The sequence below is a fragment of the Lissotriton helveticus genome, chromosome 4_2 (genome assembly GCF_964261635.1).
Source record: "Lissotriton helveticus chromosome 4_2, aLisHel1.1, whole genome shotgun sequence".
Taxonomy (NCBI): Eukaryota; Metazoa; Chordata; class Amphibia; order Caudata; family Salamandridae; genus Lissotriton; species Lissotriton helveticus.
In genome coordinates this window covers 1,368,501-1,614,581 of record NC_136064.1, presented here as the reverse complement: position 1 = coordinate 1,614,581, position 246,081 = coordinate 1,368,501, and the positions used below count along the sequence as shown (strand labels likewise).

General features: G+C 45.1%; 1 protein-coding gene and 1 long non-coding RNA gene across 4 annotated transcripts; one reads left to right on the top strand and one right to left on the bottom strand.

Moving 5' to 3' along the window:
• The first annotated feature begins 7,182 nt into the window (after positions 1–7,182).
• On the top strand, positions 7,183–92,957 carry LOC144752167 (uncharacterized). Its single transcript, XR_013594036.1, has 3 exons — positions 7,183–7,269; positions 36,744–36,998; positions 92,640–92,957. It is a non-coding gene; the product is annotated as an uncharacterized LOC144752167 (long non-coding RNA).
• LOC144752166 (ligand of Numb protein X 2-like) lies at positions 28,339–197,780 on the bottom strand. Of its 3 annotated transcripts, none has more exons than XM_078640094.1 (10): positions 197,653–197,780; positions 140,253–140,726; positions 102,783–103,012; positions 93,270–93,466; positions 83,709–84,080; positions 76,652–76,837; positions 56,574–56,748; positions 41,823–42,048; positions 35,888–36,046; positions 28,339–33,870 (listed from the first exon to the last, which is right to left on the bottom strand). In XM_078640094.1, the coding sequence occupies exons 2-10, from the start codon at positions 140,639–140,641 to the stop codon at positions 33,735–33,737; spliced, it is 2,070 nt and encodes a 689-aa protein (XP_078496220.1). In that variant the 5' UTR covers positions 140,642–140,726; positions 197,653–197,780; the 3' UTR covers positions 28,339–33,734. The 3 variants fall into 3 exon arrangements, with proteins under 3 accessions (XP_078496220.1, XP_078496219.1, XP_078496221.1); XM_078640093.1 differs by having other exon boundaries at positions 197,521–197,726; XM_078640095.1 differs by lacking the exon at positions 197,653–197,780 and adding an exon at positions 142,031–142,098.
• Positions 197,781–246,081: the final 48,301 nt, after the last annotated feature.

Genomic DNA, 246,081 nt, shown 5'->3' with positions numbered 1-246,081 from the left:
AAGACATCAGTCCATTCTCTCGTGCATTGAATAATAATCTTTCATTTATGTTCTACCTAGCAGCATGGGGCAAGGCAAGTGAAATCCTTCAGGTGCTTCCAGAAGTCTAATTCACAATCAAACCACCTGGAAAACAAACACATTGAAGAAGCATCACTTTCAGAGCTGTTTAGTTGGTTCTTTGTGAGTTCAGAAACCTCACCCTTTACTGCAATACGATCTGTCAATTTCATTGCATCTTTTCCCAGCAGTAACCAACTGGGGTCCTGGAAAGGTGATGTCACTCCTGCTTGGAAAATCAACAAGCTTAGGACATTTGCCTCTTCTGAAATCCACTGTCCTTTAGAGGGTCTAAGTTGTCTTTTGGTTAGCATTCAATATTCATTTCTAAGGCTCGGTCATGTTTCCATGCCAATCCTTTTTTCCCCCCTTAACTTCTCTTGTGAAACTGAAGACTCTTCACTCTGTATGTTAGGCGCTTCCTTAATTCTTACTTGTATCAGACTTCACCAGTTGCACTAGATTATATGGCAAGGCAGAGGCTCTCATTATGTATGCAAACATTTTACTGTTGGCCCATGCAGCATTCCAAAGCTTAATCATGACACCACAACTGAATTAGATCACAAGCCATAACATAGATGAACTCCCCAACATGCTAGCAGCTCTCCCTCTTTTGGTTGCTGCTCCCGTGCAGAGAAGTACTGTTCTCATTTGATCATTGTTTGAAAAGATCTTGTGTTTGTAGGACCGCACCAACAAACACTGAAGTGGACCCGCCCTCATCCAAAAGGAAACCATCTACTGCATCACTGCAGCAGACCATACCATTCTGTTCATGGAAGGACTCAACCTCCAACTCAAAACAGATGGCAAAACCACCATCAGAGGCACCATAGCCTATAGACCTCCAGGACTATGCCCCGGCTTCTGTGATGCCACACCTGATTTCATTGCACCACAAGCCATCCACACTGAAGACTACATCCTCCTCAGATACCTCAACAACTCTAACACAGCCAACCTCTTCAAAAGCCTGAAGAACATCAGCCTCACCCAACTAGTCACCTATCCCACACAAAACACAGGACACTCGCTCAGTCAAGCACAGCCCTGTCACGGGCCACTCAATTGTACACAATCACAGTGGCAGCCAGCACCTCTCACCTCAGCTGAGGTAAGGTACCTGAAAGCAATGGACCAATGTCCCCAACACCTTGCACCCCGAAACTGCAAGGAACCTTTAACAGGAAGTCAAGAACTTCACCACCTAGAACACAGAGTGCGCCAACAGAGTTACCCTCATAAGGCCCACCAATCAATAGTTCCACCAAACATGCAAGTTGGTACAAATCGGAACTGAGAACTACAAAACGCAACTAGAAAGGAAATGGCGCACTAGCAAGGAATCCAGAAATCGGACCACCTTTAAGACTTCGCTCAACCACTACCACCAACTCCTGAAAGAGAAGAAAAAGAATGTCCTAGCTGACCACATCGTAGTGAGCTCCAACAGCAAAGAGCTCTTTAGCATTGTTAAGAGGTACTCCAACCCTTTAGCAACCGGAAACATCATCCCCCCTTCCCAAAAACTCTGAAACACTCTGGCGGACTTCTTCCATGACAAGATCTCAACCATCTGCAAAAACTTCGAACCCCAACCCACCACCGCTGACAATCTCCACATCCTTGCTCCCACAGAAACAAGCTCTGTCCACCAAATCACCACTTGAGACCAGTTCATCACACAGAAACCACAGCCATCATGCACTCTGTCCAGTCAGGAGCTCCCATGGACCCATGTTCCCACAACCTCAGAAACAGGACTATCAGCAACGAGTTCACCACTATCTTCAACACATCCATCATATTTGCCACCTTCCCATAAGAATGGAGACATGCGGATGTCAAACCCCTTCCAGAAACCATCTGCCGACACCAATAAGCTCAAGAACAAATGGCCCATCACCCTCCTCCCCTTTCCTGCCAAACTCATCGAAAAGGCGATCAACTGCCAACTCACGGAATAGCTGGAGAATGAGTTTCTGGACCCATCCCAATCCAGATTCCGCACAAAGCACAACACTGAAACCGCTTTGATCACAGAGAGCAACAGAACCCTCCTCAGCCATGACGAAATGGCCAACCTGACCTCTCTGAAGCCTTTGACAACATGTCTCACCACATCCTGATCAAGTGGCTTCATCAGATCGGAATTCCCATCTTTCCTCACCGGAAGAACCCAGACAAACTGTCTACCACCTTCTACCTCGGAAACCTAAAACATCATCTGCGGCGTCCCTCAAGGTTCATTGCTCATCCCACTCTGTTCAACGTTCACATGACCACCCCCTGCCAACGTTGTCAGAGCACATGGACTGAACATCATCGACTGTGCAGACAACACCCAGCTTATCCGCTCCCTATCTGACGACCCTTCCACAATAAGGGCCAAGTTCCGCTCATGCATGACCAGCGCCACTGATTGAGGTAGCTGTTTTGCATCCAAACTCAGCACAGGCAAAACAGAAGTACTTATCTTCTGGAACAACACCTTCCCGTAGCACTGCTCCTGGTGGACCACGGAATTGGGTCCTTACCATCCCCCACTGACCATGTCTGGAATCTCGGCATCATCCTGGACAAAAAAAACTCATCATGAAAAACCAGATCAATGCAGGCTCCTCTGCCTGCTTCCTCACTCTTCGCATGCTCAGAAAGATCTTAAGTTGGCTTCCAGTCATCACCAGATGCTTTGTCACTCAAGCCCTCATCACCAGTCTCTTGGACTATGGCAATGGACTCTACATAGGAATTACCACACACCTCTTGAAGAGACTACAGGCCGTACAGCACTCAGCTGCCAACTCATCCTCCACCTCCCCAAATGGACACACATCACCCCTCCACCAAAGACTCTACTGGCTACCCATCCATAAGAGATGCCAATTCAAGATGCTAACACACCTACAAAGCCCTGCACAATCAAGGATCAGCATTCATTAACCACCGCCTGAGCTTCAACCAACCAACCCGCAAGACACCTGCGCTCTGCCTTACTCTCTCACAGCCGTCGCAGCTGCCAAAGCAACAGCGGAGGAAGCTCCTTCTCCTGCCTCCTGCCTACCTTACCTACCATCCAAGATTTCAAAGGGAAACTCATGACCTGGTTGTTTAACTGATAACACCCAAGAAGCTTGACTCTCAGCGCCTGAATACCCTCACGGGTGATTAGCAGCGCTTTATAAATCCTGATTGATTGAGTTATTTTGGTGCCCTTTAATGGAGACTGGTCTGTTTACTGTAATAGTAAGGTACATTTATGTAAAAAACAAAAGTTACATAATGCTAATTTAGAACAGGTTGTGTATTTAGTCAAAGAGCTAGTGATAGTTTTAGAAAAGTTTTAAATATCAGGAGGGTAATTGATACTTTTCGACGAGAATATTCTTTTGTCTGTTTTTGAGTATAGCTTGGTGTATTTTACTGTGTCCTGAGGCTGTGATGTTCGGTTGTTTCTTTTTATTTATTTATTTATTAGTATTTTGCAGAGCGCCTGGTTACACTAGCAAGTGTGTCCCCGCGCTGTAAATGCTAATAGAAGTTGTTCGTTGCTGACGCTTCTTTCGATTTTAGTTTTTGGGGAAGAGAATTGTTTTCAGGTCTTTCCTGAATTTAGTTTCTGAAGGTTCGGTGCGCAGTTCCACTGGCAGTTGATTCCATTTCTTGGCCGTTTGGACTCTGAAGGATTTTCCGCCCATTTTGGCTGTCTGGACCCTCGGGACATTTACCTGTCCCGTCCCACATGATCTCAGTTGTCGGGTGGGTTCATTCCATTTCAGAAGACCGCGGAGGTATCTTGGACCTTTGTCATGCAGAATGCGATGACCTGTACATAAGGCCTTAAAAGTCACACGTTCCCTGATCGGGAGCCAGTGGAGGGTTCTCAGAGCTATTTTAGATGAAGCTCTCCTGGGTAGTTGTAGGATCAGACGGGCCGCTGCGTTCTGTACTCGTTGGAGTCTAGAAAGACTTTTTTCGTTGGCTCCAAGATACAGAACATTCCCATAGTCTAGTCTAGATGTTATTAGGCTGTGGACTATGGTCTGGCGCACCGATATAGGCATAAGGTCGAGCGTTTTTCTAAGGACTCGTAGTATCCCGAAGCAGGTTCCTGCTACCTGTTTGGTTTGGTGGTCGAGTGTGAGGTTTTTGTCTAGCCAGACCCCTAGGTTCTTTACTAAATGGCTAGGTGTGGGCAGATCACCCAGCTCTTCCGGCCACCACGCTGAAGTCCATACTGATGGAGCTTTGCCTATGATCAGTACCTCCTTTTTGTTGCCATTCAAGCGTAGGCAAATGTCTGCCATCCAGAGTGCCACCTTCTGCATACAAGCTGCAAAGTTGGAGGCGCTTTGCTTCTCAGGTTGTGTTAGGGTTACAGTCAATTGCGTATCGTCCGCATACGATACTATCTCAACCCCAAACGTCTCTGTAATTCCTCCTACGGGGGCTACTTATAGATTGAAAAGAGTGGGGCTGAGACTGGAGCCCTGTGGCACTCCCTGATTGAGTTCTATTTCCTTAGACTTGAACTGGCCCTGGGCGACCTGGAAGGTTCGGTCGGTTAGGAAGGATTTCATCCATTCCCAGGCTTTTCCTCTCACTCCTCCCTTTTTCAGGCACTGTAGCAGTGTGTGGTGGGCTACAGTGTTGAAGGCGGCACGAAGGTGAAGGAGAATTAATGCCGCCGTTTGGCCCTTGTCAGCATATCCTCGTAGGGCTTCTGTTGAGGACAACAGGGCTGACTCGGTCGAGTGATGGGCTCGAAAACCCGACTGAGAGGGATGGAGGAGTCCACTAGCTTCAGCAAATGCTGAAAGCTGTGTATTCACAGCTTTCTCAGCGATTGTAGCGAAGTAGGGAAGAAGGGAGATGGGTCTGAGGTTGTCCAATTTGTCAATGCTGATATTGGGTTTTTTCCTCAGAGGCAGGACAGTCGCTTTTTTCCATGTGGTGGGGACTTGTCCTGTACTGAAAGAGAGAGCCAGGAGGTGACTAATATGGGGTTCCAGGATGGTGATGCTGCCATAGAGTCTTTTAGGGGTTGCTGGATCACTCGGTGATCCAGATTTGATGCTGTTAGCTATACTGCATAGGGTTTCTTTGGGCGGAACTATAAATGCTGAGCGACATTTATCCTCCTGTATATGTAATGAGTTGTCTACCTGTTCCCTGCCTGCTCTGGCCTTGTCTGGGAAGCTAGCGTAAATTTTGTCCACTTTGTTAGCAAAGAACTCTGCTATTAGGTCGCACGTTTTGACTGATCCCGTCATGTGGGTGGCTAGTGAAGTGAGATCAGAGAGTTCCCTGTAAACTAAAAACATTTCCTTCATGGAGTTGTCAGCATCTTTGATTCTGGTACAGAGGTAGGATTTCTTAGTTTTTCGGATGAGCGCGTGGTATATTTTGAGCCTATTCTTGTACTCAATTCTGTCTGCCTCATGGTAGTGTAACCGCCATTTCCTCTCGTGAATTTTGCATTTTGCTTTTTGGTCTCGAAGTTCACCATTGAACCAAGGGGCGGATTTGGTCCGTCTAACCAGAGCCTTATAAGTCCATGGTGCTGTCTGGTCCAGCGCCTTTACAATCAGATTATTAAGATTTAAGCAGGCGGATTCTATATCTTTGTCTCCCGGGAGGGCTTCTAGTGTTATGATTTTATTGAAGGCCTCTGTGGAGAATTTATCCCATTTCCTGCGTTTATTAGCGTGGGCGGGTTCCTTGTGTAGTCCATCATCTGGTACCGACACCCTAAAAGTTACAAGGAGGTGGTCGGACCATATGACTGGAGTGGGAGGGTCTATGGTTAAGGCATCTCAGTTGGCAAAGATGGGGTCTAGGAGATGTCCCTGACAGTGAGTAGGTTGTTCTGATTTAAGTAGCATCTGGATGCCGGCTAACTCCTGTTTAATTTCCTGGGCCTCGTTGTTCTTGAGGTCATCAAAATGATAATTTAAATCCCCTAACAGGAGAAGTCTTTCATGTTCTAGAGCAGAGAGCGTAAGGGTTTCCAACAGTTGGGTGGGGAAAGTGGCTGCGGGGCCAGGGGGGCGATATATAAGACATCCCCTGATGCAGTATCCCTGGTGAACGGAGATGTAGAAGAGGCCAGTTTCGCTTTTGTCAAGATCCCTTCCCTCTAGCGTGCAGGTCAAGTCCTGTTTATGGATTATAGCGATTCTTACCCCTTTTCCCTTTGGTCTGTCTATTCTTTTGATATCGTATCCTGGTGGGAGGGCCATCAGTATGTCAGGTGCCGAAGTGGCGTTCAGCCACGTTTCCGTGAGAAAGAGGGCATCTGTTCGACCATCTGTTAGGTAGTCGTGCACCTCCATCTTGTGTTTTCCTAGGGAGCGGCAATTTAGTAAGGCCAGGTTCAATATCTTCCCTTTGTGTCTTGATCCCAGATGTCTTTTGACTGAGAAAGCACAATGTGCACATTTTTTCTCTTGATTATTTACATTTAGACTATGTCGGCAGGGATATTCTAGAGGGGGACATAGCTTCCGCAGTTCTAAGGCGCTATAGTTTTTCCGGAGGTTGGAACCAGCAGGGGGTCCTGCCCCTGCTCCCGGGCGCTCACAGACGGGCACAGACGGGCTTGCCTTTGGCGCGCCCGCTGCGCCTCCTGTGAGAGCCAGGCATTTATTGGAGGAGTGTCTCGGGGTGGGCGTGGCAAGGCAGCAGCAGCGCTCCCCTCACACCTCCCCCACGATGGCGGCTGTTTGCTTGTTTTTCCTGCCCCCTAGCAGCGCTCAGATCAGCTGCGGGGGGGTCCAGCCGGGGTCTAAGGTAAGCGGAAATCAAGCGCTTTAACAGTGAGCGCTTTAAAATAATGTGAGCTAAAGTCTAAAATCGACCGTCTTTCACATTGCAGAAGTCCCCAATTAGTAGGTAAAAAGTCGGCTATTTAGCCACAATATACATAAAAATACAAGCTAAAAATCTTAAAATCGAAGCTTAGCTTTCAGCACAATTCGCAACGTGTCTCTCACCTCCCGGCTTTCCGCCTCAGGAGTAGAGAGTAAGCATTTTACCCCGCGTCGCAGAAAGAGATGTTTTTATGGGAGTGTCTTGGGGTGGGCGTGGCCAGGCAGCAGCAGCGCTCCCCTCACACCTCCCCCACGATGGCAGCTGTTTGCTTGTTTTTCCTGCCCCCTAGCAGCGCTCAGATCGGCTGCGGGGGGGGTCCAGCCGGGGTCTAAGGTAAGCGGAAATCAAGCGCTTTAACAGTGAGTGCTTTAAAATAATGCGAGCTAAAGTCTAAAATCGACAGTCTTTCACATTGCAGAAGTCCCCAATTAGTAGGTAAAAAGTCGGCTATTTAGCCACAATATACATAAAAATACAAGCTAAAAATCTTAAAATCGAAGCTTAGCTTTCAGCACAATTCGCAACGTGTCTCTCACCTCCCGGCTTTCCACCTCAGGAGTAGAGAGTAAGCAGGGTGAGGTGCAGCTGGGCGCTCGTGGGAGCTCCTGCATGTCTTTTATACTCATGGAAGTAGAAAAAGTCTTCTTGTGTAGGTCCCATGAGAGTAGGCAGCCATTTTGAATTAGGATCTTGCCCACTAGCTTCCATTAGTTTACGTTATTGCAAGTCTGCGGTGACTCTGTTGGATGCAACTATCACTTTTTCAGTGGCCGTTGTGCCCGTGAGTCTTTGGCAGGGTTTTTGTTCATGCTGAGTTTATCTTTAGTGGATAAAAGACAATGGATTACTGTTTTCCCCCAATATAATTGGCTGAAAGCCACGCAGAAGCAAGTACAGTGTCTAGTAAGACTCAAAAAGAAGAAATTCTGAAGAGGCTCATTCAGATGCAATTACAGGAATTGATTAAGGAATTGATTAAAGAAGTAATGAAATCAGTCTTGGGTGGAAAAAAACAAGGATGAGGGATCAAAAAGGGAGTTCCGATATTTAGATAAGAGTGAGAAGAGTGTTGAGAAAAGAGGTGGAAAAAACAGAGGAAAACAAAGGTTGATCTTAGTTTGAATGATGGCTCAGGTGGGTGATGCCCTGCTTGCCAATGTTAAGAATGGGGCAGCGCATAAAGAGGTGTCCTATGCGGTACTCAAAATTCTCATCTGTTATCAAAAGTCCCTTGGTCTGAAGTTTCTTCTGGCTTAGAGTATTTTGTTGAAACCCATTTAGGGGGATGGATGTGAGCCGGATGTAGGGAAGGAATTTTCTGACAAGTTATGGGAAAAGGATGTTGTTAAAAACCTGGAAGGATGGGAGACGTTCTCAGTCTGAATCCTAGGAGTGCAGAGTGATTGCCAAAGGACCACATGAGTAAATATTAAATATATCAAGCAATGGCAGGGCAGACAGACTCGTGAAAAAGGAGGGCAAATCGGTGATAAGAGCGGGGCACAATAGGCCCCTGATCTCTAGAAAAGCCTGTTCTACTCTGCAACCAGATTTAATTAACTTTCTATTCCACCTTGGATGTGACCAGAGAAAGATTTTAGTTAAGGCATTAAACCTTAGCACAAAATATCCAACCGCTTTTCTTGGCAAATTGGTATGTATCTTGGATATGCCCGAAGAGGCGCATTGTTGAAGTGGACATTTTGCTGCTTAATGCCTGGTGCCTTATCACGTCGGGCCGACTCATGAGAAAGGACACACCCTGGACCTAACTTTCTCTACGACCCCTATAGAGATGCTTGCTCCTATTCAGGTGCTTTGGTCTGATCACAGGCTGGTTAAATTCTTTCTTTTGGAAGTCAGGAAGCCCTCCGCTGCCCCCCGGCTAGCCTCCCAGGGATTTAGGGGATTTCACCGGGTCACTCCGGAACTACTGGCACAGTCGTGCGCGGACCATCCTTTTGCCCCGATGGGGGATTTAGATGAGGATGTGGGGCGATTTCAGACCTGGCTCTCAGAAAGGTTAAATGATCTTGCCCCTCTGAGGCCTTCGCGCCAACCTGATAAAGGTGCATCCGCCCCATGGTTTACGGAAGCGTTGGCGGCTTCACGTCGACAATGTAAGGTAGGGGAAAGAGCATGGCGCGCGAAATACGACCCGTCAGCGAAGCTTGCTTACAGGTCCTTGGCGAAAGCTTATCATCGAGACATCCTTTCTGCGAAGAAGGCTTACTTCGCGAGAAAAATCGAAGCTGCCTCCAATTCCTGTAAGGAGCTTTTTGCTATTGTGCGGGAGTTTACGACTTCACGGAGTGCACCGACGCAGACCCCCCCTCCTGCCCCTTGGGTCAGAGCGATCGCGGATTTTTTCACCTCTAAGATCCAATCGATCCAAGACTCTTTCCCTGTGCAGGGACCCGAGGCGCCTTGTTGGGTGGAGAATGTTGCTGCCACCTCGCCTAGTGCAGGTGTGGCCCTGTCAACTTTTCCTCCTCTCTCTATGACCGCCTCATTCGATCTGATGGCTTGTCTCAAATCAGGTTCTCCCCGGGACGCCTGCCCTGCCAAGTTTCTGGCAAAAATGGCAGCTATCATTAATCTATATGTGAACCCTCTGTTGAATTGTTCTCTTGTACAGGGTGTGGTTCCTCAGTCCTGGAAGCAGGCAATGATTATCCCCCTGCTTAAAAAACCCGGTTTGGATGCGGAGGTGTTGGCAAACTACAGGCCTATCTCACTCTTGCCTGCTTTCGCGAAGATCATTGAAAAGCATGTGCACAAGGTGCTGGCCGATTATCTGGAGTCCCATGGTCTACTGCACCCCACTCAATCGGGTTTCCGCACCAATCTTAGCACCGAGACTGCTCTCCTGGAAGTTTCGGAGGCGATTAAGGAGGTGCTGGACTCGGGTGGTAGGGCGATGCTGGTGTTGTTAGATCTGTCGGCGGCCTTTGACACCGTCCCCCATGAGGGCCTCCTTGTAAGACTCTCAGAGATTGGTCTCAGGGGGACGGTGCTCCAGTGGTTTCGATCATTCCTGGCAGGCCGTCGACAAACGGTCTGGGCCTCCGCCTGCTCCGCCGAGATGTCGCCACTGGGTGTCGGAGTTCCTCAGGGCTCAGTATTGAGCCCAACTCTATTTAACATCTTCATGACCCCTCTGGCGGCTCTGGCGGAGTCTTTCGGGGCCCAGATCGTTTCCTACGCGGATGACACCCAGCTCCTCTTCACCTGTGAGAGGGGTGCGGATTTCGATGGAGGTAGGATCCAGGGTTGCCTTGAGGCTGTATTTCAGTGGTTTCAACATCACAGCCTCAAGTGCAACTCGGATAAATCTGAGGTCCTCTTTTTCGGGTGCAGTTCGGATCCGGACTGGAAAGTGTGGTGGCCTGAGAACATGTTTCCACCAGCAAGTTCGTCCCAGGTGGCGAAAAACCTTGGGATTAAGATTGACAACGGCCTCACACTGCGCTCACAGATAATTGGTCTCACGGGCACCTGTTTCGGCTTGCTCCGGATGTTGCGTAAGTTTCTCCCTTTGTTATCGCAGGAACACAGGAAGATCACCGTGCAGGCGATAATTGGCTCGAGAATTGACTATGCTAACGCTCTCTATCTCGGCCTGCCGGAATATCTGCTTCAACGGTTACAGGTGGTCCAGAACTCAGCAGCTCGGGCCATCTTTGGACTATCTCGCCGTGCTAGAGCCTCGGGTCTCCTGGAGGCACTGCACTGGCTTCCTGTCCGGAAGCGGATAATTTTTAAGATCCTGACTCTGGCGCACAAAGCCCTGCACGCCTCCGGTGCGAAATATCTCCAAAAAAGACTGACCTTCTACCATCCAGTCAGGTCACTGAGGTCAGAATCCTTGTTTCTTGCTGCAGTGCCTCGTGTGAAGAGGGCACGCATCGGTGGCCGCTCTTTTAGACTACTGGCGCCCCAGTTGTGGAATAAGCTGCCAATGGCCCTGCGCAGTATTCCAAACTTGTTGGCCTTTAGGAAGGGGCTCAAAACTTGGCTTTTCACTTCTTAGTTTTTTTCTGAGCTCCGTTGGTTTCCTTTCTGTTTTTATCTATTTTTCTCTTGTTGTGTTGTAGATAGCTTGCAAAACAAAGCGCCGGGACACTCTTTGAGTAGCCGTGCGCTATATAAAACCCCAGTATAACATAACATAACATAACAATGCTCGGAGGCCAGTGACCTATTTGTTTTATGGGTGCAGCTAACTCAGCACTAACTGCAGAGTTGCAAAGCAATACTGAGGATTAGTCCTAAGTTAGCAGACTTTGTGAAAAGAGAGAGTATTGTTTGGAGTTGGGCTGGGGGTATTGGTCAAACGTATTGGCAAGTATGTTATCACTTTTACGGCCCTCGATAAGACCCATATTTCACTAGAACGCATATTTGGAGTTAATGGTGTTTTTGCAAGGGCTGGGGGAAGGGGACCTTTCTCTGCCAAGGAACTGCAAAGTCTCAAACCCAGTAGCAAGGCAAAGGACATTTTAGAGTGTTCCAATCTGCTACAGATTTCTTTTCCAAAAGATGGAGGATAAGACGAAGGCTGATCAGTGGGAAAGGCCAGAAGTCAGACGGACAGCAAGGTGAGTAGGAGTCCTTTTTATGATTCTTCCCAAGAAAGGTTGGAGATAAATTAAGCATCTGTTTAGAATAGCAACTGTTGGGTGTTGCAGCCAGTTCAGGGTATGTAGTAGTGGTCATAGGGTTACCAGTACAAAAGAGAGATAGCCCAGACAGTTAGATTATACGGAAAAAGATCTGGTGGCGACATAAGTAGCGTTGATGCTCAAGAAAGGGGCAATTCTGCTGGTGCAAGAATGCATGAAGGGATATGTGATTATTTTTGGTGGAGAAGAACAGCAAGGGCTGGAGCACCATGATAAATTTGAAGGATGTAAATCTAAATCGTTAAGTGGATCCCAAACAATTCAAGATGGAGTGTATTCACCTCCTGAGGGACATCTTGTAAAAAGAAGATTGGTTAGAAAATCTGAATTTAAAGGATGCTTAACACTTACTTAAGCTGCTTGCCGCTTTTGTTATCTGCATTTGTAAAGCACACTATCGCCCTCAAGCGTAGCCTTGTTGTGAAGGTAAACTGTTTCAGTGTCTTCCCTTTGGTCGAAGCTCAGTTCCTTTGCATGTTACCAAGGTGATTCAGCCTGTAGTACGTTTTCTAAGAGACAGAGGTGTTAGAATGATGATGAATTTCAATGATTTTCTATCCAGGACTCAAGTTTCTGTTCATTTGAATTGGACAGTTTGCCATTTAGGGTTTGTGGTTAACAAGGTAAAATCTACTGCAATTCTGTTGTTTTCAGGTAGACATGTTTGGGACAGAACTGAGGTTGTTACCACAGATGGTGAATAGAATAAAGTCAGAGATCAAGTTCATTTTGAGGGAGTCAGTATTCAGGCAATGATAGCATTTGCACGGGTGATAAGCCTCCTCTCCACTTAAATGCAAGCTTATATTCAGGTAGTGTTTCCAGGAGCACGTTATTACAGAGCACTGGATTGTTTGAAGGCTTCTGCCTTTTAAATGGATCTTTGGTCTGGAGAGGATGCAAAGCAAACAGTGGAGGCCTTAGAGGAGTTCCAGTGGTGGTTAAATAATTTGGACTCTTGAAAGTCCAAGCCGAAGGCGCGCCAAAGGAAAGTCCGTCTGCGCCCGTCCGCGACAGGCGCTGGAGGGGCTGTTCAATCGCAGTCCGCCCGTCGCTATCCGGTAAATGAGCTCATGAACCTCACTATGCCCAGGGGTTGTCCTTGTAGGATCGATATGGCCAAAATCAGAGGACCATTTTCGTGTAGATCCTGTCTGTGGTCTTCTCCCTGGGCTCCAATTAAGACTCCAATTAAGATACAGTCCCCTCTATACAACCGTATTGTACCTATGTCACATTTTAAAGGGGGTCTAATAAACTCCCGCTCTATGGGCTGCCACAGTCAAGATCTATACGATCTTATTGTTGACTCAAACTTAGATTGTCTCTTTATAACGGAGACTTGGCTGACAGAGTCCAGCAACCCTGATGTAGCTGCTGCCCTTCCACCTGGCTACACTATCTTCCGACAGGATAGAATGAAAGGAAAAGGAGGAGTGGCGGTAGTGCTCAAAAGCCATATGAAATGTCATACCTTTCCTTTAGCTCCCCTAAAATGGGTTGAAGGTCTGAGCTTTTCTATCAAGCTAAATGATTATCGTCTTTTTCAGGCGGCTTGATTTACCGCCCTCCAGGCAGTGCCCTGTCATTTCTAGACTCACTAAGTGACTTTTTGGGCCAATTCTTAGTACATTATCCACATTTCACATTCTTGGGTGATTTTAATTTACACTTGGAATCCACATCAGACACACAGTCACTGAATTTTCTCCAAACCTTGGAGATTTTTGATCTTCAACAAACTGTCACACAGCCCACTCATCAAGCCGGCCATACCTTGGACGGAATATGCACTAATCTTCCCCTTCTAGAGACTCAGCCCCCAGTCCCGCAGATTTGGTCAGATCATTTCTTGGTCCCCTTTCACATCAAGCTCTCAAAGCCCCAACCTCCAGTCAAACTCACTCACAATTTAGGGAACCAAGTTAACTGGACACGAGTAGAGGCTAATTTGAAGCTGAACCCTATCGCTGCGCCACTTATTTCCATCACGCCTGGCGATGCTGCCCAGGGCTCTAAATGCTTTCATAAGTGGATGCGACAGGAGATTAAGGACAGATTCCCACAGATTCGCCTGTAAGGTAAAGGGAAAAAAGGGAAGATTAATCCCCCTTGGTTTTCACCTGAACTAGCAAAACTGCATCTATTATGCAGAAAAAAAGAACGTAACTGGCGAAAAACTTACGACCTGACAGATAGAAGCCTGTATACCCGGCAGAGAAAAATTTACCTCACGGCGATCAAAACAGCTAAGAAGGATTTTTATATTAATGCTATTAACACAGCCAAACAAAAGCAAAAAAAGCTTTTCTCCATCGTCAAGTCCTTCACTCATCCTAGGGCCCTACAACCAGAAATCCCTCCGTCTCTAGAATTCTGCAATCAGATAGCGGACTTCTCTGAAGAAAAGATTTCACAAATACAAAAGGACTTCCAAGCTCCTTGTCAAGTTTTGTGAGCTACTCCACCGGATTGTGGAAAGAATCTGAAGGGCTGTTTCAGCACCTTCACTCCGCTTACGCTTCTCCAGACACGTGAGGCAAGCGTGTCATGCAAATCTGGTGCCCCCTCAGATTCATGTCCTCCAAGAATCCTCCACCAAGTAATTGAGGTGGTTAACCCCATCATAAATGAGATTGTTAATGCCTCCCTGAGCACAGGCATTGTGCCTAGCGAGTGGAAGCACGCAATCGTGAGATCTCTTATGAAAAAAGCAAATAAATCCCCTACAGACCTTGCTAATTTGCGCCCGATTTCACTCCTCCCGGTTCTGGGGAAAATCACTGAACAAATGGTCCACAAAGAATTAAAAAATTATGTAGATACCCATCAAATCCTTCATCCTCAGCAATCGGGCTTCCGTTCACACCATTCTAAGGAATCTGCCCTGATTGAACTCACAGCTTCAATAAAGCTACTACAAGATCAGGGGAAGAACGCCGTCTTGATCCTATTCGACCTTACGGCGGCGTTCGATACCATCTCCCATTCCCTATTGATCAATAGACTTAGGGATATAGGAATCATGGACGTTGCATTGGAGTGGATAATCTCTTTCTTGTCTGACAGGTCCCAGACCATCTCTTTGGGTACTTTTCTCTCTAAGGAGAAGAAGGTACATTCTGGAGTCCCTCAGGGCTCAATATTGAGCCCTTTATTGTTCAATATATACATGGTTCCGCTCATCACTTTAATCGAGTCATACGGCATATTAGTAACATCATATGCCGATGACACTCAGTTGATTGTCCCCTTGGAGAACAATTCTACAGATGCTGAGTTGAATTTTAAGAAGTGTTTAAGAGCTGTCTTCTGTTGGATGAATCAAAACCATCTTAAATGCAACACCAGCAAGACGGAAATGTTGCCTATTGGCAAAAATTTCCAATTCTGTCCCACCAAATGGCCTGAGGACATCCCTGCGCCACCGCAAGTAGTCGCATCAGCGAGAAATCTTGGAGTTTTATTTGACGCCGCTTTATCCTTCGACCAACATGTCAGGAATGTTGCAGGAAGCCGTTTTAACATCATTAAGTCATTAAAACAGTTTTTTGACCTTCTTCCCATTGACTCAAGAAAGGCAGTGGCCTTAATTCTTGCACGTCTTGATTATTGCAACGGCCTGATGGCAGGCGTCAAAAAGAAAAACACACAAAAAAACTCCAAGGCGTGCAGCATGCAGCGGCTAGACTTGTGCTCAAGTTACCTAGGAGATCATCTGCCTATGCTGCACTCAAAACCCTTCATTGGTTACCTCTACCTAAAAGAATACTGTTTAAAATCTTAATTATAGCATTCCGTGCATTCAATGGCATTGGCCCGATTTACCTCATCAAACGGTTTCCACATTACAGTCCCGTAAGGACCTTAAGATCCTCAAGTCAGAATCTAATCAAGCCGTTAAAATTCAAACTTAAGACTAAAGGAGGCAAGTCTTTGTCTTTCTTATCTGGTAAAGCGTGGAATTCTATCCCTAACCATCTTAGAACTCTAACTCAGGACAACCAATTTAGAAAACTACTCAAAACGTGGATTTTTTTGCTTTCTGACGATTATGCAATCTCCCTCATATAGCTTTTTCCGGTTTGATTTTATTGCACACTGTTTAGTCAGCGCCAGGATGCTCCTTTCGGAGCGATTGTTTGCGCTTTAGAAATATACAAAAATATACAAATAAATAAATATACAAATAGCAAAGCAATGGCTTGAACCTTTAATTTGTTTTGGAACCAGCTGAGTCTTTCAAGTTAGGGATCTCGATTGGAAGAGATAGAAATAGGGTGAAACAGATCAAAATGTCTTTCAGGTTTGGCAATAAGAGTTTCAGAAATTCCGTCTGAATCATCTGCCAGGGTTACAATATCAGGTGATGTTCTGGAATTCCAGATGTCTAAGAGACTATACCCTTCAGAAGCTCTCCCTAGCGAGGGGAACTGGGGCTGCGAGCGACTGCTGTGTACAAAAACGAGCAAATCTGGATTTATAATTTTAATAGTATCGTGATTACCGCATTTTGAGCGCTTTTAACTCGTTTTTAAAATTGTTTGTAATTCATCTCTGGGGGCTTTAAAATTAAGGGGAATTGTACCTTAGGCACTCTGACACCCTAAACACCTCTCTTCTTCTTTTAAATCCGCCCTACCGCTCCTTAGCTGACACTCGGCGGCGGTGGGCGCCATCTTGAGTGAGGCAGTCGGGGAGAGCGCTCTAGTCGCGCCCTACTCCCGCCCTCCTGGTGTATTTTAATCGAACTGTTGCAGAGCTCTGCGCCCTTCAGAAGCTCTCCCTAGCGAGGGGAACTGGGGCTGCGAGCGACTGCTGTGTACAAAAACGAGCAAATCTGGATTTATAATTTTAATAGTATCGTGATTACCGCATTTTGAGCGCTTTTAACTCGTTTTTAAAATTGTTTGTAATTCATCTCTGGGGGCTTTAAAATTAAGGGGAATTGTACCTTAGGCACTCTGACACCCTAAACACCTCTCTTCTTCTTTTAAATCCGCCCTACCGCTCCTTAGCTGACACTCGGCGGCGGTGGGCGCCATCTTGAGTGAGGCAGTCGGGGAGAGCGCTCTAGTCGCGCCCTACTCCCACCCTCCTTCCTCCCTACATAATGTGTAAAGCAACCAGACGGCGCAGCGGGCTGGCGCAGCGGGCGCGCCGGATACGCGCCGAAGCCGAGCCCGTCTGCGCCCGTCCGCGCCAAGACCGCGCTAGGCGCAGGACACGCTGTTTCCACTTCCCCTGTACTCAGGTACGACTCTTCCGAGCTGCTGTCTATGCGCCACACCCTTCCTAGTCCTTCCTGTTGTGTGCATTCCTTTTCCGACCACCTTTGGGGCCCTTACTTCTGCCGCCAGTGTGGTTGGTCATCTTCCAACCCCTTCAGCCCCATTCCTCCCCCTCTCCCTTTTCCTCGGCATAAGACAGCCTCCTTTAATGGTGGCCTTATCAATGCCAGATCCTTAGCGCGACACGGACAAGACATCCATGACCTTATCATAGCAGCCAATCTAGATGCCTTGTTCATCACTGAATCTTGGTTGCATGATGCTTCAAATCCCGATCTTGCCACCGCTCTCCCCCCTGATTACACCATCCTCAGGCGAGACAGACCCATTGGTCGGGGAGGCGGATTGGCCATTATTGTAAAAAAAGCACTTAAGTGCCACACTTTTGATCTGGCCTCTTTCAAGGACTGTGAATCCCTGGGATTTGTTATTCAAACCAGTTTCTCCTCCGCTTTTTCAGGAGCACTTGTCTATCGCCCCCCCGGAAATGCCACTACATTCTTGGACTCCCTTGATGAAACTCTGGCAGCTTTTCTTATCCATTACCCCACCTTCACTCTTTTTGGAGACTTCAATCTTCATCTGGAATCTGATACTGACCCCCACACTCTCAATTTCCGCCATTCACTGGAGATTTTTGGTCTTTCCCAATTAGTCTCCCTTCCTACCCATTGTGCCGGGCACACCTTGGACGGCATTTGTACAAACCTGATTTCCTTAGATGCCGCCACCCCCGTGCCACAAATATGGACAGATCACTGTCTCATTCCCTTCTCCATCAATAACAAAACCTTGCCCCCTCCTCCCATTAAACTCTCTCACACCCCCTTCCCTGTTAATTGGAAAAAGGTAGCTGAGTACATCAAACTCAATCCACAACCGGCAGTACCCCCCCCTTCCATCATGGGTGACGCCTCATTAGATTCCACAAACTTCCACCTGTGGATTGAGAGAGTAATCTCTGTCAATGCAAAATCCGTCAGCCAAAAACCCGTCCGAGGAAAAAAGAAACCCAATGCCCCCTGGTATACTCCGGCCCTCGCTGACTGCCACCTCAAGTGTAGGCTTTTGGAGAGAGAATGGAGGAAAACCTACAATTCAACGTCCAGATCCACTTACATTCTCCAGAGAAAGCAATATCTTTCCGATATAAAAAAAGCAAAAAAGGCATTCTTCACTTTAGCAATAGATTCAGCTAAACAGAAACAACAAACGATTTTCAATATCGTAAAATCTTTTACTCATCCCAAAGCACTGGCACTTGAAATCCCCCCCTCACAAGCCCTCTGTGATCAAATTGCTGATTTCTTTGAGGAGAAAATTAATAATATCCATAAGGACTTCCCCCCTGCTCCTATTCCAATCCAAGAGTCTGACACATCTATTCCCTCACTAAACCAATTCACAGCAGTCTCCCTATTGCAAACGCACAAAGCCATACTAGCCTGCAAATCAGGTGCACCCACAGATTCCTGCCCCCCAGTCATCTTGCACCACCTTATTGAGTCTGTCAACCCTCTAATCAATGCGATTGTGAACGAATCCCTTGACTCCGGTATTGTTCCTATTGAGTGGAAGAAGGCCACAGTCAAGCCCCTCATGAAAAAGCAAAATAAATCCCCTACTGATTTGTCCAATATGCGCCCAATCTCACTTCTCCCTGCGCTAGGCAAAATCACCGAGCAACTAGTCCATGAGGAATTAAAGAATTTTGTGGAAAATCAATGTATCTTGCACCCACAGCAATCCGGTTTCCGCTCCGGCCACTCCACAGAGACCGCTTTGATTGAGTTGTCAGACACCATCAAGTTCTTGCAGGATGAGGGCAGGCAGGCCGTCCTCATCCTGCTCGACCTAACCGCGGCCTTCGACACCATCTCGCACACTATTCTAATCAATAGGATGCGTGAGATTGGTGTCTCGGGCTCCGCACTTGCTTGGATTACATCATTTCTGTCCAATCGCTCTCAAACGATCTCCTTAGGCCCCTTTATTTCCGGTGAACGATCCATCATCTCAGGGGTACCCCAGGGTTCTATCCTGAGCCCCCTCTTTTTTAATGTGTATATGGCCCCCCTTCTCACGTTGATTGAATCATATGGGATTCTCGTGACATCCTACGCTGATGACACCCAGCTTGTCGTCACTATCGATAAAAGACTTCCGGATGCCGCCATCAAATTCCAAAACTGTCTGTCAGAAGTCTTTTCTTGGCTCAACCTGCACCATTTAAAATGCAACAGCGCCAAAACAGAAATAATTCCCCTCGGTAAAGGCACATTCTTTTCCCCCAAAGACTGGTGGCCTCATAACTCCGAAGCACCACCTAGCGCGGTTGTCTCAGCCCGCAACTTGGGTGTTCAATTTGATGCTTCCCTCAGCTTCGATGAACATGTGCGCATTACCGCAGGGCGCTGTTTCAGTTTGATCAGGCAATTATAGAAATTTTTTAATTTTTTGCCTATCATTGCCAGGAAATCAGTCGCGGTGGCGCTTATCCTCTCCCGGCTGGATTATTGTAACGGCCTCTTAGCAGGTATCAAGAAGTCCTCTCTGAAAAAACTACAAACTGTCCAACATGCAGCAGCCAGGCTTGTTTTGAAACTCCCCCGCAGGTCCTCGGCCTCTGCAGCCCTCAACGCCCTCCACTGGCTGCCCCTCCATAAGAGAATCCTATTCAAGCTCTTAGTTACTGTATTTAAAGCTAACAGGTGCATGGGTCCATCCTACCTGATTAAGCGCTTCCAGCGTTACAATCCAACTCGCTGTTTGAGGTCATCTGGCGCCAACTTCATCTCTGAACCCCGTATAAAATTAAAATCCAAGGGTGGAAAGACCTTTTCTTTTCTGGCGGCCAAGGCATGGAACCGCCTCCCCCCCAGCCTTAGGCACGCCCCATCTGAAAGCCTTTTTAGGAAATCCTTGAAAACATGGATTTATTCTCAGTCCGACTCTTCAGTTCTCGCAGCTATTTGATCCATGCCCCCCATAGACGACCTTCTGTGTGCTTAGCGCCAAGATGCTCCCTCCGGAGCGAAAGTTAGCGCTTTATAAATGATAATAAATAAATATACCAATTAGAGTTTGGACTGATAGGACTTTCTACAGATTTAGCCGATGTGGGGTACTTTGGATGTGGATCTTTTTGTGCAAAGGATTACATCTCACTTATTCCAGCTGGAGAACAAACCCAGGTGCGCAAACAGTGGATGTCTTCTTGCTGAATTGGAGCAATTTGAAAGCATAAGAGTTTCTCCTGTTCACAATAACGCAGAAGGTTCTCTTGGAAGTGAGGAAGCAGAGGTGTCCTTGTGTTTACAGTCCCCTTTTAGAATTCTCATTCATGGTTTCCAATGGTTTTTGGAGGCAGCAATAGAGGAACTGTAGTTGATTTCTGTATACACAGCAACACTGGTAGGTTGAGAAGGAGAGGATAGAATACCCAACAGATGGGGAAAAAACTACTTATTCTGATGGTTACATCTAACCGCAGATTCTTCATCTTGTGATGAGATACCAAAGTAGTACCACCCCATGTGGTGGGTCTGATGAATGACTCAGACCAGGAAATCCTGCAGGGCAGAACAGGAAAAATGCCCCTTCTGCTGCACATAGCTATCCACACAGTAGTGCTTTGTGAACGTGTGGCATAACATCCACTTAACTGTCTGGCAGATGTCCATAACTGACACACTGCATACCAGTGTGGTATTAGCAGCCTTTGCTGTGGTAGAATGAGTGCATAGTAGGCCTTCTGGAGGTGGTTCTTCAGCCAACCCACACCAAATTTTGATACACAAGACAGTCCAGATGGAAATGGTTATTTTTTTGTACAGTGTTCGTTTTTTGCCCCAGAGAATCTTACAAAAAGTGGACTGTCCTCCCAATGTTCTTTTGTGCGATTGATGTAAAAGCTAAGGGCTCTCTTTGGGTCCAGGCGATGATATTTATCTTCCTCTATACATAACTGGGTCAGGACGAATAATGCTGGCAGGTTAATAGACTGCCCTATCTGGAAAGTTCTGACAACCTTAGGGAGAAATGCCGTTTTGAACTCAGTACTCACTTGCCATGAACAAAGTCAAAAAAGTGGTGTATGGTTGCTGGACACAGTGACTAATTCACTCATCTGACAATTTCATGTGATCACTATGAGGATTGTCATCTTCAACAAAAGGAGGCATACCAAACAGATGGGCATTGGTTCAAATGGGACGCACAAGGAAAGCGAGAACCAAACTAAGGTCCCACTGAGGCATCACAAATGATGTTGGTGGGAACATATGGGTTCGCTCTTTAAAAAAATATTTTAATAGAGATGGCTGACCAGGTACGAATAGGAAGGCCAAATGATAAACTTTCACTGCTGCCCCAGCCAGGCCTTGCTGGGCTAGAAAAAGGCAAAACAATGCATTAGAAAACAGGTGCCTTTACAGGCTCAAACACCATCAGCTATCACTGCTCAATGTTAAACGTATGGAGGTAAAAGTTGTGCAGGCCTGGGCGAAGGACCTTGCCCTGCTGCAGTGACAGGAGGTCCTCCTGAAGGGGCAGCTAGATCAAAGGCTCATGACCAGGGCTCCTAATAACCACACTTTACTCACCTAGTCCGGAGTCGCTAAGATGGCTTGGGACTGGTCTTTCTTGATCTTCAGAACTTTGGGTAGGAGAATTAGATCCAGAAAGGCATACAGGAGTCCCGCGTTACAATGAAAGCGAAAGGAGTCTCCAAGCGAGAGCTGCCTTGGGAACTCCAATGTGCAAAAGCTTGGACACTTCATGTTCTCTGCAGTGGTGAAAAGCTCAAGCCAGAGTCTACCCATTGTTGGAAGGACCCCCAAGCCCCCGTCTAACCTCGGAGTGCAGCTGCCATTTTTGATATGCTAGGCAACGTCGGCTGAGTTAGTCTGGCCTTGATAATTCAGCCGCTTCCAAAGGCACAAAGCCTCCTGCTATATGAACCACGACCCCACTCCACTCGGTTTGTTGCAGTACCACATCACTGTAGTGTTATTTGTGAGAACATGTACCTGTTCCTTCTTGATGAATGGGAGTAGTAGTTTCAGTGGCAAGCGAATTGCTCACAGGTCCAACAAGCAGATGTGGAGATAGGCTTTTGTTGCAGACTTTAGTACTTTGATCTCTACACCTCACCAACCAAGCTACAATGCATCCATTACAACAATTCACTCTGGGTGGGGAAGGGAGAGTCTCCCATCGGACCAATTACGGTCTAGCAGTGACACTGCAAGTCTTTTGCTGTTTCCTCGGTCGCCTGGAATAATCAGGCAGGTTTCCATGGTGCTAAGCCCCCTGGGAATTCAGATCCCAGTGCAGAGCCTGCATGTGCCACCTGGCATGATCCACAAGGAAGATACAGTAGGTCAAAAGGCCAAAAACCCTCTGAGCTGCTCTCATTGAGACCCAGGCCAAAGGTTGAAACACCAAATATCCTGAACTCACTGAGGCAGAGAGATGGCTCTGAAAAGCACTGCATCCAGAATGGTGCCAATGAAAGGGAGCTTCTCCGAAGGAGACAGGTGTGACTTTGGAGCATTGATGGAAAATCCCATAGGTGTCAACACGTTGGCTGTCATCCAGAGGTGGTTTGTGGTAAGGCCACCTTCAGCAACCAGTGAACAAGGTATAGAAAGATTGGTATTCCTAATGGTCGAAGATGTGCAGCGACCACTAACATCACTTTCATGAAAACCCGAGGGGCACTGGTAAGGCCAAGGGGGGCATTTGGAACTAAAAGTGCTTGTGGCTCACAAGAAACCACAAGTAACGCCTGTAGGATGTGGAAATAGGTTTCCTGCATGTCTAACCCTACCATCCAGTCTCCTGCATCCATGGCAGACAGAATTGGGCCAGTGTGAGCATTGTGAACTTGTCCTTTCTGAAATACAAGGGGATAAGGTTGATGATAGGGCAAAGGCTTCCGTCTTTCTTTGGCATCAAGAGGTAACAGGAGTAACAACCTGACCCAACTTCTAATATTGTGCACCCTCTCTTTGGCTGCCTTTTATAAGAGCTAGAAGTTCCCCTTGCAGAATGGAAAAGTGGTCCTCCAGGAGGCAATGTATTATAGGAGAGGTGGAAACAGAGTAGCGTATCCTTTCTGGATAATCTGAAGCACCCACTGGTCAGACGTGATGCTCTACTACCCATGGAGACAAAAGGGCGTCTGTGCACCAGCAAGGGTAAATCAATGGGGTATTGCTGTAGCGGCTGATGTGGGGGCTAGGGGTTTGGGTACATTGTTGCCCCTACCGGCATGGACGCTGGCTGATAGACCGATCATCTGCCTCTGCATGCTTGGGAAGCCGGTTACTGCGGAGGCAAGGCCTGTTGCTGCCTCTGCTGAAACCCCACCCAAACCCTCAAAAGGGGCACAATTGTTTTTCTACCCACCCATGTGTTATTGCCTTTGTATCCCACTACCACGGTCTATATCTACATGAGTCAATGTACCAGTGAGACCTTGCTGCAGCAGTGTGTCACTGCATGAACATGTCTGAATCAGGTTAGTACCAGTGTACATTAACCCACCTAACTGACCCTGCCACCATTTGTCATTTTAACAAGACACGTGAGAAATGTATCCTGCAAGATACCAGGATAAGCAAAAACCTAGAGCTCAGATTGTAATTTCTAGCATTAAATGCACTTTTCATTACACGTCTGGTACAAAGCCACCAACTAATCCCATAAAACATGAATCACAAGCACTGCACTAATGGAACTAATGTCAGACTCAGTTTAACAAACCAACCTCTGGCTCAACTGTAGTCCAGGAGCTATGTGATGCCAAAGTGTGACACATTCCACCAACATTAGCAATGGCTTTGCCTCAATGTTTGGATATTACCGTATAGCCTACAGGTGAGTGAGGTCAGAACTGGAGGCCTGACCATGGCTGAACTATATTGAAATGCTTAAATAAATAAACTGCACCTACACTACCACCTGTGAGCATGTAGACCAAGGAACGGACTCCAACCACTTTCAGAGATGGCACTAGGTAGGATACAATATGTTTTCATGTCAGATGTCCACCGGGATTAAAGTTACATTAAAAGTTGCCAGCTAGTAGTCCAAGCGGTCGTGTAAGGGTTAAGAATATTTAAGAAGGGCGATGTGCAAGATCCTACCATTCACCAATGTGTCGCTTTCTTGAGCTCTATTTACTTTATTGACATCCTACAAAACGGTTTCACACTGATGCTTACTGGGCATTCTTTTGCATTTATCCGCCATCCAATAAAAAACATACCTGCAAATATTAAACTATTTATTTCTGGCATTCAGGGATTGGGAGGGAGTAGATGTAATTAGGTAATGCAAAATGCATCTGGGCATCACAAGGCCAGTGCCCCTCCATGGGTGCATTGGTCAGTAAATCTGAAGTAGCTTCTATTACTAAGAGAACTGTAAGTTAAAGAGTTTACACTTGCAAAAAGTGAACATTGCACACTTATCTGTGGAAACTTTGCTGGACGATTTGTCATAGCACTCTGAGCAATTAACAATCAGCTAATTTTCTTTTTAATGGGAAAACTACTTTACACAGTCATTGGAGGCGCAGTTAAAACAAATTATATTTTCACAGAAGGCATTTTAAATAAGCCTAGCAGATTGAGCCAAGCCCCCAGGCAACATGCGGTTTTGCCTACTCTAGTACACTAATAGCAAAACAAATCTAAAGATTCTTCCCATCTGGTACCTGACATAGACCACACGCCGACACTGGAAGTAAATGTCTATAAATTGGGCTACACTTCCTGTTTCTTCTGTCTACAGAGGCAGCCGAGTTTTATTCAAGCACAGTGTTATGGTTCTTCATCTTTTGACTTTTGCGGCACCCCACTTATCCATTACTGGAATCCAAGGACCTCCCACTAAATCATTATTGGAAGCCGGGGACCCTGGTCCGAGAAATATCAATGATTTGAACTGAAAAACAATACACAAAAGTACAGAAACAAACATTCATCGAACAAATGATGGAATAGTTTACTTAATTCACAAAACAATATACATTTTAATGGGAAGGTTGTTGATTCTCTAAATTCAAGAGGCCACCCATTGTCCCTACTATAGTCTGTTTGATGCAGGGGCACTGCTCCCACAAATCCATTGGAGGACACCAACTTAGTTTTTAACCTCCAATTCGTAATTCCTTAAGATTTACAGGACGTTTTAAAATGTCCAAGTTTACATTTTACTTCTAAATTGATATGCACTTCATTAATTAGTGAATATTATGTAATTTTCGAAGCAGTCGTGGATCACCCTGAGTAGGCACTGCCGATCCCTAAGGGTCCCTGACTAACAGGGTAAGAACCGCTGTTGTAAGTAATAATTTTCTTTTTATATACTGGGTATCCCTGGACCTACTTCAGGAGTCTCTTTCCAAAAAGTCCAATGGATTTTCTCTGGAGCGCTTGATCCTTAGCCAGCATTCAACGAGAGTTGCGCACCTATACTTGGTGCCCTACGTTGGCAGCTCGAACCATCACTTTACAAGCATGTGACCCGTGACAATACATTTCTCCGCCTTGCTGAACAGGTCGTGCAGGGAGTCACCAGTTGCCTGATCTAAAGAGAGACCATAAACTCTTGTTGGGATAGAAACAGCCTCAAGCAGGAAGCACTTGTTCATCTCAGAGGAAACTAGTTTAAGTAGTTTCACACAATAGAGGTGAAAAAAAGCTGCAGCAAGAGGATTTGTAAAGTTAATATTTGAGTGATAAATCACAAGGCATTGGGGAAGCCTTCTTACGGTGGTGCCAGGGGCATTAAGGAGTGGCTGGCATGTATTCCCCAAGCAGAGGCATCACAGATTGATAAAGCTTTTTTTTTGTTTACATTACTGCTGGTAACCCTGCCGGATGCATTGAGGTGATTCTTGGAGATGGTCTTGACTGGTGTCACCACTAATGTAATCTTGCCTGGTGTGGTCACTATTACAACACTAATAATATCAGTAGCTCGGGAAGATTTTCATTAAAAATAACTAGCTCTTACTACAGAAAGGCTAGAGACCCCTGCTGTGCACCAGTAATGTCAACCGTGGAATAATGGGCGATGTTCCTTTTGGATATTTAATTCCACTCCCTGCACGACATATGGTTAGTCAGTAGCAGCACGCAGACAGATACAGATGCGCTCTAGCAGACTTGGCAGCTTATAGCAATTCCTACTGGTGCACTCCCCTCTTACGGTGGCAAACCTTTGTGGTCCCCAGCTTGAGGAGATGAACATGAATCCTGACCCAGGATTGGAGAATATGGAATATACAGGATAAGTCAACAAAAATCTATTACATTGAAGTGTTTCCCAAATCTACCTCATATCAATCTTACAGCTGTATGGGGAATAGCCTCGTTCGATACTTTACTAATCCTGGACCTAGAATTGAAGAAGATAGTACGCACAGGGAGAGACTTAAAAAAACTTTTGCAATCAGGATGTCCAAATTCTCACCATATAGAATGTTATTTCCCTAATCTACCGCATGTCACTGTATATTCTGTGTTAACCGTGTATTTTGATGTTACCTTTATAGATGTATACGTACCTACGTCATTTCATTGTTTATAGTTATGCTATACAAGACGTATTTCTAATCTACCTTATGTAATGTGAAGCACCCCGATACCCAAAGGTCTGGTTCGCGCTATATAAAACTCTTTAAATAAAATAAATATATATATAAAGAAGGGTGGTGCTGGAGAGAAGGATAGTAGAGGACACATGTTCAACCATTTATCCGGGGTCATTGCAGACTCCAAGAAGGTATTTGGTTGAAGTCGTGTTTCCACAGTTCATGGCCGGTCCTTTTACAGGTGGTGTCGGAGCTGGGGCCAGAAAGGGGGGAGGGGAGGGGCTTTTCCTGGTGTCAGTCCACCTCCACCACCACCTCCCCCAGCAAAACAGGGACTATCCCTTTGTGGAACATTTTGAAGACAGCCCAGTGGGAGGCCACCTGAATACATTTTTAAGCAAAGGGGGCAATTCAGTGGCAGATGCTTGGGTTATTCAGACAATTCATTAAGGATGCGAGATTCAGTTCAGGTCCAGAATTCTTCCATTCCTCTCCTGCCCCTTCTCTTCAGCGCAGAGCTCCTCTGCAGGGGATTCTGAGCTGTTGGCCAAAGAAGCTGTTTCTCATGTTCCAGAGGCATAGCAAAGGCTAGGCTGTTCCTCAATCCTATTGTAAGTGCACACGCAGACAATTTCACACAGTTCTAGACTCAAAGTAAGTTAATGCTTACATTGTCACATTCAAGATGGTAACACTTGAATCCATACTGCCTTCGGTTTCTCTTGTGGACTATTTGGTTTCTTTGTACCTTAAGGACACATATTTACATGCCCAATACGCCCAGAGTCTCAGACATTCCCATTGTTTTCATCTTCTGGCAACATTATCAGTTCATAGACTTGCTGTTCTGTCTGGCATCGGAGTCTATGGGTATTTGCAAAAGTTTAAGCTCCCTTGGTAGTCATTTTGCATTCTAGTGGTATAAGAAACTTTCGATACCTTGATGACTGGCTAATCCTTGCTTCTTTTTGTAATGGAACAAGGGATCTGCAGGAAGTCTGTCAGTTGACCCAGTCGTTTTGGCAGATAATTGAAAACACCCATCTTCAACAGTTCTTTCTTTACCAATCAAGGAGGGAGAATCTTATATCAAGTGTGAGATCCTTGTTGGAGAAGGATCAAGCATCAGTCATAGAATGGTTGATGAGTGATGGGGAGATGGCTGATACCTTAGTTGGTTCTTAGTTTCGTAGTCATCTTCTGCCCTTGCAATAGCATCTTCTTTCACATGGGAGATTGTCTTCCATGAATATGAAGTGTTAATTTCTGGGACTCCACTGATTCGTCAGTCCATACATTGGTATCTTCAATCAGGGACTTGGACAAATGAGAGTCCCTACTCTGCCCCAAAGAGGTGTTCCATGGGTGGAGCGTGGGTGTTCCAACGCATCCACCCATGGGTTCTGAAGCATGCTTAGATTTACAAATACTGGTAGACCTGGGAATGCGTCAGAATGCTATGCCTTCCCAGGGGAGGTGTCACAAGAAATATCTTTATTTCTCCTCGTTTTTTCCTCTTTCTGCAAAACACGTAGGAGGAAAAAGCCTTGGAGGATAATTTTTGTGCATGAGGATGTCCCTTCCTCCACAAACAAAATCCTGCTTGTAACTCGGGCACCCTTGCAGCATGTTGCAACGGTGCCTGCGTTGGCACTAGAGCAGGAATGGACCATATTTTGATAGTTACAGGGCATTGCACCCATCTCCCTTTCAAGCAGAGCAGCAAGGGGTCTTGCTGAGTTGCGTAAAATAATCATAGATATGGCTCGTAATCTTTCAGAGTGATATAAGCACTACACCAAAATTCAAAAGTCCATGCTGTGCACATACATTATTTTTATTTCATTTCTCAAAATGACACTCACATTTAACTGAAACAAGTAAGAACATTAACAGATTAGAAAGGCATCTTTAACAAGAAGCTGGTATGCACACTTGTGAATCAGGACCATGGTGAATTCTATTGGATTTGAGCTGTGTTTTACTCTTTTAGGAGGGTTTAAAAGATCCCTGAAGCCAACATCTGGCACAAAAACAAAAATAAGACAAAAGAACTGAAAAGTACAAAGAATACTACATTTAATGCTTTCTGGGCTCTTACAGCTTTCTTCGCGTATCCTACATAGAGATCAAAAAGCCAAAATAAATTCACATAAGAAAACATCGGGCGGTACAACTTCACTAATTACTCACAATAACTTACACTCTTTGGTGCTTGAATCTTTACATCATGGATAACTAACTGACTTTCTTGTTCATTTATGTTCAAATAAAATATATACATTCGTAGTAGTAACTCTACACTTTCATTTTGTTCATTATATTAAATTTAGGGGTTTCCTCTTTTATAGAAGTTCATATTTCATCAATGATCGGCTAGAAAGTTACGTATTTGGGACACAGCAGAGGGCAGCCATAATCTACTCTCTACTCCCCACTTCCCTACCAAAGGGAACCACCCAAGCAAACCAGCTTATATTTTCTACCTGAGCTACTCGCAGCAAAGGGCTTGTATACTTTGCACAGAAATAAAAGAAAAACTTGACAGAAATGTGTTGACCTGTAGAAGGCAAGGAAGTACATGCAAGAGCAAACATGATTTCGTTCAAAGCAGTAAGGCACTTCGGAGGAGTCTCGACAGAGGGTGGTGTAAACTTTTTACAGAATGTTAGTCAGGGGCCTACCTGAAGCTTTGTTTTTTACACCTCCTAAACTTTCTAGGCGAGCCTCATTCTTAAAGTGTTACTTTCATAGAAAATATAGTTATAGTTCTGAATGCTAATCTAGAAAGGTATAGATTGGCAATAGTCAAGCTCAGAGACCATTGGTCATTTGGCACGGCACTGCGGACTGGTGACAAGTTGTCGACCCAGGGATCAGGGTCGTCCATGCAAATGACATTACTTCGTGAAGAACTCGCCCTCACTACTGAACATGTTGCCTATTTACTGGGATTTTGAGATGGTCATCGATTTGGTAGGTTATGAAGGGACAGTTTGAAAATAAGCACAAAAGCGACTGGAGGTTTAAAACTGCACATAAAATATTTAAGATCAGTATAAACATCCAATAGATTGTCCTCAATGGAGAATAAGCAGCAGCGGACAACAAGCAACAGACCTGCAGGCAAATCTACCTTTGCATGATATATGTTTTAGCCCCAACTTCGTCTGTCATGTGTGGTATTATCCACACATACTTCAATTGTCGCCCAGCGTTTCAGCAAAAATACCCCTTGGGAATGGATGATAAATTAGTTTGCAGTCAAGCAGTCTTCCTGCAGTGTTTAATGGACTAAAGAAGAAGCGCTTTCACATCCGGTAGGTGACATCAGGTCCCATGCATGCAGCAACTGTATTACTTTAGTGATGTTCTGACTCTTCCTGGTGTGATGGGGTGAAATGCCTGTATGGTTATGACTGCCGGGGTAATACAGCTCAGAAGGCACCAGATCTAGAGAAGGTGGCCCAGGATCTCACCAGATGATTGCCTCCACGCCCTCAATCACAGGCAATGTATTGTAAAACTTGGTAAAAATGACCTCCCAAAGCTACACCCTCACTTCAGGCAAAGATAAACAACACAGATTGCTCTGGTGCATGAAGTACAGTCCATTGGGCCTCAGACTCCATCCACAGGGGACCTCACGGCCTAGCCAAATGTAAAATAGCAGGAGGAACCCATTCAGGCAGAAAGCACCCATGTCCAAAATGACTTCTGCAAATAAACTCCAGTTCCTATGGAGAAAAGGGGGCAGGAGGGATCAGCACAGAATCTCCACTGAGACAAATCACAGCAAAGGGAAGAAACAGCGCTTCTTATAAAGGCATGTAAAGAACTACGCTGCTAGCACTGCGTCTGCTCACCCATGGGTATTGCTCCAAAGAAGACATCATTGCAATAGGTCAAGTATCTGGGGTGCTATAGCCCAGTTCTTTTTCCCATAGGATTACACGTAAAACTATCATTGAGAGAAATGGGATAAACCCTCCTTGCCTCCGACTCGGTCTGACAAATAGCTAGGAGGAAGCAAGCTTTACTCTCCATTTCCATAGGATCCATGCGAATGAACCAGTAGAACGTATTCTGACTCTCCTCCCGATTAAAACAGTGCCAAATGTACATATATGTTAGGCAACTGAGGCTCTAATAGAAATACAACAGAAAAATGATATTCAGCGAACGCTTAGCAACCAATTTAAAAATCAAGATGCATTTAGTTTCGTAAGCCTGGCACTTGAAGTCAAACTGGAACACCAAACAATTCTGGAAAGATCACGTCTCAAGTAATCCAAAGCAGAGTCACCTGTGTAGATGGTACAAGGTTGACCGCCCTACCTACCTTCTCGCCATCTCAGTCTCAACTCAGACATCCTGGACAAGGAAGCAATATCAATTTGTTACGAAATTTAGCTAACATACGACTACTCAAAATGTAAAACCGATAACCTATGGAGAACGCTTCAACTCAATATTAATAAAACACATTATGCAATTTGATGCCCTTTACGGACAAGCAATTTTTATAGGCACTTGGGAGCAAGGCAATAAAAATTAATCCTGTTCCATTCATCTATGCTACCAAGAGGATTGACGAGGCAGGAGAATGAATTAGTTAAAACCAATAATTTACTTAAAAACAAAAAGATAAAAGATTCTCTAGTAGGAGATAGTCCCGGGTTCTAGCTTGGGGAGACCATGATATAACAGGGTTACCAATACATTGATTTCATCAGTCCAGAAAGGGTTTCACAGTCTCAATATCTTAATCCATTTCATGGAATTCTGGGTTACATATTAGCTTTTCCAGGAATTAGAGGAAAGGGCCCTGCTTCAGAGACAAAGTAAATATATATATATATGTGTCTGCGGAAGAAATTAGGTAATTACATGGATTTCAAAAGGTTTTACAGTAAAGACCAGCAGCAGCCAGCGTAATCCATCAGAGACACAAATTCAAAAAAAGTTGGGCTGTCTTAAAAGACAGGGCTCCATGTTACCATTGCAGGAGCCTTCTTAAAGCCTCCAATTTGATACAGTCAACAGGAGGGCCCCGGCCTCACTAATGATGCATGATCATTATCAAACAAGTACTCTTCATATGTGGTTGGTTAGAGACTTGCTCAGGGTTCAGTGCCTTGTCTGTGGACTCACTACTGCCCTAGTGTGACAACAGGAGCACAATGAGCCACGCAACCCTATTCCAACACGCTTAGTGAAACAGTTTACAAAACAATTGTCGGGTCTCCGGCATACCTCAAAGCTCCCAATTTTAAAGAAATTGCCCTCATGATTGACATGCAATTCGCGTACTTCTTTAACTAATAATACAAGGCACATTTTACAGACTTGTACAACGCTAAGAGTTCAATCTTCAACTTGCAGCAGACGTTAAAAAAACTTTGATTCAGGGAAGATCATCCAAAAATAATATCTATAGGGTAAGTTAAGGTGAACATTTCTACTTTTTTCCCCAATCATAGGAGATCTTCCAGGTACCTCTGCAGCTCTAACGGGACTGGGCACACCAAACAAAATAATCATATAGCAGTAGCTATTCAACGAAAACACATTGGCTTTTTTAACAACTAAATTGTACAAACACTAAATTTGTTCCTATCTAGATTTCTAATGAATCCTTAAATAAAATTATGCATGAATTTAAGAGACCTCAAATGAGGGAAACCGCTGCTATATGTTCCAATTTGTGAATCGAAATAAATTATTAAAGGCACATCTTAAATATACAGACATCCTTAGAATGGTAAGCTATTTCTTCTCCTCTGTATAATGAGGCACTGAATGTAATGCCAAAATCATAATACCTGAGCCACTTGAAGACAAAAAAGGGAAAAGGTATGAAATTATTCGATTTGTTAAAATGTTATAAAATTGGGGGTTTTACTCAATTTTTCTGAACCTTAACATAGAAATTTCTCCGCATAAAGCAACATGCTTAGCTTTTGACAGAAAACAGTCGTTATGTTTATCTGGGACAAGATTTTACACTGAAAACCTAACTCTGGAAAACGTCTTTTATAATAGGTTTACAATGTGTACAGATTTCCAAAGTCAGGGCTGCAATAAATGGTGTACAGATTATTAAAGGGCACGCAGCTACCCACTTTAATTTCTTCAATTCATTACTTATCAAAGTAAAAATTCAGGCCACAATAGACACTATTATGCAAATATCTCACTGGCATTCCAATTAATGTAAAAACACCTAATCGGACAAGTAGCTGTACATTATAAATATTTCGATATCATAAAAGGCGTTCCCAATTCTAGTTATTTCTACGTGTTTCTGAATGCCATTCCAGGTATAGGGATCATGGTTCTGGGAATAGCTAGTTTTGTCACTTGTGTACAATCCTTTGACTGTGACGTAGTCATAGCGTGAACAGGCCACTCAAACAAACTTGTGCCCGAAAGGCAATCCAGTTCTACTGGCATCCATGAAAAACCTGTTCTACTCGACTGTGTTGTGCAACTCCTGTTTACACGGCGATGAGGCACATGGGGTATTATTGTTCTATCTGCATTCTGTTTCCCAGGTAGAGTTCACCTGTGTACAACACATTCATAAAATCTCCAAGTGTAGACTTCAAAAGTTCCTGAACTGGATACAGTTCAGCACACACACTGACTGAAAAAAAGAACTGCAGCCAGTCAGGCAATTCACAGTTCTCATTCTGCGAAAACTAATTTATAGAAAGAAAGATTAGTTTAGGTTTACTTCTCTCTCAATCCAGTATGCAACGGGTAATCCACTCAACCCCCTTGGATATTCCGGTAATAGGTCTGTATGTGCATAAGGCCACTTAAAAAAAGTACAAAGCCAAGAAGAGACACCCACTAAGCTCGATCAGCTGACCAGTGTCAATCTCAAATCTTGCAGCTCTGTAGAACTACTAAACACAGGCAAAGCAGAGCACGAACCTCTCCGCTTTACAGCTCTGGGTGGTATTTCTTCAGCATTTGCTAGAGTTCATATGTTCACTTAAAAGAATCTTAGATGTTTGCAAAGGCAAGCTGCTACTGGAAAGAAGTCTAGACTGAAAAGGATGGTGAGAAAAAGCTTCAGAATTCAAGAATTCACAAAAATCCAAGTTTTGAAGGAGGGTGAGCTTCTTTGGTAGTTCGTCCTCACTACTGGTTTCCACACGATGCTAGTCTAAATGTCTATACAGTTTCCTGGAGCCTCGCCCATCAGACAAGGCTCCCCGGCCAGGAGACCACCATCAGTGAGACCTTGTTCCTCTGTTCCTTCAGCATGGGGATTAGCTGCGAGTTGCTCATTCCTGTTGCAGATTTTCCATTGACAGCAACTATCTCATCACCACACCTGTTCAGAAGGAACACAACAAAAATGTTAGCAAAGACGAGCCATGAACAATATATGCTTTTTAAAATCTACTGCAGGTTTTAAGAGTCTTTCGAGGAGGAAGCAGTACAAGACCTCCAGACTTGAATGCAATTTTCTAACAGAAAAACATTGCTCATGATCATGTGTGCTAAAAGCCGGCAACTTTGAAACCAAGGAAAGATTACCCTTATCCCGCACAAGACATCCGTGCCATATGTATCTGCTGTAATTATCATTAGGCGGGCGTGAGATCCAGATCTTCCAGACCTTGTGCAGTGTTCCACCTTCAACGCCGAAACCTCTATCCTTCCAGATGCACATACACAAGAAAGTAGCCCAATACTGCTCGCCTTCCCTCCTCATCCTCTGCATCCAGCTGCCTACCCACAGATAAGTGTTTCAGTCAGTGAGAATGTGCATGGGAGGTCTGACAAACTGTGGATGGTGGCAGGGTACCCCTTTACCTCCCTGGGGACCTTTGTGTCCTACCCTAGCATGTGCCACATAGTGGACTATGATTCCTGCTTCCTGTCATTCTCTGATTCTTGCCAATCACCCCTCATCCTTCTGACTTCCATGTCCGGTCTCTACCCCCCACCTTCTCATCTATTCCAATATCTAGATTACCTTTCCAGCACCCTACCTGATGGCCAGACACAAGGGTGGCTACCCTACAAAGATCCATCACTGAGAGTGCTAAGATGCTGGCATTTCAGAGCTGACCATTCAATTTACTAAGCTCCTTCTTCAATCTGGTCCCCAAAGTTCTTTTCTCTTTTATACATCTCCCCGGTCTCACCTCGACACTTAGAAGAGACCATAGTGTGGCATAAGTAGGTGTACAATAATCGACGTACAAGATATTAGAGCGCACACTCCATGGATTTTCTGTGGCTATAATTATACATAATATTTAGTTGGTTCCACAGCAACTGGCACTGGATAGCATCAGCATTTCAGTGCTCTCCACTTCTGGGCAGCTGAAGGTAGATTGGAATATCATGCAGGTTGTTGGGATGAAGATGTTGTGGTGAGCCCAGCTTGCTGCACAGAACACCACAAAACTACTACTTTGGGTGCCAGGTAAAGAAAAATCTCCTCATTCCGAGTTGTACATTGGAGCTTGCTTTCACTAAACAAAGACAACACCCTTGCAGCCACACACCCTACGTGGTCTAACATGCTAACCTTGTAGGGAAGCACTTCAAAGCCCCAAATAGGTATGGTAAGCACTATATAAATGTTACAATATAATACAATAGCACAGACCATCTATGTTGCACAGTACACACTGAAAATGTAGGGGAGGTTCTGTCTCTCGAAACAAAAAGTATATCTTCCTACAACTGTCAAATTCTAAAGGAAAGAGGTGGCTGACATTTCTCCAAAAAGCACTCTGTTAGGCATGCCTGTGCAGGGCTAGCACTGAAACCAAAATTCTCCTATAGCCCTCTAGGACACTGTGGTCGCACTTCCCAACCATCTCTGACCCCCACAAACACGCAAATACACACGCACACACACACGCAAATACACACGCAAATACACACACAAACGCAAATACACACACACACACACACACGCAAATACACACACACACACGCAAATACACACGCAAATACACACACACGCAAATACACACGCAAATACACACACACACACAAACACACACGCAAATACACACACACACACAAACACACGCAAATACACGCACACACACAAACACACGCAAATACACGCACACACACACACGCAAATACACGCACACACACACACACGCAAATACACACACACGCAAATACACACGCAAATACACACACACACGCAAATACACGCACACACACACACACACGCAAATACACACACACACACACACACACACACACACACACACACACACACACACACACACACACACACACTACCCACTCAGAGAATAGAGCAACATGTGGGAGGCTTAGAATCTTGCAGTTACAACGCAGATGGAAACACATACTTGAGCCTCCCATCATAATAGGCGGGAGTTGCAGGCACAATGGTTTTTATGAAGAAGGGCTGGTATCCTTTGTGCTCCTCGAAGCCCCCGACGATGCTGAACCCCCAGCTCTCTGCATTGCTTTTCTGGAGCGAGATTTCTCTGCAGCAGTGGAGTGAGCTAAAAGCAGAAACAAAAACTCAAAGTTAATAGAAGAAAAAAAAACTTAAGAGAAAATAAGAAAAAAACAAGGCTGTATCCATTTTTGGGGTAGTTGATTTTTCTGGATTGGGGAGTAAGAACATTAATGACGTGTGTTCGTAAAGTCTGAAATGGCTGGCATCACCTGGGACAGCTTTAAAGGATTGAAGATGCGTGGGTTCTCCACTGGTGCAAGTGATTCCGCCTGGCGAGGTTATGCATGGACATCACTGCACGGATAGCGGGGGTGACCGGTCCTCAGACACACGAGAGGGAACAGGACACCGTGATTGAAATTGATAACCTTAGTGGATTGACTAATATGTGTTGAACTCCCAGAAGAAACACGTGCGGTTATAAAAGCTGATATAGAGTGCCGAACATATACTCGGTTTTTGAAGATAGAACTTTCTGTAATATAAAGCGTCCCCCTAAAGAAGTCCCCTGAGAATAGGGACGAAACGTGTATGACACGTCATCTTGTTTTATCAAAACAGTTGAAGACTATATAAATAAAATTGATGGAAAAACAATTTGAATGTGCAAAAATCTAGTTATTGCACAATAGTAGCTTTTGCTGCCTTATGTTCCATTAGGATTTCGTATAAATTTGAGAGTATAAAGAGATCTCCTTAGATCTTCTAAATTTTGTGCTTCTCAAATTTTGTATTTGAAGGTCCTCAGACACGCCTCTCAGTGAGTCCATAATGCCAGGAGGACACATGGAGAAGAGTCCACCACAAGAGTCTTCTGAGGGAAGATGTGGAGAGGTGAGGTGGAGAGGTGTGGTGCAGCAGCCAGGGCAGCTGACTCCGGAGCACAGGGTTCACGGTTCGATCCCAAACTCCGGTGGCAGCTCAGCACCATGTGACTCTGGGCAATAGCTCACTTAATTTCCACGACAGCCCCCAGCGCCTTGAGACCCGTAAGGGTGAGTAGTTCGCGCTTTACAAATACGGATTTACATTTATTTATTTAATTACATGGGGAAGGCAGTCCAAAAGCAAATCTGGGTACCAATTTCCCCGAGAGCTCTTTCTGAGTATATACAGGAAAAACAAAGATGGCACAGGGGCCTGCATGTATTCTTTGTGCCCCTTTCAATACATATACGCAACCCACAATCCCTCGCCAATTCGTGTGGCAATCACATGGCTCATTTAGACGGACTTTAACACCCTGAAACACAATTCCTGTGTGCATCATATGTATCCATTCATGGTTAGTACATCGTCTCTCATGAAAAATTGCTCCATTTCATTTCCAAGTTCCCTCTGGCAATAAAACTGGTTCTACAATTGGACGCAGCCTTGGCCATGGGGCACGTGATATAGCGAAGGTTCGCAATGAATGCCTTTGTTTGTATTTTACTGAACTGAAACACAGTTGTTGCTTCTTCCTGTAATGCATAAATATGAATTTTGCAAGAGCCAATGAAGAACACACTGAACAATACAAAGGGCAGTAATGCAGCCAGCCAACCTAGTATCTAAATATTCCCTGGTTCCAAAAGGGATGCAAGAGCAAAATAACGTTTAATTAAAAAGAACACTAGATTTTAAAACTAACTTACGTGAGTTTGTCTTAAAACTGGCTGCTATCAAAAACACATTTAGTTCAAAGTAGTTAGGAGAGCATGCTATTATCAACCCCTCTCCCCCATCTACCCAAAGAGATTACATGTTTTGTCCCCATCACACCCAACCTCTTAGAGGGTCTTCAAACATGGTTTGATTTAATAGATTCACTATACAGATCTAAAAAATGATCACTGGAACTACTAAACAAATACTCACTTGAATCACTTTTAAAACTCAGTGTCCTCATTCCTCACAAAATTAGTACTACTGATGTATGGGCCACAAAGTATACATACATACAATGCATACAAACGCAACCAAGTTAAGTGCTCTATTCATACATTACAGAAGGCTCTAGCCACAATTCTAGCACTACTGAATTCTTCCTTGCACAAATACCCACCAAATACTGTGATGTCTGTTCATAGGTTCCTGTGTCACAGAATACCCAAGTTACTTTGCCATCAATGTAATAATTTGGAGACCAGAGCTGTAGTGTTGATTTTACAATATTTAAGCCTGGAAGGCATTTCGCCTCTGCAAAGAAGAATACTGCTCTGCGACTCTAGGCCCACAGAAGAGCTTCAGATTATATGCAACTTGTATTTTCTATACTTTTATTTTTATTTATTTATATTCTTGTATAGCGCAGGACTCGACCCCCGGAGGGGTATCTCCGCGCTTGCGCTTATACCAAGAAAGCCTAATCATGATCTTAGACTGTGAGGGAATCAGTGTTGTAATATCTTAAAAGGCCGAAAATAAGTATGTTTTTAAAGTCTTCCTGAAAGACTGAAGGTTGGTGATTTGTTTCAAAGTGGGGGGGGGGAATGAATTCCATAGAATGGGGCCTTTGTAAGAGAGAGCTCGACCTCCCTGCCTAGCTTTTCTAATCCTTGGAACCTCGAGCAGTTGCTGACTACTGGAGCGCAGAGTGCGTCCAGGACTGTAGGGGTTGAATTTTTCTTTCAAGTACTTAGGTCCAGTGCCAAACAGACATTTGTGTATTGTGCAGCAGATTTTGAATTTTACACGTTGCCTAACCGGCAACCAATGGAGTTTGTCCAGGAGGGGACGTGAAGCAGTCCTTGGCTGAGCATTGAGAACAAGTCTCGCTGCAGTATTCTGGACCACTTGTAGTCTTTGTAGTTGTTCCTCATTGGCAGAGATGAACAGGCCGTTACAGTAGTCCAGTCTACTGATCACCAACATCTGGACAAGTGTTTTCCTATAGTTATCAGGTAGGAATGGAAAGACACGTTGTAGCAGTCCGATGACACGGAAGCAAGATCCTGCTACTTGATTTGTATGTTCTTTGAACAAAAGTGCCTTATCGAGCCGCACACCGAGATTTTTTACGGTCTGTTTGGGACTTGGTGCTGGTCCCAAATCCGGGGGCCACCATTCTGGAGACCACAGAAGCGTGGCCTCCCCGAACAGCATGACCTCCGTCTTGCCTACATTGCACTGGAGGCAATTTAAGGCCATCCAGTCCGATATTGCCCTCATTCCGTCCGCAAAGGATTTTTGTATTGCGGGCGTGAGGGTCTGAAAGGGGAATAAAAGCGGAGTGCCGTCAGCATACGACACTGGGGTGAACCCATGTGCTCTTACAATGTCTGCCAAGGGGGCCACATACACATTAAAAAGTGTGGGGCTTAGGCATGAGCCCTGTGGCACTCCCTTGGTGAGCTCCCTTGAGATGGAATGATGGGAGCCCAATCTGACTCCTTGCAAGCGGACCGAAAGAAAGCTCTCCAACAAGGACAGAGCCACACCTCCTATGCCCACCTCCCTCAAATGACCGAGAAGTATCTCATGTGACACCGTGTCGAAGGCAGCGGATAAATCTAACAGCACCAGAATCATGGAACCCCCTCCATCCAGTGACATCCTGATGTTATCGGTCACTGAGAGGAGGGCAGATTCGGTGCTGTGATTGGGCCTAAACCCAGATTGAGAAAAGTCTAGACCCTCCGCTGCCTCGATGTACTTGGACAGATGGGTGTTCACATGTCTTTCGGTCATTTTGCTGAGGTAAGGCAGGAGGGAGATGGGTCGGAGGTTTGAAAGGTCTGTCCATGGAAGTGCCGCGTTCTTTCGGATAGGGTTCCCCACCGCTTTTTTCCACTCCGTGGGCACATGTCCTTCCCTGAGATAGTGGTTTATTACTGCTTGGATGTGAGGTCCAAGCAAGGTACTCAGGGAGGCAACTATTTTAGCGGGCAAGAAATCATCAGGAGACCCCGATTTTATGTGACTAATGAGGGAGGGTAGATCTAAGTCACTGACTGCTGGAAATGTCATAAGTGAAATATCTCTCTGTGTAGGCAGAGTAGAGGGAATAGAGGTGTTGCTCTTTTGGCTGGATGCCCTCATAATTTTCTCATAAATGAAATTTATTTTATTTTCAAAAAACAAAGAAATTTCATCACATAGGGATTGGGAAAAATCATCTGGGCTTTCACATGCTACTGGTTTTACAAACGCCTGTAGTATTTTATATAATTCCTTGGAGGAATTACCCGCCTCTGCGAGTTGCTGAGTAAGGCTGTTCTTCCGTGCAAGTTTAATATTTTTATAATAGTTAGACTGGGCTTCGTGATGGGCTTTCTTGCTTTCCTCTGTTCGCGTTTTCCTCCATTTCTTTTCTATCTTCCTACATCCCTGCTTCTCTATTCCGAGTGCTTCAGTATACCATGCTTCCTGCTTGGAAGTAGGGTATTGTTTATGTAGCTTCAGAGGGGCTAGTTTATCAATTGCCTCTGTGAGAGAGTTGTTAAATTTGGATAATGCGGATTCCACATTATCCTTTTCTATAGGGATAGGCTGCTTCCATACCCTCTGCAATTCCTCTACCGTTACTTTGTGCCACTGTCGACGCCAAATAGGTAGGAGAGTGTTCTTTTGAGAGGGTTTGTCCACTCCTAATAGAGAAAATTCCACTATAAAGTGGTCAGACCAATTTATTTGAACAGTGGGTTGACACCGTACTTTAGAGCAATTGGAGAAGAGCAAGTCTAGGAAGTGACCTCCTTTGTGTGTGGGTCCGCTGTTCTGCAGATCTAAACCAAGGGTGGATAGGTCAGCGAGCAGAGATATAGTTTCTGGGTGCGCAGAAATGTCAGCATGAATATTAAAATCACCAAGAAGAATAAAATCTTCCTTTGCTTTAAAATGTGGAGCTAAAAGCTCCAAAAGAGAAAGAGAGAAGCCCACGCTAGATCCCGGTGGGCGATAGACTAAAGCTCCTTTCCAAAAATTTTTTGTGGCTGAATTAATTTTAAAAATCATTATTTCTAATTGTGGGCAGTACTTTTGTTCTAATATAGTAACCTTCAGGTGTTCTTTATACATGATGGCTAAACCACCACCTATTTTCTCTGGGCGATCTAAATTTACAAACTTATATCCCAAGGGAACCCCTAATGCTATAGCAGGGACGGTATGGGGTTTTAGCCAGGTTTCCGTTACAAAACATAAGTACTTACCTTACTACTGAAGAGGCCAGGCAGAAAAATCCATCCCCTCACATATAAACCACTGTGCATGCTAAATGCAGGTTTCGTGATGACGCGGCATTGTGAAAATGACCGCTATGGGTGGTACAAAAGTTTAAGCGTAATGTAACTTCTGTTTGTCCCATTCATTACATTTATGTAATTCTCTAAATCCTTAATCAGATTTATGTTTTCATTCTCTCTGGTGTATGCCAGAAAGAATGAAATATTTAAATCGGATTAAGGATTTAAAAAAAAAAAAAAAACAATCTTCCATTACTTTGCCTATTCCGAAGCACATTAGCCACCTTTGGACCCACAAGTAGATAAAGTAGCTTGCATTTGAACCTAATTTGTGAAACACTTATAAGCTTTGATAAAACAGAAGCAAAGCACATGCAACAATCTGGCTTGAACTTAATCCCAAGCAGTATAGTGCAAAAACTACTTGAAACCACCCAGTGGTGCGGTCTGCTGGCATGGTCTGTGGTCCAGTTTCTTCAATTGTCAACTTTTCTTTTCATAAGTGTGCCCATTAGTGTCAACACCATTGAGTTTGAGACCACTGCTGGTGACATTGGCTTCTATCTAGTTCTGTATGTCCTCACTTAAGTCAAGAGACTGGATAATGTAGCCAGTGGTAAGGCCACTGCCTCAGTAGGCTCCTCGACGTACCTTGGAAGTGCGAGCCACGTGATCCAATAAGGCGACCAAACATTGCCCTTCTCTCGGGATGGAGTAGACGGCTCATCTGAGGATTCAAAGTCCTTCTCTGGCACAGGCAACTCCAGGGCTTTCAGGACTACTGTATGCAAAGCCGCATTGGACTTCAAAGTGGAAACGGCTTCTAAATAACTCAGTTGAGTCAAATCAGCACCATTAATGCTCAGCAGCACATCTCCTGCAAGATAGGAACACAAACAGATCATTGGCTAAAGGACGAGTGCCGTAAACATTAAATGGGCTTCACACTCCCTTATTTAAGCATTCACAACCCAGATTTAAAACCTCAAGAAAGTCAGTATTTGTTCACATTCACATAAAGAGAATTGACAAATAAAACTGGAGGAAAATAATGCCAACAGTGTTAGGCCAAAAAAAGCTGGCTTAGTGGCTGGGGGGAAAGAAATGTATGGCCATCTCTTCAACTGTCATAAAGGCAGGATAGTTTATTCCTTCAGATAGTAATGATACCACATTGTCACTCTGCAGTGACTAAGCAATGCATACATATTTATGTAGTGGTGCAGTGAATGGTTGGTATCTAGCTTGAAGTCACCAGCAACAGCATAGCTTTTAAATATCCTAAAGAAGGTTTAGTTGTCACTTGAATTATAATTACTCGAGGCTTTGTTTAATTTGCAACAATAAATTTATAATGGACTAAATCGATTACCACCAGAGACGTGCGTCAGGGATGGGTGGAGGTAGGTACAGGGGAGTGAACACAAGCTCAACTCAAAATACATTCAATAGCTGCAATAAATGATTGTTCAGTCACATACTTGCTTTTATGAAAAGAGCATATTATTATACAAAACAAGGGAGCCCAAAGTAGCAATAGGTCTGGGACCTTGGGATTAATTACTGTTACAAGAAACACTGGTCCCAAATTTCAACATAGATAGCCAAGCAATAAATATAGACCAAAAATGGAATCTATATTGAATGTACAGCCGGACATATTTAATAATTTATTATATTCAAAATGAAAAAGAGGTTACTAGATAATGCTCAACAGATAACGCGGGCCTTTGAAGAATGAGACACAAGGCCGATCCTGTGTGTCTCATTCTTCAAAGGCCCGCGTTATCTGTTGAGCAATTGCTCGCGGCACGCCAGACTCCCGATTTTTGGAGTTGCGCAGCAGTGTTGACGGACCCGATGTAAATATTATTTAACATCGTGGCTGGTGAAATTTGACCATCTCTAACCCTACTCTTTCAATCATTATCCGGTGGCGTATAGTACAGATTATATTCTGATACCTTAAACCAGGAACTTAAGAGATGCAGCTGCGTCACGCTGAGTTAAGGCATTAATGTATATGTCCTGATGATGATCCCACATTTGTAGGGGATCGAAACGTCGTCGACAATTTGCACTTGATGATTTGCATTTTTCATTTGATGAAATCACACAAAGTGTAATTAACTGTCTGTTTTATTGTTTGTTTTTTTTTTTTTTGGAAAACCTTTATTATATCGTTCAACACAAAATACAGAAGTAGCCCTGCATCGACAGGGGCCGGTCACCACATGTATGCAAAACGTATCAGGAAATCCAATAACACAGCTCTTCAGCCGACAACCCATGGGTCCGGCAGCGGTAGAGGATAGACGATGTATTGAAAACATTTCGAGATCAAGGATATGCCTAAGGTTTCATTTTATATTTAACCCCCCCCCCCCCAAAAAACAAGATAAAGAGGAAGATACAGGATATCCGGATCTACACACTGGAGGTATAAAAATGCAGGTAGGCGTTATAAGGCAGTCATGGACCAAGATAGACCAACAGTAAAAATGCAAGCACCAGTATGTTCACTAAGGGAGAAGAACAAAGCTACCAATCTATCATCATAACCACCCACCCCAAACCCCGCCCACTCATATGCTGCAGGATGAGATCGAAAGTATCGCTACCGGACCCTGCGAGAAAAAAGAAAAGGGACCATAGAACACAACAAAGGCAAAATAACAAACCACCCCCGCACCCCCCACCCTGCACCCCTGCAATGACTACGGCCTACCCCACTAGCAGCGTGCCTGTCGCCCAGAGGAATACCCTAAAGAGAGAGTAAGAGAAGAAAGAAGGGGCCATAGAACAAAACAAAGGCAAAATAACAAACCCCCCCACCACCCTGCACCCCTGCAATGGCTACGGCCTAACCCACTAGCAGCGTGCCTGTCGCCCAGAAACGTCCCTAAAAGACAGAAAGAAACGGAGGAGGAGAGACAAAAAAACACACTCCCGGACTCCCTTACCCTCCACCAGACGCGACCACCCGGAAACAAGTGCCGCGAGATGCACAAACAATCCGGGTAAGTACGAAACATACCACCAGACTCCCGCATTTCACAGGTCACAATCCCAGCAGCAGATTAAATTATTTTCCCGTATCCTAAAAAGTCCCACAAGTTAACCCTGGCCAGTACGAATGTCCACTGGAGCACTTATAACCCAGGCCACTGCAACAATGAGAGAGGTAAAGTTTTCATGAAAGTTCAAGTCAGTATGAGCAAGCCAAAAAAAGGATAAAAGTTCACGATCTCCACAGAGCAAGCGAGGAAAAGCGTGGAAGGATGATAAAACTTTCCAATAGTCACAGGTGATCTTGTTAAGGCAGTCAAGCTCGTCCATAGTGATATTCGGCGAGATAGGGTTCAAGCAAGGGACGCTGACAATGTCCACGGGCGCGCGATCTGTCTTATTAGAAACCAGCAACGCCAAAGGGATCCGGCGTCTGCACAGGGACCTCGAAGTTGGATACACGATGTTTCGTTGGTGGCACCGCTGGCTGCGATGATGGCAAAAAGCCGCTGTCCGGTCTCCGGCAAAGATCATCCATTGTTACCGACAGTGCCTGGTAGTTGACGATGATCTGTGAGTGGAGCGCTCTAATGGCCACCATTACGGCGCGCAGCGGTGGTGTGTCTTTCGTCCCCTTCATCTCCTCTCGTAAGCAACAGATCAGGATGCAGACCCCGGAGGCCGGCTACTCCGGGGAAGCAGGCAACACTGGAGCGGACACCAACCACGGGCGCTCTCACCTCACAATTTTGCACCTTCGCCGCTGGTCGGGGCTCCCATCCGCACCCCCCCGACAAGCTTACTATGTCTCCGGGCGTCGGATACAGGGCCGCAGCAAACGGTGTGTCACGCCGTGGCGTGTGCGTTGCAGGCAGGATACGAAATCGCCGTTTAAAACAGGTAGATTATGTCCCCGTTCGGGAGACCGGACAAAGCCCAAGGTTCACAGCCGTTGTTGTTCAATTCCAGCCCGGATGGGTTAGAAATCGAGGCCCCGGCTTCCACTCCCAGGTAGGCCGAAAATTAAACACGGCGTATCTCCGTCATCCGGTGTGATTAAAAGTTCGGGATTGCGCCTTCAGAGTCAGTCACTCCTCATATATACGGGAGTCCGGTTGGAAAACAGGATAACTTGCAGGATATACGAGCTGCTGGCGGAGGTCGGTGGAGCCGGGAGCTTATGCTGCCATCTTGCTTGCTAGCGTAGCTCCTCCCCCAACTGTCTGTTTTAATTGTGAATATTGCCCAGACCTTTTTGCTTTTGCCTTGCATTTAACTGTTTCCTTGTTTGTACTCATGTGGTAGTCGGACACAGGTTGGGTCTCACTTGGAAATTGTCTAGTAACCTCTTTTTCATTTTGAATATAATAAATTATTAAATATGTCCGGCTGGACATTCAATATAGATTTCATTTTTGGTCTATATTTATTGCTTGGCTATCTATGTTGAAATTTGGGACCAGTGTTTCTTGTAACATTTATGAAAAGAGCAGTCTTAATATATGAACACAAAGTAAAATACAGCATACAAACGTAATACGCACAGTCCCCTCAGGTTGGGGCTCTAGTGTTCAATAGGCAGATCCTGGGGTCCCACTTCCCTCTCACTAATGGTAGCGGTTATTCCCCATTTACTATAGGCAACATTCAGGTTAAACCCCACTAGTAGCCTGAGTCTTGGGAACCCCACCCTGACTCCATCAAAGTCAAAAGTGTTCCAGTGCCCGAAGCGCTATGCAGCAGAACATATTCCCCTGGAGTCCCCCAGCCCTATGATCAGTCTTACCCGCTCTTGCAGAAGTTGTGCAACCAGAGCCTCTGGAAGAGTTTTACTTGCAGACGTCACAGAGAGCTGTAGTGGCTGCTATTGGTGAATAGCACTCGTGGCTCTGCAGGGGCCTCAGCACCTACAATGCTTCCTCTGGTGAGACGGTGAGTTCCTCCGATCCTATTCACAGGTGGATTGCCGCAGTTCCAATCCTCAGCTAGGGGCTCGGGCGCATACGGGTTACCATGTTGCCTCATCTCAACAACGGCTTAAACCAGGCAATGATCCTCGTCCTTTCTAGTGGGGTCACCAAACTATTTTCACATATGGGCTACAGCCCAATCAGCATGGCAGTAATCTTTAAGGAAGCCCCGTCTGGCATAGGGAGTCACAGACCTCACTCAGCACTGGACCTAACTCCCTACAGTGCTCTCCTCTGCTTCACAAGCACATTGGTCTCAACAAGCAGGCAGGCACTTGTGCTCCAGGTTCAGAAGCAGGTGGTCTTTGGTTTACGTGGGTGATGTCCCTCACATAAATGGGAGATTGGCAGACCTCAGCCCCCAGTCCTGGTCACAGGCAGAAATCTTGCAGAGCTTCTCGGGTCACAGCTCGACTGGCTGCTTGACAGTTGACCATTTTGTTGGCCAGAGCTCCTCTTCTTCTAGTCCATTTTTAGAAAACAAATGTGATTTCGGGTCGGAGCCTTTGAAGTTTGTGTTCGGGGGTTGCTTCCTTTTTAAGTGCCCTCTCCTCTGCTCTGCCCTTGCACCAGAAAGCATTCTGTCACAGCAGGAGCGACTCCAAATCTGATAGCCCCACAGCACAGGAGTGACTAGAGGTTCACACTTGGATGTAATCCACAGTGGTTTGTGTATCAAAAGTTTACCTCACGGCACCAGCCCTCCTCTTTATGATTCTCTTATGAGCCCCACTGCCTTCCTGAGATGTGCACAGGCCTCTTCAGAGAGGCCTCTGCCTGAATCAAAGAGCACCCTTTGAAGTGTACTGAAGAGCCTGGATCTATTTCCTCCAGTGTGTCCCACCCAGTTCACTGAAATGCAGTAATCCAAAAATCTGTCTGGAGGATTCCTCTACCTCATTTCCCTCCACTCAGCCCATGTTCGCTCAAGATTGAGCCCAGAATCTTCCATGTATTGTATACATGGAACACATACAGCCAGCATATGCATACAACCACACACAGGCTGGAGAGCCCTACATATTATCTTGGAGGCAGAGTTAAGCATACACCAGCAAAACATCACAAGTGAATGTGTAGGCCTCATTCCAGTGATACAGGTAAAAAGTCCTGTTTATTTCTATTGATCACTACACGGAAGGCTGCGACCAATGCGCTTGTGCTACAGGACTCCTGGTAAAGGCAGAAGCCTGACACTACTATGAGGGTAGCTATTTGGGCATCCCTCATGTTCCAACAAGACGGTAATTCATGACACAGGCCTATGTCATGGCGCACACGCATGGTCTTGTGTTCACCCATGGCACCAAAAATCAGCACCAGGGATCCAGACATCGTTGCAGCTGGGCAACGCATGGCAGGGGTGCACATTGGTCACCATGTGAGGGACTTTTCCATTGCAATAGCCATGAATCGTGCTGTGAGTTTATTTGTTTGTTGGGTATGACTGATTGACAGGATGTGGATGGGAAATGATTGTGATTTTTGAGTGAGAGGCAGTCTCATACTGGTATGTCTCACGGTAGGAGTTGGGTCTCGGGTTTCGTGAGGTGAGTCAGGGTGCTTACCATAAAGCATGACATCCAATTTCCAAAAGATGGAAAAGGCCTGATGTGTTGCTTTTTCTTTTTTAAACTTTCTCTGCAGTCTAATGGTGTCCCGGCTAAGGGTGTGCTGAGATTCCGCAGACATGGTGAGCTTGTCTGCAAGATAATCAGGGTGCTGGCTGTGATAGCTCTGTAAATAATGCGGCTGGTTTTGAAGATGGTGTGGGCTGGCAAAGGGATAATCAAGTAGAAGTGGCTAGAATCAAGTAGTACAAATGACTAGATAACCAAGTTGAGGTGGCTAGATAACCAAGCAGCAGTGGTTAGATAACCAATTAAAGGTGGCTAGATAACCAAGTAGAAGTGGTTAGATAATCAATGTGAGGTAGTTAGATAATTGGTGATGGCCAACTGAAACAGTTAATTTCTAAACCAGACTTTGGGGGAAAACTATTTTTTAACTTTATGTAGTTTAGAAATAAGCAGCAAGGCTGAGTCTCAATCCTCAAACAGGACCATGCAACACCTGCCTTGAAAGCTCTGATCAGGCTTCTGTAGAAACAAGGGTCACATTCAAGGTCCTATGTACCATGCACAAAGTAGCTAAAATAAATGTCTGGATACCTCCAGAATGTAGCAACAATATATGGTCATCATTCTAAGTGGAAGTAAATCTCAATTTGGTTAGCAAGAGGAGATACCATATCAGAATTACAAGCGGAGACACAAATCAGGATTACAACTTTGCAGGAAACCCAGGACTCAATGCTGTTTTTCACCTGCACGGTTTACCAGGAATAACCTGGCATACTATATAGGTGATAACCCAAAAGGAGGAATTACAGAGGAAATGTGGTGCATGAACTGATTCTGAATGTAATTACCCATTTCTCAGGCTACAACTCTGAGTTACTGATACCTGTGGTATCTGTAATTTTAAATGTTAAAACACTTTATTAGTAGTGCAGAGGGCTTTTGAATAAGGTGCTATGCGCTAACCAAAATCCAGAGATTTACATAGGCCTGCATTATCACACAACCTAAAGTCACATTATATAAACAGAGCCCAAGGGCTTACGCTAGCGCTCCCAAGAGAGCTAAACCAAATCTCCTTCAGTTGAGGAAATGCCTTCAATAAATAGGGAGTGCAACGCAATCAGGAATTGCTACCTCTTTCTGCTGGCACCCACCAACATTCCACACCGAACAGGATCACCTAATATTTTGAAACAACTATCTACTGCAGTCACTGATTGAACTCAGAAGGGTACACCCGAATGAGAGCAACCTGTTAACCTCCATTCCAGTCACAAGTCAATTTGTTCTCGGGAAAATTGAAACTGGGATCCCATCTGAGCTATAACAAATAGTGGTGGTCATTATTAACTGGCAGTTCATTGTCTAACTGAATGTTGGGATAAGAGAATAGACATTACGAGCCATGTATGAGCCAGAGGCAAATCTTGATCTCATGCCCGTTTTTTATGGAATTTGCGGTCCCAGTCTATAAAAATCAGAGTTTTATTTTGCACTCAAGAAACAGATAAGGGACTTTTTCAGAACTCATACAGCCCAAGGTTCATAGTACTATCTGATATGATGATTCCATTTTTTTGAGACATAAAACTCTATTTGCGTTTCCTACTTTTTAAAATATAACTGACTACAGTCAAATCTCTTCGTATCATTGAAAAGGCAGAATGTGAAAAGGTGTGCGTGAGAGAGTGTGGTTATGTCTGCCATGCACTGCTTCGGTCTGCTTCCATAGCGAAGCCGGACACGCCCCCAGCAACTGATGCTGCAACTGAAGCTGCCAAACATCTGGCAGAGGGTACACTCATCCGTGGGCCAAAGTTTACGTAGCTCGACGTGTGAAGAAAGCTGATGAAGCCATATAGTCCCTAAAGCTCCCCTCACAAATAGAAATGTGCTACAGAGCGATCAGGGAACAACCCTATGACAGCAGGGTGTGCACTATCAGCCTTTGAGAACGTTACCTTACACTTTGAATTCTAACTTGGATGTATTCTTAAACATGGCAACATCTGGAGAAGGTACTGACTTGTCACCACCCTTTGTGCCAGAAAGAACAAAACCGCACTGTGAGGCTGCCGCCAACATGGCTCGGAGGAGGCATCACAAAAAACCAGGCGTTTGACAACCTACAAATATAATGGCAAGCCCCAGAGTTCTGCTCTACTTCTACTAAAATACTTTTCTCAGTTTCAGGTATTTAAACTCAAAATGTTCTACAATTCAATTCGTTTCTACACACCTAGTCAATAGGTCCTCTTCTATAATAAGCTCTGGGAAAACAGCACTTCAAGATAATAATCAATAAGATATTGGAACCAATGCAACCACTGCGTCTCCTGGTCTGTCATTTAATGCCCCTGATTGGAATGAGCTTTGTGCAGCAATCTCCGCAATTACCTTAAGCTTCACATATACTAGCAGAGAAATAAATCCATTGTCAGAATATGGCCCTGCTTTTAAAGGAGGCCAACAAAGATTTCCAGTCCGCACAAATAGTCTTGAATGAAATACTGCAGTCAACATTGAAAGAGATTAGAGAAAGGAAGACAATACAAGTGCAAGCCATGCTGCAGAAGCGAGAACTTCTTAACCTTGATCAGAAAATAGCCCAACTCATTGACAGAGTAGAGGAACTGGAGCAAAGCATTTCACATCTTAAAGATCAGAAGATCTAGCTTCGAGAACGTTGCAATAAGTATGAGAAAGAGAATTCATCTCTGGAACAAATAGAGGGAACTTGAAACTCATTCCTGCTTACCTATTCTTCGGTTGCTCGGCATCCCCAAAACTAAGGAGAGTGACCTGGGCACTATTCCATTCATCAAGAATTTAAACAACATGCATGTTCAACATCATTTTTCCTCTGATCTATCAATCATTCAGCCCAGCAGTGCCCGTGCAATCATGCAGTTCCATGCTAGATTTCCAAGAACAGTGTTGGTAAACTTTGCAGACTATTAGGATCAAAGAAGCAATATTGACTAAAACTTAAAACAGTCACCACAGCTCAGAGGCAGAAAGAGTTCAGATGTATGATTGAATAATTCAGATCTATTGGTGCTTGAGCCTCCTTAATACACACGTCTAAATTTAAGTTCCAAGTGTGTGCGACAGTGTAAGATGACAAATATTATTTGAAAGATTTTGAGAGGAATCCAGCTGGAATATGGTTGCTGACATAAATTTGAGCTTAGAATTTATCTGTACGCTCGGTGCTCACTGTACAAAAATATCACACTCCTTAATGATTCTAAGACGGAATTAAAATATTAGAGGATATTGTGATGTTGGGCTATCCAGTTAGTAAGCCTTACTTGGCAGCAATTAATTTACTAGCTACCCAGATTCTATTCAGTTTACAGAGAAAAAAAAGACTGTTTAGCCTGTAAAATTATTTAACAGAGTCATAGCTGGTGGTAGGACAGTACGGGCAGCATTATGGCATCGCTAAAAGCAGAGTCAATTTGCTGTAAAAAAAAAAAAGAAACAACATTATTTGGGAAAAGGAAACCTAGTAACCTACTGATGTTTGCTGATATTATTAATCTGTAAATGCCCTTCCTCTGCTTTGCAAAACATAACCTGTTCTTCAATGACTTTTCAACTATACCAAAATAATACAGACAGCGGGGTAGATAAGATGACTTGCCATGACATTTTCTGCTAAAAAAAATCATTTTGCAGATTAGAATATTTTCTAGGCTGAAATAATTAAATGGTGGGTGGTAGCTAAGAAATCAGGCAATAGGGGCAAAAACATGGCACTGCTAAAAGAGGGGTCAATTCGATGAATGTGGGTGAGTGTGGACAGTGCCCTCAACAGAAGCCACACAGGGTAGAGATGATGGAAGAGGACAGTCCTCTGGGGGAGGAGAAGGGTCACTGCGGGTGACTGGGAACAAAACAAGCATTTGCAATGCAATAGGTCTCGCAATTGCGATATTTTGCGCCATTGGCATTGTAAATAACAATGCCTTTTATTTATGTGTTTAAAAAACCTGCAATAATAAAAGGCATTGTCATTTGCAATAGGTCCAAGTTTCTAAAATGTCAGACCTATTGTATTGCAAATGCTTGTTAGAAGTGGTTGAAATGACGAGTTAGATGGTTATGTGAAATTCCTGAAATCTTACAAATATACCAGGTAGCGGAATAATCCTGCAAACGTTTAGCACAGGAACAAAACTAGGGACTAGCACACAAGTGATGGTTGTTAGCTGCACCCGTGTGATTGGCACCCTTTTTTGGGGGTGGGCGGGGATTGAGAACTGCGTCCGTGCAATTACACGCTAAATACCGATTTTGCATTTAACATAATGTTGTTAATTTTTGTGGAATTTTGTATAATTACGCAGAAGGAAATTATGCAAATTTTGCACACCGCATCGTATGACCCTGCATCCTCACACGTTAGGGAACAGGGCACCCACAATCTGCCCAAACTCACTGTGAAACTTCCCATGCACCCAGGAAGGACAGAGACAACTCGCAAGACTCCCTTGCCCCCATCAGCAAACCATTCGTTGGAACTACCCCCATTACATAAACACCGCCAACAGCGCCTAGAGGCCACGTAAATGCCAAATATTTCTCTGTACAAAACTAAGTAACATAACCATAATAAAGACGGAAGTATTGAAGAGAGTTAATTGCTGTTTATCTTGTAAAAGGGCAATCACAGGCTACTGTAAACGTGATCACGGGTCAGTGGCGCTTGTTACGGGCGTTACATGAGTGCAGCGCTGTGACGGGGGCATCAAATTGATGAATCTGAGCGCTCCTCCGGCCCCATAACTAACCCATACACACATAGCAGACAGGCCCTTGGGTGTAATAAGCCAGACACAGTGTCTTTTTCCAAGGGGCGAGGGGGGAGGGGGGGTGGGGGAGGCGGGGTGGGGGAGGCGGGAAATACATCGAAAACAAAGCCCCGGCTCCCTGACATGTCGGCAGTGCGAAGGTCTCTGTGTAAACACCGCAGCGCTGGGGCACCATGTTAGACACGGTGGTGCACTGCAGGGTATACACCCGTTACAACGCAACTTTTACAACGCATGACTTTTACAACGAAACTTTTACAACGCATGATCCATTACAACGAATACCTTTACAACACATTTTTTTTACAACGCATATACATTTACAACGCATACCATTACAACGTAAGTATAGGTAAGTATGGTTTTTGGGTAAAGGGGGCTAGGTTTGGGTTTTTGGGTAAAGGGGTATTTTTAGGGTTCAGGGCTAGGTTTGGGTTTTTGGGTAAAGGGGTATTTTTAGGGTTCAGGGCTAGGTTTGGGTTTTTGGGTAAAGGGGTATTTTTAGGGTTCAGGGCTAGGTTTGGGTTTTTGAGTAAAGGGGTATTTTTAGGGTTCAGGTTTTTGGGTAAAGGGGTATTTTTAGGGTTCAGGGCTAGGTATGGGTTTTTGAGTAAAGGGGTATTTTTAGGGTTCAGGGCTAGGTTTGGGTTTTAAAAATTAAATTTAAATTAAAAAAATAAGTAAATTAAAATTATATAAAATTAAATTTAATAACTTACATTTTTCAAAAAAATTATATACTTACCTATACTTACGTTGTAATGGTATGCGTTGTAAAGGTATATGAGTTGTAAAAAAATGCGTTGTAATAGTATTTGTTGTAATGGATCCTGCGTTGTAAAAATTGCGTTGTAAAAGCATGCGTTGTAATAGTATGCGTTATAACGTCATATATCCGCACGGCAGACCGGCCCGCTGCCTGGGCTTGCAGCCTCTGCCAGGGAGGGGCTGCTGTCTTGACAAATACTACTCTGATGAGATACTTATCATTGTGGACGAATTAATCCTGCAACAACTGTGGGCAAAGAAGGAAACGCATTTAAAAATAAAAATAACGTGCAAAGAAATAACTATCTCGGTTTTGCAATGCGCTGCCTACCTCGGGATTGCACTTCTTATTGGCGTAAGTTAAGCATGCAGCCTTACTGGTACGTTTTTATGTCATTGCAGGGGTGAAGGCATAGACGCTGCTCTTAATGAGAGCTTACATTATAAACAAATGTAACCCCGACTTCCTCCCCTTCTGACCCCTTTGAAAAACTAGAAAGAAATGAAACATGAACTGCCAAAGAAACCAGCACCGCCTCTCCCCTACCTCCTCCACCGCCGAGGGACGCGCAGAAATGACTGCGAAAAGGCAACAATTTTTTTTTTAAAAACATCGCCGGAAACGCGAGAATGAATCCTGCCCCTCATGCGCTGCAACGCAGGGTTCGACCTAAAAAAGGGCGAAAAAAGGCTGAAAAAAATCTAGGAGGAAATAGGATTCAATGCAGCTTAGAAAACCTCCGATGTACTTTTTTTTTTGCTTTAATGGGAGTAGATAAATAGTAACCTGTAATGTAAATGGTATAACTAACAAAAGAAAATACGGAGCTATAATATAATGGATAAACCTACAAAATATAGATATAATATTTTTGCATAAAACTCATCTGAAGAGTAATTAACACAACAAATGGATATCAGGCTAGACTTTTTGTATCTTTTTAGCATCTTCCAATGCCGCACATAGATAATCTGAGTTTAGTTCAAGCAGACTTTAAAATGTGAGATACAGAATACAAAGTCTGACCCCACTGGCAGATTTTGGACAAAAACGAGCATTTTGTGAGCTACCCATCGAACAACAATGTGATTTTTTAGAATAACTTTACAATTTAGCAATGGATTCAGTAGGGCCTGTATTAATCGGTGGCGATATTAACATTATTCAAAAATCTGTAAAGGTAAAAGGAAAAAGAAAAATCAAGCCAAAAAACCCCTCAATTAATCAGGTGCTTTAAAACGGATACCGTTTTTCTGACTAGATTCAACTTCAAGGTTGGACGTTTTTTAATTTCCCAAAGTAGACTGTTGCAATGCATTTATATAGTGTGGAACACTTTTAAAGCAGCTTTTAGAGGACAAGCTATAGCTAAAATTAGAAAAGAAAGAATGACTAAAATTTCTGATATGAAAGCAGCTATCGAAAAGGCAGCTGTCTTGAGTCACAACAAAGGAACAGACTTAAGCCAAAGAATTATATTAGCAGAAATTAAATTGAATTAATAGCTAATGCAAAATCTAGAGGTAAAAATGGGATTCCAACCAAATTCTATAGAGTTTTCCCCCTCCATTGCATGGCTACCTATTAAGATAATTTAATCAGTCATGCCAGGGGATCAGATAGCATAATCATTCTTTAAAGCAACAGTAGTAAGTTTCTTGGAATAAGATGAACAATAAAGTGATCAAAGCTCCTACAAAACAATTTGTTTATTACATTCTGATTACACATTATTCCTGAACATTTTATCTAATTATATTGCATAAGTAGCGCATGCATTGAAACATCAGGATCAAAATGGCAGATTAGCTGAAAAAGTTATAGCTGCAAACACAAACTCTCATAGAAGCCATTAACTGTTTTTCTCAGCATACCCGTAAAACCTATATAATTATGGGTGATGCTGAAATAGCGTTCAACATAGTACACTGGAATGCATTAGGTTATATACTTCAAGGATTTGCTTTTCAGCCCCAATTTATACAAGTATTACAAATGTATATTCCATGTTCCAACTACAATGATACATTCAGAACAAACAGGTAAATTTAAGACCCCTCTGGGACATGGCAGGGATGTCTTATTTTCCTTGTCCCCCATAATATCCACCCTGTGAATTGAACAGATTGCTATTTCAATGCACACTGAATATATTTCCCCATACTAAGAATGGATAAGCTTTATTCAGATGACATGATCCTTTATTTAAAGGCCGATTAGAATAAATATCATCTAGATAAAATAAAGAGAATTCACAGAGATTAGGGGTTACAAAATCATCAAATTGGACATTTTGTTGTCAGCATTTATAGACTATCTTCAATCTATTCTGCAATGCCAACACACTCTAAAATGCCCTATAAGATATCTGGGATATGTTTCTACCAGCTATTCGGATCTCTTCGATCTATACTGAACTGCTACTATTACTAAAGTCAAATGGCTGTTTGAAAGATGGAAGCTACTACCAATTTCATTCATTGGCAGGGGTCGTTTTTATTACCAATGGCCCTTCCCCAAATCTTTCGAATGTTAATTCTAAACATCCCTATATGTATGATGACACTAAAGCAGCCCGGCATGCACTGTCATGAAGCATGCACACGTATGCAACATGATACTGTGGAAGCCATTTTTTTATTAACCATTTTAAGTGTTCAGACACTCCTCTTGGAGTGCTAAACTATAAAAAGATTAGAAAAGCATGAAAGTGGATAACATTAGGAAAGAAAGGCCTGGCAGCAGATTAGAGTTGCTGGACATTTCAAATAAGAAACAATGCAAACATTAGAAGAAAAAAAACGTGATAGCGAGGGGGAAGACGAGCTAGGGGTGAACTTGTAGGGGTTGGGAGCTACACAGAGAAAGCAGGGAGTACATTTGATAGAAAAGAAGCACCACATAGGAGGCAGCAGGAAAATACTTGCAGTCTCATGGAGTGCTGAAAGAAAAAATGATGTGTTACCTGATTTAAAACCAAGTTGTCCAATTGCAAGTATGGTAAAGAAGTTATGCTACCAGGGAGGGACAAACAAAAGAAGAGGAAGGAAAGTCAGACTAAGAAGCAAGCAAATGCGATTGACAAGAAAGTCAACCAATGGTAAGCAATGGGCTGGCCAGAACCCCAACTTAAGTTTTGCTCTCGTACACAACAGGACAGGAAACAGCTAAACACGGTCTATAGGCAAGACCTAAAAATGAGAAAGCTACGTATCTATGGGACATTGTAATTGTTCACTTATAATGATTACCTCGTTTGATCCTGCCATCTCGGAAAAGGCATCCGATGGGTTGTACACTAGATACGTAGATGGGAAGTTTGTTACGCCCATCTCTACCTCCTCCAAGAGTTATTCCCAATGACTCCCGGGGCTCCTTCTTCATGATCACGGTCTTTTCAAGGCATAACGTTGTTGGTGCTACATCCTATGGAATGAGTTGTGCAAAACCAAAAGCTCAAATTACAAAGCATTAATTGTTTATCATCATTATTCCACATTCTACGTAACACTGGGCTGTATGCAGTTGATACAGACACCCCTTTAATCCTTTCTTTTTATTACAATTTATGCATGAATTTGTTCCTACATCTTGTAATTGAAAAGTAGCTAATGGCAATGCAATTTTAAACAGCAATCAACAGCTTAACGATTATATATCAAAATCTGGATAAAATGCTACACAAAAAAAGAGCACATGGAAGTGTGGGAAGGGAACAATCTGTAATAACATCAACTTGCAGTACTAATTAATTCCTTTTTTTTTTAAACAAAGTTCCAAGATAGATTCCCTCAAGTCATGAAACGTATCTATTCTCTGATCACATTTATAGTTTATATGCAAGTCAGCCTTGATAGATTCTGTAACCTTTAAGGACCATTATTTTTTTTTTAGTTCTTTATGTTCACAATATCTATATATTTGCTAATTTAGATATTTATTTACTAGTAATGTAATAAAATAATTGTTCTCTTCCCTAGTGTACATTTATCTTTACAATATTGATCTAAAAACAAATCTTTCCCAAAAGTGTCAAATGAAAGCGCTCATAAATGTGATCAATGAGATATCTTTTTTTAATATCTTCAACAATAGCCATGCTCTATTGAATGTAATTTTGTTATTTTTTGGGGGGGCTCTTATCCAGTCTTATTTTGAAATATGCTCTCATAATTCTGTGATCATTCAATCTGCAGTTCTCGCTATTTCCATCTTTTTCCTCATAATAGGTTTGTTAAATCTGAAGATCTATACAAGATACACTTCATCTAGGAACAAAGATTCATTTTACCTTACCTCATAAGTATGTCTGTTGAGATCATAGAGGTTATCAAAGATTTTTTAAGCTGTTGGTATCTACCTACCTGCAAGAGATGAAGATTCAAATCTGATGTGATATCTTTCAACAACCTCCTTCTACCACTTTACCTTTTTTATGGCAAAAGTTCTAGATTGTTAACCGCTTTTCTACTTAATTTTACTATTTATGCTGGTTAATGCACAGCTGAAAATCTGCTTGCAAATCTAGCACACAATTTTCTATTCCTAAATACTTTTCGTATAAGCCAACGTGCAGGCTTTTAAATGAAACAATTGCAAACTTTTTTGTTATAATTTTGTAACCAATATTATACATTTGGCTTTTCATGATTTTGAAATAGCCCCAGTTCAGTTCCACCTTTTCTGGTAAAGTTTCAGAACTTATAACTTTCTTCAGCAGGAAACCATAGTGACAGTTCTCAGTAACTGGGAAGCCACAACCTGAAAGTCTAGTGATAGTTTGTATGCCTTGTGTTGGTGCATTAATTTTTTTCTTCTCCTGAAATATAGAGAAACATTGTGTCTGCTAAAACTGTGCAACAAGACAATACATGGATATATTTTGAAAGGCATGGGAAAACAGGGAGAACTGACATTGTAAAGAATGCACTCTAACTCAGATACCTTGGCACTCTTGAGCATTACTATACAACTTTGTAACCTCCAAATGAGCTCCTATGACTTTGTTGAGCAAGCAGCACACTGCTGTAGAGCCGGTTCACAGAATGTAGCAGAACATTAATGTATACCTCCATCAATATACCATCTGTAATTTTGTCCTTTACACCTTGGCTTAACTTCCGTTTTCTAACACATTCAGTCCATACGCCAGTAGCTCACCAGGTTTTTCTCCCTTCATCTGAAATGCTTCAACATAATCTTTTCTGTGGTCTTAGTATGATACACACTAATCTTGCATCAACCTTTTAGGAACTTTTTTTGATCCTCATGGCTTTTGTTTGCTGTTCTCTTCTCATTTTTGTAACTCGTCGTGTTCATGCCGTTCCTATTTTCTCAACTGTGTTTCAAAGCAGTTGCGCTGATCAGCTTTTCGCTCTCCTCTGCCTTCAGCTCTTCTCAATCATGTTTACATCTTTCACAGATTCAGCAGATCTGTCCAGAAGTGGTAAATTTCTTTTTTAATCACTTTATCATCTTTGATAATGAAAGGATACATTCCCCAAAGCTTAGTCACTGCTGGTTTTTCATGACTAAACAACAGCTCAACATACACATGATCAGAGAAATATAAACATCAGATAATAAAGGTTAAGGTGCTCCCTACAGATTATAAAATGATCAATCCTTAAAATTAATCAGACGCAATGAATCGGGCTTGCCTAAGCTTTCAAGCATCCTTCGCGTGTAAATATGTTTTGTGCATCAATGAAATAGCAGCAATTTTAGGTTTTAAGAAATTTAGCATCTTCATCCATTTTCTTAGATGCTTAGACCATTTCCCATTCCAGGACACTATCTCCATTGCAGAAGTCCCAGCTAGTGTAGTTAATCGAAAGTAATGATAGCATTAATGCTACTTATATTTTTGATTATAACTAAATAGAAAATAAACTCCAAGGGAATGGCAAGAGGGTGAGAAAACCAAGAAAAGATTAACAAAGAAAGGAAAACTGGATACAAAATGGTGTTAAAATCTGGTTTGCGATGTCAACATTATCGGCGCCATCTTGTCCCCTTTCAGACTCACGCACACTTGCAGCAGCAGCCATTTTTTTTAAAACCATGGTCTCTCTGCCCACTGCCTATAGCCAGAACGTCTCTCCCCCTCACTCCCCGGCCTCGCAAGCATCCCCCGCGCCCCGACAGCCCCCGGTCTCTCCTGCCTGGGCCATAAACGCACCTCCAGCGCGACCCTGCCTCCGAGCCACATCCCGTGCTGAACCCCCTCACTCTTTCATCTCATTCATAGAACAGGCCCTTTTGATAACCTCTTCCTCCCTGCCCGATTGTCCGGCCTGATCCCAGGCCATCACCTAGCCCAACAGATGCAGTTTATTGCCCCCTACAGTAGGACCTCGCCTCACATCAAAGGAGCGGGGATTAATCAATGCCTTCACACCCCTAGATCCGACCGATCGCCCGCATTCCTGTTCCCAGCGGAATGTCCAGCTGCGCGATAGCCATCATGCTGAGATTTGGGTTGGGACCCCTACTGTAGATATGTGTGAGAACGGGCCTGAACCGGGGATTCCAAAGATGTCTTCTTCGTACTTCAAAGCAATACCACGGATGTCATAAATGTAATAAAGCCATAAACTTGTGTATAAGAGGCCAGGCCTCAGAGATGCGGTTAGAGCACCTCGAGAAGATACCCTGTTGTCTGATTTGACGTGTTCTGCTCCGTCGGAATAAACTCCTGTTTCTTGCCTTCCAGTCTCCAGCGCCTGCCTCTTCATTTGGTAACCTTGAGTTGGGTGAGAGGCGGCTATCGCCGGGCAAACCTTGAAATGGGGTAATCGATCTGACCTGCATGCCCTTTTCCACAATTGGCGACCCAAACGTGGGGCCCATCAGCGACACGTGGATCCAGTGGGAGAGGTCCCAACGACAGTGTGAACGACTGCAACGATCGGGAAAGAGCTCCTGCCCTTATAGACCCTCGTCTGGGAGCCGATCATCCGAACTTCACCGGTTCCGAGCAGACCTCTCTCGAGTGATCTACGGTCCTGACTGGGAACCATCAGGAGTGCCACAGCAATTACGGAGAATAGAGGACGATCAGGCGCTGGAAGCGGAAGACGAGAAACTGTCCATGCGGTCCGGGTAAGGTCGTATAACACGACGAATTGCGAATTGATTGTTTGATTGTCTTGGAAAATACTAGTATTACGCATTTGATTGTTTGATTCTGAGAGATTCTCTGTCTACAAACGGGGAAGGATAGGAGTATTCTCCCTTTGCAGATAGTGAAGGGTAGGTAGCGCAGGCTTTTGCCCCGGTTGTAACCCGTCGCGCCTACTTCCCTCTCCATTGATTGATTGTTTGTTCGAGCATTAACTGTTCGAAATTGGTTCTCTGAAAGGATCTTCTCTGCCTACAAACGGGGAGGAACAGGAATTTCCCTCTCTCTTTGCAGATCGCGAAGGGTAGGTAGCGCAGGCTTTTGCCCCCGTTGTAACCCGTCGCGCCTATTTTATTCCTCATTTGATTGATTGATTGTTTGTCCGAACATTGACTGTTTGGAATTAGTTCTCTCTTTGGGTATTCCCTACTTGCGAATACTGTAGAATAGAAATATTCTGCCTAGTCTTCGCCAAGTAGTGAAGGATAGGTAGTGCAGACTTTTGTCCCCATTGTAACCCGTCATGCCCATCTTCTACCTATTGTTCAGTAGTTGGTTCAGCCCGGACCGCTTATTAGAGGTGGATCATCCGGCTCCTCTGGAAGGCACCCCTAATAAGGATATGTTTTTAAAGTATGGACTAGTTGCCGTAGCTTATAGTAAGTTATGGCATAAATATACTAAAAAGGATCAGAAAAGTCAGTGGCCACTGATAGGATCCTTCGATGATACTAAAATAAGCGTGCTGGAAACAGCCCTTCGTAACCATAAAACAACGCCCACTATGCTTGATAGTTTTGGCATGTGGCGCAAAGAAACAGAACAGCGAAAGAAAAGAAATGAAGTCAGACTAGAAAAAGAATTACGAAAAGCAGCTCATTTAGCCGCGAACAAGTTAAAAGAAGAAATAAAAGAAAGAGAGGAAGCTAAACTAAAACAAGAATCTGAAACATCAAGCCAATGTCCCGTTAGAACGCCCGCCACGCTTTACCCTGAGCTACCTTCGAAGCAGCGAGCGAACAATGATCTACTGCTAGGTCCCCCGATCATCTACATGCCCCCTCCATACGCCCCTTCCCAACCCCTAGTGCAACGCACGCAAACCCCAAGCACAGATGAGAGCGGTACCAGAGCCTCGGTCCTCACGGCCTCCGCGCCGGCTGAGCCCCTTGTACTCCGCGCAGCGCAAGCAGCAACAGTAGATGACCCCGACACTGAGAAGAAAGACTCCGCTAGATTAAATCGATTGAGTAAAAATGAACGAGCAGGGATTGATAAGATCGTAAAGACGCTAGTGGAACGGAAAGAAAGCAAAGATTACGTAACAGATATATGCAATTCGTATGCCAATACCCACAAACGACACTTTGTTACACGTTTCTGTTACCACACCCTTAATGCTTATGAAGATCGGTACCAAGCCAAAGGTCCTGAAAGCCTAACGACTATGTATAGAAAAGTCGACATTGGAGACGAAGGTGAGTGTGATGTGACGGACCTCTTCATGCGCACGCTTGAAGTCTCCCGCCACCTCACTGAACAAAGATTAGAAGCTAGCACCACGACCCCTGTAGCGACTGTACCTCAAACCGAGGGAACTAACACCATGATGCCGATAAGAGAAGCAGCTCCTTATTGGGTCCCCTCACGAGGACAGGGAACACACGACGATATTAACCACCAAGATGCGAGGGGGAGGGTAATGTACAACTGGGTCTACCAACCCTGGGATCGGCAAGACATCCTGACTTTTCGAAAGTCCTTGCCTGATCTACGAAAGAACCCCACTGCCTTCTACACAGAATTAGGTACCGCCTTGGGGTCGACGATTATGACCCTAGCGGACATCGACTTGTTTTTCGGGCTATGTCTACCAGCTGATGTGTGGAAGCTAATCCGGAAAGTCGACCACCTTGAGCTGTTCGGACATACCTGGTTACAACTCGATGGCATAGACAAGCAACGAGAGCCCGGACAGAAACCTTTGAAATCAATTCTAGACCTGCCAGACAAAATCGTACAAAAACTCAAAACCATAGTCCCAGAAAAGAAGGTGGACTGGTCGATAGTAACGGCCTGCTGCCAGAAACCCCAGGAAGACGTATCAGAATACTTTTCCAGGTTCGAAACGGTGTTCTCCGATTACAGGGGCCAGGACATGACCTCTGCAACCGGACATCACTTATTCGTCCAGAATTACGTAAAGGGCCTGACTCCAGAAGTCTCGCAGAAACTGCAGACTAGTGAAAGTAGTCGGGCTGCCTCCAAACCCGCGGCTATCCTTCAGATGGCTCAATACTACGAACGACAAAAGAATGAGAACGACAAAGCGACTGAGAGAAAGAAAAAGGACTTGAAAGAACGAGTAATGATCGCTCAATTGCAAGGAGCGACGATAGGTAGGGAACCGTACAAAGGACACCACCAGTCGACTGCCCCTAGAAATCCACCCCCTATAGACCGTACCCCCGCGCCCTATGCTGGACGGACAGACATTGACGACAACCAGTGTGCGTTCTGCAAGGGATTTGGGCATTGGAAGTCCCAGTGTCCGGTCCTCTTAGAAATGTACAAAAATAGAGACACAAAGGACGTAGCGGATGGGCCGAAAAATAGAGGACAGGGACGAGGGCACACAAACGACGCTAGCAATGACAGACCAGGCAGACCGAACACTTTTGACCGCCCCCGACAGAACCAATGCCAGCAGGCTGACTGACGATGCCCGCGACTTCGCATAGGACTGCCAAGGGCAAGGGAAGGATCCAGTGGAGCTCTATGTTGACCAGCAAGGTCCTTATGTCACAGCTAAGGTCCTAGGTACGAAGTCTCCATTTCTGGTAGACACTGGCGCGACACGTAGTGTGTTATCTAAACGACTGATTCCAAGGGCACCCTTGTCTGGCTCACACATAACATCCATCAAAACCTATTGAACGCCCTCCACTAATCCCTTGTCCGCGCCGATCTCCTTCGACTTGGACAGTAACCCCACTGACACAACGTTTCTGCTTTCCTCCAACACCCCCGATGCCATTATGGGACTTGACTTACTGAAGCATTTCCGAGCTACTATTAGGTGTTCACAGGACGGAGTTCGAGTCATTCTGTACGATAACCCGACTCTGCTCAGACCTTATCCCTTACGACACATGTTCTCCATCTCTGACGCTGACTCATCCTTACTCGACTCTCTACCTCTGTATCTGTGGGCCAAAACTGACGCTGACGTAGGACGCATGATGATTGACCCTGTACACATAACTGTTCGCCAAGATGCGATACTCCCAAAACTCCCACAGTATCGGATATCGCCCGAAGGTGAGAAGGCATTGGAAAGATAATTCAGTCCTTGGTAGAGGCAGGAGTGGTAGAGGAAGTAGTCAGCAATATTTGCAACAGCCCTATCCTACCCATTGTAAAGAAGCAGGGTGAGGGAGATGAGAAAGCGTACCGCTTCATCATCGACCTTCGAGAGGTCAACAAAGTGGTTGTACCTCAGTACCCCGTAGTCTCGGATATCACCACCATTCTGACCCTGATTCCTTCCACAGCCACCACCTTCACTGTAATCGATCTCAAGAATGCATTCTTCTCCATCCCCATCCACCCAGACAGCCGCTACCTTTTCGGCTTCACGTTAAAATTCCGCTCATATAGATTTTGTAGAGCTCCCCAAGGTTACACAGAAAGTCCCAGCATCTATAGCCAGGCCCTCAAGAGACAGCTGGACGCCGTTCAGCTGCCGGATGGAGTGGTGTTGATACAATACGTCGATGATATCCTTTTGGCGGCCGACACCAATCCACTTGCAGTCACTACCACTGTCCAACTCCTGCACTTCCTTGCGGAAAATGGCCACAAGGTCTCCAAGAAGAAGTTACAATTCTGCCAACCCCAGGTCACCTACCTAGGCCACCTCTTGTCCAAAGACGGGAGAAAGCTTACACCCGATCGAATTCAGGCCATTCTAGAAACCCCTGTCCCAAAGAACCAGAAACAAGTGCGCTCCCTGGTAGGCCTCACCTCCTTCTGCCGGCAGTGGTTGCCAAACTTCAGCCTTATTGTAAAGCCACTGCTTTCTCTACTAGCTAAAGATGTCCCCTTCCCGCTCCCTTGGACCCCCGAATGCCAATCCTCGTTCAAAGAACTTCGAGACGCCCTTTGTTCTGTACCAGTCCTAGGAACCCCCGATTATACCAAACCCTTCTCTCTCTACACTCACGAAAGGGAGGGATGCGCTTTGTCTGTCCTGACTCAAACCATCGGTCCCAAGCAACGACCATGTGCCTATTTCTCTGCCACTCTTGACCCCGTAGCGAGAGCCTTGCCTGCCTGCCTTCGAGCCGTAGCTGCCGCTGCTGTCTCTATCCGACAAAGTGAGGGGATCGTACTCTCGAATTCCCTCACGGTATTAGTGCCCCATGCTGTTGACATCTTCCTGAACCAGACTAAGACGCAACACCTGACTAGCGCACGACTGACTGGATACGAACTGACTCTGCTTGCACCCCACATCACGCTGAAAAGATGCACCACGCTGAACCCAGCCACCTTGTTGCCTCTGCCCGAAAATGACCCAAATGTCCCCCCTATACATGACTGTGTGACCCTCACGGATGAACAGACTAGGAGTAGAGTTGACCTCCGAGACACTGCCTTCCCAAACCCTGACGGAGAGCTATGGGTAGACGGCTCTTGCATTAAACTCCCAGACGGCACCACCTCAGCTGCCTATGCAGTTACCAAAGCCCGAACTATAGTTTAAACCGCCCGCATCACGCAACGATCCGCACAGGCGGCAGAACTGATTGCCCTCACACGAGCATGTATCCTAGCAAAGGGGACGACAGCAAACATTTACACGGACAGCCAGTATGCCTTCGGGTGGTTCATCATTTTGGGCTCTTATGGAAGGAGAGGGGATTTCTGACATCTCATGGCACACCCATCCTGCACGGAGATCTAGTCTCCGCTCTGACTGAAGCGGTTCTCCTCCCCAAACGACTTGCCGTAATCAAATGCCAAGCACACAAAAAGGTGACAGACATCATTGGACAGGGAAATGCACTGGCCGACATCACTGCCCGAACCACAGCTGAGAATAGGATGACGACTCACATGTACGTGACTAGGTCACAAGCAGAAAAATGGACGGACGCTAGGGAAACTATTAGGGACATCCAAATGGCCAGCTCACCACACGAATTGACTGAATGGGCACGGGTGGGATTAAAAGACGATGAAGGCTGCTGGCGGACAAAAGACACGAACAAATGGTTGCTACCCAACTCGTATCTGATCCCCATACTGACTATGGCTCATTCCCCTGCACACATAGGATCTGCCCCTATGACCGAACTTGTCTCCCGAGTTTGGCATAACGATAGAATTGCAGACTCAGCCAAACGATTAGTCCAGCAATGTCTAGTCTGCCTGCAACACAACCCTGGGAAAGGAACTGTCGTACCCCGGGGAGGGTTTGGGGTCCCCAACCATCCATTTGAAGTCCTACAGATGGACTATATCCAGTTAGAGAGGTGTCAAGGACTGAAGTATGTACTTGTTGCTGTATGCGCTTTTAGCAAATGGGTGGAAGCCTACCCGACGCGTGACAACACTGCCATTGCCACTGCAAAAGTACTACTGAAAGAGTTCTTCCCTCGCTACGGCCTTTGTCGTATTTTATGGAGTGACAATGGCCCCCATTTCGTAGCCGAGGTTATCCAGCTTATCCTGAAGGGGCTGGGGGTACGACAGAAATTCCACGCAGTTTTTCACCCCCAATCTGCTGGACTGGTCGAGCGACACAATGCCACATTGAAACTAAAACTGGCAAAAATAGTGGCTACCACAGGACTAAAATGGCCAGACGCTCTTCCCCTGGCATTGCTGTCAATGCGTTCCACCCCCACCAAACACCACTTGACCCCTTACAAGGTCGTTTTTGGCCGACCCATGAGTATCTGGTCTGCACCCAAACCGACATCTATTCACGACGTCCCGGACGTCCTAATGTCTGACTATCTGTATAACCTAACTAAAACGCTGTCTGTTATTCATCATCAGGTGCTGCAGGCCATCCCCGATGCTTCCAGGGGCCCCGGACATACCATCCAGCCTGGAGATTTCGTCCTAATTCGGAACTTCCAGCGGGAGAAGAGTCTGGAAACCCGCTGGACGGGCCCCTGGCAAGTTTTGATCACCACCCGAACAGCTCTTCGAGTGGAGGGAAAGCGCAATTGGCTGCACGCACACCACTGCAAGAAGATCACGTCGAATCTGACAACAACCGAAGGCGTGACCACGCAAGAAGAGCTCCTGAACAAAGATCGACCATCCCTGAGCTGCTACCCGGAAACAGACCCGCTTGAACTGGTAACATATCCCGACCCCACTGTGCCATCCAGAGAAGGGTACAACCTGCGACGAAAGGAGGGAGCTTCGGCTAAATAGACCACTGACTAAGTTTATATTCTCAGAGCGGTGGCCTAACGCTACTAAGGTCGCCAGGAGAGAAGCCAAACGAAGTTTGTGATTCTGCCCACTACCGAGCCCCCTTGAAGATGATGGAAGCGCCCGATACGAAGATGATGGAAGCACCCGACTTGAAGATGGTGGAATCGACCGGATAGCCAAAGACCCACTACAGAAACCCAAAGACTGACAAAATGCACAGTTCAAAGACTATTGCCTTCTTTGTTACCCTTCTCTTCTGCCTCCTCCTCATGACCACCCTCTGGATCTTGGAAGAAAGCTCACCAGCACATGAGACACTTCTAGCCACTGTACTACCTGTCACCGTGAAGGAACACCACCTGATCTCTCTCTCACCTCAACTCCGAGAAAGACGTAAGGAGTTCTGGAATAACTCCTTCGTACAACTTTTGCACCAGCACAACCTTGCCGCCAATGCCACCAACTGCTGGATCTGCGTGTTGCTTCCGCATGCCACTGGACATTCCATCCCTTTCATCCCCTCACCATTCTCTGTTCATGGCTCCTGCCTCGCCTGGTTGATTCTCCTGCAAGAGAGCTACAGAGATAAGACAATCTCCAGCGAAACCATGTCACACTTTTATCAAGGGGTCTGGCTGAACGAAACAAAAAAAGCGGCTGCACCCTTTTGCCCACTGACGTCCAACACCTCTGTTCACTTGGACATCCCAGCCAAAGAGCGTGTCGAAATGCAGGTGTTCAACAACCCGGCCAGACCTACCTTCTCCTACCTCCGGAAACGAACAGCAGCCACCCTGACTGTGGCCCTATCTGTTGTCAATGTCTCGGGCCTTGTATGCATCAAAGGCCTCGGGACACAATTTGTAGGTCACAGTGCCTGCAACATCACCAGAACCTTGGACACAACTGACCCACCCTCTTTTGTCACTTCTCCAAACATGTACTTTGTCTGCGGTACGAAAGCCTACACCTGACTCCCAAAAGGCTGGGGAGGTACCTGCTACATTGCCTTCATCCTTCCTCCGACCTATGTGGCATCTGCAAACCACCACCGACAAAAACGAGAGAGAGACATTGAACAAGCCGACTCTGCCGGAGCACAGTTCCTGGACGCAATGAAGGGACTTGTTCCACTCTGGGGTCCAATGGCAAACAGCCGTGCCATCCGACATTTGACCCAGGCAGTGGAAACAACCATGAACATTACAGCTGGCATCCTCACAAATAACACGGCCGAGCTTCAAGCGGTCCGCTTGGTGGCTCTTCAGAACAGCCTTGTTCTAGATGTGGTTCTAGCAGATCGTGGAGGGGCATGCCGCATCATTGGGTCCAGCTGCTGCACCTATATACCGGACAATTCACCCTTCAGTGTACAAAGCCATTGAACATCTCCACAGACTTTCCTCAGAAGTCCACCAGGAACAAGAAGAATGGTCGCTTGGCGGATGGTTCTGGAGTACTGTAAAGAACTGGGGGTGGAGGTTGTTTACAATTATACTGATACCCATTGTTGTGTTATGTGGGTTCTGCCTAGGAATTCAATGCCTGCCGCCTTTGTGCTCACTATGTGCCAACTGTATCTGCCCAAAGACTCTGGACTTTGAAAAGGAACGCATGAGAGCATTGTACGATGTCGAGGTTAAGGATTTAATGAAGATCGACATCGACTAGACAAAATGGCTAGATATGTTGAAAAGGGAGGACTGTTAAAATCTGGTTTGCGATGTCAACATTATCGGCGCCATCTTGTCCCCTTTCAGACTCACGCACACTTGCAGCAGCAGCCATTTTTTTGAAAACCATGGTCTCTCTGCCCACTGCCAATAGCCAGCGCGTCTCTCCCCCTCACTCCCCGGCCTCGCAAGCATCCCCCGCGCCCCGACAGCCCCCGGTCTCTCCTGCCTGGGCCATAAACGCACCGCCAGCGCGACCCTGCCTCCGAGCCACATCCCGTGCTGAACCCCCTCACTCTTTCATCTCATTCATAGAACAGGCCCTTTTGATAACCTCTTCCTCCCTGCCCGATTGTCCGGCCTGATCCCAGGTCATCACCTAGCCCAACAGATGCAGTTTATTGCCCCCTACAGTAGGACCTCGCCTCACATCAAAGGAGCGGGGATTAATCAATGCCTTCACACCCCTAGATCCAACCAATCGCCCGCATTCCTGTTCCCAGCGGAATGTCCAGCTGCGCGATAGCCATCATACTGAGATTTGGGTGGGGACCCCTACTGTAGATATGTGTGAGAACAGGCCTGAACTGGGGATTCCAAAGAAGCCTTTTTCGTACTTCAAAGCAATACCACGGATGTCATAAATGTAATAAAGCCATAAACTTGTGTATAAGAGACCAGGCCTCAGAGATGCGGTTAGAGCACCTCGAGAAGATACCCTGTTGTCTGATTTGACGTGTTCTGCTCCGTCGGAATAAACTCCTGTTTCTTGCCTTCCAGTCTCCAGCGCCTGCCTCTTCATTTGGTAACCTTGAGTTGGGTGAGAGGCGGCTATCGCCGGGCAAACCTTGAAAAGGGGTAATCGATCTGACCTGCATGCCCTTTTTCCACAATGGCACTCTTTAAACAGATGTAATAATATATATTATACATACATTTGTACTTCTAAATACATGTTTACCCAAGTACAGGGTGAAAAATATCTCTGTACTAGGAACATTAGGATCTCAAGCTCAATTCAAATGACTCTTCCAAAAGGATTCCAGTACCAAGTAATGCAAGTACTTACTTACACAACAGCACTACAATCATCTTAGGGGAATGCAAGACCTGATCACACCCGGTTTTCCAGTGACAATCTTTGCTCACTGTCTCATTTACTCAGTTTTAGCCTAAAGAAACATTTGAGGCTATAAAGTAAACATTAACAACTTCATTGATGACAAAGCAATGTTAACATCAAATGATGGCTAAAATAAAATAAAAAGTGATGTTGCTTTGCAGTATCTGAGCTCAGTTGATACCTTTGAATGTTACAAAGCGCAAAATTTAAAAATTCAAATTTATTTTGAATAATTAAAGGCAATCCAGCTTTTTAATCTTGTCCCTTTGTGTATACCGGTCTGGAAGCCCAACTTTTATCTATGCCATTCTCATGGACCAGCGAACTATTTACTGCAGTGTACAGTCGTAGAGCGGTTTAATGTTTAATAAGGAATTGCAGATTTCTACTTCTTCTGTGGAAAGAGTAGGATTAGGACATTCAGAGGATCAGCCAAGTGTAAAATCTGGGTTATAGTTTATCTCATATTTAAACTATTACACATATGCAGAGTCACGCAGCAGAGCAAGGTAAATGATTGTGGATCAAGGTTTAAAGGTGACTGATCTAAATGTAATTCTCTGTAGTGAGTCATAAATGCCACCGCATGATTTAGCGCCATATTCTTTGAATGCATTAATTAAAAACATGTAGGCTTTCATGAAATTCATCTTGCTTAAATTTAAACTTACTTTCCAAGAGAATTATTGCAGTGAATGACCATTTTGTGAATAGTGTTATACAGCTGCTTCATGTTGTGCAGGCCCCAAAATGATGTGTAACTACACCCTAACTAGTAATGATTGACTGGTCTATCCAATCCTTAGTCTGGTACATCTTGATGTATGCAGGTGGACAAAAGCTAGGATTGTCATGCACAGATCACTTTGAAGATCTAGAAGGGTCTGAAGACAGTTTTTCATGGCTGTCTACATCAAAACACAGTATTGTTCCAAATGGAAGGAACGGATGAGGGAATGGCACAGGAGTTGGAAAGCCAATGGGTGGTGAGCATTCATACGTAAGAGGAATTCAAAATGGTGGAGGCACTGATGTATCTGAAGAACAAAACTAGACCAACAATTCTTAGCTAATAGAAGGAAAGATGAAGCAAGATTAGGTACGTGATGGGCTATAAGGGCCCAAAAGGATTAACACAGACGTGTAGAAATAGATGAATGAAGGAAAGAGGAGGGAAGGAGGGAAGGAAGCAAGGCAGATTTTCTGCATATTGGAAAACGAAAGTCTTGGTTTACAGATATTTTAGGAATTGAACATTGTAAAGCCATCAAGCAGGAAATCTATATTAACGTTCAATGCATAAAGAATTGGCACTACACAAGGCTACAAGTACAAACAAGTTTGCATACTGACATTTATCTGGGTTCTAAGCAAATATTTAAACAGATAAGGCATGCAGTGATGCAAAATATCAGTTAAGCATCTAGTCATTAAGCAAGACTTATGCAAGTATTATAATTTGCAGGATGTAGACGTCACATACACACCTGCTGGGACCCAGGCCGATTTTAAACACGTTTATCATAGAACACGCTGTAATTAATCAAGTATGCATAGGCATTTTCTAGGAATGCCTGTACTCTTTTTTCAGTTGTCAGTGGCGGCTGGTGGTATTTGAAAGTGGTGATGCGTAAAACAATTGTCGTACAGCACTGAAGCGAGCCCCAACGCCCAAGTCAACGGACTGCCCTGGTCAGTTGTGTTGTTAACATAGATGCCAGCATGTCAAGCTAAAAATTTTCTCTGAAGGATACGGTTACTCCCCGCAAACACAATGGTGGCATATCTCTTTCAGATGTAGCCCACAAAGCACAATGCTAAGCCACCCTATGTAAAAGTGTTTTAGAAATGGTGACCTTCGTTCCACACCATGTTACACTGTCCTACCAGGATAATAAAATATATGCATCTGGAGAAGAGTGTGTGTTTAGAAGGATGAAGAATAAAGATGACGACTATCTCACAAATGTTGGATTTCGTTACGCTGGAGTCCTGCTTGCCCACCATTGAGAACGTGTGATACATTTTACAGGGAGAGAAATTAACATTTGGAGAACCTGGAAACAGAAACACTGCAAATTATTTCCTGGGCAAAAGCAATATCACTCCTGAAAAAAAACCCTAGCTGGTGATGTCCGTAACAGGCATGAGCAGGTTGAACATTTCAGGCACATGTCTCTTGCTGGCATAGGATGCTGCTCGGACTCTGGATTAACTCTAGCCAAACCTAATAGCCCATTGGGACTACTCGTAAAGCAGATCTTCAGGCATCAGCCCCACTTTCATTAACAGCCTGATATTCAGGCACACTCCCACGCGTAACCTAAGGTCTGCCCATCTCTCACTCCTTTCCACCCCGGTGTTCAAACGGGTAGTTCAAGGAGGCCGCAGATTTGCCACCCTTGCCCCCAAACTGTGGAACTCCCTCCTGTTGGAAATATGGTCCTGCACAGACCTTCAGCAATTTAGGAAGTCCCTGAAAACCTGGCTATCTGCACAAATCTAGTTTCAATGTTCCTCTTCGACAGCACTCGGATCCGTTTAGTGCCATGAAGCCACCCGGTGTACGCGCACTCTATAAATTATTATTAACATTAACAATTCAAGTAGGGAGGAGGTTCTTATGTGTAGGGCAGTTGTTCCATGCTTTAGGAGGGATGTAGGAGAAACTCAGCAGTACACCCTCATCTCTGAAATTTACTATCATTTTTAAACTAAGGAATTTAGCTCATTACTATTTCCAGCTAAAGTAAAATCCTCAAAACAAGTAGTTGCTTCCTGCTTTATTACTAACCTGTACAGAGTGAATGATTGAATTACTTCCCACTGACCAGTGGGCAGATGATCCTCTAGAAAATGCTAAACATATTTCTGTATCTAAAACACACGCATTTAGCACAATGGGATTTTACAGCAAATTCACCTCATTGCAGCCAATGAAGTGTAGAGGCCTGGAGAGCACCTTCTCCCTAAGGTTCACCATACCTCAGATTTTAAATTAAACACAGCTTCATATGGAGTGAGGAGTGGGTATCATATAAATCTATGAAAATACAAATTCCGGGTCAGAATAGTTAAGGGAAAGTAGCTTTCTCCAACATCACTAAATATTTAATTAATGTACATGTGTGAATTGCGAACACCAGCAATGTAAAGAAATCAGGGAAAGTGTAGATAGGGCATATCTCATGGAGACAGGTACTTCAGGACTGTATGTCCCATTCTGGAATCAGGCCTAGCGTCATCAGGGGTAGAAATAGACAAAGACTGGATTAGCACGGGGGAGTCCAACAGTTATGGAGCAGACTGAGATTGTTGGCTTAGATTTATTTTTATTTGTCGAATTTGTAATGCGCATAGCTGCCCCAGCGACGAGGCGTCCCAGCGCAAACCACAGACTCCAAGACAAGAACCAGAGAGCAGGAGGATTATACAGGGAAAAGCCAGGTCTTTATGGCCTTCAGGAACGCAAGATGATGGCATCTTTCGGAATCTAAACTGGGATCTTTTGCCAGCAAAGCCTTGAGCTGAAAAGCTGTTTCAGCCACTTAAGTCTAAACCCCTTAATACTGCGGCAGGAGAATATGGACAACCTTTCCAAAGCCGTAGCTGTGACTGCATGGTAGCTTCTGGGCAGGTCCAGGTCTTTGTGGTGTCCAATACCAGTCGGGATATCAATGTCGGGATAAACCAAGCACAGGTCCTCCTTGGCAATAGACATAAATCCTTTATAGTACTACCATTCATGAGGTCCCTGCTAAAATACTAGATAAGATTCAGGACTTGAGCAAGACTGGTCCTGTAATGGTGGGAGAAATAGAAGAAATGGAGTCTGTGCTTGTCACAGGGTTAGAAAACCGCACTACAGTTAGCGGTCAAGTCAAGTCAAATGATTTATATAGCGCGCTACATACCAGCGGTGCCAGCAATGGATAGGCAGGAGTTGCACCAGAGATACTGGGATCTTCATTGGCACTGGAGGATGAAGAAGCAGGATAAGGTACTCACCCTTTGGACTCGAGCATTCAAGGAAGAGATGGGGATGAAATACAGCAGTGAGGAAAAACATGCACTCTGATTAGAGGGGAGCTGGATAGGCTTATACCACACTCCTTATCCTGCTGTGCTTGGCCAAAAGGGGCAGGACAGTCTACCCAGCAAATAGAAACCTACATAGACAGAAAACCTAGGCGAGGGACCACCAGTGCTGATGAATTTCTTAAGAGCATTGTAGAGTCATTACATAACACACAACAGAGCAGACCAGGTCCAAGGATGGTGTGTAGCTATGCAGGTGACCGTGCAGAGGTTGGATGCAAGTGTAAGTGAATGCTGTTACGTCATACAGGGCTAGAACAAAATCCCATCAGCCCACCCTCATGGCGGAATTTCATCATGTGGGAATTAATAATCACTCAAAACCTTAACCCGACCTGATGGTGCCGGGAATGAGTGTCAAAAGAACTAGCCATAATGCTCCTCCAATGATAAGTAAAGTGCTCAAGTGGTTGTGATAAATAAAATTGACTACGAAGACTCTGGAAATGTTCAGACAGAAGTCTAGGTGTCAAAATTTAAAAACACGCTGAGTAGTTAGACACTGAAACTACCCTCTAGCGCTTGTGCAGAATGGTCGGTCGACATGTTTCAGCCTGTCCGCTCGGTTTGAACTTGGGGCACCGACGGACAGAGCGGGGCCTCATTCTCCCGAGCGGTGGCCGGGTGAGGTGAGGTCTTCACCCACACAAAGCTGGATAGGAAGAAGTTATGTCTTTCTTCCTCCAGCGAACATTGGAGAGCGAGGTTCCTGGTAGATATGCAACTCTGCTTTAATATATTTTATGTTGCTCTTCATATCACCAATCGCTGTTAGTTGCAGTAGCAATTTCATACTAAAGGTCCTGAAGAAAGCCGGAGTAGTTCCCCTACAGACTGAAACATGTCGACCGACCATTCTGCACAAGCGCTAGAGGGTAGTTTCAGTGTCTAACTACTCAGCGTGTTTTTATATTTTGACACCTAGACTTCTGTCTGAACATTTCCAGAGTCTTAGTAGTCAATTTTATTTATCACAACCACTTGAGCACTGCACTTTACTTATCATTGGAGGAACATTATGGCTAGTTCTTTTGACACTCATTCCCGGCACTATCAGGTCGGGTTAAGGTTTTGAGTGATCATTAATTCCCACATGATGAAACTCCGCCATGAGGGTGGGCTGATGGGATTTTGTTCTAGCCCTGTATGACGTAACAGCATTCACTTACACTTGCATCCAACCTCTGCACGGTCACCTGCATAGCTACACACCATCCTTGGACCTGGTCTGCTCTGTCGTGTGTTATGTATTGAGAATAGGGGTATGAGTAGACAGGTAGTTAAATATTCCCCTTGACCCTCCACACACATATGTTTTTGTAGCATTGTAGAGTCATCACAAAGAAATGGAAATTCCTGCTCTTTGCAGATCTAGATCAGCAGGGAGGGAAGTGAGCAAGCGTACTCACTGGTACAGTGTTGGTTGGCCTGAAAGGTGGGCTAGTGCATTTGCTGCTTTTTGTGCCTCTTGTCATTTGGCCAGAGAGAAGTGGAATGCCCTAAAGCTGAGGGATGCAGGTGTACTCTGATTTTTCTATAGACAACCCTTCCATTTTCCAAATGGGAAGTCACCTCTCTTCTCAGCTATTCTGCTCAATTGTGGGGTGGTGGATGAGTCAAGAAAAGGATATGCCACATCAAGCTGGGAGGACAGACACTGCCCACAGTAGAATCTAGGATGTACTCCAGAATACAAGTCTCCAAAGTCACCAGAGGGAACGGAGACTTTCAAGGAAGATGGTGCATGCACTCCAGAATAGCCCAAAAATTAAAAACTTTCTTATAAAAGTAAATCAAATTAGTTCGTGCAAGCAGGGTATCACTCACTGATCCAAGAGCGTAACCAGGAAATGAAAAAGCGCCACTCCAGGGCGTCCCCTGTATGCAAAGCGAAATTGCCACAAGTGGAGTAATCCAATATTAATCAAGCGTTAAAACGTTCATCAGGTCTCAATATGAATTTATTCAATTTTCATAGACGATTACTCATCAATTCCAGAATTCATCTCATTCATGTCTTGACGTGAAGACTTAAATAAATCATATTTATGCTGACCCAATGCACTTAGAGGATCGCACTCTTTTGCGATCCTTGACTAAGACGTCAGAATCATGTTAACCCACTCATGACGGTGCAAACTCCCCTGATGAAGGGCTTTGTTTGCCCGAAATGCAGGAACCGAGACTTTGTCATTTGACCCAAGCCCTGGAAGTAGAGTAGCTCAACAGGCCTTGAAAATCGCGACCAGTATGAGGGACTAGCAAATTCCCAATGTGAAATACTGATGGGGAATTCTGAATCCAGATAAAGGGCTAAGCTAGACCTGATGGTGCAACACTCACCACAGCAGAAGGGAGTCTGGCTGCGAAAGGTTCATCAGCACACCCTAGCTAAATCATGACAGCTATTCTATGGAATATGCATTCAGCTTGCACAGAGCTTGAGAGGTTGTCATTCAGGTCGAGGCAAGGGGGCCCAGGTAGAATGTCTTGCAAAGGAGTCCCAGACCATGCCTGGTAGAAGATGTACATCCCTCCTGTTTGGAAACCAGTTCACCTTTACTCTCCATGCAAGGCAGGCACTTCAGAAGGGGCTTTATATTGATGGTAGCGCACAGAGTGAAATCATGCTTTAGACTGCAGTTCCTCAGTCAAGAGAGACAGAGTTTTTGCAGGTCATCGGCAATCTGGTTGGTGACATGACCAAAAAGACTTAAAGCCAGCATGTTGTGACAAACTCCACTAGATAGCAGGGTACTGAAGGTTGAGACTAGAAAAGAACAAGGGTGTAAGAGTGGTTATACATTTTTGACACAGCACAAACATACAGCTCCACCAAACAGTAGACCTCACCTTCTGGTAAGTTGACCTCCGTTTGTAGGTACTCTGGTTTGGCCTCCTCCGCTGACGAACGGGGCTTCCTCCATTGCTGCTGCTGCTACTGCTCCCGTTGCTGGACGTGCCGCCATCTTCGGTAACATCAGGAACCTGTGCACCAGCTGGTCTCAGTACCACAAAGTTAACTCGGGCTTCACTGGACTGCAAGATTGGAAAAATAAACAAAGTCTTTGTATGTGATACCAGCAAAACACTCAACTGTATGATTCATTGCATAGATTTTCTAAAGCAGACCTACCCTATTCTTCTACCTCCATAGTCACCATCCAGTTTGAAAGTAAAGAAACTGCATTTAGGGGCGGGGACAGGATGGTAAGAGGTCAGGTTCACAAGTGCACTGCTGAGATTATATTTTTGTCAGGAAAGCTCCAAAATTCTTTAAAGTGACATCATTCTCTTTTTGTTTTCTGAAACATTTTCCGATTCTTATTACTGGTGTAGGCAGCTTCAAACCAGTTGGGAAGGGTGGAGAGCAGGGTGACAGTGGTTACCAAACCTTTTTGATATTGACAAATTAAAAATGTTACTATGGACTTTATCAAAATGTACGGTGAGTAACTTTAAATATCACTGACTTCCTAATTTAAGAAATACTCATTCAGTGCAGGTTTAAAACAGTGATGGCAAAGTAGGCAACATTTCTGCTTTTCTAAAAGATGCATCACATGCGAACACTGCTGCAATCAACTCTACTACGTAAAAAATATACGTAAAAAATATGACAAAGTTTACATGATGAACATAGTCTATAATTTTAGTTAAATGCTTGCACTGCGAAGATAAAGAAAAAATGCCAGCTAAAAAATGCATGCCCTTAGTAATAGCCTCGGGTACAAATAAGCATTGCTAATGTCAATAGGTGTGGCCCATAAATGAAAGTGTCTTTTGTGTCACTGATGGGTGTACACGCTCAATAAGTCATTAGACATGCACCGTCGCTCATCTCTGCACACCTGCATCCATTCATCAATGCTCTGACTCAGCTTTCCATTCACCCTGTGGCACAACCATAAGAACATGAGAAAGAATCAAAGAGAAAGAAAAAGAGAAAGAAACAAAGAGAAAGAAAAAGAGAAAGAAAGAAAAAGAGAAAGAGAAAGAGAGAAAGAACGAAAGAACGAAAGAACGAAAGATGTGAAAGAGAAAGAAAGAAAGAAAATATGCTGGCTTCTAAACACGGGGGCATATGTTTGAAATACCAAAAATAAACATAGCAGAGGGTATTCATCTTGTAAAAGTATTGTAAACAGTCTATTGCGATTTTAACGTTGTAGCATGGCCGCTACATACAGAACCAACGTGTTGGCCACCTTGGAATGGCAAAACAATGATACACTATGGACAACATTCCATAATCTCCTTCTTTAGAAAGTGGCATTGTGGCAAGTGGTGCTCTGCAGATAAAATCAGCGGCAAGCAAATAAGTCATTAGCCCTGCCTGGAGCACTGTAATATCCTTTTAAGCATTACAATAATAAAGAAAGAAGAAGCAAAGAAATGAAAAGGGAACTATAAAAAGGTGAGAATTTAAAACAGAAGGACTGGCCAGCCAGTTGTGCGTCTTGAGAGCACTCATTTTCAGGGGGATGTACACATGTAATCAAAAAACATCATCATTTAGAGGGCAAATGAGCCAAGACTGATACAGACTGAATTATTACCCCATGCAGCTCACTGTCATTTATACTCTGCTTACATCCATGACACTCAGACGAATGGCGGAACAGAGTGGACCCAAAGGCCCTCTATGTATCTATATGGCTATTTATGGATGCATGTATTATTTAATGATTTTTCTTATCACAAGACCCGGGCAGACATCGAAGAAAAGACTCAAGAAAGAATTGTCACAGTGCAGATCTTCTCCCACTAGGTTTCGTAAGGAAGTAAACACCAAAATCATTCCCTACAAAGTTAATTTGACTTTTAGTGTAACAAAATACCTATTTGTAGGGTTTAATACAGTGAAATAACAATCCACCATTACCTGCCTGTTGATTTTAACCTATGCTTTTGATAATCAATATGTCAATCCTAGTGTGTTTATCCTAACTTTTCATAATAAACGGATCAGACCTATGGCAATAAACACATGTTTTCCTAGTCAACCAATCAGGCCTGTTATCAATGGCTTATCACCTTAACCAACAGAGGCCACCCGTATTGAGCATCGGCGTTCCCATAAGGCAACCATCTGGCATAAAATTGCATAGTATATACAATTACGGGTGTCAAAGAAAAATACAATATCTTTTAAGAGGGCCTAACAAGGATTTGGACAGTACCAATCTTCTACACCTAGGGTTTGTCAGAGAGATTAAAAGCACCAAAATGCTTCCTTACTATGGTAATCTGTAGGATTCCACGTAACAAAACACCTATCTGTAGGCTTCAGTATAGAGAATAACAATTTACCCTTAAATGTCTATTGACTAACATATGCTTTTCACAATCAATATGCCATGCCGACTGCCTTTATCGTAATTTTTCATTATAAACAATCAGGCCTATAACCTTTATCATTGGCTTGTCAGCATAAGCAACTCAAGCCTACTGTGTTGGTTTAGAAGACTTCCTACAAGCCAACCATCTAGTACACGTCATACATTTACAAATATGTACAAAATACAGCTGTCACGGCGATGCAAAATTTCGACTAATGGAGCCTAATACAGATCATCATAGTGCAAATAGTCTACCCACATGGATTGTTCAGGTTGGCCACCAACAGCTAAATGATTGTCCATTACAGTAATCTGTAAGTTTCCATGTAACAAGATGCCTGCCTACAGGCTTTAGCACAGTGCAAGAACCATCGACCCTTAAAGGCCGTTTGCCTTTAACACATACATTTCACAACAGGCACGCAAGGCCTACTTCCTTTGTCATCACTTTTCATTATCAACAGATCACACCCAAGCAATTTGACATAACTTCTCCCAGTGAAATGATAAGACCTCTACTTTTTATCAATGAGCTTGACATAATATACAGCCCAGACCTACTGAAGTGCACAGAAGGTGGCTACCATTATGCACACATTTACAAAATTACAAATATACAAAATTGCAGATGACAAAACAATACACAGCACCTCTCAGTAGGGCCTAACAAGAATCATCACAGTGAAATTCTACTCCCAAGTTTTTTCAGAGTGGGTGGCCAACGCCATTACGCTGGACTACAATAATAATCTATGTGATTACATTTAACCAAACACCTTTGTATGGCCTGCAATATAATGTGACAACACTCCCCTGTTAGTGGCCTACTAGCCTTACCATATTCTTTTCACAATAAGCCAGGCCTGCTGCCTTCATAGTAACTCTTCATATTTAACAGGCCTGACCTATGGCATCGGGCAGAACATGTTCTTGCACAGCAATCAAATCCTTTGCGGTTATTATTGACTTGTCACCATAACCTACTCAGGCCTACTGTACTGAGAATCATCTTTCCCAACCATCGGACATAGTGTTAACATTGCAAATGTATACAAAAGTACAGTTCGGCAAAGCAAACCAGTATCTCTCCTAAAGGGGCTTAACAAGGCTGTTCACAGTGCAAATCTGATATACTCCTGTTTTTTTGGGGAGGGGTTAGGGGTAACCAAAACCCTGCCTACTAAGGCAATCTAGGAGATCCCTATCAAGTCCCTCACCACGTGGAAGGCATCCTATATGGTCTGTGGTTTTTACGCTTACCATAGGATGGGCAGAGAGTAGCCAGATTTACCACAGCGTCCACTCCCTCAGGCCAAATTTCCTAAGCACTTAAATCAAGAATTCTCAACTGACCAATTTGAAAGGCGTCGCAAGGCCAACAGAAATCACAGTGGCTGCAAGATAGCTTCTTGTGCAGAATCCATGACCTGTATGGGAGCCTAATGCAGAGTGATGCGTTACAACCCAAAGCAAACCCATTGCTGTCGAGCAGACCAGCTCCAGTAGCACCTTCTGTAATTGACAAGGTAAAATCTTACTAAGTTGCTTATAATCAAAGTTTATCACGGACATTGGTCTGCGTGTGCTCGGCCTAGTACACACTGAGCACTTTTAGGTATTCGCACAATCAGTGCCTACCTGGTTGTACTTGGCAAGGTATAATTCTGGAGCACCTGTTTGTACACTGTGAAAAGTCTTGGTCACATCTTGGTAAAATAAGTTTTAAAAATTCTGTAGGTAGGCAAGGCGTGCCCGGCATTTTCTTGAACAATAGGTTAGCAAAACCCCCTGAACTTTCTGCATTGTTATTGATGCATCCAAATCTTCAGTTTCTTCAGGGGCGAGACTCTGCAGTTTTGTGCGTTCTAGATACACCTTTACATTCTTTACATCTACAGTCTCTGCCGCTGCATATAGGTCCTCATAGTAATTCTAAAATATTTTGTTATTATTCCTTGGGGATTGTGGCCTATATTGCCTTCAGTTCTGTAATTGGTGCGCTCTTGTGTTGAATAAGCCAGGTGAGTAATCTCCCACACTGGTCACCCTGTCTTATTGTCATGTGTTTTCTATAATCATGGTATTTGAGACAATGCATTAGCTAAGTATGTTTCTTTTTGGCCCCTGCTGTGGATTGCTTAATTGATTCATTAACAGTGCTTGTTTGATTGATTCATTTCTAGTTTCTGCATCCTATCAGGACTTTCACCGAGGTGCACCTTAAGAAACCTATGAGGCACATAAGTTGTTCTCATGCAGCACCCCCTACAACTGGTTTAAATGCCTCCTATACTACCAAAGCACTTGATGCTGTGCCCCAATTTTTCATCAAGTACTAACTTACTGCTTGTATTATTTTGTTTTCTGAATACAGGGTCCTTAAGTGCAGCTGTTTTCAGCATCCACAGGGGGATGGGCATTCTGTCACATCCGCCAAGCATGTGGGATAGTAGCAGTTTGAGGTCAGAGTACGTCTGCCATGAATATTCTGTATCTTCTACCCTGGTGAGGACCTTTGTCGTGCAGTAGACTTTATCGGAGTGTCTAAAGCGTGCACAGATGAGTAATAAGAGTATTGCTGTGTCTCAGTATATAATGTGCAGCATATGTCCGCTAATTTCCAACCAATTCTCCAAATCCACAATTCTATGGCTACCATAAATGTGGCCAAAGCAGTTAAAGGGCTGTCATCCATCCTCTGCATATATTTCACTTCACTATTCTAACCTCTGATCACCATTGCGATTCTCGCAACCTCTGCTAACCAGGATGTAAAGCATTTGTAAAAGGAGGTTTGCTCCACATTCGGGGCGTACAGGATCACTAGTATTGTGTCTTCAAAATCATGTCTATCCTACAGTATTGCTTATCAACCTTCTTTACCTTTTATATCTCTAACTTTGAAATGGAGTGAATATTTCACTCTGCTAACTCAGAGTTGCCTATCAACTCCTACAAACGTTGATCTGGGGTGCTGGACTACCAGCCTACAATCAATCCGGAGCGCTACATTTCTGTTCCTATAGGTATTCTAGTCATCCCTACCAGTCATCTCTAGCAGGTGCCTAGTGCAGCAGCGGTCTGACTGGAACTTAGTGGGCTATTGCAACCACAAACAGTTGTGGTAAAGCTTGGGGTGCCACTTCTTTCTGCTCTTCCCTCAGAGTCATAGACTCGTCCTTTTAGGAATCAAATTCTTTCCATGAGTTTCCACACATGCTCTTGTAACTCCTCTGTTCTGATATCATCTCCTCAAGCCTATCCTCCGTCTGCTTTACTCCCTCTGCTCATTTCTTCTTGTCATCTCTGAAGAGTTCTATATCCTCCATCACAGCATCTAGTTCCTCTTAAGTGTCCCCTTATCACCTGTATGAGTAAATGCTGAATCTTGCTCCCCTGGGAACCCCTTCCCATTTGCGACTGCATTACCACCCTCTTAAAAAGGGTGGTCATTTGCGAGTGTTTTGCGACTGTAATTGCGGTCGCAAAACTTTAGTAAATGACTTGTGGCTCACTATTAGGGAGGGAACACGCCTTCCTAATAGCGAGACACTATTTTGCGAGTCGCAAATTATTTGCAAGTCGCAAAATAGTGTTTGTACATGTCCCTATCCGAATTAGCATGTGCAAACGTGTCACAAACCCGTTTGCGCATGCTAATTCTCATCGTACATCTGGCCCTTAGATCAGTGCCGGACATGGTTGGGAGGCAGTGGCAGCCCAGAAGGCCATGTCCCCAATTGCGGGCTCATTGCCTGACCCCCAGAGGGGCGGTGAATGCCTTTGTGAGAACTAGTACTCACAGTAGTCATCTTCTGATGCTGGCCAGGCATTGGCTGAGGACCTTGCACTTTGGAGTCCAAGGAGTAACCCGTCACAAGAGGTTATTTACCCACAGGGTCAACACTCACAAATGGTCTATTTGGTGTCCAAGTGAAGTCTGCTGAAGAGGTTTCAGAGACTCCAACTGGTCATGCCAGCCAACACTGGCGCATTAAGACAAAAGAACACCCAGTCTCAATGATGGCATTGACTCAGTTAGCCGAGAAGAATAATGTAATATGCAAAGAGGTGGATTTAAAACTGGGACAGCAATTTAAGGAACTCCATAAGTAGCGGAGGGATCACCACAGATTAAACAGAAAATAATACGAAAATAGCAAACTAGACGGAGTATTATTTAAAGTAACTTTCACGCATTGACCTTAAGCATGTGCACCAAGTTGATGTAGGCGAATAAATGAGTCAATTCGTATTTTGTTTAATCTTGGATTATTCCTTTATGTAAACCCTCTATGGAGCACACAGTAATAATTCCAGGACTTTAAAGATAAAATACTACTTAATCGAAAGAAAATACATTAGTGTTGTGGCAATGACGATCACTGAAAGAATTCCGCTTCAAAATAGTTCATGTCACACACACAATTGCTAGAATTGTCGAAACTTTCTTGCCTGTATTCAGTAATGCGGTCTAGTTCATTTATTTTTATTTTCCTGCTTGTTTTGCATTTACACAAAAGTTCAATAAACTTTATTAAAGTTACAAAAAAAAGCACCTTTCTTACCTGAATGATGTGGGCGGCAATCTCGGGGGTCCCCTGCCTCAAGTCCTGCCCGTTGATTGAAAGCACTTTATCATTGTATCGCAGACTCCCATCCTTTGCAGCCAAGCCGCCATCCAACAAGTCCAGGATGAAAATGCCCGCCTCGTCAGTCTTTCTAATCAGCTTGATGCCCAGAGGCTCAGACCGATCTCTCTTCATGAGTGTGACGTGGATGACCTTGCAGGGGCTAGGACTGCTGCTGGCATCTGGCCTGGAGGGTCTGTTGGAAAACCCCTTCTCCTGCAAGACTGTGAGGAGGAGCTCTGAACATGGACTCCTCAGCAGGGAAATTGCATGACTGTGGGAGACATTACTGATGTTCACACCGTTCACCTGGACAAAAAAAAAACAAGGACAACAATTATAGTAACCTCAGCATCCATTATACGAAATAGGATGAACATTAGAAAAAGTCAAAGCATTTTATATTGCACATCCGTGCAATCTGTAATAATTGGTCCAAATACAACACAGTGCCTACCTCTTTTATAATATCAACCTCATGGCCATGGCATTGGCTGCATTATTATTATTTTTACTTGCTACTTTATGCCAAGCCATGTACTATTCCTACAAATCTTTAGAAAGCTTCCAGGACTTCAGCCGGATAATGGCTCTCTGGCACTCCTCTTAAACAACCAGTCTTCATGGTCACCCCGCCCAAATTCTTAGGTCTAGCTATTAATTCTCTGAAGAGAGGCGAAAGATTAGCTCTGCAGTCTCCTGTATCTGCATCACTGTGTGAACAATGCCTCCGAGCCATGCCCAAAAGGCAGGCAAATGTATCAAACCATGCTTCCTGCCGCATTAGGCCTTTGCTGGGTCGCATGGCCTTGTATTGTATTGTATTGTATTGTAATTACTACCCCTGACGAGGCGTCAAAACGCTTTTTCGGCGAGTAGCACGCTACTCAGGGACCCATACATTATAGCTCTCTGGACAACAGAATTGAAGTTTCCTCTTCACTGCATTTTTGTTATTTTTTTTGTTAGCGAGACTATCAACCTGCTTGTAAAACAGTATGGCGAGCTCCCACCCTCTGTTAGTTTTTATCACCACCCGAAACATTAGTTGTCGAGGCACTAAACCTTTAATGTACTTTCAAAAAAGTAATTGCATCCATGTTTGCCTTACAATAAGGTCCAATTTTATGGAACATGCTTGCGTCATCAGACCTGCCCTACCACATAAGTCACTGTGTGTGGGGGGAATAACTGGGCAGGGTTTTGAGCTGGTAGACCCAGCCTGGGTATCTGCAGTTATCGCCATAGGAGGGCAGTAAATTTGCATTGAACTGTACAGAGTTCCTAGTCTGAAACACGGCTATTTGGCTGGATCTGGACATCTGATCATAATGGCATCACATGGAAGCTGGATCCTGGCATCGGAAGATGGCAGTGGCATGTGATGGTAGTACATGGACTGGGATGAAAAATCTATGCAAAGGAAGCTGTCGCTCACATATAACCGCATTACTTGGGACCTATATTTGGACACAGGCATGCCAGGCAGAATCTTGCTATTTTAAGCTGTTCCTGAAATAGGACGAGATATGGGCATTTATAGCTAAACTTGGCCAAGAAAGGTGAATCTGGACATCAGAAACTACTCATGTCATATTGTGGCATAAGCACTGAGAATGTGTATGGTCATGCAGGCTGAATTTGAACAAGTAATGACTGAAACATGGGTACTTTAGCCTGGATAAGAGGTGTAATTTGCTCAGGTCATGTAGGCAGTGCTTAATTTGTAAAATAAGCCCTGGTGCCCAATGTTTTATCGGACACCCACAGCCAGCGTAGGGGAACGGTGTGGTTGTCAAACACCAAGGTGGATAGTCTTGATCCACCTCATGACTGTTCCATCCATCCCCCTACACCTCCAGCCCTTTTATTTCACTCTTGCAGTTTCTTTTTTTTTATCTCTGCTTCTTCCCTTAGTCACTGTTATTCTGTCATTTTCTTCCTTCTTTTTCCTCCTTCTCTGACTTCCTATTTTCTGGGTGAAATTCTTATGATTAAAATTAAGTGCCGTTCCCCAAAATGAGTGCTGGTGAGCCACACCTATAGCCGCCTGCTTCATCTAAGCACTGCATGTAAGCATAATTCAGACGACAGAATTATGGTTAATGACCGGCTTCATGGGTACAAATGCATTCTTAAACCCGATGCCTGGTGAAAAGACGATTGTAATTACTACAAAATGGACATGAAAATTACAAAATGAAAGTACACTGGTGTGAGGTCAGACCTGCTAATGTTATTCATGTGGTGCAATTCACGGCTGCATTTTACGTCTAATCAGCGTGAAAAAATTGTCACTGCTATTAAACTTAGCCCTGGACTTCAGGGAGCAGAAATACCAAACCACTTTTTTGTATTATATGCTACAAATTGTTACTTATGTAACATTAAACTAGGAGAAACTATAGTTTTAATAAAAGTATATACCTCTAATAACTACGGACAGATTAGATTAGACATTTCTTTATTTTTGTACTATTTACAAAAAACACAATTTTTGTATTTCCCATCTTGATAAACCTAAAAATAGAATCTTTCTGCTTAGGTGATGAATCCTGGAAAGCTTTGTCAGGCAAAATCTCTTTACCAGAAGCTTTTACAAACAATGGCTCTTTAAAGGTAGAATTGTCTACCGTATAAAAAAAATGTGTCCTTTGGAATGAAAAACGAACTCAAACATGAAAACAGGTTGGAAAGCTTTTGTATCTCACGGACACAGAGTTTGAGTCTTTAGCCACATCCTATGGTGCCCTCGTGAATCACTTGCAGACCATCCCTTCTTATATAGCCTTATAAAGAAATAGCTTTTGTCTCTTACAGGATACTTTATGAACTGCTTCAAACAGTTAAAATGGTTGTTTTTGGTGGCAGAAATTCCATAAACCTTTTTGTATCCAAAGCCCCCATGTTCACATTGGTGGGGGTTGATGAAATCTCTTTCAGGTCCATAAAAAGGAGGGTAGATTCAGATTTGGATTAATCGTCCTAAATAAAGGATAATGAACAGCATTCATATACATTTACTCCTGCCTCCTACAGGTGTATACGTGGGCAGATGTTTAAAGAAAAAAATAGAACAAGACATCTTGAAGGAACACACGGTTGGATGAATTGGAGAAAAAAATGATTTGGGGTGGTACCTTGGTCCCTCATGAGAAATGTACTCTTTCTAAAAGTTGCTGAATGCCTTTGAGGGGCTCTCGATTTCCTCACAGAGCGTCTACTCCTGGGTTTTCTCTCCTCCTGAACGTTGAGCTTCCTTCTCGGTTATCTGCCATCCAATTTAGAGAGACTGGTTTCTGAACCTAAGTGGGCAGTTGGTAAAAGTAGGTCCTGAATCTGAGACATGTTGTTCTAATTCAAAGGATCAAGTTGTTGACATCAAACATGTCCTGGGTGCCCAGGGAATCTAAAACATCTACCCCACAGTAATGTGTCAACACCAACTTCATTGACATTAGACCATACCTCAACCAACAAATGTGCCCTTCATGAAACTCTATGTGTAAGGGATACAGGATGTCTGTATGCAAGTTTATTTCTATAGGGCAAACTTAGCCATAAGGCAATAGAGAGCTGCACGGGGTCACAGACCGGCATAAAGTCAACATGTGATAGGAGAATTTGCTGGGTAGTGGACAGTTAATGCATTGTGATTGGATGATAGGGCTTAAGCTCTAAGGGGCCCTCAGATGCATCAAAGTGGGTCTTAAAGTTTGAGATGGAGCCTGCATCATCACACTGCAGCTTGGCACCTTTCTTTGGTTGGAACCTTTAAACAACAGCCAAAAGAACTTCTCAGAAAATCCAAGACCAAACTCAGCCAGCAGGCAAGGTGCTTCTATGTTTCCTTCACCTCTAGTGTATCGCTTGACAAGCGTTACACGTAAACTGTGGATACAAAAGACAAGTGATGTTCATTCTTCCAGGACTTCTCCCTTGCAATCCTCCAGAGGAGTAATATTTATCAAGGAGAGACTGCATGCTGACTCAATACACAAATGATTAAAGCTTTGTTGAAGATAGTACAATACTTCTTACCTCCACAAAAAACGCTCCAGAGTAGACAGATCAAGTAAAGTAAAAGAAGTCCTGTAAAATCCAACTTTTTTTTTTTTTTTTTAATGAAAAGTACGAAATCTTGTGTTTTTAGGGATCCTTACTCTACAAAGTGGAAGAATTGACTGAGCACTGCGTAATAGTGATCTAAAGAGGGTAATGCTTTAAAGTGACAGTGTGACATTCCTCTTGACTAAAAGGCATTGTCAACCAAGCTGCTTTCAAAGCCATCACACGCAAATTGGAGTATTTTAAAAAGATAATGAAAACACACTATTTAAATTGTGTCTATGGAAGACCACAAAGGTCTTTCGCTTTCATTGAGTGTAGACAGCTTTAATCTGGGGCAGCAAGTTCAGCTAAAAAGAATAAATGGGATGGAGCTTAGTTCGGATGGAACTTAAGTGCTCATTTTGCTGAAAAACTGTGAGTCTCTTAAAATCCTGATGAGACACCCTAACTCAGTGGCACATCAGAGTCGAGCTGCAAGAATCAGTACAGTTTTCTATGGTACAGATAAGCGAGGGAGCCATGCACAAAGGGATGAGAGAACCCCCATGGAAATATTATATATTTACTCCCCTTCCACGGGGAAAGCATGAAATGCAAACCACCATTCAGTGCAAAGTAAGTTTTAAATTTTTCTTGCCGTCAAACCACCACGACTGCCATGACACGTTTCGGCCTCAACCGGCCTTGAACACATGACTCAATTTCAGAGTCAAGTTGAATATTTAAAGTGCTATGTGCCTACACACGTGATTACACATTCCCGATAAAGAAAATATACTGCTCGAGTCTGTTTTTGTGCAAATCAGAAAATATAAATATAAATCACGTGTTCATTCAACGTGAATAAATATTTAAAGCGATTTCTGTAAAATACTTTGTTAAAATTCAGATTGAAAGTGTTCAAATCCGGCTTGAATTCTTTGTAAAAACCATATGAAACTTGCATAATACAATGAGTAAAATCAAGATGTCTGTAAAATACATTAACTCTTATTTACTGCACACGTATTTGATCTTTCACATTTGATTTTTGACCAATTTTAACCATCATGAACATTTTTAAACAATTATATGGCTGACAAGACAGTTCCTAATTGTTACCACAGACAATTCCGCACCTGTGGGCATGCATGTACCATTCCACTGTCTATAACCAGTGCGAAGTGCTCAAAAGTGCTATTGTTTTGAACTTATTGTTCAAAAAGTGCTGCAAGTGCATGTGTAAACGATTACATCAATTAAAACCATATTAAATTGGGGCACAATGCTGGGTGCAGCGTATCGCGGTTCTGTATTAAGATGTTTAAGATTGTTTTTTTGGATTCTGTAGTGATTTCTACCTTTCTGTGTATTATTATATTTAATCTATAAACATGTGTAGAAGTCCTCACTCAAGTTATGTCCATTGGGTGTTTTAGTATCTAATTCTAAGATGTATCGGGTTTCCAATTATCGGAGTTTTGCTTGTCCGTTGCCGCCTTCTCTTTATGTTGGAATAGAATTAATTAAGAAATATTTCAGGTGTTCCAAGTTGTTACTATGGATCTCCTTCAAGTGGCGTGCAACCGGGTATGTTGGATCGGAGTTTGTGATTGCTCACATGTGTTGCAGTATCCTCTTGTGGGCCTGGAGCTTGGTGCTGCCCACATACTGCAACCCACAAGAGCACTCCAACACATAGATCACAAATTCCGTTCTACAGGTGAGGAATTTGTTCACTTTAATGGGATCTTCCCTAATGAGGTTTTGTAAGAAACTTTATTGATCCCATATCTGCAGGCCCAACAATTGCTACATTTGACAAATACTTTGCATGCAGTCAGCCAGTTAGTTGTGGGTTTCACTTCTGGACTACTGCTAACTAGATCATCTCTCATAGATCTTGTTTTTCTAAAAGTGATACTGGGATTCTTGGGTAAGTCCTTACCTATTATGGGATCACTGTGAACTATAGACCAGTCCCCGTTTATGATCTTACGTTTTGTTTTATGTTGTTTATTGTACGTAAGTATCAGCCTGGTCTCCTGATCTGTTTCGTTTGCTCTCTTTGCTGTTCTTGAGGCATTATTAGACATCATCATGTTCTTGTCTGACTTGATAGCTTTCTTGATCGCAGTGTCAATTGTATTTTCACTGTATCCCCTAGCCATAAATCTGGATTTGCTTGGTTTCGGAGCCTCCACTAGGTCTATGTCGGTACTACAGATAAGTCTAATCCTCAGCATTTCCAAGTAAGGGATGCTGTGTATCAAATGCTGTGAATGATAACTTGTGGTGTGTAATACACTATTGCCTGCGTTTTTTGCGATGTAGTCTGGTCTCTATTTTTTGAATCCTGATAAATACCTGTATATCTAGAAAGCATACTGCCTGGTTACTGATGGTAGCCGTAAAATGGAGATTCAAGTTGTTTTTGTTGATTTTATTAACAAAATCCTGTGCTATTACCTCTGTTCCTCTCCAGATCACAAATAAATCATCTATATACCTTAACCAGGCTAGAACATGATTGTTAACTGCTTCCTTGTGAATTGTATTCAAAACCATCTCCTCTCACCATGCCATGTGGAGGCAAGAGTAGCTAGGAGCAAAACAAGCCCCCATCGCTACTCCACATGTTTGTTGAAACTGTTGGTTCTGAAATAGAAAACAGCTATTTTTAAGGCAAAATGTTATCATGTTGACCAACATCTTGTTATGTTGAAAGAGGTACAATGGTCTAGACCCCTAATAGTGTTCTGTAGCTTTTATACCGTCCTGGTGGTGAATGCTCGTATAGAGCGAAGTTACATCTTGAGACATTAACAAATAATCTGGTTCCCACTTGTATTTACTCAGCTGTCTTAGAAAATCTCCGGTATCTTGGCTATACGAAGGCAGACCACAGACAAACTCTTGTAGGAAGAAGTCTATATACTTTCACGTATTTTCCAACAGACTTCTGCACGCAGATATTATGGGCCTGCCAGGTGGTTTCGTCGATTGTTTATGGACTTTGGGAATTAAGTATATGACAGGCATGGTGGGATAATCATTTTTAAGAAATGTAAACTCGAACATGCTGAGCAGACTAGCACTCTGCCACGCTATTAGTTTAGAGTAAAATTCCTTCCATGATGCTTGAGTTAATGGAGTACTGCTCCTTTTGTAAGTCACTGTTCAATTGTTGAGTCGCCTCTTCCATGTAGTCTCGTCTTGTCCATATAACTATATTCCCTTCCTTATCGGAGTTCCTGATAATGGTTTTGTCATTTTTTTTTTTTTTTTTAATCAGCTTAATATATTTTCCTGCTTGTAATTATACTTTTCACGTGCACATGATGTTCATTAAAAATATCAAGTGAGTCTCTTGGCGCAACCGGTTGGAATGTGGATTTTGGCTTGTAGTTGCTATGTATTGTTCCAAACGTGATGCCTGTTGGATTACCCAATTCACTCTGATCCTCTTTGGTTTCCTGTTCTAGTTGCTAGAATGCCAAGAATAATTCAGCATCTGCTGCAATTAGAACATTCGAATTGCCCAAGTAGGTGGTTTCCGAGTCCAGATTGTTTTTATTTCTGTTGTTCATTTTAATCACTAGATGGTATTTTCTTAGTTTTAATTTCCGAATAAATTTATAGATATCTACACAAGTCTGTACATAATTGAAATTGCTTTCGGGGCAATAAGACAGTCCTACTGAGAGTAATTGTGTTTCAGCCTCAACTAGGACCATGGGTGATAGGTGGATTATAGCATTCATGTAGTTGTCAGTGCAGTTTATTTTCATTTCCATCGGTTGTTGGTCTGCTTCTTGTTGGGGTTTTCACTTCCGGAATCACTTTCGCCTCTCCCTCCGATTTTGATTGAGTCTTTGTTTTGTTGCATCTTTTGATTTCGTGGGCAAATGGTTTGTCTCCTGTCTTGTCTTAGGCAGTTCATTGAGGGAGGGAGGGATATATATATATATATATATATATATATATATATATATATATATATATATATATATATATATATATATATATATATATATATATATATATATATATATATATCTATCTTCATTTAACAGCACCTGTCCCGATACGAGTGCGCAGATTGGCGTTGACTCAGAGTCCGCTTTCAGCAGCGGGGCATCTTTCCACGGCCTTGGAAGCCACACCCACATGGGCGGGTACTCTGATGAAGCTTTAAGTGCCTGAAATTGACCTTGCATGCGTGAATGAACTTTGCCTATGAAGAAGTGCATACGCACGAAACGCGTAGGCATATTGACATTTCTGCTGAAGAATCCGGTTTCCATATATGCGGCAGCTTTCATTAAAGTAACTTACCAGCGAATCCTTCCTGTGTGGGCCTTTCCTTCTGTTGGGCAACTTGTTGGGAGAGATGGAGATAGATAGATAGATAGATAGATAGATAGATAGATAGATAGATAGATAGATAGATACATACAATGTTGCCTAAAACATTTGGGGTTCAGTTCAAAGGACTTTAGGCTTTAGGGCTACACAGAAACCCTACAATTCACCGAAATGTGTACGTTATAGTGAGCGACACCACCATAAATCTCTTGTGGATTGGACTATTCCTAGTGGAGGAGGACAAAAGCCGGATTTCCTTGTGGCCAGTTTTTGTCTGACATGGCACAGTAGGCAAAACAAATAATGTACTGGATTGCGGCCCAGAGTAATTACTATGAGCAGACTTTAATGCAAGCAATCTATCCATCACGTTTTTGTTTTGTTCCTCGAGAGACACAAGTCCGAAATTAGACTGGCTCTAATCTTAACTCTTCGACATTTTCTTCTCAGCCTCCTGATGATCCTCAGTCTCAACACTGACCTCCTCCAACCAGTCAAGGCTACAAGGTCAACTGGGACTTTCCTATTCGTCTCCCCATGCAGAAGAAGTGAATGCTGCACGCTACCACAGGGAGCTGATAACTATTATAAGCAGACAAAAGGGGAGACAGGAGGTTTCTACATGCTCTTTTCTGCTAGGATATTTAATTCCTTGTGTTGTCTCCATGTTTCATTGAGTTGTGTGCATGCCCTGGCACACAAATGTATAGTGCTTTGGCAGTAGTGCTAATGTATTACATTACAGCAAATCTCAGAATAAAAACAAAGCAGTGAAGCTGTCCAAGATACGTTCACAAATTTACAGCTTAAGGGCTCTTCTAAACGTTTTGGCTTGTGCGGGCCTGCAATCTAGAACATCATTGTAGTCTTTGTACATCATTACTGAAGGCAATGCTGTAATTTAGCAATATTGATGTGTTGCCTTGAAACACAGGGTAAACTCTGCATCTAATTGTTTATTAATATCCATAATTGATACAGATTTCTGTACTTTATAAACTAAAAGAAACAGGAGCTCAGCTGACCAGACATAAAAAGTAAGAAAGTACTATCACATGAAAAGGTAAGGCGGTAAGCTACCTCAAGGATATGATCTCCGGGTGAGATTCTCCCATCCAAGGCAACCAGAGAATCCCGAAGTACTTCCTGCACAACAATGTTCCCCAGCGGAGTATCTTTCCCACCTACAATGCGCATCCCCAGCTCCTCCTCGGGATCCTCACGACTAATTTCCACTCTGTTCGTTTCAGCCACAAGACTCGATCTGTGAGAATGGTCTGTAAAATTAAAAAAAACAAAAAAACGTGTTATTTAATTACGTTAAGGATACTTCCACTTCAAGCCCACACCTGAGAAGACCTCAATACATACAAACAGAAAATTTGAAAGTTACTAACTCATCCAAGAAGGCAACACATTCCACTGCTGGGCAACATGTTGGAATCTTCACAAAAACTCTAACACAATTCCAAATTTACTTCAAGAACAACTTCAGCAAAAATAAGCTGAAGCCAAAGAGCAGCCCAATACACAACATTTTCCAGGCAGTGGTTTGATTTGTGTTGTGCGTTGGCCAGCGAAAGACATCTGTAGATTGACAAGCATTGTCTTTAAGGCATGTATGGCATAAAGCACTAAGTATAGACATTTTCTTGGTTTAGAGACAACAAGGATAAATTCAATGGAGTGGTAAGCTGTGTTACTTGCCCCTCCACCAGTGGGACCATTGCCTACTAGCATCATAAGAAAGAACTAGCTACAAGAGGAAACCTTTAGAGAAGAAGTGCTAGTGAAAATAATTAAGAGCAGACCAAAACATAAGCACTTGCATATGGTTATGCCAACTAACACTTCCATCACAGCATTTGCTTTGTAACTCATTTTCTCTGCTTCCACATTTAGGGGCATATTCACAAGCTGCACTGGATGTACTACTCATGTAGTACGAATTGCTATTCACTAATCTATGGAAGTGGAGAGGTCCACCTTCGCATCCCTTATCTTTTCTATAAAGAGAGCTCCATCACGGTGGTGATCTCAACGCACGTACCGCTACATTTTAGTAGTAAATGTGGAAGGTACAAGAAGGGGTGGCTGGTCAATGGGGAATACTTACTACAAAACGGGAGGCCTTTAAAGAAATTTATGGAGGGGTTGATGAGCAGTCATGTACCTACAAACACCCACCCCAAAAGAGTAAGCCCATTGGTAGTCACACACTACACTTCAAAAGTTACTACAGCCCTAAAGGTGTACTCCAGCCTAGCCATCTTCACTCACAAGTACTGCCACACACTCCCATAGGCCACAGGGATTTAAGATAACATCCAATAGGAACTAGTGTTGAACAAATAAAATGTTCAAATAGGTTGGCATTATATATATATATATATATATATATATACATACATACATACATACATACATACATACATACACACACACACACATACATATACTAAGTATAACATGTTGTGTATAAGTAGTAACCTTAGTTTCAAATAAAACTTGAATTTATCATTTAAAGAAATGTAATCATAAATAAATTTAGCACATAACTTAACAAGGATACCTTTCTGGCTGATAATGCGGTCTCCAAATCTACATAACATTTAATGCCTAGTAAACAAAAAAGTTACTGTAGGTTTTCATTATTCCTTAAGTGGAGTGGAGAAGTGTGGCTCAGGGGTTAGAGGCGGCATAATCGGAAGCTGAGATCGGTCCTGGACCAGGGTTCAATTCCCCGCCTAGGCGGGTCTTGGGCTCAAAAATTCCAGACTCGATAATTCTCGGTCCGGTGCCTACTCGACTCACGGGTTCACACTCTGCGACTCTGGGCAATAGCTTGCTTAATCTCCACTACGGCCCCTCGCGGCGGGTGCCTGGCTTTCACCTTGTGGATACCCTGCTGGGGTTATCTCACAGGGGAATACCAGGACGGGTTCCCAAGGCAAGCGCCTTGATGCATTCGGGTGATACGTGCGCTATATAAATCGCAATACATTTACATTTAAGAAATATTATTTATAAATTAAATATATTGTAATTAACTATTTAATACTCATTTAATGAATTATTATGCTGCAACATTTTATTAGCTTTAAGTTAATCATTTTACATTTATATTTTAATATATGAAATTGTTTTTTTAACGTATTGAATATTCTTTATAGAAGGAGATCTCCAGCTATGTGTTAAAAGTTAATTGCAGTAAATGTACACTCATAAATCCTGTTGTAGGAAGCTCCACCAGGTGGTGGATACATACAAGCTTACCCTTAGGTGGATATCACCTCTTGAAAATAGTAAATACCAAAAAAGTGTATAGATAAATATTCATGTGAGCAAACCTACACAACAATCAATCAATCAATCAATTTATAAAGTGCGGCTAATAACCATATAGGGTATCCAGGTGCTTGCAGGTCCTGGAAACTTACTCGAACATCCAGGTCTTGGTCATTTGGAATTCCGGATGGGAGGTGATGGTCCGGAGGTGCGTGGGGAGGCTGTTTCAGGTCTTTGCTGTGATGTGGGAGAAGGAGCATCCTCCACCTCTGCTTCGGAAGATGTGAGAAGTATGGGCAAGAGAAAGGGAGGCAGATCGTAGTTTTCTCGGCAGTTGGTGGAAGTTGAGGTGGTGGTTAATGTATGCAGGTCCTTGGTTGTGAGGAGCCTTGTGTGCATGGGTCAGCAGCTTGAATTGCCATCTCTTCTGTTTGGGGAGCCAGTGGAGCTGCCTGAGGTGGGGTGTGATGTGGGTTCATCAGGGAAGGCAGAGGATGAGTATGGCTATGGTGTTTTGTATGGTCTGAGGTCTGAGGTGTGCAGCGATTCCTACATAGAGGGTATTGCTTAGTCCAGTCGACTGGTGATGAGGGCCTGTGTCACAGTGTGTTTTGTGTGTAGGGGTAGCCACTTCAAGATCTTACGTGGCATGCGAAAAGTGAGGAAGCAGGAGGAGGAGACCCAATGGATCTGTGATTTCATGGTGAGCTTGTTGTCAATGATGATCCCGAGGTCTCGGTCATGGTTGGAGGGAGTGGGGAGCCGGTCCTAGGTCTGATGACCACCAGGTGTCATTCCATGTGTTACTGCTGATGCCAGAGATGAGTACTTCCGTCTTGTCTGTATTCAGCTACAGGCAGTTCTTCATCCAGTTGGCAACGTTTGTCATGCAGCTGTGGTAGTTGGTTCTGGTGGTGGAGGGGTCGTCTGTGAGTGAGAGGATGAGTTGGGTGTTGTCTGCGTAGGAAATTATGTGGTCTTCTTTGACGCATGAATATTTACCTTTGTGAATAGGCCCCTGTAGTTAAGTATCTGTGCTTAAACACGCAGACAATTTACATAAGGTCCTTTTTTGTGAAATGCAAAATATGTTTGATGGATTTGTTCACCTTAGCTGATCATCAACTCCAAAGATAAGAGTACTGTAAGATAAATTTTATGATACTCTGACCCACAATTACAATTTTTGTAGAGCTGCAGGAACCAGCCAATGGACTTACAGAAATACTATTCAGGAGTTAGTCGGTTCAAAATGGCATTGCTCCTCTGTCCCCAACTTTCTCAGTAATTGAATGAATACAGTATTGCTAGGCGGAATCTCCGCTTTTCTTTGACAGGACCTTACATAAGCACCAGCAAGACTTTAGAGGCTCAGAGAAAGCTGTTGAGTCCCAAACTATATGATGCAACACAGCTTTGTTGGTTCACTTTAGAGCGTTGAAATCACTAGGGAGGAAGTGATCGGTCTTTTAGCATAGGATTAGGTTAGAAATGTCTACGAATTGACACATACCGCTTTAGTAAGTAGTCTGAAATGGGCATCTTGAAGAAGCATCTCTGTCCCTTTGCAGGAACTGTCAGAACTGGCAAACTGCAGAGAACTTAAGAGTGATCAAATGAGTCACCTAGAAGTTTCTGTTAATCAGCTGTTTCCTCCAGGTATTCACAGCAATATTGGTTAGCGGAAAAATCCTCAAAGGAGGCATTTAATACTTTGCTTTATCCTTGAGTTTTGAAACTTGGCAGCACTGGAGTTGCAGCTAGATAGCAAGACTTGGCCCTTAGTGCTCTACATTTTAATAAAAAACGAATTGAAAAAGTAGAAATAGCGGTCTAAATCTGGTGAGGGAACGAGGTCTGAAGCGGCAAGTTCTCTTGAAAATGGAATAACATGTTTTACAACAGAAACAAAGGGGGATTCGAAAACTCCAAAGATTTTTTTCTAAGTTGGCCGATAGGCTTGATGTGGGGGGTTTTCCAGATGAAATGCTGTAATAGATAAAGAAATAAAGTTGAACTATTATGTGTACTTTGCATCCTGTGCTGTGTCAGAAAGACCACAGGGATGCTGGAGGATGTGAGCTAAAAAAACACTATCAATGACAAAGTACAGGTCTTTGTCAATGCTGGTGATGTTGAAATGCTCCGATGAGGACATGCCTTCCCAGAGGGGAGAATTACCATTACGCAGATTGGTCCACGTTAACAAGTGAGGCAAAAGTCAGTCATTAATTGGTCGTGTCAGGGCATATGTCTGGAAAGTGTGAATCCCACCGACTGGATGCACGATGAAGCTTCTTTAGAAGATCATCTGAGGTTTTGCATTAAATGAACAGGTGAAAACCTTGAGACTCTGACATCAGAAGAGGGCCACTACTTTGTATTGAATGTTCAAACAACTACAATCCTCCTGCCAAGAGCAGAGGGATCCCATTTCATCTACAGTGGAGAAGATGATGTGCAGACACCAAGCTAACTTCTAGGAATTGTGAACTGAGACACAATGAGATTTCCATTGTGTCCCAAAATAATTTACATAGACACAAGAGTTCATGATTACCTTTAGCTGGAACAGATTGAAAACCATATGGGCGTGGAAGGGTTAAGGCTTAATGGGAACTACTACAGTCTTGACAGCTGAAGGAGCTTGTTGACGTATGGGAATCAGGTTTGTTGATAGCCAACACCTTGACCATGGCGCTGCATTGACACGTCAGCAGACACGGAGATGCTGCTTTACCCCTTCCATGTCAGAAAAGGAACAAGGGAGTTAGAGGGTTTTATAGCTAGGCTCGCCCTCCAGTCATTAAAGTCAGAAAAAAAGGTTTCTGTTTCCAGATACCTGAGAGCCTAGCTAAGGAAAGGACAGCCACTGCTCAATGTGGTTGGCTGTTGGAAGTAGTGTCTAGTGTATATCAAAGGAAAAATTGTTCCTTTTGTAGGTGTCCCCTCACTCACCGGGGTTGCCCCACGGTGACATGCTTCATCATTGGGGCCATCCCAGTCCTCTACGGGCTGGGGCGTGCTGCGACTTGCGAATTACGTAGGAGCACTTAATGGACTATGTGTGGTGCATGTGTATTTGTGGGGAGTGGACTATGTGATAAAATTAAAAGTTACCTGCCCAGTAGGTTCCTAATAAACTTTATTCTGGCCTCTAGGTGGTAGTATTAAAAACGGGGTAGGGAGATAGGCTATCCTAAACTCAATGTGTCCAGATGTTCCTGGATAGCACGCCCCAGCCCGTAGAGGACTGGGATGGCCCCAATGATGAAGCATGTCACCGTGGGGCAACCCCGGTGAGTGAGGGGACACCTACAAAAGGAACAATTTTTCCTTTGATATACACTAGACACTACTTCCAACAGCCAACCACATTGAGCAGTGGCTGTCCTTTCCTTAGCTAGGCTCTCAGGTATCTGGAAACAGAAACCTTTTTTTCTGTCTTACCCCTTCCATGCTCATGACGAGCTCAGCTCGTCATGCACTACACTGCTTGTGTGCTCATGACGAGCTGAGCTCGTCATGAACAATGGGAAATAAAGTAGTCCAGCACCCAGCAAGAATTGCTGTAGCATTGATAGTGGAATATATGCCATCTGAAGATGTATTTAGCCCCAGCCCACCTTACTGTACTAAGCATAAAGAGGTTTCCCCCATCCTCTGTAACAGCCAGGGAGGAGATGCATATCTCTAGCAATCTCATCCTATACTCGAACAAATAGCAATTAGCCCAGTGTCAACATATTTCCTTGGCCTAGGATTGTGTTTCAATCTTCAGTTTCAACTTTGACTAATCCAAAATGATGCAGCAAATGTCATTTCCTGTCTTGAAGTTCTAAATGATGTCAGTTTGGCAAACAGCACACTACAATGGTTCTATATTGAGGGATAAATGGATGTCACTATCATGAACTATTAAGGAAGCTCTCCCTTTGATATTTAAATTCAGCAATAAAATCATTGATCCTTGGGGACCGTGGTGAATGCACTGCTACTATTTCAGCATCAGAAAGCAGAGTGGTCACACCACAAACACCATGAAGTGTCCAGCACTGTGTGTTGGTCCAGAATTCCACTCTCTTCCTGAACATAGTTGAACAAAAAGACTTGGTTAATCACCAAGGTACCCCCTTTATGGCAACCCTGGGAGTGTTGGGCGTACCTGGTGAGGTACTATGTAACTATGCTAAAAGTGATTAAATCCCCTGGACGCTCTGCAAGAAGAAGCATGACCCACTGATTTCATGTTCACGGAGAATGTGAGAGCAACTTGGAGGCTCCATATATGCAGATTTACCGGCCTTGGTCATACGCCGTAGAGTACTGAAATGCTTATAGCCATCTTAGAGTAAGAATATGACCTCTAATTGGTTTGAATGTCCTTGGAAGTGCTTACCAAGCCACAAACTAATTTTAAAAGATAGTGTGCTTTGGCATCAGTCCTAACATTCAGGGTTTACCTTAGGGCAGATACCAATGTCAGTAACAAACCGGTCTATGAAGTTAAATAGCCTTTGAAGCAATGTATAGTTTGGCAACAGCAAGGCTGTACTCTGGAGGAAAGCGTGAATGGAGTATGTCGCAATTCGCACAATGCTACAGAAAAAAAGACAACCTTTCTAAACAATTTAATTGTTTAGGAGCAAAAGTGATCTCACTGAATCAGAAGATTGAGTTATCAATCAGCAGACTCTGCCCTAGACGACAAAGTGTTTAGCTAGTCGAACAGGGAAGGGGGTCACAGAATCAACAAAGAAATCACCTTAAATGACTATCAATTTAGTTTTCAAACTGGTGGTAGGTACTGATATTGACCACTGGTGTTCGCTACTTTAAGACTAATTAATTCCATTTGGATACCAGAGATGTTCATTTTCCAACTTGTCCCTGTAAAGTTACAATAGTGAGCAGTCAAGACTTACTCCAACAGGTGGAAAAGGCATTAGAACTCAAATATAGTATGAATAGTAATCACACTCGATAAACTCATTCTCCAGAAGAGTTATCTTTTAAGATGGCCTGCTTTACAGGACAGCAATTTAGAATGAAACCCCAAAAATGTATTATGTGAGTTATAGCCTCCCTGCTCCCCAGCTAATAATTTCTGATGTCTCTGCAACGCGCAATGTATCCCGCATGCACAAGTTGTCCTGTGAAGTGATGATGAAAGTTAGACACCCTACTGGAGGCTTGCAGTGGGAGACCAGGGCAGCAAGGTCCAGGGAAGGTGGTGACCCTCTGCAGGGCTTTACAATGTTGGGTCATATCTTGGGGAAGGGGGATTGATGCGAGGCCCAGGGGATGGGACAGTGGCGACTCATCCGCTAAGGCGGAGGAGCATTCCCCCACTGCTAGGAGCAGCAAAGAAAGGAAAAAATAAAATATCGGAATGTTAGCATTTTATTTTTTCCTCCAGACGCTCAGACCAATCACAACGCTGCATTGCAGCGTTGTGATTGGCTTAGGAATGGGAGCCTGGCTGCCTGCTTCCGGTTCTGACCTGGAGTCGGACACAGGCGAGCAGGAAAGAAGATGCGGCGGTGGCGGCAGCAAGGTAAGTTTTATTTATTAATTTTTTTCCAACAGCCCATGTCCCACCTCCCCCCCCCCCCCCTTCACCCCTTGCGCCTGCCCGCCCTCCCACCCGCGAGGCATGCTGGCCACCCCTGGGTTGGGAGGGGGCAAGAAGGGGCGTCTCAGGACCCTTTACTTTGCACCAGAGCCAAAGGCATCATTGCTATGCGGTTACTTTTCCATGGGCATCACAAGCATTTTCCAACGTTGCAAGGCCCAGAAGAAGCCCTCCCTCACCTACACTTTACTGCCATGGTTGGGTACTAAAGGGATGGGCATCTGCCCATGGGCTTTTCAGCATTGGACTATGACTGCGAGGCTTGTAGCATGGGGAGTCTCTATGTGGTGTAGCTATCAACAGTGCAGCAGGTGCAGTGATAAAAGGGCTCAGGGATGTTAGGGACTCAATGCTCCCTAATAATAGCTGTGTTTTACTGTCCAGCATCATTTGCTAGGTGCTGTGGTAGAAACTCAAATGTGTTAGTCTCAACCGTGCTTTGCTAGGCAGTCCCTGAGCTAGTGCACGTCTTACATTCTGAGTTTGTCAATGGGTCCTCCAAGTCTACATCCCACTATTGGCAAGCTGTCAATACAATCTTTTGCCTATGACCATAGGGCTTTATATAGGTCAATAATTAGTCAATTTTGCATTTTGCAGGAACTGTCCCGGATGAACCCCAAACCGATCTTGTGTCTCCATATGGATGACAAACCCATCACCCGGATATTGGTCACTTAGAGTGCGACAGCCCCCTCCCCTCCAGAGTACTATGGTCATGTCTTTGCTAATAATTCTGAAGGGCTGCAATCATGTAATATCTAAAGATATGGAGAACTGGGGCCGCCACATCACTCTGTTCAGCACTACTTTCTATGCACGAGTGCTCTGTAGTACAATGCGAGGGCAGTACTTGGGGATGCGTTCCCACTCCATCATCAAAAGTAACTGAAATGTCTCCAGTCCCAATGTCCCATGTGCCAATCGTGATCTATGTCCTGGCAGTATCTTGCAGGTGCCTCAAGATTCTAATTCGAGGTCCGGGAGGCCAAGGCCTCCACCTTTGCTGCCCATTTTCAAAAGATCCAGTCCAACGTTAGTTCTCCTACTTGGTCATACCAACAAGGATGAAAACCCGATGAGCTCCTTGAATGCTAAACGTGGATATTGCACAATGTGTTTTATAGTGATAGCGAGGAGAAATACCATAATAGCCACCGCAATACTACCCGTCAAGGACAGAGGAATCTAGAATCTCACAGTGGCTCGAAGACTGTCAAGTACCCATCCCTTATTATAGTTAGATTGTTTATCAGCTGTGTGCTCTTTGCATGCCTAGATATCGAAACCTGTCTATGTCCCAGTGCAGGCCTTCATCTGGGTATTCCTCACAAGCCACCTTTGCTAGCGTGCCCAAGGGGGAAAGAGCACAGTTTTCCCCTCTGCTGATTTTCAAAACAGGCGCATGACGAAACTGCTCCAGCGTTTTAATTAAGATGTGCATAGAGCTAGGTGGTCCCAGGGTGGGTTCCCAGCGCCCACATAATTTTAAGTTAAGGTCAGAATGATGCTTTATCTCTCACCTCCCATCACTTATCCCCAAAGACAAAACCTTTATCAGAAGTGCTTTGGGACATGAAAAAACATCAAAGAATCAGGTTTCGCTACTATTATTACTAAGTGTTCAAATGTCAGAAATTAAAAAAAAAATACATATTCAACAGACTCACCCTCATCAGCCTCTTCAAATGCTGGGTTCACCAAACCTGGCTCAGGTGTGCCCATGGAGACCACCGCAGCACTAGAACTATCTGCAACCAGTGCAGACATGCGGCTTGGCAAGCTCGCCTCGGTTTGCCCATCAGCGTCAACCCTGATAATGGCATCCTTTTTGTGTCTACTGGAGTGTGGGTGTTTGGGCCTTTCGGTTTCTTCTCTGTGCTTTTTAAAACCAGGACATCTGATGGGAACAGTATAAAAGCAAACATTATCAGAGGTCAAAAGCAGGCAAATGTCAGGCAATGCACAGCACACAAGATAGTGTACCTAGCTTTTATGCACTTTGTTTCTTCGAGGCACTCAAAGGCCCCAACGCACATTTCACACCTCAATTCAAGCAACATATTACAAAAACAGAAGTACATGTTTGTAATGACTACTGCTCATACAGGCAACACCTGCACGATGATTGATTATCAAGTCCGGTTAGTACCATAGCCATATAGCCCGCTGCAAAGGGTTACACCGGTTAATAAATGCCCTGAACCAGAGTTATAGGCGGGAGCTGCATGCGAGGGCCTAAAACTAGGGAGAGGGCCTTTAACAACCTGTTTAGCCTGAGGCAGAAGGACTATACGGCTGCTAGAACATTCTACCCACTGAGGGTAGAATGTTCTAAATTAAAAAGGGAGAAACATGGAGAATATTGGATCTCTGGGCTTATACCAGCCACTATAAGCTCCGAACCACTTCAATGTCTTCAATGGAGCTCTGAACATTCCAATGTTCTACTATAGCCTTATATCCCGCTGCCGAGGGCTATACCAGTTGTTAATGAGCCTGAATCAGAGTTATAACAAGGGAGAGGGCCTTTAACAACCGGTATAGAGTGAGGCATAAGGGCTGTAAGGCTATTATGCCTCAGGCTATACTGATTGTTAAAGGCCCTCTCCCTTGCGAAGTGGGGAGGATGGATGAGAAGTGGGGAGGATGGATGAGAAGTGGGGAGGATGGATGAGAAGTGGGGAGGATGGATGAGAAGTGGGGAGGACGGATGAGAAGTGGGGACGACGGATGAGAAGTGGGGACGACGGATGAGAAGTGGGGACGACGGATGAGAAGTGGGGACGACGGATGAGAAGTGGGGACGACGGATGAGAAGTAGGGACGGCGGATGAGAAGTAGGGACGGCGGATGAGAAGTAGGGACGGCGGATGAGAAGTAGGGACGGCGGATGAGAAGTAGGGACGGCGGATGAGAAGTAGGGACGGCGGATGAGAAGTAGGGACGACGGATGAGAAGTAGGGACGACGGATGAGAAGTAGGGACGACGGATGAGAAGTAGGGACGACGGATGAGAAGTAGGGACGACGGATGAGAAGTAGGGACGACGGATGAGAAGTAGGGACGACGGATGAGAAGTAGGGACGACGGATGAGAAGTAGGGACGACGGATGAGAAGTAGGGACGACGGATGAGAAGTAGGGACGACGGATGAGAAGTAGGGACGACGGATGAGAAGTAGGGACGACGGATGAGAAGTAGGGACGACGGATGAGAAGTAGGGACGACGGATGAGAAGTAGGGACGACGGATGAGAAGTAGGGACGACGGATGAGAAGTAGGGACGACGGATGAGAAGTAGGGACGACGGATGAGAAGTAGGGACGACGGATGAGAAGTAGGGACGACGGATGAGAAGTAGGGACGACGGATGAGAAGTAGGGACGACGGATGAGAAGTAGGGACGACGGATGAAAAGTAGGAATGAGAAGTAGGGATGAGGAGTGAGAACTGAGAATGTCCTAAAGTGGATGCTGTACAAAAATCTTCCTTGCTTCCATCCATTGTAAATTAATAAAGTGTGATTTTAAGATCCACAGGTCTACTCTATCAGAGTATTGTTCTCTCCTTCCCACAAGTAAACACTAGATACCATCTCTTAGAAAAGAAAAGATGATGCCATGTGGGACAGTCACTCCTAGTTCACAGGCAGAGCATGATCTGGTAGAGAAATCTCAGCTTATGAGTTAAGTCTCTCTGAATGCCACCAACCTGATGCTCGTCACTAGGTAAACATTAGGTATAAACAAAGAGTGGGGCTCCTCTAGCTCAGTCTATTGTTAGCACAGACGAAGCCCGTTTACTTTTCTCAGGGCCCAACAATTATTAACTAAACACAAAGGTCACTTCCTGGTATAGACCGTCAGGCACCTGGACACCCCATGAGGTGTTACCACTTGATATATCTTTATGTTTAATGAAATTGTTCTGTCAACCTGTACAGCAGTGCAATGCAGGCAAGCCAAGTAAGGTTGCGAGTCCAGCCTGCAGATAGGTCAGACTAGGTGTAGCCAACCGCAAAGCCCCCCAGAATGTAGAGGCCAGGAGGAATGAATCAAGTTTAAGTTTAAAATATTTATTGAGCGCAACATACACCTGGGCGGTTTCTTGGCGCTAAAGTAGAAGGCGACCAACTGAGCGAGAACAGTAACTAAAACGGCAACTGAAAAATAGGCAATTTACTAGAGAAGGGCCTGAGGAAATAAAAAGGTCTTCAGAGTTTTGCGGAAGACGGAGTAGTCAGTGAGGGACCTAAGATAAAAAGGGAGAGAGTTCCAGAACATGGGGGCAAGAAAGGAAAATTTTGAGCCACCCTGTTTTTTCTTCCGGTAACGGGGCACAGCCAGGAGGAGTTGTGCCGAAGAGCGGAGGTCTCTGCCAGGGACGTAAGCCTTGATGGCTGAAGATATGAATAGGGGGGCCAGGCCAGTCCTGGCCTGGAACACCATGCAGCCTAGTTTAAACAGGGCGCGTTCCCGCACCGGGAGCCAGTGAAGAGTTTTCAGGAGGGGGGAGGTGTGGTGGAATTTAGGCAGACCAAAGGCAAGGCGGGCAGCCTGGTTTTGCACTAATTGCAATTTACGGAGGCTGTACTGAGGGATACCATTGTACAGAATGTTCCCGTAGTCCAGGCGGGACAGGACCAGTGCGGACATAATTAGCTTGAGTGCAGGGAAAGAAAAGAAACGGGAAATAGAACGGATAGTGCGGAGAGCAAGAAAGCAAGAAGAAACCACAGAGCCAATCTGGGAGTGCATAGTGAGTTGATTGTTTAGCTTAATACCAAGAGTCTTAACAGAGGAAACAGGAGTAGGAGGAGAACCAAAAGAGGGGGGCCAGAAAAGAGAGTTCCAGGGACTGGAGCAACCACCCGTCACCACAAGTTCCGTTTTTATCGGGATTGAGTTTCAGGTGGTTGAAGTTCATCCAGTCCCTGATGAAAGATAGAGTAGATTGGAAATTGGAGATGGAGTCAGGAGTAGAAGAAAGATTGAAGATGAGCTGGAGGTCATCGGCATAGTTATATACCGAGACCTCCAGTTGCTGTAGGGCAAAGATGAGCGGAGCGATATACAGATTAAAGAGTAAAGGAGAGAGAGAAGAGCCCTGGGGAACACCGCACTGGACCTGGCAGGGGGTAGCTGAAAACTCCCCAAGATGGACCGCCTGGGTCCGGTCCCTCAAAAAGGACGAAAGCCAGATGAGGGCTGATCCTCCTATGCCCGCCGCCTTGACACGGGAAAGCAAGATGGAATGATCCACCGTGTCAAAAGCGGCGGACAGGTCAAGAAGGACCAGCGCCTGAGGTCTACCGGCGTCCAAACCCTCTCTGAGGGTGTCTGATACTGACACCACCACTGACTCTGTCGAATGCCTTGGACGAAATCCCGCCTGACATGGGGCCAACCTCCCGTTCTCCTCGGCAAAGGAGCTGAGTGCAGATGTAACGTGCCGCTCCAGCACCTTCGCCAGAAAAGGGAGAAGGGAGATGGGGCGATAGTTAGCCATCACAGAGGGGTCGGCTCCCGGTTTCTTCAGGATAGGGACGATGGAAGCGGCTTTTAACGATGGAGTGACAACCCCTCGGGCCAGTGAATCGTTAAGGAAGCCCAGAGGGGGCAACGAGCAGACAGTATAAATTTGCCGTAGGATATGAGCCGGGCATATGTCAGATGGGGAGCCGGACTTAATTTTAGGGAGGAGGGACACAAAAAGTTCTTCAGCAAGAGGAGGAAAGGAATTAAAAGAAGCTGGGACAGGGTGAGGGAGAGAGTCAACAAAAGCAGGGGAAGGGGGGGGATGTTAGATTTAATTGTCGTGATTTTGTCGACAAAATAGAGATTCAGTGAATCGCAAAGTTTCTGGGAGGGAGGGGGCTTGAGTGTGGTCCGGTCAGAGAACGCCAAATCATGGGTGATGGCAAAGATCTCCTTTGGTTGATTCTCGGCAGCTAAGATTTTCGCCGAGAAATATGCTTTCTTGGCCTCAGTAATTTTTTGCTTATAGGTCCCCAGGAGGTGAACGTACCGGGTCCTGGTATTCGGAGAATAATCCAGTCTCCATTTGCGTTCAGCCCTTCGAACCGTAAGCTTCAATTCCTTCAGCTCGGTGTTGAACCACCGATTGGCGTCTTTAGGGCGCCTAATCGAGGTACGCCGGAGAGGAGCTAAACGATCGCTTCCTTCCGTGAGCCATGAATCAATGGCTTTGGCTTGGGCTGCGGAATCTAGTCCCGATAAAAGGGGAAGGGAGGTCCGGAGTGCGGTCGAGAGATCAGACAGGTTGACCTTGCCCCAGTTGCGAGCCCATGAGTTTTTAATGTAAGTAGGGGTCTTGACCAATGAAAAACTGAGGGAAAACGAAATTATAAAGTGATCGGACCAAGTGCAAGGGACAACAACCAGCGTGGAGTGGGTACAGTTAAGAGACCAGACCTGGTCAAGGATGTGCCCGTGAATATGAGTAGGGGTGTGAACAAAAGAGATAAAATTAAGAGAAAGAAGGGTTTCTGAAAATTCCTTAGATGACACACACTCCTTAGGGTCCGAAGGCCAATAATTAAAGTCCCCGAGGACTAGAGCCGAGGCATAATTGACCGCCAGGGTGCCAAGTAGGTCTTGAAAGGCCGGGAGAAAGGAAGGAGTTGGTTGAGGAGGGCGATAAACTAGCACTATGGCTAGATGGGGGGAAAGGGAGGAAGAGCGGACCACCAGATAGTCGATTCCGCCCAGGGAGGGGGAAGGGAGGACTTGAAACTGGAGATCAGAGCGGGCAATAAAAGCAACGCCTCCACCCGCTTTCCCGCCAGGGCGGTCTGCGCGGATGGCATAATAAGTCGAGGGAAGGGTAGCCAGGAGGGAAGGGAGGGAGGCTTCAGTGAACCACGTTTCCGTCAGCAGTAGAAGGTCGGGTTTATCAGTGTCTAAGAGAGTGAAAAGTTCATGGTGATGTTTAACGGCAGATCTGGTATTGAGTAAAATGATAGATAATGGGGGAGAGTACGAATCACAGGTGGTAAGTGGGGCAGGGGGCGGCGGTGACGCGTGAGGGGGAGGGTAACCAGATGGGCAGGCATGACAGGGGGAGTTGCAGCCCAGCAGTGCGATCCGATGGATGGAACGAGGATCGAGGGGCCAATGGCCCTGCAGTCGGATCAAAGCCGCGGATGAATATTGGATGCGAGAGCCATGAGAAGTGGCCCCTTGCCCCGATCTGCCGCGGACGGGCGCAGACGGGCTTAACTCTGGCGCGACTCCGGCGCGCCAACGTCGCGCCCGCTGCGCTCGTCCGCTGCGCTGACGCATGAGGAACGTCTAAGTAGGCAGTGACGCGGTGGGGGAGGAGTCGGGAGGGCGGGGTGGGGTCAGGTTAAAAACAAGATTGCCGTTCGCCGCTCTTAATCAGCGGGACGGTGAAGGAATAGCCAGGTAAGCTGCTAGCAGTCAGCAGAGTCACAAATTAAAAAGCCAAAGTGTAAGTCCAGCGCTCAGCGCGAAGCCCTCCGCCACAGGGCTTAGACAACGCGCGAGGGGAGGGGCGGAGCCTAAGTAGGCAGTGACGCGGTGGGGGAGGAGTCGGGAGGGCAGGGTGGGGTCAGGTTAAAAACAAGATTGCCGTTCGCCGCTCTTAATCAGCGGGACGGTGAAGGAATAGCCAGGTAAGCTGCTAGCAGTCAGCAGAGTCACAAATTAAAAAAGCCAAGGTGTAAGTCCAGCGCTCAGCAGGGTCTGCCGGGATCCCTCAGGGACAATCAACATGTCTACCACACCTTTGCTTTTTGGATGCGAGAATTTATAGCACAGGTTTAACAAAAGCTCAAGTTTCTTATTCAAAGAAAGGCTACAAACAGTTATTAAGTAATTTGAAGACTTTATTAGTAAAGTCTTGCCAAGTTTAGATGGATTTTCTGCATAATCTACTCTCTGCTGCACAATGTATAACTTAACAGAAGTGGAGTGGTGTCATGCGCCAGACCCGTAGCCAAGTTCCTAAAGTTAACTGACCACCTTTTGGGGGCTAAATTCAGGTATTTAAAGAGGTAGCAGGTTTGCCTAGATGACGTCAATATCCACAACTCATGGAAATTCGAAAGGGTTTTGTCTTCAGCAGGAAATAAACACCTTACAAATTTAAATACATTAAAATGGCGATGTCAAAATACATCTATATTTTTTTAATTATTATTTTTATTGAGCGTGAATAGCAAACATAATAATCAAGGTACATACAAAAGACAAGCTTACAGAATACCCAATCTCATTAAAATAGTCGATAATTAGTGCAAATTCATACATGATGTAAAACCAATAATCTATGGAGCACATCCCACTATCACCCACAAAGTACAAGTCAAGATAAAAAGGTACAAGAAATATTGCTACAAGCTGGCCTCATCTTGATAATTAAAAAAAAAGAAGAACAAATATTCAGATTATGAATTGAAACCCCTCTCTTTACATTATGACAGAGATAGCCTATTTTACAGGTTATCATTTGTATATAGGGTCAAAGCACAGCCCTCCCAAGTCTGCCTAAATCTATGAAGCGCCCCTACCCTTTTCGCGTAGGCCACTTCAAATTGGTAGGCCCGATCCAGGTTAAGAAGCCACTGCCCCACTGTAGGCACCTTCTGGGATCGCCAATTTAGCAATACCAACTATCTGGCTACCGCTATGGCTGTGAAAACTAAATATCGCCAATGTTTTGGTAGCTGACTAATTGCATAAGAAAAGCCAAATAGGGCCAGCGATGTTGATGGTAGGATTAACAGTGACATACAGAGACTGATAAACCTGAACACCTCCTCCCCGAAATGTTGTAATCTAGGGCATGTGAAGGAAATATGTGTCCAGTCACCTGCCTCCGCCAGATTACATCTAAACCGTGTTCGGGATTGAAGGAAACCCTTTATGTAGTCCGAGGGGAGTACAATACAACATCCACCTTTAGAGAAAGGACATCCTTAAAAGTTGACCGCCTAAAAGCCTAAGCCCGAGCTCACACACTTGCTGCCATTCCTGAATATTAAACCAACAATTAGACTGCGGAGCAATTTTAGGGAGCATCATTTCAACAAGACTCTTATTTATATCCCGTCTTAGGAACCAGTACCAATTACCGCTACCAGTTAAATTTGTCTCGAAGGCTGCTTTTAAGATTGTTCTTACCCTCTCATTGACTATTTTATAATTATTCGGATAAAAAAAGCTTGTTCTCTGCCTGAAGCTTAACCAGAGAACACAGCCCTAGAGAACGAATTGCGCTACAAAAGCTTCCCATGTTATCAAATCAGTGCCTCTGTAGAAGTCACCTAGCTTCCAAAAGCCTAACCTATTATAGGATTGTAATCCCGTACGCGAAAGACGAAGACCCCATAGTTCACAGTCTTGGAGAGAGGTATATGAATGGCACCTTGGAACATTATCAAATGTATCGAACCGCGGCATGCGGTTTAGAAACATGTTCACAACCTTAGATCTTGTCTTTTTAGGTAGTTTTGATGTGCGCAGGAATGGGGTAACTTAATTGCACTTTCTGTTAACATGAGACTAAATAAGAAATCGTCAAAATTCGAGAAAGGGGCCACTAGCTGCAATATTAGACTAAGTAGCGCAGCTTGATAACAAGTAGATACAGGAGGTAGTGCAAGCCCCCCTGTTCTACGTCCAATTGTAAAATAGTTAACTTAACCTGGGTTTGTTTTTTTAGCACAAACTCACAGATCACTTTATCTACTTAGTTAAAATATGAGATTGGTATTTTTAAAGGGAGATTTAAAAACAGAAAAATGAGCAAGGGAGGTATCGACATCTTTACTAGGGAGACTCGGCTTATTATGGTCAGTGGTAAAAGCGACCATCTATCTAAAAGATTTTCGATTCGATTTAGTGTTTTTACATAATTTAAATGAAACAGTTGAGAGAAGTCGTCTGTAACATATAGGTCCAAGTATCTAATAGGGTTTAAAGGAATAAATGTTATCCCTTCTGGGAGATAGGCTCCAGATGAACTGAATAAGAAAAGCTCCGTTTTTGACCGAGTGACTTTGTAACCCCACAACTCCGTGAACGCCTGTATGTCGCCAAGCGCCAGCTGAATTTTTGACACGAGAAGTAATTGTTTCACTACTTATTTTTTTGGGATACATCTTTATGGGAAGAGGTGGCGCCGCGGCCAGGGCGACTGACGCTGGAATCTGAGGATCAGGGTTCGATCCCCGGCGGCCCAGCACCATGTGACTCTGGGCAATAGCTTGCTTAACGACGGCCCCCAGCGCCTAGAGACCCTAACGGGTGATTGTGCGCTTTACAAATGTGGATTATTATTATTATTATTATTATTTATTAGTTTCTCAAGTATGCATCCACCGCTAACACAATTACATAGGATATGACTGCATAGTCCAGTGTTTCCGCTGGTCATTACAAATGTATAACATAAGAGCGTAGTACCGTAGTCATGTGTTTTATATGCATTGGCGATCACAACTTGGGGCGTGGGTTGCACACGTTTTACAATATTGCAAGATATATCCATTATAACATCAGCAACAATACTCTACATATTAATACAAGTAAACTTTGGCCGAAGAGCAACAGTAGTGTAGTCTCTACATTATTATAACTCTCATTCCATCCGTCACTGCATGTCCCCCTCACTTCGTTAGCCGGTGCAGGGGATCTCATTGTGACGTGGGGTCACTATCTCGTAATGGGTTTACCTTAATTATAACAGAGGTGTCATTAATAAATTCAGTTAGCTTGGGGGGGGGGGGGGGTCAAGTGCATTGCGTGGTGGGGGGGGGGGGGGTGACTAGCTTTTTGTCATATTTGGGTTATGCAGGAAGCGTTTCTCAGTCGTGTCGGTGTTGAGCCCTGTCGAGGCATCACGTGTGGCATTTGGGGCTACACCCGTTTGGGCCTCTGGCAGTAAGACACGCCCTCGAGTCGGGAGCATTAGTGGCGTTTGATCAGCTCGGGCACCAACATCTAAGTTCATGCCAACATCACAGACCCTGTCCTCAAGACGACAATTTTTCCAAAAGGGCAAATGGAATTTAGAAGAATCCTAAACATCTTGCATCTTTACGAGGCCTCATGTACCGGATCCTAAGGTACCTACTCGCGAGACAGACATCATGGACATGAACCTGGAAATACATCTTGCGGCGCTGCCTAATGAAAGAGGTGCTTTGAGAGGTCCTAGAACGTGAACACAGAGTACATGAGACTGAAGACAAGCTAAAGTACATTATTGGGACGAGCAGAACAAAAGAGGCCCATCCGTTATTACATAAAGTACAGACCCTCGGCATCATTTCCGCTGAGAGGAACATAATTCGAAGCTGGTGACCATATTATGTAAGAAGACAGGATTTGCATGTATAATATGTTCATAATTGTATAGGGCCAACAACAGGAAAGGTGATCCCTTCAATCACATATAGTTCATGGATGAGGCAGCCATTATCTGTTCAACCTCTTTAAGAGTAGCTCTGATCTGACAGACACGGATGCTCATGTCGGTTTCTGAATGACTTTGTTAGCCGACAGAACTCTCTATGGAGCTGATCTTCACCCTACAAGCCTTACTACGAAGTATGGAAGTGACAGGGGAGCGCATCTTCACCGTACAAGCATTACTACGAAGTATGGAAGTGACAGAGGAGCGCATCGTCACCATACAAGTATTACTATGAAGTATGGAAGTGACAGAGGAGCGCATCTTCACCGTACAAGCATTACTACGAAGTATGGAAGTGACAGAGGAGCGCATCTTCACCGTACAAGCATTACTACGAAGTATGGAAGTGACAGAGGAGCGCATCTTCACCATACAAGCCTTACTGTGAAGTATGGAAGTGACAGAGGAGCGCATCTTCACCCTACAAGCCTTACTATGAAGAATGGAAGTGACAGGAGCGCATCTTCACCCTACAAGCCTTACTATGAAGTATGGAAGTGACAGGGGAGCGCATCTTCACCCTACAAGCCTTACTATGAAGTATGGAAGCGACAGGGGAGCGCATCTTCACCATGCAAGCCTTACTATGAAGTATGGAAGCAACAGAGGAGCGCATCTTCACCATACAAGCCTTACTGTGAAGTATGGAAGTGACAGGGGAGCGCATCTTCACCATACAAGCCTTACTGTGAAGTATGGAAGTGACAGGGGGGCGCATCTTCACCCTACAAGCCTTACTGTGAAGTATGGAAGCGAAAGGGGAGCGCATCTTCACCATACAAGCCTTACTGTGAAGTACGGAAGTGACAGGGGAGCGCATCTTCACCATACAAGCCTTACTGTGAAGTACGGAAGTGACAGGGGAGCGCATCTTCACCATACAAGCCTTACTGTGAAGTATGGAAGTGACAGGGGAGCGCATCTTCACCCTATAAGCATTACTATGAAGAATGGAAGTGACAGGAGCGCATCTTCACCCTACAAGCCTTACTATGAAGTATGGAAGTGACAGGGGAGCGCATCTTCACCATACAAGTATTACTATGAAGTATGGAAGTGACAGAGGAGCGCATCTTCACCGTACAAGCATTACTACGAAGTATGGAAGTGACAGAGGAGCGCATCTTCACCGTACAAGCATTACTACGAAGTATGGAAGTGACAGAGGAGCGCATCTTCACCATACAAGCCTTACTGTGAAGTATGGATGTGACAGAGGAGCGCATCTTCACCCTACAAGCCTTACTATGAAGAATGGAAGTGACAGGAGCGCATCTTCACCCTACAAGCCTTACTATGAAGTATGGAAGTGACAGGGGAGCGCATCTTCACCCTACAAGCCTTACTATGAAGTATGGAAGCGACAGGGGAGCGCATCTTCACCATGCAAGCCTTACTATGAAGTATGGAAGCAACAGAGGAGCGCATCTTCACCATACAAGCCTTACTGTGAAGTATGGAAGTGACAGGGGGGCGCATCTTCACCCTACAAGCCTTACTGTGAAGTATGGAAGCGAAAGGGGAGCGCATCTTCACCATACAAGCCTTACTGTGAAGTACGGAAGTGACAGGGGAGCGCATCTTCACCATACAAGCCTTACTGTGAAGTACGGAAGTGACAGGGGAGCGCATCTTCACCATACAAGCCTTACTGTGAAGTATGGAAGTGACAGGGGAGCGCATCTTCACCCTATAAGCATTACTATGAAGAATGGAAGTGACAGGAGCGCATCTTCACCCTACAAGCCTTACTATGAAGTATGGAAGTGACAGGGGAGCGCATCTTCACCATACAAGCCTTACTGTGAAGTATGGAAGTGACAGGGGGGCGCATCTTCACCCTACAAGCCTTACTGTGAAGTATGGAAGCGAAAGGGGAGCGCATCTTCACCATACAAGCCTTACTGTGAAGTACGGAAGTGACAGGGGAGCGCATCTTCACCATACAAGCCTTACTGTGAAGTACGGAAGTGACAGGGGAGCGCATCTTCACCATACAAGCCTTACTGTGAAGTATGGAAGTGACAGGGGAGCGCATCTTCACCCTATAAGCATTACTATGAAGAATGGAAGTGACAGGAGCGCATCTTCACCCTACAAGCCTTACTATGAAGTATGGAAGTGACAGGGGAGCGCATCTTCACCATACAAGCCTTACTGTGAAGTACGGAAGTGACAGGGGAGCGCATCTTCACCATACAAGCCTTACTGTGAAGTACGGAAGTGACAGGGGAGCGCATCTTCACCATACAAGCCTTACTGTGAAGTACGGAAGTGACAGGGGAGCGCATCTTCACCATACAAGCCTTACTGTGAAGTATGGAAGTGACAGGGGAGCGCATCTTCACCCTATAAGCATTACTATGAAGAATGGAAGTGACAGGAGCGCATCTTCACCCTATAAGCATTACTATGAAGTATGGAAGTGACAGGAGCGCATCTTTACCCTATAAGCATTACTATGAAGAATGGAAGTGACAGGAGCGCATCTTCACCCTATAAGCATTACTATGAAGAATGGAAGTGACAGGAGCGCATCTTCACCCTACAAGCCTTACTATGAAGTATGGAAGTGACAGGAGCGCATCTTCACCCTACAAGCCTTACTATGAAGTATGGAAGTGACAGGGGAGCGCATCTTCACCCTACAAGCCTTACTATGAAGTATGGAAGTGACAGGAGCGCATCTTCACCCTACAAGCCTTACTATGAAGTATGGAAGTGACAGGGGAGCGCATCTTCACCCTACAAGCCTTACTATGAAGTATGGAAGTGACAGGAGCGCATCTTCACCCTACAAGCCTTACTATGAAGTATGGAAGTGACAGGGGAGCGCATCTTCACCCTACAAGCCTTACTGTGAAGAATGGAAGTGACAGGGGAGCGCATCTTCACCCTACAAGCCTTACTATGAAGTATGGAAGTGACAGGGGAGCGCATCTTCACCCTACAAGCCTTACTATGAAGTATGGAAGTGACAGGGGGGCGCATCTTCACCCTACAAGCCTTACTATGAAGTATGGAAGTGACAGGGGAGTGCATCTTCACCCTACAAGCCTTACTACGAAGTATGGAAGTGACAGGGGAGCGCATCTTCACCCTACAAGTCTTACTATGAAGTATGGAAGTGACGGGGGAGCGCATCTTCACCTTACTATGATGTATGGAAGTGACAGAGGGACAAGCTAGTAGGAAACAGATTTAGTTTCATGATCTTTATTGCTGAAAGTTTTTTCACAACCATTAAGGTAAACAACAATACTATATAAAAGCTATATCCAGCTATCCTGACTCCAATCCGTCAACTCCATCTTTTGTAAACATACCTACAATAGTGGTACCGTTTTTTTAATAAAAATTAAAAATCTGCCCTTTTACCGTGCACATTCAAGACGCGAGGGCCTCTTTGTGCTGTGAGAGCCAACAGAGAAAGAACAAGATAAAGTAATGGAAAGAAAGGTGTACTGGCAGGAGAGCAGATGAGAACTGTGGGGAAAAAGAAGTGAAAGAGAGATGTAGGGGCGAGAGAGAATGAGAGCAAAGCAACCCTGTTAAAAAATCATTTGTTGATGGCAGCCAGCATGAAAGACAGGCAGTAAGAGGAAGTTACATTTGGAAAACTTGTAAGGAGATCACCAGCAGCCCGAGCATAGCAAAAAGTGATGTCAAAGAGCAATCACCACCAGAGGTGACACTCCCTGCCCCACACCCATGCAGGCCCAATCCTAATGTGCTTTAGAGCGAAGATGTTATCAATCCAGAGTGTACAACAGCCGGGGCTAAGCAGCAGGAGAGAATCACAGCTGCAAGACACACCAGGTGTACTCCAAGAGGTAAGGGGGCTAGCAAAATATTTTAAAAAAAACTTCAAATATCTCGGTTAGTCTGCAGACTTTATTTACCCTTCCTTCTTCTCCCAGACCATCTGCTCTTTTGAAGCACACCTCGGTAGATAGAGCAAGGGACGGAGGGCTTCTGATTTCTGCTATGTTCTGAACGGGGGTGCATAAGTGCTTCAACACAGGGGCACAAATCCGCCCTTTCCTTTTGTTACTGAGCACCGAACAAGGATGACGTGAGGAGGGTCACCCGCTGTATGGAGGGAGTGGTGGCGGCTCAGAGACGGCGCGGGAGCGGCCTCCATCATACGGCTCCTAGAGAAGAATTGAATTTCCTGAGCAGGAGTCTTTTCAATGATGTGTGGGGAAGAGGTGATGCTCTGCCCAGGAAGAGCCGGAGACCTGGACAGCAGGACAATGAAAGATGCCCTGGGAGATGCAGGGAGCCATGATGTCATTCAAGGAGTAGATATTATACAAAAAAGAGGGGGGGACCAAGGAGCTATTCAAAGGTCCAGTGTCCGTGCTCCTTAATTTTTATACTTATTTCCAAAAAAGGGACACTGTTCCTAATACAGGGTGCAAAAAGTCACCAAATGCATGAGGGTGCAAAAGTCACCCATATGTGAAAAAATAATAAGAAGGAAAGGAGAAACAGAATCCCTAGGTAAGGGGACCCACAGAAAAACGGGGGAAACATATTGTGTCCTCTGTTGCCCTCACACACCTCGAAAGATGTCATGCTTCATCATCGGGCGGTTGCTCCTCGTAGGGCCGGCGCTGCAATTCCCTACGGGTCCCCCGAAGGGTCTCTTTAACGGAGATCTTTTATAGGACTGCCGGATGGTGCATGCGGGTGTGCGGGGTGGTGGGTCAATGGAGGGAAATAAAAGGTGCGTGCAAGTGTAAGTAAAAATCATAATGGGTAACCATGCAGCTATTGTTGTAATCATGTACCCTGAGCAGACTCAACTGCTGAATAAAATCTAGCCCCAATGGCATACTATGCCTGGGTATAGAGAGACATAGGTCAACATGTTTCGCGCCTGCGTCGCCTTAAGGGTCGTTTGGCGCTTCGTCAGGACCAGAATTCTAAAAGGTAAAGTGCAGGTGATAAACAAGTTAAAAATACCCTCATAATCGATCAGAGCGGGCAGTAACCTGTACACCCAAAGTCTGGCTACAGCTACATATTCCTGGTGTGAACGTGTGTCCCATGCGCCTGCTATCTTTGATAAACTTATGTTTTGGATGTGTACACAGTGGTGGCACATGATGTGGCATCAAGGTGTTCCTGGTGCTTGAATTAAATTAAATGTATATTTTATTTTGTTCTTTCCTAGGTACTGATCAGGAGCGGTTACAAACATGCAGCTGTAGCCAGACTTTGGGTGTACAGGTTACTGCCCGCTCTGATCGATTATGAGGGTATTTTTAACTTGTTTATCACGTGCACTTTACCTTTTAGAATTCTGGTCCTGACGAAGCGCCAAACGACCCTTAAGGCGACGCAGGCGCGAAACATGTTGACCTATGTCTCTCTATACCCAGGCATAGTATGCCATTGGGGCTAGATTTTATTCAGCAGTTGAGTCTGCTCAGGGTACATGATTACAACAATAGCTGCATGGTTACCCATTATGATTTTTACTTACACTTGCACGCACCTTTTATTTCCCTCAATTGACCCACCACCCCGCACACCCGCATGCACCATCCGGCAGTCCTATAAAAGATCTCCGTTAAAGAGACCCTTCGGGGGACCCGTAGGGAATTGCAGCGCCGGCCCTACGAGGAGCAACCGCCCGATGATGAAGCATGACATCTTTCGAGGTGTGGGAGGGCAACAGAGGACACAATATGTTTCCCCCGTTTTTCTGTGGGTCCCCTTACCTAGGGATTCTGTTTCTCCTTTCCTTCTTATTATTTTTTCACATATGGGTGACTTTTGCACCCTCATGCATTTGGTGACTTTTTGCACCCTGTATTAGGAACAGTGTCCCATTCAAGGAGTAGACTCGGAGGGCAGGGACCTACTCTTAGTCAGTAGAACAGAGCAACTCATGCTGCCAATGATCAATCCAAGAAAAGCCGCGAGGAGAACAGAGGATAGAAGGAGCATAATGAAAGGCAAGGAGTGCAACAAGACCCTGGGATCAAATCTTTGGCAGCTGTTATATAGAGAGGAGAGAGATACTTTGCAAGCTAAACAAGCATTTGCAATGCAATAGGTCACGCATTTACACGAGTTTGAGCTATTGACATTGAAAATGACAATGCCTTTTATTTTTGTTTTGGTTTTTTTAACCATAAATAAAAGTCATTGTCATTTACAATGCTAATAGCTTAAACATGCGTAAATGCGAGACCTATTGCATTGCAAATGCTTGTTATAAATGGAACACCTATGATGCATGTCTCAATTACAAAAATGGACACGAGACCTTATCAAAGGACTTTTTGCCGTCACGGGCTATTGCAGCGGTTGGTCGTAAAGATACTTGGGCTTTTTCTACAATATGACCTTACCTCGCAGTGCAAAATGATCCAAGGTATCCTACAGAGATTTTATGATGGATTTTGTCATTTTTTAAATAAAATACTATTGGAAAGCCGGCTGGGGTTTTTGCCAGAGTGGATAGATTTTATTGCTTTCACAATTTCCTCAGTTTCTATAGGTTTATTTAATTCTAGCTTTCTCGGTGTCTGAAATTGATTTTATTGGTGCACTACTTAGGAATGCTAGACAGTCTTCCCCGTTAATATCTATTGTGGATAGTAAAGGGCTACATAGATCTTAAAGTCTTCCAGTCTATCTATGCTAATGATTTTTTGAGAGCCATCAGGTGGTTTGATGTGGGATATTTGGTAATTGAGCATCTTTAATTTGAGAGTGGCCTCTAGACCCTTCTCACCTCTGTTAAAGTATAGAAACCTCTTAGATTTCTGTGCATGTACCCACAGGTATGCCCGCTTGCTGATTATGGTGTTGTACTTGTATTTTAGTTGTTTAATTTCATTTAGAAGGCTATTATCTTTAGAGTGCAGAGAGGCGACCTTCATTTTTATTGTAATGGCTAAGTTTTGTAAGGTTTCTTTGATATCCCTATTTTTCCTGGACATGCGTTTCCTAAGCAGACCTTTAATGGCACATTTAAACGCGTCCCATAAAATTACTGGGGCAGAGACGGAGTTTGTGTTCTTTGCAAAGAATAGCTCAATTTCTTTTTCCCAGTTCCGCACAGGTAATTCTTTATTCAGATCCTCAGAGTTCATTCACCATGGTGATTTTTTTTTCCTGCCTTGCGTGTGGCCAAAATGTCAGCTCACTGCTGAGCTCCGGTGAGCCTCTAGTGCGTTTGGGACACTACGGTCATGCCGACACCTCCAAACTATATGAAGTGAAGTGGATTGACCAGGATTTAAGAGAATTATCTCCAGCATTCCAGCCCCGCAAGAGTCACAACAAGGCAGCCTCATAATTGTACAGACCAGTGATCGCACCCAAGATGATGCCCGTGTTGGAAACATCAGGAGCGCTGACTACAGAAAAGATTTCACAACGTGATTGCAGTGAGGGAAGAACCGGACAGTAATTGTGTTCTTACAATAAATCAGAGTAGCTCAACAATAAAGGCAGCGATTCTTCTGTTACCTCGCTGCCCTGCGTTACCGATAAGATGGCCACGCCCACATCCTAAACGCCAAATACGGACCCCAGAGAGTGAAGATCTGGGAGCTTTGCTCGCCCATTATCCGCTACAGAGACACTATTGGGTCTGGTGAGGTGTCTACTTTTGCCCCCTCTGCGCATTACTCTCTGTCCCTGATCGCCTCTTGCAGTGGGAAGGGGCAGAGAGGTTAGGTGGACAGATAATTAGATCGCCTGGTGAAATGACTAGTAAACAACTCACTGAGCACTGTCAGACACCCACATCAATCCAGCGACTTAGGTGAATGCCCTATTAACCGCTCAACCAGTATCCCCACTTGCCTTGGTGCTTAGTGCGTGCATACCAAATCGGACCTGTGGGGTGCTAATTAAGAATCTCTAGCTGGCCCATTTGGACATTGGTGGCACCTTTCGCTTTGATATACACAAAATCCTTGCTAATTCCAGGATCATTGGAATGTTGTGGCTATACACGTCGATACTAATCAGACAACCATACTATTTGCATAATAATACTGCCTCACAAAATCACCATCATGGCGGACACCAAACTTAAATGCTCAAAACAAAACCCTCAGATTCCAGAGCCCCCGGTGAAAGATAAGACAGACTCTTAATCTACACAAGACATTATCCTCAAAATGCTCTACACGGTATATGACCTAGCCCAATGTACCAAAACAAACATCAACCTCCTACAGATTAAGATTTCAGGCATCCGCAAAGACTTAAAGGATCGAACCATTAGATTATAAAACGCCAAATCGAAATCTGTTCAGTTGAAAACTATAACACATAATCCAAACACCAGTAAGATGTGAATTGCTCAGTAAGTGACCTTAATTGTGACAGAAATAGGGGGAGTAATCTACAAAAAAATGTGGACTACCAGAGGGTGCAGAAAATACAACTACATCAGTGCTTGACTTCTTAGCCTCTTAGTTTCCTGAAACCCTACAAATTACCTTTGTTAGGGACTGCGAAATCAAAAGGGCACAGAGGGTTAATATTGTTAAGACTGTAGAACTGCATATTGTAATGCTTCAAACTGTTTTCCGAGCATGAATAAAAGAAAAACAACTGTACTAAAGAATGGTCATAAGACTGCAATCTAAACATCAGACAAGGGAAAATGTATATAATGCAAACTTACTTCTTTAAGGGAGTTCATTTTCGCACCGAAGTGTGGAGACTTCAACATCCGCAAAAGAATATCTAGTCGGAGATCATCCACCACATTTACCAGGTCAGGTTGGAAGCGCATGCACAGCAATTTAATTGCAGACAAAAGTTCTGGGATACTAACGAGCCTCTGTGAAAATAGTGAAGATCGTTTTCTCAAAACCAAAGAAAAATAATACAAGTGTTTGAAACAGTGTATGTATGCAGATTTGTGTCTGCAAAAAGTGCAAAAAGCTAGGCCAACATTTAAAAAAACAAATCCCCGCCGGGCCGCCGCGCTGCCTGCGACGACCCGGAAGCGGTTGGGAAGCCGGCCAATCACAAGTCCCGCCCCATCGCGGCGAGAGGGAGAGAGAGCTGCCCGAGGAGCCACGAAGGCTCGGCATTGAGTCCCGGTCCCGAGATGGGGGACCGGGTGAAGAGCGGGCGGGCGCATGGGGAAGGCGGGGCTCTCATGTGGTGAGAGAGCCCCGCAAAGCGCTACCGCCGCCCGAGATGCAGATCCGCCGCCGAGCACCGCCAGAACAGGTGAGTGTGTTGAGTGAGAGGAGGGGTGAGTGGGGGTGGGGTGTACGCGTGTGTGTGTGTCTGTTGGAGTGTGTTTGTGCATGCGTCTGTCTGTGTGCGCATGTGTATGTTTAAGGAGGGTGCGTGTGTGTATATGCAGTGTGTGTATGGCTTTCTTGGTGCGCATGCGTGAGTGACGACGTGTGCGCTCACGAGGTACAATCTCGGAAAGAGAAAGCACGTGGAACATTGCTGTCCTCATTCCCCCAGAAGTAACAACATAAGTCGTCTCGCCCTAGACAGCGAGACTAGTCTAGGCGAGACCTAAAAATATTAGAACCGAGAAACTTCACGGTTGTGGGACGGCACATCGCAAACGGTAACATCGCATGCCCTCACTTCGCCGTTTTTAGATCGCATGTCCCTTTACATCGCAAGCAATGACAACGCAACCAATCACGCTGCATCCCAATTGAAAACAATGCAAAAGAATTTAACACCGCATACCAACACGTCGCATGCTATAATGCAAATCTAATACCTGCCCTGAACCCTAGAATCGGGGTGGTTCGTGGTTAGCAGAAACTCTCACCGTGGATAGCGGATCAAAGTGAGGATAGCAGAAACTCTTTCCATAAAAGATAGTAAAGAGAACGCTTGATCGCAAGCAAGCGATATTCCTAAAGAGAACGCGGATAGCAGAAACTCTTACCGTAAAAGACAGTAAAGAGAACGCGGATAGCAGAAACTCTTACCGTAAAAGACAGTAAAGAGAACGCGGATAGCAGAAACTCTTTTGCGATGTGCGTTGTACATGCCTGCGATGCTAATGTCATCGCGCCGTTGTGGCTTGCGCAGTAAATGCATGCGATGCCATTTACCCTGCGATGTAAACATCGAGGTGCGATGGCACCGCGATGTATTGACATCGCTGTAATGGGTGTTTCCCAGCCTGGACAACCAGGTTGCAGTGTCAAGAGGCAGGGAATGAGGAATGTAAATGGTACCCGCAGTGACGAAGCAAAGGGTTTATGCGACCATTAGCCCAGAGTGTTTGATGCAACTTGGAGGCCAAACTTGGTCAACTCTCAAGGCTGGTAACATCATTTAGAAGACCACTTTTACTGGAGATAGATAACTCTAGGGGTTTTTTATTAGCTTTTGCCCTCTCCATTTTTATCTCCCACTCATAAGAGAAATACCTTTCTGAGCTTGTTGGACATGCACTACTGGAGGTAGACTATAAAATTTGCTGAGATTCATCAGAGGTCATGCTGAGGAATTTCACACCATTGCATCGAATTTCCATTGGCTAGTCGTGCCACTGGTCTCCATTATTTCCCATGCAAGAGGGTTAGCTCCTGAGACCTATCCCACTTCCTGCCACACCTGCTTTCCTGCCCTTCTCTTCACCCCCCCCCTTGCCACAGACCCAGGTTTTTCATTCCTCCCCCTATATTATGGTGTACGCCCCCACCCGCCGCCTCGCAAGATTCCCGAGTCCCCATAGCACCAAAGCTCGGTGCCCGAAATATCTTCCTTTTTCCAGTGGGCCACTAAGGCTATCGCCCCACCTGCAACACCCAGAAATGAGGTCTGTGCTAGAGGATCGCCAGCAGAGTTCAGCAGGTTGTTTTCTTAAATGACCACTGTTGTAGATTTATGCTGTTCTTATTCTCTTTTCCCGCTCTATGATTCCCTTCCCTCTCTATGCCCTATCTCTGTTCTAGAACACTATCTTGTTTTGTGTGATTCAGGGTTCTGCTTGAACAGTTGGTGACTGGTCAGCAGGCGTCTAGTCCATGTACTGCTGTTCTCTGCTTCGTTCTGTATTAAACCTGCTGTATCAACTTACCAGATGTGGAGACTTCATTTACAACAACCACACTGAACATGCAGAAACATAGATGGGTAAAAGATCATAAGATAGACGGTTTTCACCGCCTGGTTCTGAGTGACATCAGACAACTCGAGCCACATTAAGAAGAGTACTGGCACCACCGGTTTGCTTATTACGGTGTTGGAGATATTTCTGTAACTGAAATGCCAACAACACATAGCACATGTTTAAAAAAAAAAAAAATCAAAGATGTGTGGACCAGTTAAGAGCCTCATCTTCATGTAAAATGTAACTTCTTTTTATGTCAAAACAGACCCATTCTATCGTTTGGTTTACAAATATCAAGAAACGGGCCCTCGATTTTGAGGAGCTTTTAGCCATCAACGGAACCTTATGGTGCACACGTACCTCACTGATGCGAGTTGTATGTGAATTAGACCGTGTACAGTGACGTCAGTACTGCCCATTATTTCCAATAACTGTCCATTGTTCTATAAATAACTAATGCTTGTGATGAACTGGACTCCACCCTGCAACGTGAGCCCGAGACAGAAACAAAGGCGTCCATTGAAGAATCATGAAGGGGAAAGGGTGAACCGACACTCTTCACTGACCAAGGAGGGAAAAAGCCCTGTGGCGAGGAAAAACCATGAACCGCCAATGGGCATGGCCTTTTATTCTTGGGTCTCTTTTCAGCATGATGGGAATCAAGGGTGAGTGAACTAGTTGTTATCAAAGTACAGCAGAAGTGGGTGACCGTGTGACCACAGAGCGCTTCTCATCTTACCAGGGCCATTCTGCCCTGCAAAGGTGCACAGGATAACTTTTAGGTCTACAGGAAGATAAACATGGACTCCACAGGGTGTGTAGGGTCACGTATTTACAATTCCATTTGATAAACTTCACTGAACTAATGCTTCAGAGATGCCCGGGGTGGACAGAGAGGGGGCAGGGCAAACTGATGGCGTCATGGGCTTGGCACTGCTCAGATCAGGTGGTGACCGAACTTCAGCACCATGAATCAAGGAAATAAGCATTGGTTCGCGAGTACTGCAGGAGCCTCCTTTAGGTCTTCTTTGCCACAGAACACTGAACAAGCACAGACACAAACAACCAGTGTGGATACTGTGAAAAGCTTGCACCAAACCATAATTTGTGAATAATCTTTTAATAGGTCCTGGGCAAGGAGTGGTTGTGCACTTGTGTGATATTGTCTGGCGACCAGTTTCGTGCACCTTCAGCCACACTACCATGGAGCCCGGTAGTTCCACTAGGAGGGGAATGATGAGCAGGGAATATTCACCTTATATGAAAGGTCAAACTGGATACATTGCCCTTCATACAGGACTGTGAGAGATTGTGCACAGCGTGGCTCATGCAGGAGGCTTCCCCGAGTGGTCGCCTCACGACCAGCGGCCTCACCGAGCTGAAGCGACTGCATTTTGAGAGGGCGAGAGCAGCGGAGACCAGCTCTGGTCAGACACTCACCCAAGAGAAGAGACACAGCCAGGATCTCCATGGGTTCACGCTACTTTAGACATGTCCTGGGAGTGTCTGCTGGACTATCACAAGCTCTTGAACTCAGAAGTGCTGTTTCTATGAGGGTGAGATGACCCTGAGGGAGGCCGGGGCCCCCGGTCAGGGAGGCCGGGGCCGCTGGTTCTACAGGTGAACTCCACATGTTCCCCAGGTGGCACTAAAGCAGCCTGAAGCGCTGGAGGTCATGACCCGGAGGCAGATGAAATCAGACTTAACATAATGCATTCTTGATTATTTTTAACAACGATTAGAGACAGAGCTATATTTTATTTTTGAAAGATGAGATAAGTATTGCAGTAGTTAAGAAACACTTTTATGACATTCCACAGGGCCACCCTGCTTTACAGCTAGGTTGGTTGGGACTGAACAGGTACCTTACAAACATACTTTTGAGAACAGGCTACTGGACCTTGTCAGCAATCCCAGCACAGAGGATAAGGACACATCTTGACGGTCTCAGCAGAGAGGCCAATACATTATCCCACAATCTGGGGAGCAGGTATGATGCACAAGTGTGCGTGTTCATCACTAGAATCTTTCAGTTTCGATAAACAATGATGACGTACTGACTGCAGAGTGCCCCGGTGAAGCCCCCGCGTCACTCTGCGTGGCTCGGTTGTGTGTCTGTGCACACTTCGCCTTGCCCCGTGCTACGATGTTTAGAACAAGACTCGATGACTCTTTATTGAATGTTTGTCTCATGTGCTCCTGGAAGGTCTATGAATTTTCACTTTGGAGGGAGAGTAATTACTTGTTCCAACTGTGCCGGTTATTCAGGCTAAAGACAGGGTGGGCTTTATTTGACAACAATGCCGTTTAATTTCAGCTCCAATGTGGGCAGTGTCGGACTGGGCTGCAAAAGTAATAATTATGTCCCGTAGATTGACGCCTGTGTTTGATTACAGAGTCTCTTGATTTCAAAAGATCAGGTGCAAATTAGGGGAGGATATTATGTTAGTACTGGTTTAGTGTCTGCCAATTACTCAGCCTTTAGGCCCTTTGTACAGGCTTCAGGCCGCTGCTCTGGTTCATCCCGTGGGGATGTCTCCACTGCCACATGTCTACCTCCAGAACCACCCACGGTATTCCAGGTAGGAATAGAACATATAGAATTATAGACCGGTACCATGAATTACCAAGATTGTTTTCACAGAGTGGTTCTAAGTGATGTCCAATAGAAACTAGAGTTGTCCATGATGCAACTCAGAACCCAGAGGTGAAAAAGTCCCACATTATTTACTTTATGTTATATATGGCCCACAAAATCATCTCATCCTGCTTTCAACAGCAGCTCCACAGCGGAAAGAGGAGCCATGGAGTATCAGCAAGGCCTCACCTGCTTCAGCCCCCTTCCCAGTGTTACAGCGGTATCCTGGCACTCATCGCCACTCTGACTGATGTAATTTGAGATGTCATGAGTGATGTCATAAATGAGGTCATGGAACATGTCAAGAGTGATGTCATATGTGAGGTCATAAACAATGCATGGTGATGGTTATCTTGGCTAACTATAACCAGTGAATTTCTGTGTTTTTCTTTTTTAGTTCAAAACGTTAATGTGGTCACTGACAAATTCACTCAACTATCATGTTACTTTAACCTTTGTTTTTTTCAGTGAATTTCTAGGGTTGAACGTGAAGTAATATTTAATTACCATACGTAAATCAAACCCCAAAGGCCATGCACGGCGGGGGGGTTGGCTGGCCAGGCCCTTAAGCCACCCTCACACAACATTCGGCAATGCACAATGGTGGGTTGGCAAAAAGGCCAGACCTGTAGCCAAGCCCCTGTAAAGGCAGCCAACCCCAGAAGGGCTTGCACTGTGGGGGTTGGACACAGGCCCTGTGGCAAACCCCACATTGCATACGGCCTTTGAAGGATGTTGGCCACAGTACTGGCCCTAGGGACCCCTTCTGCTACAGCCTTATTTTTCTTGTAAAGGGAAGCGGGTGCCGCATGCCCCACTGCCTGAACCTATTATGGACCTGGGGGCCCCATTCCCACATATATTTTAAAGGTGAGGAAGGCGTCTGGCCTCTCTCCGCAATCTCATGAGGAGGCTGAAGCAGGAGCTGCAGTGGGAGCCAGTAATGCTCCCATCCGCAGGGAGCAGCTACTACTGCTGCTCCTCCTCCCTCTGGGCTGGAGCAATATGTTGATCAGTTGCTTTCTCCGCATCAGTGCAGGCAGGGAAACCGATCAAAAGTCTGCTCCCAGCAGGCAGGAGCATTTTTAAAGCTGCCGCCTGCTGGAAGCCGAGTTGGTGCTTGATCCCCCTTGGCAGGAACTTCAAAAATGCTCCCGCCTAGCGAAAGCAAACACAGGTTTCCCTGCCCGCACTGGTTTGGGCAGGGAAAAGGTATGTCGCGGGGTGGGCTCCCAAGACCATAGCTAGTAAACCACCCAACCCCTTCTGCCCTTCTCCCTATCTTGTTACATTTCGGCTCCGGTGGTGGGCTCCTTGAGGCTTCGGGAAGCACATGAGCCCACGCAGCCCCCGCTACAGATATAAAGTGATTTTGGCCCAGAGGGTGGACTCCCTGGGGCCTGTGAAGGCACAGGGAGTGGTTCTGCCCAGCCACCCCCACCTCCTCTTTATGAATAGAGGGTGAGCTCCCTGGGGCATAAACATAATATATGTGGCCCAGCTTCCGTTTTAATTTTTTGGCAGTTTTTGCTGGAGTCCTACAGGATTGTGACATTTTTGCGGCTTTGTTTTTCTTTTTGTTTATGAAGGAGGCCTTTTGGCTCCCCCCATGGTGCCTAGGGAGTCAGGGTATCACTACCTGCCCTCTTATATTATTTTTTTTTCTAACTTTAGGAAAGGGGAACAAGTCTCCGGGTCCTGTAATGGCTGCCAGCAACATTTTTCTCAAGTTGCTGGGAGTCGATCAGAGCACTCACTCCTGCGGGAGTCTGACTCCCGCAAGAGCGAAATAACCCAAGTGAAATAAAGTTCCCTGGGCCACTCAGAATGCCCTATTTTTAAATCGCTGCTCCTACAAGAGACTCTTGCGGGCCCAACCGTCCAGATATACAATTAGATTTCGACTCCCAATTTCTCAAAACTACTGAACGGATTTACACTAAATCACAAAAAGTATAATCTGCAAATCCAGATCTAGATTACTGCCAAATCCGTTGTAATTCCATTCAGCGGTTTTTGCTGTAGCCGTGTCAAAAGAAGTCTATGGAAAATGCATAGGAATTTTGCGTTTTGGGACCCCTTTATTTTTCCTTGGCCCTCGCTTGACAGATCACTTCGAAACTTTCCATGCGCAAACTAGCCACTTTCTGAAAGGTTTTGTGGAGGTTGTTGGACGGCGCCAAAGTTATTAGCAACATAAAAAACGATTTTCCTATGAAACAGCAAACCTAAGTAAAACGACCCAGTGGCGACTACCACGAGGTGATATTTATATATCATTCCACATTGCATTCATAAGCGTAGCCAAGCTGACGTGAAAAAAGACGTGGTACGATCTATGGTAATATGCGAATTTCGAATTCTCTGGGATTCCCCCACAGACACGACATGAAGAGGCCTGTTCAAGAAATGCACGGAAACATGTCTTCTATGCAGGCGATTGTGCACATAGAAAGCGCTGGCATTAACTAGCTAAAATATATAGAACTTTCTATGGATAACTGAGACACTGGGATGTTTTCACCACGTTTCTCAATAGCTTACTGATAACTTTGCTCTGGTTACTTATTTGGAGTCACTCAGAACACCTTGTTATGCACTGTTACCCATCTATAAATGTAGGTTATCTTTGGCCGCCACACACTATTCACATGCCCAGATGAGCAACACATTCATAGGGGAGACCTGCACAACACGCCCTCCGCTCCCTCGGCCACTCTACCCCATGCCAGGTAAACATTAAAAGTTATTCCTGGGGTCCTGCCAGCCACCCCCATCACTCTCGACATCAGCCTGCCTTCCCTCCCTGCCCAAATGTTTAATATCTGGTGCCCTGCCACCCATCCCCACCACCCTTCACGTTACACGACCCTCTCTGACTTACAGAAGAAAAAAAACAAATACCTGGTGTACTGACAACTACTTCTACCACACTCTTAGCATTCCCTCCCATTCGTAAGCTGTGCCGTCCACGCTCACAGCTCTCGTTGCACTTATGCTCATTAGTGCCCTCCACGCTCACACACTCAGCTCCAGTTACACATGTTCATTAGTGCCTTCCACGCTCACACACTCAGGTCCAGTTACACATGTTCATTAGTGCCCTCCACGCTCACACACTCAGGTCCAGTTACACATGTTCATTAGTGCCCTCCACGCTCACACACTCAGGTCCAGTTACACATGTTCATTAGTGCCATCCACGTTCACACACTCAGGTCCAGTTACACATGTTCATTAGTGCCATCCACGTTCACACTCCGCTCCAGTTACAAATGTTCATTAGTGCCTTGCACCCTCACACACTCTGCTCCAGTTACACATGTTCATTAGTGCCTTCCACGCTCACACACACAGCTCCAGTTACACTTGTGTTCATTAGTGCCCTCCACGCTCACACACTCAGGTCCAGTTACACATGTTCATTAGTGCCCTCCACGCTCACACACACAGCTCCAGTTACACTTGTGTTCATTAGTGCCCTCCACGCTCACACACTCAGGTCCAGTTACACATGTTCATTAGTGCCCTCCACGCTCACACACACAGCTCCAGTTACACTTGTGTTCATTAGTGCCCTCCACGCTCACACACTCAGCTCCAGTTACACATGTTCATTAGTGCCTTCCACGCTAACACACTCAGCTCCAGTTACACATGTTCATTAGTGCCTTCCACGCTAACACACTCAGCTCCAGTTACACATGTTCATTAGTGCCTTCCACGCTCACACACTCAGGTCCAGTTACACATGTTCATTAGTGCCCTCCACGCTCACACACACAGCTCCAGTTACACTTGTGTTCATTAGTGCCCTCCACGCTCACACACTCAGGTCCAGTTACACATGTTCATTAGTGCCTTCCACCCTCACACACTCGGCTCCAGTTACACATGTTCATTAGTGCCTTCCACGCTCACACACACAGCTCCAGTTACACTTGTGTTCATTAGTGCCCTCCACGCTCACACACTCCGGTCCAGTTACACATGTTCATTAGTGCCCTCCACGCTCACACACACAGCGTTCATTAGTGCCCTCCACGCTCACACACTCAGGTCCAGTTACACATGTTCATTAGTGCCCTCCACGCTCACACACATAGCTCCAGTTACACTTGTGTTCATTAGTGCCATCCACGCTCACACACTCTGGTCCAGTTACACATGTTCATTAGTGCCCTCCACGCTCACACACACAGCTCCAGTTACACTTGTGTTCATTAGTGCCATCCACGTTCACACTCCGCTCCAGTTACATATGTTCATCAGTGCCCTCCACGCTCACACACTCCGCTCCAGTTACACATGTTCATTAGTGCCATCCACGTTCACACTCCGCTCCAGTTACACATGTTCATCAGTGCCCTCCACGCTCACACACTCCGCTCCAGTTACAAATGTTCATTAGTGCCATCCACGTTCACACTCCGCTCCAGTTACACATGTTCATTAGTGCCTTCCACCCTCACACACTCCGCTCCAGTTACAAATGTTCATTAGTGCCTTCCACCCTCACACACTCGGCTCCAGTTACACATGTTCATTAGTGCCTTCCACGCTCACACACTCCGCTCCAGTTACACATGTTCATCAGTGCCCTCCACGCTAACAAACTCAGCTCCAGTTACACATGTTCATTAGTGCCTTCCACCCTCCCACACTCCGCTCCAGTTACACACGTTCATTAGTGCCTTCCACCCTCACACACTCAGCTCCAGTTACACATGTTCATTAGTGCCTTCCACGCTAACACACTCAGCTCCAGTTACACATGTTCATTAGTGCCTTCCACGCTAACACACTCAGCTCCAGTTACACATGTTCATTAGTGCCTTCCACCCTCACACACTCAGCTCCAGTTACACATATTCATCAGTGCCCTCCACGCTCACACACTCAGCTCCAGTTACACATGTTCATTAGTGCCTTCCACCCTCCCACACTCCGCTCCAGTTACACACGTTCATTAGTGCCTTCCACCCTCACACACTCAGCTCCAGTTACACATGTTCATTAGTGCCTTCCACGCTCACACTCAGCTCCAGTTACACATGTTCATTAGTGCCTTCCACGCTCACACTCAGCTCCAGTTACACATGTTCATTAGTGCCATCCACGTTCACACTCCGCTCCAGTTACACATGTTCATTAGTGCCTTCCACCCTCACACACTCCGCTCCAGTTACACATGTTCATTAGTGCCTTCCACGCTCACACACTCAGCTCCAGTTACACATGTTCATTAGTGCCTTCCACGCTCACAAACTCCGCTCCAGTTATAGGTATGTTCATTAGGGACCTCCATGCTCACACTCTCAGCTACAGGTACACTTATGTTCATTAGTGCCTTCCAGGCTCACAGCTCCAGGTACACTTATGTTCATTAGTGCCTTCCAGGCTCACAGCTCCAGGTACACTTATGTTCATTAGTGCTTTCCAGGCTCACACTCACGGCTCCAGTTATAGGTATGTTCATTAGTGCCCTCCACGCTCACACCCTCAGCTCCAGGTACACTTATGTTCATTAGTGCCTTCCATGCGCACACTCACAGCTCCAGGTACACTTATGTTCATTAGTGCCTTCCTCGCTCACACTTACAGCTCCAGGTACACTTATGTTCATTAGTGCTTTCCAGGCTCACACTCACAGCTCCAGTTTCAGGTTCAGGTATGTTCATTAGTGCCCTCCACGCTCACACCCTCAGCTCCAGGTACACTTAAGCTCATTAGTGCCAGTCACACTCCGCTCCAGTTATAGGTATGTTCATTAGGGACCTCCACGCTCACACTCTCAGCTCCAGGTACACTTATGTTCATTAGTGCCTTCCAGGCTCACAGCTCCAGGTACACTTATGTTCATTAGTGCCTTCCAGGCTCACAGCTCCAGGTACACTTATGTTCATTAGTGCTTTCCAGGCTCACACTCACGGCTCCAGTTATAGGTATGTTCATTAGTACCCTCCACGCTCACACCCTCAGCTCCAGGTACACTTAAGCTCATTAGTGCCTTCAACGCTCACACTCAGCTCCAATTATAGGTATGTTCATTAGGGACCTCCACGCTCACACTCACAGCTCCAGGTACACTTATGTTCATTAGGGACCTCCACGCTCACACTCACAGCTCCAGGTACACTTATGTTCATTAGTGCTTTCCACGCTCACTAGCAGCCCCAGGTACACTTATGCTCATTAGTGCCTTCAACGCTCACACTCAGCTCCAATTATAGGTATGTTCATTAGTGCTTTCCAGGCTCACACTCACAGCTCCAGTTTCAGGTATGTTCATTAGTGCCCTCCACGCTCACACTCTCAGCTCCAGGTACACTTATGTTCATTAGTGCCTTCCAAGCTCACTCTCAGCTCCACTTACACTTCTGCAAATTATTGCCTTCCACGCTCACACTCACAGCTCCAATTTTAGGTATGTTCATTAGTGCCCTTCACAATGACACTCCCAGCTCCAGTTTCAGGTATGTTCATTAGTGCCTTCCACTCTCAGCTCCAGTTTCAGGTATATTCATTAGTGCCTTCCACACACTCACAGCTCCAGTTTGTGCCCTCTGTGCTCACACTCGCAGCTCCAGGTACACTTCTGCGCATTAGTGCCTTCCACGCTCAAACTCTGCTCCAGTTTCAGGTATTTTCATTAGTGCCCTCCACGCTGACACTCTCAGCTCCTGTTACAGGTATGTTCATTAGTGCCCTCCACGCTCACACACTCCGCTCCAGTTACAGGTATGTTCATTTGTGCCCTCCATGCTCACACTCTCTGCTCCAGTTACAGGTATGTTCATTAGTGCCCTCCATGCTCACACTCACAGCTCCCGCTCACACTCACAGCTCCAGGTACACTTATGTTCATTAGGGACCTCCACGCTCACACTCACAGCTCCAGGTACACTTATGTTCATTAGTGCTTTCCACGCTCACTAGCAGCCCCAGGTACACTTATGCTCATTAGTGCCTTCAACGCTCACACTCAGCTCCAATTATAGGTATGTTCATTAGTGCCCTCCATGCTCACACTCTCTGCTCCAGTTTCAGGTATGTTCATTAGTGCCCTCCACGCTCACACCCTCAGCTCCAGGTACACTTATGTTCATTAGTGCCTTCCAAGCTCACTCTCAGCTCCACTTACACTTCTGCAAATTATTGCCTTCCACGCTCACACTCACAGCTCCAATTTTAGGTATGTTCATTAGTGCCCTTCACAATGACACTCCCAGCTCCAGTTTCAGGTATGTTCATTAGTGCCTTCCACTCTCAGCTCCAGTTTCAGGTATATTCATTAGTGCCTTCCACACACTCACAGCTCCAGTTTGTGCCCTCTGTGCTCACACTCGCAGCTCCAGGTACACTTCTGCGCATTAGTGCCTTCCACGCTCAAACTCTGCTCCAGTTTCAGGTATTTTCATTAGTGCCCTCCACGCTGACACTCTCAGCTCCTGTTACAGGTATGTTCATTAGTGCCATCCACGTTCACACTCACAGCTCCAGTTACAGGTATGTTCATTAGTGCCCTCCACGCTCACACACTCCGCTCCAGTTACAGGTATGTTCATTAGTGCCCTCCATGCTCACACTCTCTGCTCCAGTTACAGGTATGTTCATTAGTGCCCTCCATGCTCACACTCTCAGCTCCTGTTACACGTTACTGTTTAACTGACAGGAAAGCACGAGTTTCTCTGGATTTACCTAAAAATATAGTGAATCAGTTTGTTTTTTTAACAATCCGTCACTACAACCGGAATTGCACAGCCATCAATCCAGGTTTATTTATTCAATGTGAAAAAAAAGCATGTGCCCTGGTAGCAGGGTGCGACCTGCCCACATCAAACAGTGGAAAGACGCAGGTGAATTGTGGGAGGAACCTACAAGCACCTGCTCGGCCGGGTTATTTGCATCCCATCAGTCAGTACCTCTTGAACAAGGAGGAATCTTAAGAAAACAAAATAAGCACCAGAAAGGCAAACAAGTGGTGTGGTGCATCAGAAAATTTGGCTTCACTAAAAAAAGAGATTACCGCAAAGCATTGAACCGTAAGGCTGCCGCTGCTTCCTGTCTTTTCTTGGCATGGGTGTGGCGTCAATTAACAGTGGTACAGCAGTTTCCTGCTCTGTGGCTTTTATGCCAATTAACATGGCCGGTTTATTTTTCCCCCAAGGACACCTGGTACATCACCAGGGCAGATTCATCACTTGCCTGGTGCGCTCTGACAAGTGTCAGCATTGTGGCCAAAACTAGCAACAAAAAGGTGTTGTGACGCAAAAGAGAGTCAAGTTCGTTGAATCATATTGTTTTAATATTTGTCAATTTAATGTATGCCGTGTACTGCCAGACATGGTGCCAGTGCCCACTTAGGAGGATGTCGCAAGATGCCTCGCTATATTGGGCTAGTGACACTGAATGGGTAAAGATATAGGAGTTTAGGGCACAATCTGTGTCAAGTGCCACAGGGCACGAAGACCAGATGAGTGAACAGCGACAAATGCCTGTAACTAAGGTAGGGCTATAGTGGGCTCTGGGTGAGAACCTACTGGTGGGGGGTGGGCAGGTTTTAGGGGGGAGGCGGGGAAGGAATAGCCCATGGGTCTTGTGCAATTAGAATGGGTCCAGAATATAGAGTTCGGGTTCCTGTACTGCTATACTAATCCGCTCAGCCCTGAACAAGCATCGCCCCTCTGGTTAAAATGCCCTAGAATTGAAAAATAAAATGGTAATAAAGTAGGTTTATTAACATTTTATTTTTCAATATAACCCAGTCCTGACGCGGCAGGGCAGCTGCTGTGTGACATCAGCAGGGAGGAGGGTGGGCTGCCCGGCACTTTTTAAAGAGCACGTCTCTTTTGCTACGGCCAACCAGACATGCGCACTTTGCAACCTCTAACTGAGCGGTCTTAAGATAGCTGGGTTAGAGTAAATACAGGGCTCCAGTGTCCTTGGGAGCGGCGAGGGAGGCGGCTTCCTCCGATCACAACATGAGAGCAGCGCCAGGATTGGTTAAGGCACTTCGAGGGCTAGCGCTGCAGGAGGAAGGCGTGCAGCGAGGAAGGAATCAGAGTCGGGCATGTCGCAGCTAAGTGTTTTTTATTTTTACCCACCACCCACCCACCCACTCAATTGCCTACGCCACCACTCCCCATAGATGACAGCCACCACTGGTCGTGAGGTGCAAGTTCAGGCGAAATCTTGTTTCCAGACGTTTTGAGAAACAGGTGGTTGGACAATGCACTTACAGATTGCTTGAAAGCGCTCTAAAGATGGGAGCAGCCTACTGCCTCAATGGATTTACCTCCTGAATTTCAATGGGCAGACTGACTGCGGATTTGTTACTGGTCAGAGATTCCAGGTTGATGTGGGAAAAAGATAAAGGAAATGTGACTTCTACAGGTAGGTCTAATGTAGGTTCTGTGAAGGATGCAGGCAGAAGGCTCCAGATCTAATCCTGAACTCCACCTGTAGTCAATGGTGTGGGTTTTGAAGGCGGGTTTTGCATGGCGTTTCCTTTTCACAAAACAATTCAACCCAGTTCACTCTCATACTCCCTTCCGATTTCTTTGCAACATTTACACTTGTAGTTCTGGTCTTCCTTCACTCATCACTCCGTTCGCGCCCGCAATCTTCATTCGGCTTCTATTTCCTCTTGCATGTCCTCCGCCTCGCTTAACCCAATCACATTTTCATTAATTTGCACAACTTGCCCTGAAACTGGGATTCTATAAAGTGACTAATGCATGGGGCTAGTGGTGGACTTCTTCGAGGAAAGCACTCAACAGCCTCCGTTACAGAGGTCAATGGGTCGTAATCGCGAGAACTGAATCATCTAGAAAGAAGATGTGGGCGACTTACATACTTGTAACAGAGTCTAGGAGGTACGTTGAAGGAAGTTGCTCAAAGCTATATATTCTGGTTTCAGCACCAAGGGTGGGGACTTAAACCAGCCTGAGTCAGGATAATAACTGTGTAAACTATTTTTTCAAAGGTACTGCACACCGTTTAACCTTATAGACGTGTGCACTGGAAGGTGAGACTCTAATCCAACTATTTGTCTGACGAGGGCCTCAGAACTGATGACGGTCATGATTTGCTGATTAAATTATGTTAGCACTCTTGGTGGGACATTGTTAGTTGGACAGTCAGTCATAATGCTCCCCTTGAGAGCTATAACTAATGTTGTACGCCTCCTCCGTAGAATTCTGTGGCTGCCTGGGTCGTGTACCTCCAGTAGGCTAGTATTCTGGTGGGTTGCATCAGGGCCGGACTGGAAAAACGGTCCTGGCTAGTTTGAGGGGGGGGGGGATACATATTTAGAAAAGGCTGCAGTTTCAGACATGGCTGTCATCTCCTCCTCTTACTTTGCTGAAGGAGAATGTAAGCCCAACCAGCCACAGAAAAGAGAAAAAAGTAAACACATCAAAATGTTTTCCCCTACTTCTATTTGTACTACTAAACAGGAATTTTGACTGCTCTGGAAACATACAAGTATTCCAGTCTAAATAGCCTGCCTAGTAAATGCATTTATATATTAATGAACATATACAAAGCAGGTTCACACAAACATGCGATGAAACCTTTCCTGGGTTGTGACCTGATCTCCACTGATGCATTCAAGGAATGATACAAAAGAAAAACTGCTCAACTTACTCCGCCTGATTTTTCAGGCTAAAACAGTCCTGAAAACCACACACTGCCTTTTTAATGTCGGATTGACAAGAAACAACTTGTAAAAGATTAAAGAATGTAAAAAGGACACTAGCCAACAGGTCACTGTTACCAGAATAGTCTGCAAATCTGAGGGTTTCCCACCACAGGGATCTTTATTTGATCACTAGTCCTTACGCATCATGCCCACTTCAGAGCACATCATACACAAAAAGGTACTAATGGGCCTGGGTGAAGTTTCATGTCCCTATCATCAACCATTTAGATCATCATCCGACATCAAGATTGTGGCATGTCTCTTCGGGGCTCCCAGGAGGTACAGAGCAAACCGAATTTGTGTTTTACTCTGACCCAAAACATACTTGTTTTCTTAACCTAATAGTTTGGAAAGGTTGGCAATTTTGCAGGCCATGAATAAATGGGTCCAAGTCAAAAAGTGGAAATACCAGTCATTGAGAGAGCGAAGAAATGATGAGGGTCGACTGACGTGGTGTCGGGAATCGTGCAGTTTGCGCTTTTGGGGGATCGGGTCCAGAGTTGGAGAAATGCTGTTATATTGTCAGACTGCACGATGAAAACTTGCTGTGGTCCAACCACAGAGACTGTGTCAGAAGGCCCCATTCGCAGTTGAAGAGACGAAGGAGGGCGGAGTCATAGGGTAACAAAGATCAGAACTTCCAGGTCTAAGTGCAGAGAGCAAGAACCTTTCAGACGCCTGGAACATTCAAGAAGGCGGCAGAACAATCTGGAAGGAGCCAGAAGGTTCTGGACACTTCCAGGTCGGTAAGGCCATAAAGAATTTAAGCACCAGTCACAGGACTGCACTTTGCCTGGCAACAGCGGTTGATGGGGTCTCTACTCCGCTTGCTTAGTTTGCACCATTTGAGTTCACTGCACTTTTTTTGCTCACCTTTGGCTCCCTCAGGGGGTTAGGGCATTTCAACTTAAATCTTTTCCTCCACATACAGTGAGCTTTGCTTTGTACCATTCATGAATTCCTTCTCCAGCTTCAAACACTCAAACTCATCCATGATCCTGGAGCCTCTAGTATTGGAAGCAGACCATCGTATTTGGTTCCTGGGCTCTATCTTGGGGGCCTGGGGGCTAGTCACAGCCTCTACGCTTCCATCCACTGGAAGGTCATTATAATGTTACTCACAAGACATTGTACTCTGCTGTACATTTAGATTAATGGTACTTTGTCTTATAGGATTACAGGGTGTACCAGTCAATCCAGGCTGTAGGCTCCCTCCTTAGCTTACCATCCCCACCTGGAAGCTTGGCCCTTGCCCCATTGTTACAAATATACTCAGCCCAGTGTGTACCTATCGCTACCTATGGGTCAGGAATATGGGGCATTAGTGACCCGCAGCCACAATTGGAAGAAAATCACTTTTGCAGGCAAATATTAATGGTGCTTGCATCGACCTCACATTATATTTGCCATATGGAGTTCACACTTAAATATCTATGTGATCAAATACGTATTCGTACTATGCTGCTGTGGCTCTCCGTTATAAGCAATGTGGAAGCCTCACTAAACAGAAAGATACTTTTTGAGTGCCAGGCCTGTGACAAAGGGATCTCAATTCCCTGGCTGTCCTGCGTAAAAAAAGTAATTGAAGGGCACTGAGATAAGGTTCGCTGTCTGAGAGTCAGCTATAGGTGTGCTACCGAGCAGAAAGCAAGTACAGGCCCTGCTGTTAGATACATTGCAGGTATTAGGTTACATGAGGAATTGCAGAAATCCAGTATTCAGCATTACTGAATTGCAAATGTTGGCGCTGGGTCAACTGATTACCTGACAAATACAACCTGGAGCTGGGCGTGCTGCCCTCGCTTCTATTCAGATTCAGAGCAGGGACCCTGAAATATTACCCGACTACCGAGAGGTTTGCAGCACAATTTGAGTTCACAAGTTTGCCTATGCAATAATGTATCAAAGCAAACCAGGATTCATTTACTTTTTTCTGTGGGTACTACCAACTATTTTCCTGTTTTAAGACTCAGAATAAATCGTAAATGTCAACAAGCTTTTAGGTGCCTGCAAGATTTAACGGACAATGAAATCTGTTGTTGCGTAAGTTTGTTTCTTAAGGCAGCTGTACGTTCAAGAAGCACCATGCACTTTAGCTAAGTTCTTATACTCTTTTAACCTATTTATTTATGTATGCCATGCTTTTACTCGTGCCCTATTTGATACATATTCGTTGCTGTCTGATGTTTGTTGCATTTCCCTTTGTATGCATTTTAATTGCTTTTATGGCAGGTCTCCCTGCCAATCAAAGTTGCTTTTGATTTGATTTGTGGGGGCAGTGCAAGTGCATCAAACAGAATATGGTTTGGACGATGGATGGCCTTAATTGAGTTTAGGAAAGCTACAAACTTCATGTTAAGATTAAAATGGCGATATTTTTAAATATTGGTTTGTGAATGAAATAAAATAACTCAGCATTTGTGCGTTTGTTTGAGGAATACATGTTTGCATTTTTGTGTATTATTTTGTGGTTCAAATCATCCAAATTTCTTAGTGTGCCAATAATTCCAATAATAACTCCAGGGGGGTCCCTGGATTCCAGCAATGATTAAGTGGGGATCCAAAAAGTTAAGAACCACTTCACTAGATGACAGAAGTAAACAAATCTGAAAGCAAACTAATTGGTGTGAGATCGTTCTATTGCTACACAAAATTAATCTCAAATTGCCAGCTGTCTACCCCAGGGAAACTTGCATGCAAATCTCTTTCTTTATTTCAAACATACCTTTAAAAATCTCTCCTTCTGCAAGAAAAGGTAATCTCTAGCTACTCTTCAGCTGAAATCATCACTGATGCTGCACTCTCTGCCTAGATCTCATCAGTGAACAAAACTTTTCTGTCTTGAGAATAGTCTCTCCTTCCAGTCCTTCCTAGCCTTGATCCACTGCTCCAGTTGTTTGTTTTCCAATTGAAAAGAATTGATTTTTCATGTAGCAATGACACGTAATGATGACCAACTGGAGCAGATCCAAGTTATGTGACAAATAACCTTGTACCATCACACACAGGGCTACAATCCAGAATAAACATTATTTGAAGTAGAAAATGTCAGGGTTAATTCTATCAAAACAATCCCAAGTCATTGAACAAACCCCATGATCTCCATTCAAGAACCTGAAAGGAAGTTGAACAGCAAACCAGAAAGCAGCCACGATCATCTAAGCGCGAGAGCTTCCATTCCAGGTAAATAATACAAGTTTATATAATCATAACTCTAAAAATATATGAAAAAGTATAGATACCTGTGTTGTAGGTGAGCATGCAGCTCACACCTCTGCATGCTCTGCTGGCAATCCTTCTGGAAAGGGCAGTCCACCATCAGCTTGTCCAACAAGTTCCGCACAAGAAGGCTGGACTTCCGACAGTGCTGGAAGCTCAGTTTTTTACGGTCCATGGGGCAGAAATCCTGCTCCTTCATAAAGTTCTCCAGGCACTTGAAGCAGTAGGTGTGTCCACAAGGAGTGTCCATGGGCTGCAGTAAAGGCTGGAGGCAGATCTGGCAGGTGAGCTCGTCGTCCACTTCATCCTGGAAGTTATAAATATGGCTCTCCTGCGAAGGGTGAGACTGTCCGCATTCCTTGCAGAGCTCATTCATTGCAGCGCTGGGCTCTTGTGTGACTGAGTCGGCCATCTTTGAAGGGTATGAAGGGAACCCTGTGATGAGTGTATGGCTGCAGCCTGGGCTACGGTGAGAGTGCCAACAGCATCATTGTGTCCTGGGGAGAAAACAGATGTAGTCAACATCAGCTACATAGGAATGAGAGAGGCTAGAATCTGTTTTCAACTTTAGAAGTGACCCACAGTCACACCCCAAGCAACTATTAAAAAAAGAAATTGGCACAGTCTACCTTCCTTTATTCTACTCCTCTATCAAATAACACTTCCAGGGAGTGCAGGAAATACACAATACAGAGACAGGAAAGACAGCCAGAATGACGGGGAGACTTGACAGGTAAACGGGACAGACAGGAAGGCAGCCAAGGAGAAAGGGGAGTTAAAAAAAAAAAAGAATGGAATAAAGTTGGCTTTGAGATCTTCAAAGAATGAAGGAAGGCACAACTGAATTTATAATGCAGAAAGAAGAGGTGAAAATGGAATAACAGCAATAGAAGTGATATGGAAGAAAAGCAATGGTAATGAAATTAGTGTGGAAAGCAATTTATGATGAGGGATGATAAGACAAGAAAGGAAGGGATGAAGAGGCATAAAAAAAGGAGCAAATGGTAGAAGTAAGAAAGGAGAGCTGAACAGAGGAAAGAATTAGGGAATGAAACAAAGGTTAAAAAAAGGGGAGAAAGGACAGAATTAAATGACAGGTTGTCTGGATTTCTCTCCAGAACACAGCCTGAGATGGGTTTTCTAGATCTCCTGGCACCAAGGACTTCGTCAATATGCCAACTCGAGACAGAAATTCTGAGGGACTGCAACCAGCTTGCAAACCACTGAGCATTACTTGAGTGATACACGTTTTGGATACGATCAGTTCTGAGATTTCACAGGGGTAGCTAGTGGAACCATCAAAACCCGCTTTCATCATGAATAGGCCAAAGAAAACTAGGAAACCTGGTTATATTTTCAAAAAATCAAATCTAAATCCTATCCCAATGCACACATGACCCATAACAGAAGATATTGTAACATGATGGTGCCTTCCATCAATATCCTGAGCCCCTCCTCCTCTACTAACCAAAAGGGCCCATTTTTTTTTCAATATTAAGGCATAGCTCACATCCGCATACATTTTCTTAACAACAGAACCAATGTTCAGTAAAGAAACAGCAAGTGCATCAGCTGCTAAGCGAGCAGCGTGGAGATTGGATGCACCGCTTTCCTGTAGCCTTCAGCGAAGGAAGATGATTTAGGCTCTGTAAGACCTTCACTCTCATATCCCTGGTAGGAAGGTCCTCTCTATCTCATAACGCTCTTTACAAGTTTATATAGTCTGAGTGAGTGAGCATTGTTGAATGCTTTAAAAATAAACAATTACCAGGAAAAGCCTTCTACCCTAGTGCTTACTTACATTCTGTGAAACACTACTCATTCTTTGAAAATGATGTGCAAGAATCAATTTCTATGAAGCTTTATTCATTATTAAAAAAAATACAGAGAAAGGACAATTCAGAGCAATAAAGGAAAACAATTAACATTTCAAGTAAAAGCTAAATTATAAATGATGGTGTAATGAAAAACAACAATTATAAACGTGCATCTATATTTCAAGCACACACCTACATAAATGAACATATATTATTCAAAAGGAAAATCCCTAGAAGGGAAAATACAGAAGGAAAAGGGAAAAATAAAGGAGGAGGAAGTAAAGGAAGAAAGGGAGGTTACGAAGAAAAGAGAGAGAGAGTGAAGAAACGTTTGCTACAGATTTTGGTAGACCTAATTCTGTGTTCTTTTTCCAAATTTCCCATTTGATCAAAATTGTGTGGTTTTACGCTAATCATTTTATTAAACAGAGTTCAACCAGGGTTCAGGGAAAAGAGAAACATGGTAAACTTTTGTCTTAACGGTGGAGGGTGCGTGGCAAGCTGGATTTTGCTGGTAAATTGGGCACTCTTTTGGAAAGTAGCCAGTGACTATTAGTCGAAATGCAAGAGAGCGTAGGATTTACTTCGATGGGGACTCCAGAATGCCCAACCAAAAGGATACAGTAGCCGATGCTCTTTGCTTCACAAAAACTTGAAATTTCACTGACTAGACCACAAGAGAGACAGACAGAGTATCTTCGCACAGCCACACGACCCGCAGACAACTTGGGTTTGAAGGAAAGTCACAAGCCTCCTCTCCTTCCACGCCGCTGGAACAATCTCCATTGGTACTTTCTGCCAACACACAGTTTGACACACCAACATGCTGCCAAACAGCTGCAGCATATCTAATAAATGCACAACAAACCTCCTTCAGAGCAAAAAAACACAAGGCCTAGAGAGCCAACTTCAACCGACCACACTACAGCAAGTGTGGCGCAACACAAAAGCACAATGTAAGATTTAATGAGTGGGCCCTGGGGCCATAACAGTGCTCTAAATGGGCAGGTACTCAGTACCTGCCCTTCTTTGACTTGGCAGGGATAGTACCGGCACTTCTTTGATTTGGAAGGGATAGTACCGGCACTTCTTTGATTTGGAAGGGATAGTACCTGCACTTCTCAGCTCCACTCCAATGCTTTTAATGGGGTGGTGGACTGGCACTCCTTAGCAGCAACAGGTACTCTGAGACAAGAGTACCGGCACTTCTATTTTTCCATTTAAATCCTGGTCATAAGTGAGAAATTTAGCATCACTGCAGAGCCCGTAAGTCTGTATTCTCAAACGCTACACTGTAATGAACAATTATGGAATGAGACAGACGAACAGCATAAGCAATACTGTGCTACCATGAATCACTACAGGCAGAGTCAATGGATCATAGTATCAGGTTGTTGGCAAGTCCCCTTTCACAAAGAAGCTTACTTTATTTTATTTTAAAAAAAAAGATAAAAACATCAGCACACAAACCCCGAGCTGTAACTTTTTTAAAGCAGCCGGCCCCATCCTCGGCCATCTTCTCATTCACACAAACAAGCCCTGTTGAAGTCCGGGAGTCTGAAAAAAGGCCACGGAAAATATTTATACTTGAAACCACCTTCTGACCGCGGGAAACTAAGGTGCTTTTGTTGGTGCACAGGGCACGTTTCTGGAGCATGAGATCACGTTACAAATGACGGCATTAACCGCTCAACCACTAGGCTGCCTCGTCGGGGACGTCCTACGTCTGACGCAGCAGACTCCAGTCTGACCTGAAGCTACAGTCAGAGGGAGGGGTAAACCGTTAAGGGGGTAGGGGAATGCTGCTTCAAGAACACCTTTAGCCATAGAGATAATTGCAGTGTCGGATTAAACCCTGTGAAGACCCCCCCTAGGCAGTCGAACGTTCAGCCCCCCACTCCCCCCCGCAAATGATCTCTTAATACGTTTTTAATTTTACCAACCGACAATTTTAATAAACCAATTACATCACACAAACCAGTTTGGACTGTTTTTTTACAAACTGACAGCTGCCAGAAGATAAGCTTTTAACAGACAAACTTAAGTGAATCTGAGGTCTCTTATTTACGTAAGTTGTTAATGGGTACATAATACATTACATTAAAATACAGTATTTTCTCTATGGAGTCTTTCATGTAAAGTTTCCGTTTCTTTGAGTTGATTCATTGTATTCCATATTTTGGAAACAATATTTAAGAAAGCTGGATTGTAATTTTCTTTCACGATCAAATCAATATAATTTTGATCGGTTGTCGCGGGGCCCCTAAAAGGAGTGGGGCCCGTAGGACGGTGCCTACTTTGCCTATTTGGTACTCCGGAACTGTGTGATTTTTGAGATATTGGTGTGGATTTTACTGTCTTGACTTCTACTGTTTTCAAGCACTGCTGGCATTCCACTGGAGTTGGCAAAGTTCACTACATCTATTAACGCGACAGTGGTTAGAGGGGCCCGCCACCTTAACCTGGTTAGCAGTGGTTACCGAGGGCTCAGCGATACAGCGCTAGTTGTCCAGGTTATTAAGACGTCAAAGAGACAGCTCCAGTTATCAGTGGTAATGGTAGGTCCATAGCTTCAGCTCTCATTGTTGGGGGTTAGCGATCAAGTGCTCAGTGATAAAGCTCTAGTTGCTGGAGGTTACCAAGGGGTCTAAATTACAGCTCTGACCGTCAGAGGCTAGTGCGGACTCCAACACAGAGCTCCGAGAGTCTGTGACTACATATTAAAAAGATACAGCTATGGTACCATGACTATCAGTGGCTCAAAAGCACAGATTTGGTGAGCTATGGTTAGAAAGTTCAAAGATACAGCTCAGTCAGTTTTTATCAGGGGCTCGGAGATACAGCTCCGGTTGTCAGTCATTTGATAATTCAGACATATCTCTGGTTGACAATGCCTAGTGAGAATTCAAAACTATAGCTCTGGTTTTCAGTTGTTAGTGAGGATTCAAAACTACAGCTCTGGTTGACAATGCCTAGTGAGAATTCAAAACTACAGCTCTGGTTGCCAGTGGTTAGTGAAGATTCAAAACTACAGCTCTAGGTGTCAGTGGTTACCGGGGTGCAGAGATAGATCACTGGTTAATGAAGGCCAGTATCTAGATATTTCACTAATGCAGCTCTGATATAGTGGCTGGCAAGGATTCAAACATACAGGTCTCACAAAGACAACTCCAGTTGTCAGAGGTTAGTGAATGCTAAAACATACAACTTCAGGTGTCAGTGGTTAAATAGTTCAAATATACAGCTCTGGTTATCAGTTGTTACATATTTCGTAGATACTGCTCCGATGTCAGAGAGGTAGCCATTTTAAACATACTGCTCCGATATGGTCAACGTGGCTAGATATTTCAAAGATACTGCTCTGATATGGTCAGCATGGCTACATATTTTAAAGATACTGCTCGGATATGGTTAGTGTGGCTACATATTTCAAAAATACTGCTCCGATATTGTCAGTGTGGCTAGATATTTCAAAAATATTGCTCTGATATTGTCAGTGTGGCTAGATATTTCAAAGATACTGCTCTGATATTATCAGTGTGGCTAGATAGTTTAAAGATACTGCTCTGATATTGTCAGCGTGGCTAGATATTTCAAAGATACTGCTCTGATATGGTCAGCGTGGCTAGATATTTCACAGAGACTGCTCTGATATTGTCAGCGTGGCTAGATAGTTCAAAGATACTGCTCTGATATTGTCAGCGTGGCTAGATAGTTCAAAGATACTGCTCTGATATTGTCAGTGTGGCTAGATATTTCAAAGAGACTGCTCTGATATTGTCAGCGTGGGTAGATATTTCAAAGATACTGCTCTGATATGGTCAGTGGCTAGATATTTCAAAGATACTGCTCGGATACGGTCAGCGTGACTAGATAGTTCAAAGATACTGCTCTGATATTGTCAGCGTGGCTAGATAGTTCAAAGATACTGCTCCGATATTGTCAGCGTGTCTAGATATTTCAAAGAGACTGCTCTGATATTGTCAGCGTGGGTAGATATTTCAAAGATACTGCTCTGATATGGTCAGTGGCTAGATATTTCAAAGATACTGCTCTGATATTGCAGTACAGTGGCTATCAAGGGTTCACACACACCACTATGGTTGTCAGTGGTTTTCGGGGCAAAGACAAACCTCTGGTTGTCAGTGGTTATTGAAGGATCGAACACACAGCTCCAGTTGTTAGTGGCTAGAGGTTTCAGACACAGCTCTGCTATGGTGATGCAGTGGCTATCTGGGTTTCAAACATACAACATCTGGCTGTCAGTTATCAAGGGCTGGAAGACAAGACTCCAGTTGTCATGGATTAGTGAGTGCTCCAACACACAGCTTCAGATGGAATTGGTTAAACGGTTCAGATACAGCTTGGGTTGTCAGTAGTTAGTGAAGGCTCAAAAATACAGCTCTAATTCTTAGTGTTATTGGGAGCTCAGAGACATCAGTGTTAAAAAATACAGCCCTAGTTGTGAGTGATTATCGGGGGCCAGAGAGACCTCCGGTTGTTGGTGTTGAATACAACTCTAGCTCCCATGGGTCATAAAGGGCTCAAAGATGGAGATCCAGGTGTATCTGTGTGATACTCGCGTGGCACAAACCTAGGGAATAGGCAGCAGAGTTCTGTAGAGTGTCAAAGACAAAGATACAGTCAACGAGTGAAAGCAGAAACAGCTGGGCTGTTTGTGGGCGCAGAAGCTGACTGTTAATGGATTGAGATGCACTGTTCTTTAGCGAGATGTATCTTCAGCTCTTTCCTAAATTGGAGCAGGGTGTGGATGTCGCAGTGGATTCAGGGATGTTGTTCCAGATACTGGGTGCATAGATGAAAAAGGCCTGTTGTCTTACGGGACGTGCTGTGCTTGTAGAATAGCCTTCAGCTGGACCAGTGTTGAATCTGGGAGGCGGTGACCGAGGTGTTGACACCTGCCAGAGGCAAGAGCAGAAGGGCTTGAACAGCAGATGACAGAGGGTTATGGATAGGTGACCAGTCATGTTGTATTGTGGCATATTGGGTCTTACACCTTCTGCCTCTCGACTCCAAAATCCGTATGGTTGGGGCTGCAATTCAGTTAAATGCAATCAAGGAAAAGACTACGCAAAACCAACTGAACAGCAGAGTAAGGTTTTTACTCTGCTTAATCTTCGAGAACATAAAGCGAGGTAGTGTGGCAGAGCGATGTATAACAGGGATGAAATACTGGCATGCTATCCATCTATGGTTATACAAATTGGGGAAAGTAAAAAAAAAAACAGCAAAATTGAGAATTCACTTGAGGTAATGGGCGTTACCATTAGCTCATGCAATTACTCTCATTTTATCCACCTTGGAAGGTGGAAGTCGGAGGCACCCTAAAAGGGATTCATATCTCGGACCTGCATTCTGCAGAATTAATTCTGCCGGCGGGGTGTTGATCACCTCTTTGCACAGGGCCAATGATCCAGACTGCTCCCCCTTTGGATAACCACCAGGAGGCCATGGATTACAGGTGTCAGTCAGTGGACTTGTCAACCCACATGAAACCAGCCTCACAGTGTCATAGTGCACGTGAAGCATTGGAAAGGCCACCTAGGATTCCTTGCTCACTGTGCTACTGGATTCGTTTTTCTTCACCCAGAGAGAGTGACCAATGATGAGAAGTGGGTAAACTGGTGATTGTTAACCAGGAACCCCCTCGGGTGATTCGACCGTGAGGCACTCTCTCTGCTCCCACTTTAATTTTTGGGTGTCAATGTATAGTGGCCTGTGTTTATTTGTCTCTATAAATCTATGCATCTTGACCTTGGGTACAGTGTTAATCTACACGTTAAGGGATTCTAGATTTTTGATGATACATCAGATCCCCCGTTTGGCCTAAGTCCTTGATGCGGCTTGTCTTGGTAGGGCCCTTTTTGATTAAGAGTTGTTTGAGTGGGGGGCGGCTCTACCAGGTACTTTCCCCCTACACCCCTAGATATTGAACAGGCAAACCCCAACCATTAAAGTGGCACCGCCTCCGACCACAGAAAAGTAAAACCCAAGAAAGACAAACTCCCACAGCTGAACGGTAATCCTGACCCCTGTCTACGAGCAGGAGATGCAGAAGTGGAACAGAGGACAGATATTGCAGCAATCTGGGTCTTTTCCTGGACAGACTCGTCCAAAGAAGGACACTTCCTTACAACATGCGCCGTCTTCTTGTCTACCTTGTAGTGTCATCACAAGTTCTTTCTATGTCACAAGTGGCCAAGGCTAAAATATGGTGAAATCACGCTAACCAGTCACAAATGACAAAAGGTATGTTACAATCACACCATCTAAACATAAGTGACCAACACAAACAGTATGGTAAAATCACACCAACCTATCACAAGTGACCAACACATACAGTATGGTAAAATTACTTTAACCAATCAGAAGGGACCAGCGCGAATGGCATGGTAAGTATAGCACCACCCAAAAGTGACCAACACAAACGGTATGGTAAAAATCACACCAACCAATCACAGGTGACCAACACAAACAGTTTGGTAAAATTACATTAACCAATCACAAGTGACCAGCATGAAAGGTATGGTAAAATCTAGGGCTTCGTTTGTAAATAATAAGTACCAGGACCCAGGGTTTCGCTCAGAAGCCCGAGGGGGGCACGAAGAATAGCAGGGTGGTGGGACCCCAAGGCTGCCTCATCTTGATTCCACCTCATGCCTCTTTCATCCACCTAACACTCCCTGGCCATTTATTCCACTCCTGCATTTACGTTTTTATCTGCCTTTTCTCTTTGCCCGTTTTTCTGTCTCTCTTCCTCCTACAGTCCCCTATTTTAGTGATTTTCTCTCTCCGACACTAGATCAAAGACTGTTGAGAAAAAATAAGTGGTAGTCCCCTAAAAAGAGTGCCACTGAGCTCCAGCAACTCAAATAAAGAAGTGGTAAATTCAGACTAGCCAATCACCAAACTGACAGCAACTGTCACTTGGACCAGGACTCCGAGAGAGGTGCATCGGAGGGTGAGGCATAAAGTGATAACCCCCCACACATCGCCTTCAAACTCCATTTATTTCCTTCCCCTCCACTTTTCTCCAGAAGACCTCTTCTAACAATTTAGGTGTGTAAAATGATTGCTGTAGAATTCTATGCAAAGGGCACTGCGTCCATGTGCAGAAAGAAGAATCCAAAAGACTTACTTCCAAATTTGAATAAAAATTCACTGAAAAGTTCTAATACCCCAAAGTAATTGCGTCGATTACATTTCAGGAACACGTGCCAGGACACATCAATTGCAGGCTGCTGAAATGTTGAAAAGCACCAACACGCACAACCCATTAGATCAGAAGAAGTTTATTCGGCTGATAAAACAGCAATAAAAGCGTACAACACTTGACGCATTATTTCTCGAACGGAGACATGATCAAAAGAATGGACTAATGCTTCCGATACAATTTCTGTCGTTCCCAGTGGAAGAATAAAATCATGACGAGGAACTCACAGCCCTGCTTTGAACCACCCCAGAAACGGGCAGCAGGCAGGAGGTCGCCCTGGGCAAACCTGTCACTGACCTGGGCCATCTTATGTAAAGGTTGTTTTTCTCGTCTTGCCCGTCATTTCTCTACTGTCAGAAAACAGGTTTGCTCTTCTCCTCGTGAACCCTGAAGGTGAAATGCGAGCTCCCCTGGGTGACCCCTGAAGAGAGACATTCCACCACAGGAGAAATCAAAGAGCCCCCCCCCCCCCTCGCGAGTTCACGTGACAAGGGGAGGACACAATAGTTCAAGTAAAGCAAAAACACCTTATTACAATACATGAAAAACAGGCGAAACAAATGCACAGCAAAGAGCAACAGAACTAACCAGGCTGGCATCAAATAAGAATGCAGGCTGCAAGGGACACTTACAAAACAAAAACAGAAAATTTCCCCGGCTCGGTTTGTTTACTAGCACACCCAACTCTCAAATACTTCAAGGACTTGAAAGACTAACTGCAACTTCTGAAATAGTTGTTAAGTTGCAGAACCCGTTTCAGATGTTGCATCTAACTTCAGCGCAGAGTCAGACTTTCAGCCTCGCGGGCGTTGATGAAATTCGTGCCACTGAGTTAAGTGTTAGAAACACCCGTTTTTTGTAGCAAAGCGCAGCTCAGCATCGAATACATTAAGTTATTAGTGAGGTTGGTGTTCTGCATGCAAGCGGCTGCCTTTTGTCCCAGTCACCTACCTCTGCCAGACACGCCACGCCTTTCAACACAAAACAAACAGGACTCGTGAGAGAGGCAGGTGGCGTGGAAAGGCTGCTCCGCGCTTCTGTGGAGAGGGAAAGTGCGGCCTGCGCCCGGTGCCAGGCTGGAAGAACTGAGCACACACGCCCCAGACACCTGGGTCTGTGGTGCGCACCCCCAGGGCGGGCCAAAGGACGTGGACCTCGTCAGCACATCCGCGCCAGCCCCTAGACATCCACCCACCCCACCCAACATATCCAACTCAAAGCGGCCTTCTTCGGGGCAGAGACACGTGTTCTCCTCGGCACACGGTACGCCCCGCTCCCAAACAGGCCTCCTTTGTGAGGGGACAACATGGCGGCGCAGCCCGAGTGCCAGGTTTGGCACGCACGGCGCAGAAGCTCCCGGGGGTTATACGGGGTTAATTACGGTAATAGGATGCACACCGTGTGATCTTGGAGCTCAGACTCCAGTGTTCACCAAACAAAGACACCAAAGGGAGAGAGCAGCTCGTGCGGGTGAATAAGGCGGCCTGGGAGAGGAAATTAGATGCTTCAAGCAGCAAAGCTGCAGGCCTGCTGCTTGTTCCAAGTCAAACTTTTAATTTAGCTCCTCGCACAGCCATGCACACACAGCATGCTTGAAGCCCTCCACTCGGGCACCTGCGGCCTCCTCACCACAGGGCCAGCTGCCAGAGCCCTCTCGCGTGGCACAGGAGGCCATGTTTGCCATGGGCTGTAGCCAAGAAGGAAAGAGAGAGGGTGGCAGTCAGGAAGGGAGCAAGGTTTACAACTTACCTTTGAGCTGGGGAGAAATCACCGCCTCAGCCTGAATTATCCAAAAAGAGAACGCTGTATGTTTTTGGAGCATATTTTAAAATAGACTATTGTCGTTTTTGTGCTGTCGAAGCACACGTCAAAAAGGAAGGACTCGGGGCCAATCCTTCTCAGGAAGTGAGAGCAGTACATGGGATTTCTTACCTCCGATCTACCCACCACCACTTCAAAGGAGATCTTCAGATCCGAGCTGAAAACGCTTCTCCTTTAAAGACATTTTAGCAAACCTCTCCTTCCCAGTTTTGGCCTCTCTGGTTAAGTCTCCGCACCGACCAGTGCCCTGAGATTTACTGCACTACCTCAATTTCATTAGTTCCCTTTAAATGTGACATCAGTCGACATCCTGTTACGCAAATGTGGTCACTGCTGCAACAGATACTGAAAGTCAAAGTCAAAATAAGCTTCATTCGATTTTCATGGATAAAAAACCATTAAAGCATACAGTACAAATATAAAGTGTACTGCAGATACAAAGTGCAAAAGACAAAATAAATAACTCATTTAGAGTCAATAGATAAATGAAAAAACGCAGAAGTAATACTTCAATGCGAAACAACCGATTTCCTGATGCGTATCACTGACCGTAAAAAGCTGGACATCCTACAACAGGTAGTAGAAGTAGACAGTTGTTGTAGATACAGAAGAGCTGGAGGGCTTGGTTTAAAATTCAATCAACATAGAATGGCAAATAAAATGTCTTCGGGGTACACCGTAAAAGGAGCAGAAGAGAGTAACGTGGAATGCTACGTTTCATGATCTCCTGAGACAACCTACAATTTACAGGTAAATATAAACATTGTTTCTTTAAATCGTTCTGACTGACAAGTGCTAATACTTCCGAGTCGTCTGGATGCCCCAAGTCTAGTAAAAACAGATATAAGATCGTTAAGTGTTCATGGCTTTTTAAATGTCCCTACATCTTCGGATTGTGTACTTTTGTACCTCATGTAAGGATCCATTTCTATTATAAAGCATCCTATCCCCTCTGGGTAATGTCCACACTGTTGAAGATGCATGGTGGTGTAGTGGAATAATGGCTTAGAAGAAGTAAAGTTTTAGTACTGAGACCCTACTAAGACCCTACATCGGTTAACCACAGACTAGTACACTCTTGGCTCACACACGGCATGCTGATCTATCTACTGTTCTCACAGTCTGTGGCTTGCATTGCACACTTGTTCCTACGCTTTGGAATAGCCCAAACTCCCTCCGCATCCAACCACACCTGCGTGTTGTGGTTCAAGGAGCTGCACGCTAGAGAGATCGGATCCACCAAGTCGGCTATTTTCTACGAAATACAAGTTAATAATTGATAGGAAGGTGGTTCTAGGAAACCTCTCATTCAACAACTACAACAGAAAGGCAGTGTGTGCTGGGGCTGACGTCGCTCATGGGTTCAATCTACAATAGGGCACAGCTTTCAAATGATCCACCCAAGGCCATGGAGTGATATGCGAGTTACCGCACATACAGGGACAACACACAATTCAGACTGTGGTGTGTGCTGTAAAAGAGCAAAAAATATTACATTTTCAAACCTTGTAACTTGGAAGATCTGGTTGGGATGGATGTAAACGATCCCAAATTCATCACGCTCCAATCCTGAATACAATCAAAACTGCACAAATCACACGGGAAATGATAGAGGCATTTCCACTGAAATCGAAGGTGGTCCAAAGTACACCAGGTAAAAAACAAAACATCCAAAGTACACCAGGTAAAAAACAAAACATACACATACATATATACATATATATATATATATATATATATATATATATATATATATATATATATATATATATATATATCTCTCTCTCTCTCTCTCTCTCTCTCTCTCTCTCTCTCTCTCTCTCACTGGTTAGACAATCAAACTCCAGTGAAGCCCGAACTCCACAGCCTTGTTTTCCACAAGTTTATTCTGGCTACGGGTTTCACCCTCACCGGGGCTTCATCACGGCCATGACATACTCTGAAAGAGACGCACCAAATACGCGGGCAAAACAAAGCACGCTTATCCTGCCATAATACAAGACTTGAAAACACCAATCACAGGAATGCTCGAAATTTGCTTTTAAGCAGTGCTCAAGTCAAAATAAAGGTGGGTAATGGAAGGTGACACATGTAGGTCCTCGCCATCACACTTCTGCTGGTGTTCTCAACTAGTAACCAGATTTATGAAGTAGTTTGCTGATGGGTCACGTAACTTAAACCAGCACTACTAGTTAATCCCATCAAACATCCAACCGTTCCTAGGGTACTCATTGCTTTGCAGAAGGGACCCATGTGTGCAGGAATGCCTCTTTCTACAATGATTAACAACGGAATGGCTGCTAGTGGTGGGGCTCGGATTTTGATAATCACATCTTTGCAATGGTTACAAAGATAAAAAAAATTATGAAAGAACTTAACAGAGTGAGATCTGATCCATGCCGAGACCCGTCATGTCTATCACGCATGGCCACGGTGTAGTCACATGTCTGGGACTCCTCAGACAGATTATTCATACAGGGCTCACCAGTCTGGGAAGAAGCAACATTTGACACAATCTGCCCTGTGGGCCTGCGGCTTCCAGACAGCGCAAGTGCATCATCCTAGGTGTCTGCGAAGCGCATGTTTTTAGGAACAAGCTATGAATAACCCACAACATGGGCAGTTTGGATGTGTGCAGGCATGTCTCCTGAATGACTTCACTTCGGTGACATCGACATGGAGGCGAGGCGCAATCTCTAGAAGAACATCTAGCAATCAATAGCTTTCCTTTAAATGAGCTAGACTCCCATAATATTATCAGTCTCTTTACTTCCATCTGCAACAAAAAAGAGTTTTTGAAAAGTCTTTGCCCCACTACCACCTACAGTCTATCTTTTCACATCTAGTTAGTCCACTTTCTTGTACAACGGAGATATAAAAATGTCCTTCATATTTCTTAAATATACGTAAAGCCTTGCCCCAAATATATCACCTTGTAGTCAAATTCACCTCATTACATCCTTATAACTTACAATTCAGCATTGTTTCGTCAATGCCTTCTTCAGTAAATCTAATTATGTAAATTCCAATAAACCTTTAAGGTATAAAATTCATAATACCAATTGTAAGGTTTAAAACTGCATGTCCTGGTTTGCAATTTTTACATAGTGTACCGTATACCATATCAACTGCCCTTGGCGCGCTCTGGTGTAACGGAGATCTGGTCATAGGTTAGCCAATGCAAAGGTGATTCTTGTGAATGGGGTTCGATCTTGCGAACACCAACCATAACCCGCATGAGCAAGCTCTTGTTCTTAATATCGTAACACCATCAGCTCCCACAGAAACAAGCGCCAACCACCTGACTGACTACAGTAATCCCAAATCCAAACATAAAATTGCTCTTCCGATGACGCAAACCAGACTCTCAAAACTACACAAGACTTCAACAGTAAAAGTATTCAATGAGTTAACTTATGAAATTACTTTTTTGTGCCGAGTTAGACTTTAAAATCAAATTTCTGATATGTAGAAAAGGTGACCTTAATATTCTGAAACAATTTGATTATTGCAATACTGCAGGTGATCATAGCACAACATTGCAATCCAGTTGCTGGAGTTTAATAACTAACCCTAGTTCTCAACCCCGCAGTCAATTTCTTTCTAGCACTTAATAACATTATGTAAGGGATAAAGTATCCCCTGGCGTACCATAAAAGGATATTGCAAGTCACCAAGGAGTTCCAAAACCATATAGAAAAACTAGACCGAATGCAGAGTTTCTTAATGAGGTTATGGAACTTCGAGGTGACTTGCAATATCCTCATCATGTAGAGTAGGGGGTATTTTATCCCATATAATACATAGCCACACCATACATTTCTCACAAACCACTTAAAACCTTGGTGTGTAGCTCTTTCATATGAAAGAGAGCATGTTTACAAAGATAAAGAATAAAAGTAGAACGTCTCTTGCACATTTAAACACATCAGAAGCTTATATGATATTTGTCAGAAAAAGTTATTATAAAACAGTTCAATACAAGTCAGTTAAAAAAAATGCAATAGCTCAGAATGTGTAGAAACATGCAGAAAGATTCTAACTTTCCCATAAATATCTAAACAATAAAAAAAATCGTGTTTTGTACTAGTAACTGTAAACTAGAAAAATAGAGCAGAAGAAAGAAAAGGAACACTTCATTTGTGTTGCTTTAAACAGCTGCGCTGTGACCTGACCTGCCTTTCACCTCGGCTGCTGGCTTGCAGCAGGCATTGGGACGTCAGAAATCAACTGCAATAACTTATTGCAGTCCAGTTCTAAGGTCTTCTCTTTATACTGCAATTAGTGACTCACTTAGTCGCGGACTATAAAGGAAAGACGTCAGAACAACGGTCTTTTCTTTATAATCAGCGATTGAGTGTCACTAGTCGAGGATTATAAAAAAATTAGACCTGCGTTTATACAGAGTTTGCAGAATCCCTTGTATTATAGAATTATTAACCATGCCTAAAGGTAGCAGGAGGAATGCCTGCAAATAATCTAACTACCGACAGTTGTTTGGGGTAGCATTCCACACAATTGTGCTTTTATTTTGTCCACTACGACCCCTCTGATTAAACCCAGTCATATGCAAATCAGACTTGGTCCTGCTCCAATAAGAGCAGTCCATCTCAAACAACCAAATTAGGTTTCACTGGTCTTGGGTTGCTTGTGTTCCGGTTCAGAAAGGACCTGGCCTGGCAGTTCAGGCTGGACTGTTCCTATTGGAGCAGGACTAAGGCTGATTTGCATATGGCTGTGTTTAATCTGAAGGGCACAGTGGGGCAAAACACAGTGGCTTGGAATGTTGGCCTGAACGATTCCCAGGGATCAGACTATCTGCAAGCATTACTCCCATGACCTTTTGCGCGTTTGTGCTATAGAAGTATAGCTTCTGTCGCAAAAATAAACAGTTATGCACTTGTGGACTAGTTAAATTTACACAACGTAAGTGAAATGAGGCTGTGTAGGGGGCTAGTGAGAGGATTAGGATTGTCTGAAGAACAGCCATCTTGGCAGCAGGAAGCACAGTAACAGAGGCTGAACTTACCGGCTTCAATGCGCTTCTTGCTGAAGAGGAGGCGGCTAGCAGAGGAGTGACACCACCAGAAATAGCAAGCATTTGCTAAATATGACTGTGTAATAGATAGAGAAGAGAAACTGGCCAACTGGTTTGGCCACTTTATGCTATAAATTCAATGTTTTCTCTTGCACACATCCGTCATACAAGAACACCACGCCTGCTCACTCCCCTCCTGCAGCTGTCATAGGAGTGCTTGTGCAGCACATGGCGACCACAAAAAGGAAAAATATAGATTAAAATTGACGAATTGACCACTGATCATTTCTATTGGTGCATTCCATTCCATGGTTTTATATCCCTATGCCATTACAGAATTGGATCAACCAACTAATTTATTTGTTCTCCTCTTGAACTTCTGAAATACTTGCTTTTGTCACATTATCAACACGCTTCATCAATTAAGCCTGGGACACAGTTTTTAAAAGTTGGAGCAAGGTAAAGTGAGTTTATAGAGGCAAAATCATCCTCTTTTAAAGAGGTCTTCAGCAGACCTCATCTTGGTCAAGTAATTTAGATTTTTTTAAAGTCTCTAATAATTTACCAAACTATGGAAAGGGTTGGTGCATTACCTTCAGGCCCAATAGAAGTTAAGGTGCTGCTATACGGACATAGTTCCCAACATACTACAAGACTGTTCTTAATTTCAGGAAAAACTGTATTCTCGTACCAACGTGCACTGGTCTGTAGCTTTTATCGCACGCTAAAATGAGACCCAGCCAGCACCAATGTTCAGATAAGTCTTTGACAAATGTATTCCTGAACGCTCGCATGCAGGACCCTCTTCCACCACGGGTAATCAGTGCAAACCCAGTGAATTTTCTGGTTACTTTCCCTTTTAATACCCCTACTTCACTCTTCGGCAGTGGTATCAGAGAGGCTCTGCACCAGGGGCCCCATTACATATAGGGCGCACTTTCCCTGTTTGCGCCACGATGCTCCTTCAAACACATGTGCAAACAGGGAAAGGGTGCCCTATTATGAAGGATGTGCTGCCCTCAGGCCAGCTGCGGAATCAGGATGCCCTGGGGGCAGCACATTCAAGTGAGCTACGGGGCGGCAGCTTCAAAGCCAATCTGAGTTTCACAGTGTAGGCGGTAACCCCCCCTGCACTTTCATAAGGGATTAGAGATTCCCTTGCAGGTCCCTGGATGTCTGGGGGGGGGGGGGGGGGAGGGCCTCTATGGGACCCCCTGTCATGCCTCTAGAGGACTGTCCTCCGGGGACGCACTGACAGTGTGCCCCATTTTTGTGGCGCACTTTCAGTGCACCTCCTGACTGCCTCTGTGCCTGTGCTGTATTATAGGGGTAAAGGCAAACAAGCTAAGAGTTTTGCCTCATTTTTCATGGGGCCACACCTTCTTGAGATAGCGCTGGCACTACATGTGTGCCTGCACAATCTGTATTACAGAAGGGGCCGCACAAGCGCCTGCGGCCACTTTTGTAATACCAAAGTGCCCCAGGGCGCACAAAGTGGGCGCACATGCCCTTGCGCACTTGGGGCACTTTCTGTAATTTGGCCTCAGATGGGGGGTGAAATCACAGTGCACACGTGGATGCTGCTATGTATCATTTTGGATGGATGGAGGAAAGCTGAAGGCAGTGTTTAATTTGTGCCGGCGTTTTACATTGCTCAGCACCGGCACTTAAATCAGAGTAACTAAACATTTTTTCTCTCTCTCTCCGAATACCCAATAACTGTTTAAAATAAATATGCCTAGCTGGGTGACTGTGTGGCATGCCTCCACAGACTAGCCCACCCTGGTTTAGGCATGATGAATGTGTATTGTTCTTCGCGCTAGTGAGGTCATCATGCCTTGTCACAACCCTGGGCAATCACTAAATAATTGTGCTGTGCTCTCAAATCTATTCATCCTGTTAAGTAATTTTATTAGGGGCCAGTTCATTTTTGACTTGAGCGAAGAAGACTGACATCACAGGCACAGGGCACACGGCACACTTGGCAAGGAGGCCACGTGAGGAATAAATGAAAGTGCAGCCTTTGCGCTCGCCTTGCTGCCCAGCCCGGTACACAGTACTGGATATAAAACTGCCCTCGATGGGTGATGGTCACGGCCCTCTGGCCGCACCACTCCGCCTTTTAGCTGTATGCAGGACTAGGTCTACCAGTTCCTGCTCCCCAGTTGCTGAGCTGCAGGAGTCTGGCAGCATTATGGGGGTGTTTTACTCCTATTTGAGTTGCTCTTGGAGTGTTTAGGATTCTTCAAAGGATTTTGGCTGCGCTCTATCCATTCATTTTAAGTACCTTCAGTAGGTGTTGGTGTACATGATGTGTTTCTACTGCTAGTTGGTCCTCTGGAATTCATGCAGTTTTTTGGATTTTGACCGCTTTCACATTGTCCAAGTAAGCAGTGTCATGATGATGGTACAATTGAGTGGTGCCAGGAACGTGGATAACAATTCTGAGTGTGTACCCCTTCTCCGTCTAGAGGCTGACATGAGGGATTGACCCTGGATCTGTATTTTTCGTTCTCCGATAGAAAATTCAACGCCAACATTATAAAAGTGAAGATAGAAGCTTTTAATGATGACCAAATAATCCATACTGCCTTACTAATGATCTAAGAAGCCTTGAGAAAGCCCAGGTCTGACTGACCATTGAGGGCGAAACACGTGTCAGCTGGTGCAGTTCTAGCAATGTGCTATTAAGTAACCTTTGAAAGCAAGGATGTACAAAAAAAAGAATGAAAAAAGAATTCTCTAAAAGGAATTGAGATCTCATTGTGTTTACTTAAATACAGAGAAGAAGGAGGGGTACACACTCGAAATTATTATCCACAGTTATAAATTAAAGGCTGGAGAGGTCCAGTGCCTCGAGTGACCCCCCAAACTCAACCGACTCATACCCATTACTGGGCAATACCATCCGGGACTGGGATCCCTGGACCTTGCAAAACTAGGATTGGTGCCAGGAATGTAGCTGGGCGGACAACTGGAAGAAGTGACGGCAGCCTCCTATGAAAATTTTTGAGCACCGGGACTTGGTGTGATTGTGATGATGCAATATTAAAACAAGAGATTGGGTGCCACTGAACAGAAATATGGCCTCCATATTGGTAAAAAGATCTGACATAAAACAGTCAACCTCTCAGATATCTTGTTACTTCCTGAACAACAAAGAAGCTAAATATAGATGCAGGCCTCAGACTGCTTCTCAAATGTTGGCTCCAGGGAGACAACCGTACAGTAGCATCTAGGAGGGGGGGCTCTCTACAGTTACAAGAGTCAGTTCACATGTCTCATTTACACTCAAGTTTCAGCTTTCTAAATAGCTGCGAGAGCTCTAGTCCATCAACAGCTTCTTGTTTTATGTCAACTTAGGACAACAGCGCAAATGTAGGACAATAAGGGGCGGAGGGGAACAAGGTGATCCTCAGGAAATTACTGTATTTTTAACATTCGAAACTGACTGGAAGTGCAAATGGAGAGCATATAAAGGGTTGTAAAGTGATGGAAATCAATTGTGGATGGTATAAGGGCTAGGCCATCGGTTGTCCAACAGGTGATAGATAGACAGATAATACTACTACTTCTAGAAAAACTGACATGGGGTGAGCAGACTCAGAGTAGTTCAAAATTACTCCAAGCACTCAAAATCACGAATGAGTATGGTAATATGAAAGAAAAGTCGAATGTCCTTTATTTTGACATCCAGGTTTTTTTGGAAATGTTATCCGTTGTACACATTACTCCTCGTCATCAATACAGCTCTTTGCCAATACAGCTCCTTGCCAACACGTGTTTAGTCTGTTTACATACAACATTACTTCATCAGGGCAAATCTAAGATCACTACCATCGTTATCAATATGAAGAATTATAATCTCATTGTAGTGCATCAGAGTATCAAAGTTTCATCAGTTCAAACATAATGAATATTGTCGGGCTTAATCTGCCATTTTGCAAATCTGTGGGTATAGTGCTACCCAAGGTATGGTAGCTCCGTGGCATCTATTACTTGCATTAATATTACTTGCTTTTGACTATACCAGTATAGTGTGCGCCGTTTTCCTAGCCATCATCATCAAAGTATAGGTTCAGAGTGGTGGTGGTGCGCCATATAAAAGGAGTTGTTCTCCACTTAAAACTTGGGAACTACCCAGAGTTCTTTGCTTAATTTTATGCATAATTTAGGCAGCACCCTAAGCTTGAACAATATGGTCTTGATTTATATTCTGTACTCCCGGTGTCTAGACAAAGATATACCTCTCTGATGAGCTCCAACAAGAGTGAAACACGTGTCAAGGGTTGCTTTTAGTCATTCCAGGATGACTTGGATGGTATATTGCTAATCCACAACTGTAATACTGTGCCTGGAGTGGTAAAAGGCGTTTGCCATTTTTCAGCTTGGTCTGGATTTCACTGTGCTAATCCTCTGCTTAAAGACTTTGCTGTTAAAATGACAAAAGGCATTGTCACTTTGTACCTTGGAGTGTGTGACACTGCTAATCCTATGCTTAAAAACTCTGCTAGAAAAACAGACATTGGAGGTGAGCAGATTCAGCCTGTCAGTGGTGTTGTAGGGCGTTTCATATAAAGGAGCTGCTCTCCGCCTAAACTTGGGAACTACCCAGAGTTCTCTGCTCCCTTTTCTGTGTATATATATATATATATATATAAAATACACACATATACACACAAAAACACACAATTACAGCTCTACACTGTTGCATAGAATCTGTGTATATAGGTAGAGTAATGCATTTAAAGAGAGAGAGGAAGGACAAGACACAGCATTGCCCCACGCATTACATCCCGTGTGACGGGTTTAAAGTGCAGCTGGCCAGCCTCTGAAAGAAGACATGGTGAAACCCCACACCCCCATAGCAACCATCTGTAAAATCTCAACAAAACATGTGTTAGAGCTAAATGTGAAAATCTGACTAAGTTAACAGCTTTAAGATAGCAACTTTACTGAAACAAAGTTCCCAGGGACCGGTGGTGCACGAAAAAGTATTATGGAAAGCTCAATATAAGTCAGGTTGTTACTTGCAATGAGTACAGAGCCACGACGAATACAGAGCCAGGACGAGTACAGAGCCAGGACGAGTACAGAGCCACAGGGCCTGCAGAGCCACAGCACGTGATTATTAAACTGAAAGAGCTTTACAGATAATGAAAGGGCATTGCACAGCTTATGGGAGTAACTTTAATATTCTAATGGGTGGACTAGTTCAAAGTGATAATGAATTATGTAAGCACACACCCTTGATGGTAGTAAGCCTTGAAATAGATACTAAATACTCTACAAAAGCATTACAACAAGTCAAGGGACAAGCACATCGTAGGAGGTGAGAAAATAAAATCAAATTTCTACAGGTATGGTTTTGGAAGTCCTTTGGTGCCCAGGACTAAAAATTGTTATTGGAAAAAGGTCATAGAACGGGATCACCCATGGAATTCCAGGCAAGTGCATTGACAACCAGTGTGTAAAGAAGCGCTACATGAGAAACTGCAAATAATTAAGAAAAACTACAGAGCTTCCAGCTTGAAGAATGATTCAATGTTCTCAAACCCACCCATTTGTGATACCTTGGAACCCGGCACAGCGAGGATTAGGACTAGGACTATCGACCCTCCTATTCCCCACGGATAATACAGCTTGTGGCCGCTCTGGGGCCTTGTCGGCTCACATGCTTTGGGAGTGCCCTCACCTGTTATCCTTCTGGTATTGAGTCCTGCCACGTACTGCTAACTAACGGGTCTCCAAAACTTGGATAGTCGGAAGGCCTGTGTGCTGGAATGTTTGGACAGCTAAGGAAGGCTGGACCTGCTCTACTCTTCCCAGACTTAGAGGTTCTACTTGCCAAACGAGCCATCACCAACAAATGGTGATCACCTCCGACCCTTACTTTAGACGGCTGGAGTCAGGCTCTTCTTCATTGGGCCAATGCTGAGGGAGCGTTCCTGGGTAGAGAAGAAGCCCATGGTCTACGCAAACGTCCTATCGCTGGCGAATGGGATGCATCGTGGATGTCCCTCCCTCATAATGAGCCCAATGACGAGACGGCCTCACTCCACACCTGGAGAGGTGTGGTGCAGCGGCCAGGGCAGCTGACTTTGGAGCACAGGACTCGCGGTTCGATGCCCGGCTCCGGTGACAGCTCAGCTCAGCACCATGTGACTCTAGGCAATAGCTCACTTAATTTCCACAACAGCCCCCAGCGCCTTGAGACCCATAAGGGGGAGTAGTTTGCGCTTTACAAATATGGATATTTTTACATCTTCAGCCCAACGGGTCCACAAGATCACATTCCCCCTCGGGTATCCAAGGACCATCATCATACTAGAGGCTCCACTATCCTCGCCTTTACACCTCCAACTGAGCCACATGTCAGTAATGAGTCAGCACCTAGCACCCTGCCACGGGACCAGACCTGTATCCCTGCACCTTGCCACGGGAGCACTCGGAGTGCCCTCCACTCTGCCACAAGAGTGATGGGGCCACACCATGCCACAGAACCACAACCTTACATTTCTGTGCACGTCAATCTGGAATTATGCACCAAAGAATCCTGATGGTGTGAAAACATTACACGGTATAAAAGACCCCCTGTCCCACACATACTAGGTAGCACACAGTCATTACACCATCTTATCACTAGAGAGGAAAGTCACAATGTAAAAACATGTTTTACTTGTACAAAATGATGCCTTCGTCATGGACGGGGCTGGAGAGAAATAGTTGTGTCCAAAACCTTAAAACTACTTTCACCCTGACTGAAAAAAAGAGATGAAAGTGACAACAGTCATTTATCATTACAAAGTCTGTGCACACTTGGAATACCAAATAAAATGTAAAGGTTTAATTTTCACCATTGAAATGAGCCAAGTTTGCAGCCACCAGGGTGAAAGTATTCGTAAGATGGAAGCTCCGTCCAACGTTTTCTACCATACTGGAGAAGTATGAAAAATAGAGATTTCTTAAGAGGGTATCCTGCAGTACAACACTGTGCAACTTTCCTCAGATATACAGGCACCAGTAGTACCACGCTGTGCAACGTTCCTCATATATACAGGCACTAGTAGTACAACGCCGTGCAACTTTCCAGAGACCTACAGGCACAAATAGTACAACACTGTGCAACTTTCCTCATACATACAGGCACCAGTAGTACAACACTGTGCAACTTTCCAGAGATCTACAGGCACCAATAGTACAACGCTGTGCAACTTTCCTCATATATACAGGCACCAGTAGTACAACGCTGTGCAACTATCCTCATATATACAGGCACCAGTAGTACAACGCTGTGCAACTTTCCTCATATATACAGGCACCAGTAGTACAACGCTGTGCAACTTTCCTCATATATACAGGCACCAGTAGTACAACGCTGTGCAACTTTCCTCATACAGGCACCAGTAGTACAACGCTGTGCAACTTTCCTCATACAGGCACCAGTAGTACAACACTGTGCAACTTTCCTCATACAGGCACCAGTAGTACAACGCTGTGCAACTTTCCTCATACAGGCACCAGTAGTACAACGCTGTGCAACTTTCCAGAGATCTACAGGCACCAATAGTACAACGCTGTGCAGCTTTCCTCATACAGGCACCAGTAGTACAACGCTGTGCAACTTTCCTCATACAGGCACCAGTAGTACAACGCTGTGCAACTTTCCTCATACAGGCACCAGTAGTACAACGCTGTGCAACTTTCCTCATACAGGCACCAGTAGTACAACGCTGTGCAACTTTCCAGAGATCTACAGGCACCAATAGTACAACGCTGTGCAACTTTCCTCATATATACAGGCACCAGTAGTACAACGCTGTGCAACTTTCCTCATATATACAGGCACTAGTAGTACAACGCCGTGCAACTTTCCTCATATATACAGGCACCAGTAGTACAACGCTGTGCAACTTTCCTCATACAGGCACCAGTAGTACAACGCTGTGCAACTTTCCAGAGATCTACAGGCACCAATAGTACAACGCTGTGCAACTTTCCTCATATACACAGGCACTAGTAGTACAACGCTGTGCAACTTTCCTCATATATACAGGCACCAATAGTACAATGCTGTGCAACTTTCCAGAGATCTACAGGCACCAATAGTACAATGCTGTGCAACTTTCCTCATATATACAGGGACCAGTAGTACAATGCGGTGCTACTTTCCTCATATATGCAGGCACCAATAGTACAACGCTATGCTACTTTCCTCATATATACAGGCACCAGTAGTACAACGCTGTGCAACTTTCCTCATATATACAGGCACCAGTAGTACAACGCTGTGCAACTTTCCTCATATATACAGGCACCAGTAGTACAACGCTGTGCAACTTTCCAGAGATCTACAGGCACCAATAGTACAACGCTGTGCAACTTTCCTCATATATACAGGCACCAGTAGTACAATGCGGTGAAACTTTCCTCGTATATACAGGCACCAGTAGTACAAAGCTGTGCAAATTTACTCAGGCCCACAGCAAGCATTAATACATCCCTTTGCAACTTTACTCAGACCTACAGGTACAATTAGTGCAACTTTACTCTGATCTACAAGTACGATTACATTAGTACAACACAAAAAGCAAACTCATTAGGACTCCTTACGAATCCACAGTACTTAGCTGGTACTCCTAGTCCTAAAGATAGTCTGGCTCTTAATGAGCTGTTGGGATGGGTTGTTTGCAGGGTGGCCAGAGAGTGGGCATGTCTGCAAGAAGACGCAACAGACACTTTCACAAGTGATGCACGTGGGTGCTCTGGAAGTGATGAGAACATTTCAAGTAATAGGAGACAAGAATTGTACAACAGTCAGGGTAGGCCGGATATGGTTTTGGCGTTTAATTTTTTGTCAGCGAAGAAGGCAACATCTCGTCAATCTATGATAATTGTAAAATACAGTTACTCTTTTAAATACAAAATGCATTAACCACTTAGGAAAGTTACTCCCACTATAAGAGTTCTCTTAAGAAATGAAAGGAAAAAAAAGACAAGAAAAAAAAAAAAAAAGGATGAAGCCATCTTAATCCCCTGCTCCATCACCATTAATGGCAACACACCGACCGTGGGGAACGAAATAACTGCCGTTGTCTGCAGCTCTCAAGTTAAGATAACTTGAAATAATTCAAGCGAAGGATGTGGGTAAAAAAAATCGCAGGGAGCTCGCTCGAGCGCGCTATCCGATACCCAGTGGAATGTGGCTCTGGTATCTGTGTGTCAGCCCGACATTCTTAGAATACATCATTATCCAGACACACCGCCTCCCCCGCAGTGCCGGGTGAGTGGACTCGCCCGACTGTGCGCACACTCCAAGGTACAAGTTCATCAGGCCACTTTCACCCCAGCAGCCGCGAGCGCCGCCCACAGGCTCTGCCCTCCCTGATCCCAAGGCGGTGACGCCATTTTCTCTCCACTGACACATGGCACACAGGCGTAGCTTCAGAGGGGTGTTTGGGGTGTTACTCCCATCACCCCAGTAAATGTATTCTTTAATAAATAGCTGGATGTATAGTCGGGTATGGGAAGGTGTCTGTCCGATTTCACATGGAATTTTTAAATACTCACTCATACAAAAAAAAAAAAGAAAAAAAAAAAAAAAAAAAGAAACGCACGCGCTCTCGCCTCTGTTTTGAAGTTCTGTAAAAATGGTTATTTTACAAAATACTGTTTTAAGTACTCCTCACAGCCTGCACTCCTTTCCTGTTCCAAATGCCCTTAAGAGTCCCTCATACGCTGCTTCGCATATAATCAGGGCCCCTAGAATTATGCGATAGTGTGTCAATGCTGTTTTTTTATTGCATAAGTGTAGATTTGCTGCATTTGCTACATAATCTGCAGAAAAGAAAAAAAATTGTTGTTTCCAACTCAAGCGGTTTAAAAGTTAATCAAAACGAAGCGATCGGTGTGACTGGTCACCTCTCTGTTGCTTATTGCTATATTTGAGTGTTATACTGGAACAAATGAGGTGCAACCAATGTGCAGTGTTAACAATGACAAAATAATGACATAATATTGTCCTTTAATGTGCCCCATTACGCTGAATAATGTGTCTTGTCTTGCTGTATAAATTACTCAAGCACGCTGCATAATTTGGCTTTCCCCTGCCGCATAATTCCAGTGGCTCTGCATAGAATGATTAACATGATAGGCTAGAATGATTGCTGGAAAATCTTGAGCCCAACACTCTTTCTCCCCCCCCAATGCGCCATCCCCTCTTACTGACCCAGCTATGCCCCTGACCCTTGGATTTATGATATGGCAGAGGAATAAAACTAGACTCCGAACAAGGTGTCCGTAGATCTTCCAGAAGCTGCAGCGCACTTTCACTGCTCTTCTGGTACTCCCGGTCCTCAGCCCTGTACCTGTAACAAGTGCTAGGCCTAGCCCTGCAGGGGCGTAACGAAAGGGAGGGGGGCCCCCATGCAAGGTACATGGAGGGGCCCCCTCTCCGGATTTAATCCAGACCTCTCGGGCCTGAGTACTGTGCTGAGGGGGCCCCCTGCATCTCGGGGCCCCCTGCACCGCGGGGGCCAGTGTTACGCCACTGCCCGACACACAACGCATGAAACCAAAATATCAAGAAAAGGCAACCCAGAACACCCTGAGGTGAAAACAGGTGCATTTATTTATGGAATTCAGCATCTACTAACCTTCCTGAAATATACAGCTGTGAAAAACTGAAGACTCTAGCCTAACCTGTTTTGCTGTGAATGTGTGTGATCTGAGGCAGAGATCACGTTTGCAATTTATATAAGCAGGTCTCTACAGAATTTAGGTACACATTTTTCTAAATAGTAAGATGTACCTGTGGCTGAGCACCCAGCTACAGGCTGCCAGTCATAGGTTCAAAGATGGTGGGATAGCAGGTGAAGTGCTTCAATCTTTCCTAAAGTAAGACGAGGACATTTGGTTTTATGGCCACTGCTCTATGTACTCATCATATGGAGAAGTGTGGCTCAATGGTTAGAGCGACAGACAGCAGAGGTCTGGCCCAGGACCAGGGTTCAATTCCCCCCTCTGCGGGTCTTGGGCTCAATTTCCTCCGACCTGATAATGCTCGCCTCGGTGCCTATTCTAATCAGGGATCCCACTCTGCAACTCTGGGCAATAGCAGGCCCCAACAGCGCTGGGATGCCTGGCTTCACCTTGGGGGTGCCAAGGAGTGGACATTTCACAGGGAAAAGCCAGGAAGGGTTCCACAGCGGTATGCGTACAGCGCCAGTAAACCCCAGTTGCGGTATAAGTGCGCTTTACAAGTACAAATTAATTTAATTTCATTTACCATAACATTCTGTATGTGGTGTACGGTACATAAATATTTTTCAATCTCGGGTTTTACGATGCATCTGTTGGAGAGTGGACTTTGGCTCCACGCATTATAACATTTAGCTGCTTTCAACCAGCCTCTTTCAACCGCTGGCTTGAGAATGTCCGTGTCGTGGCTCAGCCCATCTCTCATCTTCTGTTATTGGCTGTCTCAATGTATTCTTCATCCCCCTCTCGAGTGCTTGCATTGAACTACATCAGGGGCTACTTTACAGCTTTAGAACTCCCTGCCTGCTTCCGCCGGTGTCGTCCTGTGTGTCTGCATGTGTTAGCAACTTAGACCCAGCCCTATTGACTGTGCCACTGACAACACCCATACAATTACCCGTTGTGATGGCGTTCAGCAGTAAAGGGGTGGCACTGCAGTTGTAAATAAAGATTGTTGTAAGGTGTGTCTTAATTCTACTCTAGTTATTCTTAGAACTGAATTCCTTTCATGTAAATTTTCTTACCTCCCGAACACCCTGCCAATGTTTGTCAAATTCACTGTGCGTCTGTTTTGTACTTCAGAGACTAGATTAGCAACTTTATTGCATCATGGATACTAAAAGATAGCATCTAATTTCGGTCTACAATGTGATTTTAACATATAACCTAGATCCTCCAGGGTGACAAGAGAATGGTCTCTAAATTGGCCGCACCCCTGTTGGTTTGGGGAAAAAAAGAGCCGGGCCAAACACATCGAGCAGCACACACTACGGATCACAAAGAGCAAGGCCCCACGGATCAAGCAGGGCACATTGTGGATCACAAAATGCAAGGCCTAACACATCAAGCAGGGCACATTGTGGATCACAAAATGCAAGGCCTAACATCAAGCAGGGCACATTGTGGATCACAAAATGCAAGACCTAAACACATCAAGCAGGGCACATTGTGGATCACAAAATGCAAGGCCTAACACATCAAGCAGGGCACATTGTGGATCACAAAATGCAAGGCCTAACATCAAGCAGGGCACATTGTGGATCACAAAATGCAAGACCTAAACACATCAAGCAGGGCACATTGTGGATCACAAAATGCAAGGCCTAACACATCAAGCAGGGCACACAACGGATCACAAAGTGCTAGGCCCCACGCATCGAGCAGGGCACACAGTGTATCACCAAGCGCAAGGCCCCACGTATTGAGCAGGGAACAAAGTGGATCACCAAGCGCAAGGCCCCACGTATCGAGCAGGGCACACATTGGCTCACAAAGCGCAAGGCGCCACGTATCGAGCAGGGAACACAGTGGATCACCAAGCGCAAGGCCCCACGCATCGAGCAGGGCACACAGTGGATCACCAAGCGCAAGGCCCCACGCATCGAGCAGGGCACACATTGGCTCACAAAGCGCAAGGCCCCACGCATCGAGCAGGGCACATTTGCTCACAAAGCGCTTGGCCCCACACATCGAGAAGGGAACACAGTGGATCACCAAGCGCAAGGCCCCACGCATTGAGCAGGACCCACTGTGGATCACAAAGCACTAGCCCCCACGCATCGAGCAGGGAACAATGTGGAACACAAAGTGCAAGGCCCCACACATCAAGGAGGGCCCACTATGGTTCTCAAAGCGCAAGGGCCTAAGCATCGAGCAGAGCACACTGTGGATCACATCTATTCCTCTTGTGACAGCATCACTCTCCAGCGGGAAACTTTATTCTCTGACCTCAGTGTGCTTATAGGTTTCAGTCAGGCTTTGAGGGCAACAAGGAGGACAGTTGTCTCCTCCCAGCCATTTCCTTGTTCTAAAACATATAAATATAAAGCTTGCAGAATCTATGGCTACAACACCCCCTCATTGAAGATTAATGTCCCTTTGAAGCTTCATCTTCAGTCTGATCACCTCGGCAGTGGACAGGGTAATACCTCAGATTGTCTCATCTGAATGACACATGATTCCTTAGTGAGCTCAAGTCACTTAAAAGTGTATTTAAAAATGGCAAGTGTAAACAGAATCTCTAGTTCTGTTCAGTAGAACAAACATCCATGTGAGAGGTTGCAACCACAACTAGGAAAGCTCATTCCTTATACATTTAAGAATAAAAATGCAATGTTTCCAATTACATTAAAAAAAACATGGCAATCTCAGAGAACCAGAATCTAGCTTTTGGGTCTTTGTGGAAGGATCGCTCCACTTATTTTTTTGAGAAAATTGAAAACATTCACATTTCTTTTATGACATGGGGGGGGGGGGGTTCTGATCCACCTCTGGAGTGATCAAACTCTTCATCGACCCTTCTCTCCAATGAATCCCTTACTATGAATCTTACTCCTACTAAATTCAACTCGATCAAATTTGTGTTCCCAACAATGCCCAACTGATATTCAAGGACCTCTTTTAATCAAACTATGCCATTTCTGGCTGGTGAGAGCTAAACTTCCTAAAGAATTGGAATTAACAATTATCCCACCACTTTGAAATCCTTAGCTGGTCCAGCAGTGTCCTTCAGTTGCAGCGCACATTCACTGGTCCATTCAAGTCAACAGTTCTTGAAGCTGCAGTGAATGCGCTTCTGAAAGCAGCTTTATCTACTTCCTGTACAGGTAGGTGTTTGTCAATCACATAATAGAGTCAGTCCTGATCGACATGCTCAGTTAAAATCAGATGACTCTTGATGCAGGAGGATTTTCTGTTACGATTCTATTCGACCGGTCTACATTTTATGATAAAATCACTCACTCCTTGCTTTCTCGTTTGAAGGATAGAGTGGGAGGCCTAGCTCTCCGATACGGGAGCTGCTTTCATATTGAAAGTGAGCAGACAGCGCTTCTCCCACCTTTCTGTTCTTCATTATGCACCAGACTTTATACATTTTAGATCACCCTTGGCAATATTGATTATTGGATTCAGTTTCCAAATCTTTCAGACTTGAGGAAGATGCTACATACATCAAACAAAGGACGCAAACTGTATGTTGACTACAATATAGTGAGACTTCAACCATATCAAACTCTACAAAGGAAAAACAGATCACAAACCTGCAATGCAGGGGTAATCAACTATAGGACCTTTTTAGGTCGAGCTGGAGTTAGCATCCAAAGGATGCGTCCAGCTGGAGACCTAATGTTGCCAGTCTCGGGGGAAGGAAGGACAAGAGGGTGCCACGCGCTTCTCTTGTGCTAGATTACACTGCGTGCACGCGCACCCACACTCACGCATGCGCACATCACAGCCACACGCATACACAGCCACACGCATACACAGGCACACACACCCCCCGTCGCCGCCGCACCTACACACCCACTAGCGCACCTACACGCACACACAGAGACCCCCCCCACACACACACCAGCGCACCTACACACACGCACGCACACATACATACAAAGACCCCCCGCCTCCATCGCACACATACACACACACACACCAGCACCGGACCCCACTCACCGGCGATGCAGGATTTCTCTTCTCTGGGGCGGCCCCGGGGCTCTCCCTAGCTCACGGGAGCCCCGGGCCGCGGGAGGACTCGGCTTCTTTGCTCCATCCCGGCGGGCAGCCAATCATAGCCCAGCAGCAGGCGGGACTTCCTTCTTTCTTCTGGCCCGGCCCACGTCTTCTCTCCCGTTGCCTGGCTTCCTGCCTCAGGGGTCCGCCAATGGCAGCGCGGCCCCGAGCAGGGAGGCGGGCACAGCGTTTCCTCGTTTAATCAACGTGTTCAGTTATTACAGTTGGTACAGAACATATAACAGGATTACGGCGGTCTCTCTCGACGGAGGGTGGCGGGCCGAATATCATGTGTAGGACCTGGGCTCGCGCTGGAAAATTCACTTATCATCGGTCTTACCACAGGTGTTGTACAAAATGACATCTCTTCACGCCGCATACATGCAGTGATTAAGGGATGGTGAGCTGCAGAAGAGGGAGGAGCAGTAGGCGGAGTGCGTGCACCTGCAGGTACGGGGGCAGCATACAGCTTTCCTGGCAGCGGGGTGGAAGCTGGTCCGGCGTTACTGCGGTGTCCGCGGGTCTGCGGTGGTATAAGCGTATGTAAGTAGCAACACGACCTACAGTGATGTCATTGTCTTCAGAGACACGGATGCCTGCAGTGTTTGTGGCAGTATCAATGTCTGCGGTGACAGCGTTCTATGACAGCTTGTCCTATAGAGACATCACTGCCTTAAGTGACATCACTCGTCTACAGTTTGTTTAGTATCTGTGGTGTCATAGGGTATGTCAAGACTATTACCTACAGTTTTGGCACCGCTTTCTGCAGTACCTTCGGTATGAACAGAGATATAAGTGTATGTAGCGTCATTACAGTCTATAGTGGCGTCACTTTCGGTGTCATCGTCGCCTGCAGTGTCTGTAGCAGTATCATGAGCGTTTATAAGGACACTTTACCTGTAGTCATCACATTACGTCTTCAGTGACTTCCTAGTACGCAGCGATGATCTTGCCTGTAGTGGCATCACTTCCTGTAGTAGAATAACTCTTCAGTGACGTCATCGCCTACAGTAATGTTATTACCTGTAGTGTGCTATCACTGACGGCAATGGCACAGATGTCTCTCACAGGGTTAATCTGTTCAGAGGCACCATTTGGTAGTGACATTATCGTCAACAATGGCATCCCTGTCTGCTCTGACATCTCTGATGACCATGAAATCACTGTATTGCACGAGGGCACCTGTTCGTTGTAACATGGCAGTGGTATCACAAGCTATAGTGACATCATGGCCGCCAGTGTCCTCTCAGCCTTCAGTGACATCAGTGTGCATGGGGGTTAGGGGAGCAACGTCACTCTTTGAAATATGACAGAATCGGCAGGTAATGGCAGTCCATGCAGAGATGTTACCCTGAGATGAAAAGAGTTAAAACAAGCATTTGCAATGCAATAGGTCTCGCATTTATGCGATTTTGAGCTATTGACATTCCAACTAACAATGCCTTTTATATTTTTTTTAAACATAAATAAAAGGCATTGTCATTTACAGTGCTATTAGCTTAAACTAGGGAAACTGCGAGACCTATTGCATTGCAAATGCTTGTTCTATTCTAGTTCAACTGGTTGGAAACATCTGAATTCTTATCAAGCACCATCATTTCAATCCCAAATTTCTAAGATCTAATTATCATGTTTTCTTAGCAAAGGCAAATAAATCGATCAAGGTGTAATCTCTTCATGTTTATATTACAGCAATGCCACCTAACAAAAGGTATCCCAAATACATCCTTCAGAGGCTGCAGTTTAATCAGAACTACGGCTAATTTTGGGGACCCTTAAGAGAAAACAAATCTTGGAGCATATATCTAAGCTCCTCTGGCGCAGAAATGTGTTCGCTTTAAAAGCCTCTATCGGCCATCGTATTCTGCACAATGTTGGCCTGAATTTAATGCCCCAGTTGGAATCTCAGTACCTGGAAAATCTTATTTGGCATGTAATCCTCCGATTCAGTGTACGAGAATGTGTGGGGATATCGCGCTCTTATGCGGTCACTAAATCCAGTGACTATGTCGAAATACATATCTTGTCAGATCTGCTTGCTCACCAAAACTCTCAGAGTTCTTCCTGTCACCGTCTCCTCTCAGGTCTGGGATGCTGATTGGAGTTTGTTACATGCTTATGAAGCTCACATCATTCATTCGTAGGAGTCAAGAGTGGATAATGGCAGCTCTAGGGAGTGACTCTGGATGCAAGACCATGACTAAAAAGTGGGATTGGAGGTCTTTTTACATTAAGGATTGGGCCCATTTCACCATTTAAGGCTTATAAAAGCCATTTAAAGTGGAATATGCCTCTTAAGTGTCTGGCAATCTGCCACATCCTGCTCGACCATCCATCAGTCCATGCTACAGAACGGGAGGCGTGATCACTCTCTTCCAATTGGCCTTCGTCCTACAGTCGAATAGGGCCATAGAGGCCTGTACACATACAAGGCAAAGAGGAGCTATGGGGATGGATGAATTAGGGGCGTTGGAGAGAGAAATCCCTCACGTTGAAGACATTTAGTGTTCGATGTCGTGGGCTTGATGAAGACATTCTACAGAAGTAGTGAAGGGGTAGGGTGTTGGAGTTGGTGCGAGAGGGCAATTAAATAGGGGAATCAATATAGAGGTGGATTCAGGCATAAGATTAAAAGAAGACAGAAGCAAGACGCAGTGGGCTGGATGGAGCAATCATTACATGAGACTGCGTAAACTAGAGCGGCAGCCGCTGCCACCGTTGCACTCCCAAAGACATGGGCTCAGACAATGGGACGCAGAACCTTTGAAGGGGAAGGCCAGGCTGGCAGAATCTTCTCCTCCTCTCAGTTAGGAAAGGTTGCACATAAAGAAAAGCTTTAGGTTGCTTTTTTTTTTTTGTTCGAATGATATTGTGTAGTACATATACATCTTTCATAAGGGCACAGCAAGAACTGAATTGTCAACCCCAGTCACATTTTTATTTACTAAGAAAACGTGTTCATATAGAGAAAAATACAGCATTAATTTATGTAAAGTGGAATACTCAGTTTATTAACAATCAAAACTGAATTTAAGAATAGGATAATAATCAAGATACAACTGATCTAAGTCACAATACCAGCAGATTGACGGTCTGCACTTATTATGTACACACTGCCTTAAAGGAGATCTCTGTTAGATTATATACGTGATGACAGAAGAAAGGAAGTTGTTAGCCAAAAAAAAAAAACAACTATACAGAAAGATCTAGCCATCTCAAACCAGATGTAGATCAAGATATAGAAGCACATTCGGCAGGAGTGGGGCTCCATGCTCATGGGGGAATTAATAATGACATTAATGACCAATAACCTACATTGTTTGAGGTTCATCAAAGCATACAATGCAAGCACAAAACTTTGAGAAAATGAACTATACCACATACTTCACATAAGTCTCCAAAGTAAAAAATATCTAGAGCATGTCTAATTGTCAGTAAAATATATTTACTGAAGAGGGGCTTAAAATAACTTGAGTCAAAGGCAAAAGTGCCTTGCAAAAGAAAAATATATATATATACCCCTCAATGAATGTGTGCAGAGGAATGAAATACAATGATGGGTGGGTTGCTTGTGGTCCTCTCAGCCACTGATAACTACTCGGGCTTGCAACTCAGTCCATTGTTTTTTGCTCACAGTGCCAACTTGGACAGGAACTGGCATTATGCAAATGATCTTTGGATCCTGTTCCAATAGGAATTGTCCAGCTGGAAGTGGCAGGCAACGCCAATCATTAATTGAATCAAGGATTCCACACATCACTTTTTTTTAACTTTCTTCAATGCAAAGGATGTGCCCGGATGTAGGTACCGTCCCCTCTGTGCCATAGGACTAGAATTACACCGTGAAGAGGTCCAAATAAAACAAAACAGTTTGGGGTTGCTGTGTTCCTGTTCAGAGGATACCTGGTCTGGCAGTTCAAGCTGGGCTGTTCCCATTGCACCAGGACCAAGGCAGATCTGTGAGTGGCTGGTTCTTGTCTCAGCTGCCATGTTGGGCAGAGTACGATGGACTGGGATTGGCTCCAAGTAATTATCTGTGGCAGAGATTAATTCAGGCAATCCATCCGTCACTTGTTTTGCTTTCTTTAATTAAGGTATGTGAATAGCCTATACTTCATCTTCACTCATAACTGTGACATCATGCATTGAAACTGTATGTCAACCTACAATGAATTAACGACTACAAACTGAGCCGGAAAAAAAATTATACAATCAATATATACATTAAATGGTTTCAATCTTATGTCATCTGTGGAGCATTAAAATCCAAGTCACCCGCACCAGGATAATGTATACTAACAAACATGTGTCATTCAACCATCAAATTAAGTGAACGCTGGAGTAACAAGCATTGACAAACCCAATCGTTTAAAAAAAAAAGCATTAAATCCAACATCAAGTAAAATTAATGGAAGTGCAAAGGTGATTAGTGAATAGCACTGTGTCCTTATGACAAGCTAAAGCATCAAAACTGCAAACAAACGAAAAAAAACATAAAATGCAACTGTGTCTGTAAAATAAAGACATCAAAGGACACGCATAGCATTGACAAACCATGAAAAATACATGCTAGCCAGGGTCGGACTTAAAGTCCAAACCCTCTTTGTACTACTACTTCTTGTACTTCTTTAGAGCAATTGATGACATAAGATCTTACAGGACCTGACGCCATCCGAACACGGATCGCGCTTCACTTACCTAGACAACCTCCCCCTGCCTCTGACACGGACCTTCGCTGCAGAGACTGAGGTGCTTGAGCGCAGACTACAATATCTACCTTTACTTTAAGGGTACTTCCCTTTATACCACGTCCTGACACGGACCAGATCATTTGCAGATCTCTTGATTTTTCCTTGGCGAGAGTACAGTACCCCTTTTTTGCCCTGAAGAAGCCCATGTTTGGGCAAAACGCGTTGGCTGTGCATTTAGGAAAACCCAGCATTTCTGCAATAAAGACACACCAAGGCTACAACTAGCAACGTGGACTCATTCTATCAAAACAGAGACCTTGTAACTTACTGTCTATACATGTTGCCTCTCATACCCCCTGTATAAGTGTGAAAAGCTTTATGTAGCCAGACCTTAAAAAGGATCAACTTCCATCTATCACTTTTCTACAAAAAACCTAGAGTGAGCCAACCACACCTTACACATGGTGCATTAGTCGGTATGCTGGCTCAATACAGAACACCAAAATAAATAATTAGAAATATAGCAACCGTTCTTAGCTCTGGCACAAAAAATAATAACTTGCCTATCCAAAGAAGATAATCAAATCACAAAGCTGAAAGCACAGCAAAAATAAAAAACATAAAAAAGCGTATTTTCTGCTAAATCAGAAATACCATTCTGAAAGTCTAATGGGATTTGGCGTGATCTGCATTCCTTGAATCCGGTGACCTGCGTCATAAGCGGAAATCCTGGAATGAATGCAGGCAGGCGGCAGGCAGGCGAAAGCTCTAGCCTCAACGGGTACGGATACTGTGAGCAGAATGCCACAAGCACCCAATCCCCGCAGATACAGACAAGCATTGGTAAAGCCAAAAGGTATCAAATATGGTAGCACATGCCAACAGAGGTCTCCAAGCAACAGCACGTTAAAGCCAGGCTTATTGGCTTTGCTAATGCTGGGTATTGGTGGTAGGAGTGTTGCTGGTGGTGGTATTGGTGTGGTGTTTGTGGTCCCGATGGTCGTCTTGGTGATGGTGGTAGTAATGCTGCTTGTGCTAATAATGCTGTTCTGGCATATTGGTGTATGGTAATGGGAGTGATAGTATTGGATGCCATTTATATAGCGCTTTCTGCTCTGGACAAGGCACTCTGCGGAGAGGCAGCATGCTATTCCATGGGATACTTACAACATAACAGACATTGATCATGTGCAGTGAGTTATAATTGGTCATGCTCTTTTCACACCCTCTGCAAGCATTTTGTTATGCAATTTGTCATGCATTCTGTTTAATAGAGCGGCCACAAACAGTCATATAATCGGGCATGTCACATATCGTTTGAGCTGTACTTTTCATAGATCCATTGGCAGCTTTCACTCTGAGAGGGCGCCCTAGGGAGCCCACCCCCATGCTGGGTGAGTAATTGATTCCACACCACAACTTCTCCCTGACTTGCTCTAGTTTGGAACACTTTTTAATTATTTCCCTCCTTAATTTCAGGCTGTCATCCCTCCTTTTTGTCCTGAAGAAGACCCGCCATGACAATTTAATAAAGCTTTGTCAGGGTTGAAACGTCGACGATAATACACTGTTCAGCCTCACCAAAGCTCTTGGTCCAAATTATTAAGCAAATGTGCTAGCCACCAGAGATATTGTTTTTCCTTGTTTTTCTAACCATCTCCTAATCTCTTCAATTTCACCTTGAATATATATGCTCTGCACCACTATCCCTGAGCTCCAAATGTCACCATATCTCTTGTCACTTCAATTTTTGGATCTCGCTTTAACAGCCCGGTAAATACTTGTAAATATCCATGAGAGCTTCAATTTATTTAATATAATAAATTTGCAAGCATCTACTAGAGTGTGCTGGGTAATTTTGTGTTACAAAGTTAACATTAGCAAAAGTGTTCACTGTCATCAGCATCATTATGAATAGTAGCAAAAATGGTCATATAGATACATGTCATGTGTACAAATATCGGGAAAACCCAGCTTAGTTCCAATGCCACAGCCCACAAGGTTCGGTTCATCCCTGTATGGAAGCACAGCACCCTCCACGTATATGGGCCTCCTAACTTCTGCGCACAAATATACAAAAGCCGTAGTGTTGCTAAGGAATACACTCAATTATAGCCGGACATAGAGCAGTGTAGCAGGAAGAATTGAAAACGACAGCAAAGCTACCCTGCCCCGGTGGGGCCTATGCCGTGTTCTAGCTGTGACTCGGAGGATCGCTGTCGGGATGCGATGTATGTTCTGAAGGGACCCCAAATATCTCTGGGACAAGATGAGGAGGGTACTGTGGTGGAGTATACCTCACTATTGGTGTTGCAGGATGCCAAGCTACCCAACCAGCTCTGCAATGAGGGTACTTTCTTGCGGCCCCAGCAAGAGACTAAGAGCAACACATTTTCGATTTTCTGGGGGAAAGTTCACCAATTAGCCCATTAGTGCAACTTCTGGCGTAGGAGCCAGGGACAAGTTGGTCATTTCGCCCAGTGTCTTGTGTACGGTTGCAAGTGTGGACCGGTCCATGCGAGGTGAGAGAAATCAGTTTGTGGAGCAGCACACTTGCGGCAGGAGAATCGGGTGGCCCAGGTCGCCCTCCCAGTCGCTGCGGATCTTGTCGTCTCTGACTGGGATGATCCCTGTGCATGCTTTGTATAATTTAGATACGAGGTGGACTCTACATGCTATTCTTCCATTGAAATAATTGCCATATTTATGCTATGTATTAAGCAACCATTCTTTGATTAATTCTACCTTAAGTAATTTCTCTCACCCAAACGGAACCTTTTGTAGTTTCTCTTTTATTGGATCCACAGCGTCATGCTCACGTTCTCTTCACCTTCTCTGCTTGGCATCTTCTTCACCGCTCAGCTACTTGCAATACAAACTCAGCAGTATGCTCCTTACTGGTTGCAAGTGATGGGAACGCATTTTACCGTTCTCAGCCATCTACATTGAATACCTGTCCCAAAGTGTATTTATTTAAAATTATTAACCATTGTACAGTCTTTTTCCTCCTTATTCAGCCTCAAATATGTACTGGGGTTCTCGCTCATGTTCACTCTGATCAGCTAATCCTATTTCTTTTCCACGTTCCTCGCTCCTGTAAAGTATACTAAGGCGACAAAGCTGTCTCAACTGCACTCTATAAATACCGGTCACACAACATAACACTTCTATGGGGTGATCCCTTTTGCTGAAGAATGAATTCCGCAGAGCTTATCCACCTCCCACAGAGTAGCCTTTGGGGACTCCCCAGGCCATATTGAATAGGCTTTAAACTGTGCGATACAGACCACTCCAAAGATGGCGGGCATCGCCTGCGTGGCCGCATCTATTTCTCACTCTCTGCCCTTACATCCCACTGTAAGTTCTGCTATATAAATGCTACAACAACAGTTAATGGAAAGAATGCAGAACAATGTCATACATTCATCCCAGTACAGAGATCTGGGCCTAAATCCATCGTTTTTTTTGCTCACCATGCAATTCCAGTTTGAACCCAGCCATATGCAAATCAGTCTTGACCCTGTGCCTTATGGGAACAGTCCAGCATGAAACTGCCAAGCCAGGTCCTCCCTGGACCGAAACAAGCATCCTCGGACCGGTTTCGGGGTTTCACCCCTCTTCAGCCAGGATAGCTCGATTCCAGTGGCATGGAGAGCACGTGACTCACGTCCGAGCATACCTGTCCCACTCGGGGTGACATATGCAAAAACAACAGTTAATGGACAGAATGCAGAACAATGTCATACATTCACCCCAGTACAGAGATCTGGGCCTAAACTCAAGCGCTCCGTCCATCATCCCCTTTTGTATCGCTTCGTTCACCCTAAGTTGGCAGGGTATGCTCAGATGTGAGTCCCTTGCTTACTTTGCCACTGGATTCAAGCTAGCCTGGCTGATGATGGCTGAAATGCCAGGAACCGGTCCCAGGATTCTTGTTTCCGGTGCAGGAAAGACATGGCTTTGGCAGTTCGGGCTGGACTGTTCCCATGAGTCACAGGGTCAGACTGATTTGCATATGGCCATGTCTGAACTGGGGTGGCGGAGTGAGCTAAAGAATGGTGATGGATTAAGCCCAGATCAGTTGACTGGGGGCGAGTGTTTGATTTGCTCTAGCGCTCCGACCATCATCCCCTTTTGTATCACTTGGATAAAAGCTACAGCTCAACTGAGCAGTCTCTGCCATCCTTCTATGGCACCAGAACAAATCCCACACAAGCCACACTGCGTGCACACCGGTCTAGCCACTCATACACTAGCTTCTCTCGAACCCTTGTGCATTTTTCCACCGTTGGCTTCACCCTCATGCGTACGGACAGCAAAAGAACGAGTCTGGTCCTCAAGCACAACATCAAAACACAATCCGTATAGGCAGGGCCAATGGAATTATGCAGCAGGGGAGGACCAAATTATGCAGCAGCGTAGACTAAATTATGCAGCGAGGAAAATGCAAATTATGTCGCATTATGCGGTGCACTTTATGATAATCTTATTTCAGAATGTTGACATTTTTTCACGTTAACACTGTCTGGGCACCTCGTTAGCACCAGTTCATACATGCAAACCCTCCTGATTCAGATGGGAGATTACCGATTTCAATGTTCGCTCTAGATTCTGGCATACAAAAACCTGATCCCTCAGCAGGCTACAGAGGGCAGGGGCTGGTTTTGTGCGACTCGGAGTATGCACTGCCAGTAAGCTGCTCCTGCAGGGGAGTGCAAAACATTTGTCACGCTCTTTCTACCTGCGACAGCGCTTTCTCCGTGCTGCTTCCTGACAGGCGAGGAAAAACGTATGTTTGGATTTCTCATATAGGATGGTACAGCAGCCCACTTGCAAGTCCCATACACGCCAATAGAAGTCAATGGGAGAAATACATTCTACCAATTATTTTCAAATTTCCCACTTTACTCTTCTAAATTGATGGCATGTATGCTAGTTTAACATCAAAATACAGTAAGTAATAAGCAAGGAAACATGAGTAGTCAACCTCTGCATAGCGTCTTGCACTGTGCTGCAACACGTATTGCTGCGATTATACTAACGTTTGATCCATTTGAGCTAAAAAAAAATTGGGGTTAAAATCGGCAGATTATGCGGCAGAAGATGGATTACGCTGCAAATGCGGCAAATCGATAAGTATGTAGAAAACCTTGTGGCTGCACAATTTCAGTGGCCATGCATACAGGTCGCCACACAAAGACACCTCTATCCACAGCACGCTCACAGAGTCACTAGAGGTCTCCACAATGAGCTTAGTGCCTCGTCAGGGGTATAAAGCACTATTTAAAGGAGGCTCTAACACACCTGTCTCCAGGGTCATCTGTTTATCGCATGTCTACAACATAGATAGAAAAAACAAATAGTAATTGTGGGTCTTGATTAATGAGAAGACTATGTGTGTATTCAGATGACTATGTGTGTGTGCTTTTCAACTGAGAGCAAAACAAAAAAACAAAAAAAAAACACAGTCATCTGAATACACACAGTCTTCCCATTAATCAAGACCCACAATTACTATTTGTTTTTTCGATAGTTTGCTAGGGGGGGGGGGGGGGGAGTGTAATTGTTGAGGTCTTTAAATATTCCCTCGGACCCTTCACCCATCTTTTTGATTGTTGTAATTCTACAACATAGATGCCCAGGGTAACCCCGGGAAAGGCTTCCTCTCGCGCCGGTTACGCTCAACCTTCCTTCCTCTGCACTCTTTCCGGGTCGGGCAGGATAAGAGGCCGCGTGAAGAGGATATGGCACCCCAGGCCCGTGGAAACCAGCGAGCCAGACCTTGAAACGACAGGCAGGGGGTTGGCCTCACAGGGACAGAGGCAAACAGTGAAAAGCAGAGCCCAATATTCATCTCACTCTTCGGTAAACAGACGTCACGCGCCGTGTTTGCACAGCCTGCTGCTGCGCGCTCGTCATCTGCTCGTGTCCAGAGAGATCCTTTCACTGACTGACAACTTCACAGGCTCAGCCCAGACGTGTATTGAAAACGTTAAAGCGCATTCGTAAGGGATTCTGAGGGAATCGGGCGCTCACTGTTCACGCTGGCGGGCTGCTTGTGATGCCATTTACATGTTTACTAACTTGGTTAGGCCCCCCACTTTTTTTAACTTTTTTTTTTTTAGGACTTGTGCCCTGATAAAGTTGTATATACACAAAACGGACCAGACAGCGTTGGAGGGCTTTACATGAGCTCCAATCACACAAGGGCAGATTCATTATTTTCGGTACGGAGAGATTAAGTGATTTGCCCAGGATCACATGATACTGAACCGACGCTGGGACTCTATGCTGGTTCCTCATTGTCATAGTCGGCAGCTCTGGGCATTAGCTCACATCTCATTTTACACTGCACTCCTGCAACTGTGCCGACGGGGCTGTGGGTGGGTGGGGGGGGGGGGGGGGAGAAGTGATGAAGGAGATTAAAATGATTAACCAAAGACAGTATCAAAGTACAACATAACACCACTGGTTGAAAAGATGCTGCTAATCTGGTTTAAATTGATACATTAACCATTAACAAGACGCCATACTCTCAAATACTTTAGAGACACAAGTCAGGCGGTGTAATAAACGTGCAAATCTCTCTAGTAGCACATACCTGAATTAGTAAATACCCCCAGACACATATCAAAACAACACAGCCAATTACAACACCAACAACCAAACATATGCAAAAGCACCACACCACCCATGAAAGCATCGAGTCAGAAAACAGACCCTGGCCATAACCAAACCCACAAGACCAATACCTGAAGTTGCGGAGCACCCACAGCGCTGCGAGGCCATCCTAATGGCAATACAGCGCTAAGAAAAAAGCACTCTATAACAATTAACTCCTTTCTTGCGTAGGTTCTGCCTTTACTGCACCAGGCACGTCCTCACTTAGCCTTAAAGACAGCTAGCCGGTAGCTACTGGCTTCTACAGTGAAGGTGGCAGAGAACAGAGCCATGCATCCACTCTCCATTACCCTCTACATAATACACTCTGGGTGTTTGTAGAGCACATACGGGCACAGCCCTTACCAGCCTAGGCAGCAGGGCAGGCCGCAGCTGCCCTGCACACCAGGCTCAGCTGAAGCTAGGTGGAATCCCACTCAGCACCACCCTGGAAGAAGAATGTCCAGGCCTAACCCCCAACGTCCTGATGAAGACCACTTCCTAGAACCCGGATAACATCTTGCGCCACATGCTCATGTATGCAAGAGGGGAGGGGGTTCCATGATGCGGTTCTCTGTATCACCGCAATTGTGATGCTAAATACATTAAGGGCAGAGAATAGGAACAGGCTGTCATTGCCTGCAACCTTCCTGGGTGGAGTTCTGAGTACACACCAACACTTGGACAAGCAACAAAACTGGCAGCAGATCAGAGAAAGGTGCAATAGATCAAACATGAACTAGACAACTACATCCCCAGAACACCCATGAGAACACAAAGGGACCAACAGTTCCGGAACAAAGCTGCAAAAAACAGAGACAAGATTGGGTCATGCCGGGAGCTGTGCTATACATAACAAAATCATCTATCTAGGTTTGGATACGGTCTTGATGTCAATATCCATGTATCCGGGAAACATCATTTACAACGAAGGCATTACTACGCGTAATGTTTACTACGGTACACTTACCACGTAAACGACTTTTCCACGCGTATGTCTTCCACGTGGTAATTGTTAGCGTGGTATAATCATATAACCCATGTATCCAGATAGGTAAGGGACCCAGCCTGCTCAATGCCGCCTCGTAGGTTGAGGAAGGTGGGATATAGCCCACATATAACAGCAGCACATTTTCATGCCAACAGGGACAGTTGGAGGGGAGCGACAATATTACTGGGAGAATCTTTTGGGGTCACCAGTAGGACCTCTGAATGAAAATTCAAGAGGGGACCCATGCCAATGTAGGCGAAGCGAACTTAACCTGCAAGCCACCGCAACCATGGTCCTCTTCCACCCCAATCTGCAAAACTGACCCGCTAACCATATCCATAGGGAAACCCTTAAACCATTTCTACAATGCTATTACCTGCTCTATTAGCAAATCCCTCGCCAACCTCCCTGTACGGACTACCCTGGTCAACTCTTCCCTGGAATAGAGTTTGTTCTCAGACCATCTAAAAGTAGGTATACATCTCTTCTGAGGAAAACTCTGGATCCCCATAACTTGAACAACCAATCTCGACCCTTTCATTCCTAGGTAAGGTGATTGAAAACTGCTTAGCTTCCCAACTGGCAGCCCTTATCCAAGTAAACAACCTCATTGAAACTCTCCATTCAGGCTTCCATCAGGGCCACAGCACAGAAACCGCAATTCTTCAGATTGTGGACGACTAGATACAGGAAACTCATGCCTACTTGTCCTCCTTCACCCCTCTGCTGCGTTTGGCACACTTAATCACCAGGCTCCAATAAACTCTGAAGTAGTGAATGGGAGACGAAGGCACGGTCCTGAATGGGTTTCTTCTACTTTTCGAACTGCTCCTAAACAGTGAACCATGTGAACTCGGCCATGAAGTCATTCAGCCTACAATAAGGAGTTCCTCAAGGCTCCATCCTCCCTCCTACACTTTTCAAATTCAACCTCAAATCTTTCTGGAGGAACCTTAGGACCTCTGAAGTCCTCTTCCACCTCTACGCTGACAGTACCCAAATCTACTTGAAGGTCACGTCCCTGGAAGGCTTAAACACTGGATTTCAAATCACCACCTCAAACTAAATCCAGCAACAACTAAATGTATTCTAATAGCTACAAAGAAATCCACTCCTCCAGTTTAAGACTAGCTTGCGATCTTCCCTGCACAAGACGGCTATCCCTCCATTTTTTAGAACGCCGAGTCACTCGATTTCACTGTTGTCAGCCATCTCAACGTCCAGAGCCATCTCACATCCATGCCCAAGAGTGCCCAGTTTCAGCTACTGCTGCTATGGGGAAATCAAGCAACTTGCTCTCAAAAGAGGAACTATAAACAGGCCCCCAGCTGCTGTATTTCTCTAAGCTGGACTATGTGATCTACCTCCTATCAGGCATCCCAAAATTCAGAGCAATCCTACATGCTGCAGCAGGCTTTGAGACCAGTCACAAGAAGTCAAGTCAAGTCAAGTCATAAAATTTATATAGCGCACTACATACCCAGAGGGTTTCAAGGCGCTTAGGAAGGGGAGGAGGATTATTTGTCAAATATCCACGTTTTAAGCTGCTTTCTGAACGCTAGGTGATTCTGGGTGAGGCGAAGGTAAGCGGGGAGTGAGTTCCATGTTTTGGCAGCCAGGTATGAGAAGGATCTGCCTCCCATGGTGGTCTTGTTGATGCGAGGTACAGTGGCGAAGGCTTGGCTGGAAGAGCGAAGTTGGCGGGAGGGGGTGTAGAAGGACAGTCGAGAGTTGAGGCAATCTGGTCCGATGTCGTAGAGTGATTTGTGTGCGTGGGTAAGCAGTCGGAAAGTAATCCTCTTATTGACGGGTAGCCAGTGGAGGTCTTTAAGGTGACCAGAGATGTGTTCGTTGCGTGGGATGTCTAATATGAGCCTGGCTGAGGCGTTTTGGATTCGTTGTAGTTTCTTCTGGAGTTTAGCGGTGGTACCTGCGTAGAGGGTGTTTCCGTAGTCCAGTCGGCTCGTGACTAGAGCGTGGGTGACTGTTTTCCTTGTTTCGGAGGGGATCCAGCGAAATGTTTTTCTGAGCATGCGAAGAATGTTAAAGCAGGAAGAGGATACGGCGCTGACTTGTCTGTTCATTGAGAGTGAAGAATCCAGGATGACGCCAAGGTTCCGTGCGTGGTCTGTCGGGATGGGTGCATTTCCGAGGGCTTCCGGCCACCAGGAGTCGTCCCATGCAGAGGGGGATTTACCTAAGATGAGGACTTCTGTTTTGTCAGAGTTCAGTTTCAGACGGCTTTGTTTCATCCATTCGGCGACTTCTTTCATTCCTTCGTGTAGGTTAGTTTTGGCGGTGCTGGGGTCCTTGGTGAGAGATAGGATCAGTTGAGTGTCATCCGCGTAAGAGATGATGTTGAGGTTGTGTTGGCGGGCGATGGCCGCGAGGGGGCTCATGTATACGTTGAAGAGGGTGGGACTGAGTGAGGATCCTTGTGGTACGCCGCAGATGATTTCAGAGGCCTCGGATTTGAATGGTGGGAGGCGGACTCTCTGGGTTCTTCCGGTGAGGAACGAGGTGATCCATTCCAGTGCCTTTCCTTGGATTCCGATGTTTCTGAGGCGTTGTAAAAGGGTGCTGTGGCAGACTGTGTCGAAGGCTGCAGAGAGGTCGAGGAGGATGAGGGCGACTGTGTCTCCATTGTCCAATAGAGTTCGAATGTCGTCTGTTGCTGCGATGAGGGCGGTCTCAGTGCTGTGTTTGGCTCGGAAGCCAGATTGTGAGGGGTCGAGTGATTTGTTGGCTTCGAGGAAGGCGGCGAGCTGGTTGTTGACAGCTTTCTCGATGACTTTGGCCGGGAATGGAAGAAGCGAGATGGGGCGGTAGTTTTTGAGTTCGGTGGGGTCTGCTGTTGGTTTTTTCAGAAGGGCGGTGAGTTCAGCGTGTTTCCAGTCTTCTGGGAAGGTAGCGGAGTTGAGGGAGCAGTTGACGTCTCGGAGGTGCGGAGCTATGACGGAGACTGCTTTGTTGAAGATGTGGTGAGGGCATGGGTCTGTGGGGGATCCAGAGTGGATGGAATTCATCAGGCGGATGGTGTCCTCAGTGGAGATTGGGTTCCAGGCGTTAAGGGTGTTAACGGGGGGAAGATGGTCAGCTGATGGTAGGGTGGGTTGGCTTCCTGGTTGGTTGTCAAAGCTGTTGTGGATGTCAGCAATCTTGTTGTGGAAAAAAGAGGCTAGGGAATCGCAGAGGGTTTGAGAGGGGGTGATGTCGTTGGAGTTGGCCGAGGGGTTGGAAAATTCCTTGACGATGTTGAAAAGTTCCTTGCTGTTGTGGGCGTTGTTGTCAAGTCGATCCTTGAATGCTGTTTTCTTGGCTTTTCGGATCAGTTGGTGGTGAGTACGGATGGCGCTTTTGAAGGCGTCCTTGTTGCTGGTGGATGGGTCTTTTTTCCAGGCCTTTTCAAGGGAGCGGCACAGTTTCTTGGACTTCTTGAGGTCATCGTTAAACCATGAGGCCTTCTTGATGCCAAGTTTGTGTTGACGTTTTTTCAGTGGTGCTAAGGTGTCGGCGGTGTTGGATAACCAAAGGGTGAGGTTGGAGGCGGCTTCGTTGGCGTTAGAAGAGAGGGCTGGGGAGGTTTGAAGGAGCGATGTGGAGATCTGCTCCGTGGTGATTTTGTTCCAGTTTCTTTGTAGAGTTGGTTGGAGGTGGATGATGGGTTTTGGCTTGTTGTAGGTGAAGTGAACGCAGCTGTGGTCAGTCCAGAGGAGATCCGTAGTGTGGCTGAAGGAGACATGGTTGCTGGAGGTGAAGATGGGGTCGAGAGTGTGACCTGCGATGTGGGTGGGGGAAGTGACCAGTTGTTTAAGTCCGAGGTTGGCGAGGTTGTCCAAGAGGGTGGTGGTGTTGCGGTCGTTGATCTTTTCAAGGTGGAAGTTGAGGTCTCCCAGAAGGATGTAGTCTTTGGAGGGGAGCGCGTGTGGGGTGATGAAGTCCGTGATGTCTTCACTGAATTTTGCGCGGGGTCCTGGTGGTCTGTAGAGGAGGGTGCCTCGGAGTGTGGTTTTGGGTCGATGTGGATCTGGAAGTGAAGGTGTTCGGAGTTAGCGAGGTTGGCGTCAGAGCTGGTTGAGATGCGGATTGATTTCTTATGGACGATAGCGATTCCACCTCCTGTATGGTCGGTGCGGTCCTTGCGTGTGATCTTATAGTCATCAGGGATAGCGATGGCGATGTCAGGGGCGGAGGAAGCGTTCATCCATGTTTCCGTTAGGAAGGCGACGTCAGGAGAGATGGTGTCTAGTAGGTTCCATAGGTCAATGGCGTGTCTGTGGACCGAGCGGGTGTTGAGAAGGATGCATTCTAGGTGGTTGGGGTCGGGAATCTGTGTTGTGGTCGTAGAGGAGAAGTTGTCGGTGCCGCTAAATTTGCAGGAGAAGCAGGAGAACGGTCCATGGGTGCGTCCAGGAGCGGCTTGGACGCAGTTGGGGGCGCGACCGGGGTTAAGGGCTAGTAGGGTGGCGGCATCGTAGGTAACGCAGGGGGGCTGGGCAGCGCGAGGGGCAGGGGGTCTGACGCTGGGCGCGGTCCAGGCGCGGACGGGCGTAGACGGGCTTACCTTTGGCGCACCTTCGGCGTGGCCGAAGCGCGTGGACGCTGCGCGTTGGGACATCTGGCATTTGAAGGATAGTGGAGGGGGCGGAGCGTGGGAGGGGCTGCTGGGAGGCGGGGAGCGGGGAGGAGACACAAGTGACCAAAGCCAAAATGGACGGGCGGAAACAAGGGATAGCAATCACAGCGTCTACAGTAAATAAGACAAATAACACACTTTAAAGCAGCGCGATATGCAAGGAGATGCCTTGCGTTATGAAGACGATAGTAAAAACTATACCAGGCGCTATGTTTCCTCGAGGCGCTCAAGGAGTGCAGGCTGCGTCGGAGCGCGATCACCCAGGTAGGCAGAGGGTGGTAGGAGCAGCAGCTGGGGCAGGCAGTCGCCAGAGGCAGCAAGCGGAGCAGGAGGAGTGCAGCAATCAGCCAGGAGATCGTGGCTGGGAGCATAGGGGAGCGACCACAATGGAGTAGGTCCAGGTGGTCACAATGGAGTAGGTCCAGGTGGTCCAGAAATGTAACCACACAATCCCTATCCTGCTAACCCTCTGGTGTCTTCGTTGGAAGTCAAGTGGCCAATTCAAAACCTCATGGATTACTCACAGAGCACTACACTAATCTTCTCCTGCGTACCGATCAGAGAAATTAACAAGCATTGGAAATGCAATAGGTCTCGCAGCATTAGAGTTAGTGCTTTTAGAATTGTTTATGGGTTTTTTTTGTAAATCTTTAGCATTTTTGTTTCCTGTAGCCAATGCTAAAGAATTTCAAAAAAAAAAAGCCATAAACATTTCTAAAAGCTCTGAAATGCAGTCTGAAATGCTGGATATATATTCAGTACAGATACACTATATTGTTAATGAAGACATAGGATATAATATGTTGTACTGTATACACACAATTAGATGGGAACGTGCTGTGTGTGTCAGCGATTGAAAGAGACTGCACTCAGAGTTGCTGTGCGCATCAGCGAAAAGATTGCAGAGTAGACACGCAATACTTGTACTAAAGTGTTGTGCGATTGTACTGTAGGCACGCAATTTAAAATCCAGCTAAACGCGTCAGCAGAGTTGCTGTGCGCATCAGCGAGTGAACTGTAAACTAGACACGCAGTTTTAAAATCAAGATGTGCGTATCAGCGAAAAGATTGCAGGGTAGACGACCAAATACTTGTACAAAAGTGCTCTGCGTGTCAGCGAAAGAACGTAAAAGTCTGCACTGGGCACTGCTGTGCGAGTCTGCAAGAAAGCATGGAGCTGCTGTGCGCATCAGTGAGTAAACTGTAAAGTAGGCACGCAATTTAAAATCCAACTGTGCGCGTCAGCGCCGCGGAGTTGCTGTGTGCATCAGCGAGTGAACTGTAACTTATACACACAATTTTAAAATCAAGCTGTGCGTATCAGCGAAAGGATTGCAGGGTAGACATGCAAATACTTGCACAAATGTGCTGTGCGTGCCAGCGAATGAGCATTAAAGTGCACACAGCGTCGCTGTGCGCGTGAGCGATAGAGCATGGAGCTGCTGTGTACATAAAATGGACACAAAGCTGGTGTGCACGTTAGTATTGGCACAAAGCTGTTGTACACGCTGTTGTCCGTCTGTAAAGGCTGCTGGGTGTGTCAGCCAAGGAGAATGAAGCTGGTTTGCGCGTCAAGGTTTCTAGGTGCGCAATCAAAGAGCAACGTCGGGTCAATGCGTTGCACGTTGCGTTCCAATGACGAATTTCTGGAATGCCACAGTTATATGGAGAAGTCCTAAAGTTCACAGAGGAAAGCACAGTGCCAGCACGAGGACGGGCAGTCACGAGCAGGTAGTTAAAGAAATAACATGGAACCACCCGGACAGCGGTAAAGTTAACAAGTGAAAGCGGGATGTAAGTAGGGGGGAGGAGAAGTCTGGGCAGGCAGGATGACTCAGGGGAGGGGGCGGAGCGGGGCAGAGCGGCATGTGGGTGTGAAGAAGCCGGGCCTTTGAAGTGAAGCTAAGCTTCACTTCAAAGGTGTCGGAGGAATGCGGGCGGCTGTGCACGCGCTTTTAAGCTCAATGCACATGCGCATTGAGCTTAAAAGTCACGGGCACTGCAAGGAATCGCCACGATTCCTTGCAAGTTGGATAAAGAGTGGATAAGCCCCCATAGTCTCGCAAGCTCGATGCGCATGCGCATCGACAGGCGAGACCTAAAAATGTATGGGGTTAATCGAGAAATGCTCAGTCCCTTTTCCTTGATACTACCGCCTTCACCCGGGAACAACGCATGAGTCAATCATTTTCCAGAGGTGCCACAAAAATTTGGAAACCCCTTTCTCCATCTGACCACATGCCGTGCCACCTTCAAAAAAGACCTCAAAGCTATTATCATTGATTGTCACTTGGGCGAGTTAATTCCTCCGGTCCTCACATGCTCTTCTATTTATGCTCTAATCTATCTAATGTTGTTGCCGTTACTCACAATGCAATAATTTTGGTCCTATTGTAATTTATTATCCACAATGTGATTATTTTGCTCTGATCCATTTTAAATTGGTACTCACAATGCTATTGATCTGTTCTGGCCTAACTTTAAAGCACTCTGATGCCCACGGGCCAAGTCTGCGCTACATTTAATCACAAAAATAAAAATAAGTTATAAAAAGGTGTGACATTCAAACCAATCTCCGCCTTAGAGACAGTACCATAGACAGTCTATGGATTGGTGTAAAGTCACAAGACCACCCCATACAGGGACAGCATGGATGATAAGCCACAACAGGAAGTTAGCAGTCATGAGGACAGGGAGCACATGGAAAGGAGCAGGAAATACAAAACAGAGTTAGCAGGGATACATATTCTCTGGATCAGATGACTGTTAAACTAAGGGTACAAACCAGTGGCGGCTGGAGACATTTAAAAGTGGTAAGGTGTAAAAGTTGGTATGATTTATGTAGAGAGCAAGCTTAATAGGCAAACGTGGATTCTGGGGGAAGGGGTCCTTCGCCCAAGACAACATTTTAAAAAATATTAGCAAATTTGAGTTTTTTTAAAGTAAATTAATTTTGTGAGAAAGCAAGGTTTATAAAGCAGTAGGAACTTATAGACTTAAATATTAATCACATTAAAAACTACTTCATATCTTACTGCATTAATATATTCAACTGTAACTGTAATGGGCAAATTGCTGTGGGCAACAACTTCAGGGCCTTTAAAGTGCGTGCTTGCACTGCATGGGGCACCAGCCTTGGAAAGAAATGCTCTAACCAGGCTTCGAGAAGCACCCGTAGCTGCTGGCTGCAGTCATATAGAAATATGTGCAGACAGGTCTTTAAATGGGATGAAAAAGTGGTGGGCTCTCTAAAAGGTTACATGTAAAATACATTTCTGGGATTCCCATAGTGTGCCCCCCAACCGATACTTTGGTTTCTCTCTGAGATTTAACTTCATTCAGATATATAACACAACAACTGACATACACCTAAAACCTGCCAGTACTATTAGCTTCGTCAAAGGCTATTAGCCATTTAAGATAAAAGAGTAAATACAATGAGTTGCTATTAATAATTGACTGGACATGATAAATGCTTCAGTTCTGAAATTGTGAGTCAGTGACTTATATAGTATTGAGGCCTGTGGAAGGACAATTGACCTTCCGTTACGTGCGCTTAATGTTAGATTTGTTTGCCCTTTTTTTTCTCTGCACATCTCGTCCATCTGCATATCTACAACCTGGTCTTTTACCTCTTCAGCACTCTCTTTCACTCTCCCCCAAATGCACTTCCTCGTATCTTCCTCACTTCACCGCCCACAACATACCTTGCACTCACATTTAAGCTCTTTATTTTCCTCTTAAATATTTTGCCATCTGTGTACCCCCTTCACACACATTTAAAAAGAATTTCAATTGCAAAATGGAATTTTTGACCATTGTTCTGAGTGCTCTGTAGAGGCCAACCCATCACCAGGCACTTTGCTTTGCCTTCAGCCTTAGCTCAAGAGCTCTCAAAGAAAACCCCTCAAACACCTGGCAGGACTCAAAGTAAGCACTATACAAGAGTAATAAGGTGCACAAAAAAATACAGAAACACAACATGATAGAAATAGCTAACACTCTTGGGAAATGCAAGATTAAGTAAAACACATGAAATAAAAGAACTAAATAGCTGACATGTGTTATCGTAACGTTTAAAAAAAAAATATTTGTAAATCAGTTTTTGGCATTAATGTCAAGGGCATGAAGATAGAGCCAGTTTTAATGCCATACAGCATGTAACTGTCTTTACTATAAGCACATATTTCTCCCTTTGGTGTTGGCTCGTATAGTTGAATCAACTTCGCAAGGGAACAAAAACCCCGATCATGGATCAATTTTGCTGGGAAACAAATACAGCAGCTCCACTTCTAAAGCAGTGGTCTGCAGCCAGGGCCTGGGCTGTCATAGTGGGGGGAGGCTAGCGTAATTAGGGGTCTAAGCACAATACAGATAACACAATATTAGCATTCTACCATTTACCATTACCGAGTACAAGGCTCCAAATCACACCCGCTTGCATCCAGTCCTACCGTGTGATGAAGTGGAAAAGATGGGATCTATGCCTGTGAATGACAGCCATCTGGCCTAACGCAGGGATACAGACTACGACGCCCGAAACTGTGCCGCTGACAGCGTCACTGGCCTACAGTGGATACCACCGTAGAGTAGAATGGCAATGAAGGGCTTTCGTAAGGTAAGTTCTACGTCGTGCAGCCCATTGCAGAAACTTGATTTACTGCCTGGCTTCCGTCTCCTGCTTCAAAGCTAGGCAGGGCAGGCAACCTGTGACAGACAGCCCAGACTTAAATACATTGATTTGTTTAAAGATATGATATCTCTCTGAACTATCACAAATCGATCTATTTAATATTTGTTTGTGATAAACATCTAGGAATTTCAGAGTGGTGCAGTCCTGGTGCCCTAAGGGAGAAACCACCACTGGTACAAAACACACAAAACCCGGAGGGCAATCTAATCTCACATAGGAACAATCTCCCTTTCGGCCCAGTCACCATACTTTTCAATTCCAAACAATGTCAAAGGGCTCCAGAAAACAGTGGCCAAGATGCTATGACAAACATTGCAACATTCAGTGGTTGAAATAGCATTAATGAAGTGTAGGCACTCATTGCCCCAGAGTACCTATATGCTGTTGAGAAGTGGTGATACTCTCTCATTAAAAAAGTATTGAACCCCAAATGAGAAGTGCAGGTACTCTTCCTCTAAAATTAAAGAAATGCAGGGACACGGTCAACCTTCCACCTAATAATTAAGGAATGCTTTCAGGTTTTATGGCGTGAAGGAACACCTCAGCATCCATCAAAAGGAATCTCTGATTTGATAAGACATTTATTTGATGCCGCTACTCAATATCCACACCTAAGTCTGGCATCCTAGCATCATGTTTTACTACTGCGGAAAGACTTGCCCTCTCCACTTCCCAATGAGCGGTCGGTACTTTCCCAAAAGTACCCTTGCACTAGCCTTTCTTTTCAGAAACACAAATAAGCAGTCCAAAGTCAGCACTGGCATGCTCTACCCAAGGCAGGTAGGCAGTAACTTCAAATATCTCCACCACAAGACTCACATCACAAGTAACTGCAAGAACATGGATAGAATGTTGTCCGCTATTGCAACAAAAGGGGCGTGTTGAAGACATCCGCTATATTGTAAAGTACAAACACACCGGATCTATCATTTTTGAGGAATACATATTCTCTGTTGCACATTGCATTTAGTGGCTAAAAGTCCAAAAGATACCAATGCACAAGTATAAAACTTTGCTCCTGCCTCTTCCACAGAGTGACGGACATCTCAGCTGCCGAAAGTTCAGCCATGTTGGTTGTCGGTGGCGCAATAGACAAATAAGCAGTCTCCACTGAAGTCGTCCACTGATCAGGACAGCCATCCATGACTGCCCAGAACACGATATCACAGTAGAGGGCAGACTGATTAATGTCCAGATGGATTACGTGACTACCCTATACTCCAACTAATGTATTACATGAATACCTTCTATTGCAACCTATGGATTACATGAATACCCTTTATGTTATCCAATGGATTACATAATACACCCTCTACTCCAGCCAATAGGTTACGTGACTATCCTGTACACAATAATGAATTAGTGAATGCCAATGAATGTATTACATAAATACCTTTCACTCCAGCCAACGTGTGTGCCCTATACTCCCGTCATTGTATTACGTGAATACCTTCGACGGCAGCCAGTGCGTTACATAAACACCACGGCATATTATTGATGTGAATACCCTCTACTCACGCCAATGAATGCCTTCTACTCCAGCCAATGTGTTATGTAACTACCCTCTACTCCAGTCTTTGGATTAAATGAAAAACCTTTTACTTTAGAAAATCTCATTATTAGCCAAGCTGGCTCCAAAGAGCCCAAATTACATAACTACGCCGACAGCTAGCCAAGGAAATGAGGTGTAGATGCCCCAGAGCCAAGATGGCAACATTCACAGGAAAAAGTTAAACCAACAAAAACAATGGTAGAAGACAACGAAAATTCATTATAATTCTTTGTTACTTCTTTTCACAAACAAATGGCAGAGTTCAGTGGGAGAATACTCAATTATGCCTCTCGCCAAACGACTCCAGCGAGTGGAAATGGGTTTATTAGAGAGAGTGAAGAGGGGGGCCAGAACAGAAACAGTTTATACGATTTGTTATGTTATGTGTATTTGTATAGCGCACAACACGTGGGAGGGTATCCTGGTGCTGAAGCAGGAGCTGTATGGTACATGCCGGGGCTAAGTGAATTGCCAGGGCTTCAGTTTCTTGTGGAATTCAAGAGCTGAGGAGACGGCTCTGAAGCACATGGACAGGTCATTCCAGGCTTTACCTACTTAAAAAACTTTATTCGGATAGCTCCATATCCATAAAAGCACATTCCAGGCTTTAGGAGTGCGGTAGGAGCTTGCACGACCGCCGTACGTTACTGCTTCATTTATTTTTTTCGAACATACCCTCAACAACGACACACATTCCCCCATGATGGATAAAATCAAATAAAAAACCTCTGTCTCCCCGCTGAATGCCTGAAGAGAACCATGTACCTTTGAAAAGCGATTCCTAGACATGCTCCCAAAACGTCTCTTTGATCCTGCAACCTCACAACAACCTTACAGGTGAGAGTGGTGAGACAGACCTGCATCGAACCCAAGGCCAAAAAACTTCAGCCTCAACAAGCCCTAAAACCTACTACTTCACACACTTGAGTAAACTGCAGGTCTCAGGCAAATGCAGGACATGCTTTAACTGACAAGACGCACCCATGTGGGATTGAATCCACACCGGGAGAGCGGCGACATTCCTTGAGGAAAAGTGAATACGCTAAAGATGGCGCCGGGGGCATGGTGTCTTATCGTAAGCATGACCATCACAAGGCATTTTGTTTTTTAATCATTTGTGACTATGTAGATGCAAGGGTACCACAGTTGCTTGCATCTGTAATTTTATAAGCTGGGGGGGGGGGGGGAGAGGAAGCAGCACAGCAAGAACCAAACAAACACTGGAAAACCAACAGGTCCTGGTTTAATGTGTTAATGCAAGCAAAGTTTGCACATTGGAGGGAGACAGACAGGATAGAGCCAGCAGGAGCGACCGAAAGGGTTATTTCTGTAAAGTAGTCCCTCAGGCAGATCTATGCAAGAAGCTGAGTGGAGACATACACTCAAACAGCAAATAGCATTAGGTGAGAAACAAATACTTCACTGGCAGGGACCTAACGCAGGCCTTTGCGGTGCAGGCCCCCCAAACCCCCCAACTCTTCAGGGGCTCCCAAACCCATCAGAGGGTCCCTATTGTGCACAAGGACAATGAATCTCTGTGAAATACGGGAGACTCTGGGGCGGGGGGGGGGGCTCTCTCCTCTTCACATTCATTTTAAGTTACACCACTGTTCACTGGTTGAGCCAAGACGTAAAACACACGAATTGAAAGGTCAAGGCACCCAAGACCTGCACTGGTACACACATAATTCTGTAAGGTGTGGGCGATGGTGGTAGTGCAAGAGCTGGGAACCTGACCTCCCTAGTTCCCTCAAAATTTTGCATGACCAAAAACACAAGGTTCAGATAGGCTCAGCACATACCCAAATATTAACTAGTCATAGGAAATGTGAGAAGAGAAATAATTCTCAAGTTAAAGTCATTCAAGATCATAGAAAACAATCCCCCAAAGAAAATATTAGAAGCGCCAATTTTTTTTTTTAATGACATGCTTTTTCCTTCTTTATTTGATATATGATCATTCATTCAATTATTTGAAAAACAGTACAAAATCATAGCCACATTCATTTTAAGTTAAACCACTGTTCACTGGTTGAGCCAAGACGTGATTGACAAAATCTCAAACCACGGCTGAAGGAGGCTGGTTGAAGAAAGCTAATGTTTGAAAAGAGCAGACCCTAATACTCTATGTAATATTGTTAACAATAGGTTTCGAAAACCGAGACCTGAAAAGAAAGCTCAATTTACACTCTACTCATAGTATAAAAAAAAAAAAAAAGTTTACACCCAATGTAGGAGTTACACTCAACTTTAATGAACTTGGAAGTTCTTGCCATCGGCACCTGTTGGTCAGTTATCGTTTGCTGAAGGAAATTGTCGGCCATGAGAACTCCGTGAAGGAGTGTCCTGAACAGGATTTCTTTTTTAAACAGTGTCTAATGTAAGGAGGGCTTGTTTACTCACCTATGTTAAGAGTTTCCACAATTGTACTAAAGTGTGAACTTAACTTTAACATCTTTTAAACACAGATACTATAGAGTTGACTCATACCGCGTCAAGACTTACAGTCTATACTATTTTAAGTAAAATATCACTATTGAGATGATATATATATATATATATATATATACACACACACACACACATATACACACACATATACACACACACCAGGAACTCTCACACATTCCGGGTCTTTGTTCGCATACAGAGCGTCCATCATACAATACATTACACATAACAGACAATTTGGGAGATTTTGGGCGAGTGAAGGGAGTCACATATGCCAGGTATAGAGAGAGGTTTGAGGCGAGAGGGGGCAGGGGAGGGAGTCACATGGTTTATAGGTGAGTGGAGGGAATCAAAAAGGAAGGCAATGAACGGAGGATCAGGCGGGGGAAAGGGGTCATGTGCGCCAGGCACTGACAGGGGTATGTATGTGGAGAGAAAGGGGGGCACATATGAGAGGCCGTGTCGAGAGCTTTGGAGGTAAGTGGAAGGCAGGGAGTCACTGTCACATTTCAAAGGCGGTGGCGGGAGTTTCGGCGAGTGGGGGCAGGGGTTCATATATGAAAGGCAGTGTCGACAGTTTTGAGGGCAAACGGACACATGCAATCTGTGAAGTGGGGTTTGGTGCGGGGCACAGCACGGAGGCAGTTAGTTACATGTGCCAGGCATGGCGAGCGAAGGGCAGGGAGTCAGAGAGGGAGGAGGGGGGGGGGGTGAAGGTGCGAGAGGAGGAGGGCGGGTGAAAGTGAGGCGGGCGCAGCAGGTGACATGGCGGAGGCTGGGAGCCCTCGGTGACCCAGGGTAGGGGGGATCCCGCCACCTCCTCCAGTCTAGGGCCCGGCGGCTCGAAGCCAGCACTCCCCCGTGCTCCCGGGGCGGGGCCCCCTTCCCGCCCCCGCACCCTCTCCCCGGTCACCGACCCTTGCTCCCGCCCACAGACTCACCTGTGCGGGCGCGGCCCCTCCACACTCTGCGTCCAGAGGCGCGCGGACCCCACAGCGCCTCGAAGCGCGCTCACCCCACAGCGCCTCGAAGCCCTCCGACAGCCGTGCGCTCTGCAGACCCCGCGCTCTCACCTGAGCCTGCTCCGCCGCGGTGAGCGCTGCCGGGCGCCTCCGACCGGTTGCCGGGGGAGGAGGCTGTGACGTCTGGGGAAGTAACCAGCTCCAGGTGCCGGAGCCTCGCCCACTGGAGGAGGGTCATGCAGAGCAAAGGGTGCAGGCTGAAGGGAGCGCAGGAAGGTTCATGCAGAGCAAAGGGTGCAGGCTGAAGGGAGCGCAGGAAGGTTCATGCAGAGCAAAGGGTGCAGGCTGAAGGGAGCGCAGGAAGGTTCATGCAGAGCAGAGGGTGCAGGGAGGGTCATGCGGAGCAGAGAGGGCAGACTGAAGGGACCGCGTGAGACCTGCAGGAAGGTTCATTCAGAGCAGGGAGGGCAGGCTGAAGGGACCGCAGGAGACCTGCAGGGAGGGTCATGCGGAGCAGAGAGGGCAGGCTGAAGGGACCTGGAGACCTGCAGGGAGGTTCATGCGGTGCAGAGAGGGCAGGCTGAAGGGACCGCGTGAGACCTGCAGGGAGGGTCATGCGGAGCAGAGAGGGCAGACTGAAGGGACCGCTGGAGACCTGCAGGAAGGTTCATTCAGAGCAGGGAGGGCAGGCTGAAGGGACCGCTGGAGACCTGCAGGGAGGTTCATGCGGTGCAGAGAGGGCAGGCTGAAGGGACCGCGTGAGACCTGCAGGAAGGTTCATTCAGAGCAGGGAGGGCAGGCTGAAGGGACCGCGTGAGACCTGCAGGAAGGTTCATTCAGAGCAGGGAGGGCAGGCTGAAGGGACCGCGTGAGACCTGCAGGGAGGGTCATGCGGAGCAGAGAGGGCAGACTGAAGGGACCGCTGGAGACCTGCAGGGAGGGTCATGCGGTGCAGAGAGGGCAGGCTGAAGGGACCGCAGGAGACCTGCAGGGAGGTTCATGCGGTGCAGAGAGGGCAGGCTGAAGGGACCGCAGGAGACCTGCAGGGAGGGTCATGCGGTGCAGAGAGGGCAGGCTGAAGGGACCGCGTGAGACCTGCAGGGAGGGTCATGCGGAGCAGAGAGGGCAGACTGAAGGGACCGCTGGAGACCTGCAGGGAGGTTCATGCGGTGCAGAGAGGGCAGGCTGAAGGGACCGCAGGAGACCTGCAGGGAGGGTCATGCGGTGCAGAGAGGGCAGGCTGAAGGGACCGCAGGAGACCTGCAGGGAGGGTCATGCGGTGCAGAGAGGGCAGGCTGAAGGGACCGCAGGAGACCTGCAGGGAGGGTCATGCGGTGCAGAGAGGGCAGGCTGAAGGGACCGCGTGAGACCTGCAGGGAGGGTCATGCGGTGCAGAGAGGGCAGGCTGAAGGGACCGCAGGAGACCTGCAGGGAGGGTCATGCGGAGCAGAGAGGGCAGACTGAAGGGACCGCAGGAGACCTGCAGGGAGGTTCATGCGGAGCAGAGAGGGCAGACTGAAGGGACCGCAGGAGACCTGCAGGGAGGGTCATGCGGTGCAGAGAGGGCAGGCTGAAGGGACCGCAGGAGACCTGCAGGGAGGGTCATGCGGTGCAGAGAGGGCAGGCTGAAGGGACCGCAGGAGACCTGCAGGGAGGGTCATGCGGTGCAGAGAGGGCAGGCTGAAGGGACCGCAGGAGACCTGCAGGGAGGGTCATGCGGAGCAGAGAGGGCAGACTGAAGGGACCGCAGGAGACCTGCAGGGAGGTTCATGCGGAGCAGAGAGGGCAGACTGAAGGGACCGCAGGAGACCTGCAGGGAGGTTCATGCGGTGCAGAGAGGGCAGGCTGAAGGGACCGCAGGAGACCTGCAGGGAGGTCCATGCAGAGCAGAGAGGGCAGGCTGAAGGGACCGCAGGAGACCTGCAGGGAGGTTCATGCGGTGCAGAGAGGGCAGGCTGAAGGGACCGCAGGAGACCTGCAGGGAGGGTCATGCGGAGCAGAGAGGGCAGACTGAAGGGACCGCAGGAGACCTGCAGGGAGGTTCATGCGGTGCAGAGAGGGCAGGCTGAAGGGACCGCAGGAGACCTGCAGGGAGGGTCATGCGGTGCAGAGAGGGCAGGCTGAAGGGACCGCAGGAGACCTGCAGGGAGGGTCATGCAGAGCAGAGAGGGCAGACTGAAGGGACCGCAGGAGACCTGCAGGGAGGTTCATGCGGTGCAGAGAGGGCAGGCTGAAGGGACCGCAGGAGACCTGCAGGGAGGGTCATGCAGTGCAGAGAGGGCAGAATGAAGGGACCGCAGGAGACCTGCAGGGAGGGCAGACTGAAGGGACCGCTGGGGACCTGCAGGGAGGTTCATGCGGTGCAGAGAGGGCAGGCTGAAGGGACCGCAGGAGACCTGCAGGGAGGTTCATGCGGTGCAGAGAGGGCAGGCTGAAGGGACCGCAGGAGACCTGCAGGGAGGTTCATGCAGAGCAGAGAGGGCAGGCTGAAGGGACCGCAGGAGACCTGCAGGGAGGTCCATGCAGAGCAGAGAGGGCAGGCTGAAGGGACCGCAGGAGACCTGCAGGGAGGGTCATGCAGTGCAGAGAGGGCAGGCTGAAAGGACCGCAGGGAGGTTCCCTACTTTTAGGAACAGTGAGTCAATGGACCCTGCAGGGACTGCTGAGGGGGAACTGCAGGGACTTCCTGCAACAATGGCGTCCCTGAGAACCGGGTATAAATCGGGGAGCCTTGGAGGTAAAACTGCTGGGAGCCCCAGTACCAGTCCTGCAGCAACTACAGAGACGGCAGGCTGAAGGGACCACTGGAGACCTGCAGGGAGGGTGGCAGGAAGTGCTGCAGGGACTAGCTTTGAGGCGCTGGAGCTTGTGCAGGAAGCAGTGCTTTAATTGGGCCGGTACTGTCCGGTAGGGAGTACCAGCACTTTTTTATTTTGAGAAAGTACTGGTACTTCTCAAGAGTGACGTAATACGTTTAATTGGATGGTACCGGCACTTCTCAGAAACAAGCAGGTACTCTGGTACAGAGCACATGCACTTCTATTTTCCCATTTCAAGCACTGGCAGGGAGTGAAGGGAATCAGTGAAGGAGTGATATAGGAAGAACTGCAGGGATTCCTGGGCAGTATGCAAAGCCGGGGGAGCCATGGAGCCAAAGCTGCTCGGAGGAATGGAATCAGCCCTGCAGGGAGAGCGACAAGAAATGCTGCGGGGAGTACCTCTAGAGGCTAGGAGTCAGGGGGAGCTGCAGGGAGTGCTCTATGGAGATGGGCATGGGCTGATGCAGGACTGAGGTGCTGGGGGTTGTGAAGGGAGTTGGGGGAGGGGTGTTCGTCGTGGCGGCTATGCAGGCGCGGAGAGGTGCCTTAGTCCCGCAGGAACTGCTGACAGCTGCAGCCAGGAGTGGGAGGATTGCACAGAGATAACGCAGGGAGTGACTGGAGTCTTGCAGGGAGTTCAGGTGGGGGGGGGGGGGCGAGCACCCCAGGGAGTGAGGGGAGACACACCAGGCGTTACGAGCCCTGCAGGGACTGACGGGAGAGCTGCCGTGCCCGTGGCCTCTACTAATGACAACGCAGCCCCAGCAGCCAGCGCTCCACTTCATCTTAGACTCCATGCACTTCCGGCATCTTTACATAACTATTGTTTTTATATTTTCCATGTAAATGTTGACACAGAAAAGAATATATCAAGTAAGCAGGAAGCGAATGAAGGAACAGCATGAGAACTGACAGTGACACGAGCACAGATGTGTTATCCCTTCTAGTGGAAAGGACCGCACATGTTGACGATGAATTATGTTTGTAGTAATGATGCGCTCATTTGATGTGTTCAAGCTGATCTGTGATGACTATGTTGCCCCACATGGGGATTTAAAATGTAAAACCCTAATAAAAAGATTTAAACAAAATAAAAAAAAGAACTGACCGTGACACGATGCAGTATCACCGCGCGGTGCCCTGTTTCGCGGTATGGAGCTGTGAACCCGCACCCGGTGGAAAGCACCGCACCTGACAATCCGGGCATCTACCGCCTGTCGTGCTTCCACTCAAAACACAGCGGGCCGTGAAAGGGGCCCACAAAAGTATGAGCATAATGGAGAGGGTGTGTGTGTCTTCACGGGCACGTGAACGGAGTACTCGATGCACAAACAGGATTTTTAAAGGGTTCTTCGGTGTCTGAAGAATGGTACATTTGGAAGACTGGAAAGGAGGGAGTTTGCCCCCTCCTTCCCCTGCAACAATCCAATAATTCCATTCATTGGTGAAATGGGGTGATGCACTTGATGGAGAGATCGGTTATCTGCCTGGTCACAGTTTTGGCTCATGGTAAAGTAACATAGAGGGTTAATGGTCCCGCTGCAAGACACATCGAGTAAGATACAGATCACATATTTGTATCTTATGTAGATAGCTCAGTCGGTTACTGCTTTTGGCAATGAGATCCTTTTGTTACTTGGAGTTCATAAATTATAATCCTTCTACAATAGCACATTGCGCTACAAACTGACATCAAAGTGCTGCATGCAAATTGCAAACATAGATTTAGAACCTTATTCTTTGTTCTCAACCTCTCGTTATTCTAAGCTTGCTTAAAAAGGGTTCCCTTGTGTAGTAATAAAGGTTTATTAGTATGGCACTCCCATACGTGTTACATTTCAAATCCTGAGGTTATGGGGTGGATTTACTAACACGTCCTGGTTTCCATCACAAAAGTGACACAAACGTGGTGCTGAGTGTTGTTTTGGAGTTTACTTTGTAGCACACATTCTGAATTGTGTTGGAAAGTAGCCCTAAAATAACACAAAGTAGCACTATCTGCCAGTTTTCACCAAGGAGGCCACGTGGGTGGTGCATGGATGTTCCCATGCACCCACCCATGGATTTTTATGCTAATTTTTACCTACTAACTTTGGTAGAAAATGATTTGTATCAAAAAATTAAGCCTCCTTTAGGCAGGTGTAAAGTTGTTAAAAAAATCTTTGCTCCAAACCCTTTCAACTTTTCGTGGGTGCTGCACCGTACAGCTCACATATACAGTGGTAAAGTATTAAAATGTGTCAACGCATAGAATATTGTGCCAGATGGATACCCTCCCAGTGCAAAAACTATGCTTGACATCACGTACACATCCTTGCACTATGGTGCATGGGTGTGTGCATTGGTGAAAGATAGCGTAAGGCACATCAGCCCCAGAGGAGAGAGCCACAGCACCATATCTAAATAGATATAGTGCTGTTGGAGACTCTGCTTTTCATACAACTCAGAACAGCAACTTTGGTTTCTGCACCGCGTGAAAACGTAGTAAATCTACCCTTCGTTTCTCAGACCAAGCACTCTTAAAGTGTAATGCCTACCAGTTTGGATGACCTGAAACTCCTACACCTTGTAGCAGGGCCGTAACACAGGCCCCCGCGGTGCAGGGGGCTCTGAGCTGCAGGGGGCCTCACCACACTCCGGTTTGAGAGCTCCGGATTTAAGCTGGAGCGGGGCCCCTCCATGTACCTTGCAGGGGGGGGCCCCTCAACTTTCTTTCGTTACGCCACTGCCTTGTAGTCCTTACTGCTCTAAATAATATTTTGTATACATAGATTTAAACACTTGTATGACTGATTATTTCTGCATAATGTTTGTGCTGTAAAGTGCTCTGGCTCTCTACATTGGGATGAGTAGCACTAAGGAGAGATGAGGGACACTATTGGGGGGATGGTACTGAGCAGTGGCAGCCGGCATGACTTGAGGGTGGTGGAGTGTGGGCCGGTGCAAGGGGGGAGTTGAGGGTGGGTGTGAGGTTCCGTGGTTTTGGGGACCGGACTCCATTTTGTTTGCGTTGTTCATAACGCCATTTTGTGTTGCCCTCACGTAGGCCGTGGAGGTAACCGAACGAACAAAGTTGCATGGGCCTCATTGTTCATGTATGCATTAAACAGGCCCTTTTCTGACTTGTGAGTGAACTGCAGGACGCTGACCTCTTCACCTGAAACTGACCCTTCACGAAGCCAATTTCTCTGGCTGATCGTTGTCTGAGATTGCCAATCAATATTCAGGACCTCGTTAACCTTTAGTTTCCTTGCACATGTTTTATCTTGTCCAGCATCTATTACTGTTTCCTTTATGTTCTGACATTACATGGGTTGTGCTTTTCAATTATAAATTTGTCCGGCTTGCAAAGATTGAATTTGGAACAGTCCTAATAATTAACTTTTGGGTTGGGTTACTGTAAAGTGGGTTTTTGTTAATGTGATACTCAGTTAGAAAATGTGTCCTATTGGTAAGAATTTTGCGCAGTGGGTGTACATTTATAAGGAAAATATTGTGTATAAAAGGTGATGTTGTACACCGTGTTGTATTGCTGAGATTACTGTTACTAGCTGCAGCTAATAACTTTGATCTCTGACGCCACCTAGAAGTATTCCGTGTCTCTGTTTGCCAAGACCGGAGAACCCGAAGACTTTGGGCGTGTCCCTGGCGCCGCTGGTTTCTAAAACCCGGTTCTTCAGTTGGCGCCCAACGGTGGGGCGACTTCAGCAGTACCGGTCCAAGCCCGAGGATCGTGAGGAGCCACGTGAGGAAATTCTGGAGGAAGGCCGCCACTTCATTGACCCCTGCATGTCGACGTGGACCGAAGGTCTTTTCTGCGAGGCTTCCCTCTTTCCAACGGCTACAAAGGACTGCTGCCCTGACTGTCGCCCTGTCTTGGACCCTTGATTGATCCTTTGTAAAGCGAGACGATAGACGGTCTTCTGGTAGCGTGACAGATATTTGGTTAAGTATAAGTGGGTCGCTCCCACGACTTTGTTTTGGTTCTTGGTTTTGATTTGATTTTTGCAAAAATCGAAGACGAGGGGCTCGTATATTTACGAGTGTATCGATAGTTGATAACCCCTTGAGTTTGAAGCTAGACTAGTGAGCTATAAGATGCCTGGTCTTAGCAAAATTGGGAAATGGTTTAGTTGTGGTTGCAACAGGGATTCCCAATTGGAGGATCCGTGTCCGATACCTCCGGTTGGAACTCCGACTTATGAGCTCTATTCAAAACACGGAGTGGGTCCTATCACTTATAATGAAGTGTGGGTCCGCTATACAAGGAAAGATGGTGTTTTACGATGGCCCCAACATGGTAGTTTTGAAGTAAATGTTTTAGATAATCTGGAAGTTGCGCTATTTAAGAAGAAAGCCCGGCCGGCAATGTTTGACTCTTTCTGCCTTTGGCGAAAGGAAGCCAAACAGCGAGAAATTAAGCAAGCAAAAAGAGATAGGAAAGATAAGAATATGTCAGTACTACAAGCTGCTAGGCAGTTTAAGTCAGATGAGGAAGATCGAGTGTGTGAAGTTTTAGACAAACAGCGTTGCATGGCCATAGATAAATGTTATCCGGCCTTGCCGTCTTCTCCTCCGAAAGTGACGGAAGACCCTAAAAAAGATCCTTTGATGTCTCATTTACTGAGATTGCCACCCTCTTATGTGCAGGGTGCTACTGCGCCTCCATTATCCCCGGTTGTTCTACCCTTTGTTGTTCAACCTCCTGCTGTTGTTCAGCCACCCGGTGCTCCACAGATGGTTTTGCCTCCTACTGCGCAACCCACTCTAGGGTCGCAAGCTTTGCTTCCAGCTTTGCCTCAAACTCCTTTGCCTTCTGCTTCTGCATCTCAGACTCCTACTGCTCTTGTTTCTACTTTGTCTCAAGATTTTAACTTTCCTGTTTTTATGCCTACTTCTTCCACTTCTGCTCGAAAACGAATGACAGAAACTGTTGTTAATCTGTTGTCTCCATTGTTTGGGCCACGGAGTATGATCCCTGTTTCGGAACGTAAACAGAGTCGTAGTCAACTTCCTAGTTCCGAAGAGCGAGCAGTGTTGGATCTGTTGGCTCGTAGATGGATTTTAGATGCTTCCAGGTATAATTTGCCAGCAGTTATGGATGTTTTCTTTCAGTGGGAGCCGCCTAAGCAAAGGTATGTTTTTGATGTAATGTGTGCTTTTCTGCGGCAGGAATGGGAAGATAATGAGTTGGGTCCGATTCCGCAGGAAGTGCTTGATGTTCAGTCAGAGTTTGCTAAAGGGACGATAGTGGAATCTGATGTTACTGATGCTGTAGAGACGATACTTGCCTTCAGAACTAGACTCCCGTCTCAGCCATTGTACGAACCTGATCCTTCTGTTAGGAGGAAAGTGAAGCAGTATCCTATGAGAGAGGTTCCCACTGTATGGAGAGAGGCAGTTGCTGCTAATGTTAATCAGGGTATTCAGGCTGTAGAGGCCCATTTTCAGCGAGTGTGGGTACATGTCCCATGGAAGAGAGCAGAGGTCTTGGCTCTTAAGCAGACCTTACCTGACCCTCGTAAGAATCCTGCTGGTTATTACAAGGAGTTGTCCCAGACAGTTGACGCATGTATTATGAATTCAGCTGACAAAGATATGTTAATGGGTAATGTAGTTCCTCAACCTTTGTGGGCGAAGATTCGTCATGAGAATCATGCGGCAGAATTAGGAGATACGTGGGCTAATATTGTTGCTGCAGATGGTTGACAGGTTGGAGGTGCCAAACCTGAGCCTTTAGTTGCAGAATTACCTGATAGGATTATTAATCTAATGAAAACTATGATGCCTGCTTTACGAGTGAATTGGGACAAGTTAGCAGCATGCAAACAAAAGAAAGACGAGAGTGTGTCTGATTTCTTCACGAGGTTTGAAGAAACGTTTATCGATCATAGTGGTCATGACATGAGTACGGAAGGTGGTCAAAGGTTGTTCGTGGACAAATTTGTCTTTAATTTGCTTCCCGAACTTTCCAATAAGTTAAAGGACTCTGAGAGTTCATGGGCTGTTTCTTCGTCGGCCCAGATATTGGCTACTGCACAATATTATGAGAATAGGGATAAAGATGAGAAGGATAAAGCAGAGAAGAAAACTAAAGATTTAAAGATGAAGGTTCTTTTGCAGCAAGCTTATCCGCCTCGTCAGAATCAGCCTCAGTTTCAGCAACCTCCATAGTTTCAGAGATTGTTACAGAAACCTGAGCCTTATGCTCCGCGATTCTTTCCTGGTCCTAATCAGTGTGCTTATTGCAGAGAGGAAGGTAATTTTAAGAATCGTTGCCCGGCTTTGTTACAGCGTGCAAATGGCATAACTGGTCAGAGAGGTCGTGGTGGTTTCCAGCAAGCTCCTAGGGGTAGGGGACGTGGTGTGTTACCCCAGAATGAGCGTTCCTCTTTCCTTCGAAATTCTGCGAATTATTTTGACAGACAGAATGTTCCAAGTGGTCAGTCTGCACAGTACTATGTTGATGATTATTATGTCGGGAGTGAGAGTGCTGGTTATAATGATAGTTAGGACAGCCATGGGCAAAGAGAGGGAGTAGTGTCAGTTCCAGTAGACCAGAGTGGACCTTATGTTGAAGTGACTACATCAGGTGTGACAGAACCTTTTCTTTTGGATACTGGTGCGACAAAGAGTTCTATTATGCACTCTAAACTTCCTGGCGCACCTTTGTCTGGCTTGACCAATGTTTCTGTAGGATTTTCAGGCGCCCCAGTTTGTAACCTGATTTCTAATCCTTTGCTCCTTTCTATTGGCCCTTGTGAATTGGAAGCTCCTCTTATTTTGACGACTGGTTGTAATGAGAATCTGTTGGGTTTGGACTTGCTGAAAAGATTGTATGCGACATTACATTGTTCTCCTTACAGAGTACATCTTACCCTAGGTAAGAAAGTGATATCTTCAATGTATTTGTCTAAAGATTGTCTTCCACTGGAATTGCGTTCTCTTCCTGATACACTTTGGGCTACAGGCCCCAATGATGTTGGTCTCTTGCAGATTCCACCTTACGTTGTTACTCTCAAATCGAATGCTAGGCTACCTCGTATTTCCCAATATAAGATATTGAGTGATGGAGAGAGAGCTCTATTAGCGGTTGTCTATGATCTGGTTGAGAAGGGTGTAGTTGAGGAATCGAGAGGTAATGTGTGTAACAGTCCTGTTTTGCCTGTTTTTAAGCGTACTGATGCTTCTCAGCCACCTGTGTATCAGTTTGTGATCGATCTTCGAGAAGTGAATAAGATTGTGGTGCCACAGTTTCCTGTTGTCCCTAATATCACTGCTTTGTTGACTCTGATTCCTGCTTCGGCAGCCTGGTTTTCTGTTATTGACCTGAAGAATGCTTTCTTTAGCATCCCGATTGCTGAGGAGAGTAGGGATATTTTTGGCTTCTCTTTAGGAGGACGAAGCTTCCGGTTTAAGAGAGCTCCCCAAGGTTATTGTGAAAGTCCCTCCATCTATAGTCAGGCATTGAAAACTCAGCTTGATAGCTTTGTGTTGCCTACTGGTGCTACTCTTATCGAGTACGTTGATGATCTGTTGGTTGCCGCTGATGACGAAAAGATTTGTAAAGAGGCTACTCTTTCTTTGTTACGACATTTGTCTTACCTTCATCATAAAGTGTCACCTTCCAAGTTACAGTATTGCCGCCAAGAAGTAGCCTACTTAGGTCATCTCTTGTCGAAGGAGGGAAGAAGGTTGACCCCAGAACGAATTCAAACGATTGCGCAAATGAGTGTACCATCCACACAGAGAGAAGTGCATGCTTTCTTAGGTATCACCTCGTATTATAGACAATGGGTCCCAAATTTTCCCTGCTAACGAAACCTCTGTTGGCGCTGACTCTTAAAGATACTCCGCATCCTCTCCCTTGGTCTGATGAGTATCAGAAAAGTTTTTTTGAATTACGTGATGCATTATGTTCGGCTCCGGTATTGGGTACTCCTGACTACAGTAAACCTTTCACGTTGTATGTACACGAGAAAGAAGGTTGTGCATTGTCAGTATTGACACAGAGATTCAGAGACAAGCAACGCCCATGTGCGTATTTTTCAGCGACGTTAGATCCGGTAGCTAAAGCGTTGCCGAGCTGTTTGAGAGCTACAGCGGCAGCGGCTGTTTCTATCCGACAGTCTGCTGGTTTGATATTGGATAATACGTTGATTGTGATGGTCCCACATGCAGTGGATACCTTATTGAACAGGACCAAGACACAGCACCTTACTAGTGCACGTCTGTCAGGTTATGAGTTGACTCTTTTGGCTAGCCATGTTCACATTAAAAGATGTAATGTATTGAATCCAGCTACGTTGTTGCCGATTTCTGTAGAGTCAGATGCTCAAAAACAGCATGATTGTTTTCTTCGTACAGAGGAAGAAACGAAAGCTAGAGTTAACCTAAAAGATACTCCTCTTGAGAATGTTGATGGTACTTTATGGGTAGATGGTTCGTGTTTCAAGCTTCCGAATGGTGAAACGACTGCAGCATATGCCGTTACAACTTTACTTACAGTTGTTGAGGCAGCATGCATAGCACAGAATTCTGCGCAAGCAGCAGAGTTGATTGCATTGACACGAGCGTGTGTATTGTCAGAGGGAAAGCGAGTGAATGTTTATACTGATAGCCAGTATGCGTTTGGTGTTGCCCATAGTTTTGGACGTTTGTGGAGAGAAAGAGGATTCCTTACTTCCCATGGCACAAAAATTCAGCATGGGTAATTAGTGAATGAACTTTTGGAATCTCTTGCTCTCCCAAAGCAGATTGCAATTGTGAAGTGTGGTGCACATAAGAAAGTTGTGGACGATGTAGGTCGAGGGAATGCGTTTGCGGATGAAGTTGCGAAGGAAACGGCGAGAGGCATGATGAGCCGTATGTATGTGGCAGGTCCTGCAAGATGGGTTGTGGAAAGTGGAATGTGTGAAGACACAATAGAAAGTGTGAAGATGATTCAGGCTGAAGCTACGGAAACAGAAGTGAGTACGTGGAGAGAGAGTACGGGTATGTTGGATTCAACGGGTTGTTGGGTTGAGTTGTCAGAACACCAGCGATGGTTGTTGCCTGATGCGTATGTGCTCCCAGTGGTTACTATGGCTTATGGAATGGCTCACATTAGTTTGAAGGGAATATGCAAGTTGTTGGCTCCAGTATGGCAGAATGCTGGAATTCCGAAATGTGCTGAGAATGTTGTGAAGCATTGCATGATTTGTCTGAAGTATAATCCTGGCAAGGGAACTCCAACTCCAGCTGGTCATTTTGCTCCTCCGACGTATCCATTTGAAGTGATACAGCTAGATTACATTCACATGGAGAGATGCAACAATCTGAAGTATGTCCTTGTGGTTGTTTGCGCCTTTTCCAGATGGATAGAGGCCTACCCCCTAAAGGATAATACTGCCTTGTCTACAGCTAAGGTTTTGCTCAAAGAGTATTTCCCTAGATTTGGTTTGCCGAGAATTGTATGGTCGGACAATGGGAGTGAATTTGTGGGTCGAGTCATGAAGAAAGTGTGTATTGGATTAGGGATAAATCAGAAGTTCCACACTGCCAATCACCCCCAGTCAGCAGGTCTTGTCGAATGCTATAACGGCACATTAAAGCTGAAACTCGCTAAGATTCAAGCGAGTACTGGTCTTACATGGCCGGATGTCTTGCCGTTGGCTCTTTTGTCAACAAGGACGACAGTGCATTCTCGTGTGGGACTTAGCCCATACAAAATAGTTTTTGGTCGTCCAGCGAATGTTTGGGGTGTGCCTCATCCTAAAAAATACAGTGACCTTGAGTACCCTATGTTGGTGGATTACTTACAAGACTTGACTGCTAAATTACGTGTTCTCCACCAACAGGTCAATGACAGTTTGCCGACAGCTACTGCAGATCCAGGGCACACAATCCAACCTGGTGATTTTATCTTGACGAAGAATTTTCAGCGATCCAAGAATTTGGAGCCGAGATGGACTGGTCCCTATTTGGTTTTGTTAGTAACTCGGACTGCTGTTAGAGTAGCTGGTAAAAAGAATTGGGTGCATGCCACCCATACTAAGAAAGTCCCTTTGCCCTTACCGTATGACAAGTGGGTGAGGGATGGAATAGCTGACTCGGAATGCGAAAGGGTTCCCAGATTCATACCTTTTAGTGATGCACATTTGCCATGGACTCAGTCGGAACGCGAGGATGATGATGTTCTGCAAGCTGCTGTGCCTCCTTCTCTGAGACTCGACACGACGAATCCGGAACTCCTCTTTAAGGATCAGATTGTGCCTGGCAAAGAGCGCTACAATCTGAGATCGAAAAAGGACGTTTGAAATGGACAAATAAATCTGAATTTTTTTTAGGGTCGTTAGTACGATCTTGACGCACACTTAAGTGAAGAAGGAAAATTGCCGTGAGCAGCACGTTAGAGGATGGAGTCTTTTGAGTCTGACAAGGGTGTTAAAAGAGTTGATTTCAGAGTGCAAATGTGTATATTGGTTCGTAGAAAATGTTTTTTAATAATGTGTTTTCTTATGCTTTTGAACATTACGTTGGTTTGTGTGGGTTGAATTTTCTATGCATCACAACAGACACTTGCATCTACCTCCCAACCTACTCTTTCTTTTCCTACTGTTTCCCCACATGAGTTTCATACGTTGCCTGAACATGAACAGACACGAAGATTAGAATTTGTGAACAATTTGTTTATACAGATGTTACATCAGCATCAGCTAGTTGTAAATACCACAAATTGTTGGGTGTGTGGTCTTATGCCACATACGACTGATAAGGGAATGCCATATTTGGTTTTGCCTTTTTTGCCTAATGGGTCAGTATGGGCACTCCAGTCAATGTTTATCTGTGCGAATGAAGCATCTCCTGTACGTTCTGTCAAAGACAATGCGAATAATAATGCTTTGATACAGGGAATAGTAGATATGGTCAGAGATATTGATGCATATAATGCTATCCCTAAAGATGAAGTACGAGCATATGTTGGTTGGAACAAGACGAGATATAGTATTAGTCTGACAGAGAAAGAGAGACAGAAAAGGTCTCCTCCTATTTGGATTGTACCCCACGAGGTCATTTTTGTCTGCAAGGTAATGGTCAGAATCCGAGAGCTCAGCTTGGTAAGAGTGTGTGTGTTCACACCTATGTTTATACGTCCCAGAAATCTCCACCGTTCGTGCCAGCCAAAGGCACGTATTTTGTTTGTTATGACAGAGCATATACATGGTTGCCTTCTGATTTTTCAGGCACATGTTATGTGGCATTTTTGCTTCCCCCTACATACACAGCTGCTTTCAACTACCATAAGACAAGATATGGTAGAGGTGTTATCGATGTGAAAGACACTGCTGCACAAGAAGTTGGAGACTTCTTTAAGGGTTTCTTGCCCTTTTGGGGTCCTATGGCTAAGAGTAGGAATATTCGTCAGCTTACGAGAGTGGTCGAGGCCACTATCAATGAGACTGCAGGTGCTCTTAGCAATATTACAGCCGAGCTTCAAGCGGATCGCCTTATGACATTACAGAACCGCTTTTCTTTAGATATTATACTTGCAGATAGAGGTGGAGTATGTAAATTGATCGGGTCTAGTTGCTGCGTTTTCATACCAGATAACGCCCCGACAGTGTACCAAGCCATCTTGAGGTTACATAAGTCCGCTGAGTCTATACATGTAGACGAAGGGAACTGGTCATTGATGGGATGGTTTTAGGAACTGCTGTCCAAATGGGGATGGAAGATTCTGATGTTCCTTGGTATGACTTTAGCGATCCTTTTCTTGTGTTGCTTATGCATCCAGTGTGGTCCCGCCAATTGTAGACTTTGTGCTACAATCTGTGTGAGAAGACCAGTCCCGAGAGAAGCGAAGGATAATAAGATGATGTTACAGCAACACCTTGATGACCTGATGAGAATAGATATAGATCTGGATTCATTGACGTGAGTTTAGGTCATTGCCTACGTAATGGCAAAAGGAGGGTCTGAGGTTCCGTGGTTTTCGGGACCGGACTCCATTTTGTTTGCGTTGTTCATAACGCCATTTTGTGTTGCCCTCACGTAGGCCGTGGAGGTAACCGAACGAACAAAGTTGCATGGGCCTCATTGTTCATGTATGCATTAAACAGGCCCTTTTCTGACTTGTGAGTGAACTGCAGGACGCTGACCTCTTCACCTGAAACTGACCCTTCACGAAGCCAATTTCTATGGTTGATCGTTGTCTGTGATTGCCAATCAATGTTCAAGACCTCGTTAACCTTTAGTTTCCTTGCACATGTTTTATCTTGTCCAGCATCTATTACTGTTTCCTGTTCTGACATTACATGGGTTGTGCTTTTCAATTATAAATTTGTCCGGCTTGCAAAGATTGAATTTGGGACAGTCCTAATAATTAACTTTTGGGTTGGTTTACTGTAAATTGGGTTTTTGTTAATGTGATACTCAGTTAGAAAATGTGTCCTATTGGTCAGAATTTTGCGCAGTGGGTGTACATTTATAATGAAAATATTGTGTATAAAAGGTGATGTTGTACACCGTGTTGTATTGCTGAGATTACTGTTACTAGCTGCAGCTAATAACTTTGATCTCTGACGCCACCTAGAAGTATTCCGTGTCTCTGTTTGCCAAGACAGGAGAACCCGAAGACTTTGGGCGAGTCCCTGGCGCCGCTGGGTTCTAAAACCCGGTTCTTCAGGTGTGGGAGGGGGTATGGAGGCGGTGGGTTGCACAATACAATATATATACATGTAGCTATACACATATACACTTACCTTGCTGCCGGGTCCCGCCTCTCTACTCCTGCTCTCCTTGTGGGACTCGAGGAACAGAAAGCCAGGAAGTACAGCAAGGCTCCCCTGACCAATCACAACGCTGCAGTGCAGCGTTGTGATTGGTTTTGAGTGTCCTGGTTCGACGCTCAACCAGGGAATGGGGGCCCGGGCACGTTCTCCACGCAGTTGTAATGCAGCCTGCATGGAGAATGGGGAAAGTGCGCATGACTGGTTTGGGTGGCCGAGAAGGCCAACCAAACAGTCATTGCACACTTAGGAGTGGGCAAACCACTCCTCCACTGCTCCGAGAGCAGAGCAGCCTCACCCAGCTGCCCGCCCGCAAAGGAAACATTAAATGATAATATTCCAAAGTTATTATTTTATATTTCCTTTACTTCACTGCTCAAAAGTAGTGGGGTGATGCTCCTCCACCATAGCAGAGGAGCCGCCACTGGTAGTGAGGGAATCTGTGAAGGAGGAGGTAATTGCGGGAGGGATGGTGGGCACCAACAAAGAGTGTCGCGCAGGGCGCCACAAATTCTAAAGTCGGGTGTGAGATTTGACTTTGGACAGCAGAAAGGTCCTCTGGCAGACATGGATCCTGATTTAGAAGAGGATGATAACAGAGATTTTGCCTGATTTCTGTGTTACACATCTTACTTTCAGGGGAAGGCATTGTTTCTGATGGTAGTCTTGCTGCTGGTTCCACCATGGGGAAGAGTCATACCACTGACCAGAAATGACATTGAACGAGTTGCCATAGCTGGTCCAATGTCATTTCAGGTGGGCTTGCTTCTTTGCAAAACCTCCATGTAAACTGTCGGCTGCTTTGCATAGAAGAACCTAAAAATGGTCCAGTTTACAAGATTAGTTTTTAGGTTTCGCATGCCGGGCAACACACGCTGTCTGGTTGCAAAAGACTATTGTGGACTGACCAAGAACTGACAATGGGCCCAGAGTTCACCCATTGCTTACCATTGGCTGACTTTATTATTCGTCTCATTTTGCTTGATTCATAATTAATAACCTGCCTTTTTCTTTTTGTGGTTGTCCCTTCTATGGAGAACAGCCTCTTTGCCATCCTTTTCCTTGGCTGACTTTTATTCTTCTACTGCTCACTTTTAGGGAACAATTTTTTCCTTTTTGGAAAAGCACCCCTTGAGAGTGCATTGTGTTTTTAAACTCTCTTACTTGTATGCATCTTCCAAAACTCTCCCTGTGCTGCTTTCACCCTCTTCTGGTCTCTGTGTGTTTTACTCTCTATTCACAAGCACTCAGTGTTGCTGTCTGATTCGCCTTCTGCTGTTTCGTCTGCTTCTTCCCCTGCCTCCTAAAACCCTGGAACCATGTTACTCTCTCCCACTCGCTGTTTTTACCCTCCACCCCCAAGCTGGCTTAGCTTTTATTTTAACCGCGTGTCCTCCCTATGCTTCCACCCACTGCATTTAATTTTTCTTTTTTTTACTGACCGCCCAAAGATCAGTAAAAAAACCCAGAGAAAATAGCACCAGTGTCATTCTGTAGGAGTGTGCATGCTTGGTGATGCATTAACACACCTACAGATTAATATTACAACCAATAGCAGCTGCATTATCGCACTCTTTCTGATCTTTAAAAAAATATATAGTAAAATGTATTAGCGTAAGGCATTGGCAAGTCCAGTAGGTCCCAAATAGAAGACCTGTTGGCTTTGCCAATACTTGTTTACATGGGTTCATGTTGTTAATTCCACCACGTTGCCAAGTCATGGAATACCTGCTGCCTTGCATATTGTTCCTTTGAAGGGGCTCCTTCTTTGCAGGCCGAAACAGCTTTGGGGGTAAATAAGCCACACTTCTGAGGTAAGAAGCACTACATCAGGCGGGGCAGTCCATATGGCAGTACCTCCTCTGCCACCGGTGACACACTTGCTGTCCCTAAATTGGGCACAGAGCCAAAACAGAAATATGCAGGGGAGCAACTAGACCCGAACTTCACTGGGGACTAACACTTCAACCAATGTAGGTGGGGCTAACACTTCAACCAATGGAGGTAGGGTTAACACTTCAAACAATGGAGGCGGGGATAAAACTTCAACCAATGGAGGTAGGGCGAACACTTTAAACAATGGAGCGGGGATAACACTTCAAACAATGCAGAGGAGCTATGTTTAGAGCAATACAAGAAACTCGATTGAAATTGGTTTAAACATACAGGTCAAACTCCCTGCAACTACTGGAGAGAAAGGCCCCCCTGAGATACTTTTAGGTCCAAGAGGAGGGGGAAGGGATCAAAAACAATTAGAATGATACCTCTGTTCCGACCAATTTAATTTTAGATTGACCAGAAAGGTTCTAATTATCCAATACCCCACATATTGATTACCAAAACCCATTTTATTTATCACTTAATTTTATTTGTAGAAACATTTTTCTCCAACTATTAAAAACTTTTTATCTTATTATTATTTTCATATCTTTTTTCTTTCAATACATGTCAATAAAGCTTTATACAAAAATTCAAATCTCATTGACAAAATCACAAAAAATACAAACTTGCCCACAATTCATTGATATAAATGCAGAAATACAAATACATAAAATCATCCCATAACAACATCTCATCCAATCTGAAACATTTGTACTCATTCACTTGACGAAAAATGTTTGTACAAATAAAATTAAGTGATAAATAAACTTAGTTTTTGGGAATCAATGTGTGGGGTATTGGATAGTTAGAACCTTTCTGGTCAATCTAAAATTAAATAGGTCGGAACAGAGGTATCATTCTAATTGCAAACTCCCTGCAAGTACAACAAACATGTTTTAATACATTTGATGATGTTCATAGGTTATTGACAGTGCTCTTTAAAAATGGGAATGAGTGATTTGACAACTAAAAAGCAGCATCTATATTTATCAATGCAAAAGCACTTCAGAACTAGTTTTCAAAAAACGATTAGAAGATTAAGCTCTTTTTCCCCAATTCCTACTGTGAAATGACTGAGAGGTCATAAAATATTCTTAATTCCATCTTCAGAAAGAAGCTCCTGCCTGACTGTGGCCAAAAGTATGTTTTCAGTCTGCTCATTGAGGCGTTCCAACATAAGCTTCTTTGAGGCTGCACACACATAGGTCTAGGAATATTGATGTTAGTGGTTAACACACCAACTTTCAAGATCTGTGACTGGCAAGTTACAGATTTGTTTCTGAATACATCTTTCTTGGTACTGAGATTGGATAAGCGAGTGGCAATCAATTGGCAATGTTATCAATGTTTTTATTTTTCTGCCAGGAGCTGTTTTTTTCCCAAATCGAAATAAAATATTCGATCTTGGCACACCACGTTGAGCATTTTTCTTATGAAAAGGCTGAACAACAACCATACAGGAAGCCATCAGGCCTAAAGAACTGACAAAAAAGCTAGTTGCCTTGAAATAACTTAGCAAAAAGTTGTGTTCAAGCATGCAATGGGTACAAGCATTCCTTCAAGTTCGAGAACATTTAAAATGTGTGGTTGACAGGCTGAGTTCTGCAAAGAGGTAACTGCCGCAAAAACTGAAAGTGAAACTCTTAATAGAACATGAGATAATAAAAACAACAATGCTGTTTTCAATGCTGTTCTGAAGCCCTCAGCACGTAGAGTGCCAAGCCCACTAAAATATCTAAGTTATTTTTAAATCCTGCCCGGCCAATGTGAACTATATAATGCAACATCTCTCACAAATGTCTCCAAAATCCCTTTGAGAAGAATGACCATAGGGTCTATATTGGTTGTTCCTAAAGATGTATAATAATTAGAACAATAAGCCCAGCCTAGGCAGAGAAAGGTTGTCAATCTGGAATAGAGCGCAAGTGAGACACCGGCTGGAGAACATGGGTACCAGTTTGTCATTGCAACACTGAGATTCATGGAGCACAAAGCAGTGTTTTCATTGTGCAGCACCTTTGGGTTTGTAACCTACTGTACCTAATTTCATAGTTATGCTGCTATTGACAACCCCGGCTTAGGTCGACAGCAGAATAAGGTTTTGTGAGTATTTTGTTGCCAAACTACACTAGTTTGAAAGGTTAGGGCACAGCGATACAATGCCTACACAAGGAGAATGCTGGTGTAATTCCTCTGCATAGACGGCGTCCCAGAGAGAAATACACAAGGCATATGTAAAAGCAAATTCTACATCTGTCTTGAAGCAAGCTCTGAGAAACTGATCACAGAGGCATTTGCTTTAGGCGGAAGAGAGATACCTTTGTTAGACACAAATTATATCTTCAAGTTTCACATAGCTGAACTTTCTCTCGGTCTATCCATAGGTTACGAGCCAACACCTGAGCTATCCCTTGGGTGACAATCAATCAATCAATCAGGACAGTTGTAGAACGCGCTACTCACCCGTAAGGGTCTCAAGGCTCTGCGGGGGGGGCTTGCTGCTACTACTCGAATAGCCGAGTCTTGAGTAGCCTCCTGAAGGTTAGTAGGTCTTCAGTCTGCCGAAGGAGGATGGGGAGGGTGTTCCAGGTCTTGGGGGTGAGGTAGGAGAGTGATCTGCTGCCGGAGGTCGTACTTCGGATGCGAGGGACAGTAGCCAGGGCGCAGGGCGCGGTAGGCGGAGCGGAGCTGGCGGTTCGGGTGTAGAAGGTGAGTCGTCTGTTGAGGTATGCTGGTCCGGTGTTGTGGAGTGCCTTGTGAGCGTGGGTGAGGAGTTTGAAGGTGATCCTCTTGTTGACGGAAAGCCAGTGCAGGTCTCTTAGGTGGGGGGTGATGTGGCTGTGGTGAGGGATGTCGAGGATCAGGCGTGCAAGGCGTTCTGTATGCCTTGCAGACGTTTCAGCAGTTTGTCCGGGGCTCCCGCGTAGAGGGCGTTTCCGTAGTCTAACCTGCTGCTGACGAGGGACTGGGTGACCGTTCTTCTTGTGTCGGTGGGGATCCACCTGTAGATCTTGCGGAGCATGCGGATGGTGTTGAAACAGGAGGATGAGATGGCGTTGACTTGCTTGGTCATGAAGAGTGTTGAATCGAGGATACATCCCAGGTTGTGTGCGTGGTCGGTGGGTGTTGGTGCTGCTCCCATGGCAGTCGGCCATCAGGAGTCATCCCAGGCTGAGGGGGTGGAGCTGAGGATGAGGACCTCCATCTTGTCAAAGTTCAGCTTTAGAAGGCTGTTCTTCATCCATTCTGCGTCATTCCTTTGTGGAGGTTGGTTTTGGCTGTGCGAGGGTCCTTAATGAGGGAGAGGATCAGTTGTGTGTCGTCGGAGTAGGAGATGATGTTGCGGTCGTGCAGTATGGCGACTTGGGCAAGCGGGTCCATGTAGATGTTGAACAATGTCCGGCTGAGGGATGATCCTTGGGGTACGCTGCAGATGATCTTGGAGGCTTTGGATCGGAAAGGGGGGAGGCGGACGCTCTGTGTTCTGCCAGTGAGGAAGGAGGTGGTCCAGTCCAGTGCTTTGCATCAGATTCCTGCATCGTGGAGGCGAGTGTGTAGGGTGCGGTGGCAGACTGTGTCGAAGGCGGCTGATAGGTCCAGGAGGATGAGAGCTGCGGTCTCGCCATTGTCAAGCAGGGCCCTGATGTCATCGGTGGTGGCAATGAGAGCCGTTTCGGTGCTGTCGTTGCTGCGGAACCCGGACTGGGATGGGTCCAGGACTTTGTTCTCCTCAAGGTAGTGGGTCAGCTGTTTGTTGACGGTCTTCTCGATGACCTTCACCAGGAAAAGGAGTATTTATTTATTTATGCATTTTTATATAGCGCGGACTTTACCCGAAGGCGTCAGAGCGCTTCACAATAGGAACAGAAATGAAACATGATGAGAAACATTACAAAAGAACATATTACAAAAGCATACGTTACGTTACATAAGGTAATAGTGACAATTGTGAGCAAACAAAATACATGAGGTAGTAAATATTGTGAGCAATCAAAAATACATGAGGTAGTAAAGATAATAGTGACAATTGTGAGCAAACAAAATACATGAGGTAGTAAAAATTGTGAGCAACCAAAATTACATGAGGTAGTAAAAAGTGCACAAGAGGAAAAGTGACAAGTGTGCAGTTACAAGAGAAAACAAAGTATAATTTGAGGTATAATACTGCAATAAGTGCTAGACACTCAGGCACAAGAACAAGCGTTATGTAGGCAAAGGTGGCACTTGTGCAAGTATCAAAGGTAAAAACATGTGAGAGGTAGCAACCGTGTGTTACAAAGGCACTAAGTGGTGTGTGCATGTTACAAAAGGGCACAGAACACAAGTACATGGAAAATACTGCAAAAGGGGCAGACACTCCAACCACAGGAATCCACTGGGAAGGCACTTCCATGGTCATGGAAAGTAGAAATTATCAGTAGTGGGAAGTCTTCCTCCAACTAGCAAGAGGACGTGAATTACTTTTGGAGGTGTCTCTGGAGGGGGAGAACTTTGAGGTCCCTTTTGAAGGCCTGGGAGGAGGCGGTGGTCCGGAACTGAGGCGGAAAGGAGTTCCAGATTCTCACTGCGTTGCCTGAAAAGGATTGGGCCATTGTTCTTTCCTTCTTGAAAGTGGGAGGTTCAAGCAGTAGATTCTCCGCATTGCGTGAAGGTCTAGAGCCTCCAGAGAGTTTCAGTTTATTCGCCAGGTAGCGGGGAGAGGAGGAGTGCAAGGCTTTGTGTGTGATACAAGCGGTCTTGTAGATAGCTCTAGCCTTGAAGGGAAGCCAGCGGAGGGTGGATAACATCGGTGTGATGTGATTGCTTCTTTTGGCCCCATAAATGAAACGAGCTGCTGAATGGAAGACAGACTTAAGTGGGGACAGGTGAGATTTGGGGAGATTTGAGAGTAGGGAGATGGGCCGGAAGTTCTTGAGGTCCCTCGGGTCTGCCTTGGGTTTCTTGAGCCAGTTGTTGATCGCGGCGTGCTTCCAGCTTTCCGGGAAGGTGGCGGTCTCAAAGGAGATGTTGATGGCCTTGCGGAGATGAGGTGCGATGGTGGCGCTGGCTTTGTTGAAGATATGATGTGGGCACAGGTCTGACGGGGAGCCGGAGTGGATGGTGCTCATGAATTTTATGGTGTTGTCGTCATTGATGTTAGTCCAGGTGAGCAGGGGGTTGCTGTGGGTGGTGGCCGTGGGGTCTGAGGTGTCGTTGGCTGTAGTGGTGGTCTGGTTGTCGAAGCTGTCGTGGATGTCTGCGATCTTGTGGTGGTAGAAGGAGGCAAGGGAGTTACACAGGTCTTGCGATGGTGGGATGTCGTTGGTGTTGGAGCTGGGGTTGGAGAGTTCCTTCACAATGTTGACAGTGTCTCATCACTGAAGTACAAGAGCCGCAACCCACCATTTCTGATCGATTTCTTCTAGAATTGCCGCCAGCCCGGAGTCCAGTGCCTGAAAGCACCTATTAAATATTTTAAAAACATATACATGCAAAATATGCCTTGATTTGTTACTTCTTCATTTTAATGAACACCCTAAGTCATCTTGGTGCTGAACTAACAACAGCAGGTGTTAACCACACTGATTACAAGGGGCCCGATTCACAGATCTAATCTGAGACAAAATCCTAAACTTACTACTTTTGGTATTCACAGAATGCACTTACTACTTTTGGTTAAACTTACTACTTTTGGTTCAACTTACTACTTTTGGTATTCACAGAAGGCATTTAGTAGTAGCAAAGTTAGGAGTCCTAACTTTACTACTACTAAATGCCTTCTGTGAATACCAAAAGTAGTAAGTTTAACCAAAAGTAGTAAGTTTAACCACAGAAGGCATTTAGTAGTAGTAAAGTTAGGAGTTTTAACTTTACTACTACTAAATGCCTTCTGTGAATACCAAAAGTAGTAAGTTTAACCAAAAGTTGTAAGTTTAACCAAAAGTTTAACAAAAGTAGTAAGTTTAACTAAAAGTAGTAAGTGCCTTCTGTGAATACCAAAAATAAAGAAATAGTAAATTTAGGATTTTGTCTCGGATTAGTTCTGTGAACCGGGTCCTATATGTTATGCATATACATGTTAACATTTTACCCTGACAGATTTAACCAGTCTTTTTCTGATGAAAATTCTCAGGGGAAATTTTCCGGGTGTGGTAATTGTTGCACAACTCAGAATTCCGATCTGTGTGCAAATATCCAATTGCGCAAGAATTGGAATTTAAACCTCAATTTTGAATCGGGCCTGAGTAATGTCTGCAACTTTATAGAAAGCAGAGATAGCTTATGCCAATAGAGATTTGCCTAGCTCTGTATTGGCAATATTATGGACTCATAGTGATGGAGGGTTTGAGTATGTTGATTTGTATTGTAGCTGTATTTATACAGTGCTTCCTACGCCTCACGAGGCACCATAGCAAATTTTCAGAGCGGTAGTACACTAAGTCATAGAGTGCCATAGCTGGAACAGTACATCTTTGTTGTGCGGCCTACATAGGGAGTTTTTTTATGTGATGTACCAGTGCCAGAGGTCTGTCTCGTTGCTATGCCTCTGAGTGAATTTGAAAACAAATGAGTGAGAGATAGGTCGATTAAGCATTAGATTCTAATTGAAGGACGTGGAAGTGTCTGAGGTAGTCTGGGATATGTTTGGCATGCTTTAGTGTGTGGGTATGTCTGTTACTGTGTCATAAGCAAGAGTGTAGCTGTGCTTACTCATGGGTGTAGGAGAGACGTGGGAGGAAAGACGCGGCTGCACAAGCCAGTACCTGCAATCTATGGAGCTTTCTGCGTATATATATCTCAAACCACATAGAATATAGGGCCATAATGTGCGCAGAGATGAAAGGAGATGCATCTGGAGGTGCAAACACAGGGATTAGGGTGGTTATGAGGCCCCAGAGTGGATCCAATCAACCCCAAAACAGCCTGTGTGGAAGGAAAAATCCATATGAACTTTACAGTGCAGCGGGGCATACAGCACCCACACTACACTTTGTTTAAGGCAACACCTGTGACCAGGAAAGCGGATCGGCTTTCGAGGGCTACAGCATTAATTAGAATCAGTGATAAAACCTGATGACGGAATATGTCATTTTTTTGTTCAGTTTAAAAGGCACCTTTTGTTATGAATGGGTTTAAAGCAGAAAATCAAACAAAGCAACATTTCTGCCATACCTGCGCTTTGAGCCTCTCAAGAGTTAGGAAAGTGGTTCGGAAAATGCTATAGAAATGACCACATAATACAATATCACTGTCTTTTTCTTTCACGTTTCTTGCATTCACTCTCTTTTGTTGAAGTTAAAGTGTGGTGAAGTACCCCTGCTGTGTATTTCTACATGTGGTGGGATCTGATAACCTGACATTCCTCCCTTTTTATTTATTTTATAAGGGATGAAATTACCAACCAAGGGTCTGATTACAACTTGAACAGTACTGGAGGGGTATAAACAACCATTATTTCGATGGTATGGTGCAGTAACAACCCACCAGCACCAGAACAGTGGAGTTACAAGTTAAACCCCACAGAACGAGTATTTACTTGTGAACTCGGAATTACCAATTGGAATTTTGCCTGCTGTTCCCTTTTCGCACGGATCCGCAGAACCACCACTGGAGGAAGGTCGTTCTCCTACCTGGCCGCAAAGACATGGAACTAACTCCCCACACACCTTCGACTGACCCAGGACCACCTCACCTTCAGATAGAACCTCAAGACCTGGCTATTCGAGCAATGACAGCACCCCTCCCCTCAGCGCCTTGAGACCCTCACGGGTGAGTAGCGCGCTCTATAAATGTATTGATTGATTTTCCATGAGGTTTAACACACACATTTACCACTTGCTCTAAGCAGGTGGTAAAAGTGTGCAGGGGGCTGTAGCAAAAGAGTGCCGTTAACTGTTGAAGGTGGGGTTGTGGGGAGGCGGTGAAGAGAGTGAAGGAAGGAGTGGAAAAAGTTGGCTGGCGAGGGAGCATGTAATTCAATTGTGTCTTGTCTGAGGTGTAGACCGAGGTTATGGAAGAATTTTGCCAGAGAGATTTCACCTGGGAAAACCTGGTTCATAAGTTCCTGCACCTAGTAAATATAAGTGTACGAACACTGGAACTTTTATAATTGTGTGGAATGGGGTTCAAGTCAGGGCCCATGTTTTTTATGGGCACCTTGGAAGTTGGCTGATTAGCCACAGAGATTGTGACAACATGAACCACAAGAAGCTGTGAAAAAACAAAGCGCCCTCTACTTGCAAATGGCTTTTCAGTGGCCTCAGTGGTTAAAGTGAGCGGGAAGCATTGAAGATTATCCCCCAGATGCATCAAAGTTATGTTTTGCGAGTCCTTAATAGCGAATTTTAAGGATTCACTTTTAAAGACTCGCAAAACGGGATACATGTAGAAATCGCAATGTTATTTGCGATTCCTACTGATTCCTTATTTGCGATTCGCTAATTGCTAATCGCAAATAAGGAATGGCTTTCCCATTCATTCCTATGGGCCTAAAGGCCCATAGGAATTAATGGGGAGTCATTACGATTAGCAATTAGCGAATCGCAAATGTGCCGCAATTTCAAGGGTGCCAGGGTGTCCAAAGGACACCCTGTTGCACCCCTGAAATGGTAATGTTCACTGGTGTTGCGCACACACGTGTCCCAAGGACATGTGTGTGTGTAATATACAACTTAGAAAAATGCACTAAAGTGCATATTTCTAAGTTTTTGCTATTTACCACGTAGTTTGAATTTGCGGTAAATAGCGACCCCAGATTGCGAATTCGCAATCTTGGAATGGTTCATGCATTGCATTTAAGGAATCGCAAATTGCGATTCCTTAAATGCAATCGCAATTTGAGAACTCGCAATTATTTGCGAATTCTTAAATTGCGAGTGCATGAACCCTTGATGCATCTCAAATGCCATTTTTGGGGGCGCAAACGGCCGAATTTTGCGATTTGCACTGTTTGCGCTCGCAAAAATGCTTGATGCATCTACCTGTATGTTCTTAATCTTTTATCTGATTTTTTAATGACAAACTCCATCCTCTTTGTTAAACAAGCATTTACAATGCAATGGTTTCTCCTTTGAAAAAAGTTTGAGCTATTGGCATTGAAAATGTTAAAATTTGTATTTATGATTTAGTTTTGAATACAGATAAATAAATGTTATTGTTATTTACATTACGTGGTTTTATTAAGTTCACTACCCACACAGAAAAGGTAGAGCTAGGTCAGCAGGACAGCTTTCTTCATCTACAAATCAGGTACAGCATGGGAAGCAGACCGCATGGACTACCCACACTGATGGGGTAAAAATAGGAAGTCAGCAACTATCTCCGATAGCGTCGCACGGCAGGTGCTGGAGCCCCAAGGAGCTATACACGCACGTTTACAGTGGACAGTGCAGCTCATTGGGTGAAGCGCCTGTGGCCGAGAGCTGCAGGCCTCTTAAGCCGAGGCAACACGCTCACCAGTCTGACAGCGTCGGACGGCAAGCTCTAGAAGCCCAAGGAGCTATACACACGTGTTTACAGCTAACCATGCAGCTCAGTGGGTCACGCACATATGGCCGAGAACGGCAGCCCAGCTGCAGGTCGCAGGCATGACCGCTAGTGCCTAGCTTAATTCTTTTACTGCAGTGACGGCGGAGCTGGAAAAAAAACTTGTACGGGTTACGAGGAAAGAAGCCGCTGTTCTAATGAATCTGAGCTGCGGCCTCCCCTCTAGGCAGACCCGCCCAGCGCCTCTCTCTCGGTCCAGCTGCCGTGATATGGGGGTTGAATGCGGGGCCTGCAAGTTATAAGTTCCTGTGAGAAGGAATCGCATTGTTTCTAGGCACTTCATACGGACCCCTGGAGTATCCCTGTGCTAGATTTCGTTGCTACTTGTTACAGGGTTGTGTAAATTATGCGGCAAGAAAATGCAAATTATGCAGCCTAATGTGACACGTTTTGTAATAGTATGTTTTCATTATTTTGTCAATTTCACGCTTAACAGTGTCTGACCAATGGTTAATAATAATTAATTAATAATTGAGTGTTGTTGTGGCTTCTCTAAATTAACCAGACCGCGGCGCCGGTGTCCACAATTAAGAAACCACCGGCTCAAATTAAGCAATGCTATCGCTCTCGACATTGAGTACACCGTCTACCAAACTCCAATTCAACCCCGGATGAAAAGTGCACCCCGCAATGACCTTGGGGAACAGGGGTCACTTTTATATCTTCTGCTGAATAAAAAGGAAGCATATAAGAAATGACATTTGTTTTTGGGCACTTGTTAGACACAAGCCTTTGAAGACCTGTGCGTAGACTGGGGTGCGTCAAGAACAGATGTGAGGCACTAATGCGATGCTGGGGAGAACGGAGCACACCCGCCCTCATCCTAAACGTTTCAAAGGGATGGGCCTTGACAGAGTCCCCATCACAAAGGCTGCAGAGGTCTCACTGTTCGCACTACAAGTGCAAAGGTCACTGGTGACAAGGGGGCCAGGTGCTCGCCACGTGTGGGGGCTTCCAGGACTCGAGGGTGAGCTGCTGGGCACCGGAGAGGTGGGACTTTTCCACCTTCAAAGAATCCTGTAAGAGCGCAGGTAGAAAGGGGGGGTCATGTTTGAATGAATTCTTGGGGTGTTTTTTAATGGCTGTATGCCACATTTGGATTACTTGAGAGAGCTGCAGCCGAGTCTGGGGGTTGAGTGAATGGAAAGGCACTGCACACGCACCACCACCATTATTATATTTGAGCGCCTACGCATTGTTTAAATACTGACTTTAATCAAGGACAGGCTTTTAGCACTAGGGGCACGATTATACTCTCGAGTTCCTATGCTGTAACTTAGAGATTTTGAGTAATCTTGAAAATTTCCTGTTTACTGATTATCGGCAATCTCCACTTAAATGCCGGACTAAGATACAACTGGGCTGAGGATGGTTAACAGCAGGCATTGAAGTGGAGATTGCTGATAATCAGTAAAACAACAAGAGAACACTATGCATGAAACCAACTATGGTGCTTTATGGAAACAGACTGCCAGGGACTCGAGGCTTCAGTGAACACACATCATTTATTGAACTATATACAAGGAGGGCGCCTCTAGAAGAGTTCAGTCACCAGTCATTTGGAATGACAGAATAAACAAGTCCGGTCCCGGGCCGTGCTGTGATTGGCTGACGTCACGGGGGTGTCCCGGGCCGGCAGCCAATCACAGCGCGGCCCGGGAAATGACGTCACGGGGGTGTCCCGGGCCTGCAGCCAATCACAGCGCGGCCCGGGACACACGGCAACAAGGGGCGGGGCTTAAAAGAAGACCCAGAAACGCCCCCGAATCGCGTTTTCACGGGAAAACGTGATTGACAGCCAATCTCTTCCAATGGCTAGTCTCCATTTATGGAGCTAGCCAATGGAAGAAGGGGCGGTTTCAAGTCCCCACTATAGAGATAACATTAGATTTCGCCTGGGCGGAGCAACTGCTACGCAGTTGCAACGCCAGGACGAAACCTAAAAAACAACAGTTTCAGAATGGATTGTGCTGACATCGAGGTGCCTCTAGCTGAAAGGGAAGGAAGGGGGGAGGGGGTGCTTCTGTTCTTAAAGGTGGGTGAATGACTGAAGGCTCAAGCCAGATGTCTGACTCAGCTCGAGGTCTTCTTGGACCATTAGGTGAAGCTGAGCTTTCATGTGACTTCTACCTGCCATGCTCTAACCTCATGCACAAAGGATAACAAAAACCTGTGAATGTTGATGTATAAGAAGTAGAGAGTAAGAGATGCCTGACTAGTAGATGCAAAATGTCACACCAGAAAACTTGGAGTCAACCCTGTCTTTAATGCTTGACGCTTCTGTGATCCTAGGCAAATATTTTATTTCACAGAGCCTCCTATTTCTTCATTATCAACTACTAGGGCACCTTAAAAAATGTGAGTTCAGGATGTGCGCTTCACAGAAAGCTCTTAGACTTGATTTAATAGACTATAATATTGGTCTATTCATTATGAGAATGTAGGCCACATGCCAATTGACTCTCCTCTTAGGGCCATATGTATCAACAAACTCTTTTGCGATTCCTGAATAGCGATTTTTAAGGAATCGCTATTTAGAAATCGCAAAATGGTATGTATGAAGAAATTCGCTATTTTTTAGTGATTCCTTAATCTTCCTTATTTGAGAATTCGCATTTTGCGAATTCGCAATTAAGGAATAATTTTCAATGCATTCCTATGGGCCAGGAGGCCCATAGGAATGATTGCAAAATAATTCTCAAATTGCGAATTCGCAATTTGCTAATCGCAATTTGAGAATTATTTCAAGGGTGCAGGGGTGTCTCAAAGACACCCTGCTGCACCCCTGAAATGTACATGTGTGTGCATATGGCGCACATACATGCCCTATGGGCATGTGTGTGCATCACATGCCACCTTCAAAAATGCCAAAATGTGAATTTTTGAAGAATTCGCAAGTGCAGGGGTGTCTCAAAGACACCCTGCTGCACCCCTGAAATGTACATGTGTGTGCATATGGCACACATACATGCCCTATGGGCATGTGTGTGCATCACATGCCACCTTAAAAAATGCCAAAATGTGCATTTTTTTGAAGAATTCGCAAGTTACCATCAACTACAAGTTGGTGGTACTTTGCGAATTCTTAACCAAAATTCGCTACCCAAAAATGCTACATACATAGCATTTAAGGAATCGCAAAATTGCGATTCCTTAAATGCTATGGCAAAATAAGGAATCGCTAAACTTTGCAATTCCTTATTTTGCGAATAATTCATACATCCCAAAACATGCAAAAAGGCCGTTTGCGATTCGCAAAAGGCTTGATACATATGGCCCTAAGTTCGGTAATGCCACTGTTGTCATGGCACAGGAGTGGTAGGCATGAATATTTCCAATTTCATGTTTAATAAATGCCCCTCAATGCAGTGATATCATCTGATGTGCTAAGGTTAAACACTTCCTCGTGATAAAGAAGTACATGATATCCTTCACTTGATTTACATGCTGAACCTGTGCAAAGGGCTCTTAGTGCAAAACCAGACCCTTGGCTTGGCACTCACTGGTAATTTGTTGGCTTGCCTACCTCTAGCTGTTATTGGAGCCAAGGGAGAGGTAAACAGTGAAAGAAGAAACACATCTTCTCACCAGGATGCTTGTCACCTGAAATAAATGAAAATGTGTGCAATTGGTTCATCAATAAATCTAAAGGCCGCTTGAGAGTCAGTATATGGCTTTAATTGATGGAGTTATTCGAGGCTTCTTGTTGACAAAGAATTATTGTCTTAGAGGCAATGTAAGGATGTTATCAGCTTAGTTCTGAAATGGGTTCTCGTTCTTCTGATGGAAACGTATACTAAAAAAAATGGTTTGCACGACATAGTCTGATTGCGTATTAGTACAAGCATACTTTTTTAAACACACTTCTCTTATCTTAAATACAAAGGGCCTAATTTAAAGTTTGTTGGACTTCAGGTGCTTTTAATTTTGCCTGATAAATATGGATACCCTGAGGTTTGTAATTAAGCTGATGAGATAAATAACACCTATAACTAGTTTGTGGGGAATAATGTGCAGATTTTTCTGCTTTCCACACCAAAATCTGCCTAGTAAGCTATGACTTCTTATTACAAAAATATAAAAAAAGCAAGGAAAATAAGCCTTACCACCCAAATTGTAGAGGCGGGCAACTCTACAAGAGAGCTATTCAAAATCATTCAGACCTTCACCAGCCCTGAAGTGTGTGAGAGTCCAGATACCTTCACCCAAGTCCTATGTGATGAAATATCTCAGTTCTTTGAGGACAAAATAGAAGGGATATACAATAAAATCATTGTAGTTTCAGATCCCTTGGAAATTCAGGTTCCTGAAATTTCCCCTATGCTGACCTTTGGAAAAACTCTTCAGGTAATTCCAGAAATAACCATCAAGGACCTGACTACACTTATTAACCAAATAAAGACCGGCTCTCCCACTGACCTGATACCCGCCAAACTTATCTCCCCTTTAATTGAGATAGTAGGACCTCCCATTCAGGAATTGCTCAATCTCTCCTATGCTGAGGGTCAACTTCCATTAGCTTGGAAGGAAGCGGTAGTGAACCCCATACGCAAAAATTCCACCCTGCCCTGGTCAGAACTCTCCAACCTCCGCCCGATCTCTCTCCTTCCTTTCATCAGCAAACTGGCAGAGAAACACGTCAACACCACTCTCTCCAGCTTTATCGAGGCGACAGGGGGCCTGGACCAATCACAATCTGGGTTCAGGCCCAACCACAGCACTGAATCAGCCCTTCTTTCTGTGACAGATCAGATCAAAATGTCACAGGATAGAGGTGGCTCCATGATTCTAGTGCTGTTGGACCTGTCTGCAGCCTTTGATACCGTGTCCCATAACATCCTTCTCAGCCGTTTGCAGGGAGTAGGAATTGGAGGCCTAGCTTTATCATGGTTGGAGAGTTTCCTTTCCGGGAGATCACAATCTATCAGCCTGGGCCCCTTCCGTTCCATCTCTAGGGGGCTCACGAAGGGGGTGCCACAGGGCTCATGCCTTAGCCCTACATTGTTCAATGTATATGTGGCCCCCCTTGCTGAGATTGTGCGGAAGTATGGGTTCATACCGGTTTCCTACGCCGATGACACCCAGCTCCTCTACCCTTTCAGCTCCCTTGGCCCCAAAGTCAAGGAGAATTTTGCTGAGGGTATGAGGGCGGTGTCACATTGGATGGCGGTAAACTGCCTCCAATGCAATGTGACAAAAACAGAGGTCATGCTCTTTGGCAAGGCAAGCATCCTTTGGTCCCCTGACTGGTGGCCAATAGATCTCGGCCCAGTACCTACATCTAAACCTCATGTAAAGAACCTTGGGGTGAAGTTGGACCAAAAGCTGACCCTGAAGGAACACACCAACTACATCGCAGGGTTGTGTTTCCACACCATTGGCCTACTTAGACGTGTCTTCCCTTATCTTCCTGCCACCTACAGAAAGACACTTGTACAGGCCTTGGTGACCAGTCGCCTGGACTACTGCAACGGCCTGCTGACATTAGCAAATGCTGATGCAGTAGGTCGTTTGCAGGTAGTCCAGAACACAGCAGCAAGACTGGTCATGGGTGCACCAGCCAGGACTCCTTCCAAGCCCTTGCTGAAAGAACTGCATTGGCTCCCTATACGGCAGCGCATCAACTTCAAAATCTGCTGCACGGTCCACAAATGCCTTTATGGAGCAAGTCCTAAATATCTATCTCAATCCCTGGAGCTGTATCAGCCCAGTAGGTCCCTCCGCTCAAGCAACCAAGCCCTTCTAAAACCCCCGGCCACAAAGAAGTCTAGACAAGGAGACAGGGCCTTCTCCTCAGTTGGACCTGCCCTGTGGAATAAACTTCCCATTGATGTAAGAACAACCATCAATCACCTATCCTTCAGAAAGACATTAAAAACTCTCCTCTATCAAGAAGCATTTTTGTACACGTAACTTTCTAGGATGTACTACCTGATAACCCTATAGCTGGCAAAGCGCGGAGATACCCTTACGGGATTGATTCCTGCGCTATAAAAGAAATTAAAATAAAATAAATAAATAGTATATTAAATATTGTACACTTTTTCCCTGTTAAATTCTGGCAGTTTTCACCTGCTGATATGTATCCAGGGGTGATGTATTTAACACACCTGGTAATTGTCAAATGCAGTAAATACCGCCCAACTCACAATTCCAATCCTTGCACAAACAGGGTTTTACGCCGGAGTCAGAACATTTAGACTAATTTGTAATCAGAGTCTAAATCTCTTTGTATGCTTTGCAGCAGCCTATTTAACCCCTCCCATGCTGGTGATGGAACCGCTCTGTCACCAGCCACGGACGCACTGTGCTGATGACGAAGCGTCACGGCCCGCTCGGCGGGAATTCCGCGCCTTCGCTGGATGTTCTATTGAGCGGGCGGGGCCGTGACGGAACTGCTCCGTCATAGCACAGCGCACCCGAGGCTCGTGACGGAGCAAGCATGGGAGCGCCGCGCGCCCCCCCTCCCACCCCCATAGCGCTGCGGCGGAATTGCCGCCGCAGCAAAGGGGTTAATACTGTTTGTAATCCAATTTTAAAATAATGACTTGCATAATAACAGTGCTTTCAGTCGCAACCTGGGAACTCGCAGCACTATAAACACACACACACACACACATAAACACTCATATCACTATTCCGAAGTGTACCAACGACGATTCATTTCTGTGACTCTCTTGTTAACCACACAGACATCAGCAGTAACCAACTGAGCATTTGTAACATAAAACAATGCATTTCGCACCAATTCCTGCAACTTGCATTTACATTTTTATTTAAGCAGAGTGCGTTATATTTGCTATGTTTTAGAGTCCTTCTCTTTGAAGTCAGATTTCAGGGACTTTCATTTTTATCTTGAGAATGAATTAGACAGGGACACAGAAATATTGCTAGATAATATGGCTAGCTTCGACCTTACGCAGAAAATATTAGGGCCTACCCATAACGCAGGGCACACCTTGGAAGGTATTATTACGAGTAATGCCCACTTAGACAAAACAGATAACATAGCTCTGATCTGATCTGATCATAAAGCTATCAGCTTTGAACTAGGGTCTAGGGAAATTATCTCTGCTGCAAACTCGAATGGTAAATTGCAGAGGACTCACCCATGGCATAACATTACTGCCATTACTCTAAACGATACCTTAGCTAGAACAGAGCCGGAAAGTTCCAATGATCCAGAATCAGTATCAGCTGTATATGAAAACGGGATACAGTCAGCCAAGGATATTCTAGCTCCCATTAGAAATAAAAGCAAAACAAAAAAGGATAAGTTTTCTGTGCCACGGTTTAATGATACCCTAAGAGCGCTTAAACAAAGCTGCTGCAGACAAGAACAAGTCTTGAGGAAGGACTATAAGGCAGAGGAAAAAATTAAGTACAAGAAGTGCATTATAGATTTTTAAAAAACTACTTGAGAAAGAAAAAGCATATTTTTACACCAAACAAATTGAGTCCTCAAAAAACGCTATTAAGGAACTTTTCCAGACTGTGAGTAAATTGACTTTACTCCAATGTCAGATTCAGTGGTAGGAAGCCAGGAACTCTCTAAATCCCTAGCTTCTTTCTTCCAGAATAAAGTCAGGGACATTTTTGATAAATTTGATGCTAATGCTCAGACACAAACATCGCCACCAGAGGGCGGTCAATTGTCTCTTAATAGTTTTGGGCACGTGTCCATCGAGAAGGTTGGGCAGATGATTTCCTCTCCAAAATCCGGGGCCCCATCAGATCCTTGTCCACAGCACATCATGCGTCTTGCTCCAGACACAATTGCAATTTTTTTTGACTAATGTTATTAATTCTATGTTTACCATAGGGGTGTTCCCAAAATCATGGGAAAAGGCTATGGTTCTTCCCTTACTAAAAAAAGCAAATTTGGACCCAAAGGATCCCTCGAATTACTGACCAATATCTAGGCTTCCCTTTCCAGCCAAGGTAGCTGAGAAAGCTATGAATATCCAACTATTATCATATATAGAGACTAACCATCATCTTGATAAAACACAGGGGCATATTACCAACCAATAGAGATAATTTTTGTCTCTAACTTGTTTAGAGATAAAAATTATCGCCGCAAATCGGCGATTTTTATCGCAGATAAACCTTGCTATTAGCAAGGTTTATTGCAAATGCGATAAAAAACGGCCGCAATGCATGAATATCGCTGAAAAGTCAGTGATATTCATGCATTATCGAGCAAATGCTCTTAGCCATGTTATCCACCTCCCATTGGATAACATGGTGAAGAACTGCTCATGGGCAAGTGTTAGCTTTTGGAGATATTCGCGCTTAGCGCGAATATCTCCAAAAGTTGGTAATAGGAGATAGCGATGTTAGCGACTGTTTTCAGTCGCTAACATCTTGGCACGCCCACTTTGCATGTCATTAGTGATAAATATCACTGACATGCAAAGCGGGGCCCAAGATGGTCACTATCTCCTATTAGCTGTCGCTAACTGGTGTTAGCGACAGCTTGGTAATAGGGAGATAATTTTATCTCCGCTTTCTTGGCTTTTAAAGCCAAAAAAGCGGAGATAAAGCCCCTTGATAATATGCCCCACAGTTTGGATTTAGAAGCAGTTATAGCACTGAATCCGCAATGGTGGCTAAGGAAGAGATTCGAACCTCTCTTGAATGCGGGGGCAATGCAGCACTAATCTAATTGGACCTGTCCGTAGCCTTCGACACGGTCAATCACAGTTGTCTGATGGATCGGTTACAGGCTGTTGGGGTAAAAGACGGGGCTTTTGCCCTTATTCATTCTTTTTGAGTGAGAGATCCCAATCTGTAGCTTTTAAAGGTTTCACATCATTGCCCTTCATGCTGCCATGTGGGGTCCCTCCGGGCTCATCTTTGAGCCTGACCCTGTTTAATGTTTCTGTTTCTCCCCTGGCCATCTTTATAAGAACATTTGGTTTCTCATTAGTAATTTACGTAGATGACACCCAGATTATTGTGTCAGTTTCCAATGACATCCAAACCACGGCTGATAAATGTAATAACTGTATGAGGGAGGTCAGTGTTTGGATGAGTGAGAACTGCCTAAAGTTAAATTCTACCAAAACAGAGGTCATGCTCTTTGAGAATGACGTGTCATTTTAGTCTCCCATCTGGTGGCCACAAGATTTAGGGGATTTACCCAAGCTGAAAAGTAAGGTGAGAAATTTAGGTATGATGATAGATGACAAATTACTTTTCAAAGAACAAGTTAGTTCTGTGGTCTCAACCTCCTTTTATGTTTTAAAAATAATCAAGAAGATTGCTCATATGCTCTCCTTTGACCAGTTAAAAACGGTGGTTACAGCGTTAGTGCTGGCCCGATAGATTATTGTAATGGTCTCCTGCAAGGCCTCCAAAAACATTTCTTGAAAAAACTTCAGACAGTACAAAGCACAGCAGCTAGGATGCTTTTCAATACCCCTAGGATAGAATCTGCATCACCAGTCATAAAGAAACTACATTGTCTTCCTATAGAAAAGTGTAGTAGGTGTAAAGCACTCTGTCTTGCACATAAAACTCTAAATGGAACCTGACTAGACTATCTAAAAAGAAATCTAGTTTGGTATGCTCCAACTAGATCCTTACGCTCTAGCTCTCATAAGTTGTTCCCTCCTATAAACCGAAGTCATGGGGTGGTAGGAGCTTTGTTAGAAACACCCCCACCAAACGGAATGGACTCCCCCATTCATTAAAATCTACATCTGAGGTCTTAGCTTTTAGGAAGATGTTTAGAACCTGGCTTTTCACCAACTGAACCACTTATCACTTGGATTCCAGCTAGCGCCAAGATGCCTCTGGGTTTATGTTGTGCTTTATAAATACATTCAATATCAATATCAATATGTATTAACTTGAAGTTGAAAGGCCTACAAATGTGCACTTTTTAGCCATTTTTCCGGCCTGTACCAAAACTCCCCTTCCCCTCTCCACACTGCCCACAGGTTTTTTTTAAACCAATTTCAATAGATTTTTTGGTCACAATATGCACAACATAGAATGCCATCCAAGAAGGACATTAGTACAAGTCGCCCAATGCAATGAATATCAGTCTATGACAGGGGTACATGGTTCAATAAGATAGAAACTCAATATCAAAACAAACTAAGCCAAATAGCAGATTACATTGACGTCGTAAGCATTGATAATATCCTCATGTTTTATGCCTCGCATTGACCTCATATATAGGAGAGGGTCCCCGTAAAAGTGGTGTATGCCAGCGGGCCACACTCAAAAGGGATTAATAACAAATTAGGAAAGGACAATTGACAAAATTTCCATTGGTAATAAGGTTTTATTACCAAAGGGTAGAAGACAAAATTTGTCTGTTTCAATACAAAATTTACAAAATTTAACAAGCCCCAAGGGGGGGGGGAAAAAAAGGGAAAAGGGAGAGAAGAAAACTGAAAGGTGAATAAGGGAAATATACACAGTATAGATAGTGACCTGATTATTACAAGATTAAATGACACTGTACAAAAAATTAACAATATAGAGGCAAAAAATACGGCCCAAATCAAACAATTCACAAAATGTCAAAAAACATCCAGCACATATGGTAATTCAAATTAATATGGGTTGTGACTGGTGTATCAACAGAAGACAAACAGTCGACGTTTCGACCCCTAATAACAGGCTGAGTAAAAGTCCTTTCACAGGGTCTTCATCAGGACGTCATACAGGGAAGGGGAAGGGGCCACACTGTGGGAAGAAACATTTGGGCTTTAGTACATGGTGAAGACGGCTGTCTGTCCAATAGTCTAAACCAAGCAATTAATTTAACGATATTGCAGCAAAATTGAATTACCATGGGGTACGGCCTGTGAGAAGGGCTCTGTACACAAGATTGGCGCCACGCAGTTAAGTCGCGGTCACTCACTAATGGTCGGAAAATCAACAGAAGAGGAGAAAGTCAACAATTAGGTCTGTACATGCGCTTATGTCGAAATACATCTTAGGGTAAGTCAAATCCAACACAAGGGGCCTTATATTTAAGCAGTTCAGGCGGCCACAAGAATAGGACAACAGAACTTGTTGCCTCACTCGTATTCAAAAGGTTAAAAACTAAATACTTAAATACCTCGAAACACTGGCGAAATTATTGCACCAGGAAAACAGCGGGCGGAGCACTCTTTGTGAGAAAGGACCATCCGAACCCACTGGAAATCAGTAAGTGAAAGCACTCGTGTTACTGAATGCAGAAAATAGTGACACATGGAATTCATGAATTAATTCAAGGCCAAATTGGCGAACTTACAAGAGATTATACTGTGAACAAGATCAGCGGTCTCCGTCACCCTGGTAATGTGAGGAGCCGTCTGCTTGAAAAGGACTGCTAACACGAAGGCGGGTGGGGGTATAGTTGTCAAATCCAACCTGCCATCGGAGAAATAATTAAAGAGAAGAGCTAGTATATTTTAAAAAATGCATCACACACTACCGTACATGATCGTAATATGGCTCTCACTCACAGGAAATGGTGATGTACGACCTTTCCATCTGAGATCAAGGCCGTTGTTTACGCTGCGGGGCACCGCAGAAGAAGGGCGATTAGTGAGCGGGGCTCGTGGTCCCGTGGTTCCTATAAAAACGGGATAGTGATTAATTTCGAACCTCTAAGGGGCCGGTGGGAGAAAAGCCGTCAGGTATTTCACTTACATTCGATTGCAAAAGCGTCTGCAAAGATCAGCGTCTGCAAGGATCAATCCGGACAGCAACTCCGCAAAGCAGCAATGCGGAGTTTGTGGGCGGGACCAGCTGATGTTGGTTCAAATAGAAATGGACAAAATACTCGAGTCTACCGCGGTGAGGGCGGATAGTTTAAAGAAGTGATCTTAAACTCGTAGGGAATTAATATGTATTAAAAATTGTGTGCTATCACAGGATAAGTCTTGTCTATAAAAGTGTCGACCACAATTACAATTTACACCACATGGATTGTCATTTGTTACAAAAGGTGCTTCTCTCACACAGGAGGAAGTAAACCCATTCCTTAATCAATTACCCAACTACACAATTACGTGGCATCAAGTATTCTAATGACAATGTGATGAGAGATGGGGGTGCATCTCTCACGCAGGAGGATGAAAACCCGAATCATACATTGTTCCAAAACATGATTACATGCTAGAGAGGGGGGGTATAATTTAGAACAGATCATGACCCATGGGTGCATCTCACACGCAGGTGGATGAAAACCCGGTTCGGCCAAAAAAGGGGGTTTGCCCAAGCATTAAAAAGAGATAGACTGCAGAATCTCAGTTACTGGGGTTAGAGTGTTCCAAAAGAGGGGACATGTTAGGTAATTCAACCTAAGGCTGCTAGTTGAGATAGACTGCTTTCCTGTTCGTTCAGTCCGTTTTTTATGGAGTCCAGAAGTGACATCCATTTGGACTCCCGTGTATTCAGGATAGACAGGAGGTTACCTCCCCTTCTACCCAAAGTCACCTTTTCAACAGCGAACCACCGTAGGTCAGTCACCAAATGGCCAGCTGTGAGCCAGTGGTCCACAAGGGGGGCCCCCGCCACTTTGCATCTCAATCTACTACAGTGGGAAGAAATTCTGGACTGTGGTGTCCAGACCAAGACATTCGACCACCGCGGACGTACATATACCCTCAAACACTACACTAATTGTAACTCTACTGGAGTGATATACATCATTCGTTGTCCATGTAGTTATTTGTATGTGGGTCAAACGCAACAGAAAATCAAGGCTAGAATTAATCATGTTTTGGAACAATGTATGATTCGGGTTTTCATCCTCCTGCGTGAGAGATGCACCCCCATCTCTCATCACATTGTCATTAGAATACTTGATGCCACGTAATTGTGTAGTTGGGTAATTGATTAAGGAATGGGTTTACTTCCTCCTGTGTGAGAGAAGCACCTTTTGTAACAAATGACAATCCATGTGGTGTAAATTGTAATTGTGGTCGACACTTTTATAGACAAGACTTATCCTGTGATAGCACACAATTTTTAATACATATTAATTCCCTACGAGTTTAAGATCACTTCTTTAAACTATCCGCCCTCACCGCGGTAGACTCGAGTATTTTGTCCATTTCTATTTGAACCAACATCAGCTGGTCCCGCCCACAAACTCCGCATTGCTGCTTTGCGGAGTTGCTGTCCGGATTGATCCTTGCAGACGCTGATCTTTGCAGACGCTTTTGCAATCGAATGTAAGTGAAATACCTGACGGCTTTTCTCCCACCGGCCCCTTAGAGGTTCGAAATTAATCACTATCCCGTTTTTATAGGAACCACGGGACCACGAGCCCCGCTCACTAATCGCCCTTCTTCTGCGGTGCCCCGCAGCGTAAACAACGGCCTTGATCTCAGATGGAAAGGTCGTACATCACCATTTCCTGTGAGTGAGAGCCATATTACGATCATGTACGGTAGTGTGTGATGCATTTTTTAAAATATACTAGCTCTTCTCTTTAATTATTTCTCCGATGGCAGGTTGGATTTGACAACTATACCCCCACCCGCCTTCGTGTTAGCAGTCCTTTTCAAGCAGACGGCTCCTCACATTACCAGGGTGACGGAGACCGCTGATCTTGTTCACAGTATAATCTCTTGTAAGTTCGCCAATTTGGCCTTGAATTAATTCATGAATTCCATGTGTCACTATTTTCTGCATTCAGTAACACGAGTGCTTTCACTTACTGATTTCCAGTGGGTTCGGATGGTCCTTTCTCACAAAGAGTGCTCCGCCCGCTGTTTTCCTGGTGCAATAATTTCGCCAGTGTTTCGAGGTATTTAAGTATTTAGTTTTTAACCTTTTGAATACGAGTGAGGCAACAAGTTCTGTTGTCCTATTCTTGTGGCCGCCTGAACTGCTAAATATAAGGCCCCTTGTGTTGGATTTGACTTACCCTAAGATGTATTTCGACATAAGCACATGTACAGACCTAATTGTTGACTTTCTCCTCTTCTGTTGATTTTCCGACCATTAGTGAGTGACCGCGACTTAACTGCGTGGCGCCAATCTTGTGTACAGAGCCCTTCTCACAGGCCGTACCCCATGGTAATTCAATTTTGCTGCAATATCGTTAAATTAATTGCTTGGTTTAGACTATTGGACAGACAGCCGTCTTCACCATGTACTAAAGCCCAAATGTTTCTTCCCACAGTGTGGCCCCTTCCCTGTATGACGTCCTGATGAAGACCCCGTGAAAGGACTTTTACTCAGCCTGTTATTAGGGGTCGAAACGTCGACTGTTTGTCTTCTGTTGATACACCAGTCACAACCCATATTAATTTGAATTACCATATGTGCTGGATGTTTTTTGACATTTTGTGAATTGTTTGATTTGGGCCGTATTTTTTGCCTCTATATTGTTAATTTTTTGTACAGTGTCATTTAATCTTGTAATAATCAGGTCACTATCTATACTGTGTATATTTCCCTTATTCACCTTTCAGTTTTCTTCTCTCCCTTTTCCCTTTTTCCCCCCCCCCCTTGGGGCTTGTTAAATTTTGTAAATTTTGTATTGAAACAGACAAATTTTGTCTTCTACCCTTTGGTAATAAAACCTTATTACCAATGGAAATTTTGTCAATTGTCCTTTCCTAATTTGTTATTAATCCCTTATGAGTGTGGCCCGCTGGCATACACCACTTTTACGGGGACCCTCTCCTATATATGTATTACATAGCACCCAGGTCCCCGTGACTATATGGGTTTAACCCCCCTTTGTGTAACACAATCGCATTGACCTCAGGTTGCACATGTTTTGAAGGTGTTTGCTCAAAATTGCAGAGCTATTCCGGTTGCAAGCCTCCGCTCCCATAGATACAGGAAAACAAAATGATGGCAGACTCAATGACGACAGGCGTACTATGCGAATGGCAGAGCGTACCTGGAGATCTGACCCCTCATCACTGCATCAAAAAACGCTTAAAAACAAGAGAAATGCCTACTTTAGGAAAATAAAGCGCACAAAGTCGGACTTCTTTAGCCGTCAGCTGGACCAAGCAAAAAACAGGCCAAGAAAACTGTTCGAACTAATTAAGACTCAAACAAAGACACAACCCTTACAATCAAACAACGCAACAAGCGACACCCCACACTGTGAAGCCTTCTCTGCTTTCTTTAAGCTAAAGACCGACAACATAAGAAACAACCTCGTCATGGACTTAAGCCGATTCCCCAACTACACCAGAATGTCTAACATTCAACCTAAAAACAAGGCATCCTGGCTGTACTTCGACACCTACTCGGAAGAAGCAATACACAAACTACTCTGCACCTTGAAGCCCTCTAATCACCTCACAGACCCCCTACCTGCTAATGCAGTAAAAGACTTCATCCCCTTGCTCCTCCCTCTTTGGACCAAAATCATCAATAGCTCCCTTCAACAAGGGCTCATCCCAGACTCCCTCAAGGTGGGGCAAGTCACACCTATACTCAAGAAACCCACAGCTGACCCGTCTGACCTGAACAATTACCGGCCCATCACCAATATCCCCACCCTGGCCAAACTGCTGGAGAAATGTGTCCAACTCCAACTAACAAAACACATTGACCAATTTGACCTCCTCAACCCTCACCAATCAGGCTTGAGAGCGAAACATAGCACGGAAACAGCTATGACACACATAATTGATGACGCCCTCCAAATTCTTGACCGCAATGAGTCCTGCCTCCTCATCCTTCTTGACCTCTCTTCAGCATTTGACACGGTCAAACATGAGAACTTATTGGAGCTGCTGAGCACTAGAATGGGTCTATCGGGAACTGTTCTCAAATGGTTTTCTTCCTTCCTTCATAACCGGTCGCAGAAGTTCAAGATCGACAATGTGCTATCTAAACCGGTGCCTGCAGATCTAGGTGTTCCACAAGGATCTTCCCTCTCCCCCACACTGTTCAACCTCGTCATGGAACCGCTCGCCACCTTGCTCCAAGCATCCAATGTTCAATTCCATATGTACGCCGATGACACACAACTTTACCTAAAGCTACAATCCCCGGAAGATATCAAACTTCTGAATTCCACACTTAGCAACACTCAATCTTGGTTGGCCGATAATCACCTCAAACTGAATACGCTGAAAACTGAGTTCCTACTCATCTCACCCCCGGCGAAAACTTCCACCACCCAAACTTGGCTTAATAACCTAACAGCACTCAATGTCCAACCTACTATCGTGGACTCAGCGAAATCCCTAGGCATCACAGTCGACGCCAAGCTCAACATGCAACAGCACGTTAGCAAAGCCACAAAAGGGGCTCATTTTCAAATAAACACACTGAGGAAACTTAAACCCTTCCTCCCTGCCAAAGACTTCCAAACTGCTGTACAAGCTTTAGTCATCCCTCGCATAGACTACGGAATTGTGGCCCTCAGCGGACTCCCGCTTTCCACAACAGCACCCCTAAGAGCCTCCCTGAACGCTGCTGCGAGACTCATTACTGGCTCAAGAAAACATTCGCATATATCCCCAGACTTAAAATCTCTAAAATGGCTGCCTTTTGTAGCCAGAATACAGCTAAAAATTGCAGTAATGACACATTCGGCCGTGCACCACAAGGCACCCAACTACCTCGCGCAAAAGTTGTCTATATCAGGAGGGTCGAGATCCAATCGTAGTACAAAAAATCTACTCCTGAAACCTCGCAGATTCCGGAAAGAAAAAACATACAAGCGCTCCTTCTCAGGAATGGCACCCAGGATCTGGAATGCGCTCCCTCCGGAAACCAGGCTTATCTCCTCCACTGCACTCTTCAAGAAAGAGGTGAAAACAATCCTTCTGGCCAAGATCTCCTGAACTTTATAGATACTGGATCTGAGACTCTGCATCGCTCTGTATCACTGATCACCTTGTTCTTTGGCACTATACTCCTACTTTATGATGTCACTACTACGCTACTCTCTTACTACCGACCAATATATGTTAACACTTTGGTGTATTGTCTCACCCTCCCGATGCCCCCACCCAGTGCTTTCTCTATCCTAAGAAATTGGTATAAGCCATCCACACATCCAAGGCTTTACCTAAACCCTTCTGTAGTGGGAGCAATGACTTGTGACGTCTTATTTTACTTGTTTACCTGATTGTATTTTGATATGTTTCTGTACATTATTGTTATCCTACTATGTTAGTGATTACTATGCTGCTCCCATTATCTTGTTCATTCCTGTTGCCCCTACCCCTGTATCTGTGAAGCGCTCTGATATCTGTAAGGATCTTGTTCGCGCTATATAAAACTTTGAATAAATAAATAAATTGCTAAGAAACTCAAAAAACACTGCAATTACACTACAATAAAACATCATGTTAAATTCTGCACGTTAAAGAAACATCTTGAAGAGAAGATAAGAGAAGAGAAGATAATGTAATCATAAATATAACCAAACACATTTCTGCATTGCTAACAAGATGTTTTTTAAATATAAAATAATAAAAAATCTCATAGGTTCCATACAGCATTAATATGCAGTGAGAGATAATGTAACAGCAGATGCGTGATTTATAGGCTTGTGATGATAGGTCTAATACCACCTACTAACTCGAGTGTGACAACTCCATGAATAGGTTAATATGAGGAAAATGTGAACAGGTACAGTGTATAAATGATTGAGTGAATAACTCCACGGCATCCACCAGACATGGGTGGAGAAAATCTAGTAAGTTTGCATTTAGTGTGCGTTTTTGTTCTGCCTGTCCAATGCTCAACTCAATATAACATGATCATGTTCCTCAGTGCTTCAGGTATCATGAAAAAAGAATGGGGATTTGCTAAAAGAGGCGTGGCCAAAGAAGCGTAGCTAGGAATCCTTTCTAAGAGGCGTGGTCTCTGTAATTAAGGGTATGGCTTAAAACATGTAAACAAAATCCTGTGCTCCACACAGTGAGCCACCTGACCAGTATTGGTTGCCACTTTATAAGTTATCTGCTATTGTATCCAGACCTGTCACACAACCAACAGGTAAGTACTTAAAACAAGCACAAACTATTACATTTGCCAAAACTTGTCAGCTATATCAGATGAAAAAAACAGCAACAATGATTTAATTGTGAATACTTGTAATTCAAAAAAATTCAAATGTGGAAATATGAGACTGTGAATTAAACATTACTAAGGTGTGTGGAAGGGGTAGTGGCCTTAGAAGTGTGTCAGACACTCATGTTCTCGATGCCACACCACTTTCTTCTACCATCTCTCACTCTGACAGTGATGCCCCTTTTCTCCCTACATTTTTCTGCAAATCCTCTATCTTCATATCTCACACTTTCCTGTCATATCGTTATGCCTGACCTCTGTCCAGGGGCAGGGCAGGCGAGTAGGAAGAGGAGGGACAGGAAGCGGGGCACCGGAAACAGGGGAACAAGTTAGGAAGTCTCATGCTGTCAGTTAAGGAATAAAGAAGCATGCACCTCAGCTCCGACTCCTGCTTCTTATTTCTCAGTGGGTATGCGACAATGGCGACGAGGGTGGGATGCCTACACACCCACTAAAAGGAACGCAGCCCAGCAGTCTACACACGGCCCGACCAGCGAGTCTGCAGCCCATCACCCGGCAGCACATAAAGGCGCGAAAAGCGGAGACCGGTGCCGGGGGCCGCTAAGAGCGAGTGCGCCAGCTAGAGAGCGGCACCCACACGAGGACAGCCACGCAGCAAGGCGTCCGTGTACGGCCCGACCAGAGAGCCTGCGGTCTGTCACCCTGCAGCACGGAGAGCGCGGAAAGGCAGAAACCTAGCGTCGGGAGCAATCTCAGGCACCGAGCGGTGTGGAGAGACGTGAGAGAACAGGCGACAAAGGGGTGAGTCCCGCCCTTGCAAAAAATCGACATTGCATGACTGTGGCAGTCAGGGGGAGCACGGATCACCAGAGGGAACCAAGGCCCGACTGTGCAGCGTCCCAGAAGACGGCCATTTTGAGGTCAGGCGCTGGCCATTGGATAACCCACGATCTAAGCACGGCGGCCATTTTGAAGTCAGGCGCCACTCATTTCAGCCTACAAACCACGTTCTAAAAGAGCGGGAAGCTCCCAACCGCCCGAGTTCAAGTCACTGAAGCTCAAGAAGAGCGTGCGCAAGCCCTGATGTCTGATCCTGACACCACCAGCACTTCTGGAGGCACCGCTACAGCAGGCACCACAGCCCAAGCTAATACAGTCATGATGCCTCACATGCCCATGGGGGTGCCATACCTGCGACCACCAGAACCCCTGACACTGACGCCAGGCAACAGCATGGGGCCCGCATGGAAAAGCTGGAGCGAAGATTTCGAGGACTATATGACTGGGTCCCTAGTGCAAGACCCCAAGCAGAAACTTATAGCTTTAAGAAATCTGATAGGCAAAGAAATAGCACAGATCATCAAAGAACTGCCAAATGCAACCACAGCGCAATATGATGAGATAAAGGAAGCCCTCAACAGATGCTTTCTTCACAAGCGTAACGTGGACTACGAACGATACATGTTCAGTCTAGCCACCCAAGAAAAAGAAGAATGCATGAGTGATTTTATTATGCGCATTAAGAGGTTAGCACGTCACTGTGAATTCGACAATTTTAACACAGAAGACGCACTGCGACTCCGCATCATTGACGGCTGCCAATCTGAGTCCCTACGTCGGCGATTCCTGAAGAAACAATATACCCTTGAAGAGAACAAAGAACTAACAAGAACCAACGACCAGGCGGAGGACCATGCGAAACGGATGGGGACTCATAAGTCTGACAGGAAAGAACAAGCCCTACAGATGCAAGCACACAAAATCACCAGACACACGCCGAGCTCCCGCAAGTCAAGTAAGCCATCTCACTCCATGACTTCCAGGAGAAAACCATCCAGACAAGAACCACGACACAACAGATCTGATAAATCAGCGCCCACGTGCTACAGATGTGGACAAGACTACCCTCATTCAGGACAATGCGCAGCGATTGGCCAGCAATGCCACCGCTGCGGGAGAGACAATCATTTCAAGATAGCTTGTCAGGCCCAGCAGTCAAAGCGCAGAACATCGCAATCTCGGCACGTCACACGGCACCATGCACGCGCTGTGAAAGGGAGAGAAAGACGCTCCTCCAGCTCGTCGAAATCCAGCAATCAATCGACAAGCCCATATCGATCACGAGGCCGATCCGTGAGCGCTCACCGATCTCGATATCAACCGACGAACTCCTACCGGTCACACCGGCCAGCATCCAGCGACTCGTCATCATCACACACGCCTATATCTCAGGACAGTGATGAGTACATTTGCATGGTCTCGGACCCTGACCGATTGAAGCGATACCCGAAACTAGACATCAAAATTGGTGATCACCCAGCAAAATTCGTTCTTGACTCAGGAGCGTCATTAAATTACATCTGCGCACTGGAATATCACAGCATGAAACCACGACCCAAACTGGAGCCAGCAGCTGTCCGTGTATTCACGTGGATGTCCAGAAAACCTTTGCCATGCCTGGGCCGTTTCCACAAAGTGCTATCATTTAAAGATCGGAAGATCCCTGCCTATATCCACGTGGTCGAAGGACCAGATCTGGCTGACTGCCTGCTCAGCCTGCCGACAGCTGAACGACTAAAATTAGTGGAACTTCTCTACATGACCGAAGACGCCCCTGACATTGTGGCAACGTTCCCGAACCTCTTCAAAGGTCTAGGGAAGCTAAATCACTTTAAGGTAAAATTGCTCATTGATGAACGAGTGACACCCATCGCTCAGCACCATAGGAAGGTACCTTTCCATTTACAACAAGCTGTAGACGATGAGCTCCAAGACCTCTTACAATCAGATATCATCGAGCGCACGTCAGGACCCACCCCCTGGGTATCACCAGTCGTGGTGGTTCCTAAAAAGGGACAAGACAACAAAGTACGGTTATGCGTGGACATGCGTGCGCCCAATACGGCTATCGAGCGAGAACGCCACCCGGGCCCACATATAAGCGACATGATCACGCGCCTTAATGGCGCTACAGTGTTCTCCAAGATCGACCTTAATAAAGGGTATCACCAGCTAGAGCTCCATGACAAGTCGAAGTATATCACAACGTTCACCACGCATCAATGCCTTTTCCGCTATAAGCGATTGAACTTTGGCATTTCTTCAGCTGCCGAAATGTTCCAAGAGGCCATCCGGCAAGTCATACAAGGCATTCCGAATGCTTTCAATTACAGTGACGATTTATTAGTCTTTGGGAAAGACCAAACCGAACATGACACTGCTATGGACAGAGTATGCCACGCTTTACTGAATGCCAACTTGACACTCAATGCCAGTAAATGCGAATTTCACAAGGACACCCTAAAGTTCTACGGCCATATCTTCTCCAGGGATGGAATGAAACCCGATCCGGAGAAGGTATCAGCTCTTGCCGACACCCCGACACCCCTGGATGTGAGTGACCTTCGTTCGTTCCTTGGAATGGCGAGCTACTGTGCGCGTTACATTCGCGATTACGCCACCATCAGCTATCCACTACGAGAACTCACACGCCAGGGTCAACCCTTCGAATGGTCCAACGCATGTGAGCGAGCATTCGTTGAGATCAAACGCGCTGTTGGCTC

Bases quoted from the DNA above. Each gene is read 5' to 3' on its own strand.
- LOC144752166 (XM_078640094.1), bottom strand. From the start codon at position 140,641: ATGGCCGACTCAGTCACACAAGAGCCCAGCGCTGCAATGAATGAGCTC. The intron at 76,838-83,708 runs GTAAGAAAGGTG...CCAATCTTGCAG, and splicing joins TTGCCGCCCACATCATTCAG to TCCAGTGAAGCCCGAGTTAA. The intron at 33,871-35,887 runs GTATGTGTTTCC...CCTTCTGAACAG, and splicing joins TATTATGATGGGAGGCTCAA to GTGTGGTGATGAGATAGTTG.